The 288358-nt window shown below is 48.1% G+C and overlaps 1 protein-coding gene across 1 annotated transcript; it reads right to left on the minus strand.

The window, feature by feature from the left end:
* Positions 1–11442: 11442 nt before the first annotated feature.
* On the minus strand, positions 11443–231410 carry PTPRS (protein tyrosine phosphatase receptor type S). Its single transcript, XM_063147033.1, has 35 exons — positions 231391–231410; positions 183098–183267; positions 164928–165073; positions 161868–162009; positions 148751–148939; positions 131719–131829; positions 110099–110368; positions 105502–106083; positions 103391–103533; positions 103075–103219; positions 88243–88548; positions 81825–82018; positions 79689–79715; positions 77324–77441; positions 75486–76076; positions 74603–74700; positions 71223–71485; positions 69478–69571; positions 68880–69095; positions 67328–67485; positions 65594–65605; positions 63342–63454; positions 58737–58784; positions 47959–48056; positions 40481–40604; positions 33537–33712; positions 32306–32425; positions 30426–30580; positions 25202–25487; positions 23231–23409; positions 22491–22617; positions 19788–19913; positions 16356–16510; positions 13264–13399; positions 11443–11760 (listed from the first exon to the last, which is right to left on the minus strand). The coding sequence occupies exons 2-35, from the start codon at positions 183177–183179 to the stop codon at positions 11692–11694; spliced, it is 5799 nt and encodes a 1932-aa protein (XP_063003103.1). The 5' UTR covers positions 183180–183267; positions 231391–231410; the 3' UTR covers positions 11443–11691.
* Positions 231411–288358: the final 56948 nt, after the last annotated feature.

Below are 288358 nucleotides of genomic sequence, written 5' to 3' on the forward strand. Positions count from 1 at the left end.
ATTCTTTGCAGGATTAAGATCAGCTTCTTTACATGTGCGCTCCCCTGGCATTTCTCTCTCTCTCTCCTTTTCTATATGTGGCAGTGAGATCTAAAGACAGCATAGGAAAAGCAAAAAAGTTTAGAAAGGATGGGAACATAAAAGAAACGTCTGTGTGGCATCAGGGGGTCAACATTAGTAGGTGCCAGGCAAACCTCTTTCGGGAGAATGTGCTGAAACTGGGGTGTCACCACCAAGAAGTCCCTCTTTGTGGTAGCCACCCGCCTCATTTCAGATTGGCTGGGCAACTAATGTATGGGTCAGTACATATGGAAGACAGGGGATCCTTTTAGTACCTTATCCTGAGCAGCGAAGGATTTTAAAGGTCGAACCCAGCAGTTTGAATTGGGCTCGGGAAAGGACAGGGAGCCAATTCAGTTCGCAAAGGCCTGGCCTAACGTGGTAACACCCAGCCCCAGTGAGTAATCCAGCAGCCACATGCTGCACTAAGAGCAGATTGTGAACAGTCTTCAAAGGCAGCCCCACATATAGCTCCTGTAGTAGCCTAGCCCGGAGCTTATCAGAGCATGGATCATGGAGACCGGTTTTAGATGCTCAAAGGACCCTGGCTGAACTCTGAATACAGGCTAGCCATGTTCCATCCACCGGCACATGTTTTTCTACGCACAGTTGCCTCGGCAGACAGATGGACTGCTCTGAGCGGTGTCTCTTAATCCGGTCGGGCTGTCGGCCTTTTCTGTTTTATCCAGAAAGAGATTTCACGGCTGAGATTAGCCCGTGCGCCATCTGGATCTGCCATCCTGGTATTCGTGGCAACGGGACCAAGAGAGATCTGTCAGCTCTTGGGCAGACGAGAGGTGTGCAGGGACCTGGGCTGAGATCGGGGACGTGGAGGTCAACAGACCAGAGCCCATCAGTACTTATTACTTATTTTTGAAAATATTTCTAAGCTGCTGTGTAGGGTGGAAGCCTCTACAAGTCTTCGTCTGGCCAGCAAACTATCCCTAGGAATAGGGGATTCCGGCAGCAGGCCCCAAAAGTCGTGCCCTCCCTCTGCTGAGGTACATTTCCCCTGCATGGGGGAGATCCACGGAGCGTGTTAGGCCCAACGGTCCGCTTTGTCTAATACTTTTATAAAAGCCAACAGGCTCATTAGGTCCCCTACATCTTGTGGCAGTGAGTTCCACAAGTCAGTTCTCTCCTTGTTGTTCCTGAACCAACTTAACTAGAAACCAGCTTTTATCGGGTGACCCTGAGTGCTGGTATTACAAGAAAGGGGCAACTTTCGCTCCCTTCTGATCACTGGTGAATCTGAGGCGACTTTTGGCCAGCTTGCCTCCCTCCGGCTCAGTCCCCCTCCCAAATGTAAACTTCAAACTCACCCGCAGAGATGATTTCTACTATGCCAGGCTACTGGTCTACCTACAGCCCAGAGAAGTATAGCTTCCAAATTGCACGAGGTCCTGGTTCCCCTCCATTCAGCCCTGGTTAGGCCTCATCTTGTGTCCAGTTCTGGGCACCACACTTCATGAAGGACGCAGACAAGCTGGAGCGTGTTCAGAGGAGGGCAACGAGGATGATCAGGGGTCTGGAAACAAAGCCCTATGAAGAGAGACTGAAAGAACTGGGCATGTTTAGCCTGGAGAAGAGAAGATTGAGGGGAGACGTGATCGCACCCTTCAAATACTTAAAAGGTTGTCACACAAAGGAGGGCCAGGATCTCTTCTCGATCCTCCCAGAGTGCAGGACACGGAATAACGGGCTCAAGTTAAAGGAAGCCAGATTCCGGCTGGACATCAGGAAAAACTTCCTGACTGTTAGAGCAGTATGGCAATGGAACCCATGTCCTTGGGAGGTGGTCGGCTCTCCCACCCGAGAGGCATTCAAGAGGCAGGTGGACAACCATCTGTCAGGGATGCTGTAGGGTGGATTCCTGCATTGAGCAGGGGGTTGGACTCGATGGCCTTGTAGGCCCCTTCCAACTCTGCTATTCTATGATTCTATGACCTGCTACCCTCCAGATGTCTTGGCCTACAACTCCCAACAACCCCAGCCAGCATGGCTGGTGACTGGGGATTATGGGAGTTGCAATCCCAAACACCTGGAGGGCACAGAAAGCTGCACCAGGGATTGGGATGTTGCGGGGTCTACATGGTGGGGGCCCCCTTGGGTCTGGAAGCAGCACAGCGCAGTGGCCAACGCCAGCCCGTAGGTGGCGGCTGCGGCAGGAATGGCTTCCCCTCCGGTGCCTTCCCTCCGACCGGCTTCTCTTTCTTCAAGGAAAGCAGTTGAGGCTTCCAGTTAAGAAAGAACAATTGAGATGTGACCTTTTGCAAGCAACTTAAATAGAACATTTATGTTTGAAGGAGAGGCGCCCGGCTCTAGAGGAGCTTTAAAGAGCCATTTATTAAAGTATGAAAAGGTTGGGTTCTCTCCCCCCCACCTTTCTCCCTCTCCTTTCAGGATTTGCATATAAATGATGGCAAAAGATGGTTTTGGATGGAGAGAAGGACCGTGTGTGTGTGTGTGTGTGTGTGTGTGTGTGTGTGTGTGTGTGTGTAGAAAATCCTCTCCTTTTTAAAAAGTCCACCTGCAGCTGTGCTACACGGCTATGCAGGCTTGGGGAAAATAAGTCTCAGTAGCAATTTAGGATAATCCGGCCTCCCCCAAGTCCACGCGGGCGCGTTTTCGCACGCCAACCCTAGGATCTAATTAAGGAAGGCCTGCGTAAAATGAGAGCGAGGGCGGTGCTTGGAGTGGGCAAAGAAATGGTGCTTGCTTTTCTCTCTCTGGATGTGAGACGTTAAGCCCAACGTTTTTGGGGACAGTGGGCAGCGTTGGGTGTGGGGTTTTTTTGGAGTGTCGTGGGCGGTCTCACAAAATGGCTACCGTGGGAAGGGCTTGCCTGTCCCACAGAAAATGCCTGCTGTGGCCGGCGTGGCCAAAAGCGAAACACTCATTTCCCGCAAGGCAAGCTGGCGAGATTAAATGAAAAGTCGCTTGCCCAAGAAGCAAAGTAGAAGGCCAAGGTGGCTCTGAAACACAAAATATGCCTTAAGAAATCCAAACTTCACATACACACTGATAGGGGTTTTTGTTAGCTGGACGGACTAGGAAAAGTTTCTTACGTTGGGTAGCTCAGCCAAAATCCCAGCGAAAAAGGCCATGTCCATACTGGAATTATTAGGGAACGTAATTCTTTATTTCGTCTTTCTTTTTTCTCTTCTACTTAGCCACGTTTTTTTTTATACCGCCCATTACTAGTAAGTTTGGAGGGAGGGGATTAAAACTGCAGAAGAGAAAAATAGAAAACAAACATTAAATTAAAACCTCAGCAAAGGAAAGCCAGGGCTGGCCAATGTCTAAAAAGTGCTAAAACATTGGGGACACCTGGGAACATCAGAAGGGCTTCGCCTGGGGCTGAAAAGGCCGCAAAAGTAGGTGCCAGGCGGGCCTCTCTGGGAAGGGCATTCTGCAAATTTGGGGGCCACCACTGAAAAGGCCCTCTCCTGTTTCACTGCATTTGGGGGCACCTTTGGGGCTTTAACCGTTAATGCCACCACTTTGTCTTGGGCCCAGAGACGAACTGGAAGCAGGGGCAGCTCAGAAAACGAAAATCCTCCTGTTGTAACACCCTTGCATGAAGCAGGTTTGGAATACTGTGTGCCGTTCTGGTCGCCCCGTCTCGAAAAAGAGATAGTAGATCTGGGAAAGGGACCGGAAGGGGCAATTCAAACGAGCAGCATCTTGACATGATAAGTTAGCAACTACGTTTGGTGCTCATCAGTTTTGGGACCGCTGTTGGTTCCAACGAGTCTATGAACACAGAATAAAATGCTGATGGTGATGATGGAGAAAAAAGCGAGGGAGGGCATGTTGAGAGAGAAAGAAGTCCTATAATTTCCAGCATTTCCCAGCCAGCCATGCTGGGAGATGGAGGACTTTTTTTCTGTCTAAACATACAAGATGACAGTAAGATGGAGAAAGTGGCTAGAAAAATGGTTTTTCTCCCTCGCCTGTAACGCTAGAAGCCGGGAGTCATTTCATAGAATAGCAGAGTTGGAAGGGGCCTACAAGGCCATCGAGTCCAACCCTTTGCTCAATGCAGGAATCCACCCTAAAGCATCCCTGACAGATGGTTGTCCAGCTGCCTCTTGATGCCTGGAGTGCATAGAATCATAGAATCATAGAATAGCAGAGTTGGAAGGGGCCTACAAGGCCATCTAGTCCAACCCCCTGCTCAATGCAGGAATCCACCCTAAAGCATCCCTGACAGGTGGTTGTCCAGCTGCCTCTTGAAGGCCTCTAGGGTGGGAGAGGTATTTTACTCTAAAATTTTACTCTATTGGTAAAACACTCTATTGCAGTGTTTTACCAATGTGCACATGGGGGGGGGGGCATGTTGGGTGGAGGGGCAACATCACGTGCATCTGAGCACCGCTAAATCACAATCTGGATGCACTGCTACGTATGAGTATGACTGCACTGAGATTCTTTGTGTGTGGTGTTTTACCAATGCATATGTGCTCTCCTGTGCATCCTTGGAATGTCACACAAACAGGAGTGATGGGTTGAAGAGCGTAAGAGGAGCCATGAGGCTGGATCAGACCAAGGGTCCATCTAGCCCAGCACCCTGTTCACACAGTGGCCAACCAGCCATCGGCCAGGGACCTGCAAAACAGGACACGGTGCAACAGCACCTTCCCACCCATGTTCCCCAGCAACTGGTGCACCATAATTTAACTCCGTGCTGTGTGAAGTAGTCCTTTTTATTTGTCCTGGATCTCCCACCAATCAGTTTCATGGGATGACGCCGCTGGGTTCTAGTATTTTGGGAGAGAGAGAAAAATGTCTCCCTCTCCACCTTCTCCGCACCAGGCAACATTTTGTCCGCCTCCGTCAGGTCTCCCCTCAGCCTTCTTTCCCCCCAGCTAAACACTCCCAGTTTACGTTGAACAAGGCATGGAGAAAAGTTTCAGTGAGAAAAGATGGTTCAAACTTAATGCGCCTTTGGTGAGAGGTGCCTAAGGCTTGTCCTGCAATCGCCGCTCGCCTACCAAAAACGAGAAGGAAAACCCAGCGACTGTGTTACTTATTGAGATATATGTATTTTCCCCTCCCCAAGTACCTACTGAGCTCAAACCCTTGCGCCTCTCTTAATTGCGGTAGCTGCAAAGGTTGCATCAAAGCAGCGGATGGGAGAATGGAATGGAGCAGGCAGCCGAAAGTGGAATGGAGCAGGCAGCCGAAAGTGGAATGGAGCGGGCAGCCGTAAGTGGAATGGAGCAGGCAGCCGAAAGTGGAATGGAGCAGGCAGCCAAAAGTGGAATGGAGCAGGCAGCCGTAAGACAGCCGTGGATCTGGATTTTTAGATACTCTTTCTAAAAAGGAGAGACCTTGAAAGTTGAGGTTTAAGTCAAATTAAAGTTGAGGCCCTTAGCTCCACCAGAGGGGTGCTGAAGCGGTGTCCGAGTGCCACTCCTTTCTAGTTCTTTGCCAGCGTTTCCCTTCTAACAATGAGGACTAGCAAGTTGGCTCATTATTGGTTTGTCCTGCCCCAGTTTGATGTCCTGTTCTGCGCTAGCTCGTGTGTGTGTGTGTGCACTTGCCTGATGTGAAACCAAATGTCACCTTTTTGCATTGACGGTACCTTTGGCGTGTGCTCGGAAGACCTTGGCCATGCAATGTTAACAAGGTCATCTAATTGGGGCCGGACCTCACAGCCCTATTTCGGAAATGAAGTTGGGGGACAGCAGCAGGAGATGTTGGGCTCCCCACCAGCTCTGATTGTGGGCTTCTCGTCCTTGCTGGTGGCCTTCCCACCAGCCTCTTCTGAGCTATTGTGGCCCACGGGTACTTTGGGGTAGAAACACTTTCCAAACCGCTGTTCTTAGTTCTAGAAAAGCCATGTTTTACTGTTATGTGTGGATGGAAGTCATAGGCGTGCGCAAGGGGTGTGCAGGGTGTGCCTAGGCACAACCTAATGTCTCAAGCAATAATGTCTTGTGATGGAGCTTGAGAAGTGTCTCCTCATTCCAACCCCCCCCCCCCCGGCAATGGCCCTTCCCTGGTTAGGCAAACTGACCACGGAGTGGGGCATCAGTGCCTACAGTATTTAATAAATGAATGAATAAAAATAATTTCCTTTATGATTGAGCAGTCAATAAATGTGAGTTTTTAATAAATGGATGCACATAAATAAATGTATGTACATAATAAATTCCTGGATGCACATGCTAATGAAATGTGCTGCGCTTGCCTAGGGACGGACGATGTGGCCGAAGCCAAGGGCTCCATAGCCTCCCCCCCAAACTGACCCACCCCCAGAGAGTGGGAGGTGATGGGGGAAGTGTGAAACAGACCCCCAACTGGGCAGGGACACGGTTACTGATGCTCACGTTATTATTTTTGCTTTTAACGTACATATCTCCTTCTGCAGCAAAAGTCACAACAGTGCTGTGATTTAGGCGAGTGTAAAATGCGAAACGTTAAGTCGGGGCAGGGGAACCAGACTTCCTGGTTTCCCAGAAGGCCCCTGGCCTCTTTTTCCTTGACCACCAATCCCCCCTCCCAATCTGAAAGGTTGAAACACCTTTAACTTAGGGCTTTGTTACCGGCAGTAAAAACATAAAGCTATGATGTGCTGGTATTTTTTGGCCATGCTCTGTTGCCTTTGGCTCCACTCACCACGGGAATGGGACCCCCGGGGCGGAAAAGAGTTCCCCCCCTTCAGTGCTCAGAGTTGTTGTCATTATTAAAATCAGGGTTGTTCTGCTCTAATCATATCAGAAATGTAGAAGCAGTTGTAAAGCATGGAATGGCAGTGTGTTTGTGGAGGGGACCAGTTACGTCCAGGGCCCGAAACGACCTAGCTGCACTACTGAATTTAGATGCCGACAAGCCAGCTCCTCTGGGAGAAAGCTAGACTAAAATCCTTGCGCTGCTACTTTTCTATGTCGTGAGGAATGCCGCTCACATGCGGCCACTTCCTGCATCCTGAAAGGGTGCAGCCCAAGCACAGGTTAGGGAGAATTGGGGCCCCGGGGACAGTCAGAGGTGACCCACAGGACCTGATCCACCAGGGACTTTTCCCTGTGTGGCCTTGCTGGAAAAAAAAAAAGGGAATCGGGCAAAGGTATGGCGGCAATCTCGTTTCTTGTCTTCTTGGTGGTGGCTCCCCAGTTACGGAACTATTTCCACACTGAGCTCCGCCTTGCACCAACACTCAGCTTTTGGGCATCTCGGGCGTTTGATGACCGATTTGTTTTTATCGCGTCCAGCCTTATTCCTTTTCCTCTGTTTAAATGCTTTTAAATTTGGTACGTTAGAGTCTTATATTATGTTTTCATGATCTTGGATTGTGGGGTGAGTTTTTGTCAACCTCCCAGGGAGCTTCAGCTATTGGGCAGTTCAGAAAGAATTGTGATGATGTTGTTGATGATGATGTACACACACACAATTTTTGGTTCCATTGCTGCCTGTGTGTGTGTGTGCGTGCAGATTTTGGATAGAATGCAAAGACTTGTTTACTGGGGGCTAAAGGTTGACGTACACACCCTGAGTACCTCGTGGGACTCTTGACTTGTACCAGTTCAGGCAATTTTCCCAGCTAGGCCAGTAAATTCTATTCCCAGCTGTGGCACTCTGGGGTCCTGGGTAGAAACGGATGTCTTCTCTATCTCCTGCTCCCTGATTGTGTTATTCAGCCTTCCTCAACCTGGGGCGCTCCAGATGTGTTGGACTACAACTCCCAGAATGCCCCAGCCAGCTGGCTGGGGCATTCTGGGAGATGCAGTCCAACACATCTGGAGCGCCCCAGGTTGAGGAAGGCTGTGTTATCTGAATCAGAAACTGTCTACTTGGAAAGCAAGGGCTTTACAGCAGAGCTAAGTCCCTTTAACTATAAACTAAGCTTCCAGTCCTCATTGTTCCGGATAAAGGACTGATTTAAACAGGTGCCCAAGAAGCTGCGTTTTACCAGGTCAGAGCGTTTAGTCCATTACTCGCACAGGCAGTTCTCTAAAGCAGAGAACAACGTTTTTTTCCATCACTGACCCTTTTCTACTTGGGGAGGCGGGTATCGAACCTGTGGCCTTCTGCCGGTAAGGCTTGATGTTGTGCAGACTTTATACTGTTAGTTTTACCCTACCCTGTACCTGCTTACCCTACCCTGTGCCTGTTGGCATTCTCTTCCCCTCCTTATTGTTTTACTATGATTTTATTAGATTGTAAGCCTATGCGGCAGGGTCTTGCTATTTACTGTTTTACTCTGTACAGCACCATGTACATTGATGGTGCTATATAAATAAATAAATAAATAAATAAATAAATAAATAAATAAATAAATAATAATAATAATAAAGGCTGAGGCTGTACCACTTTGCAATGGCCTCTCCTAACTTCAGCGTTCTTTTTCTCTCAAGAAAGGAGAGTCTGTCTTCTGTCTGAACTAGGTGTGTGTGTGTGTGTGTGTGTGTTTTAACAAATTCCACTCACTCTGGTGGGTTTTTTTTTCAGACAATCTTCCTTTAATACAAAGTCAATATATATATCTACATACAGAGTGGCGTGAAAACCACTTAAACTGTTTCATTTTGAAATAACAGTGTGAGAGCAACAGGGGTCTTTGCTTTCGTACAAAGAAGGGGAGGAGAGAAATTAAAAAAAAGGAAATGATACGAAGTTGGCACACCCAGTTGTCCGTACCTTCGCCTCCCAAATCCTGCCAAGGTAAGGTGGCCCCCACCCCTCTTTTCAACATATTTAAAGAAATCTTAGGCAACGTGGGAAGAAAGATCTCAAAGAACCCCCCCCTTTTAAAAAAAACACACACACCAAAGAATTACTATTGTCCTGATCAAGCCAGGAAGTTGCTATTGGTGACTTTTCGGTCACCCTCAAGGTGAGCTAAATTCTCTTTACCATCATCGTACCAACCTGCAGTAATCTGTTATAACTCAAAACCGAGGAGGGGTATAATTCGAACTCAGGAATTTGGTTGTTGTTTTTTTAGACGTACCTTCTTTTGGATCTCTTGGCTTGGTTTAGTACCTTTTTAAAAATATATATATATATATTTAAATATTGCTGCTGGTAGGGGGAGGTTCAATCTACTTTTTAATTACTATTTTTCAAATTGTTCTGAGATTCTGTTGCCTTAATCCAGAGCACGTGGTTTCAAGCGAAGAAACAAAGTCTTTGAACGGGAGGGCAGAGAGAAATGCCAGTTGGACGCGTATGACCCGCCCCTTCCTCTGAAAAGCTTGTGGCAGGAAGAGGGTGTAGCGTTTTAGCCTCACAACAACCCTACGAGGTAGGCTAGGCTGAGAGAGAGTGACCGGCTCAAGGCCACCCGGTAATCTTAAGGCTGAGCAGGGGGTTGAAGCTGCCTTCTGCAGACCCCAGAATCATTACACCCTTCGGCGGCTTGGTGACCCACCCGGCTGGTTCACTGGGACACCCCCCCCCCCAAAAAAAAGCACCCGGTTTTCACAGTCGTACCAAGGCAGCAAAACCAAGACTCATAAGCTTATGACAAATGAGCTGTAAGCTGTAAAACTCATAAGAGATGTATTGACTCCTGCTGGAACTCCATCCCGGGGTTACGTTTTTTCGGCTGTGCCGTGTACCTTTCCGGAACAATATCGCTCGCTCTCCGTGTGTCCTCTGGATTCAAGCGTGTCTGTCTCTGCACCCTCGTGGTGCAGGATTTCACCCAAAGACGCGGGCGTTTGGATCTGCTCCCCGTTTCGACATTATTCCTCGGAAAGAGCAGGATATTTTTTAACGTAGACCATGGGTGGAGAAGGGATCCCACCTCAGCCGTCCGCCCTCCCCTAACCTCACCCTTCGCTAAATGCTTTATGAAAGGGGGGGAAAAATAATAACAATAATCATAAAAACCAAAGCAGCAAAATTTTGTTCGTATATGAGCAGGTTAAACCTTTCTTCCTTCCTTACTATTTTTTTTTTTTTAAATGGTAGAAAAGCAATATGTAAAAGTAGCAATATTTCGCACGGCATTTCTCTTATGTCACACAGCCATTACACGTAACATTTCTACAGTGAAAAAATAGACTGTCTTTGAACATAATATGAACAAATAAGTAATTTTTTTTTTTTTGTAAATTCATTGACTGATATTCTTTTGTATTTTTTTTTTTACATATTTTTTTTTTAAAAAGGAAAAAAAATACACTATTAAAAAAAAAAAAGAGCGAGAGAGAGACCCGGAAATTAAAATGAAAAATAAAAATTAATGTCACTTGCTAGAGTTACATCAAGACCTTTTAAAGAAAGCCACTCACGGGTGCTGTTTGATCCCAACCCAGCTTCTTACACACAAATCAGCCCTGCATTAATGAGACTTTCTGTCTTCTTTGTGTTGCACGAGAGGAATCAGCTTTCCAGAGACGGAGTTATGGCATCTCTGCCCTTGCAGCATTGATGCCTTACGGGTAGTTGAACCACCCCGAACTCTCCCCTTTTCCAAACTCCACCGTGTAACAGGACCCCTTAAAACGTGCCGGTTTTCTCTTTGGCATCAGGGGAACGGGCAAAGCCACCCACGAAATAAACTGGCTGCAACCGATCTGTTAACGGAATCGGAATCGGAAAAGCGGGGTGGGACGTCTGAATGGTTTAAAATTACAAATGTATCTTGCCCCTCCACCGCCTTGAAACGTGGAGCGCAAAAGCAGTGTGGAACCGCAAATGATTCTCGTGGGTGGGCGTGGTGTGAAGGTGCGTCAGTGGGTGCATGTGGGGCGCGTGTGGGTGTCCTTCCCTGTTTGAGAGACGTCTGGGGTCTTTGCTAGCTCAGTATTATTGCATGTTTCTGTTTGTTCTTTGACATAAAAACTCTGGAATCATACGTTGTGAGGAATGTTCCGAGTGTTTGAAAGGTGAGCACGTTGTAGGCAACGTGGCAAAACACCCATAGCCATAATCAAGGATTGTGTCTTCCAACGGAGGCCTAGTCGGCGGAGAGTTACTCGCCGTGTTTTGAGCAAACCTGCAAGTGGCTTCCTTTAAAACTTGCCTGCTGAGATTAGTATGCAAACTGAACCCTAAAACGCGAGATCGTCACGGTCAAATTCTTCTCGTTTCCTGTTCTTTAAAAGTCACGCTCCTCCTTCTCGGGCCGCCTCCTCGGCTCTGCCTCCCGGCCGTTCTCCGTGGCGTGGGCAGGGGGGGGGGCGGCCAACGCGTGGGTCCGTTTCGTTTTTAAAAAGTTCCACTCAGCGTTTGTCTCAGCCCTGCGCCGCCCCGTGCCCCGAACACCAAATGAGGTAAGAACAAGTTCGCCACTTAAAAAGACAAAATAATAGTTACGATCCGCCTTCCGAGCTGACTTTGCAGTCCAGGTTTTACAAACATGGGTGGGGAGGGGGGGTAAAAGGGGGTGGGGGTGGATTGTATTTTTGAGGATGGGGGGGCGTGGAAGGGGCGTTTGTTGATCAGCTCTCTGCTCACTGCGCTGTCCCCACGGTAGCATCCAAAATGGGGGTGATGTTGGGGAAGGTAACGTTTTTTTTCCCTTCTCAATTCAGTCTGTAGTTTTTTTATAAAAGTCAACGCACGCCTCTCACAGCTCGAAAGGGGCCCTCCGCGACTTTTAAGTGGTAGGAGTCCGCACGACAGATGGCTTTTTCTTTCTTTTTTTACTCGTTGGGTTTATTTCGTTTTTGTTTATGTTGCATAGTGATCAAAGCTTCCCAAGTACTCAAGCGCGGCTTGGTAACAGAACTGATACTCGTCCTGAAGAGAGATTTAAGGAATAAGAAGGAAGAGGGGGATAGAGAGGAGCAGTATTATAATTTGCAGCTTGTTCCCGAAAACAAGTCATTAAAATACATCAAGGATCTAGAGACCATTTTATTTATTTGTGGCGCCAGGGAACTCAAGGTGACGTACGGACTTTTTCCCCCAACCCGCCTCCAAATATCCCCACAACAACCCTGCGGTGTAGGTTAGGCCTGAGCGATAATGACCCCTGGGGACATCGGTAGCTGAGCTGGAGATTTTAAACCTCCGTTTCCTGGTCGTAATCTGGTACGCTAAGCATTACACTGGCACGCCGGGTAGCCATAGAATCATAGAATAGCAGAGTTGGAAGGGGCCTACAAAGCCATCGAGTCCAACCCCCTGCTCAATGCAGGAATCCACCCTGAAACATCCCCGACAGATGCTTGTCCAGCTGCCTCTTGAATGCTTCTAGTGTGGGAGAGCCCACAACCTCCCTAGGTAACTGATTCCATTGTTGTACTGCTCTAACAGTCAGGACGTTTTTCCTGATGTCCAGCTGGAATCTGGCTTCCTGTAACTTGAGCCCGTTATTCCGTGTCCTGCGCTCTGGGAGGATCGAGAAGAGATCCTGGCGCTCCTGTGTGTGACAACCTTTTAAGTATTTGAAGAGTGCTATCCTGTCTCCCCTCCATCTTCTCTTCTCCAGGCTAAACATGCCATGTTAGCCCGCTGTGGCTTCCTAAAAGACTTATACACCGATTACGGCACCAAGCGTTTGGGGACGGGAGTCCCATTTCAGAAGACGATCGCTGCTTTTGGTCCCAGGGTCAGGCTGAGCCCCAGTGCCTCAGGTCTCAGTGTGCTGGCAGGGCCTCGCTGCTTCTGCCCGCTCAGCCACCGCTCCAATCAGCATGAGGCCTGAAGGCCACCCTTTGAATTGATCTCAGCGCCCTCAGCAAGCTGCTGCAGCAGGGTGTCGTGGGAAACTGAAACGGCAGCTCCTTGGCGGAGCCATCCCAAGACATTCTGCTGCCCGTGATGAAGAACAAGATGGCGCCCACGCCCGCCTCGTGTACGGAAGCGGACTGCACTGCCAGTTGAATCTTATTGCGATACTGGGGACGGCATCTCGCCCTCCACTGCCTCCTGAAGGCAGCGCTGCAGCGGAAGGAAACAGGGCAGGACGCACAGCTCTTTCCTCCACCACCTGCCGCCTGAAGCAGCTGTTTCACTCTGCCTCATGGGCGGGCCAGCCCTGACCCTGCCTTCAGAGAAGTCCAGGTGGGACGTGATCGTTTGGTGCTGTGGTCACACAGTTACCAACTGCCCCCAACCTTCCTCCCTCCCACCCCTGGAAGCTGGGGACCATTCCCACCCGCCTCCGGAGCACGGAAAGTGGGGGGGGCGAAGGCTGGCCGACGGCCACACCTGTGAGCAGAAGTGCCCAAGCCTGCTCCTGGGGCTGAGGCCCGAATATGATCGGGGGAAAGAGCCCGTTCAGCCGAAGGCACGTACCTCCGTCTGCACCATGGCAGGTCTTTGCGTCCGCAACATCTTCACCGTCTGGAAGATATCCACGACTCCCTCGTAGCGCATCCTCTCCAGCACGATGCTCAGCGTGATGAAGACGCCGGTCCTGCCCACTCCGGCACTGCAGGAACAGGGGGCGGAAAGGAGGGAGAAACGTCACGTGTGTATGTGGCGGAGGTCTCGGCAGCTGGGTGCAGTCTGCCGTGGCGGTGTCAAGAGCCGATTTCTCAAAGCCGGACGGGGTGACGTGTGTGGTGGTATTCCATCACCCTGAGATGGAAGCAGCCGGTGGGTTCGACAACCCCGCCACGAAGGAGCACATTAATCAGCGGTTTGGGAACTGGTGGCCCTCCAAATGTGGGCCAAACATCCAGTGGAACCAGAAAGAGGAAAGAGAAGCAGAAAAGAGTCTCGGCCGCCTGGGAAAAAGGCTTTCATTACCCAGGCGTTTCGGACAGGACTTTCCCTCCCCGGGGCCCGCTTATCTTTCTCCAAATGTTTTTGAGCGCTTGAAGACAGAAGAAGCATCGTGGAGACTCTTTGCAACACATTTGGAGAAAGGAGTGGGGCCGGATTGAGAGATGCCGAGACCCTAAGTATCTCTAAGTTTCAAAATAAAGAGAAAAAAGTACATTCCATTATCATAGGAAGGGTAATGAAAGGGTACCACCCAGCGTTAGGGGGTGCTTGTAGCTGAACCGCACTAGCTAGCCTTCTCTGACACTCCTTTGATACACATCTTCAAAGTACATTGAGCTGAACTTCTAAACTGGCTCTAGTCCGCACTTATTGCCTCCAGTACTAAAGGCTGCATTGCCACGCTTTCACCATATAAGGCAACTCTGCTGTAAGTCACTCCTGACTTTCCAACATATTTAAGCCAAAGCAATTTCAATTTTAATGCATCTTTGTTATCCCGCAAAATATTTAGAGCCCCCTCGTAATATCAGGCTCTAAGCCAGGGCTTACGTGGCTCGCTCCTAAATCTGGCCGCCCAGGGAACCATGGAGGGGTGGGTAGGCCCCTCTGGGTGTGAAGTTCCCCACCTCCGAGAGGAAGAGAGGCACTTCCTTGTTCCCCATGTGAGCAGCAGCCAATGACCATGAGCCAGGAGGAGGGAAGCATTTTTGACACCACGTCTGGTGGCTTTTCCCCCTCGGCGTTAGCAGGGAGACGTTGCGGAGTGCACGTCTCTCCACCACAGGCTCCCATGACTGCAAGTTTGGGCGTTGTGAGCAGCGGCCTCAGACGTCTTTTTGGGGGCGCGTGGAGCGAAAAGCAACCCAAGACCACGAATTCACGCTACAGGAACCCAGCACAGCAAAGGGCCAGACGGATGCAACAATTCGAAAAGGCCACATCAGCCTCCCTGAACCAGTGGTTTTGGATGACAGGATGGATGACAAACCCCAGAATTCCTGGCCATTGGGGCCCGTGGGAGAAGAAGTCCAAAACACCTGGCAGGCACCAGTTTGGGGAACGCTGAGTTATGTATAAAAACAACGTCTTCAAAGCAGAAAACCAAAGACACATCCTGCTTCTTCTTGGCCTCCAACGCCAGGGAGGGGCCCAGAGCAGCTATTTTGTTTGTTTGGAGGGGGGAGCAAAGCACTTGGCAGGGAGGTGGTGCTTCCACTGCCCATTTTGGAAGAGGCAAAATGGACAAACTGGTGAATTTCATCCCTGCCTCCCTGCTTCCCAAAGGAGCTGCCTTCCGCATCCTTTCCCTCCGGGACCGGGGAGGATCTTACGAGCACAGCGCTTGTCAGTTCCGCGGCTGGCTTCTCGCGGGCGCCGCTCACGCCGACAACATTTGCCACGCGGCAACGTCGCGGCGTTATACTAAGTTTGAAAGCAAACACGCAGGCAGGCTCAGCCTGGAGCGCCTTTAATCTCTCCAGTGATGCGATTAATCAACTAAGGCTTTAATCGCAGATTAACAGCAAGCGACTAGCCGGAGGGGGGGGGGATTTGGCGTTCTTGAAGGAGCCGGGAGACACGGAGCGGCGTTCACGGCTGGATCTGACGGGCTTTCGGGAAAAGGAACGGCCAGCTCCCTTTATATTTATTTAATTTATTTATTGATTACATTTCTATACCGCCCAATAGCCGGAGCTCTCTGGGCGGTTCACAAAAAGGCTGCTGTGTGTTCCTTAGGGGCTGAAAGCGTAGTTTGACTCGACTTCCGGATCCATAGGAAGGTTCATCGTATCCAGCTGCAACGGCTCAGATTTACGCAGGGGTTATCGAGAAGCAAAGCACGGGATTTTTTTCCCGGGGTGGGGTGGGTGGGGGCGTTATTTTGAGCCTGCCCATTTTGCCTCGGGCTGCCTAAGATTTTGCGGTTTGCAAATACATCTGGTTGAGTAGCCCCCTAACCGAGCAGATGTATCCCTCTATTTTTTATTAAAAAAGAAAAGAAACCCCGCACCGATTATCGGCCTTCGCGGAGAAATAATTGGGAGGGCTCTTTCAGTCAACCTGGAGGCAAGCGGGATGAGCCGCAGTTCAGAGGCGCCTCCGTTTAAGCTTCAGCGTGGGGAGGGGAGGGGGAGAGAGGCAGCACGCCAGCAGAACAGAACAGCCGGGGCGGGGGCGGTTTTAGTTTCGGGAACCGAGGCACGGACGACTCTCCGGGGTGAATTACCCGCCCGGGCTGGGCGTTATAAAAAAGTCGGCCGTGTTTGGCGTGCAAAGAAAACGGAGCGCGATTAGAAGCCAGCTTTAAATAACCAAATTAAATAAATAATTTGGAAGCCAGACTGTTCTGCGCTTAGCCTGGGGCTAACGAATGAAGTCTGCCGTGGGGTGGGGGGGGGCGGTTAGGAAGGAGGGGAGCCCCGACTTCTGGCCTGGCCAAGCGGAGAACAGCAACCGGTCTTTGGCTTAGCGTTCGGGTTGGACGAGCGACTGTGCGGCTCTTTCTAACTCCAAGGTGCGAATTAGCAGCAGCGGAATTTGCAAACGGGGACAGAGAGAGCTGATTTTGTTTTCTGGACGGCGGGGAGCGGGGAGGCGGCCGTGTCCTCAATTTCTTCGTGGCGGGGAAGGGGGACGCACCTTCCAGGAGGGCTCACCTGCAGTGGACGGAGATTGGCCCGTCTTGCCCGAACTGCTCCTTGGTTTTGTGCACCTGCCCGATGAAATCGATAAACCCTTCGCCGGATTTCGGCACGCCCTGCTCCGGCCAGTCGGTGAACTGGAATTGGCGCACGGTCCGCGACTGGCCATCCTGGGTGTGACGTGGGAGAAGCAAAGGGAAAAAACTGGCGTTAGGGTGAGCTGTCGGATAGCGAGTTAAAATTTAGAAAAGCAAAAACTGAACTCGAGTCTTGTAATCCAAAAAGGCGAAATTCCAAAATCTGAACAAATGCTTGAGCAAATTTTGACTGGGTTTTCAGACCCCAGCGGGCTGGTTTTTCCTCTGCTTCTAAACATCCGAGCAAAGGTTATTTCATTTTATTGCTTTGCCTTTTTATCCCACCCTTCCTGCGACGCAGGAGTCCGTCTTTCCCCCTTATACTGATTTCCAGCGACCTTCCAATCACCCTGCAAGGTAGGCTAGGCAGAGCTCTGCTGACTGTCTGAACATCACTCAGTGCGAGGGCTTTGTTGTCAAACAGGGATTGGAACCCGGCTCCCACCATTCCTGATCCAATACTCTTAAGCTGCTACACCCCATCACACTGAATTTTGGGAGATTTTTGTTCTTATTTAGGGGGTGGTTCTTTGCTCTCTCGCTCCTAATTGCAGTGAATTTTGCTTTTTATGAATGGGGCCTCCCAATTCGTGCCTGATTCGGCACGTCCCACTTGTGACACATTTTTAGGGATTAGCGTGAAGGACGTCTAGGGAGGCTGGACCCCCACCCTCTCGTTTGAAAAGCACCAAAAGTGGAAGCCACAAGGCACCGTGGGGCAGGAAACACACGGTTCAAATACGATGCAACGAAGGTCCAGTTCTGAGTCTCCTGTTTGCGTTTCAGGTGAGAATCGGGGAGGCCTGGGTTCCAATCCTCACTCAGCCACAAAGCTTATGGGGTCACCTTGGGCCTACCTGGACTACCTCACTGGGTTGTTGTGAGGATAATATCGGGGACGCATGTACACCATCCTGCACTTCCTTTAGGGATAAAAAGGCTCTTTTAAAATAACAGACTTGAGCAACGGGAGACCCGCTCCCGTCTCATACAGGCAGATTTTGCAAAATTTGCAACAGCAGTGTGTGTGCTGTGTGTGTGTGTGAATGAACCTCTGCGTCCACCCCCGCAGAATGCAATAATCTCTGGGAATGAGCTCAAAGAAATCACCCAGCACGAGGCGAGCGGCCTGCTTGGAGGAAACTCAGCGCGGCTTCGGCCTCGTTGCCAGAACTCCGGTGGGGGAGATCCGAGGGGGCAGGGTGGGTGGGTGGGTGGGCTTTGCACCATGGCGGTGTCGCGAAGGAGAAAAATGGCGAGAAGGTGAAAACCCAGAGAGAGAGAGAGAGAGGGGGAAGCGAGCAAGAGAATCGCCCGGCCTCAGGAAAGCAATTTGCTTTCTGTGCCATCTGTCTTCACGATGCTCTTCGTGCCGTGAAGCAGAGTGAGAATGTGCTTGTGTGTGTGTGTGTGTGTGTGTGTGTGTACAAACAAGCCCTCCCCAACCTGGTGCCCTCCAGATGTTTTGTCCATCCCCCATTGGCCCTGGCTAGCATGATCAGGAACGCTGGCAGCTGCAGTCCAAAAGTGGTGCAGAGAGAAGTAGCATCCTCAGGTCTGCTCTGCGTTCAAGTTCTCAGTGTCGTTACTCTGCAGGGTTGCTCTCAATTCCCAGTTCTTCCAGTTTGAAACAGGAGAAACAGACTGGGTGCCCCCCCCCACCCCGTCCCCGTGATGTCACAAGAAACCTCCCACAGCAAATGAATGTTAGTGCATCTCTTCACACACACACACAGACACGAAAGCGGCGTCGACCCTGAGCACAGGGAAAAGTAAGACTGATATCTGAACTGATTTGTAGTGCGTCGATACGCTGCTGGTGTATCTAGACTGCTCCTTTATTTACTGTGCGCTGCTGGGACTGTGACGTATTTGGGGTGGGGGGTGGGAAACCTCCAATAAAATGACGCTGACGACGGTGCTCACCCCGCTAGCTGAGGGCTGGACTGTGCGGCTGCTCCTACTCAAGATGGCTTCAACATGGGCTTTGATTTATCCTCCGGGTATCTATCTATCAACAGCCACTAGCCCACGCTACCTCTATGCTCGGAAGCAGGGGCAGAGCAGGAAGTGGATCTCTGGTGGTGTTTGGACATCAGCTCCCAGCATTCCTGGCCATCGGCCATGCTGGCAGGGGCTTCTGGGTGTTGAAGCCCCAAACACGTGGAGTTCAACTTCCAGAGCTCAAGTTGCAGCAAATGGTGCAGGAGGGTTGCGGCTTTCGAGCGACGAAATCTGGACCGGATGTTCCCTTGGGCTGGGATCCCCCAGGGCTTGCCTCACGGGGGCGATTTTGTTTTGTTCCGCCTGCCTTCAACCCCGATGGCAAACTTTGATCTCATCTTACCCAACCAAGGGGAGAGACCGCAGCGCGACGGCGGAGCGCTGGATTCCAATGGAGACATTTCGTCGCTGCTCACGAGAACAGACGATACTGGATGAGGCGGACAAATTGTCGTTTGCCCATCGCTGGACCGCAGGCATGAATGGGGGGATCCCCCGAGGCCCGGAGGCGGCACACGGCAGGGACAAGTTCTAGGCTCAGGATCCCGGCAGCGGGCCTCCCCCAACCCTGACACACACGTGCAAACGCCGGGCGTCTGATCTCAATTGCCCACGGTGCCCCAGGGCACGGTGGCAAACCAAAATGGCTGCTCCAGCATCTGCTGTCACTTGCCCCTGCTCCCCACCGGCAACCCCTTCTCTTGGTGCCTATCAGGCTTTTTGCCCCCCCTGATATTTATTTTCTCTCTTAAAACCCTCTTTAATTCATCGTTTTTAACTGGGAGGCTGGTGTGCTGAACAGCGAAATTCCGCCCTCCTGCTGCCATCTTTATTTGCGTTCGGAAGAGTGGTTTGGTTTTTGGAAAGTCGTCCCCCGCCTCTGCCTGGGATGTAGGCTCTTGGGCAAGCGGCCTTTTCTTTTTCCTTTTCATCTCTCCAGTTTGCCTTCTGGGAAACGAGTGACCAGCCAGGCCAGCCACGGCCGCCATTTTATGAACAGCCAAGCCCTGCCTCCTCCACGGCCGCCATTTTGTGCGTGCGCCCACAACATTCCAAATGTGCTCACCAACCGCAAGAACTTGGGGAGCCCTGCTCTAAGCCCGTCAGCGCGGCCCACGTAAGGAAAGGTCACTTTGCTGAGGGCCCCGTCGGTCCCGGAGCCAGGACTCGGGGGTACGGATCCACAATCCCACTAGGTGTAAAGCAGCGCTATGCGCCTGCTGTCCAGCTAAGAAGCCAGCCCTTTCCCAAGCACCAGACGTCGGCCAAACGTCGCAAAGAAGACACGTGCGGAACGCAGACTCACCCTGGCGTCGGTGACCTTGAATTCACGGAGGATGTACTGAGGCATGTTGTACTCCGCCATGGGGTCCACCACGAAGTACTGGTACCGGGCGGACCTCTCGGCGGGCCAGTACTGATGGCACTTTTCCTGTCAATCCAACCAGAGGGGAGAAGGAACTGCATTAATCTCCCTGGCTGCCAATGCGAAAGACGGCTGTGTCCACGCCAGCTGGGCTATTTGTGCTTGATCTAATCAAATTTCCTGCGTTGCTTTGTGGCGTTCACAGCCAAGGCCGCGTCCTTCTCTGATTCGCATCCCCCTTGGACGTTCTTGAGAGCTAAAATTAGTCTCCTCGGGAAAACAGGTGCCCATCATGTCCCTTTCCGCCAGCAGCCCATTTTCATCTCTCTCCCCACCCACCCCAACACCTCTGCCTTCATAAGGGCGTTTCAGTCTATTTATTTATAAAACCGTGAGTCGCCTTTCGGCCCAAACAGAGCGCCCAAGGCGACTCACCATTTTTTTTAATTTATTACATTTATATACCGCCCCACCGCCGAAGCTCTCTGGGCGGTTTACAACAGTTAAAAACGGTAAACATTAAAAAGTATACAAAATTTAAAAACCATCAAAAACATAAAAACAACAGTATAAAAACAACAGTATCCATTTTAAAAACAACAATTTTGGGGTCCGTTAAAAACAAACTTAACGTGTTAAATGCTGTTAAAATGCCTGGGAGAAGAGAAAAGTCTTGACCTGGCGCCAAAAAGATAACAACGTTGGCGTCAGGCGAGCCTCATCGGGAAGATCATTCCACAGTTGGGGAGCCACCACCAAGAAGGCCCTGTCCCTTGTTGCCATCCTCCGAGCTTCCCTCGGAGTAGGCACTCGGAGAAGGACCTTAGATGTTGAGCGCAGTGTACGGGTAGGTTCATGTCGGGAGAGGCGTTCCATTAGGTATTGCTATAAATCATGTAGGGCTTTATAGGTTAAAACCAGCACCTTGAATCGGGCTTGGAAATGTATAGGCAGCCAATGAAAGCGGGCCAGTATATGCTCAAACCTCCCTGTGCCAGCTATCAATCTGGCTGCTGCATTTTGCACAAGCTGCAGCTTCCGAACCGTCTTCAAAGGCAGCCCCATGTAGAGGGCATTGCAGTAATCTAATTTGGAGGTTACAAGAGTATGGACAACTGAAGCTAGGTTATCCCTGTCCAGACAGGGGCGTAGCTGGGCCACCAACCTGAGTTGGTAGAAAGCACTCCGTGTCCCATCTGTCAGGGATGCTTTAGGGTGGATTCCTGCATTGAGCAGGGGGTTGGACTCGATGGCCTTGTAGGCCCCTTCCAACTCTGCTATTCTATGATTCTATGATTCTATGATTCATCGAGGCCACCTGAGCCTCAAGGGACAGAGATGGTTCTAGGAGAAGCCCCAAGCTACGAACCTGCTCCTTCAGGGGGATGGCGACCCCATCCAGGTTTGAACGCCCCCCATCCAATCAGAAGAACCACCCACCTATAGTAAAAACCTGAGGCTCACAGGTCCAGTGGTGCACACCTCTCTGCGACCCGGTTTTCATTTGCTTCATCCTGCCTCCAGGACAGAATTCGTCCTGGGTTCCCATGCAACACATGTTTTAGTCGATTTTAGACTGTTTTGGACTGTTGCATGGGAAGACAACTCAAGTCAGTTCCTCAGGAACCGTGGGGGGAAGTAAGCTGCTGCCACGTCCCTTAGTGCCAGCAGTGTTTCGGGAATCCCTTTTCATCTTGTCCCGCCTCGCACTCTTTATAGATTTAGGGCCAAACTACACTTTTTTTTAAAAAAAAAATCACACGTAGAGTTATGTACAATTGGGTTATATACCCTGATTTGGATCTGGGCTGTTGTATTCTGGGCGTGGGGTGGGGGGTTTAAGCTTCTCCCCCCATTTTTACCCCCAATTTCTGCCACCCCCCTCGTGGGGGTGGTGGAAAGAAAGAATGTCTCCACTATCCCCTATTTCCAAAATCTGACACTGTGGATGTCCACCTATTCACAAAGGTTGGACTCGATGGCCTTGTAGGCCCCTTCCAACTCTGCTATTCTATGATTCTATGATTCTATGAAATGCTCAACAGAGATCTCTGTTGGCGATGGAGGGAGCAGCTGCGCACCCCCAGCTAATTCTGCCCCACGGGTCCAAATGGATACGGTATTAGCTACGCCCACTGCAAGTGGCGCGGTGGCTTTTAAAGTCGTTAATCGCTCTCCGTTTTAACCAGGCCTGTGGCACATGGGAACAGGGGGCGTCTCATCCTTTGCTTCCCTGGGGCGGCCTCGATCCAAATTGACCACTCCACGCATGGTGGCTAGGAGCTGGGCCCAATACGTGCCTGGAGGTAGGTGGGTGGGTGCGGGGTGTCAGGACCAGAGCAGGGGGCGGGAACAGCTCCCCTCCTCTGACAGAATTCTGACAAAAATTGCACCCGAAACCCTCAGTGGCCATTAAGAAGACACGCGTGTCACCTTAACGGCCGTGGCCGCCATTTCGCATCGCATCTGTTTGCCCACAGCTTGCAAAGGGTCCCGTCACGCCATCTTTAGCGGCGCGGTGCCTCTGCCCGCTCAGAGCTTTCCAACGCCCGCCGCGAACCAACGAAGGCAACCAAATTGAGCAGTGAGTCAGCAACCGGAAGGCGTTCCCCCCCCTCCCACTGCCCGTTCGGCCCCACTCACCCGACCCATCTCTCGCAGTTTAGTCAACATCACCACGATGGTGGAATTGTTCTCCCAAAGCATGCGCCAGAAGTCCTCCGTGGTCTCAGCCAGCGGTCCCTGGGTGGCGATGTAGGCTTTCTGTTGCCTAGCAGAGCGAGGATGCAAACAGGTGAGAGAAAAACGGGACACCTTTTTGGAGGTGGGGCGGCGGGGGGGGGGAGGCTTGAAGTGTGGGAGGCTTTGAGGGTAGTTTAGTAACCCCAACTGGTGCAAAACCCAGCCAGCCATATCCCACTCCGGATGGGGGAAAGTTTGGGCGTCATCTCCCATGGCCACCTTGAACGGAGCACCTGGGAAGGGGACCAGGGAGAACCTTTAGCTGACAGCCTTGATCTGGTCCATGGAGGTTCAGAATCTGTCCTGTGGGGCCTGAACCCCTGGTCTGGGGGGGTGGGGTGGGGACACCAAGGACTTGGGGAAGAGGCAGGAAAGCACGCCCAATTGGGGCAAAGAAACGGAACAGGTGTGGCAGAGGAAAAGCGGGCGGGGCAGGTGATGTCATGGGAGGAGGAGGAGCTTTGGGGGCCAGGACCGCAATGTCATCTGGCCCTCCAGACCGACACAACTTCCCCCATCCCGGAGGGGACGTAGCAACACTTGGTTACGCCTCTGAAGCCCCGGCGCTTGGGGTAAAAGGCGTGGGGCTGATCACGTCCCGGCTCCCTTGAGGGCCCTGGCCCGCTCTTCGCCCCACGTACCTGTATCCGTCAATGAAGCTGGCGTTGATGTAGTCGGAGCCCTCGACGCCTCGGATAGGCTGAAGGCAAACCCGCGTGGTCTCGTATGGCATGATGTTGACAAGACGGTTCTTGAATTTGTTGCAGGGGAGGTTGGCGCTGATGAACCGGGAGGTGTGGGCTTTGGAGTTGGCGAGCCGCTGGTGGGGCGAAAGGAGCAGATGAGGGCTTAAAGGGTGCAGGAAAGGGCCACTCCAATGACCCAGGGTCCCCCCGAGGAGGGAAGGTTGCAACAGCTGGGATTGTTGAGAAAAAGGAGGCTGAGGGGAGACACGACAGAGGTGGACAAAACCATGCCTGGGGGGGAGAATGTGGGGAGGGAGGCATTTTTCTCCCTCTCTCAAAACACTAGAACCCAATGGGGTCATCATCCCATGAAGGGTGATTTAGGGTGGATTCCTGCATCGAGTGAGGGGGTTGGACTCGATGGCCTTATAGGCCCCTTCCAACTCTGCTATCTATGAAGCTGAGTGGTGGGAGATCCAGGGCAGATTAAAGGAAGGAGTTCTTCACACAGCACAGAGTTAAACTCTGGAATTCACTAGGGGGTGTGCACGGACCCACCGATCCTCTTCGCGCCCAATCCGCAAATTGCAGATCGGGCCCGCTCCGCCCCGCCTCGATCTGCCTAGGGGCCGCTCCGCTCCGCTGCAGAGCTCCGGCTCCGAATCGGAGCTCTGCAGTGGCGGGGAGTGGCGCCAGGTAAGGCCCCCCTCCCCCTTACCTGTGTCCGTCGCGGCCCATCCCAGCTTCACTAGAGCCCGCGGCTCAACCAGGAACTGTAGGCCTTCCTGGTTGAGCCGCGGGCTCTAGTGAAGCTGGGATGGGCCGTGACGGACGCAGGTAAGACCCCCCTCCCCCTTACCTGGCTCTGCCACCATTGCTGCATGGGCGGCGGTGGCAGCAGGGCCAGGTAACCCCCCTCCCTCCTCTCCCTTACCTCCATTTGTCCGCGGTCCTGCGGCTGCTTCAACGGAGCCTGACTCGGGCTCCGTTGAAGCAGCCGTGGGACCGCGGACAGATGCAGGTAAGACCCCCCCTCCCCCTTACCTGGCTCTGCTGCTATCGCCGCACAGTGACAGCAGCAGGGCCAAGTAAACCCCCCTTACCTTTTTTGCGGAGCTCCAGATCAAGGCAAGGGATCCACCTTCACCTCGATCCGCTCCGCAACGCTCCGCGGCTCCCCCGATCCTCTTCGCCTCCGCCTTAAGCGGAGGCGAAGCCCCCCGATCCGTTCCTGCTTCTCCAGTCCGAGGAGAAGCGGAGTACATCCCTAGAATTCACTACTGTGGCGCTCAACCCCAGAGCGATGGTCCTTCTTCTAAAAATAAAGTAAGTCTCCCGTCCTTTTCGGTCCGTCTCGCTCAGCACCGTCTATTCGAGCAGCAGCTCTAAGGGGTCTCAGGGAGGGGAAAGGCTCTTCCTGGATCCTTTTTAATGTCGGAGATTGAATCTAGGGGACTGTCTAAACGTCTTCTAAGCCCCGCAGCGGCTGCCAATCAATGCTGCATTAGTTATAGGACGCAGACACAGATTCGCAGACGCTGTGGGGGTTTTCCGTGACGCTGCGTGGTTAAAAAGACGACTTTTTCGTTGGGAGCAAGGTCACTTTTCCACTGTCTGACCTTGCTCCTTGGTTGATTGGGGGGGGGGCAGTCCGGGCAAATGGCGACAGGTGATTGGTCCCCAGAAGCCAAAAAGAGGGCGGGGACAGAGGCTGCAGTACCTGGATGGTTGCCAGAAACCCCACACTCCCTCCATGGCATGGGGATTACCCAGTGCAACCCCAATCAAGGCAGCCCCCCGGGACCCTCCGCCTGCAAAACAGGGGCCCGACCACTGAGCCCCGGCGCCGTCAGAGACGCTGAGCGGGGTACGGCAGCGGAACAAAACGTTTCAGGGCAGCAAACCCGTGCGGGGCGCGGGACGCACCTTGAACTCCAGCTCCATGCCCGTGACGTGCTCCCCCACTTCTATCTGCGCCAACTTCTGGATGTAGGTGTACAGATTCCGAGCGGGAACCTCCGTGTTTCCACAGGCGACGGCTTCCAGCAAGGAGTCGTGGATGAAGCTGTACTGGTCCTCCGTCTGCACCATGTAGTTCCGCTGCGAGCGCATGAGCGTGACATGCCCGTAAATGTCCACCGTCTTCTCATGTTTGATCCTCTCCAGCATGGCGTCGATCACGATGAAGCAGCCCGTACGGCCCACTCCGGCGCTGCCGGAACGGAAATTGCGAGATAACCGTTTGTTAATTTGTCTGTTTAATTAATTACTGCAGGGCCGGGGGCGGGGGGGGCGGGGGAAGAGAGACCCTTTTGGCCCAAGGGCCGGCAAAGTTCTTGGGCTGGGGGGGGGGGCTTTCCAGTGTGGGTGAGGTCAAAGGTAAAAGGGGCTGGGAGCAAAATGTGTGAGGCCAGAAATAAAAATAGAACATAAGAAGAGTCCAACCTAATTTGTCTCCGTAGCCTAAGAACCTCAGAAGAGCCCTGCTGGATCAGACCAAGGGTCATAGAATCACAGAATAGCAGAGTTGGAAGGGGCCTACAAGGCCATCGAGTCCAACCCCCTGCTCAGTGCAGGAATCCACCCTAAAGCATCCCTGACAGATGGTTGTCCGGCTGCCTCTCGAAGGCCTCTAGTGTGGGAGAGCCCACAACCTCACCAGGCAACTGATTCCATTGTTGTACTGCTCTAACAGTCAGGAAGTTTTTCCTGATGTCCAGCCGGAATCTGGCTTCCTTTAACTTGAGCCCGTTATTCCGTGTTCTGCACTCTGGGAGGATCGAGAAGAGATCCTGGCCCTCCTCTGTGTGACAACCTTTTAAGTCTTTGAAGAGTGCTCTCATGTCTCCCCTCCATCTTCTCTTCTCCAGGCTAAACCTGCCCAGTTCTTTCAGTCTCTCTTCATAGGGCTTTGTTTCCAGACCCCTGATGATGGTCCATCTAGTCCAGCACTCTGTTCACACAGTGGCTGACCAGCTGTCAACCAGGGACCCACAAAGCAGGACATGGTGCAACAGCACCCTCCCACCCATGTTCCCCAGCAACTGGGGCACACAGGCTTACTACCTCGAATACTGGAGGTAGCACACAACCATCAGGGCTAGTAGCCCTTGATCGCCTTCTCCTCTTCCAGGAATTCATCCAACCCCCTTTTAAAGCCATCCAAATGGGTGGCCATCGTCACATCTCGTGGTCGTGAATCCCAGAGTTCAACTCTGCCCTGTGTGAAGCAGGCCTTCCTGAAAGCGGTGGCTGGCCTGGGTCACCCAGTGAGCTTTGAAGCTAAACAGGGATTTGAACCCGCCTCTCCCGAAGCTTAAGACACTTAACCCAGAAATGGCTGGTGGCTCTGAGGTCAGTGGGGCCGTGAATCTGCTCTGGGTTTCAGTCAGGACTCTAAAGGTGCTGAACCAGTGTGACATCATTGTCGGGGTAGCTTGAAGTTGACATGCAGAGAGCAACATTTACGTACTCTGTGCTGTCAAAAATGTCACTTGAAGGTGTGTGTGTGTGTGTATATGTGCATGTGGGGAAGGGGGGCCAGAGGACAAGAGAACACCCCCTCCCAACCCCTCCACCCCAGAAGATGCCGGGCATTGTGGGTTTGCCTGTATACAGTTTGCAAAAGGAGGCTTCGTGATGTGTTCTAGCCACAGGTCTGGCTCATGCGCCTCCGTTTGCAACAGCCTCATCAGACACACAGATCAAGGTGTGTGTGTGTGCGTGTGTGTGTGTGTGTGTGTTACGCCCTTTACAAAGTGGCTCCTTGGAAGAAAAAAAAAAAAGGGGGGTAGTGCTTTCCCCCACTCACCCCCCAAAGTCACATTGCTCCTTTGGTTTGGTTGCGGAGAGGCGTGATAAAAGGCGTGCAGAAGAATCGGTGCCACGTCGTTGTGCAAACGCGCACTGAGCAATGCCCAAGTGTGTGTGTGTGCGAGTGTGTGTGTGTGTAGGCGGAGGGGGCGGCATCTAACGAATCACCCAAATTTCCCTCTCTGCGCTCCACTTTGGCGGTGAGACATTTGAAAGGGTTTCCATCCCTCCCGGCTCAAACAACGTGAGGTCCCTCCCATTCCTTTCTGTTCTAAATCCCCCCTTTGATCTCGGTTAATTAGGCTTTGTAACACCTGAAGCCTTCACAAGGCGTGCGCGTGTGTTGTGTGCGGAGGGCAGGGAGCGCTGCGTGCGCGCACCGGGGAAAGCAGAGAGATCGGAGGGGGCCCCCAGACATCTAGTCGGCCAGAAGCCCTCTTCGTTTCGTTTTCTAAAAGAGGGCGGCGATAATTGCCGTCCGGGGGGGCCGCGTTTTCCCTCCCGTCGAAGGCAGGGTTTTGCTCCCCGCCCCCTTTCTGCAGGAAACCTGTAAAAAAAAAAATACCTGCAAAATGCAAACTTCACCATGGCTGAAGCTTCTTTTTAAGTGCTGAGTGACCCTGCGGCCCCTGCTGTCTGCCTCTCGGGGAACGAGGGGGAGATTTATCTGAGCCGAGAGCCGGCGAAAGCTCCCAGCTGGATTGTAAATGGAATTATAGAACGCTGCCCTGCACTGCAACCGGGGGGGGGGGGGGGAGAGGAGGGGCTCTGGCTTCTCCTACCCTCGCCGTGTCTCGTTCTTTCTTTTCCAGCAAGCTGCCCTTCGCGCCCATTCATAGGCCCTGACTTCACGAGCCTCACATAACCCACCCGACCCATTTCAAGCAGGTATCTAAGTCCCCTTTTAGTCTTCTTTGAAATCAATGGGATTTACTCTTGAGGAAGGGGACCAGCAGATCCGTAGTTTAGGGACTTGGAGATGCACAGCTTCGCATGCTCAAAGGGAAGGAAAAGTGACCCTTCACACTGGTAGACTATCAGGAAAAGCATTTAAAGGGGGGGAATGAAAAGAAATCCCTAAAAAAATCAAGGGATGAACCGATCTGATTCAAACATGGCCCTCCTTAAGAGCTATCGCTATGCCAATTTTGATCTCTTTATCTGTCGAAAGTACGCAGGTGTAAACATTTTTTAAAAATTTGCATTAAAGAAGTTTCTTCTAATCAAGAGATGAACCGATCTGATTCAAACTTGGAGTGGCTACCAGGCATGGTGAGTGCGGATAAATCACTGGTGTGATGTTGCTTGTAGTGCTGGGGATGAGGTCTGTGGATTTAATGTTTTAACCTCTAGATCCTTTCGCATCGTGCAACTGCATTTCCCCTTAATGAGTCATTACAAGTGCGGCCCTGCAACAAATGGTTGCAGCGTGGTGCGTGCTTCCTGTTCGGGGTTCCAAGCACTCCATTCTGATGCCACCCGGGTTTCCCTCCTAACCCCCTACAAAACAGCTAATTAGCACCCTATGGCTACTGAACACACATCATTCTCAGTGGTCTGTTGTGGGGGTCCTCCATCACTTAAGCGTCCCCCCCCAGGCTTAAAGATTGGTTGTCCTTCTGCAAACCTCAGGGTTTTCCCCAAAGCCCCCCAGGACCTCCCCTCTTGCGAGTGGGTGACTCCTTTTGGCTCCTTTTGGGCCAAATCGGTTACCGGCACTCACCGCGTGGACATCAGAAATAGAGGGATGGATTACAAACCAGCTCAGCTTATTAACATGGACAGAGCTCATATTCACTGGCGAAGTTCAGGTCCAGGTGGCATTTGCTCTAAGAAGACGAATATCCTGGATTATGCATAAGCAGCCCAGAACCTTGTTGGACCGTAAAGGCTTTGCAAATTCATGATGGCACAAGCCTTAAGGCCTTAAGGTGCTACAGAACTCTGCTGTTCTCGCTGCAAAAACGGAGCAACCCAAGGAAGGCTGAATTAAGGCAGGCGATATACTTCGACCCACTTTTTAGGCATTCAAAAACTCCCCTTCCCCGAAGGGTAGTGCTTGCTCTGCAGCCCTCCCCCGTCCAAAGTCTGTTTCACGTCTCTTGTGGCCCAATTATGTAGCCTGCTGAGTACAGTGAGGCTGAAAGATCTTTTAACGACACGGAGGCTCGCAACGGTGTGACATTCTCTGCATCACTGCTCCATCACACCAACGTCTCATCACACTCTCGCCATGCCTCGTTTGTGGTTTCGCAACGCGGTACTCGCATGACGTCACCCCTGTCCTGCGCTCACCTCGCCTCTTCCTCTCCCTTTTCCGTCTTATTCCGGAGTGGGGGAAATCTGGTTTCATTTCCTCCATGCAGGATTAATGCGCGCCCCCCACCCCAGATGTGTTGCTGTCCTTGCCTTTTTTCTTTGGTTGGGGGTATGTGCTTTGAGCGCATGCTTGCTGGTGAAAGAGGAGGGCGGGATGGTTCTCCTCCTCCAGTGCACCGTGTCGAACGAACTGAGCCAGTTGAACGGGCTTTTGCCTCCTTGTCTGCAGAAACGGCGCCCAGCCGATTAAACGTTGAATTGGTAAAACACTAGACAGCAAAGCCAGAGCGAGGCGGGCCGACAAGAACCAATGAAGGGGTGGGGTGGGGACGTTAACGGGAGAGCAAACAAGTGGGGGGAAAAGAGTCCCCTGGTATAGCGACAATCATGAAAGGGAACAGTGCTTGCTGCGCTAAAGAAACAGAGGTCAAAATTGCGGGGGCATACCAGGAGAAAAAAAGTAGGCGTGATAGAGCTCTCACTCTCAGATTGGCCATGTGATGTTTCCTGGGTGGGGGAGGGGGGCATCCGGTTCTTTCCGGATGTGTTGTACCCCGCCTCGATCCAGAGGGAGAGGCGGGTAACAAATTATTATTATTATTATTATTATTATTATTATTATTATTATTATTGGTATTATTTCTCTGCTCTCGAGAGAGCAGAAAACCAAGCAATTATCTGGAGTTGGGGAAAGAGAACCTGTTTCTTGATCCTTGAATGGGAGATCTACAACCAATCTACATGGTACAGTATCAGAGGCAGTACACTGGGGGAAACGAATGAGAAGATGCTACTGCACTCATGCCCTACCTGAGTGTTTCCCATAGAAACATCTGGCTGATCCAGCCAAAGGCTCTTCTGACGTTCTTATTGGCATTACATCGTTCAGTAAGATATTTAAAAATCGCCTTCGAAAGCAGTTCCTTCCTCCTGCCCCTGAATTTTCTTCCATGCCCTCAACTCAAGTAACCCCCCGGCTGCTGGCATTTGGGCCTGAACGGGACTGCGATGGGGGTACCTGCAGTGTACGACAATGGGCCCCGCGTCGGGCGGGTTGCAAGTTTTCACTCTCCTGAGGAAGGCCAGGAATGGAGTCGGGTATTCGGGGACACCATGATCCGGCCAGGCTGTGAATTGGAACTGACGGACCTCGCGTTTCTCGCTGGAACCGTTCTGCAGAGAGAGAGAAAGAGAGAGAGAGAATATCACAGAATGAGTTCGCGGGACCAAAAATGCAAGAAATCTGTGATCCGCCAGCAGAAGGTTCAAGAAGTACCTGTGTAGTTAAACTGCTCCATGTGAGTGAGCCAAGCTGCGTGTGACACCTGGAAGGAACTCCTAGTGATTTTAATGGGGCTTCCTTCCAGGTAAGGGAATGCTTTAAGATTGCAGTACAGATCTGCCTTTCCCGACATGAACCTACCCGAACACTACGTTCAACATCCAAGGTCCTCCTCTGGGTGCCTACGCTGAGGGTAGCTTGGAGGTTGTCAACAAGAGAGGGGGACCTTCTCTGTGGTGGCCCCTCAACTGTGGAACAATCTCCCTGACAAGGCTCACTTGGCATCGACATTGTCATCTTTCCGGCGCCAGGTCAAGACTTTTCTCTTCTCCCAGGCATTTAGCAATATGTAACGAGCCCGGGGCTGTCTTTCGGCTCATCGTTTTTAAAGTTGTTAGAGTGGTTTTAAATGTATGTGCATAATGCATGTTTTTGTGGGTTTTAATTTCTGTGATTGTTTTTAAGTGTTTTATCTTATGTGAACCGCCCAGAGAGCTTCGGCTATGGGGCGGTACACACATGTAATAAATAAATAAATAAATAATGTAAAAAGAAAAGAGACTTAGGCATCTAAAGGTCTGATCGTATAATATTCTCGGACAGATAAGATAGGTGGGTGGGTGGAGGGAAAGGGAAACTGAGACAAAACGGCAACGCAATTGTTTCTTGTAATAAAACGTACAATTAGGGGGAGATACGAGGGCATGTTTTCCAAGTCCCTAAAAGGTTTAAGAGGGACGTGACCTGTTCTCCAGCATCCAAGGTTGTGGGACACGAAATAATGGGCTTAAGTTACAGGAAGGCAGATGTGGATGGAACAGGAAAAACTTCCTAAGGGTTAGAGCTGTCGGGAAACGGGATCCATTGGCGAAGGAAGCGGTGGGGCTCTCTGTCCCTGGAGGTATTCAAGCAGAGATGGGGCAGCCATCCGTCGGGGATGCTCAAAACTGGATTCCTGCACTGGGCAGGGGTGGGGGGTTGGACTCAATGGTCTAAACGCCCCCTTCCGAGTCTATGATTCTGTGTTCAGCTGGGGAACGTACCCAAAATATACTGAAAATGAGACCTCCAGGAGCAGGGCCTTCTCTGCTGTGGCACCTGGGCTGTGGAATGAGCTCCCTAGAAAGCTTCACCTGACATCTACGTTATGTTATTTTCGATGCCAGGTGAAGACCTTTTTATTCTCCCAGTATTTTAACAGTTTTCCATCTTAGTCTTTTAACTTAGCTGTTTTAACCCTGTATTTTAAACCTGCATCTTAAATCTCTGCATAGCTGCCCGGTTTTATTTCTGCTTGTATTTTTATACCGTAGTTGAAGTTTCACATTTTAAACTGCATTTCATGGTCTTAATTTCTGCAGTCCCCCAAGAGAGCTTCAGCCACTGGGTGGTACAGAAATGCAACAAATGAATAAATAAATTAACAAGTAAATAAACCAGATTTCCGCATCCTCTTCTCCACTGTGCAGCCATCCGGAGGAGAGTAGGGACGAATAAAATACATAACAACTAACAAACTCCCCCTCACCCATCCTGAGAACGTGGCAAAGTTTAGGGTCTGGGTTTGGCCCACTGGCCGCCAGTGGCCAACCACCACTTGTGATCCCTTCGCTTACCTTGTGGAGGGAGAAGGTGCGGACGCAAAACGTGGCCAGCTCAATCGTGTCCAGCAAAGTGACTTGGATCATTCCATAGGTCTCCGTCCCCCGGCCTGGCCAGTACTGGTCACACTTTATCTGGAAGGCCAACGCGTTATTCATCGCTACAGGACTGGATTCAAGCAACGGGGGCACGACTTTCAAGCGGGCCCCCCCCCTCCTCCCCGAAAAAAGCGACATAATCGTGAAGTCGGAGTGCTGCAAGCCTGCATCTTTTTCCCCTTGTGGGATTATCCCAAGGCCTCTATGCTAAAAGGCATTAAAATTCTGCGCTCTGAAATGCTGGATTCTGCAATTGGAATTTAACCTCGCAAACCGAGCGTTGAGCCATCGGCACGCAGGAAAAACCCTTTCCAATCCCCTCTGTCTTCTCTGAGATTTCAGTGAGCAACGGCTCTTGTATTTTTGAGCAAGTATTCTCAGCCTTGCAGACTACAAATGCCTTTGAAAAGAAGGGAGAGAGAACTGAGGTTCTTTGAGGAGGAGCTAAATCCTGCAACCCAGGTCTGGATTCTGAGTTTTTAACTCAGCTGTGGCAACACACAACGCCTGGGACACCTCCGGGTTTTAGGGGGGCAATGAGTCTACTTTCTCCCCTCCCAATGAGTCTACTTTCTCACCCCCATTGTCATCACCTGCTCTCCCTCCTCCTCCTCCTCTTCCTCATCATGGCTACCACTTAATTGCTCGGCAAACAGAGAACTGCACAACACTGGCTTAGCTACTCTAGCTGCCACCTGTTTTAAAGAAACTGCAGCAAATGAACCCTCTAAATCTGCGTTGACGTTAAATCTGAATAAATCTGCATAAGGCAAAAAATATTTCCTACCATGGTGCGGGGAGGGAAGTATATTTTGGGACACGTTTTGCACGTGGGTGCGTTAGCAGCACAGCTGTTTAGAAAAGGCCTTTGCCTCCCCCAAGCTGTTGTGCTGTAGATGGTTGGGACTGGAACACCCATCAGCCCCAGTCCTCCTGACAAATGTCTAGGGATGACGGGACCTGTAGCCCAGCTTGGGAGAGGCCACTCCTAAGATGGGGCATTTTAAAAATACATGTATGTATTTAAATAAAAAGAAGCGTTCACGCTCAAGACTTTAGGAGGCCCTTTTTAGTCAATCAAACGCTTTTTTTAAAAAAAGAAATTCACGGCATGACTGCCTGCCTCCTTCCCCGTGTTCCTCCTCACCCGGGATTTCTCCTCCAGCTTGGTCATCATCACCACCGTGGCCGAGCGCTGCTCCCACACCATCCGCCAGAAGTCCCCGAAGGTCTCCGGCAGCGGCCCCTGCGTGGCGATGTAGGCGTTCTGCTTCCGGTAGCCGTCGATGTAGTTGGCGTTGATGTAGTCACTTCCCACGATCCCTGCGTCGCAAGCAGACAGAAGGAGAGCCGCGTTCAGGTCCATTCGAATTGGCAAGAAATGCATTTATCCCGAACCTTGGAGGATGGTGGTATAATTGCTTTTCCTCCCCTGGATTAGAAGCGGAGGCGCTTTTCACCTTTGCAACGGTTAGGCGTTAATAGGAAGCCGCGTTATGCAATATCAGAAGATTTGTTGTTCTACTCGGTGTTGGCTACTCTGACGGACAGGATTTCAGGCCCAGAAGGGTTTTACCAGCTCCTGCTACCTTGGAGCTGTCGGGACTCGAACCCACAACCTTCTGCCTGCACAGCAGGGCTCTGCCACTGAGCTACGGTCCTTTAAAGCTAAAGCAAGATTCCAGTCTCCATTGTTCTGAATAAAGGCTAATTTAAATAGCAGCATAGGAAGCTCTTTTATACCACGTCGGACGACCGTCGGTTCTAGTCTAGTACTGACAGCCCATCTCCGAGATATTTTCCCATCATGTTACCTGATCCTTTTCTACCTGCAGACGACAGGGATAGAACCTGGGGCATTCTGTCAGCAACGCAGGGGGTCTGCCGCTGGGCTACGCCCATTCCCCTAAAAGTAAAGTCCTCGTGATTCGGCATTAAGGGCTGGTTTAAATAGGGAGTTTCCTCATTTATTTATTTAGAATAGTTATATACCGCTCCCCATTGAAAAATTTCGGAGCGGTGTACAAGGTAAAATGAAAATAAAAACAGAATAAAACAGTTAAAACAAAATTTAAAAAGAAGCAGAAATCAGAAATCCAAGGCTGCATGTTAAAGAAAGGCTTCTTGGAATAAAGATGTTTTCAGGAGGCGCCGAAAGGAGTACAAGGTTGGAGCCTGCCTGACCTCCAGAGGCAGGGAGTTCCACAGGAGGGGGGCCACCACGCTGAAGGCTCTTCCCCTGGTGGATTCCAATCGGAGGATGGATCTAGGTGGAACCACTACTTTACACTAAGTGGGAATGGTTCTGCAGAGTTTCAGCCTGGGATCTTTCTTTCTCACTGGGAATTGAACCGGGGAAGTTTTGTGCGCTACCACTGAGGTACCAGCCATCTATAAAGATTCCAGTCCTCATGGGACCTCCTCCTCTAGCGCTGAGCTTATGGCCCTCGGCACAAGGTCTCCCTTCTCAAAAAGCCCCAGAGCAGTAGATACATCCAACGTAGTGGCTTGAATTGCAGTATAGCCACAGGCCCTCTCATGGTACTCCACTCTGGGGGTGGGGGGGAGCAAACATTTTGCAGAACTCCCAAATTCTCCCCTCTCCCCAACTTTTCTTTTTTTGGATTGAAAGCACCCAGTATGGAATCAGTGACCTAGGGAGGTGGTGGGCTCTCCCACACTTGAGGCCTTCAAGAGGCAGCTGGACAACCATCTGTCAGGGATGCTTTAGGGTGGATTCCTGATTGAGCAGGGGGGTGGACTGGATGGCCTTATAGGCCCCTTCCAACTCTGCTATTCTATGATTCTAAGTCGAGCCAGATTTATATCCTTCCCTGTCCTGGATCTGCCTTGGGCAGAGCCTTTTCCACAGTGGCCCCACGCCCCTAGCATGAATCGCCATCAGGGGTTCCACCACGCCCCATCATTGCAGGCTCTTAAGAAAGCCCTGAAAACGTACTATTTTGTCCTGAGACGTTTGCTGCTGTTGCTGTTGCTATTCTTGTTTATTGCTGTTTTTGCTATATTTTCCTTGCCTTTTAAGGCCGTATTGGTTTTTATTATGTGTTTTATTATTGTCGCCACCTTGGGAGGGCTTCGAAGGCAGCCAAGAAATATTTTAAACAAATGAATACATTCCTTACATTCGTCTCTCTAGCTCAGTATATTTTTCTGTGCTGCCAGGCGGTGGCTTCCCAGGATCTCAGGCAAAGAAGCGTCTCTCCCCCAGCTATACCTGGTGACCCCACGGCTTGAACGTGCGACCACTGAGTTTGGCAGAAGCATGAGTGAATCCTTTCTGTAGAGCAGTCTCCCCCAACCTGATGTTTGACTACAACTCCCAGCATCCCCAGACTTGTAGCCCACCACACCTGAAAGGGGACAAGTGGTAGAGGAACAGGAGTCCTCGTGGAATCAGGGTTTTGTTTTTAATCCCCATACACACACAAAATTGGAGAATGAACCACCCCTTTCCTATCAGTACTGAACTGATCCAAATTTAGGACTAAATTTAGATTACTCCTAGCCCCAAGTGATTAAATCCTACTGATTTCAATGGGTCTACTCGAATTTCAATGGGTCTACTCGACAAAGGGTGCAATCCTATGCATGCTTAGACAGGAAAAAGTCCTACAACTCTCAGCATTCCCCAGCCATCGTAGGACTTTTTTTTTCTGTTTATAAACATGCGTAGGATTGTGCTTTAAATCTGGGTCCAACCACCACACAATTTCTCTTCTGGCTGTTCGTCATTCCTGAATGTCCATACTCACTCGCCCTGGCCTGTTTAAGCACTGATGACGATCCCCTTCCGTTCGCAAAAAGGTGTTGGTTGCTAGGCATGCAGATAGGTCTGAGCTGAAGGCAGAGATTGGCCTAAGAGATTGGTTGCTCGTGTCACAAAGGCACACATCTCCCTCCAGCAGGAGAAAGCCGTCCTGTTCAAATTGTGGGCAGGGCTCTCCCTAAAATGTGTGTGTGGGATCCTCAAGCGCATTTGTTTCCCTTCCCCGTGGACTTTTAGGCCGTACCTCTCCTGCCGGTTCAGCGAGGATCGAGAGATTCACAGGGGCACGAGCAGAGCAGGTGCAGAGAAGCGGCTAAGAGCTATAAATTACGAAGCCCTTGCTTTGAACCTTGACTCTGGCAAACGACCCCCTCTCTCAGCCGCCCTTTGAATCATGGGAAAATAACACTGACCTACCTTACAAGGCTGGTCTGCATTGAGCAGGGGGTTGGACTGGATGGCCTTGTAGGCCCCTTCCAACTCTGCTATTCTATGATTCTATGATTATCAACAAGGTATGATTTGTTTTTCTTTTAGCCAGTGATGCGGCTTGTGTGTTGGACCATTTTCACACATATTCTCCTGGCCATGAAATCCCCCCCCTTTTTTTTTGCAAGTTGGTGAGTAGAGGAACCCTTCCGATGACGGCTCTAAATTGGAATTTCACGGTGCAACCCCGCCGAAGAGGAAAAAGGGGGCCACAAATTTTCCAGCCCTCCCTGAAATTCAGCCAAACGCCAGTGAGCTTTCATTCCTCACCATCTCTCTCTCTCTCTCTCTCTCCCCACCCCAGGTAAATTAAATTGCCTCTTACCCCCCTGAGGGCCTGGAAGCAATTGCGAGGGGGTTAACCCTGCACGGCCTTTGGCGGGAATGGGATGGGAGGTGGTGGAGAAGTGGATTAAACATTCCTTTCGTCCCGTGGTCTTTTTCTGCTTCGCCCTTGGAAAGCTCAAAATGAAATGTCTGCTGCATTGAGTTAAACCTGGCTGTGGCAAAGGACCTCAAACCAAGCTGCCAGCAATTCTTGTAAGCTGAGCCGGCTTCCCCACGGACGATCTACCCGCCGCCCCACGCCCCCACCTCGGCACATGGATAATTTCTTTGAACTGTATACCTATAAATTTGACCCCTGCAGCAGAAGGAGAATTCCGCCGCAGTGTCACCCTCTTACATATTAAATCTCTCTTTCCTTCCAGCGAGGATTCCTGGCTTGAGAAACACACCGACCCAGCGCGGCGGCTCTGGCCTGACATACTTTTAAATTAAAGAATTGCTTCGGAGAGGGACCGGGGTGGGGGACGAAGGACACACAGAAACTGTGCCGCATAATTAGAGGAAGTCACGGTCGACAATTTCAAAGCCTGCGTCCCCCCCGACGGGAATTTGCAGCCAGGTTTTCTTTCACCCACCCTCCCCTGATCTCAACATCTATAGCCAAGGCAGAGAGGTTTCAACAATAGGGAAATTACAGCTAACGAGAGCTTCAAATTAAGAATCCGAGGCAGACGAACCCCACGATCAAGTGTTTCCAGCGGCTCCACCTGACCAACCCCAAAATGGTACGTAGCTACCTTGATCCACCGTGGGGTGGATCCAAAAGCCGCAGTAGGGACGTCTGCATTTCAATCGCGCCTTTGAAACAAAATCAACCAACGAAGAGGTTTTAGGTTTTCGGAAACAGAAAGCAGGCCAGGATGGCTTCTTTGCTCTTGACATCCAGAAAGGGGGCTCTGGGACAGGGGATGAAGCGGATCAAAACGACCTCTTTCAATCCGTGGGGCAGGTCTAAATCCGAGGGGTGGGAAACATAGGATGTTAAACGATTTGGGCCGTTTTTATTTATTTATTGCATTTCTATATCGCCCAATAGCCGGAGCTCTCTGGGCGGTTCACAAACATTAGGAGAAACGTCCTAACAGGATGAGGGTTGTTTTTTTTTGACGGTGGATCAGGCTGGTTCAAGAGCAGCAGTGCAGTCAGGTAATTTTAGACGCCGGGGGTAATGGTTTTACCAGGACCTGCTCCGATTCTTTAAATGCTCACAAGATCCAGCACAGAGAAGGCTTCCAAAGGCCCTTCTAACTCCTTGATTCTAGTGAGGTAAATACAATCCCATCAGCTCATCCTCTGTTCCAACTGTTTATTAGCAGCGGCGTGTGGAATGACAACACCGCGTCCATCTTTTTCTGCCCTCTGTTTCGTTTAACATCCAGCCAGATGAAGAGATCCGAAAAATCGCCCCACCGCTCCGCGACGTTCTCGGTGGCGTCGAAGGAAGGCCTGACCCGAGCGTGGCTTTAGCGATCCAGAGCCACAAAAGCTGCCGGAAGTAGGGGCTCTAACAGATCCAAGCTGCAGTCTCCTGTCCTGCCGCCTCCCTCACTAGCCAGCCTGAAGGGCTACCTCGCCCCATGCCCCAGACTCTTGTGAACAAACCCCCATCCGGCGTGTGAACCCCAGAAGTTTTATCGGGATGCTAATCAATGTCACCAAACTTCCCGTGTCTGGCTGTTATTTTAATACTGTATTAGTTTTATATATTTTGAGCCTCGTGTGACGCAGAGCGGTAAAGCAGCAGTTTCTGCAGCTGAAACTCTCCCCACGGCCTGAGTTCAATCCCAGCGGAAGCTGGTTTCAGGCAGCTGGCTCGGGTTGACTCAGCCTTCCATCCTCCCGAGGTCGGTAAAATGAGAACCCAGCTAACTGGGGGAAAGGTAATCACGGCAGGGGAAGGCAACGGCGAACCACCCTGCTATAAGGCCTGCCAAGAAAACGTCAGCGAAAGCTGCCGTCCCTCCAAGAGTCAGCAATTACTCAGTGCTTGCACGAGAGGTTCCTTTCCTTTCCTTTATATGTTTTAATCAGTTTTATGTATTTTATAATGTTTTTGTATTTGATGTTGTTCCCTGCCTCGATCCAGAGGGAGAGGCGGGTAAGAAATAAAATAATAATTAAATTATTATTATTATTATTATTATTATTATTATTATTATTATTATTATTGAAAGGACATCTGCTGGGCCACTGTGGGAAGAGAACAGTGCACTAGACAGGCCTTGGGCAAGTCCCCGGTTCGATTCCTGGCATCTCCAGGGAGGGCTGGAAAAATGCCTTACCTGAAACCCTGCACAGCCATTACTGCCAGTCAGTGCTAACAATACTGGGCTACATGGCCTGACACTGTTGCTGTGATTCAGCGTGGCTCTTCTGAGGTTCTTATCCTGATCTGCCCACCCTGGAATTAGGCAGTAGCAGGCTAGATGTAGCAATTTATTGATTGATTGCATTTTTTGCCACGCAGTCGCTGAAGCTCTCTGGACGGATCACAAGGCTTCGACTTAACGGGCCTGTTCAGACCCATTGAAAATAATGGGACTTAAATTAGTCTTCACACAGTGCAGAGTTAAACTATGGAACTCACTACCACAAGATGCAGTGATGGCCGCCAATCTGGATGGCTTGAAAAGGGGGGTTGGATCAATTCCTGGAAGAGGAGAAGGCAATCCATGGCTACTAGCCCTGATGGTTGTGTGCGATCTCCAGTATTCGAGGCAATAAGCTTATGTATACTAGCTTTTGGGGAACATGGGTGGGAGAGTGCTGTTGTATCCATGTCCTGCTTGTAGGTTGCCCATGGGCAGTTGGTTGACCACTGTGTGAACAGGATGCTGGACTAGATGGAGCCTTGGTCTGATCCAGCAGGGCTCTTCTGATGTTCTTATGTACCTCCTCCTCCTCCTCCTGACCATTGCTCCCTCTTGCATGAATGACAGGCAGAGAACCATAGAATAGAAACATAGAATCGTAGAGTTGGAAGGGGCCTCTGAGGCCATCGAGTCCAACCCCCTGCTCAGTGCAGGAATCCATCCTAAAACATCCTTGACAGATGCTTGTGCAGCTGCCTCTAGTGTGGGAGAGCCCACAACCTCCCTAGGTCACTGGTTCCATTGTCGTACCGCTCTAACAGTCAGGAAGTTTTTCCTGATCGCCAGCCGGAATCTGCCTTCCTGTAACTTGAGCCCATTATATCGTGTCCTGCACCCTGGGATGATCGCAGGATCATCTGTGGCGACTCCTGCTTCTCCTCCTCACCACCATGTATTCTGGGCTGGAGTGAGAGGCGGGTGAACAAGCAGGCCACGTGATCCCACATGGGGAAGAGAAGGAGCAACTCCAGGGGGAACTTCTGAGTGGACGCCCCCGCTGATGTGTGGGCCCTTGGCAAACGCCCCAGCATATCTACCCTTGATGCCTGCCCTGCCCTCCATCAACCCAACTACTCACAGGTGTCGCTGACATACCTTCGATAGGCAGCAGGATGACCCGGGAGTGGTCGTAGGCAATCACGTTGGCATAGCGGTTCTTCGGTTTGTTGACCTCAAGGTTGGAGTGTTCCCAAGTGAACTGCTGACCTGGATCAATGGACTGGAAGGGGAGAAAAAAACAAAAATCAAGCATTCCTGTGTATCTGTGTATCTGTTGGATGGATTAATTACCCCCATTTATATCCTGCCTTCCATGAAGTTCTCAACGCGGGGACCACGCAATATCCAATTGTCACGAAAACGCAACAAGAAAACACAACCCTAAAACGACCCAACGGTAAATAAATTCCGATCTGCAATGATAAACACACCCTCTTCTGTGTGTTACGGACCGTAGCTGGCTGGGTCTCACTTCAGCGGAAGCTGGTAACACATCCCCAGAGGGTGGATGCTGTTTTAGAAGTGTTCCTTCTGAAGATTACAAAGAGAGGAGAGGGGTGTAAGGGGCACGACGGTCCCTAAAGCAACCTGGTCCCAAGTTATTTAGGGTTTTAAATGATCGATCTACCACCTATCTTTATATAGAGATGAAGTGAAATGCATCTGCTGTCTGCATTCTGTCCCAAAGTCACATTTGAGCGAAAAGGCCGCTTAGCCTCTCTTCTGTTCTTCCGAGAACCGTGGCCTTAAAACAATTAATTGGTGCAACCAATCACGTGAGTTCCTGGTTGCTCTCTATTCGGCCCTGGTTAGGCCTCATCTAGAGTATTGCATCCAGTTGTGGGCTCCACAATTCAAGAAGGACGCAGACAAGCTGGAGCGTGTCCAGAGGAGGGCAACCAGGATGATCAGGGGTCTAGAAACAAAGCCCTTTGAAGAGAGACTGGAAGAACTGGGCATGTTTAGCCTGGAGAAGAGAAGATGGAGGGGAGACATGATAGCACTCTTCAAAGACTTAAAAGGTTGTCACAGAGAGGAGGGCCAGGATCTCTTCTCGATCCTCCCAGAGTGCAGGACACGGAATAACGGGCTCTAGTTAAAGGAAGCCAGATTCCGGCTGGACATCAGGAAAAACTTCCTGACTGTTAGAGCAGTGCGACGGTGGAATCAGTTACCTAGGGAGGTTGTGGGCTCTCCCACACTAGAGGCCTTCAAGAAGCAGCTGGACAAGCATCTGTCGGGGATGCTTTAGGATGGATTCCTGAATTGAGCAGGGGATTGGACTCGATGGCCTTGTAGGCCCCTTCCAACTCTGCTATTCTATGATTCTATGAATCTGAGCTTTCGTTGCAAATTAAAAATGAACTTGAGCGTTGCCTACTCTTGTGAAACAGACTCTCTCTCTCTCTCTCTCTCTCACACACACACACACACACTGTCCTCATTCTTCAAGGCCCATCTTCATGCCCAGAGGACTAGAAACTTTTTATTTTTTTTCAAAAAGAAAGGCAACCCCAAACCCCACACTTCCATTGTGTGATCGTAAAATGCACAAAGCTACGGAGGAGGTGAGGGTAGCGCCCCGCTGCTCTCATGAGAAGTGAAACATCCCTCCCTGGCTCTCCCGCGCCCGGTGTTTCCTTGCGTAGCTCCCCTTGTCTCCACGGGCGCCTGATGAGCTGTGGAGTTGCTCCCGCTGAGGCGCTAAAACCCTCACGCCCTGGTGCTGTGATCCCTTCCTAACTAATGGATATTTGCACTAGTCCCTTTGCTAAATGTGCACCTCGCTCCTTTCATTAAGGGTGATGTTCTGTGTGTGTGTATGTGTGTGTGTGAGTGAGTGAGTGAGTGTGTGTTTTAAAAAATATTCCAGATCTGTAGCTTAGGAGGAGGCCTGCCCTGGAAGAAAGCCAAAAGCACTTTTGGATATTACATTATGCAAATTAGCCGCTGGGCTGGGGAGGGAGGGAGGGAAATTGGCGGCAAGAGTACATTAAGCTTCCTTCTTGCCTGCCTGCTTGCTTTGCCCAACAAATGCTAAGATGGGTTAGAAAGATCCCAGCAGAGCTGAGAATCGCTTCCCATCATCTTCCTGGTGATTAGCTATTCATACACTGTAAAAACCGCTCGGAGCCCTGCTGCCAAAAGACGTGGCTGGTTCTTGTGTTTTGAACCGTCGGAATTCAACCACCTGCGTCCTCCTCCATCTCCATGGTGATGTGCCGGTTTTCGTCATCCCTCCCTGTTGCGTTCCCCCACCTCGCCCTGAATATCGTGAGGTCCTGTATGAGTTCTTCCACCAGCTAAACTGACTTTTCCCTCCCTGCGCAGAAGCTGCCGCGATTGCTGACATTCCGTGAGTGACCCGTGTAAACATTCTGTGACATCACAGAAGAAGTGGGTGGGGCTTGAAGGCAATGAGTTATTTTAGCCGGTCACTGTCATAGAATCATAGAATCATAGAATAGCAGAGTTGGAAGGGGCCTACAAGGCCATCGAGTCCAACCCCCTGCTCAATGCAAGGATCCACCCTAAAGCATCCGTGACAGACGGCTGTCCAGCTGCCTCTTGAAGGCTTCTCGGGTGGGAGAGCCCACAACCTCCCTAGGCAACTGGTTCCATTGTCATACTGCTCTAACAGTCAGGAAGTTTTTCCTGATGTCCAGCCGGAATCGGGCTTCCTGTAACTTGAGCCCGTGATTCCGTGTCCTGCACTCTGGGAGGATCGAGAAGAGATCCTGGCCCTCCTCTGTGGGACAACCTTTTAAGTATTTGAAGAGTGCTCTCATGTCTCCCCTCAATCTTCTCTTCTCCGGGCTAAACATGCCCAGTTCTTTCAGTCTCTCTTCATAGGGCTTTGTTTCCAGACCCCTGATCATCCTGGTTGCCCTCCTCTGAACACGCTCCAGCTTGTCTGCGTCCTTCTTGAATTGTGGAGCCCAGAACTGGACGCAATACTCTAGATGAGGCCTAACCAGGGCCGAATAGAGAGGAACCAGGACCTCATATGATTTGGAAGCTATGCAACTGTGGTTGCATACACTTCTAGACTAACATCTCTTCCTGCATAAGATGTTTTGTCCAAGTAGAACGGGAAGTCCCAGAGAGAGCAGGCCTGAAAAGATCAAATGGGAGGAACATTTATTTATTTTATTAATTTTTGCATTTATATCCTGCCTTTTTTCCTCCAAGGAACCCAAGGCGGCGTACATAATCCTCCTCCTCTCCATTTTATCCTCACAACAACAACCCTGTGAGGTAGGTGGGGCTGAAAGTCTATGACTGGCCCAAAGATCAAATGCCTCCTCCTATATGTACCCTAAAATCATCGTTGGGGGTCCTTCTCTGTGAGCCCCTTCCAAAGGAAGTGAGGCAGGGGGATACCGGGAGCAGGGCCTTCTCTGCTTTGGCACCCTGGTTGTGGAATGAGCTCTCCAGAGAGGCTCGCTTGGCACCTACGTTGTACTCTTTCCAGTGCCTGGTGAAGACTCTTTTATTTTCCCAGTATTTAAATATTTTACCATCTTTTAACTTGCTGTTTTGGATCTGTATTTTAAATCTCTTCATTGCTGCCCGGTTTCATTTTGGTTGTACTTTATATTGGTTTTATAGTGTGGTTTAAATTTTATACCTAAGAAGGTTTTAAGATGCAGGTAGGTTGATAGTCTAATGTCTGCAGAACTCCTTGTAGTGAGAAGCCAGGACCCAACTTTACGAGAAACGAGGGATGTCCATGGGAAACATCAGCTACGTGTTTGATTCTCCCATTTCTTCTGTAACATCAAAAACTACTTATCCTAATCAGTGCTCAGTGTTCTCCAGTTCAGCTTTCACCTTTAAATTCCTCCTCAAGGGAAGAAGTTGAATAAGGGATCTTAGCCAATCAGGGATCATGTACTTGTCCGGACAAGTTGCTGTCACAGCAATATGTAACCAATCAGTTTTTTCTTTTCTTTTTTTTTTTTTTTTAAAAAAACCTGTTAAATTGTTTATGTAAAAATTAATAAGAATATTGACAAAAAATGTAAATTCACTGCAGAACTATCCACACGAAGCAACTTGCTCTTTTGAATCTGTATTTTAAATCTCTGCATTGCTGCTTGGTTTTATTCTGGTTGTTATGGTTTAAATTTTATACCAAAGTTGTGTTCGATGGTTTTAATTTTGTGAACTGCCCAGAGAGCTTCGGCTATTGGCTGGTACAGAAATGCAGTAAATAAATATTTCGGAGCTTAGAAACAGCTTAAATAAACAGAGGCCTCTCCGAATTAACTGCATCATAATACCAAATACAATCATGATAAAAGAGAACAGATAAAAATTGTAAGACAAGCTAAGATATTAAAATGCCTGGGCAGGTAACCATGTCTTAACTTGACCCCTTTAAATTCCTCCTCGAGGGAAGAAGTTGAACAAGGGATCTTAGCCCATCAGGGATCATGTACTTGTCCGGACAAGATGCTGTCACAGCAATATGTAGCCAATCAGAGTTCTCTTTTAAAAGCACACACTGTTAAATTGTTTATGTAAAAATCACTGAGAACGTTTACAAAAATTGTAAATTCACTACAGAGCTACCCACACAATGCAATTACACTACAAAACCTGACTGACAAATTTGAACATGTACATTCAACTCATAACAGAAAGGAATTCCTATACCTAGCAATGCCTTCCATTATATCTCGTTTTCATAAAATTAATGAAGCGGGCCCAAGAGGTTCTAATTGCGATGTGCCATCTTTTAGAAGGATATATTCTGCCAAGTCGGACACTTTGGCTGGGCTCCAAGACCTCACTATTCATTCTTTTAACGAGGGAGGAACAGATTCTTGCCAGTGCAATGACTATTTTAGCTAAACTTAATAAATTGTGCACAAGCAGGTGCTCAGCCAATTAGATTAAAGTACATGCTGACAACGCAAAGGACAAATAAAGACTGTAAAAGTGAAGGTTTCTTGTAATGGTCATATGCTAGCCAACCAGGGTTCTTCTAGTGGTGAAATCCTAGCCAACCAGGGATCACTCAAAGGATTGGAGGTTAATCAGCTAAAAGAGAGGGGCGTTTACACTATGATCAGAGCTGGCATTATCTTTCTCACATAACGATAGAGCTAAATTTTGGCACCTTACTTCATCTTCAAGGCATACTGGAGGTCCTGGTGTTGATACTGTTATCCCAGGGTCTGAATGGAAGAGTCATGTCTTCCTTTTATGATAAGGCAAGTCAGACCTTCACCATTGCCAATAGAGGATTTACTCCTCCTGCATTGTTACTTGTGAAGCGATAGCACTTTTGTTAAGGACGTTAAAAAGGGGGTCGAACCCCCCCGTGGTAAATGGAATTCCTCCCGATTCTTTAATCAGTCATGCCGATTGGTGGATGCTAGCTTTAGCCGCCTTATTTACAGTTATCGGTAAAACCAGAAATGCTCCTACCGATTGGTCAATAGCAATTGTGGCGCCTCTCTATTCGGCGCCACAATGGCTACTGGTTCCTCTCTATTCGGCCCTGGTTAGGCCTCATCTAGAGTATTGCGTCCAGTTCTGGGCTCCACAATTCAAGAAGGACGCAGACAAGCTGGAGCGTGTTCAGAGGAGGGCAACCAGGATGATCAGGGTCTGGAAACAAAGCCCTATGAAGAGAGACTGAAAGAACTGGGCATTTTTAGCCTGGAGAAGAGAAGATTGAGGGGAGACATGATAGCACTCTTCAAATACTTAAAAGGTTGTCACACAGAGGAGGGCCAGGATCTCTTCTCGATCCTCCCACAGTGCAGGACACAGAATAACGGGCTCAAGTTATAGGAAGCCAGATTCCAGCTGGACATCAGGAAAAACTTCTTGACTGTTAGAGCAGTGCGACAATGGATTCAGTTACCTAGGGAGGTTGTGGGCTCTCCCACACTAGAGGCCTTCAAGAGGCAGCTGGACAAGCATCTGTTGGGGATACTTTAGGGTGGATTCCTGCATTGAGCAGGGGGTTGGACTCGATGGCCTTGTAGGCCCCTTCCAACTCTGCTATTCTATGATTCTATGATTCTTCCCAAGACATTTTTAAGATGTGAGCCCAAGAACTATTGTCCTACAACTCTTTTGCATGCGGCCAGCAAATTACAGGTGAGGCACTTTCCAGATGAACTGGGAAGTTGGATGGCCTCAGAAAAACTTTTGTTGGTGCTGCAAGCGGGCTTCCGCTATGGTAGAACAATAGTTGACCACTGTTTCTTCCTGACTCTTCTGGGAAGGAAAGATATATCCCAGCACATCTGCTTTCGATTCCATAAATCGGACTTACCTGTGGCACAAACTGTCTGTTTATCAGAAGCCATTACTGTTAATAGGGGAGTGTGTCACAAGTGCCTTTTAGCATCACTTTTATTTAATTTGTATTTTCCTCTCTTTCTGGTATAGATATTCCCCCTCTCTGATTAAGAGGTAGGGATATTTCTATTCTATAATACGCTAATGATGCTATTCTTCTGTTGTGTACTCAGTTAGCTTTTGAGAGCTTTTAGTTCCTATTACACTAGGGAACGTTTGCAAGTTAACTATCCCAACAGTAAGATTCTAGTGTTTGGGAAGAAAAGGAAGAGACGCTTACGGAAAATGGATAATCAGTGGATAATCCTGGTCCGCTCACTAGCGGCTAGTGTAACTACAAATGCTATTTTTCGTTTCTCGGCTGGATCAGGTGGGAAGTTAGCGACGACTTTGCTTGAGCTATATAAACGAAATTACGGTCCCAGCTCCTGTACGAGATCTTTGTGTGGGTCCATTCAGATATGGAATTCCAGCAGCACAATTTCTGAGAGTGCCTAGATCCGTCCACCAAAGCAATGATCCGAAGGGGAATGGTCTGTTTTGTGGAAACTTTAGCCCAGAAGGTAGCTACTTATTTCTGGGTTAAGATAATTTTTCAACAGGCTTCTTCTCTTGTTGTACTGTCATTTGAAGACATGGGAGCAGGAGTGCGGGCCACCAAAATGCATGAAACTATTTCTGAACTGGGTTTTTCCCGTAGGCTACTTGATTGGAAGGAGCTATGACTGTGCCCAGCTGCAAGTCTCAAGTCCTCCGACCAATCCTGACTTCCTGATTATCACTGAACTAGCACCTAAGTGTTGTTTCAACATGCTGAATAAAGATTTTACAGCCCTTCTTGGGAATAGGCCCCCAAATCTCTCCTTTCTCTGTCCATATGGTTTCAGACAGCTCTAAACAAAATGCGGATGAAACACCCTGCAGTTAATGGACATTTAACTCTGTGCTGTGTGAAGAAGCCCTTCCCTTTATTTGTCCTGAATCTTTCACCCATCAGTTTCATGGGATAAGGACCCTGTTGGGTTCTAGTATTTTGAGAGAGGGAGAAAAATGTCTCCCTCTCTACATTTTCCATGCCATGCGTGATTTTGTACACCTCTACCATGTCTCCCCTCAACCTCCTTATCAGAAAAGGAGAATTTCACAATAATATAGCAACAAATAGCTCCACCAATGCGCCCCCCAATGGTCTGTAGCCCCCATCCCCCATGACCTCCCCCAACAGACCGTAGCCTTCCGGCTCCTTGTACCTCGTATTCCTGAGATAGTTTGAGATTGTCGTTGGCTTTGAGGTGGTCCGTGTGGTCCGCCAGTTCCGAAATGGGGATCGGTGGGTGGTTGAGCATGCCTGGGGTGGGGGGGTGAAGAAAGGGGGAAAACGCGGGGAGGGAAAAGTTCTCCTTCAGTTAAAGTCATCAGTACGTAGCAAACAACACATATTGTACGATTCAAATTGAAACGAAAACAGAACTGCAATGAAAGGAGGGTTAGAAAGGGTGGGAGATAGCGGAAGGAGAAACTGAGGGCTCGAAATTTTGTCCTTGGAACTCAAAAGGGAAAATGGAAGAGCTCCACCCCGTGATGGCCCCACTGTTGACATTAATCGGAAAATGTGTGTTCTATCTGGGGGGGCGGGTGGGGAGAAAGGAAAACGTAAAAGCCAAACTAACGAAGGAAAAAATAAAAGAGAGAGAGAGAGATTTTGAGAACGGGGAGGTGGGTAGCAATTTCAAACGCTGAAGTTATGAGGTGGGGTCTGAGAGGCGGGGGAGACAGGAAAAAGCAAGCAAACTCCGAAAGTAAAACGTGGCGGCAGTGTGTCACCGTGCTGACAAAGGAACAAAATGTGTCAGTGCAAAAATAATCGTTGGGATAAAACGCCCCCCCAAGAATAAATAAATAAACACGCTGCACACATATACAGAGAAAGAGAGAGATAAAAGAAGGAGGGATATGGCTAAAGTCGGCCAATGGAATGAGAAGAGTATGATGGTCGGGGAGAGGAGAAATCCAGAACTGCGGAGGCTTTTCAAAAGTTGCCACAAGGGGAGGAGAGAGAAGGGCCGGCCCTGACAGGAGGCAAGGTGAACCAGCTGCCTCAGGTGGCAGAATTGGGCCTCCACGTAGGGAGGCGGAACAGCGGACCCGTCTGATTTATGGGGTACAATCTATCAGGTGAACATCCTAGTGGATTAGGGCTCATGGTAATTAAGCAGAGGTGGGATATTCGTTTTGATTTTCAGAAACCGGCCTGGCCTTTCTGGCTGAGAAGGGTCACAACCCTCTATTCTCATGAGCTCTTAATGGTCATCTCCCTTCTGGGTACTTGGGTCCAGGTTATCTGAAAGATCGTATTCTCCCTTATGAGCCTGCCTCTGCTTTGAGATCTTCTGGGGAAGCCCTTCTTTCAGTCCCACCATCTTCACAGGCGCGCTTGGTGAGAACACGGGGTAGGGCCTTCTCGGTGGCTGCTCCGGTGCTCTGGAACCCTCTTCCCGGGGAAGCTAGACTGGCTCCCTCCTTGATGGGCTTTCGGAAGCAGGCTAAAACTTCTTTGATCCGGCAGGCTTTTGGCGAATAATCTGGGCCTCCGGCTACACTAAAGATTTTTGAAATTGTCAAGTATTTTAAATGCTTAATGTTTTAATATTGTAATACATTTAATATATATTTTTAAACTTCTGTATATTTCTTTTCATAGGTTTTAAAATGTATATGTTTTAAAAGTTGTAAGGCCGCCTTGAGGCCCAGTATTGGGCGAAATGCGGGATACAAATAATAATAATAACAATAATAATAATAATAATAATAATAATAATAATAATAATATGTTCACACAACCATTTCCACATCACAAGGGCTTAAATTGGTCTTGTGAAACTCCCAGCTCTAACCCATCTCCTCATAACTAGTAGTTGCCATATCCCTGAAAACATCTAGGAAATGACGTTTCGGGATGTTGTAATTTGCAATTTTTATGATATTGGGAGGGGATCAGGTGGTTCTTTTCACAGAGGAGTGAGCAGGAACAAAAAGACCCGGAGTTATAATATTCTCCACTGTGGGGGGCGGGGGAAGGAGGCTGTGTAGATGGGTTATACATCACTGTTCCAAAAATCTAGAAACGCCCCCTGTCTCCTCCTCAAAATAACGGCAGTGTTTTCTAACTGCAGAGCCACCCTTTATTACATGCAATGCAGAAGAGGGGAAAACTCGGATATTTTGGTGGTTGCAGCACAAAGAGAAACAGGAAAGGAAAAGGGTTTGGTTCTCCTTTTGGAATGCGTGCTGCTCCCTAAATTTTCCAAGTGACGATTTAAAACTTGCACAAGACCACATTACGCCAGTCCTTTTCCAGCTTCATTGGCTGCCAGTCCAGGTCCCGGCCCGATTCAAAGTGCTGGTATTAACATTCAAAGCCCTAAACGGCTTGGGGCCAGGCTATCTGAAGGAACGCCTCCTCCCATATGTACCTGCCCGGACCCTAAGGTCATCCTCGGGTCCTTCTCCGTGAGCCCCTGCCAAAGGAAGTGAGGCAGGTGGCTACCAGGAGCAGGGCCTTCTCTGCTGTGGCACCCCGGCTGTGGAATGAGCTCCCTAAGGAGGTTCGCTTGGCACCTACGTTATATGCTTTTAGACGCCTTTTTATTCTCCCAACATTTTAACAATCTAAATTTTAAATAACGTGGTTTTAAATTTGTAATTTTGCATTGCTGCTGTTTTTATCTGGTTGAGCTTTTATATTGTATTTTATATTATGGTTTTATACTGTTGTTTTATACTTTGAATGGTTTTAATTTTTGTGAACCGCCCAGAGAGCTCCGGCTATTGGGCGGTATAGAAATGTAATAAATAAATAAATAAGGGATCCCGGAGCTGGAACGGAGTGTCACACGTCTGAGATTGCTGCACAGCTGTAAGCCCCAGAACCCGTTCTTCTGTTTCAAAATTGCTCCAAATCATCTTGCCCTTTCTAGTTCTGGCAGACCACTTGGCCTTTCGCTCCACCGAACGTTTCTGCTCAGTCAAATTTACAACTCGAGCGGTGTGTGCAGAAATGGGGGCGGGGGAAAGAGGGAGTTTAAAACCAACTTCAGCAAATTGAATTTCAATATTATTAAGGAGCTACATTGGAATTGGCACACAAGATTGATGCCTTTAGCTCCAAGGTCAGATTACGAGAAGACAGGAATAGCAAAAAGGGGAATGAAATAGCGTTTAAAATATAAATAAAATAAGGTTCCCACGCACTGCTTGAGCTTATAACAGGAATGTGCACCCAAGAAATCAACTTCGCTGGGGGGGGGGGGAAGCCCACGTTACAAAGTTAAGCTGATTTATTGTGGTACAATCATATGGTTATACGTCTGAAGAAGTAGGTTACTGCCCACAAAACTCTGCAACATAAATCAGTTACAGCCCAATTTTGCGTTCGCTTCATCAGCAGTACAACCCACTGATTTCAGTAAGACTGCAATAGGATTGCTGCCTTCGAGCCATTCTACACATTACTCTGAAGGAGATGGAAGAATCGTGGACGGCATTGCACCCGACTATTGCAGGCAGGGCATGAGTGTGTTTTGAATTCCACCCCCCCCCTAAGGAAAATGATGCTTGCAGGCAGAAAGCTAGCAAATCAGGTTTTAAAGATTCCCATCCCTTTTGTCCTACCATGCTAGTTGACTGAATGCAGGGAGTTGTGCTTAATGCAGGGACGCACTCAAAAACACCTCCCCCTCCACCTGTGGTCTGAAGTGACACCGTGATGTCTTACGGTTGCTTTTCCAGCCTCACTCCCCACCTTGGTGATGCTAAAGAGCCGGGTGCCACCCTCAGCAATTAGATGTGACAGTTAAACTGGTTTAGGTTTGCAATGCAAAGGTGACTCTCAGCCCATCCAAGTTGCTCTCATAGTTATCTAGATGGGAAAATACATATTTTGGGGTGAGAGGGTGTTTTTTTTTTAAAATGGGGAATACGTGTGTGTGTGTGTGTGTGTGTGTGTGTGTCTGAACTCCAGAAGTACCATAGCAGCTCTGCCTGGCTAGATCCTTCGACAAGGGCGTTGGGAGCCATGGGGAAAGCGCTGGGGATCATGGGACATCCGTTTCTCCCAAGTCAGCCTTCTGAGAAACCACCACAGTGCCTTAGAAATGGTAAAAAGGAGAGGTGTGTGGATGACAGGGAGCCATGGAGAATTTCGAGCCCTATGGGGGTGTTGCGTGATTTAAGGAACCAGCAAGCGGCGGCGGCAGCAGCAGCAGAATAGTAAAATAACCTGGAAACTTGGAATAGAGCGGGCAAAAGCTAGCGCGGCGTTCACCAGTTTTACAGTGTGCTTTTGCAAAACAGGATGCTCCGGCTTTGGTCTCCACGCCCCCCAAACTCAGCAAGGAAAGACACGCAGGACTGGAGAGGTGGAGGGTCAGGCAGTGCGGCTCCAAGCCCCCCACCCTGGGCAGCAAGCCTGTATGAGTGCCAGACATCGGACAACTTAGGGCGAGCAACCGACACCACAGATCTTAAAAGCCGCTTTGGGCACGCACGTTTTCTTCGCTTCGATTTCTTTCCAAAGAGATCTACGGCTTCTGCCCCTTAAAAAAAAATATGATCCCAAGAGGCACGGGTTCCTTCTAGATTCAGAAACCCCCCACCCCGTCCCTTCTCTTCTTTACCCTTGCAGAAATTAAAACAAAGCCAAGGAATGAAGCATAGGGGCATTTATACTCCAGCCCTTTACGTGTCTACTCAGTGAGTCCTATTAAATCCAATGAGGCTTGCTCCCAGACAAATGGATTCCTGCACTGAGCAGGGGGTTGGACTTGATGGCCTTAGAGGCCCCTTCCAACTCGACTAGTCTGTGATTCTATGAACTCAATCACCTCCAGTTCTACTCGGGGGAAGGCGCAAACGACTGCTGAAATTCCAACTTCTGTGGCAGCCGCCCTCCCACAAGTCCTCGGGGGAATCAACAAAGGTACATGCTCCTTCTCCTTTCCTCCCCCATCTTCCCCCCAAAGTCAGAGCAGCTTTCCTGAGAAACCGAGTTGTTGACCGAGGCCGTATTTCCTGGCTTTGAGAGAGCGAGATCTTACGGGAGAGCGAGCGAGCGAGTTCTCATCTAGCATTTCAAATCCCTTGAAATCTCCTTAATCTTGTTATTGTGAAGAACTCGACCCCTCCCTCCTCTCTCTCTCTCTGCCTCCCCACCCCTTCCACTACGTGCCGAATCATTCCAGGGACAAAATCACCCAAACATTTGTTTTGCGGGCCGGGCCAGGGAAGAGTGTAACTCAGCCAAAAAGCTGAGTTTTTTCCTTTTTTTTTTTTTTTTTTTTGTGAAAACCAGGATGCTGAATACATCCTGGGCCTGGGAGGACGTTACAGGTAAGGTGTGGGTGTATCTCCCATCTCCAAGAGACCTAAAGTAGCAGTAGGGATGCAGGGAGGGCCGTACCACATCCCCACCCCAAATGATTATTATTATTATTTAGTTATATAGCACCATCAATGTACATGATCAAATCAAAGAATAGTAGAGTTGGAAGGGGCCTCTAAGGCCATGCAGTCCATCCCCTTGCTCAATGCAGGAATCCACCACCTTTAAACATCCCTGACAGATGGTTGTCCAGCTGCCACTTGAAGGCCTCTAGTGTGGGAGAGCCCACAACCTCCCTAGGTCACTGGTTCCACTGTCGTACTGCTCTAACAGTCAGGAAGTTTTTCCTGATGTCCAGCTGGAATCTGGCTTCCTGTCACTTCAGCCCGTTATTCCGTGTCCTGCACTCTGGGAGGATCGAGAAGAGATCCTGGCCCTCCTCTGTGGGACAACCTTTCAAGTCCTTGAAGAGTGCTCTCATGTCTCCCCGCAATCTTCCCTTCTCCAGGCTAAACAGGCCCAGTTCTTTCAGTCTCTCCTCGTAGGGCTTTGTTTCCAGACCCCTGAACATGCCTCTCTTGCTTGGTTTTTCTGCCTTTTTCATTGAACCCGTCACCTAATCTATCTATCGCAGCTCTCCCGTGCTATTTAAACCTCTTCTGTTGACTTGCAAGCTCTCTCGGTGACCTACACTCACCTCTCTCTCTCTCTCATCTTTCTTTCCACGCCCTTTAGCTCCTCTATTACACTAACCCTCTGTACTTTGCACATTGCATCCAGGAGTGAGTGCAGTTCGGTCTTTGTGGGCTTCACCTCCTCCCGAGCTCTGGCGGTCCTCTTTAAAGGGCAACATCCGCTCCTTCGCATATTTCAACGTGGGGAAAGCCAGCCCTGCCGTGTCCGGAAGGCCCCTCCAGCTCATCCTGCGGAGCGGGGCCTTGGCTTCAAGAGTCCTCTTCTGATGGGGCTCTGCTGACTATATCCCCTGTCCCCAAGACTGCAGACTTTCTGCATTGTCCTTGGAACGCTTCACCATCTTGACGTTTGTCTGGCTCTGTCCTGCGGCTTGCTCCGATGCCAAATAAACACTCACATCTCTCAGTCGCTCCGTCTCTCTCGACGGGCGGCACCCAACCCTTTTCCTGAGCGCCACGCGCATCCGGTAAGCTCCGTAAACCTGCAGGCAGACTCCGTCTTCTTACCCACCCCCACAGCACCCAGTTAGTATCTGCCCTTTAGATAAGATATCGTAATCGTATGAATAAATTTTGATTAAGGTTGCCAGACAGCTAGATTTTTAATAGCCTGGCCAGAATTTCACCTTCTGGGCCAAATGCCAGAAAAGGAAGGGGGGAGGACTCTGAAGCCAGAAAAATTTCATAGAATCATAGAATAGCAGAGTTGGAAGGGGCCTACAAGGCCATCTAGTCCAACCCCCTGCTCAATGCAGGAATCCACCCTAAAGCATCCCTAACAGGTGGTTGTCCAGCTGCCTCTTGAAGGCCTCCAGTGTGGGAGAGCCCACAACCTCCCTAGGTAACTGATTCCATTGTCGTACTGCTCTACCAGTCAGGAAGTTTTTCCTGATCATAGAATCATAGAATAGTAAAGTTGGAAGGGGCGTACAAGGCCATCTAGTCCAACCCCCTGCTCAATGCAGGAATCCACCCTAAAGCACTCCACCCTATCGTGGAGTGATAATTTTCAGGATTTATCTGCTTTCTAGAAGATCGTTTTAAGGGCTATTTATAGTCTTAAGTGTGCCTAACACACCCTGGCCTTTTATTTTATTATTAATTTTTCACACCTTTCTTTCAGAAGGCACTCTACACATGTTCAGAATACACTCTTCCTTTAGGCACTTTTCGGCTGCAACGCTAAGCATACTTACTGTTTATTTACTAAATTTATACCCCACTTTTCCAACTAAAAATAGTGCTCAAGGCAGCTAACGATAAAAATACAGCTAAAATACAGAATCGTACGATTAAAAACGTATCACTTACTCTTCGTGCGGGGAAATAAGCCGTATTGGACTACTGGAACATACTCCCAAGTAAACCTCCACAGAACTGCACTATTCTTTTCTTTTTTTCTGTTTCTTAAAACCTGTTCTTATCCACTTAGGGAAAAATACTTTGTATAAGCTCAGAAGCAACCAGACTGAGGCGCCAGAGCTGATGGCCTCAGTGGGGACAAACTTTGCCTCCCCACTCCTCACAACTACAACACGAGGATATAACAATACTGTCCTACCTTGGAGGGTTGTTGTAAGGACTGCGACTGATAAAGGTGGCACCTTGCAAAAGGTGCCAAGCTAATTCAGATGGGGCGAAAGCCATCAATTCTACCTCTCCCTTCTCCCTACTGTGCTCGTTTTGGATTGAAAATATGTGTCTATCCCCCCCCCCCCATTGCCTTTCTATAAAATAATGCACAATCTGATTACAACATCTTGGTTTCCGGGGGGGGGGCAGATTTAACCATGCGACAGCCCTGACTTGCAAATAGAAGCCAAATAGGTTGGCTGCAACGGACGATAACCTATATCAAGCGTTCGGAGACGCCTCAGTGATTTGTAGTTGGGGTGAGGAGCAAAAGGCTCACTCTCAGCGCACCCCCTTAACCCGGAAGAGAACTGAGAATCTCTTCCGCCTTGCTCCCGAGACTTTTGGCTACTCCGTGGCCCACTCTTCATTGGGGGGGGGGGTCACAGGAAGCACTGCTAATCCTTAGAGGTTATTGGCCCTGCTGCTGCGAAGCTGTTCACCTGCTTTCTCCAGGTGAGGAAGCTCTCCCGGGCCAGGATCCTGAACATTTGGACACAAGGTCCAAGGAGACGGAACAAATCCGTCTCGACTAGACCAGCAGGTGCTAGATTCCACGCTGATCCCTGAATGCTTTGGGTGTCCCTCGGAGGTACGTGAGCGCTGGACTCGTGACTCCTCCGAAGACCACGAAAGCCCTGGATGGCTGTCCCTGCAACACAACCCTCTACCGTCTAGAATAACTTTCCTCAACCCAGTGCCCTCCAGATGTTTTGGACTCCAACTACCATGATTCCCAAGCAGTGGCAATCCAAAACATCTAGAAGGCTGACCCAGAAGGCTATGGGCTCTTGAACTGGCATGTTGAACTGGTGGATCATCCAAGGCCAAATTATATGGCTCCAGCAGTTGCATCATAGAATCATAGAATTGCAGAGTTGGACGGGGCCTACAAGGCCATCGAGTCCAACCCCCTGCTCAATGCAGGAATCCGCCCTAAAGCATCCCTGACAGACGGTTGTCCAGCTTCCTCTTGAAGGCCTCTAGTGTGGGAGAGCCCACAACCTCCCTAGGTCACTGATTCCATTGTCGTACTGCTCTAACAGTCAGGAAGTTTTTCCTGATGTCCAGCTGGAATCTGGCTTCCTTTAACTTCCTTTAACCCTTTAACTTGAGCCCGTTATCAAGCCAGTGCTGTGGCAAATGGATCCACCTTAGGGCTTTTCAACGTATGTACCTGCCTGAACCTTAAGATCATCCACAGGGGTCCTTCTCCACGAGCCCCTGCCAAAGGAAGTGAGGCAGGTGGCTACTAGGAGGAGGGCCTTCTCTGCTGTGGCACCCCGGCTGTTAAATGAGCTCCCCAGAGAGGTCCGCCTGGCGCCTACACTGTACTCTTTTCATCACCAGCTGAAGACCTTTTTATTCTCTCAGTATTTTAACACTTAATTTTAACTTAAATTTAAATTTGACTGTTCTAACTCTGTATTTTAATCTTATATCAATTTTGCTGCGTGGTTTTTATCCTGGTTGTGTTTTTTATACTGTATTTTGTATTTGTGTTTTTAACCTGTGGTTTTAATTTTTGTGAACTGCCCAGAGAGCTTCGGCTATTGGGCAGTATAAAAATGTAATAAATAAATAAATAAATAAATCAAGCTTTTAACTTGCCACTTTACTGAGGTTTCTGCTTCCAAATTCTTTGCGAGATAAAGATCCAATCCTCTAAACATGCCCCCCTCCCTGGGTGTTTCCTTCTCTGCCTTTCTATATGTTACATTACATAACCTCTAGGTGGTGCTGTGGCATAGCAGAATTGTGCAACTACACTAGGATTTCCTTCCGTCATTCTTGGATATACCAGACTTTCCCGGCTAAAACAAACAAACGCTAAAACGGTTGCAAAGAATGGGAGAGGCCCTGGAGGATGATCACGTCATGTCAAGCACCCGCACGCTACCGTGAGTGAAGAATAATAAACGTACAATAAATGCCTCGTGTTAGAAAGGCTCAGAGTCGCAACTACAGGCTTGCTGCCCAAGATCTTGAACCCAGCACTGTCCGTCCTGTCCTAGGTCCTGTCCCTTATTTCAGCATGAAGCCAGCTTGGACAGTCCTGGGCCTGCGTCTTCCTATCTAGTCTGGGCCACAATTCGTGCCCTCTCGGCAACGGAGTCGTTCCGGATCAGGACCCGAGCAAAGAGAGGAATGAGGAGGAGATATGACTTTACACGTCTCATCTTCTCCCTCTGCTAGCGCTCAAGCACAAGGATCTGTTAAAAGCATCATGGACGAGCCCCTCCGCCCCCAAAACCTGGAACTGACATTGAAACAGTGGGGTGTGTGTGTGAGAGAGATGAAAGGTTAATTAACCAACTTCTACAGCTGGCCCTAACTTCTCTGATCCTCTATTTAAAGGTGAAACATTATGAGTATTTTAGCCACATATAAAGGTGCACTATTATAATAGTGGCTCGCCGCTCTGACCATGTTACTCCACTTCTGAAATCTCTTCATTGGCTTCCAATTCACTCCAGAATCCAATATAAACTTCTCCTGTTGACCTACAAAACTTTTCACTGTCTAGCTCCTGCCTATCTCTCCTCTCTCATCTCACACTATTGCCCCGCTCGTGCTCTTCGCTCCTCTAATGCCATGTTTCTCGCCTGCCCAAGGGCCTCTCCTTCCCTTGCTCGGCTTCGTCCATTTTCTTCCGCTGCCCCTTACGCCTGGAACGCTCTTCCAGAACATTTGCGAACTACAAGTTCAATCGCAGCTTTTAAAGCTCCGCTAAAAACTTTTCTTTTTCCTAAAGCTTTTAAAACTTGATGTTGTGCGGACTTTCTACTGTTAGTTTTACCCTACCCTGTGCCTGCTTACCCTACCCTGTGCCTGTTTGCATTCTCTTCCCCTCCTTATTGTTTTACTATGATTTTATTAGATTGTAAGCCTATGCGGCAGGGTCTTGCTATTTACTGTTTTACTCTGTACAGCACCATGTACATTGATGGCGCTATATAAATAATAATAATAATAATAATAATAATAATAATACACATATAATACAGATTCAGCCGCAAAGTTGCCTGTGGGTTTTTTTTTTGGTTTTTGCGGGGACTCATTTTGCAAAAGGCCTTTTGGTTCAAAGACTGTAAAACTGGAAGCACGGTTTAGACAAAACGAATATGGCGCAAGACGAGGGACGAGATGGCGAAAGCCGCAAAGATGCAGAGAGAGAGAGAGAGAGAGAGAGGGAATGTGAGAAGAGGAAGCACGACAGAATGGAAACCAAAAATATTTGGGGTGGGGGGGAATGGGGGGTGGCGGGGAAAGGAAGCACGACCAATGAAACGGACAGAAACGAAAACACACAGGAACTAACTTTCAAGGTCAAACTCAGGGTCACTGAGAGGGCTGCTGAGGCCAGAATCTGCAGAAAACAGGAAAACAAAAAACAAAACAGAACAAAAAAACAAAAAATATATACACTTTTATAAAAAAAAAAACGCTACTCAACCAAGAAAAAAAAAACCGAACGAAAAAAGCAACACAAAATTTAAGAGGAAATGAAAGGGTCGGTTGTTTTTTTGGGGGGGTGGGTGGGTGGGTGCATTGGGCGGTGAGGGGGGACGTATTTTATTCTTCTTTCCCCTCTTTTTTGAGCGTCTCGTGTTTCAAGTTCTTTGTGCAACGCCGGCGGGACGAGGGAGGGAAGAAACGAGGCCAAGATTTCAGGGTTATATTTGGGTTTTTTTTTAAACCAGAGTCTTATTCCCCTTCAAGCAATGGGGTAAGTTCTTTATAGCAAATACAGTTATTCCGCCCCCGCCCCCCCCCCAACCGCTCCCTGTCGAAGTAAAGTTACATTGAGGAAACAAAACTTGGGAGGACGCATTTCCCCCAATCCCGCATCAGCAGAAGTGTCATTTCGTGCCAATTTTTTGTATTCCGTCCCGTCTTTACTTTGCTCACGTGTTGAGACGGAAAATAGCATCTAGTATTGTTCCTTTTTTTTTTTAAAGGAAAGAAACCCACCATGATTACATGCAAATACGTACATATATACAAACACACACACATGTGTGTGTGTGTGTACATACATATGTAAGAATATCGGAAAAATGGGGTTATCCCTAGTCATGCAAAGTAGCTGTAAAGGAACAAGAGGTCAAGGTAAAAGTTGTTCAAGTATTTACAAAAACGAACCCGGAAGTTAAGCAAGCAAGAGATATCAAACACCCATACAAATAAAACTGCGGGTTCTATGGCTGCAGCCCTATATCCACTTACCTGGCAGTAGGACCCATTGAACTCAATGGGACTTACTTCTAAGTAAATATGCACAGGATCGCATCGTAAAACTCCTGGGTCGCCTTGTACGCCTGGAACTACCTAACGGGACACCTCATGATTTCTAACTTCAAATCCTTCTTCAAGAACCCCCTTTTCTGCAGCGGCTGGGGCACAAGACACCCCACATGCCTTACTCCCAGGAAGAACACCGTGGCAAGTGGGGAGATCAACCTGGCCCCATCCATCGGCTGGAAAAGGAACAGCTACAGGGAGCTTCCCCACCTTCCCTGCTAGAAAGAACGCGTAGAATAACGTTGAAACTCAGAACTGGTGCCTGTGTTTTTCCTCTTCCCTCCTCCCTCCCTTTTCCTTTTGTGACATATCTTTTAGATTGCAAGCCAACGTGGCAGCGGCTGTCTTAGTCATCTTTATAAGGCGCTCTGGGACTCTTTTGGGCTGAAGAGTGGGGTAAAAAAAATATGCTGCAAATAAATCAATCCACGTCCATGTTGGCTGATGGGGGCTGTAGTCCAAAATGTTTGGAGCGCAGTAGACTGGAGAAAGAATGCCTTTCTCCAGCTAAGCAGAAGCAACCATAACTGAAATGGCCACATCCTGCCTCCACTTTCCTCTTCTTCCTCTGTTTTACCTTGTGTCAAATGTTAGATTTGTAAGCGCCTCTGGGCAGGGACCTGTCCTCTTATCCTGAAATAGTTGCATATACTTCTCCTGTCTATTCCTGCCTCTACATCCCTCCCTCTTGTTCTGTCGTTTTGCACTGCATTGAATTTTAGATTGTAGACGGCTAGGGGCAGGGACCCTGCCTCCTTGTACTCTGCAAAGTGCACGTGGATGGCACCATATAAAAAAGGAACTATAAAACAGAAGTGTTTTAGTAAACGTATCATGGACACGGAAATCCTTATGCCAGACACGCAGTGCCTTTAGGTGAAAGCGACAAGTTAAAAGTAAAAGATGGGTGAGGAGTGTCCTAAAGTCCACCTTTGATTTAAGTCGGAAACCACTTAAATTCTTCTTGTATGAAGAACTATGGTGAATGAGACAGACTGAGTTTTATCCCTAAGGCTGAGCGCTAAACAACAACAAAAATCATGAAAATCCTGGCTACAAAGAAGTGGAATCCGGCAGCATAAACCATGCAAATTAAGGACAATTGCATTATTTCTCTAATTCCCTTTAGCCTCATGTATGAAGGCTCTAGTAGAAATAGGAGGAGGAGGAATTTAATAGTAGTTTAACTCCTTGCTACACAGCACTAGAAATCTTATTCAGACACCCTTATGCACTTTCAAGCTTTGGCCTGTTATCATAAGGACTAGAACCCTACCTTCATAATAAAAAAGCAACATTAAGATTCTGCATCCAACAGACTATTTTTTTTAAGTGCCCCTACACGATGGCAACTGATTCAGAAAGCCCTCCTGCCTCAGCCTAACTCTCTAGTCTAGAAGCTTTCATTTGAGGAAGGGGAGGAAGAAAGAAAAAAGAAAAAGACAAGAGAAAAATAAAGGAGGAGTTAAGATGCTAAATGCTGAGTTTTAGCATTGGGAGGAGGCACACGCAAGACAGCAGAGGGCCTGGCCCTGCAGAGAGGGCTGTGCCACCGGGGCAGGAGATCTGGGCAAGGCATCCCCACATCCCCAGAGAAAAGACTGAAGAGTTTTCACACGTGCGTCAGGAAGTAGCAGCAGACACAGAGCAACAGCAGGAATGGGGTTGAAGACAGGGAGTCGTGTGCAACCTCTTTCGGCAGATGGGGATGCTATAGGCTGCGTTGAGAAGTATCTCAGGAAAGGCGTTGGGGGGGGGGGGCGTTGGGACAGGCCTGCCCCACACGGTGTAGCACAGAGGCTTTGCTCTCAGGGTCTTCCTATGCTCTGTACAGGGGCTGGTCCCCAATTACAGAAGCCTTCTCCGGCTAAACCACAGATGACCCATAAGCGATGCGATGATCGATTCGATCTGCTTAAATTTGCATTTGGGGGACGACGACTCCTACCCCCCAAAGGTTCTAAAGGCAGCAATAACGAAACAGATGATAGATGCATTCATGTCATCTCTTAGAAGATGCATTCTCTCTTCCGGACCACACAGAAGAGAAAGCCTCTTCCAAGATGGCGACAGCCTCTGTTGAAGCCGGCCAACCTCTTCAAAGAGCTATTTCCCCTCTCCTATTATAGGGTGACCCTATGAAAAGGAGGACAGGGCTCCTGTAGCTCGAACAGTTGTATTGAAAAGGGAATTTCAGTAGGCGTCATTTGCATATATGGGGAACGTGGTGAAATCCCCTCTTCATCACCACCGTTAAAGCTGCCCTCTTTTAAATCTGGTCACTCTAACATAGCTCCTGCAGCTTTAACTGTGGTGATGAAGAGGGGATTTCACTACGTTCTCCATATATACAAATGACCCCTGCTGAAATTCTCTTTTCTATGCAATTGTTAAAGATACAGGAGCCCTGTCCTCCTTTCCGTAGGGTCAGCCTATCCTATTACACAGGTGTGTGTCAAAGCAAGCATTTTAGGAGAGGCATCCCCTGCTCACTTTCTCAAAGATGGAGAAAGCCTCTTTTAAGATGGGCTCGTCATCTTCTGGGGCTGCATGATTCACGTGTGTATATATCACAGCAACCACTATGTTAGAAGAGGCATTCTCTCTTCCGCACCGCACAGGAGAGAAAGCCTCTTTTAACTGGGCACCAATGTCTTCTGGTAATACAGCACATCATAACGCAGCAGGCAACAACATAAAATAGGAATTCCTCCTCCTTCTCCTTCACACAGGAAAGAATGCCTCTTAGAATCATAGAATAGCAGAGTTGGAAGGGGCCTACAAGGCCATCGAGTCCAACCCCCCTGCTCAATGCAGGATGACACTTTCGAGCTGCGTTTTTTAAAAATACATATATTTAAAAACTATATTCGTAAAAAATTAAGACTATTTTAACCTATTTGTTCCATCTATTGAAACGTTGCTGTCTTGTGTAATCAATCAAGCCCCCCCCACCTAAAATACTTAAGATTCTAAGCAAAACTGAATTTTGTGATCTGTGCAAGTCACACACGCACACTCGCCATTTTAGTTTACGTAATTTATTCTGCTTTTTTTAACCATCCCGCACGATTCATGCTGGTTTTGCTAGCCACTGGAGTGCGGGGAGGGATTCCGACAGGCATTTGCCCAGCAGAAATGTTTTCCAGCAGTTCCTCTGAGATTTCAATAGGCATTCTCTCAAAAAAACAATCAAAAAACCAAGTTCTTAGTCCTGATTGTCCTATCTTCCAAACAATCAGGGCTGGGAACTTGATTTTTTTTTTTTAACATTAAGCAGAGATGATCAGGAAGCAAAGTTCTGCTGCCAATACTATCCTGTTTGAGAGCTTCCTTCTGCTCATGTAAAAACGGCATGCGCCGCGCACCGCCTGCAAACAGTGACCTGTGCAGGTACAAATGGATGAAGTCAGCCTTCGTTCAAAGCCACTGGAAAAGTCTGCCGTCACTGAGCCTACATCGTACGTTCTGGGCCCTGCCATCGCTGCCGCTTCGCAGGGGCAGCCACGAAGCGTGCAGCCTCACTGGCCACATGTAGCGACCACCACTGGCCCTGACGGAGATTTCTTCAAGGCTGCGGGGGGCGGACGGGGACGGACGGGGACGGCACGCAGCGCGTTACCTGGCGTCTGGAAGTTGATGCGCCTCATCTCCACCGGATCCTTGGGGTGATGCGCGGTGATCTCGGCGTTGTTCAGCAGGCACTTGATCCGCGGCTCGGAGTCTTTCCTTTTGCTGGAGAGAGGAAGGAGAAAGACGCGGGAAGAGAAAAGAGAAGAAAAGAAAAGACAAACCAGTGATGCAGGCGGTTGATTACGCCCAGTGCTTTGCCTATACCACGGGTAGGGAATCCCAGGCCGGGGGTGAAATCCGTCCCCCTCCCCAGATTTCCTTAGATGACACCCCCCCTGACTCCCAACCACCAATCATGGGGCAATTTCCTGCCTTTCGTGCAGTTTTCTGCCCCATCTGAAAGAATGAAATACTTCCCCTAAGGCATAGAGCTATAAGGTGCAATCCTATGCACGGTTAGACAGAAAAAAAAGTCCTGCAACTCCCAGCTTGTCCCAGTTGTACGTCTCTTTCTTCTGTCTAAACATGCGTCGGATTGGGCCCTTAAACTGGACTACACTGGTATTCGTTGTACTTTTGCCTGGGCCCGCTTTGTTTCCAGCCCTGGAATGTGGCCATCGAGAGCTCCTCCAAAACGCAATTCCCCCCTTGGGCTGAAAGAATAGATTCTATGTCAGTTAGCCAGCGGAATCCTGCATCAAGCCAGGCTGGATTTTGCAAAAATCGGGCAAACTTCATTCAAACCAATTTGCGCTGACCTTTTCTTTATTTCAAAAGCCATCTAAAACCCCCCCAAAAAACATCTGATTGCTGAGGTTATGAAAGATGAAAGCGTGCTGTGCTTAGCGGAGTTGCAATTGCCAAGTATTGGAAAGTGAAAGGCACTTTTCAATATCAGAACAGATCTAGAGAGGTCCGGAGTGCAGCTCAAATAGACAATTGGAGGAGCCTGGTATCGATGCAGGAACAGAAGGATTAACTCTGGTAGGCTAAATAAAAGGTGGGAACTTTTCAGCTAGGACTGGGGCTGTACATGTTTGGGAATCAAACATCGTGATGGATTTTACTCAACTCCACGGGAGCCCACAGTCACGCAACGGCAGAGTTAGAACACGTTGCGTGGGGAGAACCCCCTAAAAGCTCAACCGTTGAGTGGAGTTTTCACACTGCGTTGACTAGCGTGTTGTCTGAACTGAGCCTATGCCTCCCCACTCCCGGAGGTGAGTCGGAGAGGCCCTTCTGCACGTCCCATCGCCAACACTTTTCGGGAACGGGCCCGCCAGATGGCAGCTCCCAGTCTGTGCAACTCTCCGTCTCATGAGATTCGTTTTGCTCTGCCCGCTCTGATTTTCTGCCACCAGGTTGAGGCTCTTCATTTAGGCAAACTGGTTTGGCCGTATTTCTTTCATTTGTTAAACAGAAAGATAGATTCTGTCTCCTTGGCTTTGCTCGGCTGTACTTTAGTTTTAACGGGATTACTATTAGATGTATTTTGTAAAAAAAGAAAGAAAGATTACATTGTAAATCCCGCCACTTAAGCACTCTGTTAGGGTGGAAAGGTGGGAGATAAATCCCGCAAATAAATCAACAAGGTAAATCTCTCTCTCTCTCTCTCTCACTCACACACACACACACACGCAAAACAGTAAATTTGAAACAAAAACACAACATTAAAAAAAACCCACCACATAGCAGCACTAAAACACAAAAATTGAACCTCACTGCTGAAGTCAGGAATGATTTCAACAATCCAGTAAAGCCAACCAGTCAGCAAACCCAGTAATCCAACAAAGCCAACCAGTCAGCAAACCCAGTAATCCAGTCAAACCAACCAGACAGCAAGCCCAGCCTTTACCTTCCAAAGGCCTTGGGAAATGGGTTGGCCTCTCCTCAGTTTGTCCTGAACTAACTGGAAATAAATCTCACATGGGGTGACTGCAAGCACGAGACGGGGAGAAACGCTCAATTCTACCCACTCTCTCTAGAACAGCCTTCCCCAACTCAGTGCCCTCCAGTTGTACTGGACAACAACTCCCATTATCCCCATCTGGCATGGCCATTGACAGATGTTTCCAGGGGCTTGCCCCTTCCCTTGTCATTCTTGGAAATCTTGCAATAACATGCTTTTGGGGGATATTTTTCCTTCTTCAGCATTAAAGCTGGCTGGCATTTTACCACCAGCAACATTTCAGCAGTTCAGCCGCATCTTAAGGGACTGCGCTTGTTCTGCGTATTGCATTTAGGTTTCTAAGGGTGCTCCTGACCGCTACCAGTGCCAGAGTGACCCATTTAAATGCTTACCTGTCTGGCTTGCTGTCCAGGGAAGCGTTTTTTTAAAAATAAAGTGGAAGAAAAGAAAAGACAAACGTGAGGATTAGAATGGGAATGGCAGAGGTGGGGACCTATTCTCATTGACTCACAATCCCCCTAAGCAAACCCTCACCCCACAACCCAGGGGTCTCTACCATTTGACCAGTACACACCTTCCACAGAGAGGGATGTCCGTCACCTGGAAATCCAGCCCTTTTTGGGGCTCGTTGGACTTCCGTGGCATACTCAACTCGGCTTGCTTTTGTGAGCTCAGCCGCACAATCTCCCCAAGTTCTGGAGACTTGGCCCCCGAAAGATAAATATCTGTGCAAATTATGGCAAATTTGCGTAATTGGAGCAAATTTCAGCTGTAAGTCGCGCAAAGTTTTCATACTTTGTGCAAACGATGGCTCTGATTCAGGCAAAGGATGCAAATTTGCACAACTTATGGCCAAATTGGGTTTTTTGGAATGCGTTTTGTTTAACGGAAATCCCACCAGCTGGCCCGCCTCGTTGTGCAGTGAGTCAGGCCAGCTGGAGGATGAGGGCATGGAGTCTGGTGGTCTGAGCTGATGAGTTTCATCCCCCGGCTGGATTTTTCCAACATGGTAGATCTAATAACCCTGGTTCATAGATTTCCTAGGCTGGCTGGGGCACGCTGCGAGTTGTAGGACTTTCCCCCTGCCTCAACATGCATAGGATTGTGCTGTTAAAGCAACTCTCAAAAGTTTGAATGGGCACAACCTGCTTAATCATAGACTCATAGAATCATAGAATAGCAGAGTTGGAAGGGGCCTACAAGGCCATCTAGTCCAACCCCCTGCTCAATGCAGGAATCCACCCTAAAGCATCCCTGACAGATGCTTGTCCAGCTGCCTCTTGAAGGCCTCTAGTGTGGGAGAGCCCACCACCTCCCTAGGTAACTGATTCCACCGTCGCACTGCTCTAACAGTCAGGAAGTTTTTCCTGATGTCCAGCCGGAATCTGGCTCCCTTTAACTTGAGCCCGTTATTCCGTGTCCTGCACTCTGGGAGGATCGAGAAGAGATCCTGGCCCTCCTCTGTGGGACAACCTTTTAAGTATTTGAAGACTGCTATTATGTCTCCCCTCAATCTTCTCTTCTCTAGGCTAAACATGCCCAGTTCTTTCAGTCTCTCTTCATAGGACTTAGATGGGTATCTGTATGAATCATAGAATCATAGAATAGCAGAGTTGGAAGGGGCCTACAAGGCCATCGAGTCCAACCCCCTGCTCAATGCAGGAATCCACCCTAAAGCATCCCTGACAGATGGTTGTCCAGCTGCCTCTTGAAGGCCTCTAGTGTGGGAGAGCCCACAACCTCTGACATAGGTCAGAGGTAGGCTACCAGGTGCCATCCAGATGTTTTGGAATACAGTTCCCATCAGCCCCAGCTAGCATGGCCAACGGTAAGGGATTGTGGGAAAAGAGGTCCATAACATCAGGGAGGTACCAGGTTGCTTTCTCGGATGTAGAGGAAGGAACAGACCTAGCTGTTTCAGAATGTGAGGGATTGAACCACCTTGGCAAACAGATGAACCAGGAGTATTCCATGCACCAGAGCATGTGAAAGCAAGCCTCCCAACATCTAGTCTCTGGTTGGGGCAGCAACCGGTGCCCCCACTGGAAGGGGAAGCATCCCACCCCACCAGTGTGGGGGAAACACGCACTCTTTGGAGGCACAGACACTCAAGCGCGCACTCTTACTTTTTGTACAGAAGGATAGCAATGACAATGCAGATAATAAAGACCACGGCTAAGACCGGACCGATAACCCAAATGAGGCCTTCCTCTCCTTCAATCTTTGGCTGTGGATCTGAGTTGTCCATCTGGATCGGCTCAGAGAACGGGCTGGCGGCATACACCTGACGGAGAGATCAAGCAGAGGAGGCAAGATATATCTCTCTATCTAGATAGAGATACATAAAAATATCGGGAGGCGGTATATAAATAGGGCGACAATAGCAGTATTTACATCCGTCTTCGCGCGTGGCAACATTAGTCAAGAAAGAGATCGAAAGAGACCGGTGATAGGAAATCAATTCAGTTCAGTTTGATTTGGGATTTAGGTCAGCAATTATGAGCGTCAGTGGAGGGATGAAATCAACCACCCCACTCCTGGTGAAAAGTTCTAAATTGACTCGTGATGATTGCTGCTTTTGGATTTTGACCTGATATTTCGTAGTGTTCTTGATTATGCTGTTAAGAACAGCAGAAGTGCCCTGTTTGGTATCTATCCTGCTTTTCCGCTGCATAACCTCTAGATGGCACTGTGGCATAGCAGAATAGCGCAAATACACAAGAGGAAATTGCGCTGTCTTTCACTTTCGCAACGAAGTGTCACATTTTCCCTGCTCTAAAAAACACACAACGCCTCACCGAAAGCACTGGTTAGACATAGAAGTGAAACTGGAGGGTTATGATGACAAGCGCACGATAAGGGAGACGTTTTTCACCCTCTCTCAAAATACTAGAACCGAATGGGGTCATCCCATGAAGCTGATTGGTGGGAGATTCCGAACAGGTAAAAGGAAGGACTTCTTCACCATGAAGATGTAGTGATGGTCAGCAGTTTGGATGTCTTTAAAAAGGGCTTACACCGAATCCATGGAGGAGAATGCTATTAATGGTTACTGATGGCTATGTGCCACCTCCAATATCAGAGGCAGGATGCCTATATACACCAGTGGCTGGGGAACATGGGTGGAGGGTGCTGTTGCACTGTTGGCCTGCTTGTGAGTTTGTCTGGGGCAGGTGGTGAACAGAGCGCTGGACTAGATGGAGCCTTGGTCTGATCCAGCAGGGCTCCTCCTATATTCTTATGCCTTGCGTTGGAAAGCTGTAAAAAGCTCTGTATTCCAAACCTGCATGGAAACCCAATTGTGCATCCAGAGATACCCAAGAAGGTCTCCATGAATCGACGCTCGATATGTAATACATATCATAGAATCATAGAATCGCAGAGTTGGAAGGGGCCTACAAGGCCATCTAGTCCAACCCCCTGCTCAATGCAAAAATCCACCCTAAAGCATCCCTGACAGATGGTTGTCCAGCTGCCTCTAGTGTGGGAGAGACCACCACCTCCCTAGGTCACTGGTTCCATTGTCGTACTGCTCTAACAGTCAGGAAGTTTTTCCTGATGTCCAGCCGGAATCTGGCTTCCTTTAACTTGAGCCCGTTATTCCGTGTCCTGTAATCTGAGAGTTACAAGCTGGTGTGTGTGGGGGGGAGGAATTGGGGAGGCTGGGATGAGACCTACAGCTTCGTTGCTGCGCAGCACCGCCAAGACAAAAACCACGTATTTCTGCCCGGCTTCCAGGGCTTTGTTCTCGAATCCCTCGTAACGCTTCATGTCTCCCAGGACGAAGAAGGAGGGCAAGGACAGGAAGCGGGCGGCGATGTACGGCTTGTGGAGGTCCAGTTGGCGGGAATGGCGGAGACTGCGGCGTTGCAACCGAGAGATCTCTTGTATCAGCTGGGGAAGGAGACACAATTAAAATAGGCGGCAGAGAAAAAGGGAAAGGGGGGGAAAAACAGCCCCGGGAGGAAAAGAATATGGCCATCAACAGAGGACCTTCTTCCTTGCCCGTCATCAGAGGCGTTTCGGCCGATGCGTACAAGGGACGGGGCCTTCTCAGTGGTGGGGCCGAATCTCTTGAATGAGCTTCCATTGGGGGTTTCCTGAAGATGGCTCTAAAGACCCAGCTGTCTTTTTAGGGCCCCAGAGCATTCTGGGACGCAAGCTCAGCTTGTGCCTGAGCAGCAAGGAATCCTTTCCGCCTCACTCTGGGCCATCCTCCTTAGGAGTGTAAAATGTGCTGGGTGAACCTGGGGCATGCACTAATCCTGACACTCACCTCTTCCAAGTCCATTTCTTCGGGACTGCTGTACGGGTTCTGGAACTGGCCACTTCTGGATTTCTTCAGGGGGACGACCACAATATAATACGCCCTGATAATCCGAGAGAGAAGAGGGACAGAGAAAGAAATCAGGGGGGAGAACAAGTAAAGAGCGAACGAGAGGGAAGAACGAATCAGCTGAGAATTAAGACTAAAAGTGGAACGAGATATTAAAAGGGTCCGGAGGGCTGACGTTGCAGAGAGAGCTCCGGTTATGGGCTCCCCTCTGGCCCACAACCATGCAAACTTCTCCACGGTAACGCCTAGATCCAGGGTAGAAAAATCTCTTCTTCCCCTTCCTCTACTCCCTCCCCACCCCGATCACTGAACATTTGCGGCTTTTCTGACTTTTGTGAAGTTCCACCCCATTTTAAAAGGCTGAAATGCCTCCCCTAAGGCTATTTATTTATTTATTACATTTAGGGTTGCCATATTCTGAATCCACAAAACCGGGACAATTTTTTTTTTGGGGGGGGAGGGAGGGGGCTAGGATTTTTTTTTAAAAAAACTGGGCAATATGTAAAGGTCTAGGGAAAGAAAGAAAGCTATCTAAGCAGTAGTTATCTAACACTGCAAACTTTTGTGTGTCTACTCAGAAACAAATCCTATTAAGTTAAATAGGACTTATTCCCAGGTTAAGTATGCATAGGATTGCAGCCTAAAGCACTTAAGCACCTGCAGATAAATAATAGGAAAAGAACAGTTTAAGCAAACACTAAATTACATTTCTCCACTAGTTCTCAAAAGCTAGAGGAGACTTCAGTATGGAGGCTGACACTCCACCTAGCAGGCTCAAGGCACCGTTTCGGAGGTTGGAATTCCTCCGGCCGGCTGGAACAGGAATCCGGGATTCTTGACTGACTGGTCCGGGACATTTTGGAAATGCTTGGAAACCGGGACATTCCTGGTTTTCCGGGACGTATGGCAACCCTAATTACATGTCTATCCCACCTTTTTCCCTACGAGGGACCCAAGGCGGCGTACCCTCCTCCTCTCCAGTTTTATCCTCGCAACAACAACACCCCTGTGGGGTAGGACAGGCTGAGAGTCAGAGACTGGCTCAAAGTCACCCGGTGAGCTTCCATGGCTGAATGGGGACTAGAACCCGGATCCCCCGAGTCCCAGTCCATCACCCTACGCACTGCACCACACTGTCTCTCTCTCTTTATGCTGCACGCAGGCACAGGTGTGCGCAGCACTCAGGTAATTTTATTTTTTTTAAAGAATTTAAAGGCCAAAATTTACAGAATAATCACAAAGGGCATTATTTTTATTTATTAAGGACTGTAGACATCGCTCCTCAAGCCCCAACCTTGGTCAGGCTTTGTAGTGATCCTGGCTGGAGGAGCGCCTTACGAGGTGATATGAGCCTTCGAGGGCCCTCCTCTTGGCCTCTTTGAAGCATGGCTCGCAGCAGAGAGGCTCCTGGCAAAGGGATTCCTTTTCACTCCTGCTGCCAGGAGCAATGGCATGCTGTCAGGGCGATGGGAGCAGAGCAGCCGGAGGGCAGCTGGAAGATTGTTCCCGCTGCGTCTGGATCCCTGCTCAATGCTCCCCTCAATTCAGCACTTATTGCTTAAGACATTAGGGTGTGCCTGGGCACACCAGGCACACCCCTCGTGCACGCCTATGTTGGCAGGGCTTACAAACGCAGAAAGAAACGTTAAAACGCAAGGGCGGCGCTCTGCTTTCCCTTTACATACTGTGCCATCGCGTCTGAGCCTTTCACTTCCGGCAGGGTAATCACCACGCTGCCGTCCATGTCGTGCCGGTAGGAGATTTCCGGTTTCTTGCCCAACATGTTGGCAGCAGTCGAAACCTCCACTTGCTGCTGGAGGTCTCCCTTGTCGCCTTTCCGGCCAGTCAGGGAGAACCTGTATAACGTCTGGGGCTTCAGGTGGGTGATGAGCTTCTTGGTCGTGCGTCCGTCTACTTCAATTTCCTGGCCGATGTTCTCGTGTTTGATCTGGAGAAAAGACATGGGGAGAAGGGGGACTGAGTTTATAAAAGAACAGAAGCTCTGCTCTGTTGGATCAAAGTTCCATCTGGATCAGAATCCTTTAAACCCTAGTGGCCAGCCATAGAATCATAGAATAGCAGAGTTGGAAGGGGCCTACAAGGCCATCTAGTCCAACCCCCTGCTCAATGCAGGAATCCACCCTAAAGCATCCCTGACAGATGGCTGTCCAGCTGCCTCTTGAAGGCCTCTAGTGTGGGAGAGCCCACCACCAACCTAGGTCATGGGTTCCATTATACTGCTCTAACAGTCAGGAAGTTTTTCCTGATGTCCAGCCAGAATCTGGCTTCCTGTCACTTGAGCCCATGATTCCATGTCCTGCAATCTGGGAGGATCGAGAAGAGATCCTGGCCCTCCTCTGTGTGACAACCTTTCAAGTCTTTGAAGAGTGCTATCATGTCTCCCCTCAATCTTCATTCGTAAAGTACATAGAATCATAGAACCATAGAATAGCAGAGTTGGAAGGGGCCTAAAGGCCATCGAGTCCAACCCCCTGCTCAACGCAGGACTCCACCCTAAAGCATCCCTGACAGATGCTTGTCCAGCTGCCTCTTGAAGGCCTCTAGTGTGGGAGAGCCCACAACCTCCCTAGGCAACTGATTCCATTGTCGCACTGCTCTAACAGTCAAGAAGTTTTTCCCGATGTCCAGCTGGAATCTGGCTTCCTTTAACTTGAGCCCGTTATTCCGTGTCCTGCACTCTGGGAGGATCGAGAAGAGATCCTGGCCCTCCTCTGTGGGACAACCTTTTAAGTATTTGAAGAGTGCTCTCCTGTCTCCCCTCCATCTTCTCTTCTCCAGGCTAAACATGCCCAGTTCTTTCAGTCTCTCTTCATAGGGCTTTGTTTCCAGACCCCTGATCATCCTGGTTGCCCTCCTCTGAACACGCTCCAGCTTGTCTGCATCCTTCTTGAACTGTGGAGCCCAGAACTGGACGCAATACTCTAGATGAGGCCTAACCAGGGCCGAATAGAGAGGAACCAGGACCTCACGTGGTTTGGAAGCTATACTTCTATTAATGCAGCCCAAAATAGCATTTGCCTTTCTTGCAGCCATATCACACTGTTGGCTCATATTCAGTTTGCGATCTACAACAATTCCAAGTTCCTTCTCGCTTGTAGTATTGCTGAGCCAAGTATCCCCCATCTTGTAACTGTGCATTTGGTTTCTTTTCTCCTCGGTGTAGAACTTGGCATTTATCCCTATTAAATTTCATTCTGTTGTTTTCAGCCCTGCGCTCCAGCCTATGTGTTTAATCTTCTTTTTAAAGCCATCTAACCTAGTGGCTATTATCATGTCTTGTGGCACAGTGAGTTCCATAAATTAATTAAGGGGCAGGGTGGAGAAAGAGAGGTGGGGAAATTGATCACCCCTCTGGGTTGTATTAATAATAAAAAAAATTGAAAACGCATATATTTATGAGAGCAAACAACGGATATAGATAAACACGCTCTTGGGAAATTTATTTGCGATGCTTGTACTGTTTTAAACTGCTGTTGTGGTGGTTTATAAATCAAGCTCCCGTTACTCAAGGAATCTCTCCGTAACCAACCTTCCTTTGGACTCTTTTTCTAAGCTAGAGTTTGTACCCGTCAAAAATGAGATTAACAAGTGAGACACCTATGTCGGACTAGATGGATTTCGACTAAACGAACTCCTCCCTGACTGTTAGAGCTGTTCAAACTCTCACTGCAGAGGCCACCAGTGAGGGAGGAAGCAGCAGCCAGGCACCTCTCCATCATGCCTGGGTCCAGCTCCAGCTGAGAGCCCCCTCCCTCCTGCTACCAACTGTCTCTGCAGAGGCCACCAGTGAGGGAGGAAGCAGCAGCCAGGCACCTCTCCATCATGCCTGGGTCCAGCTCCAGCTGAGAGCCCCCTCCCTCCTGCTACCAACTGTCTCTGCAGAGGCCACCAGTGAGGGAGGAAGCAGCAGCCAGGCACCTCTCCATCATGCCTGGGTCCAGCTCCAGCTGAGAGCCCCCTTCCTCCTGCTACCAACTGCCTCTGCAGAGGCCACCAGTGAGGGAGGAAGCAGCAGCCAGGCACCTCTCCACCGTGCCTGGGTCCAGCTCCAGCTCAGAGCCCCCTCCCTCCTGCTGTCAACTGTAAATGCTGAACTTTGCAACTAAGATTGTAGTGCCTGAATTTGCTTTCCTTTTCCCCCTCCTCCTCCTCCCTCCCAATCCCCTTTCCTTTTGTGTCATGTTTTTTAGATTGTAAGCCTGTGGGCAGGGACTGTCAAGAAATACTTTTGTAAGCCGCCGTGAGAGCCTTTTTGGGCTGAATGGTGGCATAAAAATGCTTTAATAAGTAAATAAGTAAGTAATTTCCTCAGAAGGTGGTGGACTCTCCTTCATTTGTGCTTTTTAAGCAGAGACTGGGCCAGCCAGGACACCGTAGCAGCGGACTTCCTCCATTGGACAAAATGACCTTTAGTACTTCTTCCAACTCATTGATTCATAATTGGTGTTTGCTATTATTTTATAGATCAGAAGAAAGAGGCGCGGGTTCTCAGGGTGCAAAACATTTATTTTCACGAAGCCCGACGCGTTTCGGCCCCTACTTTATTCAAAGCCCTTCCTCAGGGGGTTGTAACATTAATAATACAATAAAATACATTAAGAACGCATAATATTAAAAGAAGTTTTTGTTATTAGGTTAATTAGGCACATTGCCACAAAGGCCTATGCCCATATGGGAGTATTAAAACTTTTTAACGTAACGATGTTACTTTTTTTTTTTTAACGTTACAGTCCCCTGAGGACAGTCTTTGAATAAAGGACAGGCCGAAATTGTCGGGCATCGTGAAAATAAATATTTTGCATGTCGTTTCTCTTGTTTCTGACCTGTTTTAGATGCTTTACCGCCTTCTGTTTTTGGTTTTGAGTATTACTTTATAGGATAAAACCACTGTTCTCCAACCTGGCGGGCCTACAGATGTTTCGGACGACAACTCCCATCAGGCTGTGCCAGAATGGCCAAAGGTCAGGAATGATGGGTATCGTAATCAAAACAACTGCAGGGCGCCTGGTTGGGGGAAACCGTGTTAAATCATCGCCATGGGTACCTTGTACGGAATAGGAGAGTTGTAGTTTTCAGGGAACTCCCAGCCTAGAAGAACTGAGGTCTTGGTGACCATCTTCACTTTGAAGTTTTTGGGGAAAACTGTTGGAAAGAAAAGCAACGAGGGAAGGGAGAGATCAAGAGAGTCTGAGTGGGAAAAGAAGTGTTTACTTTCCACCTACTGAGAAATATCGTTCACACACACACACACACGCACACACACACACGTTTTTGCTACCTGCACCCAAAAAGTTCCATCTGCCTCTTCATCCATCCCGTAATCCACCCTGCACGAAACGCTTATGCAAGACCTCACCCACCCCACTGAACCCTCAATCCCTGCCCTCCCCACCCTCAAAATGGGCTACGTGGCTTCTGATTGGCTGCTGAGAAGAAAGAGTCTCTGGATGAAACTATGTGGGTCGTTTGTAGTTTCGGGGTAGTTTCCCCCCCTCCCGCACCCATTTGCAGCTTGCAAAAAAAAAAAAAAAAAAAGAGAGAGACGAAAAGAGAAAGAGAGAAAGCTGAAGAAAAGGCTCCGCCCACCTGTGATAGCGACTGCTCCGCCCAGCTGTCAATCAAGAAGGACTGTCTAGACTTGACTTGCGGAAGAAAGAAGAAAAGGAACTTACCTGCAAAAGGCAGGGGAGAAGCTATCTGCCTTTTATTTTATTTTTAATTAAATGTCGCTGCTGCCGCTGTTTTTAAATGTACTCACACGCCTGTCTTCAAGCCGGCGAGGAGCTAGGGACTATTTATTTATGTGGACGGGTGCCTGGTTTTGATTTTGGTGGGTTTTTTGTTTGGCTCGGTTTTCCTTCTCTGTCTCTCAGGAGCAGCTCACGATACAGGGAGAGAGACACAGAGGAGAAACAGTCAAGTCCTACCTTGGTCCAGAAGGAAAGTCCTGTAATGGACAGTTGGGCTGAAGGGCCCGGGACCTTTACTGGTGTGGGCGCGGATCTTAACTTCATAGGCGGTGTTGGGCTTCAGACCGTTCAGGGTGTACGAGTTCTCGGGAGACGGGGAAAGCTCTTTTTCCTGGGGGTTCCCGGAAGCGGAGGCCTCCCAGTACGCCACAGTGTACTTGACGATCACCCCATTCCTCTCGGCCAGAACCGGGGGCAGCCAGTTGAACTGCACGGATTTGGACGTGACGTTGCTGGCCTCAAGGATCTGAGGGTAGCCCTTGGGCACGTCTTCCGGGATGGCGATCTCTTGGAGGGCCTCCTCGCCGAAGCCGGCCCGGCTTTTCACGGCCAGCTTGAAGACGTACGTGGCGCCTTTGTGGATGTTGGCCGCGGCATACTTCTCCTCTTGGGCCGCGAATTCCAGCGTGGACAGCGGGGCGATGTCTTTGCGGCCGAACTGCAGGCGGTAACCCAGTACCTGGCCCTCGGCGTCTAGAGGAGGTTCCCATTTGACCAGGAGGGCATTTTCTTGAGTCGGGTGGACGGACAGGATTGGTTTTCCGGGGACTAGAAAAAAAAGACAGGCCGTGGGTTTTTGTGTGTGTGCAAATCCACGATATATTTCGTTTATTATTTATTTATTTATATAGCACCATCAATGTACATGGTGCTGTACACAGTAAAACAATAAAAAAGCAAGACACATAGGCTTACATTCTAATCAAATTGTAATAAAACAAGAAGAACAGGAAAGGCACAGGGGACAATAAAACTAACAGTATAAAAGTAAGATCGAAATCAAGTTCTAAAAGCTTTCGAAAAAAGGAAACGTTTTCAATTGAACTTTAAAAACTGTAATTGAACTCGTGGTCGGCAAATGCTCTGGAAGAGAATTCCAGGCATAAGTGGCAGGGAGAGAAGATGGACGAAGCCGAGCCAGAGAAGCTGGACATCAGGAAAAACTTCCTGACTGTTAGAGCAGTATGACAATGGAATCAGTTACCTAGGGAGGTTGTGGGTTCTCCCACACTAGAGGCCTTCAAGAGGCAGCTGGACAAGCATCTGTCGGGGATGCTTTAGGGTGGATTCCTGCATTGAGCAGGGGGTTGGACTCCATGGCCTTAGAGGCCCCTTCTAGCTCTACGATTCTATGATTCTAAGTAGAGAGCCTTGGGGGCGGGTAAGAAACATGGCATTCGAATAGTGAAGCGCACGAGCGGGTCAATAATGTGAAATGAGAGAAGAAAGACAGGAAGGACTTGAGCCATGCTTCCGCTACGTGAAATGTGCAAAAGCATCAAGCTCATTTCCCTTCTCGTATCTCAGTTTCCCCAAAAACGCAGTTGGACGTTCTGTCATTCGGTGGCATTTCGGGGAATACGGCTGCCTGCATCTCAGACAGGTGGCTGCCTAGTCCCTGCTGGAAGACCTCCGATGAGAAAGAACACCTGTGGATAATTGGTCCCACTGTTGATCAGCTCTGGCCATCAAGAGGTTTCCCCTAATGGCCAACCGAAATCTACCCTCCTGCAACTTAAGCCGCAGAAATCTGAAGTGGTAGGTAATGTCTTTTCCCTCTCCACAATTCAAGAAGGTTTTTGTGAACCGCCCAGAGAACTTCGGCTATTGGGCGGTATAAAAATGTAATAAATAAATAAATAAATAAATAAATAAAACCTTTGAGGGTTGAATTTGGTCCCAGGCCTCTAGCTGCCAACCTCTTATTAATCGAGCGTTCCAAAGCGCTGCACCGGGACCTTCACACAACAGCCCTGCAAAGCAGGCCAAGTCTACTATCCTCGTACGATGCTCACCTGCCCCCTTGGTCACAACCAGCTTAGGTTTGCTCCGGGCGCCATCCCCTTTCATCGTATAGGCGGCTACCGTGATGGAGTAGGCGGTCTCCGGCTGCAGCCCAGCGATGATCATTTCCTGGGGACGGGAATCCGAAAACAGACAAGATATTTATTCCTTCCTTGGAAAAGTTGAAGCGAGGACGGCTTTTTGGGGGGGGGCTTTGTTGCGAGGAGGGAAAGAATGACGACTGCAAAGCATGCAGGGAACACAACACAAAGCGATCCTTTAGAAAGGACACACGAAGAAGGGGGGGGGGAAACGTGGCAGGGAGGAAAACCAAACACTTTCGTGACAAAACACACTCGCCCGCTTTGCTATGAAGGAGCTGCTCTTTATGCGAAGCAGGGAGGCGTCGGAGGGGCCCTTCGCTCCTCCGTCCGCCTCCCGCCATCTTCCCTCCCTATCGCGGCAGAAAACGCTTCTGCCATCAAAACGCTCGCCAGGTTCTTCAAAGAGCCCCTAAGTCTCCAAGGGAAGAATCCATCGCCTTCAAGAAGATTAAAGTGTCCCCCTCCCCTTATCCAGACCTATTTTCTTTTTGAAGAGGACGGCGGCAGTAGCTTCAGTTCTGGCACAAGCCGCCTCCGTGAACGGCAAAGCAGCCGCTTCGAGGCCAGCGTGCCAGATCAACACGTTTCTACCGTCCCTAGCGCAGGCCTCTGCATCGCGGCGTTCCTTCGGCAGTTCTGCTTTCCCTAATCTGATGCCCTCGCAAGTCCCATCGTCTTGTCAGCTGTGGTTGATGGTGGTGGTGGAGGAGGGCATCAGCAAGAACGGTATGTCAGGGAGCTTCCCACGGGAGAGGGGCCAACGCTAGGGTGATCCTATGAAAAGGAGGACCGGGCTCCTGTATCTTTAAAGTTTTATAGAAAAGGGAATTTCAGTAAGTGTCGTAAAGCAGCAATTTCTGCAGCTGAAACTCTCCCCATGGCCGGAGTTCAATCCCAGCAGAAGCTGGTTTCGGGTCGACTCAGCCTTCCATCCTCCCGAGGTCGGTAAAATGAGTACCCAGCTAGCTGGGGGAAAGGGAATCACGGCCGGGGAAGGCAACGGCGAACCACCCCGCTATAAGGCCTGCCAAGAAAACGTCAGCGAAAGCTGGCGTCCCTCCAAGAGTCAGTAATGACTCAGTGCTTGCACGAGAGGTTCCTTTCCTTTTCCAGCACCTGGTGAAATTTTGTCTTCATCTTAACAGTTAAAGCTGGAGTTTCCCTGCCCTCTTGACCAGATACAAAAGAGAGCAGGTCACCTGCAGCTTTAACTATTGCGATGAAGAGGGGATTTCACCAGATGCTGTATTCCTACAAATGATACCTGCTGAAAATCCCTTTTCTCTACAACTGTTAAAGATACAGGAGCCCTGTCCTCCTTTTTATATGGTCACCCTACGCCCAGTGCTAGAGCGCGTGGTCTGTAGGCCCCGTCAACCATAGCGGTAGGGGACGATGGGAGTTCTAGTACAACACGTCAAAAAGCACCGAGTTGGGGAAGTGCAGAGTGCCAAAACACCCCAAGAAGTCAATCTCTTTGTAAAAAGTCTTTATTATGCGAATCAATCGCATCAACCGCATTTCAGGTTCCAGACTTCCTCATCCTCCAGCAGCCCAGAGCTAAGATCTCTAACTAGCTTTGCGGGATACTACATAGACGACTCAAAGATCCCTTTGATGGATGCACTAACGCTGTGAAAGTTGCAATGAAACTGGGGGTGCGGCTCACCCAACGAAACCTGAGTGGCTTTTTTAAATATCCCCCTTTAAGAAGGTTCTTCCCCTAGGGACCTCTTTTAAAGGGCCAACCTTAGAGAATGCCTTATTTCCTAAAGTTCCTCCACCCTCTTGACCCGATGTCCGATTCTGGCCTCCGTCACCCTCAACGCCTCCTCCCCGTAAGATCTGGTATTCCCACAGATGGAGAGGTTTCTATTTGGCTTTGAATCAACTGATAAATTGGCTGGAATCGGACTCTGTTCCCAAGCCCTCTTAAAATGCTTCTGCAGAGTTTCTGGGCCCAATCCTTACAGGAAGGCTACTCAAAGTCACAGGAGCCATGCCTGCGCAATTGTGTGCTTAAACTGGTTTAACTACCGCGCCTTCCCCAGCGACCCCCAGGAGCAACACCAAGGAAGTACGGCACAATTAGAGACGGGGAAAAAGGAGAAGACGAGGCCGCAGAGGGACGGGATGCAGGCCAGGAGGTATTAGAGGAGAAAAAGAAGAAGGAAGGGGGAAAAAGAGACATTCAACAACAACTTCACACCATCACCAATAGAGGGTAAGGGAGCAGAGCAAAATCAACCAGGCCAGGCGTGCCTTTACTCACGTATTCTGCAGTGTCATCGGTTTCCCACTGAGCAAAAGAGGGTATGCAGGTAAGGATGGAAGGAAGAGAAAGAAAAGCGTGAGACAGAAAGAGAGTATGGAGGACCCGCCAGGAAGTGAAACGCTGCTCCCAGAAGCCCACAGGCTACTGGGGCGAATAGGAAGAAGGTCCGAGAAGGTATGAAGTTAGTAGAGCGGGGGGGGGGGGGGGCTGGTTAACGGGAGCAATGCTTGAAAGGAAAGAGCAGCATCGTATTTTTGTGGCATCCGACGCTCTCCAGGTGAAAGGGTTGCTTTTGAAGGGAAAACGCATACAGTGCTTGCACGTTTCAGTGCGTAAAGGCCCTGGCATCTCCAGTTAAAAAGGGTCAGGTAGAAAGTCATGGGCGGGGAGAGGGGGAGGAACCTTCTCTGCCCGAGACCTTGCGAGAGCCACTGCCACTCAGTGAAGACAACCCTGAGACAATGTGCAGCCGCGCATTGATTGTATTACAGTGCCAACAGAAATCCTCATGCGATTGCCTGATTGCATCAGGATATGTATGTTTCCGGGAGGGGTGGGGACAAGGTGCCTTAATCGACGCGCATATGCGCTCATGCGCATCAACCTAAGGAAGTGAGGCAGGTGGCTACTAGAAGGAGGGCTTTCTCTGCTGTGGCACCCCGGTTGTGGAATGAGCTCCCCAGAGAGGAGGAGGGGGAAACTCTTTGCCTGTGCCTTGACTAGGGAGAAAGTGCTTGGGGGTATATAATTGTGCATGCACACGCATGCCTGCATGGGAACTCTGAGGTCAAGGCTTATACTCAGGGGCCTGATGGAAAACCATATGTACCTGCCCGGACCCTAAGGTCATCTTCAGGGGTCCTTCTCCGTGAGCCCCTGCCAAAGGAAGTGAGGCAGGTGGCTACCAGGAGCAGGGCCTTCTCTGCTGTGGCACCCCGGCTGTGGAATGAGCTCCCCAGAGAGGTCCGCCTGGCGCCTACACTGTACTCCTTTCGTCACCAGCTGAAGACCTTTTTATTCACTCCGTATTTTAACACTTAATTTTAACCTAAATTTAAATCTTACTGTTCTAACTCTGTATTTTAATCTTATATCAATTTTGCTGCGTGGTTTTATCCTGGTTGTGCCTTTTATACCGTATTTTGTAATTGTGCTTTTAACCTGTTGGTTGTTTTATTGTGGTTTTCATTTTTGTGAACCGCCCAGAGAGCTTCGGCTATTGGGCGGTATAAAAATGTAATAAATAAATAAATAAATAAACCAGTAAAGAAATAACACACACACACACACACACACACACCAATGTACAAAATTGAACACTGCAGGGATCTGTGCGTGCATTTCAGAAACTGAAACTGTTAAGGAGACAGACGGCTAATGCATCGGGGCACTCCAGAAAAAAAAAAATCAGGCAATTCAGAACCCGAAAAATCTGGGGTGTGTGTTTTACTCCGCATCCCTGACATGAATGAAGTGTGCAGGTTCCTGCCCTCAGATTCTCATTCTTAATCTGGTCCTCTTAACCACAAGGACAGACGGATTTGCCCAGGAATGAAACCAACCTTCTGGTTCAGCGGCACGAACAACCCAGGAACGGCTCGTTCGCATGTGTGTGTGCAATTAAGGAGGATGTCCGTCTGTCATAGCCATCGCTCCAAGATCATGAAGCCAAGAGACATGACACTTGGCATGCATACTAAGGGAACCCTAGGGGTGTGCACCTCAGGGCAATTTGGTTTTTACAACACAGTAATTTATTTAAATTTAATTACATTCAAACACGGTCAGCCTACAGTACCATCTTTGGTCACTAGGTAGCAGCATTCCCTAACCAGCACTTAGATTTGAAGCCAGTCTGGGGGGGGGGACAGAGCTACGGGGAGGGCAGCCTCCCTCAGGGGAATGGAGTGGGCAGACCCCTCCCTCAGGGGGGCTGCAGGGGTGTAATACAGCAAGGAGCATGTTATGGTGCCAGTGGCTTGATGGCATCCAGGCAGGGTAGGCACAACGTGGTCAACTCTGACAGCCATGTAACTTTGCTCGAAGGCTTCAGCATATCACATTAAGGAATATTTCAGCTCACGCAACGTCCATTTGCTAGTCTCGCTCTCTCTTACAAGCATGAACACTCACCTGAGCGTCAGCCAGCATCACATCCTTGATCTGGGGCAAACCGTTCGCCTCCCCGTTCTCCATGCGTACGTAGTGGACTTGGTAGCCCCGAATCTGTCCATGTTGGCGGTTCTGGACCGGCGAACGCCAGAACACTTGGATGGCCGTCGAATTCAGAACCTCTACTTCCACCTTGCGAGGTGGGGCGCTAGGCACTGAAAGAAAGAAAGGCAAGGAGGCAGAGAGAGAGAGAGAGGGAGGGAGGGAGGGAGGGAGGGAGGGAGAGAAACGGAGAGAGAAGAGAGCGTAGGTTTCAGCTTTTAATACAGGAAACGCACAACTCAGGTTACGGTCGTTTGCAATGCCGTGGAAGACGGATGCTCCCATTTGTACCCTGTCGGTGGCTCAGAAGTGGAGATGGGTCTATGATGCAGCCGTGAGCGGTTGAAGCGGGGATGTGGTCAACAGGGGATGGGCCCATAGTCTTTGTTGGGTGAGAGTCAATAAAATCTAAATCTACTAGACTCGTGGGGCTCCAAGCTGCCAGAGCCTTCCCTGACCTGGTGACCTCCAGATGTTTTGGACTGCAACTCCCATCATCCCTCACCATGTTGATTGGGGCTGGTGGAAGCTGTAGTCCAAAACATCTGGAGGGCCCCAGGTGGCGGAAGGCTATAAAACGGCATTATCCGCTCCGTTTAGAGCACGCGGCTCACAGCTGCACACCCTTCCGTCCTGCATGGATTCATCTAATGCAGCGGTTCTCAACCTGTGGGTCGGGAGCCCTTTGGGGGGGTCGAATGACCCTTTCACAGGGGTCGCCTAAGACCACCAGAAAACACATATTTCTGATGGTCTTAGGAAACTGTATTCATTGAACTCTGTCATGTATCATCTTTTGTATTATTAAAGCTATTGTTATGTATTATTTTCATTAGCAAACCATCCCATGACAATGGATCGTGTAGAGAAGAATAAAAATAATTTTATGGTTGGGGGTCACCACAACATGAGGAACTGTATTAAAGGGTTAATAGGAAGGTTGAGAACCACTGATCTAATGGTTTGGTTTGTTTCTTCTTAAAACGGTTCTATGTTTGTTGGAGAAAAGGGTGACTCAGCCCTAGAGTCCTATGTAAACCGCCCAGAGAGCCTTGGCTAAGGGGCGATATGAGACGAAGAAGAAGAAGAAGAAGAAGAAGAAGAAGAAGAAGAAGAAGAAGAAGAAGAAGAAGAAGAACAAGAAGAACAAGAAGAACAAGAAGAAGAAGAACAACAACAAGAAGAACAATAACAAGAAGAAGAAGAAGAAGAAGAAGAAGAAGAAGAACAATAACAAGAAGAAGAAGAAGAAGAAGAAGAAGAAGAAGAAGAAGAAGAAGAAGAAGAAGAAGAAGAAGCACAATAACAACAACAAGAAGAGGAACAATAACAAGAAGAAGAAGAAGAAGAAAAGAAGAAGAAGAAGAAGAAGAAGAAGAAGAAGAAGAAGAAGAAGAAGAAGAAGAAGAGGAACAATAACAACAACAACAAGAAGAAGAACAATAACAAGAAGAAGAACAATAACAAGAAGAAGAAGAAGAAGAAGAAGAAAAGAAGAAGAAGAAGAAGAAGAAGAAGAAGAAGAAGAAGAAGAAGAAGAATCATCATCTGTGGTGTAAGAGAGCTGCTGGGGGCTTTTCACAGAAACATAGAAAGCTGCCTTAAGGTGAGTCAGAACGACGGTTGGTCTAGCTCAGCACTGGCTTTCCGTAACCTGGTACCTTCCAGATGTTTTGGGACGACAACTCCCAGGATTTCTGTCCGTGAGCTGGCTGAGGCTGGAAGGCACCAGGCTGGGGAAAGATGGTCTACATAGATTGCCAGTGGCTCTCTGGGCCTGCAGGTCCTCTCCAGCCCTAGGTGGATGTGCCAGAGGTTGAAGCAGAGATTCTCGGTGCTTTACCACGGAGCGTGGCCCGTGAAAACCGTGCTTTTCACGGGCCACCCCCAGAAAACAGTGCTTTCCTCTAATGAAGTCAACAGAAACCTTTTGGAGGGGGCAGGCCCTACGCTTCCAAACGCTTGGCCAGCGAGGAAGCCTCCTGGACATCTCTTCCGCTACCTTGGATTTAAATCACTTTACATAGTACCTCACTAAATTAGCATTCTCAGCTTCTAACTTCCTTCACCCACCCACCCCTTTTGATGTAAAAAAAAATGAGGACCGTGGCCTTTTCCAAAAGGGCAGGGCTGATTTCAGGAGCTGCCGCTTGCCGATGGCATTTTCATTTATTATATTTCTATACTGCCCTGCAGCTGAAAATGTGTGCCTTAGGGTCAAACTAGTGACAAGGCCAGTGTGGTATAGTGGTCAGAGTGTTGGACTGGGACTCAGGAGATCTGGGTTCGAATCCCCACTCAAACACGGGCCAGTTACTGAGTTTCAGCCTACTCTACCTCACAGGGTTGGGGTGAGGCTAAAATGGAATGGAAGCTGCCTTCGGTACATAGAATCATAGAATAGCAGAGTTGGAAGGGGCCTACAAGGCCATCGAGTCCAACCCCCTGCTCAATGCAGGAATCCACCCTAAAGCATCCCTGACAGATGCTTGTCCAGCTGCCTCTTGAAGGCCTCTAGGGTGGGATAGCCCACAACCTCCCTAGGTAACTGGTTCCATTGTCGTACCGCTCTAACAGTCAGGAAGTTTTTCCTGATCATAGAATCATAGAATAGCAGAGTTGGAAAGTGCCTCACCTGTAATTTGCTGGCCGCATGCAAAAGAGTTGTAGGACAATAGTTCCTGGGCTCACATCTTAAAAATGTCTTGGGAAGAATCATAGAATCATAGAATAGCAGAGTTGGAAGGGGCCTACAAGGCCATTGAGTCCAACCCCCTGCTCAATGCAGGAATCCACCCTAAAGCATCCCTGACAGATGTTTGTCCAGGTTGCAAGGAGGGGAAAAGCCAGTGTATAATTGTAGTAATAAATAAATATTGCAGAATCAAAGGAGGACGGCCAAGAGAGATTATGCAATTGTGCTTCGCTTAAGGCAAGTCACAGAATTCAGCTTGCAGGACCTCGATTCTCTTTTCTAAAGGGCCATAACCCCGTGGCATATCTTGCTGCCTGTATGGTAGATGCCAACGGATGCCAGTGGAAAGTCCATCTCACAGGATGGTTCCCACTGCCTGAGCTCTCAAGGCGCCTGATTAAAGGAGAGGATTTTGCCGGCAATTTAAGCTGGGATATTATCGCGGTCACCCGGAATCCTCCTGGTCCCAGCCAATTACATAGCGGAGCCCGGACTCAAAGGGTTGAAACACTGGGACTTTTTGATCAGCAGAAATGACGGGGATCTTATCTACCGCCCTGCTCACGCTTCCGTGTTGCCTCTGAATTTAGCAAATCGAGAAAGGATCGATTTGCCCAGCAACGAAGTAATGCCGTGAGCCATCCCTCTTGCAAAGCAACGTGTCTTGGGGTGGCCCTTGAATGGGTAAGGAAGATGCGTCAGCGTTACAACAGACGCGCTGCTGGTGGAGATCAAAACTGCTCAAACTCTGTTGTTGACTTTGGAGATCAAGGGTTGTTTTGCAGGACCAGCTGGTGGCTAACAAGGCGTGCTGTGCGTGATGGACGCAGGCCAGCCCAATTGCGTTAATAACCCTCGCCGACACTGTTTACCAAATCACTCAAAGCTGGCCAGAGTGAGTTGTGGTGGTGGTGAACAAATCGCCTCAGAACAGCCCATGGACTGGTTTCCACGGTCGCCGCCGCCCACCAGGGCTTAAATAACCCACAGTGGGTTGTGGTGCGTGTCGGCGGCCATTGTGAATATTCAAGCGGCGGGCGATTGTGATGTGAAGATCCTGGCGAGGGCGGCGTGTTGCTATGGTAAACAAAATGAGGGTGGCTTGTTGCCATGGTAAACAACCCATGGGCTGTTTGGGGTTGTGTGTGGTTTGTTAAACAATGGGAACAACCTACGCTGTACGGGATTTGCACGTCAACGTAAGCCAGAGCAACTGCTGTGGTGAACCATATTCACCACAGAGTGGCGATTGTGAGATTGTGCCCCCCTGGTGCTGGGAAAAGAAACTCCTGGAAAATCTGGACCTGGTGGTCTTATGACGTTTGGGGACACGCTCCCCTTTCGTTCACTTTCTCATGAAATCGCTGCATCCAAAGTCCAAACCAACGCTGTTTTTTGCCAGCTCACAATTCTATGACTGTCAGCAAAACAGCATAAATTGGGGATTATGCTCTTTGGTGCGTTGTAGTACAGACAAGCACACGGTACATGGAGAAGCGCAACTGCCTGCATTTCGGACTCTCCTTGTTTGCATGACTGTGGGACTATGGGGCTTATCCCGATGACCGCTTGCGCTTCAAAATGTACCAAGAAGTCAGGTGATCCCAGAGACCCAGTCCTGAGTAACCGGCAGGTATATAGCTTCCTCCTACCTACAGGTATTTGCCAGCTTTCCAGCAATTGAGGGCTAGATTTTGTCAGCATTTGTACCCGGGCATGTGGCACGCTCAATGTACGCGTGCACGTGGGCGTTCCATCAATCTAAGAGGACCCCGGATTGCTTAACTGAAAAACTGTTCAGAAGACACCTTAAACCATGGCTTAAACCCTGGTGGTTAAGCCAGAAAGCCAGGCCGTGTTCAGAAGACACCTTAGACCATGGCTTTAACCCTGGTGCTTAAGCCAGAAAGCCAGGCTGTGTTCAGAAGACACCTTAGACCATGGCTTTAACCCTGGTGGTTAAGCCAGGAGGTGTTCAGAAGACACCTTAAACCATGGCTTTAACCCTGGTGATTAAGCCAGAAAGCCAGGCCGTGTTCAGAAGTCACCTTAAACCATGGCTTTAACCCTGGTGGTTAAGCCAGAAAGCCAGGCTGTGTTCAGAAGACACCTTAGACCATGGCTTTAACCCTGGTGGTTAAGCCAGAAAGCCAGGCCATGTTCAGAAGACACCTTAAACCATGGCTTTAACCCTGGTGGTTAAGCAAGAAAGTCAGGCCATGTTCAGAAGACACCTTAAACCATGGCTTTAACCCTGGTGGTTAAGCAAGAAAGTCAGGCCATGTTCAGAAGACACCTTAGACCATGGCTTTAACCCTGGTGGTTAAGCCAGAAAGCCAGGCCGTGTTCAGAAGACACCTTAGACCATGGCTTTAACCCTGGTGGTTAAGCCAGAAAGCCAGGCCGTGTTCAGAAGACACCTTAGACCATGGCTTTAACCCTGGTGGTTAAGCCAGAAAGCCAGGCCGTGTTCAGAAGACACCTTAGACCATGGCTTTAACCCTGGTGGTTAAGCCAGAAAGCCAGGCCATGTTCAGAAGACACCTTAGACCATGGCTTTAACCCTGGTGAATAAGGCTTTTTTGCTTTATTCGTCATAGTTAAAGCTGTGGTTTAAGGTGTCTTCTGGACACAGCCCGGCTTTCCGGCTTAACCACCAGGGTTTAAGGTGTCTTATGAAGAGGCCCATTGTGTGTGTATGTGTGTGGTGCTACACACCTCCTCAGGAAAAGGAACGTGTCTCAAGATGGCTCTATAGACTACAACGAAAATGTGCCCCTAAATCCTAATGCAGTCATTTTTATTGTTCCAGGGACGTTTGCACTGCAATTGTTTTATATTTAATATATTATACACATTGTTTCAGAGTGCCATGCCTTTGGCAGTGCGTGCAAGACATACGGCATTCTAAAATAAATAAAGGGCCACTGGAAACCCACCCAACACCCAACCAAGAGGGAAGTAGACCGGTTGCTGCATTGGGTAAGAAGTGACCACTCCCGACGGAGAGACGCCGGACAAATTACTCTCAGAACACGCTGCGTGTTCCTGCACAAGCCGCTGCTCTGGGCTCGTCTCGAGCCAAATCACACAGAAACGGGAGTGCAATCGTTCCTTTTACACATGCTAGAAAATAAATCTTTTCAGAGGGAGCCGGAGTGAATGCCACAAGTGTCCTGAATTTGGGACGCACCACCTTGACGGGGTGGCGTAATGCATTTAGCGGGAAAGTAAAGCGCACATTGATGTTACATATTAACATGAAAGTGTGCCACGTCTACATGACTTGGAGAAGTGCTTCCTAAATAGTGCCTTCATTTTGTCCTTCTTTCTCCGCATGTCACTTAACGTTAAAAGTGTGTCACAGGTATCATAAAATTGGGGTGCAGAAGCTTAAAACCTGGGGGCCAAATCCGGCCCTCGGGGGTTTCCTGGACGACCCCTCCCCCCCACCAATCGGCTGGCATCTTTGGTATCTTGGCCCCGCCCACCACTGGAATGGTGCCTCCAAGCACCCACCCCACCCCAGCCCCCCTGCCTTAAAGGCCCTCCCCGCCTTCTGCATATCTCTGCACGGCATTTAGCAGCGCCTCTGCAATACGCTCAGGAGAAAAGATGGGAATGCCAAGAAAAAACTATTACCATCCTCGTCAGTACGGACGACGACCGGCAAACTTTCAGGGCCTGGCCCCATCATTGTGTGTGCCACCACGGTGATGCGGTATTCCGTCCACTTCTCCAGTGCTTCCAAGAGGATCTGGTTGGTTGTTGGGGGAATGTCGTTGACCACTTTCGGCTCCGTGTCCTCCGTGTCCAGGGCTCGATAGCGGACGCTATATCTATCCAAGACGCCATTTTGGCTTTCGGCTGGAGGTGGCCGCCAACTTACCAGAATGGCCGTGGATCTGGTGCTGACACATTTTACGTCTTGAGGGGGGGCAGACGGTTCTATGGGTAGCAGCAGGGGAAAGTTCATGGGGCAGGGGAGAAGAGATGGAGAGGGAGAAGTGGGAGAGGAGGATGGGGGAAGAAAACAACAAAAGATGGGAAAGATAAAAGAAAAAAAGAAAAAATGATAACAAAAAAATCTAAAACAAAACATACAAAAATTTGGTTTAGGAAGATAAAATTTAAAAAGGAAAATAAATAAAATCCGCTTTCTTTTGAATTTAAAACAAAAGGAAACGAAGAAGCAACGGGAAAAAAAGCAAGGGAAAAAATCGCAACGCAAATCTTACAAAGCAAACGAAGAGACCCAGAGTTAGGGCGGGCTAGCGGAGGGCCTCTCTCCTTGGCAGCTGCAGCCGCACAGGGCGGCTCGTGACATCACATCCTCGGCTACTGCTTTTGGAGCAGCGTCGACGTCGGAAGCGACGCCGGGATTGCTCATCTACATGGATTGTTCTATTTTGTGGGGAGAGGAGCGAGTTCTCCAAGGAAGAGATCTTCCTCGAAACATTCACATAAAAGCTGGAATTTCCTTCATATTCCGAAAAGCTAATGGAGGCAGCTGTCACATGGATAAAGGCCTGTTTGCCTCCTGCAATTCTGCACACGTGGAAGAGAGTCCTGAATATACGGAGTATGTCTACACCAGCCCTATATCCAGGGGTAGTCCCTGGATCGTCCCAGTGTGTCCAAGTGACGTACAGGGGATCCTGGGGGCAACCCGAGATGACCAGGGACTTTCCCCAGGATATCTGGGACCATGCTGAGGAGCATGTGGCCACTGCTCCCGGGTCGTCCCGTCCTCTCCATGAGTAGTGGGGCACTTAAAATGGGCACGGAGCTGCGAGGGGGAAATCCGTGCCCATCGGGGTGGGGAGCTGTTCTTACTTGTTTTGTTTTTTAAAAAAACGGTGGGGCGTCATGCGGCCATCAAGACGCTGGGGGAGTATTGCAGAAGCAGGTAAGTCCACGAACCTATTTATTTATTTATTTATTTAGAATATTTATATACCGCTCCTCATTGAAAAAATTTCGGAGCGGTGTACAAGGTAAAATGAAAATAAAAACAGAATAAAAACAGTTGAAACAGAATTTAAAACAACACAGAGATCCAAGGCTGCATGTTAAAGAAAGGCTTCTTGGAATAAAGATGTTTTCAGGAGGTGCCGAAAGGAGTACAAGGTTGGAGCCTGTCTGACCTCCAGAGGCAGGGAGTTCCACAGGAGGGGGGCCACCACGCTGAAGGCTCTTCCCCTGGTGGATTCCAATCGGAGGATGGATCTAGGTGGACCCACCAGGAGCAGGCCCTCGGATGACCTCAGGGACCGGGCAGGTTGGTAAAGGGAGAAGGCGCTCTCTCAGGTATCCTGGTCCCAAGTTGTTTAGGGCTTTGTACACAAGTACAAGAACCTTCAACCTGGCCCAGTAGCGATGGTGTAGACATGCTCACAGTGTGTGGACTCTCTGAGTAGCTCCACAGGCAGGAAGGGATCCTGTCTCAAGCCTTAAAATAGATCCTTTCTCAACTGGGTATAGCCTGAAAACTGAGGGGGAGTCGTTTAGCAGGACCAACAGAATTACTTTCAGCCAACAGAACTACGTAACCACCGAGCAGGGGTGTCAGAGAAATTCGTTTTGGGTTTTCCTAGGCTCGGCTGCCCAGATTTCATTTCATTTCTGCGGCGCCCGACCCAATCTGCAGTGAGTCGAGACGGTTGGCGGATTTTCTGGGAATTTGGGGCATTTTTCTCTTTGGAAGGTTCTGCCGCTTTTGGTGCATGTGAACGCCACATCTGCAAAGAGCAGTAGAATAGGGTTCTAGAACGGGGTGGGGCAGATAGTAGACCTCCAGATGTCCTGGACTTCAACTACCAGCATTCCTGAGCATTGGCCACGCCGTTAGGGGCTTCTGGGAATTGAAGTCCGTGTTTTAAGCTTTGTAAACCGTCCAGAGAGCTTCGGCTAGCCATCCAAGAAAAGAACAAATGGATCCTCGCAGGGGTGTTAGAAGTTGTACCCACATACCATGGCATTGTCTTTTCAACTCAGGAGCAGCTACCATTTGAAAAGGGGATGGTTTTAATTTTTTCTCCGCTGACTACGAATGAGTTGCTGCGCACATGTGCAAGAGAACTGCTTACACACCAACTCTCCGGGCATGGGGTTAGAATCTTAATTTCAATTGCGATTTTATGTTTATGTTGTTGCTGTGGTGGTTTAAAAACAAACAAATCTATCCTCGTGTAGACGGCCTTGAGTTTTATTAAAGGGGCATACAAATTGTTTAAACGAATAGCATGAAAACAGCCCAAGGGGGATGAGAGAGGCCTGAACAAAAATTAAGCCACTGTCTTGCTTATAACGTGCCTCTGAATTATGGCCAGTTTGATCACTTCTGTCGCCTCCTATATTTTTGGTTAGTGTTAAATCTCCAGAAAATGCTGTTCTTTTGTTCAATTCCATGTACTTTTGTTCCAATTGCTTTAGCGGGGACAAATTTAAGGTTCGGTTCTCTTTCGCCCTGCCTACAGAAAAGCTGGAACTAAAATGCAGCATTCGCGCCCCTTGTAGACAGCAAAAAATTATATTTTTAAACATGTAGACACTTGCATCTAACTCAGAGGGCAGAAAAAGAACCGGATCGAGGAAACGGATTGAGCGCGGCAAAAATGGGCTTCCACATTATTTTGCTTGGCTAAAAACTCATCTGGAAGCCGGCGTTGTGGGTTCAATATGTATTTAGAATCTGAATATTTGATATGGAAAAGAGCAGCTAAAACTAAAAAAAGAAGAAGTTAAGGAGGCATATTTCACTAGGGTTGGTAGGAGCTACTTTTGAGTAAAGTATAGGATGAAGTTTAAAATTCTAAGGATGTTATATTGTCTCTCCTTCCAGCAATGAGCATTGCAAGAAGTTAGGTTTGCAGTCAGAAAATAGTCGCCGCTAACAAAATCCAGTCCTCTGAAGGGAATTCTCTTTTGTCCCCTGCAAAAAAGAGATGTCCCCCTGTATTAGTGGGATTTGACGGAAGGGAATTTGTTTTTTGAGGGGGATGGGGGGGGATATTCTCCCCCTCTTGTTTTCATATATCTTCACAGCCTATGGCATTGTCATGCCACAAGTGCCTTTTTAATAAAATGTAGCTCTCTTGAGCAATCCAGTTAAAATCCAGGGCAACCCGGATGATCAGGGGTCTGGAAACAAAGCCCTATGAAGAGAGACTGAAAGAACTGGGCATGTTTAGCCTGGAGAAGAGAAGATTGAGGGGAGACATGAGAGCAGTCTTCAAATACTTAAAACGTTGTCACACAGAGGAGGGACAGGATCTCTTCTCGATCTTCCCAGAGTGCAGCACACGGAATAAGGGGCTCAAGTTAAAGGAAGCCAGATTCCGGCTGGACATCAGGAAAAACTTCCTGACTGTTAGAGCAGTGCGACGGTGGAATCAGTGACCTAGGGAGGTTGTGGGCTCTCCCACACTAGGGGCATTCAAGAGGCAGCTGGATAGCCCTCTGTCAGGGATGCTTTAGGGTGGATTCCTGCATTGAGCAGGGGGTTGGACTAGATGGCCTTGTAGGCCCCTTCCAACTCTGTTATTATTATTATTATTATTATTATTTATTTATATAGCACCATCGATGTACATGGTGCTGTACAGATAACACAGTAAATAGCAAGACCCTGCCGCATAGGCTTACTCCATCAGCATCCCCACCCCACACTGCCCCCCAAGGAGTAACGTTCGTCAACCTCTCTGCCAGCCAGTCAAAAATAAAAGAGAGTATTTCAAGCGAAACTGATAGGGTTGCAAAGCAAACAAAATTAACGATAAAACCAAGCTGCTGCTTAAAAAAACCAAACCAAACCAAAAGAAGGGGAATAACAATTGCAACAAAATAATAATAATCCCTCAAAGTATACATAAAACATAAAGCAAATCCTTCCAGAGTCCTCGTCGTCTGTGTGTTTTTTTTTTTTTTTACCTACCTTCCGCAACGGCTAACTTTATTAGACTTTCTTACGAGAGCACTAGGGTCATTCGGCTCTATAGAGGCGAGGTCAGGCTCGTGATGGGTTTCTGCACATTGCTCTAACACACGGTTTCTCCAGCAGTGAGAAGGCATTTCCCATTTTGGTTGCTCTCCTGGGATCTGAGATTTTGGGTAACAGCAGGCCTCTGCAGGGTTTTTGAACCAGGACCAGGTGGCATTGGAATATTAATTAGGGTGACCCTATGAAAAGGAGGACGGGGCTCCTGTATCTTTAACAGTTGCATAGAAAAGGGAATTTCAGCAGGTGTCATTTGTATGCATGTCACACCTGGTGAAATTTCCTCTTCATCACAACTGTTAAAGTGCAGGAGCTATGTTAGAGTGACCAGATTTAAAAGAGGGCAGCTTTAACAGTTGTGATGAAGAGGGAATTTCATCAGGTTCTCCATATATACAAATGACACCTCCTGAAATTCCCTTTTCTGTGCAACTGTTAAAGATACAGGAGCCCCGTCCTCCTTTTCATAGGGTCACCCTAATATTAATAAATTAATAAATATTGACAGGATGTGCAATCCTATACATGTATGTATATCTACTCAGAAGTAAGGCCCATGGGAATCTTCCTGGGCACGGTCTAGGGTGACCCTATGAAAAGGAGGACCGGGCTCCTGTATCTTTAACAGTTGCATAGAAAAGGGAATTTCTGCAGGTGTCATTTGTATATATGGAGAACCTGGTGAAATTCCCTCTTCATCACAACAGTTAAAGTGCAGGAGCTATGTTAGAGTGACCAGATTTAAAAGAGGGCAGCTTTAACAGTTGTGATGAAGAGGGAATTTCACCAGGTTCTCCATATATACAAAAGATACAGGAGCCCTGTCCTCCTTTTCATATGGTCACCCTACCTTAGCATTTTACCTTATGCTCAGGTATCTTGTTGAGGCCTAGTCGTCAGCCACATGTAAGCACCTGGCTTGAGGGCGTAGAGTTGCCAAGTGTCCGTTGTTTTATTACTATTTTAGCATTTTTATCTCAGCCTCAGGTATCTTGTTGTGGCCTAGTCATCACCCACATACAAGCACCCAGTTGGAGGCCTTAAGGTTGCCAAGTGTCAAGTGTTTTATGATTACCTGCATGCTATTATTGCCTCATTCTCCAATATTTTATTAATTCCCTTGCTTCAGACTACCTACTTTATTGAACAATATATCCCCCTGGCTAGAAATACATAGTTTATTCAGCAAAATTCCAAGTACGAATTGAGGCACTCCAGCTGGGTGCATGCAATTGCATGCATTTTTGTCTAATGCAGACTTTTATTTTGCTTTTTAAATGCTTATTAGAAATATATTTCCCCCAATATATACGTTTGCGTGCACCGTTTCCCCTGTTATATGCATTTTAGTACATTCTCCCCACCCCAAATAACTGCATCACAAAATTATAAAAAGTGTGAATGCTAAAGGCTAACTATAAATCAATGTGTTCTGGTTTGTATAGTGATTTGGGAAGTGTAAATTCTTATCAAAATGCGAACCAAATGAATTTCTCACCCCCCCCTTTGATGAGCATTTCAATCCTGTCAGCCTCCCTCCCCCCTGCAGTTCAAAGTGGTACAGTCCAGACACAAATCTACCACTTCGATGTGAAGCGGGCTCTGGTTTTGCAGCGTTTCAAAATCTCGCTTCAGTCCAGATGCCACCGAGACGGGGCCTGTTCAGTGGTGGCACCCTATCTCTTGAACACTTGCCAAAGAGGCTCACTTGGCACTTAGATTATGGTCTTTCCAGTGCCAGGTGAAGCCCTTTTTATTCTCCTAGCCTTGTTAAGTATTGCTTTAGTGCTTTTAGATCATCGGCTGTTTTATTTTGCAGCTAGTTTCACTTAAGTTTTATGCACTGCACTGATTTTATCTTGCGTTTTATGATGTGCCGTTCTTTTTAACATTGTTGATTTGTAGTTTATGTTTTAAATTTACCCGGACATCGCCTAGAGAAGTCTGATTATTGGGTGGTCTGAAAGTGTAATAAATATATACTCCCTAGTTTTTTTTTAAAAATCTTTCTTGTATAATATTAGAGTCTCTGTGTGTGTGTGTGTGTGTGTCTGTGTGCGTGAGAAGCATCCCATGAAACTAACAGGAAGTAGATTCAGGATGGACAAAAGAAATGGCCTCTTCACATAAGATGCAATCATTTTATATAATTTGTTGCCACTGGTTTCCATGGCTTTACGAAGCCTCCAAATCCAGGAGAAGTCTACCTCTTGAATCTCAGTTGCTTGGGAGACTCATGCCCTACTTGCAGGGTTCACATTAACATCCCAGAGGCCGTGGTTGGAAACAGGATAATAGTCGTCTGGTTTGTCACTGTGTGAACAGTTTGCTGGACTAGATGGACCCTTGGTCTGATCCAGCAGGGCTCTTCGGAAGTTCTTGGGGTCTGATCCAGTACAGTTTTCCTATGTCCTTTTAGGAGGAGGAATTCTCAATTTTTAATTCCGGTTCGCCGCCAGGGAAGCTGGCCAAACGCTGCCCTGTATCCCCCCTCTCCAAAGCTTAAAAGAGTGTCCACGTCTTCTTTGGATAGCTAAACCCCCAAAGAAACCCACTGCAGAGTATGACCCAGCCTCACCTACCCCTTTGGTATCCTGTGCCTGAAAGCCACATCAGACATTCAGTACTAAAAATAAAATAAAAAATAGTAAATTTCCAGCCCCAGTCAAAAACAAAAAACCACACTCCCTTGGATAACTTTGGTTCGGCTTGCTTTCCGCTGCCCGGGAGAGCAGTGTGCACACTCACCCTTATTAAACTCCAACATTGGGATGTGCTGTGTGAAACCCCTTCCTTTCCGAGCGGGGTGGAGAAAGAGTAAACGTGGGCTAGGGGTTGGAGCGGGGAAAGAGGTCGGGCGAAAGAGTTTATTGTACTCTCTCTCTCTCTGTCTAAGCAAAAAGGGGGGGGGGAAGAGGCAGAAGAACCGCAGCGCGTACTTTTCTGGACCGTGTGCCATCTGCGTGGAGACGGCTACCTCGTTGCTGTCGAGAGGACGCGCATGGAGTTCCCTTCACAATCCAGCCCAACCTGTCTGGATTCAGGTGGAGGTGCGTGTGTGCGTGCGTAACCCCCCTTTGAAAGACCTAGGAGCCTTTTCCCTCCCCCCCCCCGACCCCAGGTTCGCCCATGCGGCATCCGGCAGTGCCCTCTTTCCGACTGGGGTTTTGGAGACCGCCAGGAGAAGGAAAAGCATGCGTGCAGAGCAGGTGCGTGCAGGTGAGTGCCAGAGAGAGGTGTAGGGCCGTACGGGAGAGGCGACAGGTTGGACTGTATTTGTGAATCCGCTTGAGACCAGCCAGTACTCACCTTGCGCACGCTTTTACATGCTCTACAAGTTGACTGTCCAAGCCTCAAGAACGGCCACTTACTGAGCTTTTGTTTCAAGGAGACATGTGCTTTTTTTTTTAACCCTTTAGGTACCACAGACTTTGGATACAGCCACTCGAGGTCACTGGCTATTAAAACATAAAATAAAGAAGGCAACCTACAGCCCTAAATAAGAAATAACTTTAAAAAAATGTATTCAATAGAGTCAAAAGCTCCATTTTACAATGGAGTTCTTTTTCTTTCTTCCTTCCGCGTTCTCTGCCCTTCCCTGCAAATCTGAGTTATAGGTTTAAGATGTTTCCAAAACATCGAACGTAAAACATTGATTGGTTTTTTAAAAAGAAACTAACTACACAGCAACAACAAATCTGCTGCTTTTACTATAAAGTTAGAGGCGGTAATACGTCCTTCAAATTATCTCTGCCACCCCCCCACCCCAAAAAACCCCTCTCTGATCTGAACTGTTTTGTCTCCTTGCTAAGAGTTCCAAATTCTCTCCAGGCCTCCGCGTCTATTGTCTCTGGTACTTGAAGAGTTAAAGACAGACTTCTTTCAAGATCAAAAAATAATACTTTACCTTTAGTTTAATGGATTTTTTTTAAAAATAAAAACACACAACTCTTGGGGGGTTGATGCTCAGGACTGCCACCCTGAGAGAGCAGCAGAAAGTGCTGTGGAAATGTTGTCCTCATGCAGCGAAGGGGCAGTTTGGGAAAGGAACGCGGGCCAAACATGCACACTTGTGGCAGCATGGGGGGAAATCTCTCAAGCAGGAAGCGGTGCAAGGATGGGAGGACGTGCAGAGAAAAAGGGGTGGGCGCCATGAAACCATGGGGAGAAAGAAAAGGGCGTATCTGCATACAAGAAACCCCTGCTTCTAAGACAGGAGGGTTAGCGCTATATCAGAAACGTGGGGGAAGTCTTCCGTGTGTGAAGACAGACATTGTATTTTTGCAACGATCCAGGGATGGCTTTGGCAGGCACCTGGGGAGGCCCGTAACGCCCCCCCCCCAGCCCCCCATGAGGACACACACACTCCACTGATAATCCCTGGTGTCTCCTAGCCCCGTGGCTGCTCTCTGCTGTGGCTGTCTGTTCACCTGCCCTCTTCAAGGAAGCAAGGAGAAGGAACAATATTTTTGTATTTTATGTTGTTCCCACCTCGATCTGGAGGGAGGCGGGATATTACTATTATTATTATTATTATTATTATTATTATTATTATTATTATTGTATTATTATTATCATCCGCACACGGGAGTGACCCCAGCATATTTTTCACCCTCAGTGCGAACCTGGCTTTGCTAATATACACCAAGCACTGGTACATCGGCAAAGGAAATCAAAATTCTGGACTGATAAGCGAGTCCTCTCTGTGCATCAGGTGAAACAGGGATTTATTTATTAATTTGGTTTTTTTTTTTTAATTTAAAAAAAGAGGCATATCAATGTTTATGCATCCATGCATTTCATTTGCCTTTCATTTTTCAAAACAATAGTAATAACCTTACAAATAAAAAAAATCCTCGAAGACCTTGCTCTGGGCAGCAAAAGATGGGTGTGTTTTGCTTTTGTGTCAGGCTGAACCTACGCTGAATACCTGCAGAAGCAGTAATTTCAGAGCTCACTCCACGATGGTACAACAACAAAATATAAGTGCATTTCAGGGGAAACAGAAGGGCCATCAGAATGTCTGATCCTCTTAAAATGTCAGGTCTATCTCTTCTCCCTAACTTGGTTAGAATGTCTGCAGGGCTTGAATGTTCTGGGGAAGGGAATTTCATCTTTCTGAAGAATACCCCATGCAGATATGCCCAGAGAGAGAGACAGAAAGAAGAGGGAAAATCCTGCTGAATCGAACAAGGTTTTCTCGGACACAGCATCCATGCATTCTGATAGACATGCCAGCAAATGGACAAGAAAAAAGAGGAGAGAGAGAGAGAGAGAGAGAGGAGAGAGAAAAGAAAAAAACTCGCCATGGAGTAGGCTAGGGGGAGCTGTATGGAGGGGGGGGGGGCTGCATAGGACAAAAAGAAAAAGAGAGACACACAAAAAGCCGCCCCCCCCCCAAACCCCGAGCTGGGAGGTCTGAACGCCGAAGAATGCCACCAGGATCAGGGAAGAATTTGAACACGTTCCTCCAGCAGCCAGCCAGGAAACAAACAAAAAAGGTGTTTTCACTATGTTACAAGACCACTGTACAAAGCCCCTTCCCCAGATTGTTTCGTTCAGTCGGGAAGCAAATCCTCCCTGAACTAATTAATGAGAAAGAAAGAAAGAGAAGAAAAGAGAGAGAGAGAGAAGAAGAGAAAGACGCGTTGGCGATCTCCCACCCCTTTGCCCAAACTTAGGCGTTTTTGTATTTATTTTTTCTTTTACAAAACCAACCCAAAATACAAGGGGTGGGACAGGATAAGAATACAGATCTCTCCACGGGGCACATGCAGACGAACTGGGATGGGCCCAGAGAAACCATCACTCTCTTCTAGTTGGGGTGGGGGAGTCCCCCCCCTCTCCTTTAAGGCATCAAGAACTGGACCAAAAGATTAGCAGCTCTCCACCCTCCTCATTTTACCAATGACCCTTTCGGTTTAATGGGGGCGGGGTGGGGGGTGGGGGGAGAACCCAACACCACATTAGAAAAAACGGACCAACATTCAGTCATCATGGCCAACCAGAGCAAACACACCTAGAACCTCCCTCCTCGGGGGGGGGGGGGAAAGGATCTTAATTTATTTTTATTTTTTTGCGCTTTCATATATACATATATGAAAATTAAACATGTAACGGAGAAGTAGCATTCCTCCCACACTCCCCAAATAGCAAAGGTTTAAGGTCTCCAAATGGACCGGAGAACTCCCCGCAAAAATGTGGGCCAGATATTCTGATGCATCGAGGCGTCGCCGGGCCAGCCGTGGTTGGATGGCAGTTATAAGTAGGGAGGATGCAAAAATAAATATACATTTATTTATTCCGAGATTTCACCGGATGAATCCGAGCAAGGCGACTGGAATTCCTGGAGTGACTTCCAGTGAGGACAGAGCGATGTAAAACCCACTTGCCGAAGTTGTCTGACTTGGCAACGCTCCGTCACACTCCAGCATGACCGAGAGACTAAGGGGTGGGGCTATGCAAATGAAGGGGTGGGACCGTGCAGAGAGCGGCTGGCTGGGTCCTGAATGGCTCGTGACACCAGCGAGCGGGTTTAACCTTTTTGTCCCAATGGAGCACCCTTTGGCTTTCTCCCGTGTAAACAAATGGTAGCCATTCATTCCCTATAGGGAAAGTAATGCGCTACGCCTTGGAACAAGTGAGGGCAACTTACCATCACTGGCCCTGGCCTTCACTGTCAAAGATAGAGCTGCCGTTCATTGCCATGGGGGTGAAAAGTGAAGAAAGATCGCCGTTGTGACGAGACACACAGTTTGCGCCAATGCAGAAGGGTTTGCGAGTTTTCAATCGCATCAGAAGTTAATGATTTGCACACGCACCCAACAAAACGAAACAAAAGCTTTTCTTATCTGTTGCTTACGGTTTTCAGCAGCAAATGATGCCCAAAAAGGAAGGAAGAAAGCAGCAGTTTCTGCAGCGGAAACTCTCCCCACGGCCTGAGTTCGATCCCAGCGGAAGCTGGTTTCAGGCAGCCGGCTCGGGTCGACTCAGCCTTCCATCCTCCCGAGGTCGGTAAAATGAGTACCCAGTTAGCTGGGGGAAAGGTAATCACGGCCGGGGAAGGCAACGGCGAACCACCCCGCTATAAGGCCTGCCAAGAAAACGTCAGCGAAAGCTGGCGTCCCTCCAAGAGTCAGTAATGACTCAGTGCTTGCACTAGAGGTTCCTTTCCTTTTCCTATACACGATGGCCCCATTCAGAAGACACCGTAAACCATGGCTTTAACCACGGTGGTTAAGCCTGAAAGCTGGCTTGTGTTCAGAAGACACCTTAAGCCATGGTTTTAACCATGGTGAATAAAGCAAAAAACAACAACACCTTATTCACTGTGGTTAAAGCGGTCTTCTGAACACGGCCTGGCTTTCTGGATTAACCACCATAGTTAAAGCCATGGTTTAAGGTGTCTTCTGAACGGTCTTCTGTGTGTGTGGTATGTTAGCCTCCTATGCAGACCTACAGTTCCCAGGAAGGAGGGAATGCCTGCTAACGCAGTATATATATTATATACCAACAGTAGGAAGCAGATAGATTTGGATCGATGGTTGATTTGCATTAGCTTGGCAAGAGTTTCCAACTTCCGATTGCTTAATGATGGCAGCAACACAATCTTACTGTTCAGACAATACACTAGACCACACTCAATAGTTGATTGGGAGTTGTTGAAACGTGGGTTGCTTGTTGGAACATGGGTTCACGTGTTGTCTGAACGTCCACAGGGTGGTGCTGAGTGGCTTATTTTCTTGAACAAGAAAAGTTCTTGAGGACCCATGATGTGTTGCTGGGTTGTCCAGGGTGCTTAACAAGTCACCCTACGGACATTCGGACAACATGTTAAATGACGGTTCAACAAACAACCCACGGTTCAACACAACGCACACTCAACCAATGAGTGTGGGTTAGTGTGTAGCCTAGAGAATCCTGATGGCTTCTCTCTTCTTTTGCGCTATTGAAGAAAACTCTGGGGAAAACCAGGTGTGAATCTTGCGTGTGTAGAAGGTCTGTGAGTCCTGTTCTGGTACTGAAAACGAATTCTTGGGCAGAACATGTCCTCAGAGGCACCCTGGTCCTTAATTCTAAGAGTACAGAAATGTCCATCCACACAGGCCACCATTTTGGATCTGGATGGATCTGGATGGTGGACCTTGAAGGGCTAGTAAACAAACACTCATAATAGATCCATCAAGTCTACCTACTCCTGGTTATATACTGTAACGTGTAACACAGTAGAAATTATACAGCCTTTGAATTTTACTTTACGTTTCTGTTCTAAGTTTTATGGATCGTTTTGAGTATCTCTGGCTGAAAAGCGCTACACAAATGAAGTTTTACTTACTTATTTCATTACTAATCCTGCCCAGTAACCCTTGCTGAAGATAAGACAGGTTCTCAATCCTGACAGCAAGCACCAGATTTATTCTCCAGGACCTGAGACTTTTTGCATCATCCCATGTTATAAGTTACACCGGAATTGCATCAGTCTAGATCGACCTTCGCCAAACTGGGCCAACTCCAGATGTTTGGGATTACACACCCACCCCGTGAGCCCTTATGGTCAGGGATAATGGAAGGTGTGGTCCGCAAAGATCTGGAGGACGCCAGGTTGCGGAAAACTGTCCTGGAGCCACCTTGCACAGAAGCTTCTACATAAAAGGCAAAAACTGGGACGAGAGAGGAAAACAAAATAAAATAGATGCTCCTCTAAATTGAGCCAAAGAGAAAACGGAGTCGATGGGAAAGAATCAACGACCATTAGAGACGGCAGCCTTCGAAAAGCGGATGCACTCCAGATGCTTTGCAGTGGCTGGGGATTATGGGAGTTGTGGTCCAGCACATCTGGGGTGCACCAGCTTGAGGAAGGGAGAGACAGTAAAGGGGAAACAAAAGCATCTCACGATCGTGTTAAGGATTTCCTGGGGGCGAGTGGGTGGGAAGGACCAGCCGTTCCCACTCACGCGCCCCTCCGCCCCGAACCCGTCCTGCTTGCGGCTACTCCGAAACTGTGGCCGAGTTCTTTACAGTAAAGATGAGAGAAGACAGAGAAAACACAGAGAACAGCCTCGTACAGCCAATCATGCGGTTGGTACGACAACGAAAAAAGAAAGGAAAACCGAAAAGGGAGAACGAAAGGAGGGAGGTAAAACGACGACGAAAACGACCCATTCTTTCGAATTTGTTTTTTAAACAAAGCCCAGGTTGAGAGATATTGCCGGCCAGGAACTGGAAATATCCCCGGGGAAACTGTGAAGGGAGACAATCCATTAAACTAAAACGAGCACCAGTTTTACGTCCTGGTGATATTATTATTCTCCATGTCTGCTGCCACTCAGGTGGGGGGGGGGGGGGCGAGGGGGAAGCCTGCCTTTCTCTGAAAGGCTACGGAGCTTACTCATGAACAATGCATTGTGGGAAAGAAAGTGGGGTGGGGTGGGAGGTAGGAGCAATGGGAAATCTGACCTCCAAAAATATGACATCGTTATGATGATGATTTACTAAAAGTTGCTCCCCCCCACACTCATCCTGCTCCTCCAACGTTCATAAAATCCATCCCCTACTCACGCCAGTTACTCTCTTCGGTGCCATGACCTCTGCGAGACTTCCGCTTGTATTTCCGCCGAACCTTCTTAGAGGTTTGGCCGTCAGCTTAATACGGCCTGGGGCATTACGCGGGCTGAAACTGGGTGACAATCTGATTTGGGGGTCTACTGGGTTAAGAATCAACCCACCCGATTTCCAGGATAAACAAAACCAATTTCCTTTGGGAAATATAGCTCCTGTTTCTTTCGGGATGCCCATGCCTTTGAAAGCACGGTCGCTCGCTTCTCCACACCTCGTTCCCAGACATGCACACACCACGAGCACATTCGGACTGAACTGAAGTTGAGGAGCGAAGCTGACCCTCCGATTCAACGTCATGTGATGAACCAAGCACAGCCATGCATGGCGGCTGTGTGGTCAGAACTCGGACTCACCGTCTCTTACCACCCTTCGCTCTGACACACATGCACACACAGACACCATGGGTGCTTCCAGACATGGCTTTTATCGCATTCACGGCTCTGCATCGTCCACAGAATTTTATGGGTGTGTGGGTGGGTGTCTTCCACTTGTACCTTCCCATGGAAAACCCATTAAGAAAAAGCGGAATAGCCCCACAACGCCTTCTGACTGTGAGCGCTAGGAGCCCGTGAGCGCATCTGGAGGGAATGCAACTTGAGCATCAACTCAGAACAAGCGCCGTGCGATAAACCAGGCGATGCCTTCCTTATCGGCTGTGCAGCCCCGCCAACAGAGACACACCACATGGACGGAACGTAACTTCTCGGATCAAGTGGCACGGGAAACACCAAGTGAAAACGTGCCGCCCTCTGTCCCTCTCCCTGCCACCGTTCCGCGTCTTGGCGCCCAACTTTTGCGTCTCTTCCCCGTCTCTGCTCCCCTCAGAGAATTTTTAGGAAAGAAAAAATGGCACCTACTAGACTGCCGTGTGCGTTCTCTGACCTCCGGGGTGGGGGCCCCAAGACCAAACGAAGAGCGAGCGGCCAACTGGAAGACATACTCTGTGTTGGGCGTCAGGTCTCTCACAGTGTACGAGGTCACAGGGTCAAAGGTCTTCAAAAACTGCAGAAAGGCAGGGCGGGGGGGTGTTAGTGAGGCAAAGAGAACACGTGATCAAACCCAAACCAAAGAACAGAGGTGTGAGCAGGCACCGCGCCCCCCTCCCCATTTTCTTGCAATTGGCTCAGTTCTTGGGACTCGAGCTGTGAAGGAAAAAAGCAGACAACAGCTTACCTCTGGTGTTCCCTGCTTGTTGGTGACTTCTTTGTAAAGGAGCTCGTACTTCAATATAATGTCCTGGCGAGGGGGACTCCAGGTCAACAGGATACTGCTTTCACTCTTAGCTTCAGCTCTGAAATTCATGGGTTGCCCAGGAACTGAGGAAGGTAGGCGGGGAGGAAAGACCCGGGAGATGTGGAAGGTAAGAGGGGATGAAGGCGAAGCAGAAGACAACTCAACACTCAAGTTCTGTCATTCCTGACTGTTAGAGCAGTACGACAATGGAATCAGTGATGTAGGGAGGTGGTGGGCTCTCCCACACTAGAGGCCTTCAAGAGGCAGCTGGACAAGCATCTGTCAGGGATGCTTGAAGGTGGATTCCTGCACTGAGCAGGGGGTTGGACTCGATGGCCTTAGAGGCCCCTTCCAACTCTGCTATTCTATGATTCTATACTCCGTGCAGGAATACCACTGGATACTGCCATTTATTATCTCAGCAAAACAGAAGGTTGTAAGTTTCCACTCTGTCTACGTGCTGCGTCCACCTGATGTTTTTGATCTCTTCTCGATCCTCCCAGAGTGCAGGACACGGAATAATGGGCTCAAGTGACAGGAAGCCCGATTCCGGCTGGACATCAGGAAAAACTTCCTGACTGTTAGAGCAGCACGACAATGGAACCAGTTACCTAGGGAGGTGGTGGTCTCTCCCACACTAGAGGCCTTCAAGAGGCAGGGATGCTTTAAGGTGGATTCCTGCATTCAGCAGGGGGTTGGACTCGATGGCCTCATAAGCCCCTTCCTACGCTACTATTCTATGATTCTAGGATTCATTCATACACTGAGTGATGGCTTCTGCAACATGATGGCTTTTAGCACCAGGGCAAAAAGCTAGATAGGGAAGTCTATCTTCTTCCATAAATTAGGGCAAGATTTTAACATGTACTTCTGTCTTTAGATATTGTTCTTTGCTGGTTGGTTTGTTTGTTAAATACACTTGGCTAATCGATTTTTTGTTTTTACAAATTTTCGTGACATTTTAAAATTAAACAGCAGGACTCCTCCGCCTGGGGACACATACTATGTAAACGAGTAGTATGTAGACATCCCCTCTTCAGCGTAAAGAGCAGGTGACATTAACGAACAAATGAGCATCTAGGAAAGAAACCGGAATAACCAGGAATAACCAGGAACGCGAAACACAAGTGGGTCTTGCAACAAAAGGATGTTCAGAATGGCGAAAAGGATGTGCAAATGCCTGAAAACCAGCAAATGTACAGCAGTCGCGGGTGGCTATAGAGGGCAGGATTTACCTTCATAATGCAAGACCATTGCTGGCAACTCACAAGGATTTTTACAACAATTTTTTGGGTGGACGGGACCTGCCTAGTTCTTCAAGGATGTCGGAGAACAATGACTGCTTTGACGGAGGACATTACAGGCTATGGCAGCCAGGATGATCAGGGGTCTGGAAACAAAGCCCTATGAAGGGAGACTGAAAGAATTGGGCATGTTTAGCTTGGAGAAGAGAAGATTGAGAGGAGACATGATAGCAGTCTTCAAATACTTAAAAGGTTGTCCCACAGAGGAGGGCCCAGATCTCTTCTCGATCCTCCCAGAGTGCAGGAGACGGAATAACGGGCTCAAGTTAAAGGAAGCCAGATTCCAGCTGGACATCGGGAAAAACTTCCTGACTGTTAGAGCAGTGCGACAATGGAACCAGTTACCTAGGGAGGTTGTGGGCTCTCCCACACTAGAGGCCTTCAAGAGGCAGCTGGACAAGCATCTGTCAGGGATGCTTTAGGGTGGATTCCTGCATTGAGCAGGGGGTTGGACTCGATGGCCTTGTAGGCCCCTTCCAACTCTGTTATTCTATGACTCTATGATTCTATGTACTTTACGAATGCAAAATACAGAGTCCGTACAGATTCGCAGAGCAATGGAAGAGTCCCCTCCCTTACTCACATGGTACCGCTACACCCTGTCCAGCATGGTAGTGCTGGTAACTGACAATGAACCACTGGTGACCGCGCCCCCCGGAAGAATCCTGGCCATCGCGTCCATGTGGCACCCAGAGAGCAGGTGTGCCGCAAAGCTTTCTGCCCCAGGACCTCCAGACGAGGTCTTACCTCCTTGTTGCGTCTTCACTTGGATGGGATCCGAGAGCGGCCCGTCCCCCACGGAAGTGAAGGCCAGGACCCGCACGGTGTAGGTTTCTTGCTCTAGGAGGCTGCTAACGGTGGTCAAGAGGCTGTCATCCACGTTGTGCTTCTGCCAGTTGCTGACGGGCTGGTCCGGCTCCATGGTGTAGTAGACTCGGTAGCCGCGGATCTGGCCATTGGGTTCCACGGGGTCTTCCCACTGAATGATCATGGTCGAGGCGCTCAGCATCCGCCCCTGGACGTTCCGAGGGGCGCTGGCGGGCGCCTGCTCTCCGGTGCGGGTCACCACGGAGTCGCTGGGGGAGCCCTGTCCAATCGTGTTGACCGCCGACACCCAGATTTCGTACTCGGAGTTGGGGCTGAGCCCCCCGATGCTGTAACGCGTGGTGGTGATGTCCTCTTTGATTTGGTACGGACCATCTTGGCTCTTTGACTTGTACTCGATGACGTAATAGGACACGGGGTCGGGGTTCCCCGAGTCCCAGGTGATGGTTATACTGGTTGCAGTGGTCTCCGTCACGATGGGCGTCCCTGGAGGCTTGGGGAGTGCTGAGGAAAATTGGGAGAATCCACTTAAACCCAAACGCACACACCACCGAGCAGCTGAAATATCCCCAGCCTAGTTAGGCATACTTTATCGCCTTCTTTAAACGGCTCCATCAAAAGGGAAAGTGTTCAAACTCGGCATCTGGGATCGTTAACGCCAGCTTTGAGCTAAAACAGAAACCGCTCGCGTGGAAGTGTGGCTGGAGGGGGGTGGGGTGGGGGAGGCAGGGAGGGAGGGAGGGAGGGAAAGCCACCTGGTTTCAACGACGGCCAGGTAGAACTCGGGAGCTTCTTAAATGGAGTCACCCGACCTTAGCGGACTCTGTACTCAGAAAACATCTTCCACTGCTCTAACTTAGGGTGACCCCATGGAAAGGAGGACAGGGCTCCTGTATCTTTAACAACTGTATTGAAAAGGCAATTTCAGCAGCTGCCATTGGTATGCCTGCAGCACCTGGCGAAATTCCCTCGTCATCCCAACAGTGAAAGCTGCAGGAGCTGTACTAGAGTGACTAGATGCAAAAGAGGGCAGGGCTCCTGCAGCTTTCACTGCTGGGATAAGGAAGGAATTTCACCAGGTGCTGCAGGCATACATAGGACACTGGCTGAAGTCTCCTTTTCTATACAACCATTAAAGTTACAGGAGCCCTGCCCTCCTTTCCATAGGGTCACCCTATCTTACTTCCATTTTTTAGCCCTCTTGAGGCCCTGGTTCCTGCAACTTTACCATCCTCAGCAAGCCTCTTACCCTTTTAAATGTCTCCCCATTGCTGCCCCTTACGCCCAGGACCCTCCCAGAGTGCCCTAGATCTCTAGCTCTCTTGACTAACCCTGCCCATTCTCCCTTGCTGACTTTTATACCTTGAACTTCCTCCCAGAGATCTCCTGGTCACTTAAACAACTCTGCCCACTATCCCTTGCTGCCCCGTATGCCTGGAACCCGTAACCCTTGCATGACGCCACCTCTCTCTTTTCCTTCCAATCCTTCACCCATAACTCATTTTTTTTCTCAGTGCAACCTAGCCGCATGTGTTCACGTCCACCTTCCACCCCTCTCTCTAACACCCGGGTCGAATCGTAGATTGCACGTTCCTCAGGGCGGGGACCTTGCCTTTGTTCTTGCCGTTATTCTGTAAAATGCCACAGACATTTTAAAACGTTTAGGAGCCAACCCCACGGCGTCACGGCGCGCCCGCGTTGGCAAAACGACAACCAGCTGTAAGCCTATGCAAAATTCGCGGGAAACGGCATGCGCTTTTACGACGGAAATCGATTCAAAGAGTGAGCAAGTTGCGTTGAGATGGGTTTTTTAAAAAATAAAATAAAAATGTCCAAGCACCACGGCACTTTAGTGATTATGCACGCTTCCTCCGGCACACTTTATTTATTTTATTTTATTTTATTTATTACATTTATATACCGCCCCCCAGCCGAAGCTCTCTGGGCGGTTTACAACAGGGCCTTGTGGTTTTTTGGGGTGCAGAAAAAGCTTTCATCCTCCTTGGTGTTGGGCAGAAAGTAGCTCTTTAGGGGGGGTTGGAGAGGGGGGGGAGACTACAAATCCCATCAGCCCCTTCCAGCACGGCCCAATGGTCAGGAATGCTGGGAATCGACGTTCAAAACGTTTAGCATCTGGAAGTGGCACCCAGGCACTTTTCTACGAGCGGGGACTCCTTCCCTCGCCATCCCGTTTCTCTGAGTTGAACTAAGATTGTAGTGCCTGAATTTCCTTTCCTTTCCACCCCCTCCTCCTTCTCCTCCTCCCTCCCAATCCCCTTTCCTTTTGTGCCATGTCTTTTAGATTGTAAGCCTGTGGGCAGGGACTGTCAAGAAATACTTTTTTGTAAGCCGCCGTGAGCGCCTTTTTTGGCTGAATGGCGGGATAAAAATGCTTAAATAAATAAATAAATAAATAATTTGATTCACATATGCAGACTCAACCCATGACGTCAGGACCACTGTCATGCACAAGCCATTTCTAAACGTCTCAGAGGCATGCTTCTAAAGGTTCCCCCTGCACATGTGTGCAAATGTGTCAGGGTGTGTGCTGACGGACACAGCTTTTACTCCAGGCGCTCCAGGAAAAACACACGCCCAGAGGCAAGTCCTTGAAGAATAAATTCCTAAGGCTGGAACCTCCATGCCAATGTCTCCAAGACCACTTCTCTTTGCTCTCACTAACCTTCCGCCCATCCTGATTTTAACTTCCTTTCTTCAGATTTTTTTTTTAAATATTTTTGTAACTGAGTCCTTGCCATGCTCTCAAGCAAAGCACTGATCCCTGCTCTTTGGGTTCGAAAGAGCAGTTTACATGTCTCGGCACTCAGATTCTATCTCTGCCTTGTACTTAGGCTCTTTGGCGAGGTACTTTTCTTCCAATTACTTTTCTTTCCCCTTCTGGGAAATGATTTTTTTGTGACAGGACATGCCCTGCCATGGCAGCCATTTTGTGAGAGTGCCCATGACACGCTCTCAAAATGCCAAATGTGCCCACTGCCCGGAGAATTTCAAGCCTCAACCGGATAAACTTATCCCAACTTTTCAAGGATACAAGCAAGGGGATTGTGAACAGCAGACAAAACAGGCAAAAAGCACAGGACCACAGGCCTCAGGTGGGAATCCATGCGGGCTGGAGTTCTGGAGCCATCCGAACAGACAACACGAGCGGTAAACTAAGGTTGCTGATGCAAAGCCGGGCTGAACAATTTAGGCGGCATTGCTACATGCTACATGACCACAGGCAACAGTAGGGTGACCATATGACCGGATTTGCCTGGATTTGTCCGGGTTTTTGATGGCAAATCCGGGAGGGGGGGAAATCCGGATTTTTTTCCAAAGAGCAGCTCTAATGGGAATTAACAAAAATGCTTATTACTCCATCATTTTTTTAAGATAAAGACATAAAACTTGGCACAATGGTAGCTCTTAGGAAGGGCTTTAGTCATACCAAATTTGAAACAGATCTGTTCATCCATTGATTTTTTAGGATTTTTTTTAAAATTGAGGTTTTAAAATTATTATTTTTAAAATCGTCATTTCTAAAGATAAAGAGATGAAACTTTGCACCATGAAAGGATTTAGGTAGAGCTTTAGCCATACCAAATTTGAAACAGATACATTCATCCATTGATTTATTTAGGAATTTTTTTAAAATTGAGGTTTTTAAATTATTATTTTTAAAATCGTCATTTTTAAAGTTAAAGAGATGAAACTTTGTATCATGATAGGATTTAGGTAGAGCTTTAGCCACACCAAATTTGAAACAGACCTGTTAATCCATTGATTTTTTAGGAATTTTTTAAAAATTGAGGTTTTAAAATTATTGTTTTTAAAATCGTCATTTTTAAAGATAAAGAGATGAAACTTTGCACCATGATAGGATTTAGGTAGAGCTTTAGCCACACCAAATTTGAAACAGATACATTCATCCATTGATTTATTTAGGAATTTTTTTAAAATTGAGGTTTTTAAATTATTATTTTTAAAATCGTCATTTTTAAAGTTAAAGAGATGAAACTTTGTACCATGATAGGATTTAGGTAGAGCTTTAGCCACACCAAATTTGAAACAGATCTGAGGCCAGTAGCAAACCTTGTTAACAATAACAGCAGCTTGCAATGAGTGAAGATACAGTCAGAAAAGATATTTGCGGGAAGGGAAGAATGTAACACACAGAGTATAGCAAAAGCTTCAAAGTACAGCAAAACCTACAAAAGTAGGAGTGAGTGAAGTTAATTTCAGATACCTTGAATCTCTCACTTGTTCTTTATTTCAGTGATTTTAACATTAAGATGTTATGTAGAAGAGATTGGTCTTAAATGTGTGCTGTAAAATCAGACATGTGACCAAGGCTATGTTCGGGTGGGCACGCCCCCTTGGTGCTGGACACGCCCCCTTGGGGGCGACCATGTTGTCCTCCTTTTTGGTTTCCAAAATATGGTCACCCTAGGCAACAGGCAGCGCCGAAAGCCAACAGCACCGACGGTTGCGCAAGTCCGACGGAACGGCGCAAACTTACATTTCACTGTGATTTGTGCAACGGCTTCAATCACGCCCAGGCTGGACATGGCCACACAGGTGTAGTTGGCTGAATCCTTCACGTCCGTGAGTTCAAGGACGTTCCTGCCGACCGGCATGTCGTCCTCGGGGGTCAAGTCTTCCGCCCCCTGCATCCATTTGACGTACGGCATGGGCGATCCGACGGCTACGCAAGTTATGTTCACGTTTCCCCCGGGCATGATCTCGTGGCTGGAGGGCGGGATGGAAAACCGGGGAGCCACGCGGCGTACTGTGGACAAAAGGCACAGAGGTAACAAAAAGAAATACGAAACAAAAGAGAAACAGAAAGAAAACAAAGGAAAAGGGGAAAAAAAAGAGAGAAAAAAGAAAAATAAGGAGGGAAAAAGGAAAGAAGAGCAGAAGAGAATTTAAATACAGATGGGGTTTTAATTATTTGCTGTTCCTTCATTTTGAAAAAAAAAAAAGGCTGAAATCAAAAAATCATCGGACTACCAAAAATCAATCAATAAAGGAAAAGAAAACAGAACTTCAAAATAATTTACTTTCACAAACAATATATAGAATATAGACATAAAAGCGGTATTTCATAGCAACGGGGTTCCATTGATCAATTTTAGACCCATCACAGCACAAATAAATACACAAAAATTTATTAGCAATTTCTCATCTTTAAAAAAGAGAAAGAGACGACATTGCCCTTCGGACCTGCCCCCCCCCTTGGTAGGACGTGTGTAGGAAGGGCGTCCCCCCCCCGCCAGCCCCGACTCTGAGATACGCCCGGCCCGTTTTCAGGCAGAGGTGAAGGGGGGCGGCTGATTCTTACTCCCCTCACTCCACCCCGGTATTTATTTCCTTGAATCTGAAACCAGGATTTTTGAGAGGGGGGGGGGGAACGGTCCTTCGTAAACAACCCAGCCTCCTCCAGAGACCAAAAATAAATAAATAATAATTTAAGAAAAATATGGCGGGGCAGAGGGAGAGAGGGTTGGAGAAAGGGAAAAGAAGACCAATTTCTAGCCATAACATCAGGAATGCAAATCCATTTAGATCAGCCTTCCTCAACCTGGGGCGCTCCAGATGTATTGGACTGCACCTCCCAGAATGCCCCAGCTGGCTGGGGCATTCTGGGAGGTGCAGTCCAACACATCTAGAGCGCCCCAGGTTGAGGAAGGCTGATCTAGAGCGTCATCAGACGGGGGGAAATTGCGTTTCCCTACCGTTGTTTTGCCTCCTGCTTCTATCCCACAATAGGGACGAGATGCTTCCTCTTTCTTCGCACGGGGAAGAAAGAGGAAGTAAGCAATGGCCACGTGGCCCATTCAGCAGGTGTTTTTTTATCGTGGTGTTTCTCTTGAACAGGAAATGGCAGCAAGTTTCCGTCACAGCCAAATGAATGGGGTTTTCTGGATCTTGTGTGTTTGTGTGTGTGTGAGAGAGAGAGAGAGATGGAAAAACGAGTAGGAGGAGCCCTGGAGGGCCGACAGCGTGGCGAAAAGGACCTGCGAAAACCCGCGGGTGCGCTAAAACGCTTGTCTGATGACGCTCTAGTGTCAGGCGGAAACGCCGAGAATAACAAAGCTGATGAGTTTTCGGCTCGTCCAGAAATTTGTATTTGGGGAGCGGAAGAGCAATAGTGCTATCTCAAGTCTGGATGCACAAGACCATCCTAACTGCCGGGCGAGTCTGCCTGCCTCAGGCTAGCTTGGCCGTGTAGCAAGCGGCCTTGGCCTACCCATTTGGTGTAGAAGTGGGCTAAAATGGACATCTATTCAAAGCCTTGGTCCTTTCTAGGGATCCATTCAGCCAGAAACTCCTTAGGGAGACTGAAGTGATGGAAAGTTTGCCCCTCGATAGGTAAAAGAAAATGGGATGGGCAGGAGGCAGGGCGGGAGGAGGGAGGGGGGACTTGTTCCCTGGAGGTGGCCAAAAATTTAGCCCGAAAATCGAAAGGCATCGGGACGTAATAGGAGAGGAGCGCCCCCCCTTTTCTTCTCCTTTCCCCCCACCCCTCGGCGAAGCGAGCAAGAAGCAGCAGCGACGAGGGGCGTGGGTGGGAGAAGAAGCCAAAAAGAAAAGAAAACCAAAAAAAAGATGAGAAACTCTAATCAAATTTTTGTGGTTTTTGGGTATATCAGCCCTAACAAAGCCTCTTTGAAAGATCTGACATGATTCCATCGATAGATGCAGCTTTCAGAATCACAAACATCATGCAAAAAAAAGGGAGGAAACCAAGAGAAAATAGAGGAGAGAAAGAGAGAGGGAGGAAGAGAAGGAGGAGAAGGATAGAGAGAGAGAGAAGGGGGGGAAGGAGATGTGAAACATTGGAAGTTGTCATACTGGGCTACTAGCAAATGCCCACACGGATCAGGAAAAAGGAAGAGACAGAAGAAAGAGAGAGAGAGAGAGAGACAGAGAGAGAGACAGAGAGGATCAGGGGTAAGGGGAAACCCGTTTTTAAAATGCTGCATACTTTTTTTTTTTCTAGCTGATGTGGACCAATGTGGTAGTTCAACATTGGCACATCACAGCCCTGGCAGAATAATAGAATAATCATAATAAATATAATAAAAATAGAATTAATCATAATCAAAAGGAGAAGAAAAACAAGGCCATGGAAACGGCGAACACGGAGAGAAAAACAAAACGAAGGATGGATGGATGGATGGGGTGGACACCTCCTGGGCGAAGGAAATGGAATGACGTTCCTAGACCTTACATGGGGGGCGGTGGGGTGGGAAGGAATGCGAGGAGAGCGAGCGAGAGAGCGCTGTTCCCGCGGGATCATTTTCTTAAAAGAATGGAATAAAAATAAAAATGGCACCATAGTTCTGAGCTCCCCCGGTCCCTAGGAGAGGAAGGAGAAAGCGGTGGATGTAAACCTTTGACCGCCATGCAAAACGGAGCCCATCACAAGTGCTCCGTGCATACCAACTGGCTCAGCTCTCGTCATGGAATGTGGGTTTCCCGGGCGCTTGTTCCGATTTCGAAACGTTTCTTAATATTCTCATGTCCCAGAGAGAGGAGCTTTTAGACTTTTGGGCTCCGTAGCTTAGTTGGGAAGGTCAGCAGTCCATGCTATGGTAGAAACCAAACGGCAGTTACCTAGGGAGGTTGTGGGCTCTCCCACACTAGAGGCAGCTGGACAACTATCTGTAAGGTATGCTTTAGGGTGGATTCCTGCATTGAGCAAGGAGTTGGACTCAATGGCCTTGTAGGCCCCTTCCAACTCTACTATTCTATGATTCTATGCTTCTCCGCCAGCTCCTAGCTTCTCCGGACGTTCTCCGGTCGTCTAGCAACTAGAGTTACTTCCCAGGGCTTGTCTGTCTACCTGGGAATTCACGCCACAGTTGAAACGGGCTCAGAAGCTGGTTGAAGCGTTCATAACGGAGATACCGTAGTACTTCCAAAAGAACAAGAGGAACCAACTGTATGGTCATTAATCTACGGAGGGACTGGGCTCAAGTGGTAGAAGACCTGCTATGGATGGGAAAGGACCCAGGTTTAATCCTCACCATCTCCAGGAAGGACTGGGAAGTTCCCTGTCCGAAACATCAGAGACGCCACCAACCAGTGTTTACAATACTGGGCAAGATGGACAGATGGGCTGTCTCGGAGTAAAACAGCCTCCTATGTTCTTGTGCCAAGGTAGCCATCTAAAAGTTCCCGCAACTTGGGGGATCTAAATGAACCACCTGGAGAGACTCAGAAAAGTGACCAAAGGAAGCATGTGTGTGTATATAGATTTGTGGCCGTGTGTGTGTGTGTGTTATCTCAGCATCTTCCATAAAGGTCTCTCTTTCGAGCGTCTCAGCAGCTCGCCTTCCCCAAGTTCAATTGAATGAGGTGGTTCAAAAATGCTTTTGAAAAAATGGATCCACGAGAAAACAGCGCGGGCCACGTGTGAAACAATACGGAGACATGTTGGAGAACAAAACGGAAGGGTGGAGGACAGCTGAAGGCATGCAGGCAGGGCAGGCGTTTGAGAAATAGGCAGAAAGGATTCGCTTTTCAAAAGATACGGGATGGGGTGGGGAGTTGGATATGTAGCTTAGGGGCAGGTTGGAAATAAACAGAAAAGCAGAGGGAAGAAGGAAGTAGAAGAGGATGTGGAAGGAAGAGAGATGCTCGTAATGGGATAAAAATGGCACACAGAAATGAATGCAAACACCAGAGTTGTCATCGAAACAGAATAAGACAGCAAATTTGAGTCTAGCTTTGGGGCGGGGGGGACAGGGGAGGGGGAGAAAGGAAGGAAAGAAAGAACTAATCAGAATTAAATAAAACTGGTAAACAATTGTGGGACTGGGACAGCGCTGTGAATCGAAGTCTGAAGGGAACGCTAATTTTTGGTGTCCCCAGGGGGGAAAGGAGGGTGTAGGTGGCATCGAAAGATTTTTAAAAATGGAATGAATCCAATTTCAATGCTCTGCCTTGAGGTGGGGATCCTATGGCTATGATTGAGCTCTGATGATCGCCTAGCCAGTCTGATCATGGAAGGACATTTTAGAACTTCCATAGGTGGCTTGTTCCACTGTTTAATCGTGCACTTCAGGTCCAGTTCAGATGTTAAAACTAAACCATAGTTGAGTATTACGTGAACAAGCTTCATGGATGAAAGGGGGGAAATGGGAAGGACCTGCTTCCTGGTTTTAAACTGATCATGGTTTATTGTTATGTTCGGAGACGGACAAACAGTGCTTTGTTTAAACTAGGTTTGATTGAAACAAGCCAGGGTCAAACCATGGTTTGTGATCCTTGCTTGTCTCAACAAACCACAGTTTAAACTAACTAGAGTCCCCAGTTTGGACGTGGCAAGAAACTCCAGTTAGTTTAAAGCACGAAGTGGATGCTTTAAATTTTGTCCTTGAAGCCATGATGGAGGAGAAGTTTCATGTTAGGTCTGAATTGAACCTTTCCCCTAACATTGAAAGTTTATTTGATGCCCTGGGGCTAAATTTGTTGCTTTCTGTCCTACCTTGGAGGGTTAGGGAGACAGGATAAAGACACCCCAATGCCTATGTGAGATTATTTCAAACATTTTGAAGGTACTTTCTCTTATATCCACAGCGATAAAACCTGACCTCTTGGAGGGCATAGGGAGTTTCACAAAAGAACATTTGGTGGGTGCTGGGTGTGGGTTGTATGAATAATCCCTTTGCTCGAATTAGGGCAGAGGTTGAGATCGCCTATCACGTTCATGGTAAGCCTGCTCACTTTCAACCCCGGTTCAAAATGGTGTGTGGTACATACTGCTCTCATGCTACAAAATCCAGGCCAGGTTTGTGCAATCCTGGTCCATGCCCCCATATGGCGACGGCATGCAAAATGTGGCGTGATGAACCTGTTTGCTGATCTGCTTGGAATCAAGCACCTTTTGGCTGCGTTCAAACAATCACAAGGGTGAAAGAAACCATTGCGGGAACGGCAAGCCAGGGGTTGTTGGGGGGATAAGAAGCCACCACTGCCACTCTCCCAAAGCCTGCTGGGTAGGAAGGAAGAGAGAGAGAGAGGGAGAGAGAGAGAGAGAGGGAGGGGCTGGCAAAAAGAGAAAGAAAAAAGGGTGGCAGCAAGAGAGAAAGAGAAAAAAGGGGGCTGGCAGCAAGAGAGAGAGAAAAAGAGGGCATTGGGGTAACAGCAAGAGAGAAAAGGGAGGGGCAGCGAGAAAGGGGGTGGCAGCAAGAGAGAGAGAGAGTGAAAAGGAGGTGGGAGAGAGAGAGAGAGAGAAAAGAGCCTGAGAGAGAGAGAGAGAGAGAAAAGGGGACTGGCTGGAAAAGAGAGAAAGAGGGCATTGGGGTAACAGCAAGAGAGAAAAGGGAAGGGCAGCGAGAAAGGGGGTGGCAGCAAGAGAGAGAGAGAGTGAAAAGGAGGTGGGAGAGAGAGAGAGAGAAAAAAAGAGCCTGACAGAGAGAGAGAGAGAGAGAGAGAGAGAGAAAAGGGGGCTGGCTGGAAAAGAGAGAGAGGACATTGGGGTAACAACAAAAGAGAAAAGGGAAGGGCAGTGAGAAAGGGGGGTGGCAGCGAGAGAGAGAGAGAGAGTGAAAAGGGGGTGGCACAGAGAGAGAGAGAGAGAGAGAGAGAGAGAGAGAGAGAGAGAAAAGAGCCTGGCAGAGAGAGAGAGAGAGAAGGGGTGACAGAAAGAGAGAGAAAAGGGGGCTGGCCGGAAGAGAGAGAAAGAGGGCATTGGGGTAACAACAAGAGAGAAAAGGGAGTGGCAGTGAGAAAGGGGTTGGCAGAGAGAGAGAGAGAGAGAGAGAGAGAGAGAGAGAGAGAGAGAGAGAAAAGAGCCTGGCAGAGAGAGAGAGAGAAGGGGTGACAGAAAGAGAGAGAAAAGGGGGCTGGCCGGAAGAGAGAGAAAGAGGGCATTGGGGTAACAACAAGAGAGAAAAGGGAGTGGCAGTGAGAAAGGGGTTGGCAGAGAGAGAGAGAGAGAGAGAGAGAGAGAGAGTGAAAAGGGGGTGGCACAGAGAGAGGGAGAGAGAGAAAAGAGCCTGGCAGAGAGAGAAGGGGTGACAGAGAGAGAGAGAAAAGGGGGCTGGCAGGAAGAGAGAGAAAGGGGGCAGCAAGAGAGGAAGAGAGAAGGGTGTGGCAGCAAGAGAAAGAGAAGGAAAAGGGGGCCAGCAGGAAGAGGGAAAAAGAGGGCATTGGGGGTAACAGCAAGAGAGAAAAGGGAGTGGCAGCAAGAGAGAGAGAAAAGGGGCACAGAGAGAGAGAGAGAGGGAGAGAGAGAGAGAGAGAGAGAGAGAGAGAGAGAGAGAGAGAGAGAGAGAGAGAGAAAGAGAGAGAGAGAGAAGGGGGTGGTCCTGCCTGGCACTGGCTTCCGCCCTCTCCAGCACCAGTATGCGGTCCAGGGGTAAACAGTGGGAGCTCCCACTCCTGGTTTAGCGTGATACGCATCAGCCTGCTTCCTCTCCCTTCTTCTGCTCTGCGGCAGGCACGGGGTCAGAAGCACCCGCTTCTGCTGCCGACCGACCGCTGCCGTCTCCCCCCCGAAACCAGGAACCGAGGTTGGTTTACACTACAGCTTATCCAAACAAGCCAGGATTAGAAACCATGGTTTGATGCTCGGCTTGCGGGGACAAGCCACAATTTAAACTGGGGTGGGCAACGGGCAGCCCCCAAACTAGATTTTATTTCATTGTAAAAATGGAAACCGTGCCAGCCGTAGTGGCTGAAGGGTCTCGTAGTTTGTTCGCAAGCTAGATCTGACTCTTTCAGCGCTCTCTAGTTGGAACAACGAAGTGCAGTTAGATGCAAACAGAATCAACGCCTGCACCAGAGGAGGAGGGAGACAGTGGCTTGTTCATGCAGTGCAAAACTATGGTTTATATTACGCCTGAAAAGGGGCTCTGTGAAACCTTGTGTTGTGTTACACCAGCCTTCCCCAACCTCGCGATCTCCAAGTGTTTTGGATCTCAAATCCCATCAGCCACAGCCAAATGGCCAGTGGCAAACAATGCTGGGAATTGTATCACCAAACATCTGGAGGGAACCAGATGTTAGTGGTTAGTAGGAAGAGGGGAGAATCAGGTGCAGGTCGGAAGAAGCTATATTTCCCCTCGTAACATGTAAGTTCATTTTTCGTTCACTTGGCGGATGAACTCAGCTCAGTGGTAGAGTCCTGTTTTGCAGGCAAAGGGTCCCTGGTTCATTCCCTGCCTTCTCCAGTTAAAAGGATCAGATGGGAAAGTCAGGGCATTTCTACATGAGGCTTTTGTTCTGCACTTTTACTGAGGCTTCTTCTTCCGGATTCTTTGCGGGTTTAATATCAGCTCCTTTACACGTGTTTTTCTTTCTTTCTCTGCCTTTCTATATGTTTCATTATACAGCCGCTAGATGGCGCTGTGGCAGAACAGAACTACACAATTAGATGAGACTCTCATTCCGCTATTTCTAAATAATAACAGATTTTCCTTGTTAGGAAAAAAAAACAACAACCCATGATGATGGTTGCAAAGCACGGGAGAGGTCCTGAAGGGTGGCAACGTCATGTAAAGGACCTGCAAACTACCAGGAGTGAGCAGTCACGGGAGTACAATAAAAGCCTTGTGTAGAAAGGCAATGTCTGTTTATTAAGCTGCCTTTCGTGAGAGCCAGAAGGGTCCACATGGGTCACAGGGAAAGGTCGGGGAGGGCGCAAGCATTTTACAGACCTGGTTGCAGAAGAACGGAGAATCCAGGTTTGGTGGGCATTTGCGACACAACACTCTGCCCTTGGGTCGCAATCCCAGAATGCAGCTGGAAAAAAAAATCCTGAGGACCGATCGATTCAATTCCTCCCCACCACCGATTTTGCTTGATAATAATTATCTTTTCCCCAGATTAGCCCATGAAAAAGGAAGAATTTGCAGGGTGGGGGGGGGGGCGGTAGGCGAGGTGTAGGAAGTGGTGAGAATGCAGATGGCGATGGGGAAACCTTCTTGGATGCAAACTCGGTCTCTTCAAACAGCGATTCACATGGAAAAACAAGTCAAAATTAGAAAGGAGGTTTCAGGGCAGGGTTGTGGGGTGAGGGCCGGAAAAACCCAAACGTGAAATAAAAGGAACACGAGAAAGAGAAGTTAATTTAGCTATATAAAAGAAGGGAAGGAGGGGAGGGGGGAAGAGAATGGTTAATTTTTGTTTTGTTTTTGTTTTTTTTTAAAAAATAAACAAATAAACAAACACAACTCAAATATAGAAACAAAGAAAGTGAAGTGACTGGTTGAAAGCATCAAACAGAAACCAAATGGTGTTAAACATTTTGACACCCGGCAAGCCGCTGCTCTGAATGAGGTGAGAAGGCAGACATTATTGGCATTTTGGTGAGACAGGAGTCCACTCCGTCGTACCCCAAAATGAGGGAGGGGGTGGGGTGGGGGAAGGAGCCCAAAATAATGTGCAGCCTTAATATCTTTGTAGTGAAGATTAGATTACACCTGTCCTTCCTGCCCCAAAGAGGTTGCGTGTGAATCTCTTGTTGGTTCTACCACTAGCTTACGACTGGGTGGATTTAGATTTATTCATTTATTTCTCTCTCTTCCACCTCTGTCCCTCTTCTTTTCCTTCCTTCCTTCGCTTCTCCCTCAATTTAGCAAATCCCAAAGTCGTTCCTTCGCCGTTGGGTTTCCAAATTTCAACAAATCAAATTCCACCTTTTGCGATATGTTGGGTCAAACAGGGCTGGCTAAGCTGGCTGCTTTCTCTTCTTCGGCGTACAGGTGTTGCGTTCTTTAAAATTTATTCGGTGCGGCGGGACAAACGGAAATCGTGTAAAAGCCCAATTTGGTCTGGAGTGGCACTTGCACCAACCCTGTCCTACGAAACGACAGGGCGTTTGTAAGAAGCTGGCTTTGAAATTAACGTGACAAGGTGTAATCTAAAATTTCCCCCCCTAAAACAAAACAGCAATGCAAAAAAGGCATATAAGACATAAGCAGGCAGAGATTTTTAAAATCACACGGAGCGCAGTGTTCCTGCCCAGCGCCCTTTAAGTAATTTCGTCATATCCAGTCAGACTTCCCTGAAACCCTTGAGAAATCCTTCTGCATAAACAGTGTGTTTTTCACTGGATTTGTTAAATGTATTTTTTTAAAAATGGAATTTCAGAGTAGAGGACTGTTCAAAACAACAGAGGGCATTCACTTACCCTGGAACAATTCTCTCTCTTTCTCTCTCTCTCTCTCTCTCAATGCAAGGGTGCAGATGATAAAGGTTTTAGAAATGATACTGCCTATAGACTCTCTTTCTCTCTCCGAGTTCCAGAGCTCAGTGCAGACAGCGAGGGGAATTATAAAGGACTGCTTAACATGGCATTATTTCCCCTGTTCCTTGCTTGCCGAATTCTAGAGAATTCCGTTGTGGCATCCCTCACGGTGAAGGGCGGTTGAGTTTTGAGGGGAACCCCCCCCCCCAACATTTTCTCAAGCATTAAGGTATTAGTAGGGGCAGATAGCAATAAACAATCCCATCCCTGACAAAATGACCCAATGAGGAAAAGCAGAAGCGCCGGAACAAAATGGCGGCCGCTGCAAAGTGGCCTTCACAAGGAGCCTGACGACTAGGGTGACCCTATGAAAAGGAGGACATTGCTCCTGTATCTTTAACAGTTGTAGAGAAAAGGGATTTTCAGCAGGTGTCATTTGTATGCAAGCAGCACCTGGTGAAATTCCCTCTTCATCGCAATAGTTAAAGGTGCAGGTGCCCTCCTCTCTTTGTATCTGGTCAAGAGGGCAGGGCTCCTGCAGCTTTAACTGTTATGATGAAGCCAAAATTGCACCAGGTGCTACATGCATTCAAATGACACTTGCTGAAATTCCATTTTTCTATACAACTTTAAAGATACAGGAGCCCGGTCCTCCTTTTCATAGGGTCACCCTACTCATGGATATTCCACCAGAACCTGGTTTGGAACTTAATTAGAATGCATTTAACCCTACACTTAGGGCAGACCCCTATGAGGGAAATTTCCTTCCTCTACGGAAGCAGCTTTCAAACTTTCAAAAATCCGGTAATGCATTTTCAACATTGACTTGTGTAAAGCCCCGGCATGTTTCAAGGCATTCTGGGACATTCTTGAGCCCACATTGTAGGGGAAGATGAATAGAAGTGAAGACCCCTGATGAACTTTTAAAGGATCCCCTAGTTTTTGTTTTTTCTGGAACAGACTAAAAAAAACCACTACTCTATGGCAATACCGTCCATGGAGGAAACCATGGGGAGCAAAAAGTTACCTCAGACGGCAAAACTCAGGTGGTGATGATAGTATGAGGGCCACTGAGGATGACTTCCCTAATGGTCCTCAAAAACCCGGAGCCAGCACTGCACTGAATTCTGCCCACATTCCAATAAAATGTGGACGTGCCCTTCAACTTCTGCTCTCACTAGTCTACGTTGTCATCTTAAAACTCTGATTTCTGGGACGGGGTAGTAAGCCAGAGTCAAGGCCTCCATAAAACTCAGAGGGTGGGCGCAAGGTGAAACCGTGATACGTTTTAAAACCAGATTTGGTTAGTCTTTTAAGGGCGCAATCCTATGCAGGGTTAAATGGCGGGGAGGCTTACAACTCCCAGAAATGCTAGGTCTTTCTTTCTGTTTAACCCTGTATAGGATTGTATCCTTAAAAGGCTAACAAAACGCCCCTTAAAAATATATCACGACTTCACGGAGTTTTACGGCGGCCTTCATTCCAGCTTACTATCTTGTCCCAGGAAACCGAGTTTAAGATGGCAACGTGGGCTAGTGAGAGCAGAAGTTGAAGGGCGCGTCCACATTTTGGGGGAATGCACAATCCATGTGGAGTGGGGAATGCCAGCACCTGTAGGCCTCCCCCTCCGTCTAATCCGGCATAGGATTGCATCCTTAATGGGGTGCCCAATTTTTTAAAAAAGGGGTGGCGTTATAGAGGAAATGCATCCCCAAAGGGGGGGGGAAAGGAAAAACGAGGACACCCATTTGCACAAAATGTGCACGTGGGTAGATGCGAATTTGGAAATAATGACTATAATTTAAATAGGAATACAATATATTTCACCCTAGTGGAAAAAATCTTAAGCAGGGGATTTATAGACCTGTTTCTTCCATTTCCTGTCCAACTGCTAACTTCAAGGCCTCTGCCACTCTCCCTTTTACAGGTCTTTTTTTATCTTCAAGCTAGGCAAGGACCAGACAGCCTTTCAAGTACAGGACAGTCTATTCAAAAGATGCCTTTGAACAGAGGGCAGTCCTCTCTCTACATGATAAATGGCCACTCTAGTTGCCTCTGTTCCTTTTACTAGCTCACGCCTCAGCACAGAGTTAAAGCTGCCATACTTCTGTGGCTGAAGACAAGAATGATGGTGCATCCTCTTTTTTGGGTCCCCCCCCCCAACTTTGATTGGGTTTGGGTGACACCATGACCAATGGTAGGTTAAATAGTCAACAGTCGGTTAATCAACGGTTGGTTATTGTGTTGCTTGTCGGGACTTTTTCACACCATGGTTGGTTATTTGGCCAAAATACCCAAGCTGTGCAGAGTTGATTATCTGAACAACCATTGGTTTAGCGTGTTGCGTGACGACCACCGTTGACTATTTCGTCACACGCAGTTGGTTATTTTCAGCGACTACAGAGTCCCCTGGCAAGAGCGACCAAGTGACGGTTGCCACTCTAGTCCAGCCAGTAGAACTTGCAAAGGCTGATGGGATACAAGGGGGAGAGAGGGTGGGGGATGTGTCAATCAAACCCACTGTTGACTAATAGTCAACTTGACGTTGGCCTTAATCCACACCATGGTTGATTATAATCATGTCATGTGGGAAGCACCCCTCGATAATCCACCGTGGAGTTGACTATTAACCCATCATTGACTGTTGTGTTGTCCGAACGCATGTCTTAACTTTGCTTTCACTTGAAATGGAGTTGTCTGTTTTAAATGGCTACGGATTCCTTGAAAGGTAAAACGTCCTCTGGCCTCTACACCTGGTGAATCCCATTCCGCCAAACTAGAAGGCTGGCCAAATTCTGTCCTAGCCTGTGAATGTTTGCCTGCTTCTGAGGGTTGGATTCAGTCTAGGTTTGCTGCATCTCGTTCCCAGGCAAAATCAAACATCGCACAAGCGGATTTCCGCCTCGCCCCTCTTGCACCATTAAAATCTCCGGAGGCGAACACTGGGATATTTTTTTGAGGACATGACATCAACCGTTGCATCAACGGAAGCCGTTAGCTGGATTCAAACCATTGGAACTTAATTCAAGTCATGACTTGCTTGTGCAAGTGTTCTCAACAGGGTCTAACGTCAACTAACAGTGCAATTTGTCTACTCAGAGGCAAGCCCCACTGATGGAATCAGCTACCTAGGGAGGTTGTGGGCTCTCCCACACTAGAGGCATTCAAGAGGCAGCTGGACAACCATCTGTCAGGGATGCTTTAGGGTGGATTCCTGCATTGAGCAGGGGGTTGGACTCGATGGCCTTGTAGGCCCCTTCCAACTCTGCTATTCTATGATTCTATGATTTCAATGCGGCTTACACCCAGGTGAACGGGGCAGGATTGCAGCCAAAGCCTGGATCCAACCCTATGTTTGTTTTTTCATTTCTATTTCTAAAGAGTGTTTGAAGAAGGATTGAAGTCGAGGAGATTTTTGCTGCCTCGCTTTCCTGACTTCTGATGCAGGTGGATTTAGAAAAGGTTTTGAAGATAACCCAAGCACACACATACACCCCCCACACCCCAGAGCCCTCATTCTGCATTCTCAATTAAAGTTCATCTACACTCAAAATATTCCAGGGATCGAAGCCTCCCTCAAAATGGACACTCCTGTGCTCCAAACTTTGGCCGCAATAGATTGGGAGTGAAATAATGAATGGCCAAGTGACTTAAGCCACAAACTCTAAAGGGAAGAATTATTTCCCAGGAACGAATAAAAACGTCTAGCAAAATTGCACGGTGGAGTCCTGCCTTTCCATTGCAGACTGGAAAGATGGCATTTTTGCAAGCTCCCCCATGTTTACAGAAACACACGAACACGACTTCCCTGCATGCAGAAAACTAACTGATGAGGTGGGCGGACACTAACCCCTAGCACTCTCCTTGACACGTTCATTTTCTACATGCAGGATGTAATCATAATAACGAGGAACATTGAAAAAATACTACTGAGTCTGTAGTCTAAAATGCGTGGCTGCATTTTAAGTTAGCTAACGGTCTACTAGGGGTAGACAAGCTCACCCCATTCACCAGCGCATCCCTAGTTGTGGCGATCAAATGCAAAACCCGTGGAAAGCGGCGTTGCACCCTGGTCACACCAAGGAAAGAAGGAGAAATAGAGCTGAGAATGTTTTGTGTTTCCCAGCATTTCCTAAAAGCTATTTGGGGTTCTAGCCTGACAACCCAGGACCCAAAAGGAACTAGTCATGTGAATAGCACACACTCTTGAACCTTACCAGTGGGGGGGAGTGTATGGAAAAGGATGGGGTGTGTGTGTGTGTTTGTGTGTGTGTGTGAGAGATATCTGAGCATGGAAATCTTTGTATCTTAAGAGAAAGACAGACAGAGAGAGAAAGGAGGAAAGAAAGAGAAAGAGAGGAAGAAAGAAAGGAGAGAGCGAGAGAGAGAGAGAAAATAATGAGACAAATAACCGTCAAAAGTTGCACGGGATTTCTCAAATAAATAAATAAATAAAATCCAATCACACAGTTTTAATACCTGTACCTTAGGAGCATTACCCACTAAGTTTATTTTGCTACCATTTTTTCCCCTAATTAAGGAAACAGGCATATACAGAAAGAGAGGGAAGAGTAAGGCAGGCAGGAGAGATCTGGGTGAACGCCAGGAGCCGTGCCGGAAAAGGGGGACAGGCCGTTTTGGGGCGCGGTGGCGGAACCGTAAATCTTTTGGCATGATGTGAAGTTGTAATATTAAACTGAAGCTGCCTGTGGTTAGGGCGGGGAGAAGGTTGTGGTGCAGGTCGCCTTAAAAACAAAGCAAAACAAGACTCTAAAGTTTGATTTTGAAAGAAGAAGAAACTGCGGATTAGGAATCTGAAAAACGCCACTCTGGAGAGAGGATTTGGGAGTGAATCCCATCTGGAAGGATCTTTGCCTCTCTTTATCTTAAGATTGCCTCTGTGCTGTGATATCGTGGGGGTAGCAGATCCACCAGAATTTTACTGGCCTGGCCCAGAAAGGGGTGGGAGCAGTTTGTGAAGTTTCTGGCTTTCAACCTTTGCTCGTTTTCTACAAGGTAACTTCAACTGAACAAACAAATAAATGTTACGGAGGGGAAATTTTAGCCTTGAGGACAGGAGCTTTGTTATAACACTGAGTTCTTAAAAGCTGCTTCCCCTCTAAAAAGAAAGGAAAAGCACTCTGCATATGCTCAGATGGTAACATTTTCAGGAAAAAAAGAAGAAGAAAAACTTTGGGCCTTGGAACTGATTACGGGGAGAGCTCAGAAGGTTGCATCTGGTTTATGTACTTTCTACACTCTCCAGGGAGAAGTTAATGACTGAAAATGGAAATCAAGTGTCTCTTTAAAGCCACTTGTGAAACATGTACCCCAAGTTTCCTCGGTTCATTTGATAACATCAACTGTGGCCATTTCCCTTCTTGCACTGGGTGTGTCTCACCTCTGGTGTCAATCCCGCATTAAAGCTCTATATGTTATTAACTTAGACGAGACTCTTAAAAACACTCTTCTGTAACTAGGTTTGAGGTTGAACTATACAGCAGAAGGGGGGAAACAATGAGGAAGAGTATTGAGGGCCGCCATTTTGTTTTGCATGGAATTCTACCTTCAACAGAAGCCCAAAACATCTTCTTAAGACTGAGGGCCACCATTTTGATGGCCGCCATTTTGCTTTGCATGGAATTCCACCTTCAACAGAAGCCCAAAACATCTTCTTAAGACTGATGGCCACCATTTTGATGGCCGCCATTTTGTTTTGCATGGAATTCCACCTTCAACAGAAGCCCAAAACATCTTCTTAACACTGATGGCCACCATTTTGATGGCCGCCATTTTGCTTTGCATGGAATTCCACCTTCAACAGAAGCCCAAAACATCTTCTTAAGACTGATGGCCACCATTTTGATGGCCGCCATTTTGTTTTGCATGGAATTCCACCTTCAACAGAAGCCCAAAACATCTTCTTAAGACTGATGGCCGCCATTTTGCTTTGCATGGAATTCCACCTTCAACAGAAGCCCAAAACATCTTCTTAAGACTGATGGCCACCATTTTGATGGCCGCCATTTTGCTTTGCATGGAATTCCACCTTCAACAGAAGCCCAAAACATCTTCTTAAGATTGATGGCCACCATTTTGATGGCCGCCATTTTGCTTTGCATGGAATTCCACCTTCAACAGAAGCCCAAAACATCTTCTTAAGACTGATGGCCACCATTTTGATGGCCGCCATTTTGTTCTGCATGGAATTCAACCTTCAACAGAAGACCAAAACAACTTAAGACTTTGAAGAGCAATGATTTAAGGGCTGGGTCTCTTAAAACTCCTCCATCCCTACTCTGACATACTCAAAAACAGCATATTCAAAGAGTGGTTTATAAAGAGCATAATACGTATTGATTTGTTGGAGACATTTACACCTGGCTTCTCTACAATAGTTACGGGCGAAACTAAGATGATAAAATCGTGATGGATGAAAGCAAGAAGCTCATAGCCATTAGCAAATGTGCGCTAGGAGCTGCATTTGATGGCGGCAGCCATTTCACATCAATTTATGTGGCTTGAAAGGGCATAATCTTTTGTACGCCATTTTTAATGTGGGCTGGACCGTTGCTTAAATCCACTCTGGTGATTGCAAGTAGGCAATGAAGGTGTGGTAGTGATTCTGAGGCAGTTAATTCTTATTAACGAGACTATCGGAGCTATAATTCTCTCTTCTTCTTTTTTTAACCTGAAATGGTCTATAAACTTTAGATTTCTTTTGCTATAAAGTCTTTTTACGTCTGATGAGTGACCCTCTTTCTAAAGACCCATCCCAGGAAGTGATTCCTCAGACAGAGATTAGAACTGTGTGATTCCATTACTCTGGGTTGGAGGGGGGGGGGTAAGATTTGGAGGTAGGAAAGCAGGAACACTGGCTTTTTCCCCACAATGCATTTGGAATAAATTACAACACAGCATAACCAATTGAAACCGATGAACCAAAAAAAAAAGAGAGAAAAAACGGAAAGCAAAAAAATTAAAACTGGAAACTGAAGAAGGAATAAATTGGGAAAAGTCCACTAAAAACGAAATCATAATAAAATTTGGAAATTATATGGATATAGAGATAAGATAGATACGCACGCACGCACACACGCACACACGCAATTTGAGAAATAAATAATGAGCCAAACCAACAAAAACAAAAAAACTGAAAAGGGCCACCATGCAAAGTTCATCTTTTAACATTCTCCTATCATGCAGCAGGCCCAAATGTCCATACGGCAAGGTCACCATGACGACAGACAGGTGCACAGAACGCAGCAACGTTACCAACGGATGCAGAGAGCCCACAATGCAACTCAACTCATCTCCAACGAGACCCGGGTCTCGCGCGTCATCTTTTATCTAGATATTTCTTGCTTGCTTTCTCTCTCTCTCTCTCTTTTTTTTTTAATTTTAATTTTTATATATTTGTCATATTTTTTTTTTTGTTAAAAAAAAAAAAAAGATATAGATATATCGATATATAAGATATTTCTCTCTTAAGAAATGTAAAAATGTGGGTAAAGAAAGTAAAAAAGAAAAAAAGCCACACCAACCTTCTCGTAGCTCTGAGGGATGTTAAAGGGGTTTGATGCAGAACACAATGACATGAGGAAAAGAGAGAAAATAGGGGAAACACAGAGAGAGTAAAAAAAGGCCTTTCAAGGCTGGCAACAGCAAATGGATTGCTTTCTCTTTTTTTTTCCGTCTTTAAATTAAAAAAAAAAAAAAGCTTTTAAAAATATCAGCACAACCCTTTGAGTCCCGTTTCTTTCCCGGCCCTCGGGGCTACCGAGAAGTGGACACAGGCAATGTTTTTATGAGGGCCTGGATCCGGGGGCGGGCGGTGCACCTCATCCCGTAAGGTGTTAGCGGTGCGCCCTGCCGAATTAGCAGGAGGAGTTCGCCTCGCCCCCGCATTCAGGACCCCCGTGGGGTTCCCGCCGGCAGCCCCGCGGCCCACCCCTCGTCCAACATCAAAACCTGGCGAACCCCCTGTGGCTCGGAGGAAGAAAGATTAAAACGTACATCACTGCACCCCCAAATAAACGGAACCGGTTCCCCTACCAGCCTTCCTCACCGTCATTTCGGCTCGCCGGCGGTTCTTCGAAATGCGTTTACAAGAGAGGCCTTGGCAGGTGCAGCGAAAACCGAAAACCGATTCAAGGCATGTCCTCACGGGGTTGGCTACTGTTGTAAATCCAATCTTGCGACAGAGCAGGCGGAGGTGGGCATAACTAGCAAACCCCCGACCCCACAGTAAAAGGTGGGTCACTCAAAATCTAACCCAACTGAACCAGGACCTCTGTATTTCCCCCCCTTTTTAAAAATGCCGTTTTCCCGTACTCCTGATTTAGCACAGAAACGCCAAATTGGCAACAGCAGTTAGTGTCCATGTGGATATGCCTTCAAAACACCACTTTCCAACCATGGTCAACTCCCTTCCCACATCCAAGCCCACTCAAAAACAAGAAAGGGGAAAACTCCAGATTCTCTCCTACATATATATTTTTTAAAAAATTGGGAGTGGGGGACTACAAACTCTACCTCACCCCTGAAATTCTTTGGAGTCACAAGCATGTTATGGGAGAAACCATTAGAAACGACAACCCTCTTTGGGAGTAGCAGCAGCAACAATGAAAGAAAAGAACAATTCACAAAACCATTATCCTTGTCTCATGTGGCACCTCACCCCGCCTTTTCCTCTAAGGACCACATGAAACCCATTTCCGGATCCCCTTTTCGGGTTTTTAAAAACAAGGGAAAGTAGAAGTTATTAAAAACAGCCACGTGAGCCTCCACTTTGCCCGTCCTGTTTGGATGCCCCCCGCATCGAGAACCGAGGCCCCACTTTTGAATGTTACACGGAGGCCTCTGAAAACACACAGACACATGTGCGTTTTTGAAGCAGGGTTTGAACCGTAACAAGAAAGTCTGGAATCACTGCATATTTGCCATTGGTTATTTGAGTTTGGGACAGCTCTGGCAAAAAAAAAAAAACCCACCCAACTTCTTCTCTGGTGTGGGGAAATGTCGCAGGTTCAAACATGCAGTTCCTGCTCTAATTCGTGTAATGCTTGTTTTCTGCCTCTAGGTGCCACTACTGCGCAGTGCTGAACGAACACCAACACAAGCATGAATTTTCATAGGGGGAAAAATGAATTTGTCTAGATTTTAGGGGGGGAAACCTTTTCCACTGTTCTCTATAGGTGAGCAGGCCAAAGCATTCCAATTTTGGGAGGAAGAGAATAAACATGATTTACACAAAACAAGCAACCACAGAGGACAAACTGGAAAAGAACTGGAAAAATGGAACCGTTTTGAAGTTCCAAACTGTGGCAGGCTAAAATTCCCACTTCTGTAAGACCTAAGAAAGGGAACAAACTCTGCCTTAAGACTACAGAGATTTTCATCCGTTGGCCAAAATCAATGGCACAGACTTCTTCTGGCACAACCCCAGACATTAAGATTTCATACTGCTGGTTGCTGAACTAGAGCCAGACATTAAGGATGGAAGCAATATGTAATTTTTGTGTAATTCTTTCCCCCAATACGGTCACAACCACAACAATAACTCCTTTATGAGTGTGGATGTAACAACTCGCTAAAAAAATAAGCCGTAATGGGTGTGTTCCCCAAACAGGAGTTTTTATCTTTAGCAGACCGGTATGACTTTGGATCCGTTGAACTGAATGTAGTGCACCAGCATCATATTGGTACATGCCAGGGACGCCAACAGCCCAAGGTCGCAGGCTGTGAGAACCAAACGTTTATCAAACATGTAGCGGTCTGCCAAATGGAGCTGATGGGATATATTTGGGTACGTTGTAAGGTGTTCCCTTCTCAATCTTTTTATTGAGGCACATTCTGACACACACTCGAGATTATTAGCTTGGTCCTTTAACAGGAAGGGACACAGAATTGGTCTCCTGCTGTTTTGCGATTAAGGAGAGAGGCAGACCCTTTGGACTTTGGATGGAAACTCCCGATTAAAGGGCCGTGAGTGAGTTATGACACTGGCTACGAAAAAATGCAACCTTTCCGTTGCTGTCCACCTTTTCTCAGTTCCTTTCCTGGTTGCCGCTTCGGAATATTTTGAAAGGGGAGAAGCTGCAGTCAGTAGACGCTTGCACTTTTCATATCTGATGTGACAGGCACCCACTTTGATGCGCTTAAATCATAATCGCAATAAACATCGTCTTTGCGTTGACGCGAGTCAACAGCGGAGGCCTTCCTGGGAGAATGTTCTGGCTCAAATCCTTGGCTTTCCCCAGCCGCAGAAGCCACGGGCCGCAAGGCTGACAGTACTTAATAGATTCAAAGTTAGCCCTCTACCTTTTTCATTTCTCTTGGGACAAAAAATAAACTCAACACCCACTGTGTATGTTCGTTTTAGCATTATGGGGTGTGGCTTGAACCGACATAGCAGCATTGGTAGGCCACGTTTCCATTCTCCTATGATATACCTGCCCCATATTCTTCAGAGGAGTTTCAACACGGAGTTATGAAGCATTCCCAGGACTTCGTTAAACTACGGACAGCATTAGCGTCCCGGGTGCGTGTGATGCAAGGGCGCCCTGCCAGCTTTGGTGAGACCTACAGCGTCCTTTTGTCAACTGGGCTGGAGAATGAGTTTCCATATGCCGTTTTCAAATCTTAAGACGCCTCCTCCTTGGGACACAGATATGTGCCTGGAGATTGTGTGGGGACCCCACCCCCCAATTTCAGCCAACTCAGGGCTCCCGTCTCCCCCCAAAAATGCCCGATTTGATTTTTGCTAAAGGACTCATTAAGTATTTCTTTGCTAGAGAAAAACCAGGGTGTGGGGAGAGGAAAAAAAATGCACCTCTGGACTTTGGGGAGGAAACTGAGGACCACATCACAAACTGAACTCATCAAATGGGAGGGGGGTGTCGCTCCCAAATCCAGCTGATGACGCCCCTTTGCCTGGGAAAAGGTTCTAGAGACTCACTCACGGTGCAAACGTCAATCCGTGTTTCAGAAACCTGCCTAAGCCGCTGGGGGCTGGTCTTCGCCTCCTCGCATTAGGGGAAACGTTAGCATGGTGACGATTCACCGAACGGGAGTGGGAATTCCGTTGCATCCGAAGTTTCCCTCAGCTAAATGACGATGCCCAAAGTTCCAGGGGATCCGGGAAGATTCAAAAAGCGTAAAGGTGACATTGTAGACATGGGCTTCCATGGGTTGCCCGTTGCGGCAGGAAATTAACTCATCTATTCCAAATTAAAGGGCAAAGCGCGTCCAGGGCTTGCAGGCTTGGGGCGGTTCTGTAGAGTGATTTACTACTTTTTAATTTTTTAATTTATTTCCTTATCGCATTTATATCCCGCCTTTTTTCCTCCAAGGAAGCCAAGGCGGCGTATAGAACCCTCTTCCTCTGCTCCATTTCATCCTAACAACAACCCTGTGAGGGAGGCTGGGCTGAGAGTCTGGGACTGGCTCAAAGTCACCCAGTGGATTTCCATGGGGCTAGAACCCAGGTCTCCCAACTCCCAGCCCAACAATTTAACCACTACGCCACACTGGCTCTGTGGGAATTGGGTAGGGGGGGAATCAGAGCTGGGTTGGAGGGGGCCCCTCAGGATCTTGCCTGCTAGCAAGTGGCCCTCCTCTGTCGGTTGCCCCGTGAGCCCCGGTACGTGGTTCTGCGTCAGTACTGCGCCCTGATGGGGTTCCACATAGAGGCCTAAAAATGCTGGGCCATGGTTCCCACCCTGGGGCGTCGGTTCTTCACATGTTTGCTCACAACATTGGTTGCCCCAACCTCCCTGGATCACTTCCTTTTCATTTCCTTCCCAGGTCTTGGAAAAGAGGCCGCAAGACCCCCACGCAGCAGGGGAGCAACAGAGAGCATCTGGGGTGACACGGGTGCGCAGTTGTGGGGCGGTCGTATTTGCCATCTTGCGAGCCATGGCGCTCCCTACCTCTCACATATAGGTTAGCGGGTGACGAGTAGCGCACTCCGGCGCTGTTGCTGGCCACACACTCATACTTCCCCTGGTCGGTCTCTTCGCTGCTTTCGATCTGAAGGCCACCTAGAACGGGAGGAGAGAAGGGGGGGAAGAAAGAAAGAAAGAAAGAAAGAAAGAAGGAGAGGCCAAGAAATATATTAATTCAAAGATTGGGGGCACCGAGAGGAGGGCAAGGACAGGGGGCAGGATGGCTCTAAATCCCGCCTCCCTCAACCTGGCAGCCCTCCAGGTGTGTTAGACTACAATACCCAGCTGTCTGGGGATGATGGGAGATGTAGCCCAACTCTTCCCCTTCTCCCTCCATCCCAACGTGTTTCTTACCAGCACCAACTGGGTGCCCAGGGACACGGACCGGAATCCCCAGAGCAGGCTGACTCACAAGTAAGTCCTACTGCGTTCAGTAGCACGTCCTCATAAGTAAGTCCACATAGGATTGCAATTCTGTGGGTTTTTGTTCACACAGCAACCAGATATGGGTGAGAACTAGAAGGCGCTTGCAGGCGCTGGCCGGCTTTGCTCGTAACCCCAAGGCATGATGGGTAAAAGGGAGGGGGGTTGGTTCCCGGAGCCAGGGAATACGTGACGTAGAGGGAAGGAAAGGGAGTTGCAGGAGGGTAAAGACGGATGAATGTCATGCATTTAATCCGGGATAACAGATCAAATGTTTAGCAACTCCTACATTTAGTGGTTTATTCTGATGTCCAAAACGGGAACTGCAGTTAGTGTTGACTACGGTTTATCCAAACAAGCCAGGATTGTTAGCCACAGTTTGAAGCTGGCTTGTTCAGACAAACCATCATCAAAGCCTGCTACAACTCCCATCCTCCCCATGCCTGTAGCAGAGACGGAGTGAAGACCGGGGAACGCTCACGGACGTAACACTAAGCTACAGTTTGACATCTAGGAAAATGGATATCAAAAGGCAATCTGCAGCTTCAAAAACCAAAGCGACCTTTCCTTGCCCACAAAATCCCTCCGCCTTCAAAATTCTCTTGGCAAAATTTAGGTGCTGCAAAAAAACCCATCCCAAAACACACACACACAAAACACTTCTGGATTAAATGCATGGCATTCAGTCATCTTTACCTTTGCTGCCACAAATCTCCTGGAGAAACCCGCCCCCCCCCCCTTAGGCCTGGATTGAAGTGTATACCTCTCATCCCAGTGGAATACAGAAGCAAGAAAGGAGTCACCAGACTGTCAGTCACCCACATCCCATCTCTAGACAGAATTCCACCCCACCCACCCCTGGTGAAGGTCAGCCAAAACCAGTCCTTTCACTCACACCAGATGCATTTTGTCAACATTCTTTTGCTGACTATGAGTTTCTGACATCACAGAAGCTCAGCCAATGGCTGGAGAAAGCTCCCAGGCAAGTGACAGTGTGAAACCCATACGCATATCTACCCAACAAATATTAATATAATATCAAACATATTTTTTTTGGGTGGTGGGGAGGTAGAGCAATCCAGGCTAACATCTTGGCAAAGTCTAGGTATCCGAGAACCACAGTTCTGCCAGCAGAGTGCTAGAAGAAGCCGACAAAAGATCAGAAAACGTATCGCTGGTGTTAATGGAGTCTCTTTGATACTGCAAGGAGTGAGCAAAATCCTCCGAGCGTGCGGGCAAGGAATCTGTAACACAAGCACATGCTCTTGACCCAGTTTTGCCACCCTGACAATTTAAGAATCTAATCCTTGCCTTCCACACCTGCTATTTTCTTTTCCCTTTAAACCAGCATGGAAAAGGCCGCACACTTTGAACAATGCCCACTTAGCCAATTAATTAATTAGAATAACTTTGACACTTTCAAAGCGTGCCCCTGATTAACTGGGCAACAGGCTGTTTTTAAAACAGATAATTTCTTTTTAACGCAAGAACTTACAAAATCAAGCACCTTCTTCGTAGTTTCTCTTTCATTTTAACCAGGAGAGAATGCCTCTTCCAACACCACCTTAGAAGAGGCATTGCTGCTCTTCTCTTAAATAGGAAGGAATATCATATTGGAAGAGGCATCGCTGCTCTTCTCTTAAGCAGGAAGGAATTTTATTATTTATTTATTTATTTATTACATTTCTATACTGCCCAATAGCCGAAGCTCTCTGGGCGGTTCACAAAGGAAGGAATCTTGCCATCACAGATGAGGACTCTCTGCTCCTTTCTTATTCCGGAGAGGATACCGCTTGCTATACTACCTTAGAAGAGGCATCCGTACATTTCTCTTCAATATCATCTTAGGAGAGTCACCCATGCTCCTCTCTTAAATAGGAAGGAATAACTTTTGCAATAGATACCCCAGTTTCTCCCTTAAAGAGAAGAGAGCGTGTCTTGCAATATCATCTTAAAAGAGGCATCCCAGCTCCTTTCTTAAACAAGTGGGCATGCCTCTTCCGACATGGAAGACAATGGAACCAGTGACCTAGGGAGGTTGTGGGCTCTCCCACACTCGAGGCCTTCAAGAGGCAGCTGGACAAGCATCTGTCAGGGATGCTTTAGGGTGGATTCCTGCATTGAGCAGGGGGTTGGACTGGATGGCCTTGTAGGCCCCTTCCAACTCTGCCATTCTATGATTCTATGGTGCGCCGCTGCCTGCAATGTTAAATACGCAACCTCCGAAAACGAAAGATTAAAAAAATTGCCTTTACCCCTTTCTGAACTGCTGATTTCTCACTATTCAAAGGCGTACAGATGTAATCAAGTTATTGGGAAAGGGGAGTGAGTGGCAGGCGGGGAGAGTCCAGTGGTCTCCCGGTCAACCTTGTACATGGCTTTCCTGGGCGCCGGCCGTGTGGCGGGCACCCGGGAACCTGCAAGGCTGACCCACTTCGGTCCCAAAGCGCGTCGGCCAAGCCGAAATGGCTTCGAAATGGCCTCCAAGTCTGGCGGGGTGGGTGGGCTGTGCACAGCCCTAAAAAATGTCATCCTATTTTAGGGATAGAGCTGTTCAGAGAGGCATTTCAACCATTTAGAACGGGGGGGGGGGAGAGAGACTTCACAAACTCCCCCAAACTGCTGACTGATTGGTTGGGAGAACATAATACATTATGTTGTATTTTATATTATGGTTTTATACTGTTGTTTTATACTTTGAATGGTTTTAATTTTTGTGAACCGCCCAGGGAGCTCCGGCTATTGGGCGGTATAGAAATGTAAGAAATAAATAAATAAATAAATAAAAATTAGAACAAAGTTAGGTTCTCCAGGTAGGCTTTGGCTTGTCAGAAGGTGAGACGAAGCCACAGGATTCCAGAAGGGGCTGTGTCAAATTAACCACGGCCTGCCCCATGCGCCCTGAAGCCTGGGGAATCACACTGTTGGTTGCCAATGAAAGTGGCTAATGGAAACGTCAATCACGTGTCTAGGTTCTCCTTCTTCCCGATAACCAATGGCAGAAATTAAGATGCACCATGTTCACCAGCCCAACTCTTGCCATCTGCAGCCAGCGAACCAGAAGGAAACTCAGAACCTTGTGATAGCTTGACCCCAAGGGAGGGGGTCGCATGGGTCCCCCCCTCCCACCAGAGCTCTCTATTGACTGATACCCCCAAACCCAGAAGTTTCACCTCCTTGCCTGTCCGACCTAGCAGCTTTTTCATGGCCGCCAGAGGCTCGCCCGCCAGCTCTAGGTCCTTTCTGCTCCCTACGTTTCCCCAGAACTTTTTCTATTGTCCTTTGACCCACACAAGTTAAAGCATCTCAGGTGGACCCATCAACCAGGACAGACTCAGCTTCGTGCATGTTAGGATACCCTGGATACAGTAAGGATGGCAATGGATGAAAAGGGTTAAGAAAACTTGTGCTGTATCAGAGCCAGCGTCTAGCAATGCATCCAACCGGACGTTCTCCAGGAAGCCCGCGAGCAGAACGTTTTCGGTGGGACTTACGAATCCATTCTGGGCTTCAGTCAGAACCAGTTGGAACAAGCTATCCAAGGTGCTGAACCACACCCCCAAAATAGGTTCATCGCCTTGGATAGGTCTTTTGTACAGTCCTGGCTCATCCAGAGTGGATTCACAGCCCCGCCTCTGCTGACGTGAAGGCAAGCGCCCTCCCGCGCTCCTTGACCCCAGCATTTAGCAATCCGAAGTAGAATGATCTTGGGACTGAAGGTTCCACTTCAGCGGAGTCCCTGGCGGATCAGACCAAAGGTCCACCTTGTCCAGGAACGGATTTCAAAATGGTGGCTGGTCACATGCCCCTGAGAAGCCCACTGGCAAGGCGTGAAGGGAACAGTCCTCGGCTGTTGCTTGGACTCCCGGTAACTGGCACGCAGAGGCACACCCAACCTGCTTCTGAACTGGGAGGCTGCTGTTTCTTATGCTGCCACAGGTGGCCGGAGGCCAGTATTGCAGCTACCAGCTCAGTGGCAGTCAGGTGACCCAGGAGGGACCAAGAGGCCTCCACCAAGTCTTAAAAACCCGTCAACTCTCGTTGCTTCCTCCTCAATCGGACCGGCCTTACACACATCAATGATATCGCACGTCTCGAGAGGTTTCCGAACTGCCGAGGACGAGAGAGTTCTTTATTGGTTCTCTAGCTCATCAACGGCTACTCAACAGGAGACCTCCACATTCAGAGATACTCTACTAGGCCATGTGCGGGGGGATGATCCGATTGCATTTAATCTCTTCTGCATGAGCGCCATGGATTGGGTGCAGTTTTGAGGTCCGTCATTCGCAAACTCTCAAATTCAGCCATGCCCCCCCCTTCAGAAAATTACGTAAATAAATTCGCAGCAGGTTACGGAACTATTTACGTAGCAATTTACAGAATTTACACTTGTTAATCACCTAAAACATTCTTCATTTCGGCGCCAAGTTAAAGCATGGCTTTTTATTAAAGCCTCTGAAAGCTAAAATTCTCCAAGGCTGCGCATGGTTTTAATCGTTTAAAACTTGATTTTGTTCTGACTTTATACTGTTAGTTTCACCCTACCCTGTGCCTGTTTGCATTCTCTTCCCCTCCTTATTGTTTTATTATGATTTTATTAGAATGTAAGCCTATGCGGCAGGGTCTCGCTATTTACTGTTTTACTCTGTACAGCACCATGTACATTGATGGTGCTATATAAATAAATAATAATAATAATAATAATAATTGTCCTTATTGCTTTTAAACTTTTCTACTGGTTTTAGTCTGTTAATACATTTTTAGCTGTCTATATTCATTGTTTTACATTGCTCTGATTTTATCTGCATGCCACCCTGAGATCCTAGTGATACAGGGCGGGATACAAACATTTTAATAAATAAATGAAATAAATAGACTGCAGTTTTGCCTATGAATTTATTTACATAAATAAATTTATTTACACAAATTTCAGATTTTTTTCTTTCAAAGCCGCACGTCCACGGAATTTGCCTGACACCCAGATTACAAGACATCCGGACTCATTTCATTCCGTTTCAGACATCTCTATATAATGTGTATACAAGCAATTTCCATGGTGAAGCTCATTTCATCTCATGCCCATATCAGCAATCTTCATTTTCGCATATTCTCAGGCGTATTCCCACCCCCCCCAAATGTATGTATCAGCGGCATGCATCTTTGAAACGTACCGGCTCTTCTCGCAGAGAGAAAAGCGTGCTGGTGCACGTTTTTAAAAAGTATACTTTTTTAAAAAATGCGCATTTTCCAAATGTGCTCATGTTGTCAGACACATTTGGGAGGTGGGGTCCGTGAATCACACTGCAAGCTTGGAAAAATCTACAGACTCCAAGTGCTGATTGGTGCAAAGTGGGTAAATCCTGATCAAAAATGAATTGAAACTACGGCTTCACGCCTCCCCACGCTCCACCTCCGAATTCCAGGACCTGGGGCACATGAGGAGTGCGCGTTTGCCCTCATGTCCTGCCTGTGGGAATCCCAGAGGGCATCTTGTTGACTTTTGGGAGAAGGATCCTGGACTAGATAGGCCTTTAGTCTGATCCAGCAAGGGATCTCCTTCAGCAAGACTATTTTGATCGCAAAATGGAACCTCCACGCACAGGGATGGTCTACTTCGGATTACTAAAGACAAGGGACATGGGAAAGGTGTTCTTTTTGCACCTTTGTTGTGGGCTTCCATTAGAGCAAGACATCCAGACTCATTTCATTCCGTTTCAGACATCTCTATATATGGGAAAGACGACACTGGACGACCTGGGGCTTTGGTCTGACTCCACAGGGCTTTTCTTACGCGATTTCAGCACCAACCAATTTCCTCTTCGTCTTCTTTTGCGCGCCAGAAAAACGCAAGTGTGGTTTCATTCAAGTTCCCGACTCTGCATGTTCTAGACCGCAGTTTGGGGTGAAATTAAAACCCGCCCCCTTAACTGAACGTGAGGAAGTCAGGATTGCTTTTTGGGATTGCTTTTTTTCGGGAATCTACACACAGATCAGCAGAAATGAACCTCAGCCCTTTTACACCTACATCATAAGCTGCACATGTGTAAAGGACTCAGGAAATCTCTCCCACCCACCCACCCCGCCCGGTCCCAGAGGCTCCAGGAAGAAGAAAGGAGAATAAAGAAGAAGTATACATGTATTGAAAGACAGAACTGACGGAAGAAAATAAATAGGGGTTGGAGGAAAAAGAGACACAGGAGACAGAGGGAATGGGACAGGGGGAAATACCCACAACAGTGAAATGTTGACGTAACTTCAAGTTTAAAGAACCACAGAACTACACGCAACAAGAACTGGTTATAATCAAGAGGCAAAACGCAGCGTTTAGGAAGGGGTGGGGGGAAGCCCGCGCTTGTGTGTGGAACAGGTCTGTGTGCGGAATTTCTCTTACCTCGGATCGGAGTACCTTCTGTAAGGAAAAGGAAAAAGGAAGAAACAAAAACACAGAAAAAGAACACAAAAAAGAACAGGAGTGAAAAACAAGTGGGGGAAAAAACCCGGGAGATTTCAGGACTCGCCAATGGGGGAAAAGGAACCCCAAAGAGAAGGAAGATTATTCCTGGCTAGCACCGCTGTGAACTTGCTATTTCGGGACGTCACTGAAGCCAGGAAAAGGATGAGGGAACATGGTGCCCTCATGGCCAATATTCCTATATTGGACAATATTCCTATATTGGACAACCATCTGTCAGGGATGCTTTAGGGTGGATTCCTGCATTGAGCAGGGGGTTGGACTAGATGGCCTTAGAGGCCCCTTCCAACTCTGCTATTCTATGATTCTATTAACCCTGGCCAGTCAGGAAGTGGGCCAAAGAACCGTGGATGCCATTAGCCAGCGCAGAAAGAATGCGTCCCCATCACGGGCGTTGTTAGGTCTGGGCCCTCGGGGGATCTATTTCACAGAGCCCCGAGTGTCTACTGACGCCAATAAAAAGTTTCTTCCTCCGTGTAATTGCCATGCGAGGGGGAGAGAAGGGCTAACTCCCCGCTTCTGACATGCTGCAACACCCCTGCGTATTTCCCCGCGTGGCAACACAGCTGAGGGAGGAAAACGCCTTGGTTTGCGTGGCTCTGGGCCAAGGGACAAATTAACGGAAGAACTGATTTGAACGAGAAAATGCAATGGCTTGGCTTGGCCTCCTGTGAAACTTAAATCAGTCTTAGAAAGTCTTTTTAAATCATCACATCTTTTCAGTTCCTAGCATCACCTCTGGTTCCTGTACTCTGGTGTGAATGGGGAGAGGGGCAGAGCACGTCTGGTCCCCGGCGTCTCCAGGTAGAGCAAAGAAAGGCCCTTATCTGGAACCCTGGAGAAGGATCAGGTATAAGAAGCAGGTGATGGGGAGAACCCTTTTATTCGGACAAACGTTCTACCCTGTTTTAAGGCCGCTAACCTGTACATTGGCAGTGTGTTGCTCAGAGTGACAGGAAGGCACTCTGTACATGCCCAGAGGCATGCTCAGTCCATAGGACGGCCCTGTCTGAAATTAAATCTGGCGCTGTCCCCACTGCCCCTCCCACCCGAAATCGATTCAACGCCGCCTTCCTCGGGGTAGAAAGCAGCCCGGAAGGCATCTTCCTTGTAAGATTAATTAAGGCCAGGATCTTTTCCCCCATCGGCTTTCCAAGCATTTGCTGCAATCTCAGTCCAGAAATATATCTTATATAGAGTTTTCTAGGGCTTTTACCCCAATCCTGAAAACAGCGCAAGGGGCAGGACACGGTACGGACGTCTTTGTGGAATTTCCAAATATCGCTTTAACATGCCCCGGCTAAGTGACTTGACAACGGTCACCGGGCAAAGTCTGTGGCAGAGGAAGGGCTGTATCGTAGCACTCCTTCCGTCCAGCTCTTTGCCCCCAACCTAAAGACAACCCCGCCCTCGTTTTGTTGGTTTATTTAATCCCTTCCTTTCCGCCTCCCCTCCACGCTGCATGAACTACGCCGTTTTCAGGATAAAGGGGTAAAACGAATCAACCTAGTTATTATTCGTTATTAGTCATGGTCAGTTGTGGGGGAAGAGGGGGGGCAAGTGTTATGTGGTTAAAGCTGGTTAAAAATCTAGTTAGGCTAGGCTTCTAGTTAAAGGAAAGGTCACAGATGTCATTTAAGGAAAGGTGTTAGCTTCTAGTTAAGGTAGCTAGCTAGTTAAGGTTAATCAAAGCAGGGCTAGTTAGCTTGTCGGAGGAGAGAATTCGGAAAGAAGTCGGGGGAAAGGAAAGGAAAGAAGGGGAGCGTTAATTTTGGGCGAGCCTCTGCCGAGATGCAGCTGGGGAGGGATTTAAAAGACAGCAAGAGAGAGGGAGCGAGGAAGAGGAAGGAAAGGAGCAGAGGGTTTATTCAGTGGAAATAGAACAGCCTCGGACGTATCCTTCTGCCTCGAACAAAATTCAGAGTGGAATCAGAATCAGAATCATAAAAAAAAAATCTGCCATCTGTGACACAAACCGGGCGCGTTTGGGGAAAGGATGAAGGTAGCCCCCGGGACTGCATTTCCTGACTTCGTTGTTGCCAGCAATTTAATGCAACTCCACTGGGGCTGGAAGACCCAGGTGACTAATGGGATGTCCGGGCAGGTCTAATGGGGTCAGGAGCCGCTGGGTTAATCCTTCACATTTTTTGCAATCTGGGCAAAAAAACCCAAAAAACCACCCTCTTCCAAAATGCCCGGAACTGCTTGTAATGGACGTTTGTGATTCTTCAGAAGACGGCTAGGCCTCCTGACCGAAGCAGCGAGGTGCAGCGGCTAGAGCAACCCTTCCTGACGGGCTGCCGTTCAAATAGTTTGGGCTACAGCGTCCGCTAGCTTCCAGATGGCAGGGAATGATGGGGCTGTATCCCAAAACACCAGGAGGGCACCATGATCGGGAAAGGCTGTGTTACACTGCTGGACTAGGATAGGGTGACCCTATGGAAAGGAGGGCAGGGCTCCTGTATCTTTATTAACAGTTGTGTAGAAAAGGGAATTTCAGCAGGTGTCCTTTGTACGCATGCAGCAGCTGATGAAATCCCCTCTTCATCATAACTGTTAAAGCTGCCTTCTTGTCACTCTTAGTATAGCTCCTGCAGCTTTAACTGTTGTGATGAAGAGGGGATTTCAGCAGGTGTCCTTTGCATGCATGCAGCAGCTGCTGAAATCCCCTCTTCATCATAACTGTTAAAGCTGCAGGAGCCCTGCCTTCTTGTCACTCTTAGTATAGCTCCTGCAGCTTTAACTGTTGTGATGAAGAGGGGATTTCAGCAGGTGTCCTTTGTACGCATGCAGCAGCTGGTGAAATCCCCTCTTCATCATAACTGTTAAAGCTGCCTTCTTGTCACTCTTAGTATAGCTCCTGCAGCTTTAACTGTTGTGATGAAGAGGGGATTTCAGCAGGTGTCCTTTGCATGCATGCAGCAGCTGCTGAAATCCCCTCTTCATCATAACTGTTAAAGCTGCAGGAGCCCTGCCTTCTTGTCACTCTTAGTATAGCTCCTGCAGCTTTAACTGTTGTGATGAAGAGGGGATTTCAGCAGGTGTCCTTTGTACGCATGCAGCAGCTGGTGAAATCCCCTCTTCATCATAACTGTTAAAGCTGCCTTCTTGTCACTCTTAGTATAGCTCCTGCAGCTTTAACTGTTGTGATGAAGAGGGGATTTCAGCAGGTGTCCTTTGCATGCATGCAGCAGCTGCTGAAATCCCCTCTTCATCATAACTGTTAAAGCTGCAGGAGCCCTGCCTTCTTGTCACTCTTAGAATAGCTCCTGCAGCTTTAACTGTTGTGATGAAGAGGGGATTTCAGCAGGTGTCCTTTGTACGCATGCAGCAGCTGGTGAAATCCCCTCTTCATCATAACTGTTAAAGCAGCCTTCTTGTCACTCTTAGTATAGCTCCTGCAGCTTTAACTGTTGTGATGAAGAGGGGATTTCAGCAGGTGTCCTTTGCATGCATGCAGCAGCTGCTGAAATCCCCTCTTCATCATAACTGTTAAAGCTGCAGGAGCCCTGCCTTCTTGTCACTCTTAGTATAGCTCCTGCAGCTTTAACGGTTGTGATGAAGAGGGGATTTCAGCAGGTGTCCTTTGTACGCATGCAGCAGCTGGTGAAATCCCCTCTTCATCATAACTGTTAAAGCTGCAGGAGCCCTGTCCTCCTTTCCATAGTGTACCCCTAGACATGGGCCTCATCTACACCAAGCAGGATATTCCACTATGAAAGTGGTATGAAAGCAGAGGCAGGAGCCACACTACGGCTTTATAGCGGTATTGAAGTGCACGGACAACTCTTGGGGCCCACTGACATACACCATATACCACTTTCATACCGCTATATCCTGCTTGGTGCGGCTCCTGCCTTTTATATACCGCTTTCATACTGCAATATCCTGCATAGTGTAGATGAGGCCTAGGATCCAGCTTAAAAATCCCCACGCAGCCGCAAATGCCACTGAGTGATGTCGGGGCGGTCGCCATCTCTCAACATTGCCTACCTCGCAGGGTTGTTGAGCAGGTAAAAAACGTGGGGTGGCCGAATCTGCCCTTCCGCTTCGTGCGGGGAGGGTAAAAAATTGCCCCCACTGCCTTCAGACCCCAGGTCAAGATGTTGTCATTTTAACATGTTTTTGCCCTAGGCGGCACCTGGACATCTCTCTGGTCAGAAAGCGGAGTCAGCTCCGGATTTTGCCACCACTTTTTAAATTTGGCAGGCAGCATTTTATTTGCAGTCGTCATAAACGGTTTTTTTTTTTAAAAAAAAAACTGTTCTTATTTTTGAAATGATCGATCCACATCGGCCTTGAGGCTGCATTCCGGGAATCCTATCTGGGTGCTACCAAGGCGAAGTGTGCAATCCTATGCAAGTTTAGGCAGGAAAAGTCCTACAATTCCCAGCATCCCCTAGCCAGCAGAGTTGGTTGGGAGATGGAGAAAAGAGATATAGAGTTGTAGAAAAATGTCCTCTAACTCCAAACATCTCCCAGCCTGGGGGTTGCTGGGAGTTGTAGGACTTTTTTTTCTGCTTAAACATGCATAGGATTGTTCCTTGACTTGGAGCTAACCAAACTGGGGTGTCTAGGGGGAAAAAATGGGGTTCGGATGCAAATAGGCTTGTAGACACAGATGGTAGATTTCACGCCCCCCCCCCCGAGTTGGAGTTTCACATCTAAGAAGCTCTAGTCTTTAGATTTTTGTATTTATTTTTGCAAAGGAGAGGGAGCAGCAAAAAGAAAAGAAAATTCGACTGCAGAACGAATTTATACTTCCCCCCGAAATTATCAGGGAATCCAGAAAGAGCTTGATCTTCCAAAGTTTGGGACGCCCCAATTCTCTACGCGTGGAATTGACTCCCAAGCGTTCCAGTCAAAAGAAAACCATCCCTATTTCTTTTTCCTTGTTTGGGAACAAGGGCAAATCAAATCCTTCCGCCAATCTTTGGGGGGGGGGAGATACACGGACACGGCGCACCCCAACCTGCACAAAAGGCAAGGGATGGGGGACGGCGGCGTCAAAGCACTCTGCACTTGCTCAGGGGCCTGCTCGTTACGCCTCCTTTTGCGTCTCCCTGAAATTCAGAACCAGATCCGCGGGCTGAGCCGTGGCGATGGAATTAACGCCCCGCGTGGCCAGAGAGATAAGCCTCGGCCTCCTCTCCATGGCAACGACGGGAAGATGGTCCCTCATCAGGCATCCGCTAGTGCCGTCCTCTTGGAAGCGTGTGCGTGTGCGTGTGAGAGTTTTTTGGGGATCACCCCCAAAACAAGCAGCCCGGCTCCAAAATAGGGCACATGTTGCAAAGCGCCCGGAAAAACGGCGCAGGGAGTGCGCCGGAGAACGCCGAATGGCGCTCTAAGGAGGACAATGCATTGCGCACCTCGCAAGCAAATACGGGCCAAACTTGACGTTTATAATCAGCCTTCCTCAGCCAGGGGCCCTCCGGATGCGTAGTCCAACGCGCCTCGATGGCACTCAGTTGAGGACGGCTGATTTAAATCCATATCCGGCAGCTATCAATACCAGCTTGAAAATACCCCTCCTTGAAAAAAAACACAAGGCAGGGAAGCGTAAACGGGTGTGTGCAGAGTAGTGTGTGTGTGTGCAAGCGTGTGAGCCTGTTTCCCCCCCCCCCCCCCGGATTCCTTGCTTTTCAAGGGATCAGCAGGAATCCAGAGGTGTGCATCCAGGATTGTAAAACACAGATTCATCTAGAATCCTATAAATTCCATTTCCCTCCTCATTCCTAGGTTTCACCACCGCCCAAAAAGCAAAAAAAGCAGAGTGACAGGCTGAAGTCCAACAGGTGTATCCTTGCCCTGGGCAAAGCAGTTTCTTACGTACCTCCCCGTGCACTACGCGCAACATCTCTCCGCGTGCCTACTCCGAGGGAAGCTCGGAGGATGGCAACAAGGTAGAGAGGGCCTTTTCTGTGGTGGCCCCTGAATTATGGAATGATCTCCCCAACGAGGCCCGCTTGGCACCAACATTGTTATCTTTTCAGCACCAGGTCAAGCCTGGTTTCTCTCCCAGGCATTTAACAACATATGTTGCATTTTTAATTGACCCAAAATAGATAGATCTTGCATGTAAACTCCTTTTTATGCTTTTAAATTGGGTATATTTGTTTTTAATGTTCTGTGTTTTAATTTTGTAAATCGCCCAGACAGCTTCAGCTATGGGGCAGTATATAAATGCAATAAATAACAATAATTAAATAAAATACGTTCTCACCTACCCACCATATCCCTGTGATCCAAAGCCCTGTACCCCAATACGGCTGACTGGCTGAGAGTACCTATGAAATTCTCCTTTGCTTTGTCCCACACTCCATATTATTTGAAGGTTATATGCCTCGCCCTTCAATAAAATACCCAGGCCCCATCTTTCCACAGCCAGCCAAATCTTATTTCGGGAAAATTTCTAACACACACAAATTAGATGTGAAACTCCAAACCTCTATTCAGTTTGTAGATGAAAAATGAAAAGAAGACATAGGGTACCAAAATATTTTTTGCGGTGGGGGGATTCCAGGACAAACGCCTGTGTTTTTTTTTGCTTTTAAATGGCAGGATTTATCCAATGTTGGGACGTTTGCCCATCGGTTTGCTTAGAACGGGCGTTAAGATTCGATACGCTGAAAATTGTTGCTGTTTTTGGAAGCCTGAAAAAATCCCGTATGTGAAATGGATCAAAACGGGCGGAATATCCCTACTGAAAAAGGCGTTAGTAAAAGAGACCAGCCACATGCCTGTTGGGGAAAAAGCAGTTAAGAAGGAATTAGTTTAAAGGACGGGAGGAGGCAGGGGCGGGCAACATCTGGAAAATAGCAGGTTTGGATTTATTTGATGTCTTTTTATTTTAAAGAATTGATTTATTTAAGTGGAAGACCACACTTACCAAAGGTATCTGAGTGTAACAAAATTAAAAGGAAACAGAAAAGAAAAATAAATAAGGGAGAACGTTGTTATAAACCAGTTACTATATAAAAGAAAATTAAAACGATGCACACACACAGAGACGCACAGACACACGCACATCACAACACCATAGACTTCAGAGACACAGGTTATTATATACAGACATTTAGATACTGATGGCCAAACTTGATAAACAGGTATCACACGCTTACCTCTGAAAATGTCTACTTGGAGAGCATGAGAAAATGTGTGGGGATTAATTGCCCTGCCATCAGAGGAGCTGAATTCACGTATGTTTATATGAGTCACTGATCTGGGAGGAGGCAAGCATAGGGCGGATACTCACGGAGAGATACAACAGGGAGTGTTCTCTAAAAGTGGATACTTCAGGCTCACGTGATACTTGGATTATGTAACATCCATTTCTCTCTCTCTCTCTCCGTCTCTTTACTGACACTAACAGTTCCCCCATGGCACAATTTTGGACATATTTGGTTTAAGAGATACTAAAACGTCCCCTGTCCAACCCTGTGGCCAACAGAGGCTTCTCACACTGTAGGGCCAAACAGCGCAGGAATGAATTTCTGTTCTGAAATGCAAGCGGGCCTTTCGTTTCTCCCTTGCTTGGTCGTCAAAGTGTGCCTATTTTCTCGTTCAAAGTGAGTCTGCATTCTCGCCGCCATTTTGGGAAATGTCACTAGAAGGAAAGGAAAGGAACCTCTCGTGCAAGCACTGAGTCATTACTGACTCTTGGAGGGACGCCAGCTTTCGCTGACGTTTTCTTGGCAGGCCTTATAGCGGGGTGGTTCGCCGTTGCCTTCCCCGGCCGTGATTCCCTTTCCCCCAGCTAACTCATTTTACCGACCTCGGGAGGATGGAAGGCTGAGTCGACCCGAGCCGGCTGCCTGAAACCAGCTTCCGCTGGGATCGAACTCAGGCCGTGGGGAGAGTTTCGGCTGCAGAAACTGCTGCTTTACCGCTCTGCGCCACACGAGGCTCGAATGTCACTAAAGCAGACCCAAAATTATCAGTTTAAGGGGACGGGACAGTGACTGCTTTTTTATTTCCCCACAATGCCCCAAGAGCAACACTGGGGCATTATGGGAAATTAAAATGGCCGCTAGATCACTATTATATGGTTATAATATTATATCTTCTTTTCTTTTCTTTTTTTTGGAGTTATATAAAAGAAAGATGGAGGCAATTTCAGTGTTGGAATAAGTAGCTATCGAAATACTTTGAGAAATACACTGACGGACAGGCACACAAGACAGAGACATACACTGATACACAGAACTGGGAGTGGGGGAACTAAAACACATCACCCAAGGAAGAACAATGAACGCAAAGCCATCACAGAATCAAAAGCAGTAACTCAATAGCTGAAGGACAGGTGAAAGGGCAGATGGAAGTAATCGCAGAGAACTGCAGTTCGTTGCAAAGGATGAGGTCCCCTTAAAACCGCTGTCTGGTCTGTGATGCGGGCTGAAACCTTTCCAAGTTGAGATTCTAGGTGTTCCAGAGCTTTTATTTTCCAAAGAGAGAAACACCGGGCTTAAAGGCAGCCCAGAAGCCATGCCACTGGGCCTGGTGAAGTGCACATGCTAAGATGCACCCATGCAGTTCCATCTCTTTCAGGATTCCGCCCCGGTACTGCAAACAGATTCTGGGGATGGAGTGTCGTGACCCCGTGCATTGTTTCACGGTTACAGACTTCCCCTCCCAAAGGATCCTGGGAACTGCAGTCTGATGACAGTGCTCAGAACGCGATTAGAGGTTCCGTCCCCAAACTACAGTTCCCAGGGTTCCCTGGGGGGAAGAGCGAATGAGTGTTAAACCAGTTCTGGTCTGCAGCGGAGGTGTGTCCCTCCTGCAGCGGTGTCGAGACGAACGTTTACTCACTTGATGCATACCCAGAGTATGCAATCGCGTGCTTTCTTGGTTCTTCCTAACCGGACAACGGAATTGCGCCGCAGAAAACCGAACCTCTGGGAAATTGGTTTTCCTGCACTGCTAGCACCATTCCGGCACCACTAATAAACCTTCTGAAAGAGAGTCCCTCTTCGAGGGTGTGTTGCACAGCGGAAAGTTGTCTGGCAGTTGGTAATCCATGCAACTTTGGGGGGCAGGGGGTGGCGGACAGGGGCTTTGCTCATTGCTAGTTAATTCATTCATTAATATAAATTATTTAAAGCATTTCTAATTCAATTTCAGGTCTGCTCTCGGAGAGGGGGGTGTATTCTAGTGATGGGTGGAGCTAAAGAGAACGGGGGGGGGGAATTGTTGTGTCCATGGGCGTTTCAAGATGGAAACTGCTGACACGTCACTGCTAGGTGAGGCAGGTATCAAGACACATCTAGGATCCTGGGACAGAGAAGCAATAAAGTCCGGCTGTTACCAATATAAATGCACACACGGCACTTGAAAATGAAAGAAAGAAGTTGAGAAAGGGAAGACAGGCTAGCCCATTTGAAGTATTTTTAGGCCGCCTTTTAGGGTACAAAACCTTCTCAAGGTGGCTCATGAGATAAGTCTTTGATTTGATAGTAGCTACACTGGAGAAACACCGGGTTTAAAGTGTGGCGTAGTTGTTAGAGTGTTGGACTAGAACTTGGGAGATCCAATAAAATGGAAAGGAAGATCATGTAAGCCACCTTGGGTTCCTCGCAGAAAGAAAAAGATGAGATATAAATGTAGTAGTAGTAAAAATAATAATGATAATGATAATCTGTCATACAGATTACGAAGACAGAAGGAACGCAGGTTTACATTGGTATTCACCCATCTTTGATATATTACATCAGTCTTTGTATACATTATATCAGTCTTCGCCACAAGTTCTAAATGGCTACTGATACACAGAAAAAGGGATGTTAATGTTGGGATTAACATCCCTTTAACATTCCCAACAGTAAAGGGAATTCAGAAACGACTGGGTGTTAAACCAGAGTTGGGGCAAAGTTGCACGAATTACCAACGGTTAACACCCTTTCCCAACGTATGCACGTCTTAACAAATGGCTTCTGAAAAGCGCCTAGCTTTAGCCAGAAGAAGCGTGCATTTCAAAGACAGCAGGGTCAGCTTTGCAAAGGCAGATCTGGAGAGAGAAGGAGGCACTCGCTCCATTAGCCAAATCCACACGCACACACAAATATTTCACGGCCTGCAAATATCCGAACAGGCTCGGCGCTGAGAGGTTTCCCGCCTTACCTGATCTCAGTTGCTTTATCCTTCCGTTGCTAGCACTGGGGTCGACAGGCAAGAAGTCTTTAAACCACGTGATCTCCGGATCAGGGTTACCGCTAGCCGCGCACAGCATGGTAGCGGTCCGTGTACGTTCTACCACCTTCAGCTGGGGTCCCATGTCAATGACTGGGAAGCCAGGAGGCAACTGGTCTTCTGTTCAAAATCATACAACAAAAACAAGAGAGGTTAGAACCTGTGGAGCCTTTAGAAGTCATAGAATCATAGAATAGCAGAGTTGGAAGGGGCCTACAAGGCCATCGAGTTCAACCCCCTGCTCAATGCAGGAATCCACCTTGAAGCATCCCTGACAGATGGTTGTCCAGCTGCCTCTTGAAGGCCTCTAGTGTGGGAGAGCCCACAACCTCCCTAGGTCACTGATTCTGTTGTCGTACTGCTCTAACAGTCAGGAAGTTTTTCCTGATGTCCAGCTGGAATCTGGCTTCCTTTAACTTGAGCCTGTTATTCCGTGTCCTGCACTCTGGGAGGATCGAGAAGAGATCCTGGCCCTCCTCTGTGTGACAACCTTTCAAGTATTTCATAGAATCATATAATAGCAGAGTTGGAAGGGGCCTCAAAAGGTTCGGTCTGAAGATAACCTTGTATTGTCACACTTCAGTAGTGTCATCTTTATAAGGAAATCCGTGAGACCTGGGAAATTCCATACAGCCCCTGGGACACATGGGAAGTACAACTCCCAGGCCTAAGAACATACGAAGTGCCCTGCTGGATCAGACCAAGGGTCCATCTGGCCCAGCGCTCTGTTCACACAGTGGCCAACCAGCTGTGGATCAGGGGCCAACAAAGCAGGACACAGTGCAACAGCACCCTCCCACCCATGTTCCACAGCAACTAGTGCACACAGGCTTACTGCCTCAGATATTGGAGGTAGCACATAGCCATCAGGGCTAGTAGCCATTGATAGCCTTCTCCTTCCGGAATTTATCCACCCCCCTTTTAAAGCCATCCAACCGGAAGGAAACACTTTCTCTCAAACTGTTAGAGAGTTTGGTTAGTCCAACAAAACTGAGCGACTAGAAAGCCAGAACAAATGAGAGGAAAGGCATTTTTTTTAATGTGATGCTGGTGACTGATGGGGCAAATGGAATAATTGTAACATTTTTCCTGTTGCCATAGTTCTTTAACCTCCATAGCCAGTTGTGTATATTTTCCTCTCTCTTCCTCTTCCTTTCCCACAACATTTTTGTAATTAGATATTGCTATGTCGATGAGGTGCGTTTTTCCTTTTTTTTGGTCTATAACTGTTATGACTGGTCAATTGCAAAGTATTGTGTTGTCCGTATGAATTGTTCTGTCCCAGTATATTTTGTGACGTACATTTGTTTTGGGTGAGTATGTACAGTATGGCGTAGGTTATTTGATGAGATTGAATTATCATCATCATTATCACCATCATCATCGTGTTTCGTTCCCTCCAGCATTCACACGTGCTGGCAAACTGACACAGGACAGTGTGAGACTTCTTTTATTCGGGGAAATGACACAATGAAAAGTGTAATGGTTACACACTTCAGAAATACTTAAAGCTGATCGATGGTCAGAAAGCTTTTGACGCTATAATATGCTACTCACTATAATAACAACTCGCTATAATAACAAAATGCTACTCGCTATAATAACAACCTGGTTTCCCAGTTGCCATCTCAACGGTTCCAAAAATGCGTTTCAAACCCAACCAAGGGAGGAGAAAGATTCGTGATGCGATCCTTCAGGCAATCACAATGGGGGAATTCTCGGAAGACTTAACAAACCGTTCCAAGGGAGCTAGTCCAAACGCAGCCACACATTGGTAACTCAGGGAACACGGCCAAAGCCTAAACAAGATCACGGGGTGGGTATAAATCTCAGGTAGCAGAGGGAACTCCCTGCCACCTGAGAATGCAGAGAAAAAGTCCAACAACAAAAATCAACCCCAGTATACCCTTACACTGAGCAGTTGATAGCACACACAATCACAGGGAAGGTAAAACCTCAGACGCAAGGAGTCCTGTGCTTGTACTTCAGCCCTGGGAACTCCCCGCTACCTGAGTCGGTAGAGGAATCTTGACGTTCAATCACAGACTGCTGCTACGCTGAGCTGACCACAAACACACAATCTACAGCAAATGCGAGTTCAAGTTTATGAAAAGCCTCACAGTACTTTCCATGGCACGGTCCTTAGTAATCCAAAGTCCAAATAGAAGAGCATCCATATGCAGAGCGCTTTCAAAATCCCGAACGGTGATGGATGCAAACAGGGAGGGATTTCAGGCCGTGAGCGGAAAGATGATTCTAGCAAAGCGCCCTCGTCTTTGCTCCAGCTTATCAAGGGAGGCGTGGGATTATTCGGAACCACTTGACAGACAGGGGCTCTGGCCCATAAAACACACCCGCGTCCAAACAGGGAGGCATGGTTCAGTCCACCAAGTTGACCCTACAATCTGAGTGACTCCTTCAACAAAGCCCCCCCCCCCTTTCTAACATTCAAAAGTTCCCAGGGAAGCCTTACAGCTTCAAGGTCGAAACAGGGAGTGAGAGCTCTGACAGAGATCAGCCGGCACGGATTCTGGCATTCCAAACTAGTTCTAATTAAATCGAAGCACAACTTGCAAGGCCTCACAGCCTTGCTCAGATTTATACCTGACATAATTATTAGTAATCATCATCATCATTATTTAATAGTAATAATAATAATAATAATAATAATAATAATAATAATAATTTGACCGAGAGCGGATCTACACAGAGTACTGAAGCCGCTTGCATGCGCCCCCAGTGCTCCCCCAAAGTGATTGTGTAGATACCGCCCTGGAACAGACGGAGGAAGAGGCGGAGGAGGAGGAGGCTGGGGAATCCGGTCGCGTCCTTGCCGACGCCCACCTGCTGCCGGCGAAAAAGCCAGCCGGGTCGGAGAGCTTCTTCCGCTCTTCGCCCCGTCTTCTTCCGCCGAGCTCTCCGACCCGGGCGGCAGGGTGGTGGGCGGCGGCGGCGGCAAGAACGCGGCTGGATTCCCCAGCCTCCTCCGCCTCTTCCTCCATCTCTTCCAGGGCGGTATCTACCCCATTGCTTTGGGGGCACGCTGGGGGCGCATTCAAGCGCCTTCAGTACTCTGTGTAGATTTGCCCCAGGCAATTCTTTTATTGTGAATATCAACAAACACAACAGAAAATACATCGTGAAAACGGGAAAACACACACACACACGCACGCACATTACGTATATAAGATTATCGTCATTTCCCGTCATATGTACCAAGCATTTTAAGCTATACTTTTATTTTGCTTTTATTTTTTATTTACATATAAAATCTCCGTTTCAGCATGTTAAAACGTTTCTCTCCCATTTGTGGGTCTACTCTGGCTGCTGCCTCACTTTTCTCTCTCTTGCTGTTTTAAGAGTTTGCCGCCTCTCTATTTTATAGCGCGTACGGTGGCGTTTTTATGGAATCCTTTCCGCAATTCCTTTTCATTCGTTTGCTGGTTTACCTTTCGCCCATCCCCTGGAATCCATCGGGATGAAGGCTGGTTTAGAAGGTCTTATACAAAACAAAACAGGATCCAGTATGAGAGAGAGAGAGAGAGGGGAGAGACGGTGAGAAATCCTTCTGTTCCCGGACCGTTGACAATTTTCGATGCCTTTATTTCAAACGCCCGCTCAACCCAAAACGCAGGTTATTGCATTTCATTTTTGAACAAGGCAACGTCTTGCATTTGATTGGTCGGAGGTGACATCATCCACCAAAGCTTCCAACGTCTCCGTTGACTGCCTGTCCAACGCCGCCCCTTCCTGGCCTGAACCGGCGCTTGTTAATTTCACAAACTAATTAATGTGCCAAGAGATAGAACAGCTTCTCTTGACAGGCGGGGTGTATAGTATATGTTCAGGAGAGAGAGAGAGAGAGAGAGAGAGAGAGAGAGAGAGAGAGAGAGAGAGAGAGAGATTGGGTTGGTAAGAGGGGGAGGCGGACTGTTAGGGAAAGCTTGGCGACAACTATTATTACTGAGTGTTTCTAATTAAACAAAAATGTTAATCTTGTGGCGCATTGTGCAGAATTCCTCGGAGTTTAATTAAAACAACTGCGGCCGGAGGCGTGATCAGATTGGAGATGAGATCGGAGGACGCTCCTCCCGAAGGTTGACATGTCCCGACGACGCCAGAAACGGGCTGGGGGAAGGGCAGGCACCGGTGCGCCGACCGCGATGGTGCGCCCCCCAACACCGCGCCTCCAACTGCGTTACTGGTGAGTATAAAACAGGGAAATGGGTGGTGCGCTCCACCAGAAAAATGTTCATGGGCATGTTAGGACATCGGAAGCGGACTTATACTGGTCATGGAACCATAGAATCACAGAGTTGGAAGGGGCCTCTAAGGCCATCCAGTCCAACCCCCTGCTCAATGCAGGAATCCACCCTAAAGCATCCCTGACCGATAGCTGCCCAGCTGCCTCTTGAAGGCCTCTAGGGGGGGAGAGCCCACCACCTCCCTAGGTCATGGGTTCCATTGTTGTACTGCTCTAACCATCAGGACGTTTTTCCTGATGTCCAACCGGAATCTGGCTTCCTTTAACTTGAGCACCAAGTTCAGGAAGCCAGATTCCAGCTGGACATTAGGAAAAACGTCCTGACTGTTAGAGCAGTACGACAATGGAACCAGTTACCTAGGGAGGTTGTGGGCTCTCCCACACTAGAGGCCTTCAAGAGGCAGCTGGACAGCCACCTGACAGGGATGCTTTAGGGTGGATTCCTGCATTGAGCAGGGGGTTGGACTCGATGGCTTGTAGGCCCCCTTCCAACTCTGCTATTCTGTGATTCGATGATTCTACGAGGTTTCCCAGGGAAGTATAACAGTGCCAAGATCAAGGCAGGGGAGTGAAATTACTCCTTCAATTCTTTCCCAGAGAACTCTGACCGAGATACGCTTGCAGATTCTGACATTCCAAATGAGTTCTAAATAAAGCTAACTACAACTCTCCTGGCCTCATCTGGAGGGCACCAGGTTGAGGAAGGTGGGGGCAGAATGACATGGACCATGGTCCAATTCCCTGTAATGCAGCTTCCCAGGTCTCAGGGTGAGGCCCGGGCTCCTTGGTTTAGTTTCTGAATGGGACTTGGAGGCTGAAGTAGAAGAAGGCCAAATGATACAGGGAGCAGGGACGGAAATTCTCCAAGACTCTCAAGAGGAATCTTCCCGGGAGCTTATCGAACAGGAGGCCCAGGTTCAGAGGTCGTCTTCCCTCTCTTCCCCATCCCTGGGAACTCAGTCTTAGTCGGAGGCGGAGGGAGCATCGGAACGGACAGATCCCAGTCTGCGGCAGGGTCAAGCAGGTGGAGCTGAGAGGAATTGAGAGACGGACTGCCAGAGCAGCCACACGGCAAAAGTTTCATCATGAGGACCCTCCCTGAAGGAAGAGTCTTGTAAAAGCCCGTCAGGCACCCGGGAAACCGTCCATGCAGTTGATAGTCAACTGCATTGAGCAGGGGGTTGGACTAGATGGCCTTATAGGACCCTTCCAACTCTGCTATTCTATGAACTGCCTTGCGCTGCTAGGCTAATGAAGCGCAGAGGACAGATCCTCGCATTCGCACTCCCTTCAGGTGTGAAGAGGGGTCACTGAAGGCTCAGTGGGCCTCTTGATCGTCTCATATCTCAGTAGGAGGGGTTAGAATCACGAACCCCCCCCCAAGTTCACTTTAAGCCAGAGGGGCGGGGCGGCACTTGGTTTGCATATGGAAGGCCTCCGGTTCGATCCCCCGCCTCTCCGGTTTGAAAGATCAGGAGAAGACGCTGGAGAACCACTGGCACTACATGGACCGGGCCCGGAATCGCGTGGCTCTGTTCCCCGGGCCGCCTTAATTCACCTCCGTTGAATTGAAACCCTTCGTTTCTTGGCCTTGATTACGGGACCAAAGTGGGAGAAAACCCGGCATGAAAAGAAGAAAGGGGGAAAAGGCGGAGGAGGAGGAGAAGAAGGAGAGACGGAGAGGAGGAAGAGAATGGCCGCGTGCCAGCCCAGTCTTTGGGGCGGGGGGGGGGGGGGAAACAGAGGTTAATAGATTCATTCTTTGTCCTTTTAGCTCTCCCAGCAGTTACAAATGAGTCCGGCGCCCGGGAAAGAGAAGCCGATCTGAAAGCCTGAAAGGCACAGAGAGGTCGAAAGGATAACGTTGTCTCGGGGTGGGGTGGTGGTGGTGGTGGTAAAGCAGGAGGGGGAGGGAAAGGGGCACGCCTGAGCCGCTAAACGCGAGGGACACACAGGAATCCGGATCAAGGCTGCAGCCCTACTTGCCCGGGAGTCAGCCCCGTTGAACTCCGGGGACGGGACTTGCTTCCGAGGAAGCGTGTGTAAGATTGCCCCAACGAAGCAGCTCCTTCCGTTACACGCGTGCCCATCATCCACAGAAAATGTGGGGTTGCCTAGTGAACTGGGTGAGAGACCCGGAGAAAGCTTGGTGCATGCGGGTTTATTTGGGGATGGGATGGAGGGCGGAGGAGTGTCCACTTGCCAGAATTTCTTCCTGTTCCCCTTCTGCAATCTGATTACATAAGAACATCAGAAGAGCCCTGCTGGATCATTATTATTATTATTATTATTATTATTATTATTATTATTAATTTATTTATATAGCACCCTCAATGTACATGGTGCTGTACAGAGTAAAACAGCAAATAGCAAGACCCTGCCGCATAGGCTTACATTCTAATAAAATCATAATAAAACAATAAGGAGGGGAAGAGAATGCACCAAACAGGCACAGGGTAGGGTAAAACTAACAGTATAAAGTCAGAACAAAATCAAGTTTTAAAAGCTTTAGGAAAAAGAAAAGTTTTTAGCTGAGCTTTAAAAGCTGCGATTGAACTTGTAGTTCTCAAATGTTCTGGAAGAGCGTTCCAGGCGTAAGGGGCAGCGGAAGAGAATGGACGAAGCCGAGCAAGGGAAGTAGAGGCCCTTGGGCAGGCGAGAAACATGGTCCATCGAGTCCAGCACTCTGTTCACGCAGTGGCCAACCAGCCGTTGGCCAGGGACCCACAAGCAGGACACGGTGCAACAGCACCCTCCCACCCATGTTCCCCAGCAACTGGTGCACACAGGCTTCCTGGAGGTAGCATACAACCATCAGGGCTAGTAGCCCTGGATAGCCTTCTCCTCCAGGAATTGATCCAACCCCCTTTTAAAGCCATCCAAATGGGTGGCCATCACTACATCTTGTGGCAGTGAGTTCCATAATTTAACTCTGCGCTGCGTGAAGGAGGACTTCCTCTTATTTGTCCTGGATCTCCCACCCATCGGCTTCATGGGATGAGCCTGGGTTCTAGTGTTTTGAGAGAGGGAGAAAAATGTCTCTCTATCCACATTCTCCATTCCATGGATAATTTTGTACACCTCTATCCTGTCTCCCCTCAGCCTCCTTTTTTCCAACCTAAACAGTCCCAATTGATGTAACCTTCGCTCCTAAGGGAGATGCTCCAGCCCCTTAATCATTTTCGTTGCCCTTTTCTGCACCTTTCCCAACTCTATAATATCCTTTTTTAGGTGTGGTGACCAGAACTGCACACAGTATTCTAAATGTGGTTGCACCATAGATTTATTTATTTCTTATATTTTTATACCGCCCAATAGCCGAAGCGCTCTTTGTATAAGGGCAGTACGATCCTGGCCATTTTATTCTCAATTCCTTTTCTTATAATGCCTAACGTGGAGTTTGCCTTCTTTACAGCGGCCGCACACTGGGTGGACATTTTCATCGAGCTTTTCCACCACAACCCCAAGAGCTCTCTCTTGCTCGGTCACCGCCAGCTAAGATCCCGTTAGGTTATACTTGAAGTTCGGGTTTTTTTGCCCCTACTTGCTGCGTCACCTTATACTCGCTTACACTGAACCGCATCTGCCATTTGGACGACCGCTCTCCCTGCTTGGAGAGATCCCTTTGGAGCCCTTCACAATCTTTTATTTTACAAGCCTCCACTTGTAAAATAAAAATTTAAAAAAAAACCCACAGTTCCCAGCTAATCAACCTTAGAAACTGAGGTTTGCTTCAACTGTAGATAGTGAACTAGACAGGATCATAAACCGTGGTTTGTCTGCACCAAATAGGGTTGAAGCAAACTGTCGTGTGCCAAAGCTGGATGCAAAGGGTGGTGGTGGCTTGTTTAAAACCAGAAGCAAATTGCCTTTTTTAAGGCGGAGGAGAGAAGGCGCGGGTGAGCATGAGGATTGCAGTAATCTGGTCACGTCACGTGAAGCCATGCTCTCTCATGGCGTCTGGGGGGATGGCCATAGGTTTGCACGCAGAAGGTCACAGCAATCCCAGGGATCTCTGAGCAGGGCTGGAAAACACCCCCGCTCCTGCCTGAAACCCTGGAGAGATCTAGTCGGTGCGTGACCTTCCAGATTTTCTTTTATTTATGTCCTGAAGACGTTTCTTAACAGATTTTTGTGATTTTTGTGACTGTGCTGGCTGCCTATTCGCTACCGGGCCAGGTTGAAGGTTCTTGTACTTGTGTACAAAGCCCTAAACAACTTGGGACCAGGATACCTGAGAGAGCGCCTTCTCCCTTTACCAACCTGCCCGGTCCCTGAGGTCATCCGAGGGCCTGCTCCCGGTGGTTCCACCTAGATCCATCCTCCGATTGGAATCCACCAGGGGAAGAGCCTTCAGCATGGTGGCCCCCCTCCTGTGGAACTCCCTGCCTCTGGAGGTCAGGCAGGCTCCAACCTTGTACTCCTTTCGGCGCCTCCTGAAAACATCTTTATTCCAAGAAGCCTTTCTTTAACATGCAGCCTTGAATTACTGTTATTGCTTCTTTTTAAATTTTGTTTTAACTGTTTTATTCTGTTTCTAATTTTCATTTTACCTTGTACGCCGCTCCGAAATTTTTCAGTGGGGAGCGGTATATAAATATTCTAAACAAACAAATAAATAAATAAATAATAAAATAATCCCAAAGCAGGGTGGCTGGCAATGAAACGCACTAAAACGCTGACCAATGTGTTCGGACTGCAATTCCCATTAACCCCAGCCCCCATAAGTAATAGAGAGGAATGATGGGCGTTGGACTCCAGCTATATGATGTAGGCTATATGATTTAAGACACCTTCCTGCGTTCCTATTTAAAACCATGAGCACTGAGAACTTGCTATATTTTCAGGGTGCAGCTCAGTAGCAGAAGTTCTCAGGTTCAAATTCCAGCACCTCCAGGTAAGGGTGAGAAAGGCTCCTGTCTGAATATCTCCGACATGTTGGAAGGCGGCTTCCTCGGTCCCCGATTTATTTTAGAAGCATGAGGACTAGAATCTTAACTTTGAACTTTTGTAAACTGCCCAGAGAGCTTCGGCTATGGGGCGGTATATAAATGCAATAAATCATCATCTTTATCGTCATCACCACTTCATTTTCTAAAGGGGAAGGCCTGTAGCTCAGTATATCAGTGGTATATCAGTGGTAGGGTATATATACAGTATATCCCAGGTTCAATCTCCGGAAAGAGCTTATTTGAAACCCTGCAAATCTGCAGCTGCTATGCAAGGCGGAACAGGAGGCACCACATCCGAGGCAGCTCCTTGTGTTCTTTTGGACCGCACAGACTCCCCCCAAAACGGAACCGACACCCACCACGACCGTGTTCTTAAAGGGCAAAAGTGATGTGGCAGTGCAGCCGTGCACACGGTCCCCAGAGTCTCACATCACTGCGGCAACCAAATCATCTGACAGGCGCATAGGGACATAAGAACGGCAGGAGCTTTATCATAGAATCATAGAATAGTAGAGTTGGAAGGGGCCTATAAGGCCATCGAGTCCAACCCCCTGCTCAATGTGGGAATCCACCTTAAAGCATCCCTGGTTGTCCAGCTGCCTCTAGTGCGGGAGAGCCACCACTTCCCTAGGTCACGGGTTCCATTGCCGTACTGCTCTAACAGTCAGGAAGGTTTTCCTGATGTCCAACCAGATTCTGGCTTCCTGTAACTTGAGTCCATGATTCCATGCCTGTACTCTGGGAGGATCGAGAAGAGATCCTGGCTCTCCTCTGTGTGTGACAACCTTTTAAGTATTTGAAGAGTGCTATCATGTCTCCCCTCAATCTTCTCTTCTCCAGGCTAAACATGCCCAGTTCTTTCAGTCTCTCTTCATAGGGCTTTGCTTCCAGACCCCTGATCATCCTGGTTGCCCTCCTCTGAACACGCTCCAGCTTGTCTGCGTCCTTCTTGAATTGTGGAGCCCAGAACTGGACGTAATACTCTAGATGAGGCCGAACCAGGGCCAAATGGAGAGGAACCAGTACCTCACGTGATTTGTCTGCGTCCTCCTTGAATTGTGGAGCCCAGAACTGGACGCAGTACTCTAGATGAGGCCGAACCAGGGCCAAATGGAGAGGAACCAGCACCTCACGTGATTTGTCTGCGTCCTCCTTGAATTGTGGAGCCCAGAACTGGACGCAATACTCTAGATGAGGCCGAACCAGGGCCAAATGGAGAGGAACCAGTACCTCACGTTATTTGTCTGCGTCCTCCTTGAATTGTGGAGCCCAGAACTGGACGCAGTACTCTAGATGAGGCCGAACCAGGGCCAAATGGAGAGGAACCAGCACCTCACGTGATTTGGAAGCTATATTTCCATTAATGCAGCCCAAAATAGCATTTGCCTTTCATGCAGCCACATCGCACTGTTGGCTCATATTCAGCTTGTGATCTACAACAATTCCAAGATCCTTCTCGTTTGTAGTATTGCTGAGCCAAGTGTCCCCCATCTTGTAGCTGTGCATTGGGTTTCTTTTTCCTAGGTCCCTACTATCCTCACATCCCCCAGTTCCAGCAACAGTCCTGGAAGATTAAAAAAAAAAATCCTCTCCAGCCAGGGAAAGCCTGGCTGGGTGGCGACGGCCTTCGCTAACCAGAGAGCCACGCCAATTAACGGCCGGCTTAATGAGGCCCAGCGTGGGAAGCAGCTGGCCGTGGCGGGGGCACATAATGAGCATGGCAGTGGGTCACCCCCCTTCCTTGCTGGGGTTGACACTCACCCGTTTGCCAGCAACGAGCAGAGCTGCTCCTTCAAAGCACACAATGCACGCCTCGGGCGGGGGCAGACTACCACGCGGACCTCGAACGGGCCCAGGATTTATGCAAGGCCTGGCCAATCCAGCACAGCACAGGAATTCCCTCCCTCCATTTCTCAGTACATTTGGTTCTGTTATCGAAGGCGAATTTGGCTTGAGTATTTATTCATTAAAATCCTGCCCGATTTGTTAGGAGTGCCCGTTTCAGCGGTGGCAGAGGGTCAAAGTAGGTCTTGCGATCTCTCGCTGGGGAAATCTGACAAGTTCCCCCTTTTCTCCCTATGTTTATCATAGAATCATAGAATAGCAGAGTTGGAAGGGGCGTACAAGGCCATCTAGTCCAACCCCCTGCTCAATGCAGGAATCCACCCTATACAAGTGCTGAAAAAATGAGCTGGTTTTGTCTGGGCAGCACTTAAATTTATTCTATCTACCTTCCTAATTTCACACTTTTAAAAAGACCTCTGAAGAGAGACTGGAAGAACTGGGAATGTTTAGCCTGGAGAAGAGAAGATTGAGGGGAGACATGAGAGCACTCTTCAAATACTTAAAAGGTTGTCACACAGAGGAGGGCCAGGATCTCTTCTCGATCCTCCCAGAGTGCAGGACACGGAATAACGGGCATTAAACGGGAATTAAAGGAAGCCAGATTCCAGCTGGACATCAGGAAAAACTTCCTGACTGTTAGAGCAGTATGACAATGGAACCAGTTACCTAGGGATGTTGTGGCCTCTCCCACACTAGAGGCCTTCAAGAGGCAGCTGGGCAACCATCTGTCAGGGATGCTTTAAGGTGGATTCCTGCATTGAGCAGGGGGTTGGACTCGATGGCCTTGTAGGCCCCTTCCAACTCTACTATTCTGTGGTTCTATGAAAATCCTGTTGCATTTTACTTTTTACGTGAGTGTTTATAGCTGGGAAAAGCCCACAGTTCCTATGTTTCTATTTAAATCAGCCCTTTCGACTCAGAACCGTGAGGACTAGCAACTTATTTGATCTGCTTCGCATGCCAAAAGGTTCCAGGTTCAATTCTGGGCACCTCCAGTTTGAAAGCACAAGTGGAGCAGGTGACGGGAAATAGATTTGTATTGTCGGGCGACCAGATGCAAATTCAGAATCAGACGAGGCAGAATTCTCTATTTATTCTGTATTTCGCTGCCCTAAAGAAGAGGTAGGGTGGGCATTTTTCATACTCGAAGAGTGGGCTGAACGTGAAATAAAGACATCTCCAGAGCTGCTGTCTCCGTTCCTCCAAACCACAAAGACCCTGTTCAGACGACACGCTAAGCCACGGTGTTTAAGCATTTAAAGCTAAACATTATGGCTTAGCATGCCAGGTGAACCATTCCTAACCAACCAGGATGGCTTACATAACCGTGCTTTAAACAGGCTCACTAGCCATTTGCTGCAAAAAGGGTTAGCAGCCCTAACCATGGCTTAGTGTGTTGTCTGAACAGCCCAAATTGGGGTTGGAGGAAGAAAACGTCGGATTACAATTTTTACGGGGGGCTAACACTCTTCAAAATGTCGCCGACTAGGCGTAAATGCCCAAATCCCTCCTCTAAGGCTGCAATCCTCTGCACAATCATAGAGTCAAAAGGGATCACAAGAGGTCATTTAGTCCACCCCCTCCCCTGCTCAATGCAGCTATTCCCCTCTTGCTAGGACTCAGCCTTCCTCAACCTGGGGCGCTCCAGATGTGTTGGACTGCACCTCTCAGAATGCCCCAGCCAGCTGGCTGGGGCATTCTGGGAGTTGTAGTCCAACACATCTGGAGCGCCCCAGGTTGAGGAAGGCTGTGCTAGGTGATCAATCAGCCTCTGCTTAAATATCATCAGCGAAGGAGAAGCCACGATCGTCCACATCTGAACATCTCTCACTGTTACCTGAGAGTAAACTCCACTGTGCTCTAGGTGTGGCAGGCGTTTAGCCCGACCCTAAGCATGTGAACTTCAGACTTAAGACCTACTGAAGACGCACGCGAAGAATTGCAGCTGTACACCCTCAAAAACACATCTACAGTTCTGGGATTTTACCTCTGAGGACGGTGAGTTTGGCGTTGACGGTGATTTCTGCCACGGAGTTCTGGGCCACGCACTCATAAACATTTTCGTCCCTGGGGGTGCGGAGAGGCTGGATCCTCAAGACGGCACCGGCACCTTCGTCAAACTCAATTGTCTGAAGCGGGGAGAGGCAGAGAGAAGAGGAATTAAGAGAGGCAACGTGTTTAAGGTTGGATTTGTGTTTTCAACCTGTTGGTTCTTTTATTACGGTTTTAATTTTTGCGAACCGCCCAGAGAGCTTCGGCTATTGGGCGGTATAAAAATGTAATAAATAAATAAATTAAGGTTGGATATTGCTTTTAGCTTTGTAGTTATCTTGTCCACAGTAATTACTTTCCATACATTGCTATACCAAGCCAAGAGTGTTTTAAATTTTTTAAAAAAAACATTAAAGGGAAAAAAACAAGGAGGATGAAGTGGAAAATGCTGAATGCATGCAGTAGCTGCCACATGGTTTTTAGGTTTGTGTGATTTTGCTATTTCCAGCCATTGCAGCTTCTCACCAGCAGGCGTGGACCTGGTTCACACAATGCGAAAACTCACATCCAACCCGTGCTCAAGGTTGAGTAAGGGTTATCGCTGGGTTGTTGTTCAAACATGGGTTCCTGTACTGTGTGAACCCAGCCACGTGAACAAACCATGGTTTGTGAACTGAGAGTTGTTTGTGATCAGAGAATCATAGAATCATAGAATAGCAGAGTTGGAAGGGGCCTACAAGGCCATCCAGTCCAACCCCCTGCTCAATGCAGGAATCCACCCTAAAGCATCCCCGACAGAGGGCTGTCCAGCTGTCTCTTGAAGGCCTCGAGTGTGGGAGAGCCCACAACCTCCCTAGGTAACATTGTCGCACTACTCTAACAGTCAGTAAGTTTTTCCTGATGTCCAGCCGGAATCTGGCTTCCTTTAACTTGAGCCCGTTATTCCGTGTCCTGCACTCTGGGAGGATCGAGAAGAGATCCTGGCCCTCCTCTGTGGGACAACCTTTTAAGGATTTGAAGAGTGCCATCATGTCTCCCCTCCATCTTCTCTTCTCCAGGCTAAACCTGCCCAGTTCTTTCAGTCTCTCTTCATAGGGCTTTGTTTCCAGACCCCTGATCATCCTGGTTGCCCTCCTCTGAACACGCTCATGATTTGTTAAGGACATACAAGCCTCAGTTCACAATCAAACAACAAGCCATAGATTCTCTTTGAGGGCCATTAGTGGTTAACAAGCCATGGTCTGTTAGCATGGCTGGATTCACACAGCACAAGCACCCACGATTCAGCAACAATCCTCACTCAACCTTGAGTATGTCTTGAATGCGGGTTGTTGAACCCAGCCAATAGGTTGCCCGTCTTTTATGTAACGCTGGGTGTCAAAAGCCCAAAGCTCGCCTTGAACTGGGGAGGAGAAAGTGGGCACTGCCAAAGAAAAGAATTGCAGAGGACCGGAGAAGGGAGCATCTTGGAAGGAAATGGGCAGAGCGTTTGCTTCAAAGATGATTCCGTGATTCTGATATCAGGCTTTTAGTTCTGTTGTTTTAAACGTGTGCGTGTACTTCGGATCTCTGCACTGCTGCTAGGTTTTATTTTGGTTTTCCTTTTACACTGCAGGTTTAAACTTTTCAATTTTGTATTGTATTCTATGCTATATTTTGGGGGGGAGGCTTTTAAATTGCTATTGGGTGATGTAGAAGTGTAATAAATAAATAAATAAATAAATAAATAAATAAATACCCACTGGCCTTGCTACCTGTCTCCTGGCCTCAACTGCACAAATCCTGACAACAGCTTTGGCTGTTGGGTAGTATAAAAATGCAATAAATAAATAGGCAAACAGGTTTCCCGTTTCAGGTAGCTGATTGCTCGCCGCACGAGCGGCATTTACGAGCGCACCAAATCCTTCTCTCCCGGAGCGTGAGTGCGAAGAAGCGTGCAGAGAGACATCAGCTACCCCGCTGGGGGCGGCATGAGCGCCGGAGATGTTAAAAGGATGCTAAAAAAACGGAAGCCCTTCTGTCACAAAGATTTGCATGCGCGGGACGACGTGTGCGTGTGCGCGTGCGTGTCATTTTATGACAGTAATATCCTGCAGGTCTCTAAACAGTTCGGCGTGTTCCGTCATCCCTCCCTTTAATTTCACAACAGCCCTGGGAGGTAGGATGAGGGGCAGTGTGGCTGGGTGAAGGTCACCCGATTTGCTTCACGTTAGGGATGGGTCGATCGCCCAAGCGCAATTTCATTCAGCGTCGCGTTTTCCCAGCTCTCGGTTAACGCTTCAATTTCAGAATGGATTGCAATCTGTGTGTGTGTGTGAAAAGAAGGGAGAAACGAATTCTCAGGACGCTGAACTTTTTATTTGGAGGGTTGTCAAGCCCGACGCATTTTGGCCTACTACCTTTTCAAGGCCAAAATGCGTCAGGCTTGACAACCCTCCAAATAAAATGTTCAGTGTCCTGAGAATTCGTTTCTCCCTTCTTTTCACTTCATTAGATGCTTTTCTCCCCCTGCTTTTAATTATTATTATTTTTTTTTAAAAAAAACCTGCACGTAAATGTGTCTCTACTTCCTTGCACATTTTTATTAAAAAACCCTATTTTTTGAACTCATTCCTCCCAAACATAGACATTTCCACCCTTTTGCAAACATATACAACCCTCCCACACGAATACAATGTTTTAGTGTACATCTTTGCGTACATCTTTTGCGTACATCTTTGGAAATGAATGCGTTTCTTCTGTAACGCTATTTTTTTCCTTTTTGGCTAACTGCGCCACATCTCTGCTTCATGACCGAATGGGCATTTGAACCCGTGTCTCCCTATTTCAGCATCCTAACCCAATCCCGGCTCTTCCTTGCAACCTATGTGTAGATTAGATTTAAAGGAATACAACCCAAACGAAGTCCTACTTCGAACAGACCCACTGAAATGAATGGGACTTGCGTTCGTTCAGGACGAACTAAAGCCCCATTCAGTTCAATGGGTGTTCTGTTGGATTTTACCCATTGAATCCTATAGGTGTCCCCTCATTCTTTCCTTCAGGAAGTGCTTACCTCAAACCGCTGCGAATTCACCTTCTTTCCCTTCTTGTTCCACGTGACCCTGGGCTTTGGGTCTCCCGTCGCTTGGCACACGAAGGACGCCACCCCTCCCGAGACGCCAATCTGGTCCATGGGGTTCTTGATGAACTCTGGGGGACCTTCACCATCAAGAGGGAAGGAAAGAGACAGAAAAAGGCGGAAAGGTTTATTTCATATGTCGAAGGGCCAATGAGCAATACTCAACATTTTTCTTCTCACAAGCATTTGACTCTGCTGTTGCATGATTTTATTGATTGGATCATAGAATCATAGAACAGCAGAGCTGGAAGGGGCCTATAAGGCCATCGAGTCCTACCCCCTACTGAATGTGGGAATCCACCTTAAAGCATCCCTGACAGATGGTTGTCCAGCTGCCTCTTGAAGGCCTCCAGTGTGGGAGAGCCCACCACCTCCCTAGGTCATGGGTTCCATTGCCATACCGCTCTAACAGTCAGGAAGTTTTTCCTAATGTCCAGCCGGAATCTGGCTTGCTTTAACTTGAGCCCGTTATTCCGTGTCCTGCACTCTGGGAGGATCGAGAAGAGATCCCAGCCCTCCTCTGTGTGACAACCTTTTAAGCGTTTGAAGAGTGCTCTCATGTCTCCCCTCAATCTTCTCTTCTCCAGGCTAAACCTGCCCAGTTCTTTCAGTCTCTCTTCATAGGGCTTTGTTTCCAGACCCCTGATCATCCTGGTTGCCCTCCTCTGAACCCGCTCCAGCTTGTCTGTGTCCTTTTTGAATTGTGGAGCCCAGAACTGGACGCAATACTCTAGATGAGGCCTAACCAGGGCCGAATAGAGAGGAACCAGTACCGCATGCGATTTGGAAGCTCTACTTCTATGAATGCAGCCCCAAATAGCATTTGATTGACTGTTAACACCCAACCCAGATCTTGTTTCTTGGTCATGCTAAAGTGTAACTCAGTGTTGGGAAACTCCTTTTTTTTTTTACCAGAGATGCACAAGAGGTCCCACAAAGCATCGGGAGACAGCTGTGGGGGAAGTGTTTGTGCATGTGTAGCTTATCTCTGCTTCAGTTCCTTCTCATTTTAGGGATGTCAGAGCCCCGGCTTCATTTCAGTTCCTGCTGTGGCACCCCCACACACTCTGTGGTGAGTGTTCCGGGAACTTTGCCCATTTTGAGGGAGGTTCCTGCAATTTCTGAGCAATTTGCACAAATGACAGCCGAATTTGCAGAAATTATGGCAGAATTTGCGCAAATTGCAGATTCTCCCCTGCCCCGCAAAATGCAAAAAAGAAAGAAAGATCCTGGAGTACAGTGAAGAGCCTGCAGCTTGGCACGCAGATGCAAAGGGAGTCGTAAACATCGCAGAACTCGGTCGAACCAAAAAGAACTATTTCCTAGTGATGGGTATCATTATCGAATTCCCTTCCATATATACATATGGCAGGAATGGATAATTTGTGGCCCTCTAGACGTATGTATCTTTACCTATTTTTACATTTGTATTCCCAAGTACAATTAAATATCTTTATCTATTTTTACATTTGTATTCCCCCTTTTGGCCCTCTAGACGAATGTATCTTTATCTATTTTTACATTTGTATTCCCCCTTTTCGCCCTCTAAACGTATGTATCTTTATCTATTTTTACATTTGTATTCCCCCTTTTGGCCCTCTAGACGAATGTATCTTTATCTATTTTTACATTTGTATTCCCCCTTTTGGCCCTCTAGACGAATATATCTTTATCTATTTTTACATTTGTATTCCCCCTTTTGGCCCTCTAGACGAATGTATCTTTATCTAATTTTACATTTGTATTCCCCCTTTTGGCCCTCTAGACGAATATATCTTTATCTATTTTTACATTTGTATTCCCCCTTTTGGCCCTCTAGACGAATATATCTTTATCTATTTTTACATTTGTATTCCCCCTTTTGGCCCTCTAGACGAATATATCTTTATCTATTTTTACATTTGTATTCCCCCTTTTGGCCCTCTAGACGAATGTATCTTTATCTATTTTTACATTTGTTTTCCCCCTTTTGGCCCTCTAGACGAATATATCTTTATCTATTTTTACATTTGTATTCCCCCTTTTGGCCCTCTAGACGAATATATCTTTATCTATTTTTACATTTGTTTTCCCCCTTTTGGCCCTCTAGACAGATGTATCTTTATCATGGCTGAGTGGGGACTTGAACCTGGGTCTCCCAAGTCCCAGTCCAACCCTCCAGCCACTACGCCACACTGCGTCTCAATGTTGTTGGGCTGCAAATTGCCTCATCTCTCACTGTTGGCTATGTTGGTTAGTACCAACAGGAGCTGTAGCAAAGGGGTGGCACTGATGGGCTCCTTTGTGTTGTAAAAAGCCACCTCATCCTGCATCACACTCAACCGATCCGTGCACAGGAACGTGCATTGCACAGCTGTGCGAGACTCATCTTACCCCCAAGAGTGACAGAAGGCGGCTTTACGATTTGAGCGGTGGTGTGCTCTGTGTGTGTGTGTGCTTTTCTCTAAATGCAAAACATCCACAAAACTTTGAGCACAGCTGTGGTGCCGCTATTTAAATATTTCCGTAAATTTCCAGCTAACTTGTCGGAAAACATCTGGGATGAGAGAAGGGCCCGGGGCGTGGCAGAATCTAAAAAAGCAAGAAGCGTTCCTGTCCTCCTGGCTCAGCTCTGCGCCGTTTGGCATGCCGGTCCCTGTGTGAAATGTCTCCCGCCAACTGTCCCCCCCCCCCCCCATTGGCCCTGTTCAGACAACTCACTAAACCGTGATAGTGAAAGCTTTTGAGCTAAATATTATGGCTTAGCATGTCATGTGAACCATGGTTTAGTGTGATGTGTGAGCCATACATAACCACGGTTTAAACACCCTCACTAACCCTGGCTTAGTGCGTTGCCTGAACAGGTCACTGTGGTCCATCTGGTGCAGATGCAATGTTGCTCGAACACTGTTAAAACTATAACGGTTTGATGAAGAAGAAGCAGGAGAAGATAATAGACTTATGGATTCTGCACTCAGAAGGAGGAGGAGGACCTACAGATACTGCACTCAGAAGAAGAACAAAGACCTATGGATTCTGCACTCAGAAGAAGAAGATTCTGTACCCAGAAGAAGAAGATCTATGGATTCTACATGAAGAAGAAGATGAAGAAGGAGGAGGAGGAGGAGGAGGAGGAGGAGGAAGAGGAAGAGAAAGACCTATGGATTCTGTGCTCAGGAAAAGGAGATAAGAGACCTAAGGATTCTGCAGTCGGAAGAAGACGGAGAAGAAGAGAAGTGACCTACAGCTTCTGCACTTGGAAGAAGGAGAAGAGGGGGCGAGGAGGAGGAGATCAACCTAAAGATTCTGTGTTCAGAAGAAGAAGAAGAAACACCTGTACTCTTCACTCGAGATATTGAAATTCCGCACCAACAAAGCAGAGTTGTGCAGCCTGCATTCGGGACACACACACACACACATTTGCAGATTGGACCATGTTCTGCGATTTATTCTGGGCAGCCCCACCCCCTGCTCTTTAACCTATTCCACTCTCTCTTTGCGCCATTTGCCATTAGATAAACCTCTATTACATTCCACCTCCACCTGCGGCCTTTCTTTCTCAACCGAAAAGGCCGAGGTACTTTCGTTTTCTCTTGCTGGTAAAAAGAGAAAGATGAGTTTCCTTCCCAGTTGCAAAGGCTGTTGCAAGCACCCATGAACGTCACTGCCTCCCTCTCCCCAATACGACATAAAGCGGAAGGGATGATGAGTTAAACAGAGGCGGGGGTCGTCCCTCACCCCACAACGATCGACGTTTCCCTCTTCCCCAAAGGGGCTAAAATGCCACACTGGGTCTTTTGCCACGAAGGATTAAGCGAGAGAGGAAGAGAAACGCCGAAGCGCAGAGCGGACGGCTTCTCCAGGGCTCCGCTCTTCCGCTTCCACGCCTCGCCTCTCAAACTCTGACCCGCCTCGCGTCCCCGGGCATGTTCTGTTCCTGTCACAAGAGTCGACGGAGCTGCCACGCAGAGCCAAACCACGTGCGCCCGGCGACGGGAGGTGAGCTGCTTCTGTACCGCTCTGATGCACCCATCTCAGGTTGTAGGCCGCTTTGGCATGGAGCAGGTTGGAAAATTAAGGGGGGGGGGCGGGGAGAGCTCAAGACACGTTACACATTACAGCCTCATTTTTTGTTACCCCCATAACACGAGTGCCTGGAATTCTTCCGAAATGTTTAAAAATAAATAATACACTACCTACGGCGCACTAGTGACACACTAAAGTTCGGAGGAGGCGAAAGAGAATTAAGGAGACAGGGTCTGCTCCCCTAAAGGCATACTTAAGAGGAGACCCAAAGCCAGTTACACGTTGGCGATCTCCCACGATCCAGCCACACGATGCTCTGAAGAACCCTGGGGAATTTGTAGTGGGGTGAAGACCCGATGGACAACTCCCAGGTTCGCTCGAAACCAGTGTGAATAAATAAAATAGAAATAAAACCGGGTCCCAGTTTGCAAGGGAGGAGTGAGGCCATTCCTGCAACCTCTGAAGGCTTCTTTTCTAAGAGACCCTGCCCAGCCAAGAATGCAATTGTCTTTCTCCTCACAGGCCCTGTTTCTTCACCCCCACGCCTCCGCTTTCGGCCTGGCACGCAGCACAGGGCCCCGTCCGAATCTGGGGTGGAGAAGGCCATATTTAAAAGAAAAGAGCAAACTACATTTCCTGTTCTGCTCTCTGTCCCCCCGTACACACCCTCGGTCATTTTGCAAATCAGCATCGTGACAGAAAACCCACGGTCGAAATTCCGCTGACCCGTGGAGCACGTGGGACGGAAAGACTTCAAATTCCACTCTTGCCTACATGGGCAGAAGTAGAGTGGAAGTGGTGGGGAGGGGAAAACTTAAACCAGGAGCCCGAAAGTCAAGAGAAGAGACGTGAAGGTAGACTAAGATGGAACACGCCCATCACAGCCCAGAACCATCCTGGTTTTAGGAGTCAGGTGACCCCAGAGAGCCAATCCCTGGCCGTTGTGGTTGTAAAGCCCTCCAATTGGACCGCTCTTCCTCAATCTATGCCACAGGGTGCCTCATGAGGACTAGAAACTCCATGCCTGGATTTGCAAGTGCAAGGCAACTTGCAGTTTTGAGGGGATCACAGCTCAGATTTGGGAAGGCCCTTTCGTGTTTCTCAAAACCTCCTGCCTTCTTGGGGGACAATAACTAGACCTGCTAAGTAATCCACAAAGCTTTATTCAAGTCATAAACATCTCTTCCCACCTGAAGAGACTCTAATCTCTAGGAACTTTCCCCCTAGGCAAAACTATGCAAACTAAGCGAGACAGTTGTCCTTTCAAGAAGAATGGAGAGCCCTTTCCCAAGACACGTTAACTTCAGAGACTAGTTCTGAGGCAGCTTCTGACAGGATGCTAACCAGGCTGACTTTCTCTCGCCTTCCTTTCGCTCCACCCGTTTTAGTCTGCGGCGTACTCTAGGATCGGCTAACCTCTCCATGCTCTCCTCCTCGGAAGAATATTGGCTTCCCACTGAGTGTGTAGGATTTGTCCTTGAGGAGATCAGCCCTGGAGAGGGTTCACTCCCAGCTGGTGAAGAGCCCGTGAGAGCTTTCTCCCCCACTGGTCCAGGCTGGTCTGTTTCTGGTGCCGACTCCTCTACTTCAGAGTCTGATTCTGATTGATCACCTGAAACACCTTCTTCCAACCCAGGGGGAGCAGGGCTAAACATGACAAGGCCCTTGGAAATCGCCTACATTTTTGCTTCCTGGATGAGTAGAGATTTGAACCTGGATCTCCTCGATTCTCTTCCAACTCTCTTAACATCTACGCCGCACAGCAAAGCTGGCAACCACTGAAAACCGTGTCCGGTTTGTTAGCCGATACCGGGCCTTGAAAATCCAACCTCACTGAACCCAGTTCTTGACGGGGTTTCACCCCGTACCTTCCCCATACATTTTCGATTCTGCCTGGTCCTCCAATTTCAATGGGGAACTTCTTACAGCGTGCTCAGTTTCACTAAATAATTTTATTTTTTTTAAAAAAAGTGTACACGCCATTCGTTCTGGGAATTGAGTGACTAGAAAAAAACCCTTAACAAAGACGGATCAGTCTGAATCAAACAAAGCCCGTTTATTGTACATTAGATGGAGAAACAATATAATATTCATTTGTAGCTGGATTTGTATCAAGATGGCCAGGGCTTAAACCTCACCTCCGTCAACCGCACTTTTACTTGGAAGTACATCCCAACTGACAGCCACGGTGGTGTAATGGCTAGACCCAGGGCCTTCCAGATTTATTTATTTATTTATTTATTTATTTATTACATTTTTATACCGCCCAATAGCCGAAGCTCTCCGGGCGGTTCACAAAAATGTCGTAGGGACTACCACTACCATCATCCCTGGCCACTGCCCATACTGGCTAGGGGTGATGGGGGCTGAAGTCCAACAACAGGTTCTCCACCGGCCGTTCCTTGAAGCAAGCTGGCGGTTTTACGGAAACGGGCCCCATTAGGCCTTCTAATATTGCGGAAACGGCCTTTCTACGTCCGCCATTTTGTGCCATTGTCGTAGAGATGTAAAATTTTCGGAAATTTTGAAGCCATGGAAAAAACCTGGGTTTTTTTCCTCCCCTTCCTTTGTTTTGGGGGGGGGGGGAATTGAAATTTTCAGAAAAATTGAAATAATGCAATATTAGCACTTTTTACAGATTGAAAGTCACTTTGTTACTTTAGGAACATAAAATGTAATGATGTCCAAGTTGGTTTGGCATAAAATTATTACATTTGGTATACTAAAAGTACAGTGTATTCAAACAATTATTACAAATTTAATTTACTTTTTTTAAAAAATGTTTTTAATTTTTTGGGGGGGTAACAAATGGAGCTACAAGCTCCTGAACTGTTAGGAACCCCTAAACTGTAAGGAACCTCTTTGGTTCTGCCAGTTTATGAGTTGCAGGCAAAAAACTATTTTAAAAAATGACAACTGAAGAAACTACCAACATTAGTAACAAAGAAAATTATTTATGTCTCTGCTAGTCCTCCAGTGTCAAGACATAAAGCCCCCATTTTTCTGTTTTTATTTTCATTTTATCTTGTACACCGCTCCGAAATTTTTCAATGGGGGGGGTGGTATATAAATATTCTAAATCAATAAATAATAAATTATTTAAATATTCTAAATCAATAAATAATAAATTATCCCCATAAAAAGAACTGAGAAAAAGTGGGAGACCAAGATCCAATGAATATGCATGAAATTTCATCAGACTCATTTCCTGACCTATAGCCGTCACTATTAGCATCAGTCTCTGCTTCCATGGCCGTGCTGCCCCCTGGAGGCAGAAATGCATCTTGCTCTTGCATTTCAGAGTTGTAGTCTCAGTTTGCAACCCAGGACTTGCTTGTCCTCGGTGCACAGACATTGCAATAATCTGACACCGTACAGTTTTTAGAAATCATTTGGAGAAGTAAATATCGGAACACCTTGTCTTAAACATTTTATTCATCATGCTAAAATAAAACATCCCAGAGCTTCGGCTATTGGGCGGTATAAAAATGTAATAAATAAATAAATAATCCATTTTTTCTTCATTTTTTCAATTTTTCGGAAACCCCCCCCCAAAAAGGTTTTGAAGAGAACAGAAAAAAAACTGCTTTTCCCCCCGAATTTTTCTGGGCCTTCACATCTCTACACTGTCGTGGGCAAGCCCATTCCCTCTGGCATTCGCACGTGCCGGCAAGCTGACATGAGACGCTCACATCAGTGAAACTTCTTTTATTGAGGAAATCAACAAACAGGTAACAGGCTTAACGGTTTACACCCTCCAAAAACACCCACTTCAAGCTGAATGACGGTCAGAATGCTTTAGGTGCCACGATTCTCGTACGGCTTAACAAACTATCGCAAGGGAGCCAGTCTAAACGGGGCCACGCGTGGGTAACTCAGGGGGCACGGTGAAAGCCTAAACAAGATCACGGGTGGGGTGAAATCCCAGGCACCCCCGTGCTTTCTGCTATAGCGCTGGTAACTCCCTGCCACCTGAGTCTGGCAGAGAGAAAGATCACGCACTAATCAAACTCAACCCGCCGAACCCTGGGCTGGCCGGGTAAGCATGATCACAGGGAAAGGAAACATCTCAGGCACAAGAATTGCCCTGCACGTAACGTTAGCTCCGGGGGAGTTCTCTGACACCGGAGTCTGGCAGGGAACCAGTTTAACAGTCCGACCCAAACTGATGAACGCTGAGCTGGAGCCTAAAGCTTTCTGACCATCATCCGGCTTTAGATGTGTGTTGGTGGAGTGTGTAACCGTAAAGCCTTTTACCGTGAGAGTTGCTCAATAAAAAGGAGTCTCACTGATGTGTCTCGTATCAGTTTGCCAGCACGTGTGAACGCATGTCCGCAACAGCAACACAGATACACGAAAGACGCAGAACCCTGACCTTCCGTCAAAACGCCGGCTCGCATCCAGGCGTGCGTGGCGGCATGGCGCTCCCAAACCGTGCAGCGTTCGGGGGCAGACGAGACTGCAGGACTCCCGGACCCAATTGGTCACCGTGCCATCCCCATGCTCAACGCCACGCTTTAAATTCTTGGAAAGCCCCACTTACGTTAGTCCTTGCACAGCGAACAGAGGGCTTATGCAAACTTGGAAGAAACCTACCGTATTTCTTCGATTGTAAGACGGCATCGATTGTAAGACGCACACTAATTTCAGAACCACCAACAGAAACAAAAACCTAAGACACACCACGATTCTAAGACGCACCCCATTTTTAGAGATGTTTATATGGGGGGGAAGTGTGTCTTAGAATCGAAGAAATAGGGTAGTTTTGGGGGAACATGGGCGGGGTGGTGGTGCTATTGCACTCCTGTCCTGCTTGTGGGTCCCTGGTTCACAGCTGCTTGGCTACCGTGTCAACATAGTCTTGGACTAGATGGACCTCATCTAGAGTATTGCGTCCAGTTCTGGGCTCCACAATTCAAGAAGGACGCAGACAAGCTGGAGCGTGTTCAGAGGAGGGCAACGAGGATGATCAGGGGTCTGGAAACAAAGCCCTATGAAGAGAGACTGAAAGAACTGGGCAGGTTTAGCCTGGAGAAGAGAAGATGGAGGGGAGACATGAGAGCACTCTTCAAATACTTAAAAGGTTGTCCCACAGAGGAGGGCCAGGATCTCTTCTCGATCGTCCCAGAGTGCAGGACACGGAATAACGGGCTCAAGTTAAAGGAAGCCAGATTCCGGCTGGACATCAGGAAAAACTTCCTGACTGTTAGAGCAGTGCGACAATGGAATCAGTTACCTAGGGAGGTGGTGGGCTCTCCCACACTAGAGGCCTTCAAGAGGCAGCTGGACAACCCTCTGTCGGGGATGCTTTAGGGTGGATTCCTGCATTGAGCAGGGGGTTGGACTAGATGGCCTTGTAGGCCCCTTCCAACTCTGCTATTCTAGGATTCTATGACCCTTGGTCTGATCCAGCATCAGGGCTCTTCTGATGTTCTTCTGAGACGCATCTCGGTCCCGGCTTCCCTCCTCCCACTGCCTCATGGGAAATGTATTAATAAATGAAATTCTAAGAACCTGACGGGGCTTTCCTTCCCCATGTAATATGAATATATCCGTCCACACACGCATATACATGGTTTGGTTCTGTTAAGATGCATGAAGGTTCCGGATCCAAAAGCTCTATTTACAAATTTGGTCTTTTTGGGGTGGGACGGAGATTCCTCCCTCCTCCCACTGCCTCACAGGGAATAAATTAATAAATAACAATTCAAGAAGCCGGCAGGGGGTCCCTTCCGTATTTCTTTTCCTGAGCAGGAAAAAGATATATGCAAAAGCGTAAATTGCAGGCATTTTGCTGTCACACTCATCTCCGTCCATCCTGACGCCTTCTTGTCACAAAAAGTCCATTAGGAGAAGTTGTGGGGGGGGGGGGGAGAGCGGATGGAGAGAAAGCGCGGACCGACGCCATGGATGAGAAGAGCAGGTCCATCCCGCTAACCAACAGACCCTCGTTTTGCCGAAGGAGACAAGATAATTGTAGGCCGCAGAGGGGGAAACCACACGCACACAGAGTGCGTTCCTTTTAGGGCAACCAGGATGATCAGGGGTCTGGAAACAAAGCCCTATGAAGAGAGACTGAAAGAACTGGGCAGGTTTAGCCTGGAGAAGAGAAGATGGAGGGGAGACATGAGAGCACTCTTCAAATACCTAAAAGGTTGTCACACAGAGGAGGGCCAGGATCTCTTCTCGATCCTCCCAGAGTGCAGGACACGGAATAACGGGCTCAAGTTAAAGGAAGCCCGATTCCGGCTGGACATCAGGAAAAACTTCCTGATGGTTAGAGCGGTATGACAATGGAACCAGTGACCTAGGGAGGTGGTGGGCTCTCCCACCCTAGAGGCCTTCAAGAGGCAGCTGGACAAGCATCTGTCAGGGATGCTTTAGGGTGGATTCCTGCATTGAGCAGGGGGTTGGACTCGATGGCCTTGTGGGCCCCTTCCAACTCTGCTATTCTATGATTCTATGAAATTTTGCATATTTGTTTTTAATGTTCCATGTTTTAATCATTGTAAACCGCCCAGAGAGCTTCGGCTACGGGATGGCTACAAGGGAGAGGGCCTTTTCCGTGGCGGCCCCCCAACTCTGGAACGATCTCCCTGAGGAGGCTCGCCTGGTGCCAACGCTGCTATCTTTTCAGCGCCAGGCCAAGTCTTTTCTCTTTTTCCAGGCATTTAATAGCATACACGGAAGTTTTTTTTTTAACTGACCCAGAATAGTTGTTTTAAATGGACATTGTTTTTATGCTTTCAAATTTTGTATATTGGTTTTTCATGTTCTGTGATTTAAACTTTGTAAACCGCTCAGAGAGCTTCGGCTATGGGGCGGTATATAAATGCAATCAATAATAATAATAATAATAATAATAATAATAATAATAATAAGAAGGCAGCTTTCTATAAAACGGCGCCCCGCAAATGTTATCAGGCTACCTTATGATGGGTGGGGATAATGGGAGTTGTAGTCCGATACATCTGGAGGACAAATCAGGCTTTTCTAAGGCTTGTGAGAGACGGAGAGAAAATGACGGAGGAGCGGTGGTCTCATTAATTATGCAGAAAATGCACACACACACACAAAACAACCTCTCATCCTCTGGATGCGTTTAAAAGGAGGAGAAATCCCTTTTAGAATGGGGAGAAATTAGTCCCCAAGGCAGCTGAAATTTCTCTTGCAACTTCAAAGGACAATGAATTATTCAAATAGCTCCTGCCATTTCACTCGCGCTTCTCTTCTTGATGTTATGCTCTTGAGTCAATTAAAGATTTGGGAGAAACTATAGCAAGGAAAGGGAAAAAAAAACGCTTTCTAGAACCTTAAACTAGGGTAGCGTCCTCTCCCGTAAAATGCATATTCATATTTTTTTTGCACGAGTGTGTGCATAGGTGCAAATGGATGTTTTTCTCTTCCCCCCCAAAAACACACACCCAAATTAATCCACAAAAATATGGAATGAGATGAAGATCCTTTAAGACGCCTTTAAATAAAACCGCATTTGCTCCTTTCGTGGAAATGTTTAAGAGCCACCTTCCTGGATCAGAACAAGCTGCCCGTCTGGACCACGTCCCTTTCCCAACGGTGGATGGCCCAAATCCTCCGTGCAAGTACATGAAAAACCCCGATTCCAGAAAACCCCTAAAACAAGGATTTTGACAGCAATAGCCTAGCTGGAAATCATAGAATCATAGAATAGTAGAGTTGGAAGGGGCCTCTAAGGCCATCAAGTCCAACCGCCTGCTCAATGCAGGAATCCACCCTAAAGCATCCCTGACAGAGGGTTGTCCAGCTGCCTCTTGAAGACCTCTAGTGTGGGAGAGCCCACGACCTCCCTAGGTAACTGGTTCCATTGTCGTACTGCTCTAACAGTCAGGACGTTTTTCCTGATGTCCAGCTGGAATCTGGGTTCATAACTAGAAAACCACAAAACATCCCCAGCCTGCAGGCCGACAGTCTCACCGCTTACATGAACCCCTTAGGGACTGTTCTTATTTTTAGCGGTACGGAAATATCACAAATAAATAAAATAGCCCACACGATACAAAAGGAAGAAGGAACGCGGAGGGAAGAGGAAAACAAGCATTGGGAGCAGCCTCCATCCATCTAAATGGATGGAGGCCAGGCTTGTTTTCTTTGTGCTGTGATCCCACCTACCACAAGCCCTTGGTTCCCGGACTGACACACGGAGAAGGAAGGCTGCAATTTCAGGGCAAATCTAGTTCCCACGGAAAGGGCAAGGTGGTCCCCGTAGCACCAGTAGATCACCTCCCATCACTGCCATTTTGCTTATCCTAATTATTAAAGTGTCTAGTAAAATTTCCCCGGCAGAAAGCCCATCAAAACTGACAAACCTTGCTAGTTTCACCACGGCCTTTCCTACGAGGAAGAGCAACAGAGCTAATAATGAAAATGGCCGAGCATGCAGGCGGACACCGACCGTTTCATTTCATCTTAGCATATTTGTTTGTACATACTTTTGCTCGTCTCAAGGGCAAAGGCCTTCCCGGGGGGGCGGCTCACAACCGGCAACACGGTGATAAAACCGGTGAAAAATGTAAAAACAGCCTGCTCCAAATTACAAAACGAGAAACATCTGGTAGACGTAATTTAAAACAGAGAGGAGCCACGCGGTTTTTTTTAGAAAAAACATTCAGCCCAGCATGTTTAATGGAACGCAGATTAAAATAATAATAAAAAGGACTTTTAAGGCCCATTGAAAGACAGATGGAGAAGGGCCAAGATTTCTTGATCGGGATTTTTTTTTTTTAATCTTGGTTGTCCTTTGTTTTTGGTAAACCACCTGGGAAATTTTGCTGAAGCTTATATAAACTCCCCACCCCAACTGGCTGCTATAACTCTTGCTTTAGACTTTATATAACTCTTAAGAAGACCTCCAGTGCCTCTCAGTAAAGGATAGACCTGTGTTCGAGTTATGGATCGCTCCCACAGCGCATAGTTAAATTATGGAACTCACGACCACAAGATGTCGTGATGGCCACCAATTTGGATGGCTTTAAAAGCGGGTTGGATCAATTCCTGGAGGCGAAGGCTGTCCATGGCTACGAGCCCTGATGGTTGTGTGCTATCTCCAGTATTCGAGGCAATAAGCCTGTGTGCACCAATTGCTCGCGGGGTCCTTCTCCGCGAGCCCCTGCCAAAGGAAGTGAGGCAGGTGGCTCCCAGGAGCAGGGCCTTCTCTGCTGTGGCACCCCGGCTGTGGAACGAGCTCCCCAGAGAGGTCCGCCTGGCGCCTACAGCGTGCTCCTTTCGTCGCCAGCTGAAGACCTTTTTATTTTCTCAGCATTTTAACACTTAATTTATCTTCAGTTTAAACTTTGCGGTTTTAATTCCACATTTTACCCTATATCCATTTTTGCGGTGTGGTTTTAATCCTGGTTGTGCTTTTTTATATTGTATTTCGTATTTGTGTTTTTAAATTGTTGGCTGTTTTTATGCTCTTCGTGGTTTGGATTTTTGTGAACCGCCCAGGTGAGCTTCGGCTATTGGGCGGTATAAAAATGTAATAAATAAATAAATATGGGTGGATGGGTGCTGTTGCACCATGTCCTGCTTGTGGGTCCCTGGCCAATGGCTGGTTGGCCCCTGTGTGAACAGAGTGCTGGACTAGATGGACCCTTGGTCTAATCCAGCCTTGGGGCTCTTCTTAAATTCTTATGTCCCAAAAGGTGTTAGGGTTCACTCCCCGGCATCTCCAAGTAAGCCTAGGAAAGACACATACACCCTCCTGTCTCAATCTCTGGAGAGACGCTGCTGGTCAGTGTTGACAACACTGAACTAGTTAGAACAATGGTTTGACAGATATCCTACACCAAGCAAGATATTGCACTATGAAAGCAGTATGAAAGTGGTATATAAAAGGCAGGAGCCACGCCACTGCTCTATAGCGGTATTGAAGTGCTCTGACAATTATTTATTTATTTATTTATTGCATTTTTATACTGCCCAATAACCGAAGCTCTCTGGGAAGTTTACAGAAATTAAACAATAAAAACCATTCAAAATATAAAACAACCAGTATAAACATGAACCTCCCCGTACGCTACGCTCAACATCTAAGGTCCTCCTCCGGGTGCCTACTCCGAGGGAAGCGCGGAGGACAGCAACAAGGGAGAGGGCCTTTTGGAACCATCTCTCCCGACAAGGCGCACCTGGTGCCAACATTGGTATCTTTTCGGCGTCGGGTCAAGACTTTTCTCTTCTCTCAGGCAGTTAATAACATATGCTGAGTTTTTAACTGACCCTAGAATAGTTGTTTTAAATGGATGAAAAATGGAAAGGAACCTCTTGCGCAAGCACTGAGTCATTACTGACTCTTGGAGGGACGCCAGCTTTCGCTGACGTTTTCTTGGCAGGCCTTATAGCGGGGTGGTTCGCCGTTGCCTTCCCCGGCCGTTATTCCCTTTCCCCCAGCTAACTGGGTACTCATTTTGCCGACCTCGGAAGGATGGAAGGCTGAGTTGACCCGAGCCGGCTGCCTGAAACCAGCTTCCGCCGGGATCGAACTCAGGCCGTGGGGAGCGTTTCAGCTGTAGAAACTGCTGCTTTACCGCTCTGCGCCACACGAGGCTATTTTAAATGGATATTGTTGTCTTCATGCTTTTGATGGTTTTAATTTGTGTATTTGTTTTTAATGGTCACTGTTTTTAACCTTTGTAAACCGCCCAGAGAGCTTTGGCTATGGGGTGGTATATCAATGCAATAAATAAATAAATAAATAAAATCATAATATAAAAAAAAATATGTATAAAAACCCAGCCAGGATAAAATCAAGCAACCGTTGAGGCCCATAAGACAACAGACCATATACCGGCTGCTTTCATAGTATTATATCCTGCTAGGTGTAGACGTATCCATGGGACCGGACAGTTGTCAATGCACTTCAATACCACTATAGAGCAGTAGCGTGGCTCCTGCTGCCTCCATAGTGGAATATCCTGCTTGGTGTAGACTGGTCTATTGAAAGTGTTTTAATCCACTGACGGAAGCGATTAATCGATGATTAATCAACCCTGATTTATTGGCATGGAGATGTCTCTGTGTCCTATATCGCTCCCTTTGACTTATTTAAATAGCATTGGCGCAGAGGTGGAAGGAGTGGGGGGGGGGCTGAATGACATCACTGCAGCTTGATTTAATTTGATCGAGCATTTAAGCAAGGTGACACCAGGTAAGGCTTAATTCGGGCGTCCTTGGAAGAGAGAGAGAGAGAGAGAAAGTAACGGCAAAGCATCGCTGATCGGAAGCGGAAAATTCTGGGACGGTCTCTCACTCCACCAACTTTCCTCCATAAAAAAGGTCACCAGTTGGGACAAATTTCTCAAGGGGACTTCAAGACATCTAGTCCCAAAACGCAAGGCTGCAAACAAAGCGAGGCTGGAAATAAACCTATAAAAACCTCACCAGCCTACAATAATAATAATAATTCCCAGGCCTCTCCTTATGTTTGAAAAGGAACGAAACCAATATGTTGCACGGTAGAAAGACTGTTGTATTTCAAAGAATATATTATAGAACAGAATAGAATATTTATTTCTTACCCGCTTCTCCCTGTGGATCGAGGCGGGGGACAACATTAAATACGAAATCACAATAAAGTGCATAAAACGGGTTAAAAACGTATCGAAGTGATACAATATTAAAATAACAATATTAAAATAACAACAGGACATGTTAAAAAAACGTTCACAGATTTTCTTGATTTGAACTGCAACGGTGCAATAGAAGAACTTGCATTCAAAAACGTTAAAGTCTGAATTAACATTTAACTCCTCTTTCGCCAACTTGGTATTCTCCAGACGTGTTGGACTGCAACTTCCATGCTGGACTACAACTCCCATCTAACTCTTCCTCATAAAATCTTACTCCCCGCTAAATCAGGTCTGCTTATTTCAGCCTCCTGACCCACGTGAGGCACAGTGAACAAAATTAACAAGCGTATAAGACAATTGCAGCAGGAGCACATGACCAGCCGGCCTCCCAGTTCACAAACGCCTGTTCGCCTGTAAGCGCTTTTTACTCTCCCCAGGCGACCACACAAAGCAGCTATGGTTTTTTTTACAAGCCAGTGCAAACGCCCACACTTCTAATGAGGCTAGCAAAAAAAAAAAAAGTGCTTAATTTCTGCTGCAGCTGAAATTTCACGTGGGGCCAATGGCGAAAAGTCAATGCATTACCAAATCCCAAATTTGGGCAGAATTCAGCAAATGTACCTAGACCTCAAGGAAGTAGAAGGGATTCTATCCGGCACTGTCTATCCTACTATTTCCCAAGCTATGCCCTTTGCAGCTCCCCCGTGGGCAGCGACGCGGCCGCCAGCATGCCAAGAGAAATGCATCAAGGCTCCAAAGCACTCCCACTCCGAGGAGGGTCACCTGCTGTGACTCTGCATGAGTCAGTATTCTGGTCTCAACCCCTTCTCTGCCCAGGTGTGCATATGCTGGGGTACCTGGAACATTCAATTGCTGCCAGGGCTGGGATGAAGCAGAAGTACCCCCTGTAAGAGGAAGCTATCCGTCGCCCCTCTGCTTGAGTCACCATTCTAGGCTTCCTCCTTCGTCAGGTGGCATGCAGGAATGGCAAATCAAGCAGAAATCACAGGGCTCGGCTTCCACTGTTAATAGTTAAGCTGTACTCTCATCCACTCTAGAAGAAAAACCCTTCTTGGGGAGGTAAGAGCGAAGCACATGTCCGAAACTTGGGGGGAAACCTATCTACCTTGAGCGGTCCTGGTGTCCAAGCAGGGTTCCTCCTCCTCCTCCTCCTCCTCCTCCTTCTTCATTATTATTATTATTATTATTATTATTATTATTATTATTATTATTATTTATTTATTCTCCCCTATAGGCCTCACAGAATGCTAAAGTTGGAAGGGTCCTCAAAGAGCATCTAGTCCACCCCCCTGCTCAATGCAAACTCCGTAATGGCGCGACGGCATTCAGCTTAAATTCTTCCAGCGAAGGAGGACGCCCCTTCCTACTGTCAAACACAGCTTACCGTTAAGAGGTTTCTTGTAATGTTTAGCCAAAATCTGCCCCTTGCAATTTTCACCCATTGGTTCTATTCCTGCCCTCCTGATCAATACAGACCAAGTTTTCCCCCTCCATCTTCTGCCTATCTGAAGGCCGTCCCGTGCAATGCTTTCATCTTCCCTTCGCCAGGTGAAACATACCCAGCTCTTTCAACTGTTGCTCATAGGACTTCGTTTCCAGATCCGTCACCAGCCTGATCTCCGACCTCAAACTCAGAATCATAGAATTTTACAGCTGGAAGAGACCTTTGGAGGCCATCTAGTCTGACCCCCACTCCCAGGCCAATGCAGGACGCTGGAACCCCGGCTAAATGTCCCCAGCTCTGTGAACCGGCCCTCCTTCACGAGGAAAAACAGAAGCAGGAAAGAAGAGGAACACTTTCTCAGGATGCAAAAATGTTTTATTTTCAAGAAATCCAGCATGTTTTCGCCTGTCTTTTATTCGCCATAGTTGCCACAGGAGACCATCTTTTTTCTAGAAGAAATTCTGCGCACATACCCTTCTAACGACGCCCCTGAAGACATCCTTAAAATGAAGGACCGGCTGAAACGTGTCGGGTTTCTCGAAAATAAACATTTTGCATCCAGTTTAAGGAAAACGGAAAAGGAAAAACGTGTTTTAAACGAGCCATGTAACAGCTTTTAAATCTTGTGGGGCCTCAAATAGGAGCATGTACTTTTATCTTTTAAAATATTGCATTATCTTAATTCTAGGCGTTTTAAGAGTAATGCTTTAACATCCATGTATTTACTGTTTGATTTTAACACGGGTTTACTGTGTGTGAAACGGTCTGAAGACTTATTCAGTAAACTTGTGATGGGCTTGACATTTTGCATCCTGAGAACGCGCCTCTCTCCTTTCTGACCGCATTCTCTGCGGAGAATGACTACGAAAACAGTTCCTTGAGCATGCGCAGAGGGCTTTCCTCTCGTTTGCATCTGGACCCCAAGCAAACAGGACTGAACTAGGAAAGCGCTGCGGTTCAAGAAACAGGCCTGTGAAATCCAGTCCTGGAACAGATGAGCGAAACGGAGCGGGAGGAAAGAGGGGACTTACTTTCGGTGGCACAGCCAATCAGCAGCAAGGAGACAAGGTTGATGATGGGGATCAGGAGAGCCATCCCGGGGCCTGAGGTCATGCTGATGGCGGGCAGAGGCCTCCGACCACGGCCGGGTCGCCCTCCCAGTTCAGCAAAGCTCACAGCGCCTCCGGAGTGGTGTCAACACCTGCAGAGGGACAAAAGGAAACCCGGGTCAAGCGGTTAATTCGGAGTTTGCATCGGGGACACAAAAGCACACACACACACACCCCGCGAAAAGTCTAAGAACTGGCAGGTCAGAGACAACCCACAGCTACCGTCTACTCGGGACGCAACCATCCTACATCCCTCCGCCCCCAAAATCCACAAGCAAGGCATGGAGGTGGGGGGAGAAATGTAGAATTTCCAGAAATTTTGAAGCCGTGGGGGGGGGACACACCGTTTCCCCCGGGGGGGGGGTTCTGTGGAAAAGCAGAAATTTTTGGAAAAATCTATATTTTTTTTGCAATATTAGCACTTTTTGCAGATTGAAAGTCACTTTGTTACTTTAGGAGCATAAAATGTAATGATGTCCAAGTTGGTCTGGCATAAAATGATCACATTTGGCCTTTTAAAAGTACAGTGCATTCAAGCAATTATTACAAATTGAATTTACTTCTTTAAATTTTTACTCTTTTTTTTTTTATTGTAACCAATGGAGCTACAAGCTCCTGAAGTGTAAAGGCATCTCTTTGGTTTTGCCAGTTTATGAAGAGCAGGCAAAAAACAAATTAAAAACAACAGAAGAAACCATCAACGTTAGTAACAAAGAAAAAGATTCATGTCTCCGCTAGTCCTCCACAGTGTCAAGAAGGCATAAAGCACCCATTTCCCAGAAAAAGAACCGAGGAAAGATTCAATGACCAAGATTCAACGAATGTGCATGAAATTCAATCAGACTCATTTCCTGAGAGCGAATCGCTCTCACTTTCAGGCTCTGCTGCAACGGCCGTGCTGCCCCCTAGAGGCAGACATGCGTCTCGCTCTCGCACTTGAGAATCGTAGTCTCAGTTTGCAACCTAGGCCTTGCTTGTCCTCGGTGCACGGAAATTGTAATAATCTGATACTGCACGTAGTTTTTAGAAATCATTTGCAGAAGTAAATATATGAACACTTTGTCTTAAACCCTTTATTCGTCATGCTAAAATAAAACATTCCATAATCCATTTTTTCTTCATTTTTTCAGGAAAAAACAAGCAAACAAAGGCTTCTGGGGCGGGGGGGTGGGGGAGGAGAATGGGTTTTTTCCTGAATTTTCCCAGGCCTTCACATCTCTAGGTGGGAGCCGTCCCCTACATTTTGTCCCCAGCATCTCGCAACCTAAATTCATACACGCACGAGCTATAGTCGACACATGCGCTGGTTAGCATTCGGACTAGACTTCTGTAATGGTCTCGACGTAGGGCTGCCCTTGAAGACAGTCTCAGAAGCTTCTGTTGGTGTAGAATGCAGCTTGCCGGGTTTGGGGACTTAACTGTTGGCTTCTGAGGTGAGCTGAAAGTGCCTTTAGCATTTTGAGCCGTTTTAGAAGGGCTATCAACGCCCACTAATCAGGGTGGCTATATATTAGCTCCAGCATCAGAGGCAGCATACTGGGGAACAAGAGAACAGCAGGGCACCTTTGCACTCATGACTTGCTTGTGGACTTTCAACTGAGCCACCTGCTTGGCCACTGTGAGAGCAGGACGCTGGACTAGACGCCCTTTGGGGGTTGGACTTGATGGCCTTATAGGCCCCTTCCAACTCTACTATTCTATGATTCTATGATTCAGCCCGGCTCTTCTCCTGTTCTTAAGCTACCTGGCAGGGTTGTTGTGAGGCTAAAAACGAGAGAGGGCCTCCTTGGGGAAAGGCGGGGGACAAATTGAATAAATCAGATAATAAAGAAATGATAGAAGTCTTCCAGAAAAATAAAAACTCCTGATTCGTTTGTCTGTTTGGTGTGCAGAAAAATCTCCCCCCCCCCCCCCAATTTCAGTTTTGGCTTTTCGGAAAGGATTAGAATCAACTGTGTGCGCAGGAACGTCTAAATGCCCTTTGGGCATCGCTTCCCTGGAGCAGAGCCGGAGAAGTAACTTCCAGGACGCTCAGCGGCTCAAGACGCCATTTTAAGAGGGCACTGGGTCAGGCCAAGGACCCACCCTCCCACCCATGATCCCCAGCTACTGGGACACACTGCCTCGAATAGGGGGATAGCACACAACCATCAGAGCTAGTAGGCATGGATAGCCTTCTCCTCCAGGAATTGATCCAACCCCCTTTTAAAGCCACCCAAACTGGCGGCTATCACTACATCTTGTGGCAGTGAGTTCCATAATTTAACTATGTGCTGTGTGAAGAAGCCCTTCCTTTTATTTGTCCTAAATCTCCCACCCATCAGCTTCATGAGATATGACCCCATTGGGCGCTAGTATTTTGAGAGAGGGAGAAAAATGTCTCCCTCTCTACATTCTCCACACCAGGCATCATTTTGATGCAGGTACTATTCTAAAAGCCTGTGAATGGCGCTACCTAAAATCAATAATGCAATATGCAGAAAGCAAGCGGGCCATTGAATCGCATCAGCGGAGCAAAGAGCTCCCGACAGGATGCACGGATCAATCTATTCCTGGCCCATTTCAGTTTAACGTGGGTTCATTCAGACGCCTATGCCTGCATCAATCTGCAATTTTTTAAAAAGAAACCCACACAAAAATGTATGCATTTAAATACTTATTTTTGCGACGCGCTTTCTCACAAGGTCTGTGTTTCTAAACGTATCGGATTGGATCCAGATTTAGCTGCGGGCAAGGCCCACGGCAGATTCGCAAAAATGTTGCACAGAAGGTCAGGGGACCTTGCTGGATTTCGTGAGCTGTTTGCAGCAGAGGGAGTGGGGGGGGGGGGCGCGCGCCCCAAACTTGGGCAGGGGCGCTTCTGCCCACAGACGGCAGATCTTGGATCCAAACCATTTTATTGATTTTGGCACTTCTGTTTTCTTTTTTGAGCTGAAAACGGCAAGGCAGCATTCGGAGGTGTGCGAAAATCAAACAGTTCTGAACAGGACCATTAGTTCGAATGGTGAGGATCACGCTAACTGGGATAATCAGTTAGCAAGGAACTGATTATCCCAGCTCCAGAATGATCATGATGATCGGGGGTCTGGAAACAAAGCCTTATGAGGAGAGACTGAAAGAACGGGGCACGTTTAGCCTGAAGAAGAGAAGATGGAGGGGAGACACGATAGCACTCTTCAAATGCTTAAAAGGTTGTCCCACAGAGGAGGGCCAGGATCTCTTCTCGATCCTCCCAGAGTGCAGGACACGGAATAACGGGCTCAAGTTAAAGGAAGCCAGATTCCGGCTGGACATCAGGAAAAACTTCCTGACTGTTAGAGCAGTATGACAATGGAATCAATTACGTAGGGAGGTTGTGGGCTCTCCCACACTAGAGGCCTTCAAGAGGCATCTGGACAAGCATCTGTCAGGGATGCTTTAGGGTGGATTCCTGCATTGAGCAGGGGGTTGGACTAGATGGCCTTGTAGGCCCCTTCCAACTCTGCTAGTCTATGATTCTGCCGCCCCAGACTGTGGCACGGCCTGCTGGAAGAGATTTGTCAACTTAACTCTCTCTCTCCGAGTTTAAGACAGCTATAAAGACTATTATTTATTTATTGCATTTTTATACCGCCCAATAGCCAAAGCTCTCTGGGCGGTTTACAAAAAATGAAAACCATAAAAAACCATTCAAAATATAAAACAAACGGTACAAAAGCATAATATAAAATACAATATAAAAACACAGCCAGGGTTAAACTGAGCAACAATGCAGAATGCAATACAGATTTAACATACAAATTTAAAACAGCAACGTTCAAATTCAGTTGCTAGACTGTTAAAATGCTGAGACAATCAAAAAGGCTTCACCTGGCGTCTAAAAGAGTATAGTGCAGGTGCCAGGCGAACCTCTCTAAGGAGCTCATTCCATGGCCGGGGTGCCACAGCAGAGAAGGCCCTCTTCCGCCAGGCCTACCCAGATGAATTCTAAACCAAAGAATTTTAAGATGTCTTGATGGTTATTTTTTTATTTATTACATTTTTATACCGCCCAATAGCCGAAGCTCTGACGTTGTATAGGTTTCACACGCTCTTTTAATTAATTTTATGTATTTGATTTATATTGTATTGTTGTACTAATGTTGTTCCCCGCCTCGATCCAAAGGGAGAGGTGGGTAAGAAATACTAATACTAATAATTATTATTATTTAATAATACTCAACAGCAAAATATGCATATTATGCCAACAAACTTTTATTAAGGGGGCTACTTCAGAAACAATTCCATTTAAAGCGTACCTTCGATTTGTTCTTGCTTAAACAACCTCTCCCCCCCCCTTCACACACAGGAGGACTTTTATTATACAATTCACAGTACTAGGAAAGTCAATTTCCTCCCCTGGTTCCATCCTCCGAATTATTTTGCCCTTTTTAAAACCACAAATTCTGAGCCCGCTTCGGCCATTTTAACTCCCTCCTCATCTATATGTATATGCCTTCTTTTCTTTCTTTAATTTTCATAGTGCTCCCAAAAAGAGAACAGCAAGCTCAAAATGTCACAGCTAATTCTTCTAAATATACACCCAGCCTTCTGCATCTATAGCTTTTGGGGGATGTTTTCTCTTCTGGCTCACATCTGGATTGAATCAGACGCTTTTAGCCCAGGTATCCAATCGGGGGAGCTATTCCACTGTCACGTTTCACCTTCACCCCACAAATGTCCACCAGGCCCTGCTCTGCCACAAATCACCGGACCCCATCATTTCCCCTGGCTTCAAGCTAGACATCCAGAGCTAGAATAGATGGATGACTAGAAAGGGGGAGCAGAGCCCCTCTCTAAGTTCACCCCCTGTAACCTAGAAGGTTGTTTTGCCTTTGCTGCAAAGAAAAAACACCTGTACGACCTTTAAAACAAGAACTCGAACCTGTGTGCTTTTTTCCTCCTCCCTCCCCATCGCTTTGCCTTTCATGTCGTACCTTTTAAATTGTTCAGCCCAAGGGCAGAGAATTATAAATATTCATCTTCGGATGTTTCATCCTTTGGGGATAAAGGATGCAAGGGGCATGGGCATCAAAACGACATTTTGAGGACCCCAGATTCTGGGAGTGGGTCCAGGCTGGGGCCATTAGTGAGGTGCTGGGAAGCAATTTCGGCAACTTGCAGGCCCACCTGCGCGGCGTTTGGGAATTAATTCCCACCATGAAGCGACAGTATCGACAAGCTGACAGGAATCACACTTTGCATCCCAGAAAGCGAAGCGTTATACGTGGGGCTGCCTTTGAACTGGGCAGGTTTAGCCTGGAGAAGAGAAGATTGAGGGGAGACATGAGAGCACTCTTCAAATACTTAAAAGGTTGTCACACAGAGGAGGGCCAGGATCTCTTCTCGATCCTCCCAGAGTGCAGGACACGGAATAACGGGCTCAAGTTAAAGGAAGCCAGATTCCAGGTGGACATCAGGAAAAACTTCCTGACTGTTAGAGCAGTATGACCATGGAACCAATGGCCTAAGGAGGTTGTGGGCTCTCCCACACTAGAGGCCTTCAAGAGGCAGCTGGACAACCATCTGTCAGGGCTGCTTGAAGGTGGATTCCTGCATTGAGCAGGGGGTTGGACTTGATGGCCTTAGAGGCCCCTTCCAACGCTACGATTCTCTGTGGTTGCCTATTCCTGCTCATATCTATAACATCTGTTCTGAGAAGCAAGGTAATTGAGGTTGGGGATGAGAACCCCAATTGCCCGGGGAAGGGCAAATTCTAAAGTTTATGCACATCACAAGCATCATTACGGATTGAGGAACGAACACACTCGCCCCCTCAGGAAAGCAAATCAACGCCAATCTAATTCCGAGTCAACCTGCAGAGAGTTCAGCCAACGCGAAGGCTTCAGAATTCATCGTTGGATGAACGGTTTGGATTTTTATTTCTATTTCATAAAAAGCGGCCCAGGAATCATTCGAAACGGGCTCAGAAGAGGAGAAAAAGGAACGGATATTGGTTCAGCGTGACACATTCTAAACAATTCAGGTGCAAGATAAAATGCCATTTCTAGTTTTAGAAACCTGAGTCTGCGGCCGAGTGAGTTTTAAAGCATTCTTTTGATCAATTTTGATCAAAGCGGGCGGCGTGCCAAAGCTGGAGAGACGGCATCAAGCAAAACTGGAACCTGAATATATATATATATATATATATCTCACACACAAAAGCTTTCCATTTTAAAGTCCTCGGAGAAGGCGAGCAATTATGCATCTCCACCTTTGTCTTGCCACTGTCAGGAGGAGATGCAGAAGTGGGGAAAGAGGTAAGAAAAAGCGAAAAGGAGAATGCTTCTCCTTTTCTCGTGATATTTCTCCCAATAAGGCTGACTAGCAGGGACTGACGAAAGGAAATGCGTCTTCACACGGCGTGGAGCGAGCTGTAAAGGGAAGGGTGTAAAGGGAAGGGTGAATTTCATGGGAATTTTTTTCAACCCCTGTGAAACATGCTCACCTTTTTCAGTGACAATTTGGAGGGAGGGTGCGCTGTTACATGGGGCGAACTTCCCCATTCAGAGTAAAGGCAGGAAGCATTGTCCTCACTCTGATTTAGCTTTGCATTGCAATGTTAAATGGTGTGAATTCCCCCCATTCGGAGTGAGGGCAGGAAGCATTGTCCTCACTCTGATTTGGCTTTGCACTGCACTGTTAAATGGGGTGAATTTCCTACATTCAGAGTGAGGGCAGGAAATATTGTCTTCACTCTGATTTGGCTTTCTGATGGGCTGTTAAATGGGTGAATTTCCTTCATTCGGAGTGAGGGCAAGAAGCATTGTCCTCACTCTGATTTGGCTTTCTGATGGGCTGTTAAATGGGTGAAATACTACATTCAGAGTGGGGGCAGAAAGCATTGTCCTCACTTTGATTTGGCTTTGTACTGCACTGTTAAATGGGGTGAATTTCCCCCATTCAGAATGAGGGCAAGAAATATTGTCTTCACTCTGATTTGGCTTTCTGATGGGCTGTTAAATGGGTGAATTTCCTACATTCGGAGTGAGGGCAGAAAGCATTGTCCTCACTCTGATTTGGCTTTGCACTGCACTGTTAAATGGGGTGAATTTCCTACATTCAGAGTGAGGGCAGGACGCAGGGCAGGAAGAACGGCCGTCACTCTGATTTGGCTTTCTGATGCCATCACATAGCCAAACTCAAGCGACTCAATTGAGCTCACATGTCCTCACGTTGGTTATGAGATTCTTGACTGGCTGGAATGTAGGGAGCACTCACCACTCACTTCCTTTTTAAAAAGAAGGGTAAAAAATGCATTTTTTTAAAAAAAGCAATAATGAGAAATATTAGCTTGCTCAATTCAATCCTCGATACATTTTCATGCTAAGGACTCCTAAAACTACCGATTCTTTTTAATTGAATGGGGCAATAAATCCACATTTGCAAGCAAATTGAAATGGGGAAGAATCCCTCCCTCCTTCTCTGGATCGCCCAATTTCATCTCTATCAATCCTGCCTCCAGCTTTCTGTCAATCTACAGACATACACCCAGCGCTTCCTCTGGAGCACCATTTTGATGTATCCGAACAAAAGATGTTTCTGAGGGACAGCTGAGACACAGAGCACTAATGCCATGCGACGCGTGTCCAGCTAGCCCTCGAAAGGATCCGCTTATATGACATGATAGGCGATGATTTGATTAAGGGTCGGCAGCGGGCTTGAAAGGAGGGGCAACGAGAGCGTTTCGTTGACTGCTACGAAGCGGACGGAAGCCCGGGGCGACTCAGGTAAGGACAGAAGAGGCTGTGCACCCAGCTGGGAAGCCTGAGTCCCAGCAGGACACGCCCCCTCACCCAAGCACTGGCCGAGTTTCTGTGACATCACGGAATGTTCACGACCTTTCAAATGCTCAGGTTGGGCATCAGCAACAGAACATGGAAAGCTCATACAGCCCGTACAACAGGATCCATTTTATCGCCACATCAACATGGCGGACATTTTTAAGGAGTGGGGGAAGCCAAAATATAAACACACATTTGCATCTGCTCTGTGTTCCTGCCCCCCCGAACTGCATACGGAGAGGGGCGCACGAATAGCGGCTCGGCCGTCTGGGACCCTTGCGGAAAGCCAGGATAAAAACATCTTTACTAAAACAAAATGTTTTTTAAAAATAGGAATTTCGGCTCTCACAATGCACATTCCCCATCTCTGACCATGTTTGTCGGGCACCAGTGGAACGTTCACAAACAGTTCAACTGCTCCGGTTGCGTGTCCACGGTAGACCGTTGAAAAAAAGCCAAACATGGCTTCAAGATTCATGGAATTAAAGACATTTAGCGGGTTGGTTTTTCCCCCCCCTCCTTTCCCCCAGTTTAAAATGACATTATCAGGAACCCATTATTAGACTCTCATTTCTCACTTCCACTTTCCAGGAGGACAGGAAGCGCGAACGACAAGCTCAAAAGAGGGAGGGGGGAGAGAAAGAAAAACGACCGTTAATTAGAACCATTACGAGGAAGTTTGCATGGTCCCTAAGTGACCACGGGTGACCTCTCAGCAGTCCAGTTCGCCAGGGAAAGGAAGACTTTAAAGTTAGCAGCATGTGGCATCGTGCCAACTGGGGAAATGGCCAAGCCAGGGAGGGCTCCCCTCAGGATACGCAAGCAAGCCGCCACTTGGCAACAGAGGCCTTTCTTTCCCCTGTGCCATCTGGAGGCCCAGGGAGGCCTCGTTGTTGTGGATTTTCCTGAGACCGCTGCCCGGCACGCAATGAGAAAGGCGAATTTCTGCCCTAGTTGAAACTATCAAGCCACATGGTTCTCTGCTATGCTGCACGGCTTCGGAACTCAGCAACTGCCTGGCACCAATTTGGTTGCAATTGGAAAAAGGGCCCGGGTTCAAGTCCTGACATCTCTAGGCAAGCCTTGTCTGAATTCCTGGGCTGCTAGTTCAAGAGACTAGTTCAAGAGACTAGGAGACATAATAGCACTCTTCAAATACTTCAAAGGTTGCCATGCATGGGGAAAAGCACTTTGCGCCTGCTCAGAAGCACTTATATGCAGGATCCAGCACTGGCGTTGCAAAGGGGAGAGGAAAAAGGATTTGGGGCTGTGCTGCGTGTGTAACAACCTGGTTTTGGCTCCTTTATGGTATGCAAATTGTTCTCCTAATGAAGACCTGCCGTTCTTTTTAAATGTTAATTACCGGTGAAGGCAGCAGAAGGCAAGAGACAACTCCTTGCCTGGTTCCCCCTCTGTGTTGATCCACAGAGACTCAAATGTCGGGAGGGAAGAAAAACCGCTGCTGAATGGCCCATTTCTCATAGTTAGCAACTCAAGGCATGCTTTCCTCCTTGGAGTAGACCATAGAATCACAGAATCATAGAATAGCAGAGTTGGAAGGGGCCTACAAGGCCATCGAGTCCAACACCCTGCTCAATGCAGGAATCCACCCTAAAGCATCCCCGTCAGATGCTTGTCCAGCTGCCTCTTGAAGGCCTCTAGTGTGGGAAAGCCCACAACCTCCCTAGGTCACTGGTTCCATTGTCGTACTGCTCTAACAGTCAGAAAGTTTTTCCTAATGTCCAGCTGGAATCTGGCTTCCTGAACCTGGTGCCTTCCAGACTACAATGCCCATCATCCCCTATCAAGGAGAAGGCACAAACTGCTGGTTGGATCTCTGAATTAAGCATGCACGCACGCACAATCCCTGCAGGTAGAAAAATAGTTCATCAGGAAGAAAGCAAAGCAGGCAGCGGAATCCTATACATGTCTACTCGGACGTAAGCCCCATCGAGTTCAACGAGACTTACTCCAAGGTAAGCGAGTCAATGGCTTCAGCCCCAAATCTGTAGAGCTGACTTCCTCAAATTGATGCCCCGTGGTTGTCTCGGATGACTAATCACATCCCTAGAACGGGGTTGTTCAACCTCTTCAGTCCGAGAGCCAAAGAAGACCTCGGGGGCTACATTCTGGGAGTGGGCGTCGCCGAAGGCCAAAGGGGCGTGGCTAAAAGACCAGCAGATTGTACCTTAAAGTGCATATTGTCAGGAACTAAGTCTTAGGAGAAGCATCATTATTATTATTATTATTATTATTATTATTATTATTATTATTATTATTATTATTTAAAATTGGGGGAAAAACAGCACAAAAGCACCCAGGTATTGGTGGTCTGCGGGAAAGGGTGGGGAGTTTTTAAAGAGTTAGTTTTGTTTGTTTTTGAGCCAGTATGTGGTGTGGCTGTTCAGGGGAAACCAGGAGAAACTAAACGGCCCGGAATTGAATCCCAGCACAGCCAAGGAGCTCAGCCTAAGCTACCTCACAGGGCTGCTGTGAAGATGAAAACAAGGGAGAACCGAGCTTTGGGGAAGAGAGTTGGGATTGAAAATCAAACATATATCTGGTTGTAGCTGTTCTGTTTTGTCTCTGGAATGCTCTAAAAGTTGGAGGGGGGCCTAGAGGCCATCTAGTCCAACCCCCCATTTGATGCAAGAAATCCAGAGTGAGCGCATCCCAAAGAGAGGTCTGTCTGGCTTCCACCACCCCTGTAGTAATTGGTTCCACTGTCCTACTCTCCTGAAGTTTCCCCTAATCTACTCTCCTGTCACTTAAGTCCATTAGATCTAGTCTTACTGTCCTCTACGGTGGTGGCAGAGAACAGGTCTTTGTTCTCTTAGAATCATAGAATCATAGAATAGCAGAGTTGGAAGGGGCCTACAAGGCCATGTAGTCCAACCCCCTGCTCAATGCAGGAATCCACCCTACAGCATCCCTGACAGAGGGTTGTCCAGCTGCCTCTTGAAGGCCTCTAGTGTGGGAGAGCCCACCACCTCCCTTGGTAACTGATTCCACCGTCGCACTGCTCTAACAGTCAGGAAGATGTGGAAGATGTGTGTGTGGCAGCGCTTTGGGGATTTGAAGAACGTGGTTATCATGTCGTCTCTCGGTTTTTTCTCCTCCAGGCTGACCCTCCTCTCCTCATAGGATTTGCAACTCTCTTCTGCCCATCAATCAATGAAAGACTGGCAATGAAGGGGTCGTGGCCTTTTCTGTAGTAGCACCCCTTTTCTGGAACTCCCTTCCCCAGAGAGGCAGTGGAGGTTGGTGGCTCTGATTTCGGCGGGGCTGTGAATCCATTCTGGGTTTCAGTCAGAACCAGCCAGAACTCTAAAAGAGCCTTCCGGGAGGCTGCAGCTATTTTGGGGATAGAGTTCAAGGGCGGCCCCACCTACAGCATATTGCAGTAATCCAACCCGGATTTTAACCCGCCTGCTGCCTTTGCCATTTGGTTACATCGCATCTTTAGGTTTTGTTCTCCGTACCCGCTCCGCGCGCCTCAGCTGAAGGGCAGCTCAGAAACCTTTCGGTTTTGTTTATTCAAAAGGGACGCAGCTCAGAATGTTCCCGCCGAAAGAAAAGACGAAACAGAGGCAAGGCCATGGCGGAGAGGAAAAGCGTCTGTTTTTAAAAGGAGGCAGCTGGTAAAGGCAGAAGCCAGCGGGGGAAATCCAAGCGAGGACCCACCTCGTGCCAACCAGAGCCGGGGGGACGCACAAAATCACAAAAGAGGAACAGAAAAACCGAAGAGCCCGCCAGTGTCATGCCTAGCAAACCAACCAAATTGGTGAATAAATATTGATTTGACAGACGTCAGGATGGAGGCAGGGAGAATGAATGGCGCGGAGTTAGAGGATTTTGGAGTTCTCCCTCTTCCGCAATGATGCTGGGAATTATTTGGGGGGGGGGGGAGGGAGAAATATGGGCAGTTTGGAGTTGAGTAAAGAAAAAGAAACCACATATATCCATGCCAAAGAAGCACAACTCGCAGTTATTTCGCACTGCACTCCTCTCCCCTTCGACGCAGAACAACTGCCCAGCTGGCCGGAGACTCCGGCAGAGAAACGCCGTCCTCATCGCGTGCTACCTCATCTTTATCTGACTTGTGATGCCGGGATTTGAACCTGGGACGTTCTGAATTCAAAGCAGGCGCTCCACGACTAAGCCGTGGTCCCTGAGCGGACGAAAACAGGCGTGCGGACACGCAGAAACAAAAGGGAAACACTAAGGGGGTAGTCCTCATTGTGTAGCTGCATGCTGAATCGCGGAGCCTGCACCGGGCAGGGGTGGACTAGATGACCTCCAATACCTCATCCAATTCTATACTGCTACTGAAGCCAATATCATCACACATTTATTTTAGGTGCCAAAGTGCACAACAAAAGGAACGTCACGTGAAAAAACGAACACACCACAAATAACTGGAAAATAATAAATAAATAAATAAATAAATAGAAGGAGACACATATACAATACAGTGTGAACTCCAGGCTAAAGGTTACTCCAACATACAGACAAAATTTGCTCTGATTTTCTTTGGCTGCGAGTGCAAACTTTGATACTCCGTGGGCTCTGTACCACTTCAGTCTGCAGACAGGGGATCACATGCTTGTCCATAAAAAATAATAATAAAACTAGTGATGACAGGGAGAAGACAGCTTCTCCTTGACATGCTAGTCTTCTCCATGCAGGGAACAGTCTATGTGGCGAAGCATTTAATCATGAGAGTCCCTTTTGACCCCTCCCTGCTATAGTCCAGATACAGTTTACCACTGTTGAGAACGAAAGCAAAGAGGAAAAAGGTTTGGGACCACGTTACCTGAAGAAACAACCTCAGGTTAGGAGTTTCCTGCATTGAGCCGGGGGTTGGACTAGATGGCCTTGTAGGCCCCTTCCAACTCTGCTATTCTATGATTCTATGATTCTAAGTAGGGTCTCTTCTGCTGAGTTAGGCCGGATCTACACTACTGCTTTAAAGCGCTTTATAACAGTTATAAAGTGCTTTAACTGCTTTAAAGCGCTATAAAACTGTTATAAAGCGCTTTAAAGCAATAGTGTAGATCCGGCCTTACAGTTACGCCCCATGGCTGGTGTGTGTGTGTGTGTGTGTGTGTGTGTGTGTGTGAAATCTCTTGTATGTCACACTGAACTGCCAGGAGGGAGATTCAGATAAAAACACAATAAGTCAAAGCAAACAACCCCAGCGGGGCCTTGCTGCAACGCGCAGAATACCAAACATGAACAAACCCAAAGAATTCACAATTTAATTAAGCAATTAAAACACAAAAATGTTCAAGAAGGCTTGCCAGTTTGTAAAAATGGGTGTGGGGGGGGGGGAGGAAGACAGAGAAAGAGAAGACGACACCTCCTCAACTCCTCAAGCGGCAAATCTTTCTTTTACTTAGTAGCCCATAAAAAAATAATCTCACGCCCAAGGCACAGCGATGGATTGGCAGGGATGGAGTGCCAGGCGTTCGCAGTGGCTTACCATAACAAAAAGGAGCCTTTGGGGATGAAATCATCCCTAGAAATGAAGAGTAGGGAGAACCCACGGGAAAAACACCCACCCACACCCACACAGGAGCGAACAAGACGGGCTCAAGTTAAAGGAAGCCAGATTCCGGATGGACATCAGGAAAAACATCCTGACTGTTAGAGCAGTGCGACGGTGGAACCAGTTACCTAGGGAGGTTGTGGGTTCTCTCACACTAGAGGCATTCAAGAGCCAGCTGGAGAACCATCTGTCAGGGATGCTTTAGGGTGGGTTCCTGCATTGAGCAGGGGGTTGGACTAGATGGCCTTGTAGGCCCCTTCCAACTCTGCTATTCTATGATTCTATGATTCTAAGATGCAAGATTCCCTCAGGACCTCCCACCTGCCTCCTGAGAGCCTGACCCAAAACAGCTGTCAAGATCCGCAGCTGCGGGGATCCATTACCAAGAAGGCTTTGCTCCCCCACCCCAGAACGTCCGCAGTTGCACAACCAGGCCTTGGTGCCTGCTCTCCGCGGAAGTGCGCAACAGCGCAGATGCGCACCGACCCTGGCTTTGCAGCAGGCTTGGGTGCGGAGGATTCGGATCTCCAAAGAGACCCACGTCCCTTCGAAGGAGGCGCATCCCTTTGTTTGATCCTGTCCCGGCCGAGGAGACCGGTTCTACGTCTGTGATCACCAGGAGGGGTTGCTGTTTCTGATCACAGCTTTCCCACTCATTCCGCCCCCCCCCCCCCGAACTGCACGTTATTAATGTTATTATTTTCTTCAATGAGTGAATTAGCAGGTGAGCAGCCGACTTGAACATCCCCTTATCTGGGTGCAGGGTTTGGTGCCCAGGATTTGCATAATTTTAATCTTTCCCACCAATGAGCATGAAAAAAAAATTAGTTTCCCCACTTATTTTATCTTCCATTTGTGCTCGGAAAAATACCCCCCCCCCCCAGCGGCTTTGGAGATGTTTTATTTATGCAGAGGGGCTCAGGGAGGTGGGAAGAAGCGGAGAGAGGAGGAGAACATGGCGGCACAGCGCTTTGCTTTGCAGGCACACGGTCTCAGGGTTCAATCCCCAACGTCTCCGCGTCGGGTTAGGAAAGACCCATTTCTCAACCCTACCAGTCAGTGTACTGGACAAGAAGAGCCAGCGGGCCTTTGGGTCAGCTTCCTGAGTTCCTATTCCAAGCGGACCTTTATTCAGACCCATGAGGACTAGAAACTTCACTTTCTTTGTTTGTTTTAAAGGGGGAAATTATAGCACAGTGATACAGCCCATATTAAAGCAGCTTCCTACTTTATTAGGCGAATAGACTACAGGTGTGCCACGAAGGATAATTTTGGGGTGGGGAGGTGGAACAGGAGCGGGGGGGGGGAAGATTGCCCCCACTACCTTGACTGCAGCCATACACCACCATTTAAGGGTTTCAGCAGACGTGTCCAGAGGAGGGGCTTTGAAAGACCTGGGTAAGTTTAGCCTGGAGAAGAGACGATTGAACGGCCAGAAACACGTGAAGGGCTGTCTCGTAGAAACTATGAATCATAGAATAGCAGAGTTGGAAGGGGCCTACAAGGCCATCGAGTCCAACCCCCTGCTCAATGCAGGAATTCAGCATCTCTGACAGACAGCTGTCCAGCTGCCGCTTGAAGGCCTCTAGGGTGGGAGAGCCCACCACCTCCCTAGGTCACTGGTTCCATTGTCGTGCTGCTCTAACAATCAGGAAGTTTTTCCTGATGTCCAGCCAGAATCTGGCTTCCTGTAACTTGAGCCCGTTATTCCGTGTCCTGCACTCTGGGAGGATCGAGAAGAGATCCTGGCCCTACATAAATACTGGAGCTATTTCCCCCACCCCGTTGCTCCAGAGCAGGGGTGGGGAACGCAGGCCCGTGGGCCAAACCCATCCCTCCTTGGGTCCCCAGGAAACCACACCCCTTCCCCGCTTTCCTCCAATCACTCAACTCTACCATTCTACGATTCTATGAAATGCATTCTCTTTGGAGGCATGATGGCACCAATGAACTCCAGGTCCGGCTCATAACCCACAAAGTTCTTCTCTAGCTCCGCCCATCTTCCGGAAGCTTCTCTGCCCCCTGGTGGTGAGGCACCAGAGGTATCAACACCGGGGAGGTGGGGGCGCTGACGGCTGGCCGGCTCTACAGCGCCGCCCATGCAAATGGCCAGAAACCAGTACTGCAGCTACCAAAGCAGCGGAGACCAGGGGACGCACATGGGCCCCAAGGGCTCCTCCCTGACCTTATAGAGCCACCGACTCGGGCCCGCCTTTGGGGCAAAGCCCACGTGGCTCTCAGCTCACCCCCCCCAATGATTTGCCAGCTCAGCAGAGGGCCAAGCTTGGTTTTACCCCCCACCCCCATAAGACGGAGACTGCCCTGAAAAACTTTGCTTCCGAAACGTCTCGCCTCTGGGGCATCCCGGATCTGCAGCCGGGGTGGGTAGGAGGACAACAGGAAGCCGAGCTCACAAGGGGAAAGCAAAACTGCACCCATCAGCAGGCCGAAGGAGGCGGGCGCTTATTTTAGGGTTTGATTCCTGTGCTCCCGTGCTGCCTTTCAGCTCCTCCAGTCCTTCCCAGATTCCAGCCTTTGCAGCTGAGCCTTTTCCCTACCCACCCGCCCCTTACCAGCTAATGTACACCCAGAGGCACACCTCCCCACATGTCCCCCTATTTACGCTCCAGGAACCCTATAATTTTCCTAGGCCAGAAACATAATTAAAAAGGAAGAGGCATCCAGGAACCGAGAGACTCTCCTTTTCTCTCCCCGCCTCCCCACCACCACCACCGCCGTCCCGCCGCTCCGGCCTCAGCCCTGTGATCTCCTCCTTCAACTTTGCTAAAAATATAACCCTGGGATGGCAGGACAGGCGGGGTCAAGGGAACCTCATGCCAAGGCCGAAAGAGAAAGAAAGAAAAGATAAACTAGCAACGAAGCCGACTCAGAAACAGAGGTCGGCCTGGATCAGCCGCCCTCAAACCCGGGTCCCAACAGATGTTATGGACTACAACTCCCATGAGCCCTTACAGTTGGGGACGGTGGGAATTGCAGTCGGAAACGCCCATCACGGCCCATGCGGGACGTTGCCCCAGATATCTGCACCGCTTGGAAGACCATCACGCTGTAGCACTGAGGCGCGGGAAGGGATGCTGGAGGTCATCTAGCTGAGCCCCTTCCTCAGTGTAGTATCCGCAGCGCAGCTACAACATCTCTGCTCAAACGCCTCCAGCAAAGGAGAGCCCGTCACCTCCCCAGGGAATTTGTTCCGCAGCCAAAGAAGTTTTAGCCTTAGAACGTTTCTCCGAAATCCGCGTCCTTGAAATTTCCACCCCTTGGCTTCCAGTCCTGCTCCCTGCAGCAATAGAAGACCGCTCTCCTCCATCTTCTGCATGGCAGCCCTTCAGATATTTCAAGGCGGCTGTTTTCCCTCCCCCTTAATCCTTCTCTCCCCCAGGCAAAGCAAACCCAGCTCTTTCAACTGTTCCTTTCCAGAACCTGACACCAAAGGGTCAGGAAAATATCCAGTGACTTCCATTGCCTCAGCATTATTCACTAGCCCTGTCTTCAATAACTTGCCTCCTCTCCTCTTGGATAGAATCATAGAATAGCAGAGTTGGAAGGGGCCTACAAGGCCATCAAGTCCAACCCCCTGCTCAATGCAGGAATCCACCCTAAAGCATCCCCGACAGATGCTTGTCCAGCTGCCTCTTGAAGGCCTCTAGTGTGGGAGAGCCCACCACCTCCCTAGGTAACTGATTCCACCGTCGCACTGCTCTAACAGTCAAGATGTTTTTCCTGATGTCCACCTGGAATCTGGCTTCCTTTAACTTGAGCCCGTTATTCCGTGTCCTGCACTCTGGGAGGATCGAGAAGAGATCCTGGCCCTCCTCTGTGTGACAACCTTTTAAGCATTTGAAGAGTGCTCTCATGTCTCCCCTCCATCTTCTCTTCTCCAGGCTAAACCTGCCCAGTTCTTTCAGTCTCTCTTCATAGGGCTTTGTTTCCAGACCCCTGATCGGACCAAGGGTCCATCTAGTCCATCACTCTGTTCACACAGTGGCCAACCCACAAGCAGGACACGATGCAACAGCACCCTCCCACCCATGTTCCCCAGCAACTGGTGCACACAGGCTTACTGCCTCAAATACTGGAGATAGCACACAACCATCAGGGCTAGTAGCCCTGGATAGACTTCTCCTCCAGGAATTGATCCAACCTCCTTTTAAAGCCATCCAAATTGGTGGCTATCACTCCGTCTTCCGGTGACGAATGCCATGGTCTGACTGCGCCACGTCAAGAGGCCCTTTCTTCGATCTGTCCCGAATCTCCCGAAGTGAACCAGAAGGAGGAAATGGGCCGGTGCTGAGACTTGGCGGGCAGCGTTGTAACAAGGCAGAGACATTGCCGGCAGCCTGCCCTGCAGGGCTACCGCTGGGACGGCGGCCTTCACCTTCGTACTTCTTAAAGCCTGCGGTCCGGCTTACTTAAAGTTACACTTCATCTCAACACACAAGCCTTCTGAGAAAGTCCTGCCCATTTTTTCATCTTCACCACGATCCTCTGAGGCAGGTTATCCAGAGAGAGAGAGAGAGAGAAGCCTAAAATTACCCAAAGGACATCATGACTGATTGGAGATTTGAATCCTGATTTCTCCTCTGACACTCTAACCACTGCACCGTGCTGTCCCTACATAAGTTACAACCTTTCACCATTACCATTTCCTAAGCTTTGCTTCCGTTAAATTTGGCCTGAGCTTTCTCTGCTGAGAGTGGGCAGAGAAACGCAGGGCTGCTGCTGAAAACGGCAGTGCTGCGTTAGCTTCCCCCTCCACACAGGACATACATACAAAACCTACTTTTCCCACTCATCATTAGCTGCTGTTGGGAGGGGGGGGGGCATCCCAGGTCCATTCTACAACAAGTGACAGAGGAGGTGGAAGAGAATTCAACCCAAAGCTGCCATTTTCTGCAGCAGCTCCGTGTCCCACCAAAAATTTACATGCCGGACCCGTGCAACTGAGACCCTTCAAACTAACATGGAACACTATTTGCCCGGAACGGTAACGAAGTGGAGAGAAACAGAATACGCACAACGCACGTTTTCTTGACCGACGCACAATTCGAATCACCGAAGCGCAAGAACACCCCCCCCACCCCCCCGAAGCGGGCAGCCGAGACGTTGGGATATGCCAAGGAGAAAAAAGAAGTTCTGAACATCGTAGCCCCCGTCACCTACCCCCCCACACACACCCCCGCCCCGTTTCTCTGCTGAGCCTGTTTCTCATCCCTTCTCGTCTGTTGCCACGCCGCTCGGATCTGCACAGGCACGCGGAGACAGCAAAGCTGTGCAGAGATCCTCCGGACGCAGCAGCTGCATTGGGCTCTTTCCAGCCAATCCTCCAAGCTGGCACGGGCCACGTTTGGCGTGAGGCCCCGTTTGCTTCAGCTGCTGCCTGCTCCTTTCCAGGACAGAGAGAGAGGGGGGAGAGAAAGAGAGAGAGAGAGAGAGAGAGATTCTGCCCAAGCTGTTACCCAAAAGCTTTCCCGTCCAGCCTGCAGGCCAGGCCTTCAAATTAAAACCTCTGACTGCGGCCATCTGGAGACTTCGCGGGGGCAGGAACACAGACGCGCCTGCCCGAGACGGATACATGCGACAGAACGAAATGGGAGAAAGGAAGTGTCCGCTTCCCAGTCCTTGGAGACAAACACACACAAGTCCTCCAGATGGAGCCCAGTTACGGGGGACAGTCCCCGTTCCCTGACTCCTCCCCATTGTAAAATCACTTGCCCCTCTTCAGGGGAGGCACAGGAGACGCCCTCCTGCTAAAAGCAAACTCGCGTGGTGCGTGCCGACGGAATGGCAGCGAACAGGAGACCTTACGAACGTGGCAATGAGGAAGACAACCCTGGGCTGGCCTGAACTTGCTGCAATTTAAAACGGGCCTGCTTCCGAGCACTCGCGGGGGCGGAGGATTCAAACAACATTTTTAAAGAGCGTGGTGTGCATGCGCGCGCGTGCGTGTGTGTGCGGCCGGGGGGAGAAAAACGCACCCTGGAGGGATGCAAAACAATCTGATCTCCAAGTGACAAGTCGGAACAGGCCGAGTGTTTTCCGTCGCTCTCAGGCGGCGGAGACGGGAGAATCAGGGCAGCTGTGTGAGACGTCCCGCTTCCTCTTCGAGAAGATGCTGATGACAGAAATGGGGCTTTGGGATGCGTCCACACAGGGGGTTCCTCTGCACCGTGCTAGGAGGGGCCTCATCTGGTTTAGTCTCCTGCTTCTGATAGGGGACAGCTTGTGGAAAGGAAGACCTGGATTCAAGTCCCAGCTCGCTCATGAAGTTCATTGGGTGGCTTCGGGCCCACCATTCCCTTCCAGTTTAACGTACCCCGTAGGGTTGTTGTGTGAATAAAATGTAGGAGGAATGTGTGACCCACCATGGGCTCTTTGGAGGAAAGGCAGGATATAAATTTATTTATTTATTTATTTATTTATTACATTTCTATACTGCCCAATAGCCGGAGCTCTCTGGGCGGTTCACAAAAATTAAATGTAATAATAACAATAACAATAACAATAATAATAATAATAATAATAGACCATGATGGTTAAAAAAAAAAACATTTTCAATAATAATAATAATAATAATAATTTTGCAGGAGGATGTAAAATTCTGGCAGGAATGGACTATACAGACAGACACAGTACAGCTGCAAAAACAATTCACCAACAAATTCAACCTTATCGAACAACGCACACCATACTATACAGACTCACCCCAAACAATATTGTAAAAGGCAGATCATATACTATACCGGGGGACAGAACAATTTATACCAACAAAACAATACCTTGTAACTGACCAGACATAATGGTCATAGACCAAAAAACAAACACATACCTCATCGACGTAGCAATACTGAATGACAAAAACGTTGTTGAAAAGGAAGAAGAAACGAGAGAAAAGTATACACCACTACTCATGGAAGTCAAAGAACTATGGCAGCGGGAAAAGGTCACAATTATTCTGTTAGTCGCGTCAGTGACTGGCATCACATCAAAAAACTATACAGAAAACCTTCAGAAACTATGCCTACCAAAATACATCCACGCCAACATCCCGAAAGCAGTCATACTTAAAACAGGCTCAATTGTCACGAAATTCATGAATCTGTAAAAGACAGCAGGACTTGGCAAAACCTGTCGTGTCCGTCTAGAAAAACCGCCATGAGCAAGATAGAGAAATAATAATAATAATAATAATAATAATAATAATAATAATAATAATAATAATAATATAGCAGCAGCAGCCAGCAGGAATACCTAGGGAGGTGGTGGGCTCTCCCACACTAGAGGCCTTCGAGAGGCAGCTGGACAACCATCTGTCAGGGATGCTTTAGGGTGGATTCCTGCATTGAGCAGGGGGTTGGACTAGATGGCCTTGTAGGCCCCTTCCAACTCTGCTATTCTATGATTCTATGATCTTGCAGCAGAGGATTCCAAAAATGAGTGATGCTAAATAAGCTAAAAGAAATGTATGTTGCATGGGATCGTTCTTGTCCCACCCGCACCTTAATTGAAAGACTTTATTGTCGAAGTCAGTTTTTCAACATATGGTCGACTATTTAGAATTCCCTTTGAAAATCCGCACTTCCTGGCCCTCACTTCTTATCCTTGACTTGCCAGATTTGTTTTTTTTAAAAAAAGCTCAGTTATACTTTTTCGATCGCATTTGGACTTTTTAAAAAGCCGCTTTGATTGTCTGAACAGACGCACGGTATAAAAAGAAGCATACTAAATGCCGAACTACGTGCCAGCTCTTTCTTCGAGGAGTTGGACGTAGAAGCCCCCAGGTCAGACCTCAAAACGCAGTCGCAAAACAAATGCGCGGCGTGTTTATCTTCAAAACAGCTTTCAAGCAACCTCATCCCAAATACTGCATGTATGGAAATACCTTTATTCCCCCCGCCACCCGCCCCACAACTCAAAAAGAGCTTTCAAAGGTGAGTTTGCACCCACACTTTCCCAGGGGATCCTTGAAACAAAACCCAGGTGCATATGAGCATTAAAACACACACGCGCATACGGGGAAATAGAACGGATGGCGTCTCTTTGAACATTTCAAAGGCCTTTCTTCCCCCTCCGTTTGATTGCAAAGTTTTGGGGTTTGGAGAAATGTCGACTGTACATTTCAAAACAAGAAAGACTCCGTGCTTTCTTTTGCTTTCTCGTCCTCCGTTTTTGAGGACGGTGCGCACGTGTGCGCTCAGAAGGCTATGAAGAGATGGCCGCCCACTTGGGGCCGTTCCGTTCCGCCAGGGGCCACCGACCGGCCTACCCAGCAAGGATCCAAGTCCTGTTCTGGTTACCTTTGCCTTGACCTTGAGAGGAAACGAAACGTCTCCTCTGACTCCAGATCTGACGTGTCTGTTTGGATTATAAACTCATCACTCTTCGAAGCAACAAGCCACGTCTTGACCTACACTGGAGACCATCCAACTCCCACAAACACTCCCACAAAATACCATGCACTAAACACCACAGGCTCATATCATTTCAGTACCACTTCAGAAAGGTGATATGAGGTCTCGACTTCCATTAGGGTTGCTAGCCAGCATTGGACCATCATTTTACTGGTCCGACCATTAAAACGGTGTTCTGAAAAGCGAAATCGGAGTTCAGATCGGAGCCAGTGGGGCGTAGCGGTTGGACTGGGAGTCGGGACATCCTGGTTCTAGTCCCCACTCGGCCATGGAAACCCACTGGGTGACTTTGGACCTACCTCACAGGGTTGTTGTTGTGAGGATAAAACGGAGAGGAGGAGGTTTATGTACGCTGCCTTGGGTTCCTTGGAGGAAAAAAGGTGAGATATAAATGTAATAAATAAATAAATGCACTAGTAAACTCAAGATTATAGTGAGCCACCAGATTTTTACCTATTTATTTATTTTTTACGTTTATATCCCACCTTTTTTTCTTTCAAGAAACCCAAAGCAACATTCATAATCCTCCTTCTCGCCGCTTTACCCTCACAACACCAATCCTGTGAGGTAGGTCAGGCTGAGAGTCTGTGACTGGCCCAAAGTCACCCAGTGGACCTAGAACCAAGATCTCCAGAGGATTCTCATTACAACGCACTCCCGTCCACGTTTTCTCTTTCCGGCTTGCTCCCGAGGCAAACGCCAGCGTTGCCTTTTAAACCGCGGGTCTGAAAACCCTCGCTTGTGTTATTGCAAACAACAAAAAAGGCTGCACCGTTTACCAATTTTCAATCCACGTTTATTCAAACGACCGTGTTTAAGCCGCCAGGTCCCCGTGATGTCATACGGGGCAGCGGGAGGGTGGCGGGGAGAGAGAGGAAAGGTTTACTTTTAAAAGTCAGGAGCCAGTACGACGGTCAGAAATTGTGGGGAATGAAGTTATAATGATACAGCCCGCGTGGCCATCCCTCCGGTATTTTTGCCCATCTCTCTCTTCCCAACTCTTCCATATTGTCAGAGGAGAGCGGCAGTGTTTTGAACCTATTTTTTGGGGGGTGGGGGGAAGGTAGTTAAGGAACACTGTATCGGAAGTTTTTCCTGATGTCCAGCCGGAATCTGGCTTCCTTTAACTTGAGCCCATTATTCCGAGTGCAGGACACGGAATAACGGGCTCAAGTTAAAGGAAGCAAGATTCCGGCTGGACATCAGGAAAAACTTCCTAACTGTTAGAGCAGTACGACAATGGAATCAGTGACCTAGGGAGGTTGTGGGCTCTCCCACTCTAGAGGCTGGACAACCCTCTGTCAGGGATGCTTTAGGGTGGATTCCTGCATTGAGCAGGGGGTTGGACTAGATGGCCTTGTAGGCCCCTTCCAACGCTGCTATTCTATGATTCTATGCATTGTTGCACCTACAGCAGGAGGGGATGCCATCTTTGGAGAATTGGACCGTGGATATCCCAGAACAGGACAGACCAACTTGGAATAAAGCAACTTTATTTATTTATTAGTTACATTTATATCCCGCCTTTTTTCCTCCAAGGAACCCAAGGCTGCGTACATAATCCTCCTCCTCTCCATTTTATCCTCACAACGACAACCCGGTGAGGTAGGCTGGGCTGAGAGTCTGTGACTAGCCCAAAGTCACCCAGTGAGCTTCCCCGGCTGAGTGGGGACTAGAACCCAGATCTCCCGACTCCCAGTCCAACACTCTAGCCGCCACACCACGCTGCCTCTCAGGAACTTCCTACATTCCTGTTGCAACCAGCCCTTTGTTCAGCACCATGAGGACTAGGATTTTGCTCTGCTTTTAGGGGAAGGACCACAGCTCCGTGTTCAAGCCCGTGCTCTGCATACAGATGCCCCCATATTCTGTCCCCAGGGAGGGTTCCCATGAAATCCCTGAGCCCCTCAGTGTAAACAACACTAAATTAGACAGACTAATGTCCTCGCTTTGTCTAACGTAGCTTCCAATCTTACGCCCTGGAAGGCCAGAGAAATTGTCGCTTCTCCCCTCCCCCCCCCGGCCCATTTGGGGTTAAAAAGAAAGAAAACCCGACACTCGACAGCTCGAAAACCCGGTGGCCAGATCCAGATCCCATTCTATGGGAAAGTGCATAGCAATCACAAACACTTTCCCTGTTGACCCTGGGTCATAGGCGTGCACTAGGGGTGTGCTGGGTGTGCCCAGGCACACCCTAATGTCTCAAGCAACAAGGGCTGAATTGAGGGGGGCACTGAGTAGGAATCCAGAGGGCAATCCAGACACAGCGAGAATAGCCCTCCAGTTGCCCCACTGCAGAACCGCTGCCTCCGAGAGAAAACCATTTCTCCCGGCAGGAGGAGCAAAAGGAATCGCTCTGCCGGGAGCCATGCTTCAAAAAGGCCAGGAGGAGGGCCCCTGAAGGCTAACATCGCCTTGTAAGCCCCTCCTCCGGCCACTGTCACCACAAAGCCCCACCAATCCTGGAGCTTGAGGAGCATCTCCTCATTCCACCCTCCTCACCTGCAACGGCCCTCCTGAGATCAGGCAAGCTGAACATGAATCATAGAATCATAGAATAGCAGAGTTGGAAGGGGTCTACAAGGCCATCAAGTCCAACCCCCTGCTCAATGCAGGAATCCACCCTAAAGCATCCCTGACAGGTGGTTGTCCAGCTGCCTCTTGAAGGCCACCAGGGTGGGAGAGCCCACAACCTCCCTAGGTCACTGGTTCCATTGTCGTACTGCTCTAACAGTCAGGAAGGTTTTCCTGATGTCCAGCCGGAATCTGGCTTCCTTTAACTTGAGCCCGTTATTCCATGTCCTGCACTCTGGGAGGATCCAGAAGAGATCCTGGCCCTCCTCTGTGTGACAACCTTGCAAGTGTTTGAAGAGTGCTCACATGTCTCCCCTCCATCTTCTCTTCTCCAGGCTCAACATGCCCAGTTCTTTCAGTCTCTCCTCATAGGACTTTGTTTCCAGACCCCTGATCATCCTGGTTGCCCTCCTCTGAACACGCTCTAGCTTGTCTGCGTCCTTCTTGAATTGTGGAGCATCAGTGTCTACAGTGTTAATAAATAAATAAAAAGAACATCCTTGATGATAAATGTTCACCTTAAAAAATATATTAAAAATCCCTGGTTGCACACCCTAATGAAATGCGCTGCACACGCCATATGCCCTGGGTACCAAGAGGCGGTCCTAAGTGTTCTGGGATAAGATCATGAGGTCTCCAAGGCAGGGAAAATTACCTTTTAAAGCATCGTAAGAAAGGGGGGGGGAATATCAATCACTGACTGGCGATATAAAAACAGAATAAGGCAGACTGAAGCAGCGTCCGGTGGCGACAGAAGTCCGGCGCTAGAAATCAGAAGCAATTCCTTGGAGATTTGGGTGGCCATCTGGGTGATTATTTTTCCACTTTGATGGTGGGAACAGAAGGGGGAGGGAGAGAGAAGCCCGTTGGAGCGCATGCTAAAGGCAAATCCCCCAAGAGTTGCAAATGCAGCCTTTGAATTGTCGCTTTGACGTCATCGTCCCGAGAGAGAGAGAGAGAGAGAGAGAGAGAGAGAGAGAGATGATCGATCAAGGGACAATTATTTAAAGAGTCCAAGTCGGTTGCATCATCGAATCCAAGCCACTTATCAGGAAGCGGGACGCCTTCTTCCGAAAAGCAGCTGCGTGATAGCGCTGACCCTACAAACGGCTTTGCATTTTCTCCTTGGTGCAGCGAGATTCAAATAGCCCTTCTACCATTTTTTAATCTACTAAGAGGGAGTTTGTTTGTTTAAAGCATTCCCCCCCCCCCACTCTTCAGCGGCTTACCTGCCTGTAGCCTTGGAATCTAAAAAGACACAACACAAAAGGAAAAGGTGATGCGGTGGGAAGAGGAAAAACGTGTTCTTCTCCCTGTTTTCGGATTAGTTTCTTTGTAAGAAAATCTAAATACACGGGCAAACTGCTCTACATCTGAAGAAAGATGCACTGAACAAATGCAGTTCCCACCACCGGCATCAAAGTCAGAGTAGCGACCTTATTTTAATTAGCACCACACTTAACGGTTTTAGGGAATTTAATTTCAATTTTAAATGTGGAAATGTTTTAATATTGAAACTTATTTAATGATATTTTTAAACCTTTGTATATTTTTATTTCGTAAAGCCGCCTCGAGAGTCAGCATTGGGCAAAAGGCGGGACAGAAATAATGATAATAATTATGTGAATGGGCTCAAGATGTCACGATGGTCACTAGAGGGGTTCCTGTGACCCTCCAGATCATTGGGGACACTACTCCCACACACCGCATCCAGTAGGGCCAACAGTCAGGGATTCTGGTATTTGTAGTCCAAAACATCTGGAAGGCACCAGCGATCCAGCAAGGCTCTTCAAAGCTTGGGCTAGCAGCCCACTGGTTCGAAACTTAGCTTAACCTTAAAGTCGTCTGGGAGCTGAACCTCAGTTATTTTTTAATTACATTTATATACCGCCCCATAGCTGAAGCTCTCTGGCCAGTTTACAAAGGTTAAAAGACCGACCATTAAAAATCCATACGCAAAATTTTAAACCACAAAGACATAAAAACAGCTAACACCGAAAGCAATGTGTCAAGTCTCAGCCAGGCCAGAGCTACTTCTGGAGTAGCTCAACGTATGCTGTTAAGTGCCCAGGAGAAAAGAAAAGTCTTGACTTGGCGCTGAAAAGGTAACAATGTTGGCACCAGGCGGGCCTCGTTAGGGAGATCGTTCCATAATTGGGGGCCACCACTGAAAAGGCCCTCTCCCTTGTTGTCGTCCTCTAAGCTTCCCTCGGAGTAGGCACCCGGAGGAGGACTTTAAATGTTACTCTGTTACCTGGTTAGGCCTCATCTAGAGTACTGTGTCCAGTTCTGGACTCCACAATTCAAGAAGGATGCAGACAAGCTGGAGAGTGTTCAGAAGAGGGCAACCAGGATGATCAGGGGTCTGGAAATAAAGCCCTAGGAAGAGAGACTGAAGGAATTGGGCATGTTGAGCCTGGAGAAGAGAAGACTGAGGGGAGACATGATAGCACTCTTCAAATACTTGAAAGGTTGTCACACAGAGGAGGGCCAGGATCTCTTCTCGATCCTCCCAGAGTGCAGGACACGGAATCATGGGCTCAAATGACAGGAAGCCAGATTCCAGATGGACATCAGGAAAAACGTCCTGACTGTTAGAGCAGTGCGACAATGGAACCCGTTACCTAGGGAGGTTGTGGGCTCTCCCACACTAGAGGCATTTGAGAGGCAGCTGGACAACCATCTGTCAGGGATGCTTTAGGGTGGATTCCTGCATTGAGCAGGGGGTTGGACTCGATGGCCTTGTAGGCCCCTTCCAACTCTGCTATTCTATGATTCTATGATAATGGAAACCTTTCCATCTGTGAAATGGCTATGGCAGAGCTTACACGAACTCTGCAGGATCAAAGTGGTCACTATGTCCAAGGTATGAAGCAGGAATCCCCCACTGTCCGAACTACTACAGCCTGGCCTCACCCCAAATGAATTTTCAGCGCCCCACAACAAGAGAAGGTGGCATTGCTGCTTAGCAAGGAGGGTGCTTTCAGAAAAGGAAGCAAAGTACAGGGAAAGGACGCAGAGGCTAAACGCAGCTACTCCAATGACTCAGGCCGACTCAGTTGAGAACTTTCCTTCTGCAGCCACAGCAAAGAGCAGGCATGGATTTCGTGCCCGGAAATATGTGTCAAGCAGATTTTATGTAAACGGGTTTTTTGTTCATTTAAAAAAAGCAAAAGAAAAAAAAAGCCGGCCTTCAGCAAAGTTATCCAGCTAAAACACGAGCGGAGTCGGCAAAATCGCACTTTAACTCGTATGTTTTGGCAATGCCCCGTAGTCGTACCCTTTTGGGGAGGAGGTTATTATAAGGATAAACATTGTACTGAAACAATCTATAATACGGAACGAAGTGCATCTCCTCCTAAATGACCTACCGGCTTCTTCGAAGTTAACGCATAGTCAGTGCAGATGGATCTTCAGGGTCCTTATAACAGCCGAAAGACTTATCCTATCACATTGGAAGGACAAATCCACACCTCCCTTAATGCAACAGACCGAGGACCTGATAACATCATCAACTTTTGAACGGGAGTTATATCGACGCCACTTGCGAGGGAATTAATATACAGATATATGGTCTGCTTTTCTTGAAACTTATATATAACTCTCTCCCTTTCCCCCCCCCCCTAATGAACAGTACACATAATGGAAAATGGCAATAATCTTATATATGTAATGTGTGGTTGTTTCCCCCTCATTTTCACGATGTATTTTCTGTTCTGTTTTGTTGATATTCACAATAGAAAATAATTTTTGAAATAAAAATAAAATAAAATAAATACAACGGAGCAGAGCAATACAAAGATCTCCATTGGCTTACTGCAGTGGGGAGAGAAAGCAGGCCTGAGGGCCAAACTGGGATCAAAATCCAGCCCACCCCCTTTTTCCCCTCCCCCACCACCAATTTTTTTTTGGGGGGGTCTCCTGGTTTTTGTGCAGTTTTACCACCATTCCACCAAGTCAAAATGCCTCAACGAAGGCTGAAATCACTAGACGAGCGTTAAGCTAAAATACCCCGGTGGTCTTTGTATTTTTGGCTCCACCTCCTTTTGCTCCGCCCACCACTGGAACGTGGCCCTCAAGTAGCTGAATTCGGCCCTCGAGTTGAGGAACGTTCAACGCCCCTTTCCCTGTCGGACGAGACGAGCGGCCCATCGAATTCAACACCCTCTGACCCACGGCGGCCAACGAGATGCCCCAGCAGGAAATCAATAAACAGGGTGCGAAGGCAATAGTCCTCCCATGCTGCTAGTCCTCAGTGTTTAGCAATTTGAGATAGACTGCAGTTGTGCCTGGAGGTTCCCTTTTGCTCTCATAATCGACCTGCATAAAAAGAGCCCCGGCTAGATCAAACCAAACATTTATCTAATCCAGCATTCTCTTTCCCATGGGGCCAACCAGATGACCCCTGAGATGCCCACAAGGCGGGCAAGGAGGACAGAGCTTGTTTTAGATCTCGCTCCTCAGCGATTGATTTCCACAGTAATACTGCTGCTCAGGGAACACTGAAAATATCCAAAATCTCTACGGTAGATACAGATGCTGTTAACTGTCGAGACCGGACCGCCGAATCCAGGATCCACCAAAGTTAAGTCATTTACTTTTTTAATTATTTCATTTATATCCCATCTTTTTCTTGCAAGGAACCCAAGGCAGCGTACTCTCCGTGTTATCCTCACAACAACAACCCTGTGAGGTAGGTTGGGCTGAGAGTCTGGGAATGGCCCAAAGTCACCCAATGGGTTTCCATGGCCGAGTGGGGACTAGAATCATCCTCAGGGGTCCTTCTCCGCGAGCCCCTGCCAAAGGAAGTGAAGCAGGTGGCTACCAGGAGCAGGGCCTTCTCTGCTGTGGCACCCCAGCTGTGGAATGAGCTCCCTAAGGAGGTTCGCTTGGCACCTACATTTTATGCTTTTAGACCTTTTTATCCTCCCAGTATTTTAACAGTCTATAAATAAACTTTAACTTGGTGTTTTAAATTTGTAATTTTGCATTGCTGCTGTTTTTATCCGGTTGAGCTTTTATATTGTATTTTGTACTATGGTTTTATACTTCGAATGGTTTTAATTTTTGTGAACCGCCCAGAGAGCTCCGGCTACTGGGCAGTATAGAAATGTAATGAATAAATAAATAAATAAATAAATAAATAAATAGAACTCAGTTCTCCCAACTCCCAGTCCAACACCTTAGCCACTACACCACACCGGCTCTCACTGTCCTTTTATTAAAAGGGTTATATGCAGTGCCCTGGCAGGGCGCTTAGCACAAGCCTGCGGCAGGGTTTCTCCTACGCTGGAGACCGGCAGCAAGAAGCTCGAAACGGCCTTGTCCTTAAAAGGGCACTACAAATTCACCGAACGGGAGCCCAGCACATCTGAGCACTTCGCAGCAACGTTCCAATGTGCTGCAACTCCGGAAACGCGCCCTACTGCTGGTTCGCACGACCCATCTTCCCCCGCGCAAACGTATTTTGGTACCCGGGCCGAGGAGACGAACCCCTGGAAAGACGGAGAGGGAGAGAAAGAAACCGACCGACAACACAGCTCTTAAAACGAAGACGAGAGAGACGCCTCCTCCCCAAACCTTTAAACGGAGCGTAGAGCCGGCTTCTCCAGCCTCCAGGACGAGAGGGGAAGGTTCACGTTACCGGGGTGTGGGCATTGCACCCCCTTCCCTGACCCGCTGAAACAGCTAAAGTCTTTTTTGGGTGTTGTTTTTTAAAGGATGGAAGTCAATGACAGCCGAGACACAGGGAGACATTAAGTCTGCTTCAGCAGAAATCAATGCAGTATCAGGTTTTACTCATCACTTTGCAAAAAAAAACCAAACACCCACCCCAAAAAACCACACACACAGAAAACCAGGAGATGCCAGAAGGAGATCACTTTACACCAGCCTTCCTCAACCTGGGGCGCTCCAGATGAGTTGGACTGCATCTCCCAGAATGCCCCGGAGTTGTAGTCCAACACATCTGGAGCGCCCCAGGTTGAGGAAGGCTGCTTTACACAGAGTCTGTGCGGGACTATGGAGGATCTGGCAATTCGGGCGGGGGGGAAAGAGTTTGAAAGGAACTCAACACCTCCTGGCAACTATTACAAACAACAATGCTAATGCTATTTTGTTACAACTGCAACTAGAGCGCTGTAATAAAACGTTGCAGTGTGGTGCCAGCCAGTCAGCGAGCCAGGCCCTTTCTAAGGACACTCCATTTCATTCTCTCCCCTCCCCCCGCCCAGCAATCATGAGTACGGTTCTTTCTCCTCTCATAATACTAGAACCCAAATGGGTCGTCCTACGAAGCTGATTGGTGGGAGATTCAGGACAGATCAAAGGAAGGACGTCTTCACAAAGCGGAGAGTTAAACGATGGAACGTGCGGGATAAAGATCTTTCTTTAAGACAACCTTCCGCAGGGATGGACAACCTGGTGCCTTCCAGATGTTTTGGACTACAACTTCTATCATCCTTGACCACTGGCCAGGCTGGGTGGGTAGTCCAAAGCATCTGAAGGCACCAGGTTGACTACGGATGATCAACCCACAAATAACAACACCCACAAAAAATAAACAAATCGTACCCGTGATCTCCTCGCAAATAATACCCGTAATAGCCCAAATAAGCAAATAATCCCGCGATCTACCAGCAAATAACAAATAATCCCCGCAAATAATCCCCGTGATCTACTCGCAAATAACAAATACCCAAAATACCCACAAATAATAAACAAATGATACCCCAGGATCTACTAGCAAATAACAAATTCTTTGTTTTCTGATTTCTCCAGAACGTCAGTCTCACCTCTTAAAACCACCTCCATTAATCAACCAAGTTAATCAACCAAGCTTCACATTGAACAACCTTCCCGTAAAACAAGACGCAGTGCTAGTTTTAAGGAACCACTTCTTCCCTAACCAACTACGGTTCAAAAGTTGGACAAGATCCTCATAAACCTGGGTGAGAGGCTAGTTGTAAGGGACAGGGCTTGATTGCGGTTTTCCCTTCCCCACCGGTTAATCAACAAGTTTTAGGTATTTTATTTTTTATTTATTTATTACATATTAATATTGCCCAACAACCAAGGCTCCCTGGGCAGTTCACAAGTAAAACCGCAGTATACAAAGGTCAATTTCATAGAATCATAGAATAGTAGAGTTGGAAGGGGCCTCTAAGGCCATCCAGTCCAACCCCCTGCTCAATGCAGGAATCCACCTTAAGGCATCCTTGACAGGTGGTTGTCCAGCTGCCTCTTGAAGGCCTCTAGTGTGGGAGAGCCCACAACCTCCCTAGGTCACTGGTTCCATTGTCGTACTGCTCTAACAGTCAGTATGTTTTTCCTGATGTCCAGCCAGAATCCAGCTTCCTGAAACTTGAGCCTATTATTCCATGTCCTGCACTCTGGGATGATCAAGAAGCGATCCTGGCCCTCCTCTGTGTGACAACCTTCCAAGTATTTGAGGAGTGCTATCATGTCTCCCCTCAATCTGCTCTTTTCATAGAATCATAGAATAGTAGAGTTGGAAGGGGCCTACAAGGCCATTGAGTCCAACCCCCTGCTCAATGCAGGAATCCACCCTAAAGCATCCCGGACAGATGGTTGTCCAGCTGCCTCTTGAAGGCCTCTAGTGTGGGAGAGCCCACCACCTTCCTAAAACTTTATCTTTTTTAAAAAATCAAATCATATAAAACCAGGGAAAGTTATACTCCAGGGAAAGCTTGTCTAAAAAGGTGTTATATTTTCTGCCTCCCGAACCGCACGAAGGAGGGTTTTCCAGAGGGCGGGTGCCGCTACAAAGAAGGCCCTGCTGCCGAGATTCTTCGTGGCAACATTGTTCGTCTTGAAATGATGAGCAGGGCCTTCTCTGACAAGCATAAATGTTGTCTGGATATGTTATAAGGGAAGGCGGTCTGCTAGTTGATTAATCTACCCCAGGCATGGCTGGGGAAGTCACTTAAACACAAAACAGGGAGTCATTTGGTCTGTACCTCCCCAGAGCCAAATGTGGGCCCGCAAAATAGTTGATTTTGACCCCAGGAGGGCTGAATTTGGCCTAAGGGTCGCGTTCCCTCCCCCGTTGCCTTGGTTTTACGTGTGATTTTATTGACTCTGCCGACGTTCGACCATCTTGATTGGACACTTGCGCAGAAACGCTTCCGCCAACATGAGCGCCTTTGAGGAACGGCGCAAGGTTCTCAAATCCGCACAGACACGCTTTAGGCTAGGCGCACAAAAACTGTGCACGCTCTTGATTTAGGGCAGTGGTTCCCAAACTTTTTCAGGTCACCGCCCCCTTGGTTCCACAAACTCATGCCCTACCCTACACTATAAAAATCATTGTTCAGAATAGTGGTTTTCAACGACCCACCAAGGAAGATAATAACAATAAAATTCAAAACAGTAACAATTAATTGAATACTTTATTCAAAATCCAATTGGTGTGCCCTGCCATGCTGGCTGCAAACAGAGGCGTTCGCTCTCTTTTCCCTCCCTCCCTCCCTCGGCAAGCCTGGGGCAAGTGCTTCCCATTTAGAGGGGATTCTAGCAGTTGAAGGACTTTTTTTCTGTCTAAACATGCATAAAATTGTGCCTTTAACTTATCATGTCACACTAGCATGAATACAGGAATCAAATAGGATTTCCTTCTTCAGTGGAACACACTTACTTAGGAGTAAGCACCATTTTGTTATAGGAAAGGATAAGGAATTTTAATTAAAATTTTAAAATAATTATCTGCCACCTCCAGCAGGAAAGAAGCCCTGGGCCCTCCTAGGCAGGGGAAGAGTGGGCAGAGCAGCTGAATTCGCCGCTGTTTCCTGCTCTGCGGCCTCCTGTGGGCGCTTCGCCCACCCCCTACTTCTGGTGGGGCTGCTGTGGGCTTGAGATAGGAGGAGAGAGCGGCTGCTTGAGTGAGAAAGTCCTTCCTGAGCAGGAGCAGTGTGGGGAGAGCAGCTGAATTTGCCGCTCTTTCCTGCTTGGTCCCTGGGTTTTAGGCCCTTCTGGAGAGACCACCTTGGCCTCCCTGCTGCCCCCCTGCTGCCCCTTTGCCTGTTAGCGCCCCCTGCCAGCACCCCGCCTGCCGTCCCTTTGCCTCTTAACGCCCCCCATGCAATCCCACCGCCCCCAAGGGGGCAATACCGCCCACTTTGGGAACCACTGATTTAGGGTCTGCTAACCGAAATTTTTCAATGGGGAGCAGTATATAAATATTCCAAATAAATAAATAAATAAATAACCAAACGTGCCGGGCTTTCGTGGGAAAACATCTCTGCCCAACTAAAAAGAACTATAATAGCCTAGGAAGAGCCCTGCTGGATCAGACCAAGGTGGGGATTGAATCTCCCACCCATCAGCTTCATGGGATGACCCTTTTAGGATTCTAGTATTTTGAGGGGGGGGGGAGAAAGATGTCTCCCTGGATCTCCCACCCACATCTGCTTCATTATTATTATTATTTATTTATATAGCACCATCAATGTACATGGGATGACGACCCCACTGGGGTCTAGTATTTTGAGAGAGGGAGAAAAATGTCTCCCTCCCCACGTTCTCCGCACCAGGCATCATTTTGTCCACCTCTGTTTTGTACAACTCCGGGCGTGTTCCCTAACCTTCTCGCCGCCTTGCAATGCTAGCATCACCGCTTAGGCGCCGTGCCGTTATCGCGGCTGCCCAGCCCTGAAAAGATCCCATCTCCACGGGGGGGGGGGGGGGCAGACACAAAACCATGGGGCCCGCTGGTTCTAATTATATCCTCCACTTTTCCTGGGAAATGATTTATTTATTAGGTTGCTTTTCATTCAATCTCTCTAACCAAGACCCAGCAGGCCGGGGGTGTGTGCATGTGAAGAGGGAATGCACGAAAAGATACGAAGACTTAAAGAGGAAGGGGGGGGGGAGATAGCTTTTACCCAGAATCCTTCCCGGTATTCCACTGTTTTTCTCCATTTTCAACCCCCCACCCCCAGTATTTCGGATTACCGGCTGTCTCCAGTGATGTTAATTCAATAACCTGCTATATAATTACTCCATAATAAACTGCTATTACCCTAACATTTGCTCAACAGCTGCGTTTGCCTGAAAGCCCAGGAAGTAGAGACTCTCCTGGGGAGAAGCCGGGAACGCCTTCTGTCGAGAGGCAGACAGGGGCATCCCGTGAAATCCACCCGCCACCCAGCGAATTAAGCCTCGGCACAGAATCGGGAAGGCACTGATATGTATTTCTTCCGGCCGTGAAAGCCGGTTTGTAAACAGTCATTCAACTAATCGCCTCTGGCGAGCAGAGAACTGATCCAGGTGACCAGTAAATCAGGGGAGAGAAAACTCCCCAACACACATACACATGCACACATAGTTGGGTCTCTCCTTTTCAGGCCGTTCCTGTACCACCAACAACCAGTGGACGCTGGAAAGAAGGCAAACTCCATGTTAGGCATTATAAGAAAAGGAATTGAGAATAAAACGGCCAGTATCGGACTGCCTTTATACAAATCTATGGTGCGACCACACTTAGGCCCTTTCTACACCTAAGGATTATCCCAGGAAAATGGAGAGATCGTCCCTTTCTGTTCCCGGGATCCCCTGTGTGTCATTTGCATGCACACGGATGATCCCGGGACGATCCCTGGAAAAAAGGCAGGTGTAGAAATGGCCTTAGAATACTGTGTACAGTTCTGGTCCATCTAGTCTACTGCTGGACTAGATGGACCCTTGGTCTGATCCAGCAGGGCCCATCTTATGTTCTTAAAAAAGGTTCATTTTTCTGTGCTTGTTGCAAAAATATACATGCACACGCTGCATTCCATGGGAAAAAGCGCACCCGTTTGCAACTGTGCGCGCAAAAATGCACACGCTTGGAAAAATATGTAGGAAAAATTGGATTTTTTAAAAAAATGTGCAGAAAAACGCATGCAAATCTTTGTGGGCTAAAAACACAACCTCTCGATCCAGTATGTAATTGGGACGGAGCGTACTTAGCACTGGGAAAACGAGAACCTGAGTAAAACTGAGATGGACAACTTGACCCATCCCAACAAGACGGAGACTCCCCAATGCTAAAGTCTTGGAATTGTTGTAGATGTCAAGCTGAATAGGAGCCAACAGTGTGATGTGGCTGCAAAAAAGCAAATGCTATTTTGGGCTGCATTAATAAAAGGATAGCACTGGTTCCTCTCTGTTCACCACTGGTTAGGCCTCATCTAGAGTATTGCGTCCAGTTCTGGGCTCCGCAATTCAAGAAGGACGCAGACAAGCTGGAGCGTGTTCAGAGGAGGGCAACCAGGATGATCAGGGGTCTGGAAACAAAGCCCTATGAAGAGAGACTGAAAGAACTGGGCAGGTTTAGCTTGGAGAAGAGAAGATGGAGGGGAGACATGATAGCACTCTTCAAGTCCTTGAAAGGTTGTCCCACAGAGGAGGGCCAGGATCTCTTCTCCATCATCCCAGAGTGCAGGACACGGAATCATGGGCTCAAGTGACAGGAAGCCCGATTCCAGCTGGACATCAGGAAAAACGTCCTGACCGTTAGAGCAGTACGACAATGGAACCAGTGACCTAGGGAGGTGGTGGGCTCTCTCACACTAGAGGCCTTCAAGAAGCAGCTGGACAGGCATCCATCAAGGATGCTTTAAGGTGGATTCCTGCATTGAGCAGGGGGTTGGACTCAATGGCCTTAGAGGCCCCTTCCAACTCTACTATTCTATGATTCTATGACTACCCCGAAGAGTTCAAAACACACCCAAGCAGTTTGTGTGTGGGTGAAAACAGCCGCCTCCTGCACATGCATTTCCACAGATGCACACGAGAGACGTGCCCCAACTCAACGCTACGAGAGAACCGGGAGAGAGAGAGAGCAAGTGTTGTAAAAATTTAACAAGGAGTTCCGCCACAAGGCAATGATGTACCAGAGACATAAGACCCAAAGTTGCCGCGTATGAAAACATATCCCAGAATCCTCTACAAATGCACAGGGATTTCTCGACGCAATCCACTGCAGGAGAGGGTGGGGATAACCCTCAAGATCGAAAGTTAGTAAAAACACACAAACTACCATCGCTGCACACTGTAATTTTCGGTTGATTCTCTGACTCACCTCTGAAACGTCCCGGTTCTTTTGTCCCTTCCTAGCCGAGACAGAGTGGCAGAGATTTAGCAGGGCTTAAGCACAATCAGGTTTTGGGCCTTCCAAGCCCGTTTTTCAGGGCTTTGGGATAACCGAGAGCGAGTCTGGGACCTGCCCCACATATGCAAAACCTGACTTGTCCTGAGTTGCGGGAAGGTTCAAGGCGAGGCAACGGAAAACGGCAGGGGGAAAGCCAACTTCTGGGATTGCGAAAGAAGAGTAATCTAAACAAACAAGCAGAAAACCTTGGCCCTTCGGCTGTTCTGGAGTGTGTCAACGCGCCACACACGTGGCGGAATCGCTCAGAAATCGCAAAGCGCTGGCAGGCTGGGCACACACCGGGCGCCTCACCAATTACGGAGGAGTAATTGCTAGTGGAAGCCGGTGGCTGCAAGCGACTCGTGCAGCCAACGGCACCAGGGACGCGCTACCTGATAATAGGGTGCTTAAACTCCAACCTTGGTTAGCGAGGCAAAGAAATGGAGAGAGAAAGAAAGAGAGAGAGAGAGAAAAGGGTTCCCATGCACCTCGGTTTTAAAATGGGAAGGATTGTCAGTGCTGCTGAGAATCGAGGAAGTCAGCTAAAAGAAGGCACGGAGAGAGGAGGGAGATTGGGGGTGGAATACCTCTAGGCTTGATCCTTGTTTCACCTGGCCCACAGAGATGAGGAGAGAGAGAGAGAGAAAAGGATGGGGTGGCACAGAGAGAGAGGGAGAGGATGGTGTGGCAAAGAGAGAGAGAGGACAGGGTGGCAGAAAGAGAGAGAAAAAGATGGGGTGGCACAGAGAGAGAGGGAGAGGATGGTGTGGCAAAGAGAGAGAGAGAGAGAGAAGGACAGGGTGGCAGAAAGAGAGAGAGAAAAGGATGGGGTGGCACAGAGAGAGAGGGAGAGGATGGTGTGGCAAAGAGAGAGAGAGAGGACAGAGTGGCAGAGAGAGAGAGAGGACAGGGTGGCAGAAAGAGAGAGAGAGAGAAAAGGATGGGGTGGCACAGAGAGAGAGGGAGAGGATGGGGTGGCAAAGAGAGAGAGAGAGAGAGAAGGACAGGGTGGCAGAAAGAGAGAGAGAAAAGGATGGGGTGGCACAGAGAGAGAGGGAGAGGATGGTGTGGCAAAGAGAGAGAGAGAGGACAGAGTGGCAGAGAGAGAGAGAGGACAGGGTGGCAGAAAGAGAGAGAGAGAGAAAAGGATGGGGTGGCACAGAGAGAGAGGGAGAGGATGGGGTGGCAAAGAGAGATAGAGAGAAGGATGGGGTGGCACAGAGAGATAGAGAGAAAAGGATGGGGTGGCACAGAGAGATAGAGAGAAAAGGATGGGGTGGCACAGAGAAAGAGAGAAAAGGATGGGGTGGCACAGAGGGAGAGGATGGTGTGGCAAAGAGGGAGAGAGAGAAGGACAGGGTGGCAGAAAGAGAGAGAGAGAGAAAAGGATGGTGTGGCAAAGAGGGAGAGAGAGAAGGACAGGGTGGCAGAAAGAGAGAGAGAGAAAAGGATGGGGTGGCACAGAGAGAGAGGGAGAAGATAGTGTGGCAAAGAGAGAGAGAGAGAAGGATGGGGTGGCAGAAACAAAGAGAGAGAGAGAAAAAAGGATGGGGTGGCACAGAGAGAAGGATGGGGTGGCAAAGAGAGAGAAAGATGATGAGGTGGCAAAGAGAGAATGAGAGAGAAGGATGGGGTGGCAGAGAGAGAGAGAGGGCATGGCTAGATGGGGCGATATCCCAGGGATCACCCCAGGATCGTCATATGACACACAGGGCATCCCCGGAGCACGGAGGGATGATTCCTACCTTTCCCCAGGATATCGCCCTACCCTTCCGTTCCGCTTTTTCCTGCAGTTTCAAAATGATCCCGAGACTGCGGGATGTGTGGCCTGCCGTCACGGTTCCCCCTGGCTCCTCGGGAGTAACTGCGAGGAGCAGGGCACGGAGCTCCTCAGGAGCTCCGTGCCCATCGGGGGTGGGGTGGGGTGAGTGCGTTGCGTTCGAGCGCTTGTGCGCTCCTTTTCCTTTAAAAATAAAAAATCCAAAATGGCGGCCACGACATCGCGCACCACGTGTAGAGAGGGGGACAATCTCGCGATCATAAAATCGTGAGATCATCTCCCTCAACACCCCTCGTCTACACATAACCACTGAGAGAGAGAGAGAGAGAGAGAAGGAGGGGGTGGCAAAGAGAGAGGGGGGAGAAGGATTTATAGCATTTATAGACAACTCAACATCTAAAAAAAGTTCTGAATGGCGAACAGCCAGATTATCAAAATACAAATGTTAAAAAATATAGCAATTATTCCAGTTCACACGATTACAGCTCAGTTTTAGTTAATACATGAACTGTGGTTTTATCTAAAACAATAGAATAAGCTTGGGTTTAAGAGGGCATAAAAATAAGGCTGAGCTATGAATGTTCATCCATGAACAAGAAAAGAGAGAGAGAGAGAGAGAGAGAGAGAGAGAGAGGGAGGAAAACGTGGAGAAGTTATTTATTTAATCTTCTGATGGCGGCATGCCCTTAGGGAGAGGAAGGAAGAGATGGAAATGTTCCTTGGATGCTCACCTACGGAAAATAATCGACTCACCCTAGGTGAGCAAACCCCCCCCCCCCCCCGGGCAAGGTTCCTTTAAAGTTTTTGTAATCAAAGCAAATTCTGCAGACAGCAAAAAGAGACCAAGTGACCTATAATGTTGACTTACAGTATTATTATTTTTTTTATGATGGGACGGATGAGCGTCGTTTATTAAAAAACCGGACCCAATTAAAATTGCAATTGAGTCTGCCTCACAGACAAGATATCTGGTGTGTGTGTGTGTATGTGAGTTTAAATGCTTACAGCATTGAGTTAGTTCTACTGGCTTTCTAAACCACTACAGTATATAGATAAAAAAAAAAGTTTGTTAAACGCACCATAAACTTTAGTGCATTACAGAAATATACTGAACGGGAAATTTTACTCTGTCATCAACGGAGGATGCACCTTATCGTAAAACGTAGGGGTGTGTGTGTGTGTGTGTGAGAGAGAGAGAGACCTTTTTGTGCAGATCTCTGGAAAATTGAACCTTTTTTCCCCTCTTTTAAAGCTGCTACAATCTACTGCGTAGAAAAAAAGCGTTAAACATTTGTTCCTGAAATGAGGGCGGGGCTATGCAGAGGGAAAGGGCGGGGCTATGCAGATCTGATTCAACAGGGAGCCAATGGGAGGGCTGGTGAAAGAGAAAGTTTTTGACAGCTACAGATACTTGGGTCGCCATGGGCAGGTTTAGTCCCCTGCCCCATCCTGCCTCCAAAATCCTTGGGAGTGTGCTATGGTTTGCAGCACACCATAGAAGGTGCGGTTTCATTGCCAATTAATTCGCACTATGCTGTTGTCATTGTTACATTTATGCTTTGATGCCATTGTGTTTTAACCTCACGGCTTTGCTACCCTTGAGGAAAGCGGTATTATAAATTGGAATAATAATAATTATTATTATTATTTATTATTTATTTATTGCATTTCTATACCGCCCGATAGCGCTCTCTGGGCGGTTTACAAAAATTAAAACCATGAAAACCACTCGAAGTTTAAAACCAACAACAGCTCAAAATGCGATATAAAAGCACAACCGGGATAAAACCGAGCGGCAATGTGGAAATTGAGGCAGAGTTAAAACAGCAAAGTTAAAAATTAAGTTGATGAACTGTTTAAATCCCGAGAAAATAAAAAGGTCTTCACCTGGCGTCTAAAGGAGTATAATGTAGGTGCCAGGCGAACCTCTCTAGGGTGCTTATTCCACAGCCGGGTGCCACAGCAGAGAAGGCCCTGCTCCTGGTAGCCGCAATACATACATGTTGTATGTGGGGACGGCAATACAGCGGGGAGAAAAGTAATGCATGCCCAACGGGGGACCCCACAGCTTAGACTTGTGGCTGCCAGTTCGAATCCCCGCACGGGATGAGGGAGATAGCATTTATAAAAATTCATTTTGGGATATGGGGGAAGGGCGAGAGGATCACAGCTCTGCATCAGAACCCTTTCTTTGGCTGAAGAAGGTCACAGGTTCAATCCCCACCAAAGAGGGTTGGGGTTTTTTTTAGGCTGGTGATTTATTTATTTATTTATTTATTTATTACATTTCTATACCGCCCAATAGCTGGAGCTCTCTTTTAAAACCAATAAACAAAGACAGCTCTATCAAGCTCTTCCAAAAAGTATAACCTACCCCGTCCAAAGACTCAACTTTTGCAGGGCTTATAGTTGTGAAGCATAGGCGTGCGTAAGGGGTGTGCCTAATGTCTCAAGCAATAAGCGTCAAATTGAGAGGGGGCCATCGAGTAGGGATCCAGAAGGGGATCCCTCTTGGCAACAAGGAACGAAAAGAATCTGCTCTCCTGGGAGCCACGGCCCCTCGGCTACTAGCCCTCTGCTTGAGCAGCTGTGGTCAGGCAAGCCAAATGCAAATTAAAGCATCATTGAATCATAGAATCATAGAATATCAGAGTTGGGAGGGGCCTACATGGCCATCGAGTCCAACCCCCTGCTCAATGCAGGAATCCACCCTAAAGAATCCCTGACAGATGCTTGTCTAGCTGCCTCTTGAAGGCCTCTAGTGTGGGAGAGCCCACAACTTCCCTAGGTCACTGGTTCCATTGTCATACTGCTCTAACAGTCAGGAAGCTTTTCCTGATGTCCAGCTAACATCTGACTTCCTTTAACTTGAGCCCGTTATTCCGTGTCCTGCACTCTGGGAGGATCGAGAAGAGATCCTGGCCCTCCTCTGTGTGACAACCTTTTAAGTACTTGAAGACTGCTATCAGGTCTCCCCTCAATCTTCTCTTCTCCAGGCTAAACATGCCCAGTGCTTTCCGTCTCTCTTCATAGGGCTTTGTTTCCAGACCCCTGATCATCCTGGTTGCCCTCTTATACATCAGTGTCTTATACATCAGTGTCTACCAATGTATCATAAATAAAGGAATAAAAATAATGTCCTTTGTGATTGAGTATTAATAAATGTTCGCCTTTGAAAAAAAATTCCCTGGGTGCACACCCTAATGACATAGACTGCTCGCGAGTAAGTTGTAAAGGTAGCTACTACCCACTGAAACCTATTTAAGATGGGGCAGAGGAAGCACATCCTGCAATAGAGGAGTCCAAGCCTGCAGAACTCCTTGCTACAGGATGTCACCAAGGCCAGCAGCAACGCAGGCGCCGGGATTTCCGGGAGACCAGTCGGCGGCACGGTCCCCTTGACTCGAGATGGGGTGATTAAACAGATCATTCTCCCTCGGATATACAGCCTGCACTGATGCTGAACAGAAGGAGTCTGCAGGGAAAACTATAAAAAGACTAGCGAGGCTTTGGAGAATCGGATACGCCCCACTCGATGGGAGACACATGGGCCCCTCCTGCCAGGGGAGGGTTTTAAAACTGTCTAGCCAAGCAACATATGGAAAAGCTTATACCACCAGTCTCATGTTCTCAAATGTTCAGCCCTGGGTTGTCCCAGAGAGCACGCCTGGAGTTTGTTGCTGTAGCTCAATTTTTGCATCCAGAGAAAATGCAGCCACCAAGCAATTCGATTGGAAAAAGGAAAACGGAAACGCAGGGCGGATTCTTTCCACAAACTACCTGGAGATGCCGGGGATTGAACCGGGAGTTTCCGCCCGCGAAACAGGGGTGGTCCCCTTGAGTCACAGCGCTTCACGGCAGAAACGCTCCCCCAAAATAACCACCTGTCCACTTCTACTGATTGGACCCTTGCAATGTGTAACCACATTGCTAAGGAAGGAATGGCCATGCCTTCCAGATTTTGAGATCTACACGCATGTTCATGTGTATGATAACACTCTTCAAATAATTGAAAGGTTGTCACACAGAGGAGGGCCAGGATCTCTTCTCGATTCTCCCAGAGTGCAGGACACGGAATAACGGGCTCAAGTTAAAGGAAGCCAGATTCCAGCTGGACATCAGGAAAAACTTCCTGACTGTTAGAGCAGTATGACAATGGAATCAGTGACCTAGGGAGGTGGTGGGCTCTCCCACACTAGAGGCCTTCAAGAGGCAGCTGGACAACCATCTGTCAGGGATGCTTTAGGGTGGATTCCTGCATTGAGCAGGGGGTTGGACTTGATGGCCTTGTAGGCCCCTTCCGGCTGTGCTATTCTATGATTCTATGATCTAGGGAGGTGGTGGGCCCTTACTAGAGGCGTTCAAGAGGCAGCTGGACAACCATCTGTCAGGGATGCTTGAAGGTAAATACCTGCATTGAGCAGGGGGTTGGACTCAATGGCCTTTTAGGCCCTTCCAACTCTACGATTCTATGATACTATGTATCAAGGTCTACCAATTGAAGACAAGAGCAAAGTAGGAGCTGGTGTAGTAGAGGCAATTGCTTTTCGGGATGTTGGAGAACTTCGTACAGGGATGGAGTTTGGCGTGTTTTCCGGAGTTCTGCCCCTCTGGACTTCATCCTGGCTCGTGCTGTGGCACCCAACCCAGCCTGCAGCAAGTCAAGCCCGTTCCGGTTATTCAGGCACATTTACCTGCTTCGGGGATCTGCCATTTCTACACACTGAGGCCGAATTTGCGCAAATCCTGGACGAAGTCGTGAGAGGTGCTCAGACAGGTGCGCAAACGGCTCAGAAATTTGTGCAAATTGCGGAGCTGTTCAAAATAACGAGGGGAAAACATTCCCAGAGTTCAGGCAAACGTTTGCAAACAGAACTCAAGTCGCACACACTCAAGTCGCACACCATACACCAGCCTTCCTCAACCTGGGGCACTCCAGATGTGTTGGACTGCATCTCCCAGAATGCCCCAGCCAGCTGGCTGGGGCATTCTGGGAGTTGTAGTCCAACACATCTGGAGCGCCCCAGGTTGAGGAAGGCTGCCATACACCATCATTAGAATTATTATCATTATTTAAAAGACTTGTATACTGCTTACCAGATTGAAAATCTCGCGCTCTCTCAGTGGTTTACAACAAAAATACAGTAAATTACAACAGAACATTTATGGAAACCTGAAGACCACTTGCAACGCAAGTGAACTGCGTCACACAATCCTGGGTAAAGAGACACCTCCCGAATCCCATGGCCGAGGGCTACTGCCTCACCATACATTGGGAGAGATACACTGGAATAACCACAGAACCATGAAGTTGATCTTTAGAGGTCATTTAGTCCAACCCCCCTAATCTTGAAACTCCTCTACAACACCCCTAACAGATGGCAGGCTAGACCCTACTTGAATACCACCAGTGGAAGAGAACCCACCACTTCCCGACGCCGGCTCACAGCCCTCCCAGTCTGGATGTTTTTCTTAATGTTCAGTTGAAATCGGTTTCCCTGATATTTCCATACATCGGTTCTGGTTCTCCTCATCCCCTTTCCAACTTTGCGCCATCCTCTCCATGAGAGGTCTTCACATATTGCAAGGATGCCATCAACGTCTTCCCTGAACCCCCTCTTCTCAAGACTAAACACACCCGGATCTTTCAACCCGTCCTCAAAGGACTTCGGCCCTTTCTACACCTCCCAGCCTTCCGGGAGGGAGAAGGGAGGATCTCGTGATATTCTGCTCACAAGATTGTCCCCCCCTGGATTCACACATGGCACGCGACATCCCGGGAGGAAGGAGGGATTGTTACGGACGCCATTTTTTTTTTAAGGGAGATGAGAGTAATTGCATGCCAACAAAAATGTAAGTGGTTTTTTTAAAAAAATAACAACTGACCCTGCTCCCCGCCACCCCCGATGGGTACGGAGCGTCAGAAAAGCTCTGTGCCCATTTCCCGCTTCCTTGCATTTACTTGCAAGGACCCATCCCGGGACCACGGGAGAGGCGTTACGGTCTGCCCCTGCTTCATCCTGCCTCCAGGATGAAGCAGGGGCAGACGGTAACGCCTCTCCCGTGGTCCCGGGATGGGCCCGGGACTGCAGGAAAACCGGGAAATACCTGGTTCCCCCGGGATCCCATTTGGACGCACAGGGCTGATCCCAGGCCGACCCTGGGAAAAACCAACAAAGAAAGGGCCTCAGTTTCCAGTCCCCTCACCATCCTGGTCACACTCTTCTAAGCATTCCCCCATTTCTCAATGTCTCTCTCAAGCTACGACACCCAGAATCAGATCCAGTAGTCCGAGCTGCACATACAAGCCACAAATCTACATCTGAGTCCCTTGAAGATCAGGGATTCGAACACAGAAACCCCAAAACCAGCAAGGAGAGTCGCTCAAAGGTCAGGGGAATTCTCCCTATTTTTCAACAGACGATCTTCTTTCGTTTTACAAGTGAGGAACACCGTCCCCCGCCCTGCCGCTTAACTACGGATGCGTGAATCGGCAAAACGGAAGTTCTCCGAATTCTGTCTGGAAGTTTGTTCTGATTCGGGTGCCGAATCTGTTTGGCCTGAAAATCCACGCGCATTTCGTTGCATGTTTTCCCAAAAGGTGCTCACTGAAATGTACGCATTCTCCTCCCATTGATTAAAGCAAGTTTGCGCGCACCTACACAGGCTGTTGAAAGCCTTTTTCGGGGTCCGCGAATCACATTGCGAATTCGGAAATGGACGGATTTCAAGCACAGATTGTGTCCGAATCTGTATTTGGTCCAAAACGTGTGACCTGGGTAAATTCCGATAAGAAACAAACTCTTTTTCATACATCCTGATGCTTAACCACAGCAAACGAGTCCCTGCCTTAAGTAGAGGAAGCCATTTTAGAGTGCAGCGCGATTTTGGCCACACGGTGCCAATAACCCCAATCCGTGTATCAAGCTGTCATCTCCCAAGGCAGCTGTTGTCACATTGATGCCCTCCAGGTTTTTGGGACTTCAACTCCCATCAGCCCCAGCCAAAATGTCTGGAAGGCTCCAGCTTGGGGAAACCTGACCCTAAGGCCTCTTTCCATAGTAAATCGTCATCTGTTCAATCCAGACTACTGGGAAGTGAGCGGGGGTGGTGGTAATTATTGAATTCTTCTCTGTGCAAGAAATACCCCTCCTCCCCCCACCCACATGCACAAAAGCATCACCCGACTCACGAAACCATCATCTAAGACATGAGAAATGAAACTACGGTTGAAGACACAAAACTATCATCCAAGACATGAAACACGGAACTATTGTCCTAGACACGAAACTATATCCAAGATATGTAATATGAAGATATCACGCAAGACACGAAACACGGAACTATCGTCCAAACCATGAAGCACTAAACCATTTTCCAAGACGTGAAACACGAAACTATTGTCCAAGGCACAAAACTGTCATCCTAGTCGTGGAACACAAAACTATCATCCAAGATGCGAAACCCGAAACCATCATCCAAGATGCGAAACCATCATCCAAGATGCGAAACCCAAAACCATCATCCAAGACACAAATGCCGAAACTACCATCCAAGACTGTAGGAGACGAAATAAAGTGCTTAAATTACAAGAAGGCAGATTGTGGCTGAACATTAGGAAAACCTTCTTAAGGGTTAGGGCAGTCAGACAGTGGAACCAAGCTCTGAAGGAGGTGTTGGTTCTCCATCGCTGGTGGTGTTTCAAGCAGAGGCAGGACAGCCATCTGACGGGGATGCTTCAAACTGGATTCTGGCACTGAGCAGGGGGTTGGACTGGATGGCCTCAATGGCACCTTCCAACACTACGATTCCATGAAAATCCATCTTTCCCAAAACAAAACCATCCCCTCCTTGCAGAGAACGAACCAGCAGGTCAGAAAAAAGGATCAGCCACTGGATTTTGGAACAGGTTCAGAGGAGGCCAACCAAGATGGCCGGTGAGAAGTCCTTCTCCTCCAGGGATTGATCCAACCCGTTTTTAAAGCCATCCAAATGGGTGGCCACCATGACATCTTGTGGCAGTGAGTTCCATAGTTTAACTCCACGCTGTGTGCAGAAGTCCTTCCTTTGAACCCCGTTGGGATCTAGTATTATGGGAGAGGGAGAAAAATGTCTCGCTGTCCACATTTTCCACACCAGGCATGGTTTTGCACACCTCTATCATGTCTCCCTTCAGCCTCCTTTTTTTCCAAGCTAAACAATCCCAGCAGTTGTAACCTTCCCTCGTAGGGGCGATGCTCCAGCCCCTGAATCATTTGAGTTGCCCTTTTCTGCACTTTTTCCAGCTCTACAATACCTTTTTTTTAGTAACCAAAGTGTGGTCGCACCATGGATTTGTATAAAGGCAGTATGATACGGGCAGTTTTATTCTCCATTTATCCTTTTCTTATCACACCTGACACGGAGTTTGCCTTCTTTACAGCAGCCGCACACCAGGTGGACATTTTCATTGATCTGTCCACCACAACCTCAAGATCTCTTTCTTGTTCAGTCAGTCCCAAATCTCAATCCCCAGATAAGATTCTTATTAATCAATTGGGGAGCTCTTCACCAGTGAATGGATTTTTTCCGTCTCCTCTTCCTGTCTACCCCCTCTAGTATCTCGAGGTCACCCTGTCCCTCCCCCCAAAATACTTCTACCTCTGGGGTATGAGGTGGTGCTGGAAAGTCTCACCAGCTGCATCTTACAGCAGCCTTGCAAATAAGCCTGCAAAAGTTACTAGCCTGAAGTCAGAATACTAGCTCACTAAAACCATACTACATGGAAGTATGGTGTGGAAATGCGAGCCGGCTAATAAAATAAATAGTGGTTAAAAAAGCATTCTACTATGTAGGGACAGAGCTTAGAAGGTGACGCGCCTCTGTGGAATTTCTGCTCGCCCATGGCGACTAGGCAAATTGTTAAATACAAAACCGGCTCTCAATTGCTTTTTCTCCACTATGGGGTTGCCACAGAAGATTAGGTCACAGCGTACAGGGTTGAAATTATGCCCCCTCCTCAGCTGCGAAGTTCATTGGACCAAATCATCCCCAGCCTAACCTACCTTGCAGGATCGTTGTGGGGCTAAAGTGGGACACCTGCCATCAATGCCTCATCACACACTTTGGGAAGAAAACCAGGGTTGAAACACAAGTGAGAAACACATACAATGGGGTGGTGGAGGGATTTTGAGCAGGGTTGCCAACTTTTCAACCAGCCGCTACAGCTATGCCTTTGTATTGACAGCTCGCTGAGCGGATGTAGGAAAATCCGCCATGGTCCTCCCATGCTAGCAAAAGTTTTACCCGCCAACGCCAGTACAGCCAAGTCGTTGTTAAAAAGGTTGTGGGTCTTTTCCCTTTCTCCCTCCTGGTCAGTTGGCAACCCAGAAGAGCTTGGGCTATTGCGCAGTACACATGCATCGAACAAACAAGCTAATGAATAAAACCCTAATTCTGACAACGTTCCCATGCGCGGCACATGCAGAGTGAAAAAAAAAAAAGAGATGCGTGTCTTTCCGTCCGGTCAGTTGGCAACCCAAGAGAGGTTCAGCTATTGGGCGCTACAGAAACGTAACAAATACACAGTAAAGAAACAAACCCCTCATTTTGACAAAAGCCACCAACATCACCAGACACGCAGGGCAAAAAGACAGCGAGTCAAACACACTTCTAAACCCCGTCAGGGAGCGAACGCAACCCTTAACTAAAAATATATACATATTTCCGGCGCATCGACAGATCTTCTAAGGGGAAGAGAAAGGGGAATACAAGAACAGCCCTGTTCGCTGCAAGGTTTCATTGATCGGTTTTTTTAAAAAAATTATTTTAAAAAGGAAAACTTGCGTTGCTTTCCCTTCATAATAATCAGAAGAGCTGGGGGATTTTTAGAGACAGACACAGAGAGAGAGAGAGAGTCAAGGACAGCGCAGGAAACGCCAGGCATTACCGGACTATGGGATTGCACCCCATCCTCAACCCATCTGTGCCTCTTCTCCCTCAGAGACCCCGCGGCCCCTCTCGGAGAAGCGAACTCCGCAGCTCCGTCCGTCGGCTCGAAGGCACGTTGGGGGGAAAAATTAAAAACAGCCTGCAAAACGGAGAGGCAGAGAGATTCGGTTCTCTCGCAGGCACACGCAATTCCAGTCCTCCCGTGGCGAGGGAAAGGCGGCCCCAGCGTCGGCTCGGCGGTTTCGTGGCGGTGCTGCCCGATCCCCACCCCCCCGGGCTCGCAACGACGTGGCTCCGTGACCGTTAACGGCAGCGTGGCCTGTTCGCAGCAGCGTTTTGTGCGTTTTTTTTTCCTTTAAAAAAAATAAAGATGGGAGCGAGAGCCAGGTCTTCACGGCATCCGAGGGAACGGAGCAGGGTGGCGTGCAATCACGGCGTTTCCGTCCAAAACGCGATCGCTCGGATTAATAAAGGGTTGGGGATGGGAGGGAGGAGAAAAGGATCCAGCTAGGCCTAGAAGCGGAGGGTTGAATGAGATTGGGGAGGGAGAAACGACACTCACCCAATGGAAAACGAACATGCCGCATCTTTTACTTTCAACGGCGGCCCCGGCCAATTTCTCCCTTGCTTGGAGAGATCACACGGGTTCCATCTGGTGTCCAACGGAGGGGAGGGGAGGGAGACGGGAGGGGAGGGGGGAACCCAGAGAGAAGAGCGGACGGATCAGCCCATAATCACAGGAGGAAGATTTGAGGTTGGGGAACAGAGAACAGATGAAAATTAAAAGAAAAAGTTCTGCTTTTTCTTTCTTTTTTTAAATCTGAAGCTGATCCAAGCCAAGGATCGGAGAATGGAAAGAAGAATGTTTAAAAAAGAAAGAGAGAAAGAGAGAGGAACGTGATCCATGGCGGCAGGGGGTACGTATGGCAGCAGGGAGTTTAGATTACCAAAAAATAAATAAAAGGCAACTGGTCTGAATTTAGCCATCGAAAAGGGAAGGAGTGAGTGAGAAGGATTGGAAGACAGACTTAATCCCCCCCCCCCGTTTAATTGGATGCACCCAAATTGCACTCCTTCTCTTTCTCTGCACACTTTGCCATCACAACCCCTCTGATTGGAGTCTTGTGGAGGGCGGGGGGGGTGGGGGTGGGAGTGGAGAAAAATGTGGACTAGTAACTAAGAAGAGGATAAAGTAAGTGTCGTGGTAGCGACCCTAACTCTCTCCCGGTTAAGGGGTGCTCTTCTCCAAGGAGATTCTGTGCAAACAGGGCAGGGGGGCTTCTTGGTTGTGGCCCCCTTTCCTAGATTTTTGTATCCTATTGCATTTGCAGCCTCGGTGACGATGTGGGTTTTTTAGCGTTTTTAATGGCATGATGTATTCTTTTTGATTTATACTTGTTCACCGCTCTGGTATATCTGCAAAGATGAAATGCGGTTTTGATTCTGCCCCTACCTCATAATATATATATTTTTAAAAAGAGTGAAAGCTCTCCTTTCGCTGCCTAGAAGTTTAGGGGGTGAAGAATTATCCTTTGCATTGGGGGGGGGATTTCCTCTGAAACACACACTCCACCTGTATGGCTCTGTCGGTTTCATTTTTTTGCTGAGATTAGCAGGATCTGAAAGCGAGACTCATTCCGCCCCGTTTCCGCATCCATTTTGCCACTGAAAAATAAAATGAAACCTCTAGATTTCCATCTGTTTTTCGGCTGTGTGTTTCTGTAAATATATAGCATTTGTGTGCACTACCTTTGCTGTAAACGCATTTTTCTGCACATGCCCCCCACCCAGCTTGTAAAAATGTGGATTTCAAGACTCAGTCTGACTTCAGCTCTCTGAGAGGCTTGGGAGGTGCAAAAGGGTATATATCCATTAAAAAAACAACACAGAATGAATTTATTATTATTATTGGTCTAGCTTTATGCTCCTCTTCAGTTTCTCCCTCCCCTTCACAGCCTAGCATCGGGCATGACTCTCAGACTGAGCCTGCACTGGGTTCTTTGCAAAGAAGGGTGGGACATAAATCAAATAAATAAATTAATAAATAACAGGAACGCACAACCTTTTTTTAAAAATCTGTCTGTGCAAATGCCAGCATGTGTCCCCCGAACTGTGACGCACAGCCATCACCTTTGAACACTTCCATTCCTGCCTCAATGAGGACTACAAACATATATTCGCTCTTAAAAGAGAGTGGGGAAGGAAGTCAGGGGCAGGCTAGAGCTCAGTGGAATAGAATACATGTTTTGCATGTAGAAGGTTTCAAGTCGGGCTGTGCATAGCCCCCCGATTCGCCTCGGAGGCCGATTCGGAGCCCCCGAAACGGCCCCGATTTGCCTCGGGATGCTTCGGCCGTTGCCCGCCTCACCTCGGTGCCGAAGCTGAGGCGAGATTCGGGCTCCCCAAGGCAACTCGGCCTTGCAGGGCCCTGGGTGCTGGCTGCACAACTGGCACCCAGGAAAGCCGGGCGCAAGTCTGGGTAGGGGTCCACTGGATTCCCGACTCCATGCTCCCTCCCCCCCACCCCAGAGCTGCTGCCGCTGGGACTTACCGGCTCACCTGCCACCGCCGTGCCACAGCCGCATCACTGCTGCCCCATCACTTCTCTCACCACCGCCACAACCAGGAAATACGGCATCCTCCTGAGAGCCAGGCTGTGATTTCAAGGTATTGCGGGGCACTGTTTTAGTACATATATACATATATGGCTGCAAACTACGGTGGCCACAAAGGGCCATTTTCCCTTTACGGCCACCATAGTTTGCAGCCCAGAAAAATGGCAGCCTGGCTCTCAGGACGATGCCGTGTTTTCCTGGTCATTGCAGCAATGTGGCGGTAGTGACACTGTGGTAGCAGCAGGTAAGTGGGGAGAGAGAGGTAAGTCCAGCGCCATCCGAAGTGTCCCGAGGCATCCCGAAGCTTCGGTACCAATCCGCTTTGGCCTCGGGCCGCCCCAGAACCGGCTCGGAACCTAGGCAAGTTGGGCTGATTCAGCCCACCACGCCTCGGTTTGGGGTATTTGGCCCGACGCGGTGCACAGCCCTAGTTTCAAGTGTGGTGTAGTGGTTAGACTCTTTGGGACTCGGGAGATCTGGGTTCTAGTGCTCACTCAGCCACAACTTCGGGCCAGTCCCTGACTCTCTGCCTAACCTACCTCAAAGGGTTGTCGTTGTGAGGATAACAACGTTGTGCCCTACATAAAGCGGCGGCATAGAAATGAATAAAATAAAAATTCTTGGCAGCTCCAGTAAAATGGACCCAAGGAAGGTCTTTCCCTCTTGCGTGGACGTATGCATGCCACACACACACGCACCGGCTTAAGAGATCCAATTGTCATTTTGTAGCTGAACACCACGTCGCTCCAAACTCTATCCTTCCCAAATACATCACCGCTGTGAGCCCGTGTACAAGACGAAAGACATCTGGTTTCAGCTGAGACTGTCCGGCCTGTTGCAAGCAGCTTTTCATTCCAGAAAATGGCTTCATTTGTCAGAAAGCAAGCGGAGGAGAGACGGAGGGAGAGGAGTTCTTCAAACGGCAATTTTCAAACTACCCCTCCCAGAAAGGGACATTCCAGGCCATTTTGTCGCTGACCGATAGATGAAAAAGAGCCGTCTTTTCCCGAACGCCGAGTATACCAAGAGCAGAACCAGGCAGGGTTCCAAATCCCATCTTTTCCCCGGCAACAGCCCATTTTCCATGACTATCGCTGCAAAAGTTTCCAGGCGGTCGGGCACACCGCCCGCTCTCGCACTGCAGCGGTTCATAATAAAGGAGCGTGCCTCTGAGCGTGTACAAAGTACACAGCGGCAAGTCTGGAAATTGGTTCGCCGCTGCGTTGCCGGCTGCTTGCATGGGCTGAAGTCCTTCCTCTAAGCTAAGGTCTCATCTACGCCAGCCCTTCGGGGAGGGACAGTCACAGAGCTTTCTATTTCTGGGATCATCCCTCAGGGGCCACACGCCAGCGAGTTGTCCCGGAAGTAAAGAGGGACATTCTGGGGCGGCTTTTTTATTTTTAAAGAGGAGACATGTGCGCAATTGGACCCCGGGAGGGAGAGCCACACCACCCCCGGAGCTTGGGATGGTCTCGAGAAGGCAGAAAAAATGGGAGAAAAAGCCTTCCCAGTTATCCTGGGAGAATTGAGCGCTCGTCCCCGGTTCATCCCGGGATCAGCTGTGCGTCATTTGGATAAATGGCCGGTGTAGACAAGCCCTTAGTGTCTAGCCCTCAAGATTCCGAAGAAAGAGCTGGTTTAATAGGAACACAGAAAGCTTCTTTAGACCAGAACGTTCTGTGAATTAGAATCATAGAAACACAGAATAGCAGAGTTGGAAGAGGCCTACAAGGCCATCGAGTCCAACCCCCTGCTCAATGCAGGAATCCACCCTAAAGCATCCCCGACAGATGCTTGTCCAGCTGCCTCTTGAAGGCCTCTAGTGTGGGAGAGCCCACAACCTCCCTAGGTAACTGATTCCATTGTCGCACTGCTCTAACAGTCATGAAGTTTTTCCTGATGTCCACCTGGAATCTGGCTTCCTTTAACTTGAGTCCATTATTCCATGTCCTGCACTCTGGGAGGATCGAGAAGAGATCCTCCCAGAGACTCAGGTAGAGAAGTGTCTTCCTTGTCACTGGAGTCCCCAAACCTCCAGGGACTCAGGTAAAGAGTCTTTCTCATCAGTAGAGTCCCCTATTCTCCAGGGTCACAAGTACAGCAGTTCCTGTCACTTCCTCCCTGAGCCTTTTTAAACTGGGAGGTGGTGAGGATTGAACCCAGGACCGTCTCTATGCCAAGGAGGGGTTCGGAGCCCTGAACGATGCCTCCAGCAATGTAAGATGCCTTCTACCAGGGTGGAGCATTGGCCCAACTTAGCCCAGTGTTGACTGCCTGGACCGGCTGTTCAGAGAATCTTTCCCATCGCCTCTGCCCTGATCGTTTCAATCTCCAGTGACTGTGTACAAACCAGGCTTCGGATGACTCCCTATTTACCCATCCACCAATAGCCTGGTCCAGCACATGTCTGAAACCAAGCAGAATGCTTGTTCTTTTAGTGAAAGCTAGGCATGTTGGAGCAATCTGTTTGTGGGGCGGAGTTTGACACATTTGACACGAGCCAGTTCAGTTCACTGACTTTCCCGGCGTTTTGCACATTTCCCCCCAGAGGTGTCGCAATTTGCACACATTTCCGAGCAACTGGCGCAAATTACAGCCGAGAATGGCGCAAATTACAGTCGAGGTTTGCGCAAGTTACAGTCGAGGTTTGCGCAAACTGCTCAGGAATTTGCGCTAACTGCGGAACTTCTGCGTTAACTGCGGAACCTCCGGGGGGAAAAATGTGCAAAGAAAGTTCCTGGAGTTCGGGAAAAAGCCTGCAGCTGGGCTCGCGGATGCACATCGAGTCATGCATGCTGTGGAAGTTCGTCAAGACAGAACAACAACAATTCCATTTCCCATTGAGGGATGTCCCTAATTCTAGCTATGCTTTGGGAGTAAAAGAAAAGTCAGGTATCCTATCATTTGTGGAAAAAGGCCAGATACTGCGCAAGTCACTAGTTAAGATGCACACAGAGTTCCGCATCTTTAGGAGAAAGAGCTGAAGGTGGGTAGAACAATCATAGAGTTGGAAAGACCCCTGGAAGTTATTTGGTCTAGCTCAATTCAGGATTTACAATGCACAATGCAAATTTCCGGTACTGATAATGCACACCCTGAAGCAGATAGTTGGGGAGTGTGCTGCCAAAATCTGAGAAAAGGTATCTTATTCGGAATGCTCTTGGGTTCCACCTGCCCCAGACTCCCTACTTAAATCATTACATTGCCGAATTATATTTAGGGGCTATAGAGGTCATCTAGCTCGCCCTGCTCAAATGCAGGAAGCAGCTCCACCGTTCCTGACAGTTGGCCGCCCAGTCTCTGCTTAAATACCCCCAGCAAAGGAGAGAGCCCCCCAGTTAGTTTGTCCCACTCCTGAAGAATTTTACCATCGGGACGTTTCTCCTAATGTTTCACCAAAATCCGATCCCCTGATATTTCCACCGCTCGGCTCTAGTCCTGCACTGGTCTGGAGCAACCGACAGCAGCCCTGCCCCAATCATCTGTAGGACAACACTTCAGATATTAAAAGGGCGTTCTCAGAATCTGCTCTTTCAACACTTCCTTGGTTTCTAGATCTTTCAGCATTCTAGAAGGCTTCAACTTCTTGGCCACCGAGCCTCAAGCCTAAAATCACAGAACCATACAACTGGGAGGAACCTCAAGAGGTCATCCAATCCACTCAATGCTGGAACTTTGCAAATGCAGGATCACTGTCTGGCTGCCAAACATTTTAAACCTCTCTACCTCCACCTGATTTTCTAGCTTCTTTTCCAGTACTGACCTGGGAAAGAAACTTAAAAAATCAGGAGGGGGGAATTAGAGCCTTATAGCGACCCTATTTGAACCCACCTTGGCTCCTTTACGCTTGGGGGAGAAAAGCAGAGCAGATTCTCCTGAACAAATACATATTTTACAACGAGGTCATCCGGGGTGAGAGAAGCGCTATCGACGGAAATTGCGTGCATACAGAAACTTGGATGCAACCTGATACATTATATATGTGGAATTGCAACAAGCAAAGGCCTCGGAAAACGCACCGGGAGCAAACAGGTCTTCAGCTAAACCAACTGCGGCCGGTCGAAAAAGGAAGCAGAACCAAAGAAACCGAATCGCCCATTATATCAGGAGCGGGAAAAGACGAAGGGTGGGTGAATGGGATCGTCGCCCTACAACGCCGCCCCTCCCCCCCATCCCAGCCTGGTTCCATAGCATCCGAAATTGTGTGACTCTGAGCCCGGTTTGTCCATGCCAGGAGAAGTTGCGAGATCCGATTCGGCCCCTTTCGCTTGACACCTCTGCGTTTCTCGCGACCCCCCTCTGCTTTCAAAAGCACCATCGACAGAAACATTCGTGCATGCGTACTCAAAAGAGCACTCTCCGTTTTTCTCTCGGCCATTTTAATTTTTTAAAAGGGGAGGGGAGCCAATTGAGAATAAAGCTCTTGGCAAGAGAACCCACCCCGCTGCTCATCCTGCACATAGAGAGACGTTGAGTCACTGGGTGCCAGCGTGTCGGTGCCCGCAAGCGTTGACAGCGAGGGCTGGAGGGGTGGTGGAGAATAGAGGTGGTACAAAAAAATGAGTAGTGCACCATCGTATGGTGGGTTTTACTCCCACAGTTCTCCAGGTGTGGGGCAGGTCCCCATAGACTTGCCTTTCTATACTGAAAGTCAACGGAGTATATATAAATGCCACCAATGCACAACTGAGTTTGGTGGGCAGGGGGGACGCGCCAGAGGTCAGTGGACTTGTGAGATCAACTTTGCTTTATTCGTTGAACCAACTGGAGGCAGGCACAAAATGGCAGCCAGAGGGTGGGGATGAGTCAGGTGCCAAAAGGCGGCCAATGGGAGGGGGGCAGAGACAGACGCAAAATGGCGGTTAGAGCGAGAGGTGCAGGCTGACACAAAATGGCGGCCAGAGGGAGAGTGGAGCAAGGTTCAAAATGGCACCCAGAGGGATGGGCGGAACCAGTTGCCTACAGCAGAGATCATAGAATCATAGAATCATAGAATAGCAGAGTTGGAAGGGGCCTACAAGGCCATCGAGTCCAACCCCCTGCACAATGCAGGAATCCACCCTAAAGCATCCCTGACAGATGCTTGTCCAGCTGCCTCTTGAATGCCTCTAGTGTGGGAGAGCCCACAACCTCCCTAGGTAGCTGATTCCATTGTCGCACTGCTCTAACAGTCAGGAAGTTTTTCCTGATGTCCAGCCGGAATCTGGCTTCCTTGAACTTGAGCCCGTTATTCCGTGTCCTGCACTCTGGGATGATTGAGAAGAGATCCTGGCCCTCCTCGGTGTGACAACCTTTCCAGTCTTTGAAGACTGCTCTCATGTCTCCCCGCCATCTTCTCTTCCCCAGGCTAAACATGCCCAGTTCTTTCAGTCTCTCTTCATAGGGCTTTGTTTCCAGACCCCTGATCATCCTGGTTGCCCTCCTCTGAATACGCTCCAGCTTGTCTGCGTCCTTCTTGAATTGTGGAGCCCAGAACTGGACGCAATACTCTAGATGAGGCCTAACCAGGGCCGAATAGAGAGGAACCAGTACCTCACGTGATTTGGAAGCTCTACTTCTATTAATGCAGCCCAAAATAGCATTTGCCTATCTTGCAGCCATATCGCACTGTTGGCTCCTATTCAGCTTGCGATCTACAACAATTCCAAGATCTTTCTCGTTTGTAGTATTGCTGAGCCAAGTGTCCCCCATCTTGTAACTGTGCATTTGGTTTCTATTCCCTAAATGTAGAACTTGGCATTTATCCCTATTAAATTTCATTCTCTAAGAATCCACAGATCCTCTAACTGTGGTCCACATATTACTAGTGTTCTAAAAGCTCCATTCCGGGTGATCTGCAAACAGATCCACAACCCCCATAGTCCCAAGTACAGAAGAAGAATCGACGTTGAAAGCAACCTGAGGCTAAAACAAGCGCACGTTACACCAGAACTTCACAGAACTCTGCTCACAAAGGCGGACGCGTCCTTCGTAACGGGAAGGCGAGGCAACCGGCAATTAAAATTTCATTTCGTTCATTTCACGTATTCTATTTCCATGCCGCCCCATGGCCGAAGCTATCCAAACTCCACAGTCAGGCAAGAACGGCGTTGGGACTCAAAAAAAAGTCACCGAAGAATGAGCAAGCTTTCATATTCTCTAGAATTCTTCATCAGGCTGGATATTAAACGAAGGGTGTGTGTGTCAGGCTTTTTTTTTAAAAAAAAGCAAATTTTATTTATTATTTATTTATTTATTTATTTATTACATTTCTATACCGCCCAATAGCCGGAGCTCTCTGGGCGGTTCACAAAAAATTGAAACCATTCAAAGTATAAACCCACAGTATAAAACCATAATATAAAATACAATATAAAAAGCTCAACCAGATAAAAACAGCAGCAATGCAAAATTACAAATTTAAAACACCAAGTTAAAATGTATTTATAGATTGTTAAAATGCTGGGAGAATAAAAAGGTCTTCACCTGGCGTCTAAAAGCATATAATGTAGGTGCCAAGCGAACTTCCTTAGGGAGCTCATTCCACAACCGGGGTGCCACAGCAGAGAAGGCCCTGCTCCTGGTAGCCACCTGCCTCACTTCCTTTGGCAGGGGCTCACGGAGAAGGACCCCTGAGGATGACCTTAGGGTCCGGGCAGGTACATATGGGAGGAGGTGTTCCTTCAGATAACCTGGCCCCAAGCCGTTTAGGGCTTTAAATGTTAATACCAGCACTTTGAATTGGGCCCGGACCTGGACTGACAGCCAATGAAGCTGGAAAAGGACTGGCGTAATGTGGTATCATACCATTTTCCAACTGCACAAATGCCCTGTCAGACACCCCACTCCCACCCAAGCCAAACACATTATTTCTCTTTAACAACAGGACAGATGATCGCCAATACTAGTAGCACCTTAAACTGAAAGGCAGATGGTCAGGGCCAGGAAGGACGACAGACCAAGAGAAGGACACCACTGGTGGTCACCTACAGCTCCCAGTTGAAACCACTGCAACGGATCATCAGTGGACTCCAACCCATCATCAGCACAGACGCTTCTCTCTCGCAAGCCTTGGGAGGCAGAGCGGTCCTGGCCTCCAGACAACCTCCCAACCTGAAGCAGATACGAACCAGCAACAGCACGCAGGACAGAGACACAGACAGAGGACCAGACCATGCAATAGACCCAAGGGCCAACTCTGCCCCCACATCTATTCAGACCACAACATCAGTCACGCCATCGACGGCTCTTTCTCCTGCATCCTTATATAATCATAGAATCATAGAATAGCAGAGTTGGAAGGGGCCTACTAGGCCATCCAGTCCAACCCCCTGCTCCATGCAGGAATCCACCCTAAAGCATCCCCGACAGATGGTTGTCCAGCTGCCTCTTGAAGGCCTCTAGTGTGGGAGAGCCCACAACCTCCCTAGGTCACTGGTTCCATTGTCGCACTGCTCTAACAGTCAGGATGTTTTTCCTGATGTCCAGCTGGAATCTGGCTTCCTTTAACTTGAGCCCGTTATTCCGTGTCCTGCACTCTGGGAGGATCGAGAAGAGATCCTGGCCCTCCTCTGTGTGACAACCTTTCAAGTATTTGAAGAGTGCTCTCATGTCTCCCCTCAATCTTCTCTTCTCCAGGCTAAACATGCCCAGTTCTTTCAGTCTCTCTTCCTAGGGCTTTGTTTCCAGACCCCTGATCATCCTGGTCGCCCTCCTCTGAACACGCTCCAGCTTGTCTGCGTCCTTCTTGAATTGTGGAGCCCAGAACTGGACGCAATGCTCTAGATGAGGCCTAACCAGAGCCGAATAACTTGTGTTACACACCATCCCTGACTTCGTCTATTGTTACGTTCTTAATAAACACACATCACGTGTAACACACGTCTTATTTTTTTCACCAGTTTTTCCAGCTGCACATTATCAGATTTCCAACTGCACATTCTCCCCCCTAACTGCACACTAAAACCTTTGGTGGGTGGGGAGGGGGGGTGAGAGAGAGAGAGAGCAGCCTTAATTTGATTAGCCTCCACTACATGCTCTGCATAACAACATGAAGATGCGCCGTGCGCAACCTCACCGAAGGCCTATCTAGGACAGCATCTTGTTCCCACAGTGGCCCTGCAGCTGCATGTGGAAAAACCACAAGTATGGCATGAGGACAATAGCATCCACCCACTCATGTTCCCAAGCAACCGGCGTACAGAAGCACACTTTCTCTGGTACTGGAAGGAGCACAGATCCAGCAGGAACAGTAGCCACTGATGGCCTTCTTCAAAGCCACCCAAATTGGGAGCCATCGCTACATCTTGTGGTGGTGAATTCCATAGTTTATGCGCTGTGTAGATCTCTCGCACAGAGGAGGGCCGGGATCTCTTCTTGATCCTCCCCAAAGTGTAGAACCCGGAATAACGGGCTCAAGTTACAGGAAGCCAGATTCCAGATGGACATCAGGAAAAACTTCCTGACTGTTAGAGCAGTACAACAATGGAACCAGTTACCTAGGGAGGTTGTGGGCTCTCCCACCCTAGAGGCCTTCAAGAGGCAGCTGGACAGCCATCTGTCAGGGATGTTTTGAGGCGGATTCCTGCATTGAGCAGGGGTTGGACTCGATGGCCTTGTAGGCCCCTTCCAACTCTACTATTCTATGATTCTGCGAAAGCTGGACCAGAAGGAAAGCTATGGGGCGGTATGCAAATGCAACAAATAAATAAATAAAATAAATAAATTTGGAGAGGAGACGAACAGCAAAACAAAACTCGGGGAATCTGGAGTTCATTTGGCCATCTCTAGGCGTGAACATGCTCACACCTAGAGATGGCCAAATGAGAGCACGGGATGTTGTCTGACAGTTGGGACGGGAAGGGTACAATCGAATATCCTGGAAGAGGATAAGGCCAGTTGGCTGGTGCACTGAACTGGAACACCCCGACTGGTGTGAGTATAAATCTACCCCTGCGTTACTACAGATGAGGGATCTTGAAAACTAGCTGCCAGAGTAGTGCGAAAGACATGGAGAAAAGCAACCCAAGAATGATCCTATTCTACAGATGGAACACCAAGGCCAAGAGAGAAGCGATTAGCTCAAGGCCAACGATGGGAGAGTTGTCGTTTTTGCTGTTGTTTGAAAGCGCAGCTGTCTGTCAACCGGTGGGAGTCAGAAACTCTGGGAGGTCTGTTCCAGAAACCTTCCAACGGGTCTCCATCTGACCATCTGGTCGACAGCCCGTGGCTGGCATGAAAACCACAAAGCTGCCCTACCCGGCTTTGTCAACAATCGCAAGGGTTTCGAACCCACTGTTCTACGCATCACACGGGGCGAGCCGCCAAATCTCAGCCAATCCCGGCATCCCAGACAGCAGAGGCGTACAATCCCAGTTGGTGTTTATTCTTTAGTATACAACGTAAAACAGTAGCCTTCCACGGTTGCAGATCCGAGACCCACGTAGGGCTCCCGACCGGCAACATGGGGGCCCGCTTTCACCATTTCAAATTTGCCCAACATGGCGGCAGCAACTTTGCCGCGGCCCACCTGGACTGATCTCGTGATCCACTACTGGTTCGTGACTCACCAGTTGAAAACCACCGCCTTAAAACCATCGCCGACGTGAATATACCCGGTCACTACGTTCAACTTCTAAGGTCCTCCTCCGGGTGCCTACTCCAAGAGAGGCTCAGAGTGTGGCAACGAGGGATAGGGCCTTTTCGGTGGTGGCTCCCAGACTGTGGAATGATCTCCCTGACGAGGCTCGCCTGGCACCAACGCTGCTATCCTTTCGGCGCCAGGTTAAGACTTTCCTCTTTGCCCAGGCATATGGCGGCACATCCTAATCACCCACATGTTTAGTTTTTAATCGGTTTTTAATGCTTTATGTGTGTATGTTCTGTGTTTTAGAGTTTTAAATTTTGTATACTTGTTTTTACCTCAATTTTAGAATTTCTGTAAACCGCCCAGAGAGCTCTGGCTATGGGAGCGGTATATAAGTTTAATAAATAAATAAATAAATTAAAAGACTGAAGCCTCCCAGCTCTGGATGTGTCGGGATGGCAACTCCCATCATTCCCTAGCTGAGAATGATGGGTGTTGCCATCCTGACGCATCTGGAGAGCTGATGGAAAGACTATCCCACCACCAAATGGATATGTTATTCTACATAGGGAACTGCCTTCGACCAGATCAGGCAATTTGTGAGTTCAACCCAGTATCTTCTACTCTAGACAACGACTCTCCAAAGTCTGTGGTGGATTGAATTACACATCTGTATAAGGCAGGTCCCTGTGTTCCTATTTAAACCAGCCTTTTATTCAGAACAATGAGGACTAGAACCTTGTTTTTTTTAAAAAAAAAGGACCACAGATGAGCGACAGACTACACACTTTGCATGCAGAAGGTCCCAGTTTCAATTCTTGGGGTAAAGTAGTTAATGGGTTGGACTGGGGAGACTTGGATTCACGTCACCACTTGGCCATGAAGCTCACTGGATGACTGCGGGCCAGGCCCTAACCATGGCCTTAAAATACTGCAGCCTTCCCACTCCAGATATTTATTTATTTATTTATTTCTTACATTTTTATACCGCCCAATAGCCGAAGCTCTCAGGGCGGTTCACAAAAATTAAAACCACAATAAAACAACCAACAGGTTAAAAGCACAATTACAAAATACAGTATAAAAGGCACAACCAGGATAAAAACCACGCAGCAAAATTGATATAAGATTAAAATACAGAGTTAGAACAGTAAAATTTAAAATTAAGTTTAAAATTAAGTGTTAAAATACTGTGAGAATAAAAAGGACTTCAGCTGGCGACGAAAGCAGTACAGTGTAGGCACCAGGCGGACCTCTCTGGGGAGCTCATTCCACAACCGGGGTGCCACAGCGGAGAAAGCCCCCCTCCTAGATATATCAAGACAGTACTCCCATAGTTCCTTAGCTGCCGTCATGCCCAATTCTTGATTCGGTTTGTGATCGCTGCGCACTCCGCGCAAACGGGAAATGTGCGCAAGCCAAGCAGCAACCGAACCTGAAATGTTTGCAACTTTCCATAAGCAAAATCAGGGCTTCTCCGGGCAAATTGAACTGGGAGAGCCACCGAAATAGAACCCAAGCCCACGGCCGGCAACTGGCGAACATTTCCCGTGGTTACGTTCGCATTCGGCAGTTCGAACGGGGCATGTGAGCGGGACAGGCTAGCCCAGGGTGGCGTCGGGTTTCACCCTTCACCACCAGGGGGTGGACTACATGACCTCCAAAGTCCCTACCCAGACAATGTCTCCGTGATGCTACACAAATGAGACTTCTCATACCCTGATGCATCACTGCTTCGAGGCAGCCGTCTCTTTCCCGCCCCGCCCCGGACGCCATGATGCATTGACCAAGGGCTGACGACGCAGCCTGTCCCGCGCGGATTTCAAAAGCCAAGGGGCCGCTTGTTCTTTCCGGTTAAAGAGGAACTAGAAGAAGGAGGAAGGGGGTGGGTGGGGGGTCGGGAACGCAACTGTTCAACAACACTTTGCCAGCAGTTCGGAAAACATCAGCGACAGCTGCAGCCTGCAAAACGGCAGGCTTTGCAGAGTGGTTTGTTTCGGAAAGAAAGAAAGTGCACTCAAGTTTGGCGGGGTGAGGTCTTCGACGGTCCACGTGCAAGATGGGGGGTCCTCTCGCCCCTCCACGCATGGGACGGGGGATCCCTCTCGCCCCTCCACACGGGGGACCCGTCTTGCCCCACCAGGGCATGTTTAGCCCGGAGAAGAGAAGATTGAGGGGAGACATGAGAGCACTCCTCAAATACTTAAAAGGTTGTCACACAGAGGAGGGCCAGGATCTCTTCTCAATCCTCCCAGAGTGCAGGACACGGAATAACGGGCTCAAGTTAAAGGAAGCCAGATTCCAGCTGGACATCAGGAAAAACTTCCTGACTGTTAGAGCTGTACGACAATGGAACCAGTGACCTAGGGAGGTTGTGGGCTCTCCCACACTAGAGGCCTTCAAGAGGCAGCTGGACAACAATTTGTCAGATATGCTTTAAGGTGGATTCCTGCATTGAGCAGGGGGTTGGACTAGATGGCCTTGTAGGCCCCTTCCAACTCTGCTATTCTATGATTCTATGATATGTAGGTACACTAGAGAGAAGATCCCTCCATCATCACCCTGCTTAGAGATTGAATTTCTAGAGACACTTGGGGTGAGGGTTGCAACGCGGAAAACGCTCCCCCTAACAGCGCACGCGCATGAAGCATTTTTCAAACCTGTCAGCAAAAGGTGGGCAGGAAAGCCCTGGGTAAACAGGGACGAACGAAGTGCCACGAATGAGCGGAAGCGTTGCGCAACAACGGCCGGCTGTTTCTGCTCAGCGTGGGATAAAAGTCCCGGTTTCCAGCAATAGTGACGGGATTTGGGGCCCAAAATCAGTTCCATACCGGAACAGTTTGGCTCAAGGAGCCGCAGCTGCAATAGCAGCCCTGTGGGTCAAGCTAACAGTCTGTCGGACCTAATATCATGTTGCCGACAGTGGACAGCTAGAATCCTCCAAGCAGCCCGCAAGGAGGGAATGAAGATGACAGCTCTCCCCAGCAACCAGCGTTCAGTGGAAGACTGCCTCTACATAAGGAAGTTCTAGTTGGTGGGATCCCAATTCCAGGTGTACTTCTTCCTCTGTGAGCACGTGGGGTGTGCCTGCATGTAGATGCTTTAGATGCATAATGGGGGCGGCCTACCAAAATCCCTCCCAATTCTTTGAGGGATGCCTTAAAAAAAGAAAAAGAACAAGAGAAATGGACAGATGTTTTCCCACAGTCAATGTTTCGGGAACAGTCGTGCGGAGGGGGAGAAAACCCACAGAATCTGGCAAAGTCCTCGCCCTTCCGTCATTCTGACCAGTTCAAATTTTTCACGCCCTCGAAATGATCCCTTAAAAAGTACGCAGCGTGAAGTTTTAAGACGTGCTGGAATTGTGCGCATGCCGTGAGGAAGAGAGGGGGGGGAATTCTTCTGAAGACGCAAACGCAGCTCTCCACCGGAAGAGGAGGATGACCGCTCGGTCTCTGCATGATGCGTGACTCCACCGCCCAGCCTCCGTTGGGGGCAAGTTATCTCCGGCCTGCCTAGCAGGGGATTGAATTCCAGCCAAATTTCAGAGCAGCTCTCAGGGGTTGAATTCCAGTGATGGGGGGTGGGGGGAGCCTGAAGGCGAAAGGGGGTGAACCTAAGAAGAGTCTGGAGGTTGGATCACCCCAAGGGTCCATCTAGTCCATCACTCAGCTCACACAGTGGTTGCCCCGAAGAAGGTTCAAAACGCATTTGATTTGTTTTCATTGAATTACACATCTGTATAAGGCAGGTTCCTGTGTTCCTATTTAAACCAGCCTTTTATTCAGAATGATGAGGACTAGAACCTTGTTGAGGTTTTTTTAAAAGGGCCATAGTTCAGCGACAGTTGACTCCTCGCTCTCCTTTACTCCTCACATTGAGGCAGTAGCTAAATCCTGTCGTTTCTTCCTATATAATATTGCCAGGATTCGACCATTTTTGTCTGTCTCTTCTGCCAAGACTCTCGTTCACGCACTGGTTATCTCTCGGCTGGACTACTGCAACCTTCTTCTCTCTGGCCTTCCTTCGTCTCACATCAGTCCGCTGGTCTCTGTCCACCACTCTGCCGCTAAGATCATCTTCCTGGCCCGCCGCTCTGACCATGTCACTCCACTTCTGAAATCTCTTCATTGGCTTCCAATTCACTCCAGAATCCAATATAAACTTCTCCTGCTGACCTTCAATGCTCTTCACGGTCTAGCTCCTGCCTATCTCTCCTCTCTCATCTCACACTACCGCCCCGCTCGGGCTCTCCGCTCCTCTGATGCCATGCTTCTCACCTGCCCAAGGACCTCCACTTCCCTTACTCGGCTTCGTCCTTTTTCTTCTGCTGCCCCTTACGCCTGGAACGCTCTTCCAGAACACTTGAGAACTACAAACTCAATCACTGCTTTTAAAACTCAGCTAAAAACTTTTCTTTTCCCTATAGCCTTCAAATATTGAGTTTGTTCTGACTCTATACTGTTAGCTTTACCCTACCCGGTGCCTGTTTACACTTCCCTGTGCCTGTTTGCATTCTCCTTCCCTCTTTGTTGTTTACTACAACTTATTAGATTGTAAGCCTATGCGGCAGGGTCTTGCTATGTACTGTGTTATCTGTACAGCACCATGTACATTGATGGTGCTATATAAATAAATAATAATAATAATAGAAAGGTCCCAGTTTCAATTCTTGGGGTACAGTAGTTAATACGTCAGACTGGGGAGACTCGGATTCACGTCACCACTTGGCCATAGAATCATAGAATCATAGAATAGCAGAGTTGGAAGGGGCCTACAAGGCCATCAAGTCCAACCCCCTGCTCAATGCAGGAATCCACCCTAAAGCATCCCTGGCAGGTGGTAAAGCTCACTGGATGACTGCGGGGCAGGCCTAACCCTCAGCTTAAACTACATCGCAGGGTTGTTGTCAGGATAAAACGGAGGAAGAGGGTCATTTACGCCCCCTCGTTCCTTGGATGAAAAAACAGGATATAAATATAAAAAATGAATACAGAAATATATATTTTTAAAAGGATCAGGTATTGGGTAAGGAAAATAACTTTCTCTGCACCATCCCCACCCACCCCCGGTGCCTGTTCATTGCTTGCTGGGGACGATGGGAGTTGTAGGTAGGTTGGGACAGCTGCGCCTCCATATTTTGATCCTGCAGGGTGGGAGGAGGACGCGTTCAATGCCACTCAAACATCCGAAGTTACACATTTCGAGAAGACGGCAGAGAAAAGAAGAAGGCAGTTGCTTTATTTAGCTCAAGCATTGCTTCGAGTTTGGAGAAATAACAGACCAACTCTCTCTTTCTCTCTCTCCCGCCTTCCCCAGAGACAGACGCAGGTCTCTCTAAAAAAATCCCTCCCCCACCCCCCGCTAAACAAGTTCAAAATTGTCTATTTTTTAAAAAATGAATAGATTGAAGGCACTTTGTAACAAAACGGGCGTGCGAGGGAACACGCAAATCACGCTGACACATTTTGAACAAACTAATTTAACTCCTATGTAAAGATTCCATTCCCCCCCCCCTTGCATCCCCCGTCCGCCTTTTCCCAGAAGCACGAAGCGGCGCTGGATTTATAAATACCAAGCGGTTGCGGAAAAAATCCTACGTCTGACGAACGCGCTTTTCACAGACTTCGAAACGACAGTCTGTAGGTGGACTTAAAAAGAGAAGATAGATAATACTTGAAGGAAAATCCATCTTTTGAGAATTATAGAATCATAGAATAGCAGAGTTGGAAGGGGCCTACAAGGCCATCGAGTCCAACCCTCTGCAATGTGTAGGAAATGTGTAGCCTGGAGAAGAGAAGATGGAGGGGAGACATGATAGCACTCTTCAAATACTTAAAAGGTTGTCACACAGAGGAGGGCCAGGATCTCTTCTCGATCCTCCCAGAGTGCAGGACACGGAATAACGGGCTCAAGTTAAAGGAAGCCAGATTCCGGCTGGACATCAGGAAAAACTTCCTGACTGTTAGAGCAGTACGACAATGGAATCAGTTACCTAGGGAGGTTGTGGGCTCTCCCACACTAGAGGCCTTCAAGAGGCAGCTGGACAACCCTCTGTCAGGGATGTTTAAAGGTGGAGGATTCCTGCATTGAGCAGGGGGTTGGACTAGATGGCCTTGTAGGACCCTTCCAACTCTGCTATTCTATGATTCTATGAAAACCAATTAAACCATCCATGAGAGGTTCTTCTTAACACTAGTAAAATGACAGCCATGGTATTTTTAAATAAACAAAAACTTTGCATTCCAAAGTGCTTCTCTCTCTCTTTCTCTCTCTCTCTCTCTCTCACACACACACACAAACATAAACATCTATGTGTGTGCATATGTTTGTGTATCATGTTAAATTTCTCAGTGATGGCCCCCTGGCTGTGGAATTCCCTCCCCTTGGAGGCCCGATTGGCACCAACTTTGATTGCATTTCGACGCCAAGTAAAAACATGGCTTTTTAACAAAGCCTTTGATGGTTAAACTCACCGGCACATTGTTGTAATTGTTATAACTGTATCTATTGCTTTTAAATTATATATCATTTTAACTTGGATCATGGTTTAATTTGTTTTTAACTGTGTATATTTATTGTTTTATACTGTATGTTTTAATCTGTACGCCACCCGGAGATCTTAGTGATATAGGGCGGGATAGAAATATTATAAATAAATAAATAAATAAATAAATACGTGTTCCTAAATACTCGGAGCTGTTTTATGTTGATGTTCTAATTTGCTTTACATGGTTTATACTTGATGATGCTGTTAATTGCGAACCACACCAAGAGTGTTTTTTTGCTATAAAAGGCAGTACAAAAATAATGAAAGAAAATACAAATAAAAGGCGCGCGCACGCACACACACACACAGAGCTTTCCACAACGTTGCTAGGTGTAAAAGTGTAACGCATGCCAGGCTGGGAAAGGTTGTACTCTATGTTCTAGAGGTGGAGAACCAGTGGCCATCTAGATGCTTCTAGACTACCACTCCCATCATCCCCGATCATTGGCCACGCTGATCGGAGTTTGTATGTATACAGAGGTTTGCGAAACCTGCAGCCCTCTAGATCACGGATGGGCAGATGGAAGATCTCCAGATATTTTGGATTTCAACTCAGAAGAACATCAGAAGAGCCCTGATGCTGTTCACAGGGTGGCCGACCAGCTGTCAACCGCAGACCCACAAGGAGGACACGGTGCAACAGCACCCTCCCACCCATGTTCCCCAGCAACTGGTGTATATGTGCTTACTGCCTCTGATACTGGGGGTAGCACATAACCATCTGAACCAGTAGTCACTGATACAGCCTTCTCCTCCAGGAACTCCCAGCATTCCTGAACATTAGCCATCATGGCAAGGGCTTCTGGGAGTTGAAGTCCCAAACATCTGAAAATCTACCCACCCACCCCTGCTCTAGGTATGGTTGGAATACAACTCCCGAGAAAGAGAGAATCGTCTCAGGATGCCGGACAACGTTTTAACCCGATGAACAACCACTGACCCTGCTGCCTGTGGCAGATGGGAGTTGGAGTCCAACATCATCCAGATGTGGCTACCAGGTTTTCTAATCCTGATTCATACGCACATACACAGAGGCTGTCACCCAATTAAATACATCTTTACCCAATTAATTGTGAAAGTTTGATGACTGAAATGTGCAAGGCGCAGTCTTCTTCTCATCATTCTCTTTGGGTTCCTTAGAAGGGGCATTTTTCTACTTCTTGCACAAAATGGAACGCTTCTGCATTGGCAATAATGACTGGTACTAAATTTTGTCCCTTGCTGTCATTACTCTTTAAAAATGTGCCCCATCATTAACCCCCCCCAAAAAAACTAACAAAACCCTATGGTACCCATGATTTAATTAAACACTACAGCCTTAATACATTTATTTATTTGTTTGTTTATTGCATTTTTATACCGCCCAATAGCAGAAGCTCTCTGGGGGATTCACAAAAATTAAAACCATTCAAAGTATAAAACAAACAGTATAGCAGCACGATATAAAATGCAACATAAACGCACAACCAGCATGAAAACAGCAGCAGTGCAGAAGTACAAATTTAAAATACAAATTTAAAAACAGCCACGGTAAAATTAAATAGAGAGGCCGGTAAAATGCTGAGAGAATAAGAGGGTCTTCACCTGGCGTCTGAAAGAATACAGTGTAGGCGCCAGGCGAGCCTCCTTAGGGTGCTCATTCCGCAGCCGGGGTGCCACAGCGGAGAAGGCCCTGCTTCTGGTAACCACCTGCCTCACTTCCTTTGGCAGGGGCTCACGGAGGAGGACCCCTGAGGATGACCTTAGGGTCGAGGCAGGTACATACGGGAGGAGGCGTTCCTTCAGATAGCCTGGCCCCAAGCCGTTGTGTGTCCATACAAATACAGAGAGAGAGAGAGAGATCTAAAAAGCTTGGGGGTGCACAATTAAGACTTATGGGGGTCTGTTTCTTCTTTAAAATAGGCCCCTGTTCTGCATCCCAAAAGCAATTCTGAAACTCCACATCATCTCCCAACTGGCTTGCCATCAAGCATGATGCGTTGCTCTTCTTTAAGACACACAAACTCATGCACACTCTTGGTGCATGTGGAATTCCCAGGTAAGGATCCCACGCTCTGCATGACTCTTGCACACACACAAACTCCATCTCAAAACTTTCGGGGTACCACCATGCCTGGGGGTAACAGACAATACAGTTTTGGGGGGCATTGGGCACCTTCGTTTACAGCTACTCACCACTTAAAACATGGGAACACGGGCACCCCCCACGTGCGCTACGCGGGTCCACACATGAAAAAGCCCGGAATTGGTGCAGTTCGTTGGGAAGGTAAAGCAAACCCAGTTATGGGGCAACACGTCATGTGCGAAACAGGCTTTTAAAGTGATCTTAAGGGTTGCACTCTACATTTGTGGCTGAGTTTGGTTGCTAAGAGCTACCGTTCGTGGGGGGTCTTTTAAGGGCGAGATTCCAGTAAAACTGGGGAAATGGTTGCGTGGGACAGAGGCATTTTTGTAAAAGGAAGTTTTGTGGGGTGAGAAAGATGGCTCCCTAGCTGGCCCCATATTTCAACAAAGCTGATTCGTTGCCCTGAGATGCCCCACTATTTGCATCCCACCTGCCCCGCCTCGCACGACCCAAAACATACATTCGCAAGTTCAGTGATATTTTGATTCCATCTTTTTCACCGAGGTTAAAAATCTTTGCCGTTTGGAGGGGGCGGGATAAGAGAAGGCGAAGAAAACTACAAATTTGTATTAAAAGAGCAGCAAGCAGGCACGTTTAAAAAGGATTTTCTTTTCTCGGAACAACAGAGATTTTTAAAAAATCACACCATATGTGTATGTGTGTGTGTGTGTGTGTGTGTGTGTGTGTGTGTGTAAATGCAGATAGATCTTGCTTGCAATTTAAAATAATAATAATAATAATAATAGTTCAACTCGAATCGTTTCAAAGTTACGGGGTGTTAACCCTATAGTTTCCCTCTCCTTCTCCTCGGCTCTATCTATTCTTTGTTCATGATCTAGTAGAAACAAGAGGATTTGGAAAAGATGGAGGAAGGGAAAGCAGAATGCGTTTTAAGCACAATTTTGTTTTGAAAGTTTCTCTGTCCTCCGTCCCCGACTGCGCTGAAAACCACAGTTTAGGGATGCTGTTTGCTCAAAGTTATGCAGTGTGTTCACAGTCTCCTTTTGTAATACACACTTCAGTTCACGACCGGCCAGATTAGATGACCATTGTTGTTTTAAAAGTGGAGAACAGAGAGAGAGAGATGTAGCAGAGGGAAATAAATCAGAATTCAAACTCCTTCATTCCTCCTCTTTTATAGGCTTCAAAAAAACAACCCCCCTCCCCCAATAATCAAATAACCCATCGAAGATCAGGCAGATTGCTAAATCTGTACGCCACTCTGAGATCCTTGATATATAGAGCGGGATAGAAATGTTTTAATAAATAAATAAATAAATCTTTTTGCAGCTTCTGCATCAGACAAAAGATGGGGGTGGCAAAAGGAGCAAAAGAACTCTACGGTGTAACGATGCAGGAGTCAAAAGTCACACACCCCTACACCCACACACCCCAAAAACCAACAACCTTCAAACACAATGAATATCGAAAATCTACAGAATTTTGCTTTTTATAACTTCTGTGCCTCTGCTTCCGTCACCAGGTGCAACTGAGTGCACATTCTTGTTTAGAAAAACTCACTCTCTCCAACCAACGCACCAACGCACACACGCACACGCACACTTTTAGAAATTAACCGTCTCCTAACTTTCTCTGCGGAAATCGCAAGATTTTAGTAAGATCCCCCCCCCAAAAAAGCCCAATAAGCAGCAAGTAAGAAAATAAGGTTTGAGGGCTTTTAGGGTGAGGAAGGGGTGTCTTATAGGAGGGCCAGAAAAGACATAAAGTCAGAGAAGAACACTCACTGTACACATATATATGAATTTTGAATTGTTTTCAAAAGAAAAATCCAGCAGGTAGAGAAGGAAAGAGCGAGGACGTGTGTAAAGGCATGTGGCACAGGTACATACATACGTGAACAGCGAGTGTTCGTATTTTCTTGCAGCACGGGGCTGAAGGGGAACAGAAAAGACGGGCAGAAAATCCTGCCCAATGCCTATTTCTGAAATGCCACAGAAAATCCTCCACATTGCGTTGGCATTTCGACAGCAAAAGAGAGTTCCCAGTGTGTACGAAGGGGACAGTTGGATCGGATTCAAAATTCCATTTATATGCTGCTGGCTGCCCATGCATGCTAAAGTTTGCAAGGGGGGGGGGGTTGGAGGAGGGGGGGAGGTATTTGTCCCCTAGAAGAGAAAACCAACCCCCCAAAGTTGGGGGGGCATCTGATTCTACCCCCCTTTCCCCCACTTTCTTCCCTATACGTCCAAAACAAAAGACCGCTCTTACAGACCTTCATGATGGTGGGGGTCGATTTGTGTTGGATTTTTTTAATAAGAAAAAAAATGGAGGAGGGAAAGAAGGAAAAAAGGGAGATTAAAAGGGGAAAGTTGTGGGTGGCTTACAGGCTGGGTTAAAACGCTCACGGCAACCACTTGCAAAGTGGGATTTCATCGCATCCGGTGCCCCTACGTTTCATAAAGCTCCCTCCGCCTTCCAGAACGGGGACTGGAAAATCCAAATTGTGTCCTTTCTCTACCCTGAAATTATAAGGATCTGGGACTCACCAAGCAGCCTGGAATCCGTTCCATCAATGCACCCCCAAAGGCGTGGAAGGGGGGGTCTTGAGCACTGGAGGTAAACACACACACAGGAGCTTCTCCGTTAATCCAACTTTTTAAAGTTCGGGAAGCAGAAGAGAAGGCAGAAATGGATCCAGCCAAGCGCTGGGGGATAGGAGGAGCTGGAGGGGGGCCCCATGGAGAAGAGAACGGGGAGGAGCTAAGAGAGAGAGAGAGAGAAGCCAGAGAGAAAGAAAGAGGAGGAGAGAGGCTCACAGTGAACTGCAGCCATCCTCAACCAGATAGCCTGGTGGAGCGTTGGGTTCCGCTCCCAGCATCCCCTAGCCAGGATGCTGGGAGCTGTAACCCAACGCATCCGTCGTGTGTCAGGAATATCTTGTTTTTCCATGGAAGAAGACCCAATTAAAAAAAAAAACCAAGAAAGTGGCCCCGTTCAGAAGGCACCTTAAACCACGGCTTTAACCACGGTGGTTAAGCCAGAAAGCAGGGCCCCGTTCAGACGACACCTTAAACCACGGCTTTCACCTCGGTGAAGAAGGCGTTTTGCTTTACTCGCCGTGGTTAAAGCGGTCTTCTGAATGGGGCCAGTCAGTTGCTCCCATGTAGAGAGGTCCGGGGTACGGAGAAGAGGCCTCCCCTGCCCCAGATGTGTGGGGATGAGATGAGATTACTCAAGAGGGGACAAGGCTGCACTCTGTGTCAGCTCAAGAAGACTCTTGTGGTGGTGTTGTTGTTGTTGTTGTTGTTGTTGTTGTTGTTATTATTATTATTATTATTATTATTATTTGTCTCAAGGGTGTCAAAAACTTGCTTCCAAAGCACACTGCCTCCAATGTGCTGTTTGCTGCTGCTTTCAATTATTTATTTATTTATTTATTTATTTATTACATTTCTATACCGCCCAATAGCCGAAGCTCTCTGGGTGGTTCACCTACGATCGCCCTGTCCGTAGGTTGTGTGATGTCCGAATGTGGGCACTCTGGGTTGATTATTTATTATTTATGTATTGCTTTTATACCCTGCCTTTCTTCCTCCAAGGAACCCATACATAACCCTCCTCCTCATTTTAGCCTCACAACAACCACCCTGCGAGGTAGGCTGGGGCAGAGAGTCTGTGAAAGGCCCAAAGTCACCCAGTGGGTTTCCGTGGCTGAGTAGGGACTAGAACCCGGATCTCCTGAGCCACAGTCCAACGCTTTAGCCACTACACCACTAAGCAACCCAGAGATAGCGTTGGATTTCTTGCTGCGTTAACTCTGGAGAGTTTAACCTCTAAAGGACTCCATGGGCCTGTTCACACCATCCAACAGCCCACTAGGGCTGATTTAAGCGATGGCGCAGGCAGCCATTTTGAATATATGGCTGTCTGAACCCACCGGGGTGGGATGTGCAAGAGTTAATCAGCCCTTGCATATTCTATGGCTTCTTTTAGGGTTATAAGTGAGGGCTGTTTAACCCTCACACAACCCACCCCTACGAGGCTTGGAGGACATGACAAGCCATGGGCAGAGATTGAATATTCAAAAACTGAGGGGCATTACGCTAACAACTTACAAATGGGTGATCACAGGTTGTGATCACCCCACTCACCCCTGCCAATTCCTGGGCTAGGTAACCCAGGAATTGGCTTTCAGGTCTTTCTCTCAGCCTGACCTACCTCGCAGGGTTGTTGAGTGGATAGGAACGGGCAAGTGGGAAATCGCACACACACACACACACCCCGGGAGCCCTTGTGAGGAAAGATGAAGATAGAAATTGTACCCAAAAAATAAAAACCAAAACAGGGACTAGGAGTTTCAAGACGCTTCTGCTCCAAAAGACATTTGATCTTCAAAAAGGAAAGGGGAAAAAAAGGGAAAGGAAAACGCATGGCGAGGGAGCGTGGGACGAATCTGAGAGCCAAAAATGTTGTTTTTTAACCTTCAGCCCTCGTAGCCTTGCAAAGAAAGAGGCGGGGTGTGTGTGTTTAACTTGGAAACTTGAGTCACTTCAGAAAGTTGTGGTCTCCAAAAACGTAACATTCCTCATTTGCTTTGAGGGGCACCCGTTGAAGGCTTCTGTGCGTGTGTATCTGGACGGAGGGACAATATTATCCAAGTTTGTGTTCCCAAAACTCTTCTCAAATTGAAAAATTGAGAGGCAGAGCTCGTCCAATACTATCAAGAGAGGCGTAGAAAGCATTAATAGAAGTATAGTTTCCAAATCACGTGAGGTCCTGGTTCCTCTCTATTTGGCCCTGGTTAGGCCTCATCTAGAGTATTGCGTCCAGTTCTGGGCTCCACAATTCAAGAACGACGCAGACAAGCTGGAGCGTGTTCAGAGGAGGGCAACCAGGTCTGGAAACAAAGCCCTAGGAAGAGAGACTGAAAGAACTGGGCAAGTTTAGCCTGGAGAAGAGAAGATGGAGGGGAGACATGATAGCAGTCTTCAAAGACTGGAAAGGTTGTCCCACAGAGGAGGGCCAGGATCTCTTCTCGATCCTCCCAGAGTGCAGGACACGGAATAACGGGCTCAAGTTAAAGGAAGCCAGATTCCAGCTGGACATCAGGAAAAACTTCCTGACTGTTAGAGCAGTGCGACAATGGAATCAGTGACCTAGGGAGGTGGTGGGCTCTCCCACACTGGAGGCCTTCAAGAGGCAGCTGGACAAGCATCTGTCAGGGATGCTTTAGGGTGGATTCCTGCATTGAGCAGGGGGTTGGACTGGATGGCCTTGTAGGCCCCTTCCAACTCTGCTATTCTATGGTTCTATGAGCCATGTGGTTTCCTTTTTTTTGGTGGGTGGGGGAGGACCTGTGCTAGCCAACATTGAGCAGGTTGAAGCCCACAAGCCTTGATAGAAACAGGCTGTTGCCGGGGAGCAAGCCCATAGAGATCATAGAATCATAGAATAGCAGAGTTGGAAGGGGCCTACAAGGCCATCGAGTCCAACCCCCTGCTCAATGCAGGAATCCACCCTAAAGCATCCCTGACAGAGGGTTGTCCAGCTGCCTCTTGAATGCTTCTAGTGTGGGAGAGCCCACAACCTCCCTAGGTCACTGATTCCATTGTCGCACTGCTCTAACAGTCAGGAAGTTTTTCCTGATGTCCAGCCGGAATCTGGCTTCCTTTAACTTGAGCCCGTTATTCCATGTCCTGCACTCTGGGAGGATCGAGAAGAGATCCTGGCCCTTCTCTGTGGGACAACCTTTTAAGTATTTGAAGAGTGCTATCATGTCTCCCCTCAATCTTCTCTTCTCCAGGCTGACAGTGTGTTTACTAACAGACATGAGAATCCTAATATCTGCAAACTGGGGTTGGGGAACAAAACCCGAAAGCCCTTACAATTGAGGACTGGATTATGAAATCATGAGAAATCATACAGATGGTCAAGATAACCAATATCGTAATAGTTAGAGAGAGAAGACAACAAAACAAGGTATTTATAGAAAGTGGTCCTTATTTGTAGCGTATCTGCAACATAAGAAGCAAGAGGATGCGTTACGAGGAACCTTGTGAGATTTGTTGGATCTGTTGGTAAACGTGTTTCTAGTCTCTATTGGTAAATAGTTGGTAATGTTTTGGTCCACTTATCTGTTTGTATACTTCCGTTGAGCAGCGTAAATTTAAAATCAAATATAGAGGCAGAAACGAAAGCAAAACAAGCAGGCAGCAACGGGGAAGAGGAGGAGCGACTGTCAGTGGGCCCCTGCTGGGGTGTGGGCCGTCGACAAATGCCCAACCACGCCGACCCTTTTCTGCTTCTACAGAAAACTGCTGGGCCCTGGCTGTACCATGTTTCTCCCCCGCAGTCTTAAGAATGTAAGAAGAGCCCGGCAGGATCAGACCAAGGGTCCATCTAATCCAGCACTCTATTCACACAATGGCCAAACAGCTGTCAACCAGGGACCCACAATCAGGACATGGTGCAACAGCACCCTCCCACCCATGTTCCCCAGCAACTGGTGAACACAGGCTTACTACCTCTGATACTGGAGACCGCACACAACCATCAGGGCTAGTAGCCATGGATAGCCTCCGCCTCCAGGAAATGATCCAACCCCCTTTTAAAGGGGGCCATCACTACATCTTGTGGTAGTGAGTTCCATACTTTAACTCTGCCCTGTGTGAAGAAGTTCAGAGGAGGGCAACCAGGATGATCAGGGGTCTGGAAAGAAAGCCCTATGAAGAGAGACTGAAAGAACTGGGCCTGTTTAGCCTGGAGAAGAGAAGATTGAGGGGAGACATGATGGCACTCTTCCAATACTTAAAAGGTTGTCACACAGAGGAGGGCCAGGATCGCTTCTCGATCCTCCCAGAGTGCAGGACACAGAATAACGGGCTCAAGTTAAAGGAAGCCGGATTCCGGCTGGACATCAGGAAAAACGTCCTGACTGTTAGAGCAGTACGACAATGGAATCAGTGACTTAGGGAGGTTGTGGGCTCTCCCACACTAGAGGCAGCTGGACAACCCTCTGTCAGGGATGCTTTAGGGTGGATTCCTGCATTGAGCAGGGGGTTGGACTCAATGGCCTTGTAGGCCCCTTCCAACTCTGCTATTCTATGATTCTATGAAGTCCTTCCTTTGATCTGTCTTGAATCTCCCACCCATCAGCTTCATGCGAGGACCCCGGTGGGTTCCGCTATTATGGGAGAGGGAGGAAAATGTCTCCCTCTCCGTATTCTCTGCAACATGCACAAGAGGTTAGTAAAAGGTCGAGCACTGTTGGGAAGGTCCTCCCATCCGCACGTGGGAAGCCAGGGTTCGTGCCATGGCGGGGGAGACAGAAAGAGAAAACACACTGTTTGCTTGCCAACTCTGGATACGTGCTGGATGCCATCAGTGAGAGATTTTGCAGATGGAAAGTCTCTCTCTCTCTCTCTCTCTCTCTCTCTCTCTCTCTCTCTCTCTCTCCTCCCCCCCCCCCTTTCCACTGTCCCCAAATCAGTCTCTCTCTCTCTCTTTCCCTCTCTTCTGGACATCACTTGAGCTTTTCCAATCGCTTGAAAAAATATCATCCACAGGTCTCCACTGACTTCACCCTTCAATGTGACCTTGCATGACCCTGCTTTCTCCAATAATTCCCCCGCCCCGGAGGTGATTAAGGCAGGTGGTGCGGAAGGAGGGCTGCTGTGGGCGGAGCCAAGGCGTTGCTGTGGGCGGAGCAAACTGGAACTAGTGTCCCCCCCCCCCTTTCCTTGCAAAGATCCGAAAGATGCTGAAGCGATACATGGCAATGAATGATCATTAAGATAATGTAAGATGATGCCTGAAAAGCCGGGCCGGGGAGGGGGGGGGAATCCTACAACGAGAAGGGGCCATTTGGGCCACGGCTTGAGGCCATCAGAGGAAGAGAATGCATTAGCCTTGCCACTGTGTTTAGATCCATCTCTATGACCCGCTGAATTTTGCTCCTACGAACCTAGTGCAGGGATTTGCTTTTCCCCCTCCTCCCTGCCCACCTGCTTTCCTTTCATCTCGTGCCTTTTTGGTTGTAAGCCTGTGGGCAGGGACCATCTCCTTCCTTCCTTTTGTCAGCCACTCGGGGGGGGGGGGCTTTTTGGCTGAAGGGTAGGATAAAAATGCTTGACATAAATAAATAAAGAAACCTCCCATCCTCCCTGACCAGCTATCTGAGAAGGATGGTTCAGAACTTGCAAGCCACACTTCCTCCTGAGTGATCCAGGCCTTCTTACTTCTGAATAGCCTTACATACAGGGAGCTCTGCACAACCCTAGGCTTGCCTCGGAGCTCTGAACGGAGGTGGCGGTGGGGAGGGAGGATAAATAAGCCCTCCTGCCCCCCCTCCTCTTGAAATAATGTATAAAAATGGAGAGAGAAAGGAAAGGTTTGAAATTCAGCCACCCACTGACAGACCAGGATCAAAAGTGGACAAGGCCTTTTCTTGGAATAGCCGCGCTAACGGAGCCATTCTACACTTGAGAGTGGTAACAGAAGGGAAAACAAAAATGGCTATCAATGGCTACTAGCCCTGATGGCTATGTACTCCCTCTGGTATCCGAGGCAGAAAGCCTGTGTGCCCCAGTTGCTGGGGAACATGGGTGGGAGGGTGCTGTTGCACCTGTATTCTTCTAATGCAGCCTTCCTCAACCTGGGGCACTCCAGATGTGTTGGACTGCATCTCCCAGAATGCCCCAGCCAGCTGGCTGGGGCATTCTGGGAGTTGTAGTCCAACACATCTGGAGTGCCCCAGGTTGAAGAAGGCTGTTCTAGTGGTGTCCTAGTCGACGGCTGGTGGGCCACTGTGTGAACAGTGCTGGACTAGATGGACCCTTGGTCTGATCCAACCTCAGGGCTCTTCTGATGCTCTGAAAAATCTACGGAGGGAAAGAGGGTTCCTGTTCTCGCCTCTAAAAGATGGGAGGACATCAAGGCCTACAAGGCTGCAGGCACGGGGGGGGGGGGGGGCTGTTTATTGAGACGAAGCCTTGATACAGGTTCCAGAGGGGCTCCAGCCGTCCTCCCCACCCCACCCACCCCCCGGGCCTCCATTTCTTTGTAATTATAATTGTTTTGTTTCAGATGTAGAGCTGCCTGGTTCTCCATGATCAGATGTATATGAAAGAGAGAGAGAGAGAGACCTTAAGATGGTAAGAATAGGAGGAAAGCCCTGAAGAATCCAACCCAGGGCTGAGGAAAATCCTCAGCCTCGGGGATGCAATCTGGCCCCGCCTCCTTTCTTCCAACCACCAATCGTTTAGCCGCGGCTTCCTTGCTTTTGTGCAGTGCTCTCCCCCCCCCTCCCATTCTATAAAAGTTGCTTGGTTACTGGCAAGAATATGCTTGTCTACTTGGTTGGCATTTTAGCTCCTCCCCTTTTGAAAGTGCCCACCCCCACCCCCGGACGGCAGCCCCCGAGAGCTTCTCTCAAATGCAATTCGGCCCACGGCTGAGAGGGGTTCCACACACCTGGTCTAACCGAGATTCTCTCTTGGGTCCTCACAATGGCCAGCCGGGGACCTCCGAGACACGAAGGCAAAAGGCACCATGTACATTGATGGTGCTATATAAATAAATAAATAATAATAATAATAATAAAAGCCTCCTTCACCTGGACACATTGCTGCCTCTGAATCTGCAAGTTCCATTGCACCAGCGTGACTGGCAGCAGCTATTGATTGCCTTGTCCTTTATGAATTCCTCCAGTCCTTCTTTTTGAAGGCCTGCGTTCGTTGCCACATCCTGCGGCAGTGAGTTCCGCAGATTTAAAATGAGCTACTTGCAAACGCACACATCTCTCTTCCCCTCTCTCTGCATTCAACACCTTTCCAGCCACAGCCGTCTGAGTCTGGCCTTTGGAAGGGCTCAAAATAATAACAACCACAGAACCATAAAGGAGGAAAATGCCTCCAGAGGGCATCTAGTCCAGCCCTTGGGAGATGAGGAAATCTGACACTGCGACATTCCGGATAGGCGCCAGCCAGCCTCTGCTTTAAAAAGCCTCCAATGAAGGAGAGCCCATCACCTTCCACGGGCAAAGTTCTTCTGAATGTAGTCAAAACTCCTGTCAGTTACCTGGGGAGGTGGTGGGCTCTCCCACACTAGAGGCCTTCAAGAGGCAGCTGGACAAGCATCTGTCAGGGATGCTTTAGGGTGGATTCCTGCACTGAGCAGGGGGTTGGACTCGATGGCCTTGTAGGCCCCTTCCAACTCTACTATTCTATGATTCTATGATCAGGAAAAACTTCCTGACTGTTAGAGCGGTACGACAATGGAACCAGTTACCTAGGGAGGTTGTGGGCTCTCCCACACTAGAGGCCTTCAAGAGGCAGCTGGACAAGCATCTGTCAGGGATGCTTTAGGGTGGATTCCTGCACTGAGCAGGGGGTTGGACTAGATGGCATTGTAGGCCCCTTCCAACTCTGCTATTCTATGATTCTATGAAAATCCCTTTCTGTGGCTTAAGCAAAACCTGCACACATCTTGAGACGTGCGTACACGCACATGCACACACAGAACGAGCAATAATCCCCTTTACCAAACCTCCTTCAACTCTCCGGGGGTGGGGGAATGCCATTTATCTGACTCCTGTCCGTGATCCATAGTTTCACACGTGCTACTTCAAACCCATTTGAATCTCCTCTCTCTACTACACACGGATGAGAAAAGATAGAAAAGTTGTGTGTGCACGTGCTTACGTTGGCCATAAGAAAAATCCAAAAATGCTCATTTAAGGAACAGCTTCTCAGAGGTCACACAAAGTGCGCAAGCTTTGGAGATCTTCAGGTCTCTTCATCAGGTGAAATGTTACGAAAACACAGCTGCGGAGGTAGGGGGAGGCCGATTTGCAAACTTCGTGGCTTCAACATCAAGCTGGCCTTTTACTTCTTGCCTCCCACTTCTGCCCCGGCCTGCTTTTTGGGGGTGACCTCTTGCCCGATGAAGAAACCCGGCGTTCTCAAGGGCTTGCACATTTTTCTGGACCTCTTGAGCTGGCCCAATAAAGGTGTCACCCAATTCTTAGGCCACGTGGCCTTTTGCTTCTGCATTTTCACCGCTTTCAGCTTGCGCTGTTGCGTTTCATGGGTCGCTGTCTGCATTTTTATTTATTTTTGTATAGCTGTTGCCTTTTTAAAAATAGCTGTGCAATAGCAGGGAGCCTGCTTAGATAGATAGAGAGATAGATATAAAGACATACTAAATTGATGGCCAAGTGGCAAAGTAACTTAATAACCCACGTCCCCTTGCATTTCGGTGTTCCACTTGTGAACAGATGTGTTCTATCTGCAGAGCACATTCGGCTGTCCACCCACCCCCTTGCCTGGGAGGGTTGCACGCCGTTGGAAACAGCTTTTCTTCATGCAGAGGATCACAGCAGGCCCCAGCCTGCCCCCACCGTTGCAATTATTCATTGCTAAAAGTTCTCCTTCATCTGCTGTTTCCGTTCTGTGCCAACCTGCCTCCCACCGATTTCAAGAGCAAGGAGTATCTTTCGGGTGAAAGTGAGACAGATACCCTTGCTGGCAGGGTATATTGTAAATAGGCGGGGTATAAACTGAAAATAATAATAATAATAATAATAATAATAATAATAATAATAATAATAATACATGCAATGAGCTTGCAGGACCATATTCTTTGCACCATGAGGAATTTGGCTTGTTAATGCAGCATGTGACAAAACAATTCATAAGGACAAGCAATACCTTGCAACTGACCAGACATAACAGATATAGACAGAAAAGAAGGAAAAAACCACATACCTCATTGACATAGCAATACCTAATTACAAAAACATTCTAGAAGAGGAAGAGAGAGAAAATATACACCACTGGCCGTGGAAGTTAAAGAACCATGGCAACAGGGAAAGGTCGCGATTATTCTGTTAGTTACATCAGTCACCGGCATCACATCATTTTTTTTGTTTTTATTTTTTACAGAAAATTTTCAGAAACTGGGCCTACCAAAGTACATCCACACCACCATCCAGAAAGCAGTCAGACTTAAAACATGCTCAATCGTCAGGAAATTTCTGAATCTGTAAAAGACAGCATGACTTGGCAAAGCCTGTCATGTCTGCCCAGAAAAACCGCCACGAGCAAAAAAAGAGGTAATAGTAGTAGTAGTAGTACTCCCCCCCCCCGTCTGAACATGTATAGGATTGCGCCTTACGTTGATTCGGACCTCTTTTAAACTGGCTCTTGCCTGCTTTTGTTGCCTAGAATTCTAAATGTAGTGTTTCCGCACTTCCTCTATATAAAGCAACTATGCTGTAACTCACTCCAGACATTCCAACAATTGCAAGTGACAGAAAGACCTTTCTCTACCTGACAACAAAACCAACATTTAGGAATGCTGGGAGCCGTAGTCCAAAAGAGGCACCAGGTTCAGGAAGACTGCCATAGGACAGGGAGTTGGAGGTTCAGGAAGGCTGCCATAGGACAGGGGATTGGACTCGGTGGCCTTGTAGGCCCCTTCCAACTCTGCTGTTCTATGATTCTATGAGAAACTTCTGGCCCCAAACATCTGGAGGGCCACATCTCCCATCAGGCTTAGCGAGGATAGCCAGTGGTGAAGGATCTTGTGAGCTGTAGGCCCAATCATCTGTAGGACTACAAGTTGCCCACCCTGGGCTAGACAGACCAATGGTATGACCTGGTGTAAGGCAGCTTCCTGTGTAGCTACCATTTCATAGCATCCCCAAGAGACAGAACAGGGGCAGATCCACACAAAGAGAGAATTTGTTTAAAGCAGGGGTGGTCAGTAGGCCCATCTCTAGATGTTTGGGACTTCAAATCGGTAGGTAGATCTTTGGATGTCAACTAGGCAGGGGGATCTCCAAATGTTTAAGACCACCACAAGTTGGTAGGTACATCTCCAGATGTTTTGGACTTCAACTCAGTAGGCAGATCTTCAGATGTTTTGGACTTCAACTCTGTACGTGGACCTTCAGGTGTTTTGTAGTCCAACTCGGTAGGTGGATCTTCAGATGTTTGGGGCCTCAACTCTGTACGTGGACTTCAGGTGTTGTGGACTTCCAACTCAGTAGGCAGATCTCCAGATGTTTTGGACTTCAACTCAGTAGGCAGATCTTCAGATGTTTTGGACTTCAACTCTGTACGTGGACCTTCAGGTGTTTTGTAGTCCAACTCGGTAGGTGGATCTTCAGATGTTTGGGGCCTCAACTCTGTACGTGGACTTCAGGTGTTGTGGACTTTCAACTCAGTAGGCAGATCTTCAGATGTTTTGGACTTCAACTCTGTACGTGGACCTTCAGGTGTTTTGTAGTCCAAATCAGTACGTGGATCTCCAGATGTTTTGAACCCCCCAACTCAAAAGGTGGATCTCCAGATGTTGTGGAGACCCCAACTCAATAGGTGGATCTTCAGATGTTGTGGACTCCAATATGTGGATCTCCAGATGTTGTGGATGCCAACTCAGTAGGTGGATCACCAGATATTTTGGACCACAACTCCCAGAAGCCCTTGCCAGCATGGCCAATGGTCAAGAATGCTGGGAATTGAAGTCCAAAACATCTGGAAAGCTACTTTCTGCCCTCCCCTGTTCTGAAGTATACACAACATCATTCAAAAGGATTCCCCCACTCCCCAAATGGACATATATCAATAAAAAAAAAACACAATATCAAAACTAGAAGCAAACTATAAAAGTAGCTCACAGACACACACCCCAATTCCAACTAAGTGTCAAAAGCCCCTGGAAACTAAAAAAAAAAAAAAAGGAGGGTGGATTCTCTGGCTCCAGAAAGACAAAAGTTAATGTCCCTGTGGGTGGTACAGCTAGGTTGCCACCACTGAGAAGGTCCCTCATTGCTACCTGTCTCGTTTCAGAGGGTGGAGATACCTGAAGTGAGGTCACCAAAGGTTCTCTTGACGTACAGGCAGGGTGACCTTTCAAAGCCAACTTTGAAAGGAAGTGCCAGCAATTTAGGACCATAGGAAGTTGCCTTGTATCACGTCAGACCACTGAGCTACGTCCCCTCCCTTAAAAATAAGGTTAAAATTCTAGTCCTCATGATACTAAAGAAAAGTCTGGTTTAAATGGGAACATAGGAAGCCCCCATAGAGCATGGCCCAATTTAATTCAACATTGTCTACACAGGGAATGGGGAACACGGCACCCTCCCCCAGATGTCAGACTGCAATTCCCATCAGCCCTCTCTGTGGGCTATGTGCCTTTCAAAATATGCAGTTTAAATGTTTCAATGCTTTAATTGGTTTCAGGTTTTATTGCTCTGAATGGATACACAGCTTTTTTTTAGCAGTACATAAAGATCAATAAATTCCACTCCATGCATTTGTGAAAGGGGGGAGAGTTAGTGCGGTGTAGTGGTTAGAGCATTGGGCTGGGGCTTGAGAGACCTGGGTTCAGGTCCTCCCCTAGCCATGAAGCTCACTGGGTGGCTTTGGGGCAGCGCCCAACTCTCAGCCTGGCCTACCTCACAGGGTTGTTGTGAAGATAACGCGAAAGGCAGAGAACCACATAAGGGCTCCATAAACGTAATCGGGGTATAAATGTAGTAATAAATAAATAACCGAATAATAAATAAATAAATTCTGGGGGCCCACCCCAGTTGTTACCTCCATAGCAAGGGCAGATCAGTTAAGACAAAGCAGATAGAGATGGGGGGGGGGAACATTATGGAACTCACTACCACAAGATGTGGTGATGGCCACCCATTTGGATGGCTTTAGAAGGGGGTTGGATCAATTCCTGGAGGTGAAGGCTATTAGTGGCTACTAGCCCTGATGGTTGTGTGCTAGCTCCAGTATTCGAGGCAGTAAGCCTATGTGCACGAGTTGCTGGGGAACATGGGTGGGAGGGTCCTGTTGCACCGTGTCCTGCTTTATGGGTCCCTGGTTGACAGCTGGTTGGCCACTGTGTGAACAGAGTACGGGACTAGATGGACCCTTGGTCTGATTTAGCAAGGTTCTGCTTACGTTCTTAATCTGAAATCTAGAAGCCATTTAGACACGGAAAACAGCGCTCTGGATTCACAGGCTGTCCCCCCCCCGCCGCCCCCGCCACGTCCCGCTCCACGATCCGTGGCCCACGAGCCCTTCTCCACCCGCAAGCCACATCCAAATGCTACCCCTGCCCTCGCTTAAGTCGCTCAATCTGCTTCTGTAATACCGTGAATCGAGAAGGCTAGCTCGGGAGAATCCCGCCTCGGCGCGGCCAGATTAAAGCAGATGATCCGAGCTTTGCCGCTCCCTCAATCCATGCGCGGGTCAAAGGTTCCGCACGAGGAAGAGCGGGTGGGAAGAGAAGCCGGGGACGACTCTATTGCCATCTTTCTGTATTCTGCCCCAATGCCCCCCCCCGGAACAATTCCCTTTTCCTTTCTCTGGGCCCTGAATGCTCCATGTCCATCCTTTGCTTAATGGGCATGTGGCCACGGGTGTCCCCCCCCCGCCCCCTCTGGCAAATTCCCCTGCAAACTCCCGTCTTTGGAGAGGGGGGAGGACATTTGTCTTTAGGGGAGGGGAGAGCAGGAGAGCAAACGCCTCTCCCTGAAAGTTGCGCTCCCTCCCTCCCTCCCTCCCTCCCAATAGACAGGTGTTCAGTGGTCTGGGCGTGGGGGTGGGACTGTGATGGGGAGAAAAGCCAAGAGAGAGGAAGGCCAGGCTGGGGGGGGGGAGAAAGAGGAGGGGGAAACAGAGAGAAAGGCCAAGGGGGGAGAGGAGGAGGAGGAGGAGGAAAGAGAGAGAGGGGGTGGGGGGAGAGAGAGAGAAAGTCCAAGGGGGAGAGGAGGAGAGAGAGAGGGGGTGGGGGGGGAGAGAGAGAGAGAAGGCCAAGGAGGGAGAGGAGGAAAGAGAGAGAGAAGGCCAAGGAGGGAGAGGAGGAAAGGGGGGGGGGGAGAGAGAGAAAGGCCAAGGAGGGAGAGGAGGAGGAGGAGGAGGAAAGAGAGAGAGAGTGGGGTGGGGGAACAGAGAGAGAAAGTCCAAGGGGGAGAGGAGGAGAGAGAGGGGGGTGGGTGGGGGGAGAGAGAGAGAGAGAGAGAGAAGGCCAAGGAGGAGAGAGAGGGGGGGTGGGGTGGGGTAGAGAGAGAGAGAGAGAAGGCCAAGGAGGGAGAGGAAAGAGAGAGAGAGGGGTGGGGGGAGAGAGAAGGCCAACGAGGGAGAGGAGGAAATAGAGAGGAGGAAAGGGGGGAGAGAGAGAGACAAAAGGCTAAGGAGGGAGAGGAGAAAAGACAGAGGAGGAAAGAGCGAGAGAAGGAGAGGGGGAGAGAGAGAGAAAAGCCAAGGAGGGAGAGGAGGACGAAAGAGAGAGAGAGGCCAAGGGGGAGAGGAGGAGGAGGAGGAAAGAGAGAGGGGGAGAGAGAGAGAAAGGCCAAGGAGGGAGAGGAGGAGGAAAGAGAGAGAGGGAGAGGGCGAGAGAGGCCAAGGAGGGAGAGGAGAAGAGAGAGAGAGAGGGAGAGGGCGAGAGAGGGAGAGGGCGAGAGAGGGAGAGAGACAGAAGGCTAAGGAGGGAGAAGAGAGAGGAGGAAAGAGAGAGAGGGAGAGGGCGAGAGAGGCCAAGGAGGGAGAGGAGGAAAGAGAGGGAGAGGGGGGAGAGAGAGAAGGCCAAGGAGGGAGAGGAGGAGGAAAGAGAGAGAGAGAGGCCGGGAGGCCAGGGCAGTGCTGGTCCCACCCACCATCAGCTGTGGCCACCTCCCCCCGTGGGCACCCTCAGACTCACTGTCTCAGAATTTTGTTCCGGAGGCCACTTTGGAAGTTGCATTGAAGAGCAAGACATTCGGTGCCTGTGTCACGGGGGGCCGGGGGCCAGGCAGGAAGACCCTGTAAGGGTCAGTTTACTGACACAGCCTGCTTTGCAACGTCGAAGTCTCTGGTTCGAATCCCACCTCCGCTGCGCATGCGCAAAGCCCCTCCTTCTCAGCCTTTCCTCCATTAAAGAGACCCTTAAACATCCTCGCACGGATGGAAACGGGAACTTTAAAACCGCAGCGAGAACGTTCCTCGGCGCTTTCAACTCCACGTCGCTGCGCTTATCTCTCTGCCTGAAGCATATCAACCATTTCTTTTTAAAATTAAGCTAAGCTGCGTTATTAGACTTATATTAGCCGCGTAAAGGTTCATCAGATGCGTTATCTCTGAATTCAAGCTTAAGTTATGAAATTCATCAAAAAAAAAATTAAAGATTTTTTTAAAAAGGTTTGGGGCTTAATTAATTCCCCAAGAGTAAAGCTTTCAAACTTATTACAAAAAAAAAAAGAATGAAAGAAAGAATGGAAAAGGAAAGAAAAAATTCAAACTTTTTTTTTTTTTAAAAAAAGTTACTTTTTTCTTTTTAAAAAAGTTCCTTTTTTTCTTTCTCCTCCACGTTTTTTTTTATGGCTCACGACACTTTAAACTACAACGTTTTTTGAATGCAGAAAATGAGACATAGTCATCTTCTGTAGAAGAGTGCGCAGAGACTAGCAGGAAAAATAGGATTGCTTCCATGTATGCGTAAACCCGGGTTGCCCAAACAGAACCTGGTCCAATCAGGGTACCGACCCTTTGAGCCAGTTTCCAAATTGGGGGCGTAAAAGCCAGGCTTTGGGGCTGACCATTCGAATTTCCCCCCATCCTGAGCAAAAAAGCCAGCATTTTGGCTTCGCGTGCATGCGTAAACTATGCAGTGAACCCATGTGCAGTAGGAAAAGTCAAACTAGGAGTGATTCCATTTAACATGTCCCTTACGAGGGAAGTTTACAACAGCTGGGACTGTTTAAGCTTGGAAAAAGAGGAGGCTGAGGGTAGACCTGATAGAGGCGGACAAAATGATGCCCTCTCCCATAATACTAGAATCCCAGTGGGGTCATCCCATGAGGCTGATTGGAGAAACCATATAATGCAGCCTGCTATTTAAGAGCAGCCCTTCATTCAGAATAATGAGGACTAGAAGCTTACTTTATTTTGGACCGTCTGACTCAATAGAAGGGAGCCTCCGATTCTTCTATAGACTGATGGTCTGAAGCCATATAATGCAGCCTGCTATTTAAGAGCAGCCCTTCATTCAGAATAATGAGGACTAGAACCTTACTTTATTTTGGACCGTCTGACTCAATAGAAGGGAGCCTCCGATTCTTCTATTGAAGATCAACCTTCATTCAGAACAATGAGGACTAGAATCTTACTGCATTTTGGATGGATGGATGGAATTTTAGGGGAATCCCGGGCATCTCCAGTATAAAAAGGGGTCCAGGGATGGAGAAAGACTCTTGACCCTTCTTCCCATATCTCTAATGTCCTCCCCAGTTTTCCTTCTGCTGAGCATATGCATTTATTTCAGAAGGAGAAAGAACGCTCCCACCCACCCGCCCACCCTGCACTCAGAACAATCAGCCTCTACATTTGGTTTTCAAATTAGTAATTAACGCTGGAAAAACTATCAACTGAAAGGCGACGGGAGAGAATCTAGCATTCGAACTATTCCCCAGCAGGGCCTCTTATCTGTACACTTATTCCAAATTTAATAAGGGCTGCTACCAGAGTTGCATTTTTAAACTCCCCCCTCCACGTACACACAGCCGCTAAAGAACAAAACAGAAACGGCTAAGCGTTCGAGCATGTTTATTTCATGCGCGCCTCTCGGTTGCCAAAAAGAGCCGGGCCGGTGCCTTTGGCAGCTCTCCGCGCGCAGCGTCCCAAACTTTTTATCTATCCCCAGACGGAAAATGTGCAGCCAGAAAGGTACAAAAGGCCAGAGGGGGGGGTTGTGGAGGGTGTGTGCGTGTATTGGGGATGGGGGGGGAGCTGCCTCCCTAGGAGATAAACCTGGGTCTCTTCGGGTCACGATTCGGACACACGATTCGGAAATGGAACAACACGGCACGCCAGGGAAGTCTCCCGTTTGGCTCGGAGCTCCGGAGCAAGTGGCCAGGTCAGCTCCCAGTGCTGGACATTTTGTCCGCAGGCTCCTGCCAGCCCGGGTCTCACTCCAGCCTCCCTTCATCCTCTCCCACCCCCCCCACCCCCCAAAACAAAGTCCTCGCCAAAAAACAATTCCCTAAGAGCCTCGTGGAGAGGGCTGTTTACACAATCCCTCGCCGGGTGACGTTATCCTGCGGCTTTTGCACCCTGCATCATCCGTAGAGATAGACAGATATCGGCATTGGTGTAGGTATTGATAAAAACACACGCACAAGAACACGCCCAATGGAACAGCAGGATGGTGCCGGCTGCGTGCGAATCTGGCACGAGTCGCCACCGTCCCTGCCTCTCGGGATGCCACGCAACACCGAGAAACGGTAGCGGCTTGCACCAGACTCGGTTCCACCCTAGCAGGAGTCCCTAATTGCCCCACAGCCTAATTGCCCCAACCGCCCTCCCCCGACTCGTCCGACCCCCCGAGGAGAACCGGCTGGCCCGTATCTGGTCTCTCCGGGGCTCACCCTGAGATGGGGATCCCATTTTCCCCTGGACCAGCCGAAATAGGAAACAGAGCGCCTGGAGGATTGCTGGCAGACCTGACGCAAGAGCAGAGTCCCCTCCACGGACCCAGACGGGCAAAAAAACAGGATTAATTAGTCCTCAAGAGGAGTCGGAGGCAGGACTCATTAAGCTCTGAGGCTCGGCGGTTTCAGATGGCGTCTCGTCCTTCCCTTTCCTTCTTCTTTTCAAGTGGCTGGTGCCATTCCGGGTTAAGATCAACGCAGAAGGCAAGTCAAAGTTATCAGGATTGGGCCTCCCTGCCTCACATGTAGAGCCTTCCTAATCCATCCCAAGTATCTCAGGTTTCGCCAAAGAAACGATGGGAGTATCATAGAATCATAGAATAGCAGAGTTGGAAGGGGCCTACAAGGCCATCGAGTCCAACCCCCTGCTCAATGCAGGAATCTACCCTAAAGCATCCCTGACAGATGGTTGTCCAGCTGCCTCTTGAATGCCTCTAGTGTGGGAGAGCCCACGACCTCCCTAGATAGCTGATTCCATTGTCGCACTGCTCTAACAGTCAGGAAGTTTTTCCTGATGTCCAGCCGGAATCTGGCTTCCTTTAACGTCTGGAACGAGCCAGCATCCTGAGAATCGCAGCTTCTGCTGAAGAAGAAAGACAGAGGACTGAAGTTTCTAGCCCCTGTGACGTGAAACGTACGGACAATCCAGCACCCAGAGACGCTCGCGTGGAAAGAAACGTCCCCGGAGTTCGGGGGGAAAGACACAGCTCAGCTCGCAACCACAACCAAGCCATACACGCCGCAGAACTCTGTCGAGTAAAAAACAAACCCGCCTTTCACAGCGACAGACATCCTACCCTTCATAACAGGATCAAAACTATGGGCCAAGGCCATGAGCCTGTTTCTCACCCAGGTTCTAGGACCGCCTCCCTACCGTGTCAGACACATCAATTCTACGGGTGGCCACAGTGCCAGAACCGGGTGTTGGAGGATCTTGAGCAAAGACTGAGCACCCTCTGTCAAGTGAGCCTACTTTCTCCCCATCATTTGTCATCAGCTGCTCTTCTTCCTCCTCTTCCTCTTCCTCATCATGGCTCCCACTTGCTTGGTGGGCAGACTGAGGGCCAGGGAGCAAGCGGTCCGCAGTGTCTCCTCAACGCCACCACTGTTGTCTTGGCCGGAGTGAGAGGCAGGCAAGAACAAGCTAGTTGCAATGGTGAAGAGGAGGAGGAACTCCAAAGGGGTCTTCTTGGTGGGCCCCCGTTGGCGAGGGCCCACCTATGCCGACCCTTGATGCGGCCACGTGACTGAGTTTCAAGGACAGTCCCCACTTCGAAGGGCTGTCCAGTTAATCCCAATTAAAAGCCAAAGACCCCTGAGGAGGGGAGGGTGTATGAAATTGCCCATCCACATTTCCAGTACCCAGGCAGCTGCCTGAGCAGACAAGCTGGAGCGTGTTCAGACGAGGATGATCAGGGGTCTGGAAACGAAGCCCTATGAAGACAGACTGAAAGAACTGGGCATGTTTAGCCTGGAGAAGAGAAGATGGAGGGGAGACATGATAGCACTCTTCAAATACTTAAAAGGTTGTCATATAGAGGAGGGACAGGATCTCTTCTCGATCCTCCCAGAGTGCAGGACACGGAATAACGGGCTCAAGTTAAAGGAAGCCAGATTCCAGCTGGGCGCTTTTTCCAAACTAGCATCTTTGCTGTCGGAAATCAAAGCTGGCAATTTGACTTCACGATGGAGAACAGCCAACTGACCAGGCAGGAACAAAAAGCCGGGTTTCCTGGATTGACACCGGGCCCAGCCAATCACAAAGCCTGATGGGACACAGTGCTATTCCCTTCTCCCCCAGAAGAGGGCCTTTGGACCTACGTGCATGGACGGGCAAGCTGTGAGGGGCCAACACTAAGCAGGGTGCGCAGGAGATCATAGAATCCTAGAATAGTACAGTTGGAAGGGGCCTATAAGGCCATCCAGTCCAACCCCCTGCTCAGTGCAGGATGCCGGGGTTGACTTCCTCCCTGGCTCCCTGCCTGTCCAGCAAGCAAGTGCCAGCCATTATGGGGAGGAGGAGGAGGAGGAGGAGGAGCAGCTGTTGAGAAGGTAGACTCACTGAGCAAGGGAGCCCGTGGACAGAGGGGATTGGTACACACACCTATATAAGTTCCTCTTTCAAAATATTTACAAAAACAAAACATGAGAACATCACAGCAGCCCTGTTGGATGAGAGTAAAAAAAGAAGGCCGTCAAACCTAGCATCTTGCTTCCGACAGGGGACAGCCAGGCCCCTCCAGGAAGCTCAGAAACGGGGCACGGCGACACAAGACGTCTCATTCGTCCGTGGCACCTGCCATGCAGACGCAGGAGGGGTTCCACTGCATTTCCGTGGCCAGCGGCCGTCGGCAGCCCTCCCCTCCCCTTCGAATTGGACTAGCCTTTCCTTGCACCTGCTGTCGCCACGCATCCTGTGGTGGTGAGTTCCACAAGTTGCACAAAGGACTGCCTCCCTCCCAGACCTGCCACGGATCCATTTTACCAAGTGGCCGCTTCCATACATGCTCCTGTCCTTCACCGTTTTTGAGATCGGTGTGACCCATTTCCTGGGTGCATTCCAAATGTGGGGTGGGGGCAGAGAGACCCACTCAATCTACAAGCATTGCCCTCCACGCCTGGCGCAAAACGTGAGCTTCCGGCTCTGCCGTTACGTCCCGGGTTCATCGGACCGTGTGAGAACAGATCCCAAATCTACAAAACCCCCAAATACTTGGGAAAGCCGTCCGCAACCTCTTCTCCTCCAGGTTGGCGGAGAACGGTGGGAGTTGCAATCCATGGGACGCCAAGATGGGTCCGGCCCTGCTCCGAAAGGAAGATGCTACACACCCACCCACCAGCGGCATCGATTCATGCCTTTGCCAGGTTGACGAGATCCCACCTCTGTCCCATTTCCTTCCAGAGTCGAGCCAGGCTGGAGGGAAGGAAGAAAACTCTGCATTGCCCCACCACCACCCGCCACGACCTCCTATGTGCGCCAGGCACCAGAAGATGATGAAAACCAGAGACCCGCGGTGTGCTTGGATTGTACACAAGACCTGTCGGAGGCAGCTGATGCGGTAGCAACTCCCCCTCTCTCTACATTCCTGGAGGCCTCCACGTCTCTCTCTCTCTCACTCCCACCCAGCCCTGAAGACTCCGCACTGGTTTCGGAAGGACGGGGGAGTTCCTCCCAGGCGGGCATCTCCCCGCCACCGAGTCCTTAAAAAACTGGGCCAGCCGCCTCGCCAACGAATCCGCCACAGCAGACGCCTCCGTTCGGCAGCTGCCTTCCTCACTTCCCCTCCTCGGGCCTGCGTCTCGGTTCAGAAAGGGATTCCCCCCCCCCTTCCTAAAAAAAAATCAGTGTTGTCAAGAGTTGTCGCTTAGAAGCATCATCCCATTTTTATGGAAGTAAAGACTGGTCTCTTCCGGCAGGCCTCCCCAGATGAATTTTAAACCTAAGGATTTTAAGACGTTGTGATAGTTATTTTAATACGGTATTGGTTTTATTATTATTATTATTTATTTATTTATTTATATAGCGCCATCAATGTACATGGTGCTGTAGAGAGTAAAACCATAAAATAGCAAGACCCTGCCGCATAGGCTTACATTCTAATAAAATCATAATAAAACAATAAGAGAGGGAAGAGAATGCAAACAGGCACAGGGTAGGGTAAACAGGCACTGGGTAGGGTAAAACTAACAGTATAAAGTCAGAACAAAATCAAGTTTTAAAAGCTTTAGGAAAAAGAAAAGTTTTTAGCTGAGCTTTAAAAGCTGCGATTGAACTTGTAGCTCTCAAATGTTCTGGAAGAGCGTTCCAGGCATAAGGGGCAGCGGAAGAAAATGGACGAAGCCGAGCAAGGGAAGTAGAGGCCCTTGGGCAGGTGGGAAACATGGCATCAGAGGAGCGAAGAGCACGAGCGGGGCAATGGTGTGAGATGAGAGAGGAGAGATAGGAAGGAGCTAGACCGTGAAAAGCTTTGTAGGTCAACAGGAGAAGTTTATATTGGATTCTGGAGTGAATTGGAAGCCAATGAAGAGATTTCAGAAGTGGAGTTACATGGTCAGAGCGGCGAGCCAAGAAGATGATCTTAGCAGCAGAGTGGTGAACAGAAACCAACGGACTGATGTGAGAAGAAGGAAGGCCAGAGAGAAGAAGGTTGCAGTAGTCCAACCGAGAAAGAACCAATGCATGAACAAGAGTCTTGGCAGAAGAGACAGACGAATCCTGAGCGAATCCTGGCAATATTATACAGGAAAAAACGACAGGATTTAGCTACTGCCTCAATATGAGGAATAAAGGAGAGCGATGAGTCAAATATAAAGCCAAGACTACGAGCTTCCTTGACCGGAGTAAGCGTAACATCATTGACAGTAAGAGAGAATGAGAGATGAGGAGAAGGTTTCGGAGGAAAAACAAGCAATTCAGTCTTAATAGGCTCTTTTAACCAATTTTATGTATTATATTTTATTTAGGGTTGTTCCCCGCCTCGATCCAGAGGAAAAGGCGGGTAATAAATATTATTATTATTATTATTATTATTATTATTATTATTATTATTATTGTGTAAGTGCCTGTGTGTGTTATGTCTCTCTCTCTCTCAATATAGTGAAAAAGTGTCATCTTAAGGCAAAATCAATCCGAAAAGCAAAAAGGTTTAAGGAAACTAATATAAGGTAGCATGAAACAATCTTCTTGAATACAAATGGAGCTATGCATACTGAATGGAGTCATGTATCCATAGGAAATATATATTTTTAATCATGATTAAAAATATATATTTTCTGTGGATACATGATTCCGTTCAGTATGTATAGCTCCGTTTGTATTCAAGAAGACTGTTTCATGCTACCTTATATTCTCTCTCTCTCTGAGCGTGTGTGTTTGTGTCTGTCATTACTCTGCCTTTGTGTAAGCCTACGCTGGATTTAATGGTGCTCCCCGCCTCGATCCAGAGGGAGAGGCGGGTAAGGAACAAATAAATATATTATTGCTATTATTTACACACTTGTGCACAAGAGGCCGCATGTTCCTCTGCCTCCCCCGGGCGTGGGCGTGCGTGCGAAAGGGGTGAGAAAACGCCACTTGGCTTCTTCCCGTGCGAGGAGGAGGAGGAGGAGGAGGAAGGGTAGGTAGGTAGGCTGAACGGAAAGGTTTCAAGATGCCCGACAAAACCTTTACAGGAAAAAAGAACGAAGAAGCGCTTCCTCCCCGGCTCCCGCCCCCTCTCTATTACACGGCGACTCGCCTCCTCTTCGCTTTCTCCCAGGCCTCCTGGGGCCGCGTATCTTGTACCTGAATCTCTCTCTCTCTTGCACACGCTGTATATAAATAGTGCAAGGGGGAAGTGTGTTGCTTCTTTATTTTTTTTGAGAGAGAGAGAGAGAGAGAGAGAGAGTCCACGATTACATCTCCCTGGAATAGCCGCCTTCCTTAAAAGCAACACGCTGGGTACCTCTCTCCCTCCCTCTCAAACACACACACAAGCTTTCTTTTCCGCTCCAGTGCCAGTTGCAGCTGAGCCTTTTCCTCTCCGCTGCTTCTCAGCTGTAAACCAAGATCTTTGCTCAGGCCCGGGGCTATTCATTTCGGAGCTCAGCTCCTACCAGTTAGCACAACTGCAAAACACACACACACACAAATTCAGGCCAGCCAGGCTCCGGTGAGGTGTTGAAACTTGGGATGTACGTAGGATGTTCTCGGGCACCCTGGAACGGCTTCTGGTCAGTGCACACATGTCCGGTGGGGCTCACAAGGGCACCGATTTGCCCAGGTTTCTAGCCCTCAGGGTGAAAGGCGGCCACAACGGAGAAAAATCAGGAACAAACTGAGTCTAACAAACTGAGACTCAATCCAGACAAGACAGAGGTACTGTTAGCGGGTGGTTCATCTGTCCGGCGAGGTGATGTTTGCCCTGTCCTGGACGGGGTTGCACTCTCCCTAAAGGATCGGGTCCGTAGTTTGGGGGTGCTCTTGGATCCAGAACTGTCACTTGAGGCACAGGTGAACTCAGTGGCAAAGAGCACCTTTTATCAGCTTAGGTTGATATACCAACTACGCCCTTATCTGGACAGAGATAGCCTAGCTACAGTGATCCATGCTCTGATAACCTCTCGCTTGGATTACTGCAATGCGTTATACGTGGGGCTGCCTTTGAAAACGGTCCGGAAGCTTCAGCTGGTACAAAACAGGGCAGCCCGTTTACTAACAGGGACTGGCCGGCGAGACCACATTATGCCAGTCCTTTTACAACTTCATTGGCTGCCAGTCCAGGTCCGGGCCCGATTCAAAGTGCTGGTATTGACATTTAAAGCCTAAACAGTTTGGGGCCAGGTTATTTGAAGGAACGCCTCCTCCCGTATGTACCTACCCGGACCTTAAGATCATCTACAGGAGCCCTTCTCCGTGAGCCCCTGCCAAAGGAAGTGAGGCAGGTGGCTACCAGGAGCAGGGCCTTCTCTGCTGTGGCACCTCGGTTGTGGAATGAGCTCCCCAGAGAGGTCCGCCGGGTGCCTACACTGTACTCCTTTCGTCGCCAGCTGAAGACCTTTTTATTCTCTCAGTATTTTAACACTTCATTTTAACTTAAATTTAAATCTGACTGTTCGAACTCTGTATTTTAATCTTATCTCAATTTTGCTGCGTGGTTTTTATCCTGGTTGTGCTTTTGATACTGTATTTTGTATTTGTGCTTTTAACCTGTTGGTTGTTTTATTGTGGTTTTTAATTTTTGTGAACCGCCCAGAGAGCGTCGGCTATTGGGCGGTATAAAAATGTAATAAATAAATAAATAAATAAATAAACCGGTCTGCCAAACTCGGCTGGGACACCTTAAGGCCAAACGTTTATCCGCGCAAAATCAGGATTCAAGGCTCTATTGATTTTGGTATTTGTGCACAGCTTCCTCCCGGCTGCTTTTTAGGACCTGTCAAAGCAGTTGACAATTAACTTCAACAGCTATTCAGTTCATAAAGCAAACTAAATGCCATCCAGTATAAGAACTAACATAAAAGGTAGAGCTGTGTGAAGCGGGGAACGAGCCTACGACTCCCAGCATGCATTGCTAGAGAGGGACAGACTTACCGGGGTCCGGGGATGGCGGGTACTCCTGGCTTCGATACTGCCGCCTCCGCCACCCATGCGTGCGATCCAAGCCATCACAAGCGCCTGCTGTTCCCGGACACCAGTTAAGTCACTTCCTCCTTAGCCATGTATGCTGGGAATTGCAGGTTCCTTCCTCGCTTCGGACAAGGGCTGTGCCCGAAACGGCAGGTTCTTCGTAAAATGGCGGCCAAAGCTTCAGGAAAGAGCAGCAGTTCGGAAACTCTTCAGGCCAAGTGCTAGTCGCTCATTCCCAAAGGGATGGAAGCCACTACCGAGGAGGCCCCGCAACCGGGTCTCAGGGTTGAGAGCCCCAAACAGACGTTCTCTCCATACCTACGGGAAAGTGCCTCTCCAGGGTTGCAGGCAAGGGTGTTTCTCAAGAGATGCTTAAATACTTAAAAGGCTGTCACACAGAGGAGACATGATAGTACTCTTCAAATGCTTCAAATGCTTGAAAGGTTGTCACACTCTTCTCGATCCTCCCAGAGTACAGGACACGGAGTAAGGGGCTCAAATTAAAGGAAGCCAGATTCCGGCTGGACATCAGGAAAAACTTCCTGACCGTTAGAGCAGTATGACAATGGAATCAGTTATCTAGGGAGGTGGTGGGCTCTCCCACACTAGAGGCCTTCAAGAGGCAGCTGGACAAGCATCTTTCAGGGATGCTTTAGGGTGGATTCCTGCATTGAGCAGGGGGTTGGACTCGATGGCCTTGTAGGCCCCTTCCAACTCTGCTATTCTATGATTCTATGCTGCAGACTGAACCCGGGACCTTCTCCATTCAACGCAAGGGCTCTCCTCCGAAGCTACGGCCCTTCCCTTAAAAAGGAAATAAGGTTCCAGTCCTCATGGTCCTCAATAAACAGCTGATTTAAATAGTAAAATTGGAAATACTAAATGGTTTGGGACCTTGAAGATCCACCTTCACTCATAACAGCCTCCCCCCACTTTAAGATCAGAAAGAGAGGCCCCTTCTCATTTGTCCACCCGTGAGAGCAATTAGGTGGGTGAACACACGGGAGAGGGCCTTCTCAGCCGTGGCCCCACACCTGTGGAACAAACTCCCGTCGGAGGTCCGCCACGCACCACCCTTGCAGGCTTTTAAGGCGGCTTTGAAAATGTAGTATTTTACCACGGCCGTCTCATGATACGACCTCTGTTGTTACTGGTTTCATTGTTGGCTTTTATTGTTTTTAAGTGCTATTTTATTATGTCGGTTTTATTGCTTTTAATATTTCAACTGTTTGTAATGTATTTCATTGTTGCATGCCGCCTGTGAGGGCTTCTACCCTTCAAGGCAGCCAAGAAATGTTTTAAAGAAATAAATATAGATTGCCTTATACTGGGCCAAGTTATCCATCCTTCTAGCTCTGCGTTATCCACACTGACTGCACGCACCTTAACAATGACATTTATAAAAGCAAAAAACTACATACACCACCCCTGCACAAGCGTATCTGGATCGGAAAAAACTGTCCTTCAATTCCAGCGGCTGTTATTTGATGGTGATGGGGGGGGGGAAGTACTTTGCACATGCTTAGAGGCACTCTGTCACTTCAGATGTCCCTGTGACGGGCTCTAGCTTGGTAAATATTTTGGGAGGTCCTGGAGTAATAACCTGAAGAGGCCAGGAGGGGACAAGATTCCAAAAATGCTACCTTACGCTCAGACTGTTTGTCCATCAAAACCAGAATTATCTGTTCTGTCGGGCAACAGAGCCTCCCTCACTTGCTAACAGCTGGAGGTGTCAGGGATTGAACCTACGGCCTTCTGGATGTAAAGCGTGCTATAGTACTCCCCTAAAAACGAACTAAGTTTCTCGTCCACATGGTTCTGCAGGAAAATGGGGACACAGGAATCCTTCTCATTACACCTAATTCAGCATTGTCCACCCTGACCAAGCGTGGTGCTCCAGGGTCTCCGATAGAGAAGGGTGTTTCCTGACACCTGCGGCCTGATCCGTCTTAACGGGCCATGCCGGAGACCGAACGTGGGGCGCGCTGCGTGCAAAACAGGCCCTCTACCATGAGAGGAGGGAGCACAGCGCGGCTTCGATACGCGAATGTGGCTCGGACTTCTTAAATCCGGCTAGGTGGAGACACACCAGAGCTGACCCACTTCCAGCCCCCCAAAGACACGTCACCCCACACCCTGGGGGGGATTCTTCTCCCAGAGAATCGGAAGCGGCGGGATTTTGCATGCCAGCTGAGGTCTGCCAAGTTGCATCAACATCTCGGTTCAAGCAGTTAAGAGAAAAAAAGCGTTACGGGAGAGAGAGGAATGAAAGAAAGTCCTCTCGTCCAAAAATAAAATAAAATAAAAATACACCACTCTGTGTGAGCAAGCCAGCTTCCCAACGTGCAAAGAACACGGTCCTGCAAGTTCATTGCTTGAAGAATTATGACGATGATTACTGATATTATTTACATTCCTATACATTACATTAATATTATTAGTTATGTTCCTGGCTGTGTTTTTATATTGCATTTTATAGCATGCTTTTATACTGTTGGTTTTATATTTCGAATGGTTTCTACGGGTTTAATTTTTGTAAACCGCCCAGAGAGCTTTGGCTATTGGGTGGTCCAAAAATGCAATAAATAAATAAACAAATAAATACCGCCCCATAGCCGAAGCTCTCTGGGAGGTTTACAAAAGATCAAAGCATCAAAAATCGATACACAACATTTTAAACCATAAAAACAGACAACAGACAGGATGCACAAAGACCACATGCATCTAAAAACAACTTGGAGCATCTAAAAACAACTTGGAGCTATCAGGCAAATCTTAAAAACAGATCCGGGGTTGATTACACTCTCATCACATGCTGTTAAATGCCTGGGAGAAAAGTCTTGACCCAGGCCTCGTTGGGGAGATTGTTCCAGAATTGTGGGGCCACCACAGAAAAGGCCCTCCTGTTGTTACCACCTTCTGAGCCTCCCTCAGAGTAAAGATCCAGAGGAGGGCCTTAGATGTTGAGTCTAGCGTTTGGGTAGGTTCGTGTCGGGAGAGGTGCTCCATCGGGTATTGCGGTCCCAAGCCGGGAATTTAAAACGAAAATCAAATCAGAGCTTGAAGTAGGAGCTATTGTTTTAGTCCAGGACAGACAACTAGGTGCACTGAAGATACTTTGGACTAAAACTCCTATCAGGCACAGGCAACTTGGCCAAGGGTCACCGAGTATGGGAGCTATAGTTCAAAACCTCTGGAGGGCAATGGTTTGCCTGCTTTTAGGTAAAGTGGCAAGAATGATTGAGCTTTCAAACAAGACAATTCTCCTGTGTTCTGTGTGACTCAATAACACCTTCCGGAAGATGTACATACTGATGCAGGTGCAAACAGACACTCATAAAATCAGCTCTCTCCCTTCTCATGATCCTTCAAAAGCAATTTTAAAGAAAAAAAGTCTGTCGCCTTAGAAAGGAGACAAATACCAAATCGAGATTCCTATTATCTGTGACTGGTGTTAAGCGCCTATTGGCCAGTGCCAGTGAAGTCCCCAGTACAGAGACTGAATCTTTTTGAGATATAGAGTGGTTGATAAATGTTGTATACCAAATAAACAAATAACTAGATAATACGACTTGCTGTCTATTCCGATCCCCAAAGCCGTTTCAGGAGTCCCTTCCGCCAGTTCTCCTCAGGAAAAGAGCAGATTAAAGGGAGACATTTTTTAATGTTTGCAAGTGTAACAAAACGAAACAAAAATGGACATTTAGTAAACATCAAGACCAACGATAACAAAATCGTTGCCCCCCGACTGTGGAATGATCTTCCCGATGGGGCTCGCCTGGCGTTCGGCGCCAGGTCAAGACTTTTCTCTTCTCCCAGGCATTTTAACAGCATTGAACAACGTTAAGTTTGTTTTTAATGGACCCCAGAATTGTTGTTTTTAAATGGATACTGTTGTTTTTATACTGTTTTTATGTTTTTTTAAAAAAATTTGTATACTTTTAATGTTTACTATTTTTAATTGTTGTAAACCGCCCAGAGAGCTTCGGCTGTGGGGCGGTATATAAATGTAATAAATAAATAAATTAATTAATTAACAGAAAATGTACCCATTCACAGTAAAGATTCAAGACACCATTCGTTAAAAGAGATAGAGAGAAAACTGTCATTTCAAATGTTTTAATATTGGAGTATATTTAATATATTTTAAACTCTGTATATTTCTATTTGTAGGTTTCAAATTTTGTAATGCCACCTTGAGGCCCAGCATTGGACAAAAGGTGGTAAATAATAATAATAATAATAATAATGTTCAGGAAGGCTTAGCCATTTTCAGAAACAGAAGGATTCCTAATAGCTATACAGGATCAAGTTATAGCAACCAAGAACTACCAAAATACATCATAAAAGATAACAATGTAACAACAGACCTATGCAGGAAATGACATCAATTCCAAGAAACAATAGACCATGTAATAGGAGGAAGTAAAATTCTGGCAAGAATGGATTATACAGATGGATGCAACACACAGCTACAAAAATAATTCACCAGCAACTGGCCATCAAATTCAACCTTATCAAACAACCTATACCATACTCACATACTCACCCGAAACAACCTCGGAAAATGTAGATCATAAAATATACTGGGACAAAACAATTCATACCAACAAAACAATACCTTGCAACCAACCAGACATAACGGTCATAGACAGAAAGGAAAAACACACATACCTCATCGACATAGCAATACTGAATGACAAAAATGTTGCTGAAGAGGAAGAGGAAAAGAGAGAAAAATATACACCACTGGCCATGGAAGTCAAAGAACTATGGCGACAGGACAAGGTCACAATTATTTCATTAGTCACATCAGTCACTGGCATCACATCAAAAAACTATACAGAAAACCTTCAGAAACTGGGCCTACCAAAATCCATTCACACCAACATCCAGAAAGCAGTCATACTTAAAGGAAAGGAACCTCTCGTGCAAGCACTGAGTCATTACTGACTCTTGGAGGGACACCAGCTTTCGCTGACATTTTCTTGGCAGGCCTTATAGCGGGGTGGTTTGCCGTTGCCTTCCCCGGCCGTGATTACCTTTCCCCCAGCTCACTGGGTACTCATTTTACCGACCTTGGAAGGATGGAAGGCTGAGTCGACACGAGCCAGCTGCCTGAAACCAGCTTCCGCTGGGATCGAACTCAGGCCGTGGGGAGAGTTTCAGCTGCAGAAACTGCTGCTTTACCGCTCTGCGCCACACGAGGCTCTAGTCATACTTAAAACAGGCTCAATTGTCAGGAAATTCCTGAATCTGTAAAAGACAGCAGGACTTGACAAAGCCCATCATGTCCGTCTAGAAAAACCACCACGAGCGAGAAAGATGATGATGATGATGATAATAATAATAATAATAATAATAATAGATTTAGCAGATCTGTTTCAAACGTAGACATTGATATAAGCAGGCCGAATGGACGCACAAAATTGATGACTATAGGACATATGTTAAAATGCAGCAGGAGCAGAAAAATCTTCAGACCTTTGAATGAGTGTCTCTGTGTGTGTGTTCGTCTTTCCAAACCCAAAGTCTCTTTGTAACTGTTATCGTTCTCAAAGTCTAAGCTAGCCACCACATCAAGGGAAGATAGCAATTTAAAAGCGCACGAACACCCGCAATTATTGCAGATCCTTCAAGAACAAAATGTACGCGGGCAGCAAGCTCAAACCAGGAAGAATTCGCCACGTCACAGGCCTCAGGGACGCTTTCTCCACAATCCAGTGCCATCATCTTAAGTGAATGTCCCCCACCTCCTTTTGAACAAGATTAAAGGAAGGCATAATCTTGGATTCCTGCATTGAGCAGGGGGTTGGACTAGATGGCCTTGTAGACCCCTTCCAACTCTGCTATTCTATGATTCTATGATAAGAACATCAGAAGAGCTCTGCTGGATCAGACCAAGGGTCCATCTAGTACAGCACTCCGTTCACACAAGCGGCCAACCAGCTGTCTCCTTAGAAGGGAGACAAATGCCAGTTCAAGATTCCTATTATCTGTGACTGATGTAAGCTCCTCTTGGCCAGCGCCAGTGCAGTCTCCAGTACAAGAGACTGGATCTTTTTGAGATATAGAGTGGTTCGACCAGCTGTCGACCAGGAACCCACAAGATCATGGAGCCACGCAAAAGATGGAGCAGGCATTTTCACTGTTGTTCCTGGGGTGGGCAGGATGAGAACCAACTGGTAGAAATCGCAGGGAAACTGATTTTGGCTGAAAGTTAGGACAAATCTTTCCTCTCTCATCTCACACTATTGCCCCGCTCGTGCTCTTCGCTCCTCTGATGCCATGTTTCTCGCCTGCCCAAGGGCCTCTACTTCCCTTGCTTGGCTTCGTCCATTTTCTTCGGCTGCCCCTTATGTTAAGTATATGAAAAGAAATACTTGCTTAGTCATTAAAATTGTGTGTGTATGGCTATCTCAGGGTTAAACAGAGAAAGTCTATCTGTGGGCAATTACCTTGAGATAGAGGCTGTTCTGGGAACCTTGCCAAGATTCTAAGTTAGCCTCATCACAGCTGTATGTAATGTAGATAAGAATTGTGTAGATCTGTATATAGTTTCTCACTTGTGTAAAATGGAACTGATCACTGCTCTATGATCACTGCTCTCCGATCACTGCTTACTGATCACTGCTCTCTGTGCATGCCTCAGTGTGCTGATCTGAACTGATCTGAATTGAACTGCACAGAAGCCTGAAGGAAATAAACCAGCTCTGCTGTGTAAGACCTGTGTGATGTGTGTTTGTTTCTGAGCACAAACAGAGTTCCAGAGAGAGAAAAGTTCTGGCACAATAACCCAACAAAGGTTATGGGCCCAGCCCAGCCTAACCCAGGCAAGTCTACGCCAGCCTAACCCAGGCAGAAGAACCAGAACTTGGTGGGAACGGTGCAGTATCAGAACCAGAACCAGGAGTCTGCTAAAACAGAAAACTGTTGATGAAGGAAGACATCAAGCTAAAGCCAGTGCTGCAAAGTGAGGAAAAATCTCAGTCGGCTGACTCTGAGGAGGACTCTGAGCAGGAGGACGGTGAGATACCAATTCCTAAAGCAGAGGAAATGGCAGGAGCTAATATGTCTGGTTTGCATCAATTGTTGGAAAAGCTGAATGACTCTAACTATGCATTATGGTCTTACAAAATGCAAATGTATCTGATTCAGGCTGAACTGTGGTATGTAGTCACAGAGGATCCACCAGATAGAGCAGATCCACAGAATGCTAAATGGTTTAAGGACGATGCAAAAGCAATGGCAGTTATTGCATTAGCTGTGGAAGACTCTCAAATTTCCTTCATTCAGTTTTTGAATACATCAAAAGAGTGCTGGAATGCACTACAAGCTGTATATCAAAGAGAAACAGCGGGCAGTAAAATAATTCTAACCCGGAAACTGTATGGAATGAAGCTAAAACCAGGGGAGTCTATGTCAAACCATTTGAAAAGCATGAGAGAAATCTTCAATCAACTCAGGGCACGAGGGATGGAGTTTACAACTATACACCAAGTCTATGTGATTTTGTCAAGTCTTGATTCATCGTACGACGCGGTTGTCACCATGATGGAAAGTCAAGAGGAGAAAAATTTAACCCTCGAGTATGTAGCTGGAAAACTACTGGAAACCTATGAAAGAAGACAAGCTTCAAAACAACAGAGCCTTAAACATCCTGTGGCTGAATTTCAACAAAGCCATAAATCTTCTGACGTGGTGGCTGCATTAAAGGCAAGGAAATGCTTTAACTGTGGTTCCACAGGACACTTAAGGCGGGATTGCAACAAGAAGAAAAAGCAGTTGACAGCAAAGTGGAGAGAAGAAAACAACATGAATGAAGCTGAATCAACAAAGAAGTGTCTTCTAGCAAGAGTCAAAGAGACAATGAATCCTTGGTTTTTGGACTCTGGGGCTTCAATAAGTATGGCAAAAGACAAACTTTCATTTGTAACCTTGGAAACTTCTACTTCAAAGCAAAAGTGTGTTACCCTTGCAAATGGAACAAAAATCCAGATTTGTGGTGTGGGTAATGTATATTTTGATTGTCTGGGAGTTGAACTACAAAGTGTTTTATATGTACCAGAATTAGAAACAAACCTTCTAAGTGTGTTTCAGTTAACAGAAATGGGGTATGAGGTTTGTTTTACTGAAGAAAATTGTACTATAAAACAGGGAAACAAGGTGTGTGTGCAAGGAATAATGAAAGAATCTTTGTATGTGATTAATACTTGTACAGAACATGAAGTTGTAGCCAGCAAAGTCACAACAAAAACAATAGCCAATTGCAAACCACACCAAGAGTGTATCCATTTAACTCATAAAAGGTTTGGTCACGCCAACTATAAAACAATTTCTAAGATTCCAGAATTGTGTGAAGGGGTGAAAATCAAACCATGTTCTAACTATGTAGAATGTAATGTATGCAGTGAAACCAAGTGTCATAAGTCAAACATTCCAAAACATAGTGAGAGAACAACAAAAAGAATTTTTGAATTAATTCATGCAGATCTTGCAGGTCCTTTTGAGACAAGTCAAGGAGGAAACAGATTTTTCTTGTCTATTGTTGATGATTACAGTAGATTTGGATTTGTGTATGTGTTAAAACAGAAGAGTGAAACTTTTGGAAAGTTTAAAGCGTTTGTTAAGTGGAGTAAAAATAGATTTAAAGAACCTATAGCTAATCTAAGAACGGACCGGGGAGGTGAATTTCTTAGCAACCAATTTAAAAAATTCCTCAGTGATGAGGGTATACAACATGACCTTACTGTTCCATATTCACCATTTCAAAATGGAGTTGCAGAAAGGAAAAACAGAACCTTGCAGAACATGTTAAGAGCTCTATTGAGAGAGTCAGGATTATCTAACCTGTTCTGGGCAGAAGCTTTGTCCACCTCAAATTATTTGTTAAACAGGCTTTACCACTCTGTACATGAAAAAACTCCATATGAAATGTTTTACAAAAGAAAACCTAGAGTGTCACATATAAGGGTTTTTGGAAGTAAATGTTTTGCTCATGTTCAGAAAGAAAACAGACCAGGAAAGCTAGCTCAAAGAGGTTTGGAATGTAAATTGTTGGGATATGATACACAAACAAAAGGCTATCGTTTGTGGTCTCCATATCACAAAAGTGTAATTGTGAGCAGAGATGTAGTTTTTCATGAACAAATGCAGGAAACAAAACAGTATGTAAGTTTGCCTGTAGAACAGAAAGCTGTAGAAACAGAAGAAATTCCTGAACAATCTCAGCAAGAGAGGGAGGGGGAAGAAACTGTAAAGGAGGAAACTATGCCTGTAACTATGCCAAGACGATCAGAAAGGGAACGCAAAGCTCCAATTCGTTACTCAGATGAATACCAAAGCAAACAGGTTTCTCATAGAGCTTTACTAATAGCCTATGAACCTACTTCATTTGAGGAAATTCAGGAAATGGAACCTACAGAAGCTCAGGGCTGGCATGAAGCAATGTCAGAGGAAATCAGAGCAATGGAAAAAAATGAAACGTGGGAGCCAGTACCTTTACCTGAAGGTCATAAAGCCATTACCTGTAAATGGGTATTCAAAGTAAAACAAAATGAGAAAGGACAGGTGG

This window comes from Elgaria multicarinata, chromosome 23, assembly GCF_023053635.1.
Source record: "Elgaria multicarinata webbii isolate HBS135686 ecotype San Diego chromosome 23, rElgMul1.1.pri, whole genome shotgun sequence".
NCBI lineage: Eukaryota > Metazoa > Chordata > Lepidosauria > Squamata > Anguidae > Elgaria > Elgaria multicarinata.

Excerpts from the sequence above, each read along its gene's own strand:
- PTPRS (XM_063147033.1), bottom strand. The coding sequence starts at position 183,179 with ATGACCTCAGGCCCCGGGATGGCTCTCCTGATCCCCATCATCAACCTT. Across the intron at positions 88,549-103,074 it reads AGAACGCACACGGCAGTCTA|AACCGTCTGCCCCCCCTCAA; the intron begins GTAGGTGCCATT and ends TGCTACCCATAG. Across the intron at positions 58,785-63,341 it reads CATCAACTTCCAGACGCCAG|ATTCTGGCCTCAGCAGCCCT; the intron begins GTAACGCGCTGC and ends TGTTTTCTGCAG.